General features: G+C 40.4%; 1 protein-coding gene and 4 pseudogenes across 3 annotated transcripts; 3 read left to right on the forward strand and 2 right to left on the reverse strand.

Moving 5' to 3' along the window:
- Nucleotides 1-3,482: 3,482 nt before the first annotated feature.
- LOC105707425 (nucleophosmin-like) lies at nucleotides 3,483-4,353 on the reverse strand (annotated as a pseudogene).
- Nucleotides 4,354-5,744: 1,391 nt separating this feature from the next.
- LOC105707417 (small ribosomal subunit protein uS2-like) lies at nucleotides 5,745-11,652 on the forward strand (annotated as a pseudogene).
- A 1,493-nt stretch (nucleotides 11,653-13,145) lies between these two features.
- Nucleotides 13,146-208,593, forward strand: CDK19 (cyclin dependent kinase 19). 3 transcript variants are annotated; one of them, XM_064360777.1, is made up of 14 exons: nucleotides 13,274-13,355; nucleotides 62,311-62,372; nucleotides 89,434-89,509; nucleotides 147,779-147,889; nucleotides 150,664-150,804; nucleotides 179,283-179,340; nucleotides 185,642-185,773; nucleotides 191,918-192,061; nucleotides 192,211-192,280; nucleotides 195,812-195,884; nucleotides 196,267-196,364; nucleotides 197,085-197,163; nucleotides 197,865-198,131; nucleotides 203,937-208,593. In XM_064360777.1, the coding sequence occupies exons 3-14, from the start codon at nucleotides 89,486-89,488 to the stop codon at nucleotides 204,066-204,068; spliced, it is 1,329 nt and encodes a 442-aa protein (XP_064216847.1). In that variant the 5' UTR covers nucleotides 13,274-13,355; nucleotides 62,311-62,372; nucleotides 89,434-89,485; the 3' UTR covers nucleotides 204,069-208,593. The 3 variants fall into 3 exon arrangements, with proteins under 3 accessions (XP_064216846.1, XP_064216848.1, XP_064216847.1); XM_064360776.1 differs by lacking the exon at nucleotides 62,311-62,372 and having other exon boundaries at nucleotides 13,146-13,355; XM_064360778.1 differs by lacking the exons at nucleotides 62,311-62,372; nucleotides 197,865-198,131 and having other exon boundaries at nucleotides 13,146-13,355.
- Nucleotides 56,724-58,040, reverse strand: LOC105707470 (S-phase kinase-associated protein 2-like; annotated as a pseudogene).
- A 47,607-nt stretch (nucleotides 208,594-256,200) lies between the features above and the next one.
- On the forward strand, nucleotides 256,201-264,370 carry LOC105707415 (uncharacterized; annotated as a pseudogene).
- The last annotated feature ends 23,988 nt before the right edge of the window (nucleotides 264,371-288,358 follow it).

A 288,358-nucleotide genomic window follows, 5' to 3' on the forward strand; every position in this document is an offset into this window, starting at 1 on the left:
TGCCTCAGCCTCCTGAGTAGCTGGGATTACAGGCGCACGCCACTATGCCTGCCTAATTTTTGTGTTTTCACCATGTTGGCCAGGATGGTCACTAGAGACAGGGTTTCACCATGTTGGCCAGGATGGTCTCGATTTCTTGACCTTGTGATCCACCTGTTTTGGCCTTCCAAAGTGCTGGGATTACAGGCATGAGTCACCACGCCTGGCCAGGTGTTGGATTTTATAAAATGCTTTTTCTGCATCTATTGAGATAATTGTATGGTTTTTGTTTTTAGTTCTGTTTATGCGGTGAATCACATTTATTGACTTGTATATATTGAACCATCCCAGCATCCCTGGGATGAAACCCACTTAGTCATGGAGAATTATCTTTATGATGTGCTATTAGATTCAGTTTGCTATATGTTGTTGAGGATTTTTGCATCTAGGTTCATCAGGGACATTTGTCTATAGATTTCTTTTTTTGTTATGTCCTTCTCTGGCTTCATAGAATGAGTTAGGGAGGATGCCTTCTTTCACAATCTTTTGGAATTGGTTCAGCAGGATTGGTACCAATTCTTCTTTGAATGTCTGCTAGAATTTGGCTGTGAATCCTCTGGCCTGGGCTTTTTTTGTTGTTGTTGTTGTTTCTGCAATCTCACTGCTTGTTATTGGTCTGTTCAGGATTTCTATTTCTTTCTCATTCGAGGGGTTGTACAGTTCCAGGAATTTATCTATTGCCCCTAGGTTTTCTAGTTTGTGTGCATAGAAGTGTTCATAGTAGTCTCAAATGATCTTTTGTATTTCTGTGGTGTTGGTTGTAATGTCTCCATTTTAATTTCTAATTGAACTTATTTGAATCATTTATCTTCTTGGTTAATCTAGCTAATGGAATATTGATTTTGTTTATCTTTTCAAGGGACCACCTTTTTGTTTCATTGACCTTTTGTATTTTTCTTTTAATTTCATTTAGTTCTGCTGTGATCTTTGCTGTCTCTTCTCTTCTATTAGCTTTGGGTTTGGCTGCTTCTTCTTCTTCTATTTATTTTTTGTTTTTTTGAGATGGAGTTTTACTCTGTTGCCCAGGCTGGAGTGCAATGGTGTGATCTCAATTCACTGCAACCACTACCACCTGGGTTCAAGAGATTCTCCTGCCTCAGCCTCCCCAGTAGCTGGGATTACAGGCATGCACCACTATTCCTGGCTAATTTTGTATTTTTAGTAGAGATGGGGTTTCTCCATGTTGGTCAGGCTGCTCTCAAACTCCTGACCTCAGATGACCTGCCCACCTTGGCCTCCCAAGTGCTGGGATTACAAGTGTGGGCCACTGTGCCCGGCTGGTTTATTCTTGTATTTCTACTTCCTGAAGGTATGATGTTAGGTTGTCAATTTGTGAGATTTCAGACTTTTTGATGTAAGCATTTAGCACTAAAAACTTTCCTCTTAGAACTGTTTTTCCTGTATCCCAAAGGTTTTGATAATTTGTGTAACTATTATCATCATTTCAAATAATTTTATTTTGAGACAAGGTCTCACTCCATTGCCCACACCCACCTTTCCTATTTTCTTCTTCTTCTTCTTTTTTTGAGATGGAGTTTCACTCTTGTCAACCAGGCTGGAGTGCAATGGCATGATCTTGCTCACTGCAACCTCTGCCTCTTGGGTTAGAATGATTCTCCTGCCTCAGCCTCTTGAGTAGCTGGAATTACAGGCCCATGCCATAATGCCCAGCTACTTTATATATATATATTTGAGACAGAGTCTTGCTCTGTTGCCCAGGCTGGAGTGCAGTGGCATGATCTTGGCTCACTTCATCCTCTGCCTCCTGCGTTCGAGCAATTCTCCAGCCTCAGCCTGCTGAGTATCAGGGATTAAAGCCGCACACCACCATGCCCAGATAGTTTTTGTATTTTTAGTAGAGACGGGGTTTTACCATGTTGGCCATGCTGGTCTGGAACTCCTAACCTCAAGTGATCTGCCCACTGTGGCCTCCCAAAATGCTGGAATTATAGGTATGAGCTACTGTACCCAACCTGAGCTAGTCTTAAACCCCTGGCTTCAAGTGATCTCCCCAGCTTGGCCTCCTAAAGTATTGGGATTACACTGTGCCCAGCCTCTGTCTCTCTCTCTCTCTTTTTTTTTTGGATGGAGTGCAAAGGCCCAATCTTGGCTCACCACAACCTCCATCTCCCCGGTTCAAGCAATTCTCCTGCCTTAGCCTCCCAAGTAGCTGGGACTACGGGCATGCACCACCATGCCTGGCTAATTTTTAATAGAGACGGGGTTTCACTATGTTGGCCACGCTAGTCTCGAACCCCTGACCTTGTGATCCATGGACTTTGGCCTCCCAAAGTGCTGGGATTACTGGCAAGAGCCACTGTGTCCAGCCTTTTTTTTTTTTTTTTTTAAGATGGAGTCTCTCCCTGTCACCCAGGCTGGAGTGTAGTGGTGTGATCTCAGCTTACTGCAATCTCTGCTTCCTGGGTTCAAGCTATTCTCTTGCCTCAGCCTCCCAAGTAGCTGAGATTACAGGCACCTGGTATCATGCCCAGCTAATTTTTGGTAGAGATGGGGTTTCACCATGTTGACCAGGCTGGTCTCAAACTCCTGACCTCAGGTGATCTGCCTGCCTCAACCTCCTAAAGTGCTGGGATTACAGGCATGAGCCACTGCATGTGGTCAAAAAATTAAAAAATTTTAAAAAGTTTCAGGCTGGGCGAGGAGGAGGAAAAAAAAAAGTTTCAGGCTGATGGGGAGTCCTTGAGCATAGTTGCCCATTAGAGAAATCCTGCATCTTACAGGAATGGGCCTTCCTAATATCTTGCTATGCTCAGTCATGGGCTAGGAACAGCTCATTGGAAGTGTGGCCTTGGTGTCAACACAGCAGTGGATTCAGAGCTCAGCAGCTGGGGTCTCCCTGAAGAAGGAGAGCTGAGAGGCTATTTTCATACCCTTCATATTATTTTTAGGGCTGCATAATGATTAATTGATGGAAGTATCATACTTTCTTTATTCAGTCCCCTCCCAATGAACATTATTGTTATTTCTAGTCCTTTCCTATTACAAATAAGGCTTACCGAATAACTTTGTTTTACATCATCTTGCATATTTGGAGAGAGTACCACAACTTGGGCTCCTGGGGAAGCGGACTCTGAGATGGAGATGAATATATAATTGTTTTTTTTTAACTTTATTAAAATACTGAGTTTTATTTCACATGTGTATTTTTGTCTCCCCATCATTTCCATGTCTGACCACCACTACCGTTATGTCCTATCATAACGTTCCATACATACTTAAAACCAAGCAAGGGGTGGAGTTCTATCTTTAAAAACTACAGGCATTTTGGACAACACACTCTTGGCAATGGAACCTGGACAACATTTATCAAACACGGTAGGGAAAGTTCTCACTTTGCATTATAAAAAGGACAGCCAGATATCCAACTGTTACAGAAATGAAATAAGACGGAAAACTTTTAACAAATTGTTTAAACTATTTTCTTAAAGAGACTTCCTCCACTGCCAGACATCTTGAATAGCCTCCTGGTCAGTCATTTGGAAGCAATTCTTCACATAATTGATGAACCTGGCTTCCACTTTGGGAAGAGAACCACCTTTTTCTATACTTGCTTGCATGTTTGCTTTAATGTATTCTACAGAACTAGGTCCTTTTGGTGTTTTAGGAATTTTTTCCTGTTTTTGTGAAGGATTCTTGTCCTTTTGATCGTGGTGTTGATGATGGTTTTGAGTCTTTTCCATTCTGATTTGACTTTTGTGCATTTTTAGCTGGAGTACTGCATATAGATTTCTTCACTGGTACTTTTTCTTCAGTTTCCTCATCATCAAAATCATCATCATCATCTTCATCATTATCATCATCTTCTTCTTCATCAGCATCAAGTTTTACTTTTTTCTGTGGAAACTTGCTACCACCTCCAAGGGCAGACCACTTTCCAGATATACTTAAGAGTTTCACATCCTCCTCCTCTTCATCTTCTGACTCTGCATCTTCCTCCACAGCTACTAAGTGCTGTCCATTAGTATGCACTGACCCTGAACCACACTTCAAATGTAAGACCACTGGTGGTGTTATTTCAAAGCCCCCAAGGGAAACTGTTGGCTGTACAGACATTTTCAAAGTTGCCAGTGTTACTTTAATTGGACTGCCTTCGTAATTAATTGCCTTTGCTTCAACAATGTGCAATTCATCCTTTGCACCAGCCCCTAAACTGACCATTCTTAAAGATAACTGGTGCTCATTTTCATCATTATCCACCTTGAAGTGATCATCTTTGTCGGCCTTTAGTTCACAACCGAAAAGATAGTTCTGGGGCCTCAGAGGGCTCATGTCCATGTCCATCGAATCTTCCATTGGGTGGCAGAATGCACTTAGATAGAAGAGAAGGTGGGCGGAGATAAATGACCACTGCTCAAAAGAACAGCCGTGCAGGATGGAATCACACCAGGATAATTGGTTTATTAGGGTGTGTCCTTTGGTTCAATATCTACTGAAGGGAAAGGAGGAAGGCAGGATTGGGGAGACTGAGAAGTTGGTCTGCAACTTAATGATGGGCTCAACCCCACATGTAGTTTGTAACCTAGTATCCTGTTTTTAAGCTTTGTTTTTTTTTTCCCCCTCTTCTCCTTCTTTGGCCCTTTGTATTACTTTTCAGTAATGAAATAGTAATCTTTTTTTTTTTTGAGACAGAGTTTCGCTCTTGTTACCCAGGCTGGAGTGCAATGGTGCGATCTCGGCTCACCGCAACCTCCGCCTCCTGGGTTCAGGCAATTCTCCTGCCTCAGCCTCCCGAGTAGCTGGGATTACAGGCATGTGCCACCATGCCCAGCTAATTTTTTGTATTTTTAGTAGAGACAGGGTTTCACCATGTTGACCAGGATGGTCTCGATCTCTTGACCTCGTGATCCACCTGCCTCGGCCTCCCAAAGTGCTGGGATTACAGGCGTGAGCCACCGCGCCCGGCCTTGAAATAGTAATCTTTATACTCCTTTCCACTAGGTACCCTTCACACTTATTTCATACTAGTGTATTTACTATATTTGCTTAAAACTTCCAGAGACTAAATCTTGAAACAATACAGGCAACTATGGAAATCGCCCCCACCAGGAAATTGCTTCATGGCTACCGGAGCCTAAGATGGCGCCTACCCATTCACCAGATAGAGAAATAACTCAAGTCAAGTCATGGGAACAAGTCACATTGACCTGCACTGCCTCACCCCCTGCATACCCTCCATGCCAAAACCTTCCCTTCCTAAACCCTTGTATTTCACTTGGAAATTTGAAGTGGTTTCACTGAGACAATAACCTGGATTGTATTCCCCACTGCTGGCTTTGGTTTGTAATAAAGTCACTCACCTTCTACCATATCTTGATCTTGCTAATTTGTTTTTGTTTTAGACAGGGTCTTGTTCTATCTCCCAGGCTGGAGTACATTGATGCAATTATGGATCACTGCAGCCTGGACTTCCTGGGCTCAATTGATCCTCTTGCCTCAGCCTCCCAAGTAGCTGGAACTACAGACACGTGCCATGCCTAGCTAATTTTTCTATTATTTGTAGAGATGGAGTATCGCTATATTGCCTAGGCTAGTCTCAAACTCCTGGGTTCAAGCAATCCTTCTGCCTTGGTCTCCCAAAGTGTTGTCATTACAGGTGTGAGCCACAGTGCCTGGCCAATCTCGTTGATTGGTCTTGCAAGCAGCAAGTGGCCAAACCCACATTTGGTAACAATTTCAGTCCGGAAATGGGGTGAGAAATCTGGGGTTTTATACCCCTGTAGAGATCAGTCATTGGATATAGGTTGCTTTAGGAAAATGGCATGACCCTAGGTGAGGTACCACTTTAGCCAGGCAATTCCTGAAGAGGGCTGACAGCTGAAAGATGTCTATAGCAATACTCCCAGCAACATCTTGGGAGAATAATTTCTTCCTCCCCTTCTCCTTCCTTTCCCCCTTCTCTTCTCTCTTTCCCTTCTTTCTCTCCCCACTGCTTTTTTCCTTCTTTTGGAGTCTTGCTATGTTGCTCAGGCTGGTCTTGAACGTCTGGTCTCAAGCGATCCTCCTGCCTCAGCCTACCAAAGTGTTAGGATTATAGCCATGAGCCACCCTGCCTGGCCTGAGAATACATTATTTAGTCCTGAAGAGGGATCTGGGAGGCAAGTCATGGCACAAGGGGTATAATAGTAGAATAAATTCCTAGATGGTCTAGTAGGATAATAGGATAAATTCTTAGATGCTAGGTCTTAGCAGATCTACATTTGTGATTTTAAAAGCTGTTGTCAAAATAAAAATATAATGTATATACTGTATATATTTTTCCAATATATACTTCCATAGGCAATGCAGGAAAATGTCTGTTTCCTCTTGCCCTTGGTAACACATTTAAATTTTTTTAGTTAAGCTTTTTATAATCTATGTTTTTTACTAAAACACTTTTCCACTTTCTTTCTTTTTTTTTGAGATGGAGTTTTGCTCTTGTCACCCAGGCTGGAGTACAGTGGCATGATCTCAGCTCACTGCAACCTTCATCTCCCAGGTTCAAGTGAGTCTCCTGCCTCAGCCTCCAAAGTAACTTGGATTCCAGGTGTGCACCACCATGCCAAGCTAATTTTTGTACTTTTGGTAGCGACGGGGTTTCACCAAGTTGGCCAAGATGTTCTCAATCTCCTGACATTGTGATCTACCTGCCTCAGCCTCCCAAAGGGCTAGGATTACAGGCATTAGCCACTGTGCCCAGCCCACTTTTCCACTTTCTATTTACCCGCCAAGTACATATTCTTTAAACCCTGACTCTACAATTTACTAGCTGTCTCAGTGTGTTTACATGTAAAATGGGAAAAATAGAACATGTTGGGTCTCAGAAAACAATATTCCAAAATATGGCACTTTGGCATGATGAACTAAAGCAGCCTCCAGCTACTGCCTCCCTGCCGCCACCATTTCTCAATCGTCTGTCCCTGTAATCTCAGTAGCTGGGATTACAGGCAAGCACCACCATGCCCTGATAATTTGTGTATTTTAGTAGAGACAGGGTTTCAGCATTTTGGCCAGGCTGGTCTTGAACTCCTGACCTCAAATGATCAGCCCACCTCAGCCTCCAAGTGATCAGCCCACCTCGGCCTCCCAAAGTGCTGGGATTACAGGTGTGAACCACTACACTTGGCCCATTTAGTTTCTAATGAGAATCATTTACTAACCATTTTATGAGCATTGGCCCACTCATTTTGCCTAAAAACTATTTACTACCTCTTAAAATTGTCACATTTTCCCCATCTTCCTCTCTCCAATGAAGAAAGGTATTTTGAAACTGATTTGATTGTTGGGTAATCATTCTCCAGCAATTTCCCTTGTTTAGGCTCATAAGACAAATTTATATAGCCTTTTTTCCTATTAATCTGCCTATTGTCAGTACATTTTCAGGAAACCTTCAGAGGGCAGAGAAGCTTTCCCTCCACCCCTACAACATTCCTTATACAAATATTTTGTCACCAGGCACAGTGGCTCATTCTTGTAATCCCAGCACTTTGGGAGGATGAGGCAGGAGGATGATAAGGTCAGGAGTTTGAGATCAGACTGACCAACATGGTGACACCTGTCTCTACTGAAAATACAAAAATTAGCTGGGTTTGGTGGTGGGCGCCTGTAAACCCAGCTACTGAGGAGGCTGAAGCAGGAGAATTGCTTGAACCCGGGAGGTGGAGGTTGCAGTGAGCCAAGACCGTGACACTGCACTCCAGCCTGAGTGACAGAGTGAGACTCCATCTCAAAAAAAAAAAAAAAAAAAAAAAAAAGGGAATTTGATGACATAACAAATGCAAAACCCCATATTTATAAATAGCAGGCAACTAAAAATATTCTCCATATCTTACCATCATACACTGATGACTTCTAAATTTGTACATTTAGGCCAAATTTCTTATTGGCAAGTAAAAATATTCATCTGTTTACTGGTTATGTTACTGCCAAGAGGTGGTGATCCAAACCTCCAGAGAAGGTTCTTGGAGCTCACTCAAGAAAGAATTTGGGCCGGGCACGGTGGCGTGTGCCTGTAGTCCCAGCTACTCGGGAGGCTGGAGGATCTCTTGTGTCCAGGAGCTCTGGGCTGTAGTGCGCTATGCTGATCGGGTGTCCGCACTAAATTCGGCATCAATATGGTGACCTCCAGAGAGTGGGGGACCACCAGGTTGCCTAAGGAGGGGTGAACCGGCCCAGGTCAGAAACAGAGCAGGTCAAAACTCCCGTGCTGATCAGTAGTGGGATTGCACCTGTGAATAGCCACTGCACTCCAGCCTGGGCAATATAGCAAGACCCTGTCTTAAAAAAAAAAAAGAAAGAATTTGGGGCTGGATGTGGTGGCTCATGCCTGTAATCCCAGCATTTTGGGAGTCTGAGGCAGACAGATCACTTGAGGTCGGGGGTTCAAGACCAGCCTGACCAACATGGAGAAACCCTGTGTCTACTAAATATATAAAAGTTAGCTAGGTGTGGTGGTGTGTGTCTGTAATCCCAGCTTTTTGGGAGGCTGAGGCAGGAGAATTGCTTGAACCCAGGAGACAGAGGTTGCAGTGAGCCGAGATCACACCATTGTACTCCAGCCTGGGCAACAAGAGTGAAACTCTGCTTCAAAAAAAGAAAAAATTTGGGTGAGTCCATAAAGTGAAAGCAAGTTTATTGGAGAAGTAAACAAAAGAATGGCTACTCCATAGGCAGAACAGAGATATGGGCTGCTCCACTGAGTATACTTATAGTTATTTCTTAATTACATGATAAACAAGGGGTGGATTATTCACAAGATTTCTGGGAAAGAGGTGAGGATTTCCTGGAAGTAAGAGCTCCTCCCCTTTTTAAACTTTATAGGGTAACTTCTGAAGTTACCATGGCATTTGTAAACCATCATGACGCTGGTGGGAGTGTCTTTTAGCATGCTAATGCATTATAACTAACATATAATGAGCAGCCAGGACTGCAGAGGTCAGTGAGTAGACCAGAGGTCGGCATCCTCGTTTTGGTGGGTTTTGGCCAGCTTCTTTATTGCATCTGGTTTTATCAGTGGAGTCTTTGTGATCTGTATCTTGTGCTGGCTTCCTATCTCATCCTGTGACTAAGAATGCCTAACCTCCTGGGAATGCAGCCCAGCAGGTATCAGCCTTATTCTACCCTATTCAAGATGGAGTTGCTGTTGTTCAAATGCCTGATAGTTATTTCTATCTTGATGCCCCCGTAGGCACTTTGAATTCAATATGCCCCAGTCAAGCTTATCTTTCTCTCAAAAATTGCTCCCATCCCTGGGTTTCCTAACTTTCCAAAATTTCTACCATATTGAAGTAAAAATTCTCAAAGTTATCTTGGATTCTTCCCTCTCCTTTAATCCAACATTTAATTAATTAGTAATTACTAAGTCCTGTTAAATTTTATTCCTAAATAATTCTAGTATGTGCTTTTTTCTCATAGTCAGCACTGTTCTTCTGTGGTTCAGATCCTTGTTTCCACCTTACTATTGCAATAGCTTCTTTACTAGTCTCACTTTCCTCTAATTGATCCTAAACACTTTTGTCACAGAATTTGTTTAATACACAAGGCTTATTATAGTTCTCCTTAGCTCAAAAGTCTTTAATAGATCCCTCCCTCTAGTTTTCCAGCTTCCTTCAAAACCTAGCAGGCAATTCACTATTTCTTTATCTACTACTTCCTGTAGAATTGACCTTTCCCGGCCAGGTGCGGTGGCTTGTGCCTGTAATCCCAGCACTTTGGGAGGCCGAGGTAGGCGGATCACAAGGTCAGGAGTTTGAGACCAGCCTAGCCAATATGGTGAAACCCGCATCTCTACTAAAAATACAAAAATTTGCTGGCCGTGGTAGTGGGCACCTGTAGTCCCAGCTACTCGGGAGGCTGAGGCAAGAGAATCGCTTGAATCCAGGAGGCAGAGGTTGCAGTGAGCCCAGATCACGCCACTGCACTACAGTCTGGGCAACAGAGCAAGACTCAAAAAAAAAAAAAAAAGAAAGAAATTGATTGATCTTTCTCATCTTTGTTCTCCTAATGAATGTGTTATGTGCTATCCTAGCACGAATCTTGTTTAAGTGTGTATCCCAAGCATTTGGGACACTAGGCCCACCATTACAGGGGAGGAAACCCTTCTAGATTAACCCTTCTAGATTCTTGAGAATCTAGAAGGGTTTCCTCCCCTGTAATGGTGGGCCTAGTGTCCCAAATGCTTGGGATACACACTTAATGAGCTAAATTGATATGAGTCAGGTTAACAGGAGAAAAACAATTTTAATTACATATGTATGCACAACAGTCCCACAAAATGTGGGACTCAAAGAAGGGCCAGATGTTTGACACTTACATTACATCCTGACCTCAGAAAGGAAGTGGGACTCTGCATGGTGGCACGAACCTGTAATCCCTGCTACTCAGGAGTTTGAGGCAGGAAGATCCTTGAGCCCAGGAATTGGAGGCCAGCCTGGGCAACATGGCAAGGCCAGTCTCTTCAAAATAAAAGTAAGGCTTGGGGCTTCCAGGGGTAGTGGAGACAAGTTAAGGGAGAATAAGAGGAGAAAATGTAAGGTGAATAAAGGTTGACTTTTATGCAGATAAAAGTACCCCAGATGATAAAAGTTAACTAGGAGCAGCTCTCTTTCTGGTACAGATTCCTTTAATTATGAAAAATTTCCTTTAGAAATGTAAATTTCCGCGCTACCTGCCAACGGTTCCAAACGGCGTTGTTCTGGATTCCTGTCGTAACTTAAAGGGAAACTTTCACAGTGTCCGGAGCCCTTGATGTCCTGCAAATGAAGGCGGAGGATATCCTTAAGTTCCTGGCTGCAGGAACCCATTTAGGTGGCACCAACCTTGACTTCCAGATGGAACAGTATATCTATAAAAGGAAAAGTGATGGCATCTACATCATAAATCTGAAGAGGACCTGGGAGAAGCTTCTCCTGGCAGCTCGTGCCATTGTTGCCATTGAAAACCCTGCTGATGTCAGTGTTATATCCTCCAGGAATACTGGTTCAGAGGGCCGTGCTGAAGTTTGCTGCTGCCACTGGAGCCACTCCAACTGCTGGCCGCTTTACTCCTGGAACCTTCACCAACCAGATCCAGGCAGCCTTCTGGGAGCCATGGCTGCTTGTGGTTACTGACCCAAGGGCTGACCACCAGCCTCTCACGGAGGCGTCTTATGTTAACCTACCTACCACTGCTCTGTGTAACACAGATTCTCCTCTGCGCTATGTGGACATTGCCATCCCATGCAACAACAAGGGAGCTCACTCAGTGGGTTTGATGTGGTGGATGCTGGCTCGGGAAGTTTTGCGCATGTGTGGCACCATTTCCCGTGAACATCCGTGGGAGGTCATGCCTGATCTCTACTTCTACAGAGATCCTGAAGAGATTGAAAAAGAAGAGCAGGCTGCTGAAAAGGTTGTGACCAAGGAGGAATTTCAGGGTGAATGGACTGCTCCAGCTCCTGAGTTCACTGCTACTTAGCCTGAGGTTGCCGACTGGTCTGAAGGTGTGCAGGTGTCCTCTGTGCCTATTCAGCAGTTCCCTACTGAAGACTGGAGCGCCCAGCCTGCCACGGAAGACTGGTCTGCAGTTCCCACTGCTCAGGCCACTGAATGGGTAGGAGCAACCACTGAATGGTCTTAAGCTGTTCTTGTGTGGGCTCGTAAACAACATAAAAGATTCATGGAAAATAAACATTGAGTTTCTAAAAAAAAAAAAAAAATGTAAATTTCTCTTCACAAAAGGAGTTTTGTCCTTTATTTTAGACAGTAGAGGGGAAAGTGAAGCATTTACCTGTGTGTCTGGATCTTCATGTATTTTTGCTGAAAGAAATCAATATGCCCTAGTGGCATATTTTGGGGTGCATATTCTGTACTCCTTCAGTTATAATTTGGGGTGCACATTCTGTACTCCTTCAGTTATAATTTGGGGTGGTGTGTCCTGAGCCCCAATACAATGAAATCAATCAACGTTCACCCTAACTAAAGGAGCTTTCTTAAACATTCTAGGAGAACCTCAGCATTATGCATAGGCCGTAAAAAATCCTTTACAATTCAACCCAAAGGTTAGTTTTAAAACGTGCTTCCTCCAGGCACTTTTAATTATCCTTAGACAGATGGCCAAAGCCTGGCTACGGGAACCGCATATGCTAAGAGAAAACTGACTAGAGCTCCAAGAAAATGATGATTGGCTGCCGGGGCTCAGAGGTTACAGGTTCTCCTCTGGTCAAGGCAGGAACGAAGAAACTGCTGAAGGTTCAGTTTTTGAAATACGGTTTTTGCATCGTAAAGAAAAAAGATCAACCTATCAGGAAGAACCGAGCACATCCAATCACCAATCAAAAGCGGGAAAGAAGCCAAAGCTTGGGGATACCCACGCACCAACGAGGACGTCATTCTCCAGCCCTCGCCAATGAGCAGCGGGATGGGGGGCGGGGCAGTAGGCGGACCCATTGCCCTAGAAAACAAACAAGCTGCGGTAACAACTGTCCTCACCAGCCCTCGCCTCCCGAGCCACTGTAGCCAACCCCTCAGCAAGGTGGTGATTTAATGCTTTCCATTCTCTCCGCGTGGGGATAGTTACAGTGGAGTATCGCCTTCTCACTAAAGTAAGGCACTGCTTTCCGGTGCCTCCCCGACAACCGCAGCAAGCACACTAGAACTTGGAGCTTTCTGCCTTCACAGTAACCGGGAGCCCGGCGCTACCTGAGGCGGGGGTTGGGGGGGGTGGGGGCTGGTGCGCAGGCGCGCATGCCTTGTAGGGGCGAGGCTGTGGCGACCCGAGGTAACCTGGGAGCTGTATTTCTTAGGCTGATAAAACCGCCCGGGCCGCTGCGGCCTTCGAGACTACGTTTCCCAGGAGCCTCCGCAACCATGGGGCGGGCCGGCGGGTTCGTTAATGAGCTCGAGGAAGCCACGGCGCGGCCCACCAGGTTCCAAAACAAGGAAATGAAGGGGGGAGGCGGGACTGGGGGTGCCTGCGGGAGCCGCTGCCGCCGCCGTCGCGGAGGAGGAGGAGGAGGAAGAGGTGGAGGAGGCGGCTGCCTCGGCCGCCGAGGAGTTCCTTGCTGAAGGCGGACCGCGGAGCGGCGGGCGGCGCGCGCGCGCGCGCCCGCGAGACGGCTGTTGGAGAAGTGGAGCGGCGGTCGCGGGGGGAGGAGGAGGAGGGACTGAGCGGCAGCGGCCCCCGCGTCCCGTGCCTCTATGGGGGAAGCAGACAATGGATTATGATTTCAAGGCGAAGCTGGCGGCGGAGCGGGAGCGGGTGGAGGATTTGTTTGAGTACGAAGGGTGCAAAGTGGGACGCGGCACCTACGGGCACGTCTACAAGGCGAGGCGGAAAGATGGGTAAGAGCAGGGTCGGGAGGAGTAGGCTCGCTCGGGTCCTCGCCCTGCCCGCCACCGGGCGGGATGGGTGGGTCGAAGCCTAGTCGGGCCGTTCGCGAGGGGCGAGACGGAGGGGGTCGCGGGGCGGCGTCCGGAGATGGACTCTGAGGGGCGCCGGTTCCTCCCGCCTCCCCCGTGCGGCCCCGTTGCGCCCCTCGAACTCCCGCGGCGCAGCCCGGTCCGAGGCGTCGGTCCCGTCCCAGAGGGGCGCCCTCCAAGTGGTCGGAGACGGCGGCGGGACTCGAGTTGGGACCACGGTGGAGGAGGAGTTTGTGGGGTCTGGCCTCGGGGGAACGCAGCGGGCAGTGAGAGCTCCGCCGCGGAGTTACCTCTCCGGCCCTGGGTAGTGACGGTCGTTGTGGAACTTCCAATCGGCTGAGCGCCTCCCGGGGGCGGCGGTTTGAAACCTCGCCTGGGAGGCCGTCTTGCGAACACGGCCTGGGGTCTTCGCCAGTCCCGCGACTCTGACCGGCCGGGCACCGCCGCCCCCAGCCGCGATCTCCGACCCTGGGGCTGGCCGGCCCGTTGGCCCCTCGGTGCAGTCCTCCTATCCCTGTTGTTTGCCCGGCGGATTTCTTATTCTCACATTCTGAATTGCGTGTCTTCCCCCTCGAAGGAGACCTCCTGTCGGGCCAGCTGCGTTTCGCACGCGGTAACTTAAGAGTTGGTTCAGTTCTCTGCTATCCACCCTTTACCCCGTAGCCCCTTGGGTTTCTTGGGAATTTTGTCCTCTACTCCATCCTCGGCGAGATGACTGCGGGCTGGGGTTTATCGAGTACCTGGATTATCTAGAAGGGAATGAGTGACAGCTTGCCCTGAACCTGTGTTTTTCCAGGAGTTGAGGGAGAACTGTAGGAACACCTTGGGAAGCTTTTACTGATTGTCCTTTTAGGATAAAAAGAGTTGTTTAATGTATTGAGAATGCCTATCCTTCCTTGGTCCTGGAGGGCAGACAGCAGCTGCAGCAGGACTGGTGGAACCAGCTCCTTGGCAGGAATTACCCTCCCCCAAGGTTAGGGACCCAGGGAGATAACCCTGTCCTGCATAGACTTTAAAGAGAGTCGGACTCTGTACGGAAGAGAATTGTAACGGAACGTTTCTGAATAAACTGATCAGCCACAATGACGTTAGTAACATTTGAAGTGCCGCTTATCTTTGTGCACGCTGTTATAATTTGATGTGGTTGGTATATGAACTCTAGGACTAAAGTAGGTTATGTGTGTATGCACTAATTTCATAAAACAAACACAACTCTATAAAGTGCTTTATCGTAAGGTATCGTGAAAATTGCAAAGTACTATCCAAGTATAAAGGATTATTATTATTGCGGAGTTTTTTTTTTATCTTGTAATAACTGAACAGGCTTCGAAGTATCAGTTGTTTCTCATAATTCCTTTAATTACCAGGTGTCCTTGAATGCTTATCATGGAATGTGAGGTACTATAATTAACATATTTTGGTTTTGGAATATCCACTCTACCTGTTATACTAGGGTTCTTGTAGAAATCTTATCAGATATATTTGGGGAAAGCACATCCAGTTTTCCTGTTTGGACATTGTTAATCAATCTGAGGTCGGTTTTTCCCATACTCCTCATGCTAACTTTGTAATATACTTTAGGTTTAAAAAAATGTATCTTAGTGGGTTTTTATTTTGTTTTTTGTTAAAGTAGCTTTCTTTTATTAGGGAACTTTTGAGAAGTTAAAGATTCTGCTTCTGAATTGTATTTGAATAGTATGGGCTTAAAACAAAAATCAGATAATACCTGCTTCTATTCTTTTTAAATATTCTCCCCTCTAATAAAGTATTTGATTCGAATGCACTTCCTTTTTGAGTGAAATTTGTTAATTAGAATTAATAAAGCTTCTTTAGTAGAGTAAGATTAGTTTGTGTGTCTTCAAAATATAATGCTCTTTTTTCTAAAAAAAAAAAAAATCTTAGGATCTGAAAGCATTAGTTAAAATCACTATGTTACATGTAAAAAAAAAAAAAAACTATAACAAAGGCTTTTTTCCTGGACGACAAATCTGGAGATTTGCAACTTTACAGTCAACACCCACATCTCTTATGGGTTGGTAGTGGGATTAGTTTTATGTTCATTGATACCAGCAGTTTGAAAGAACATCTGTTGTCCTGTGGGTTCATGTTTAAAAAAAAAAACTTTTTTTAATTGTTTTAAATTGTGAGGCAGATTTGCATAGTAAAAGATTTTACAATGTGATCATGGTAGATTACAGTTTAGCTCTTTCCAGATTTTGTTTTGGTTAACTCAGAAAATGCATAATGCTATTTAAGGGAGCCAGAAATCACACAGGTTACATTAAAGAGAAATGATTCTGATGTTTTTAATGTATATAACCAAAGCGTTGTTCAGGTCTTGAGAAGAAATATTGGAAGAAATAACTTGACATAAAATATAATTGTTTAATACAGTTTACAAAATCTTAAATGTTATTCCCTTGAAGTATGACTTTAATTTAGGCAATGTTAATTATTACTATTTTTCGAGATGGCATCTTGCTCTCGCTGAGGCTGGAGTGCAGTGGCCCAATCGGCTCACTGTAACCTCTGCCTCTCAGGTTTAAGCTATTCTTCTGCCTCAGCCTCCTGAGTAGCTGAGACTACAGGCGCCTGCCACCATGCCCAGCTAATTTTTGTATTTTTAGTAGAGATGGGGTTGTACCATATTGGCCAGGCTGGTCTCGAACTCCGGATCTCGTGATCCGCTCACCTCGGCCTCACAGAGTGCTGGGATTGCAGGCGTGAGCCACCGCACCCGGCCCCATGCAGTGTTAATTAGATTACATAAATTTATAACAAGCTGGAAATGCAAGATTTATGTCTGAGTTTTTTTTAACCTTTAATTAAAAATGTTCTTTGTTCACCTTTTTGTTTTGAAAGAGAAGCTTTTGACCCAACTCTCCTTTTTATTTAGTATTTATACTTTTGAATATTTTTTTGTGGAGACAGTGTCTTGCTGTGTTGTGTGGGCTGGTCTTGAACTCCTGGGCTCAAATGATCCTCTTGCCTCAGCCCCACAAAGTGCTGGGATTACAAGCGTGAGCCACCATGCTGGACCTCCAACTCTTTTTCTTAAAAAAAATCCGGCTTAAAAGTTGTTCTTACTTGCTTTTTCATTGTGTAGAGACAGGGTCTTGCTGTGTTGTTCAGGTTGAACTCCTGGCCTCCCAAATTGCTGGCACTACAGGCTCATCCCACCACATCCGGCCAAATGTTATACTGGAGGAGAAACAAGTTCGGAATATTTCTGAACTTTTTAATACAAGCAAGAATTCATAAGATAATTTTTATTCATTATTAATAAGTCACACATGACAATTTATGGTTACAGATTTCAAGACTGCATTTCTCCAGTTTGAAACATTTAAAAATTTGATTGATAAAGGAATATTGTTAAAAAGTTCTTTTATCGGCTCGCCCCGTGACTCAAGCCTATAATCCCAGCACTTTGGGAAGCCGAGGCAGGTGGATCACATGAGACTGGGAGACCAGCCTCAGCAACAAGACGAAACCCCATCGCTACTAAAAATACAAAAATTAGCTGAGCGTGGTGTCATGAGTGGCTGACACAGCTTGTAGAGTTTGTTTCGTCAGGGTTTCAAATGAGTGGTTGATGACTACGTAATGTATGTCATGAAATTATTCACAAATAATAAGTACATGTAGATGCATATAGGTAAAACAATAGTATTTGCCTTTGATGGGTTTTTCACAATCGGTTTGTAATTAAATTAGATTATTTTATTTGCATTTTTATTGGACACTTACAGAACATTGAAGATTTATCAGTATGATTAGAGTATTAGAACTTTACAAAGTTTAAGATCATCTAGTTCAATTTCCTCCTTTTACAAATGAGAAATCTAGAGCTTTGAGAGGTTAACTGTCATGCTTACAGTCTCACAGCAGAGATAGCCTGTAATCCACATCTAACTCAGCATTCTTGCATTTTCCTTCCTGATACCATGGGAGGGAAAACAAAAAAAGGTCGTTTCACCTCCAGTCTTGATAACTTAATAAACTTTTTTCCATGCCAAAAGTGCGTTTATACCAAAAAATATGAAAAAGGGAAATGATCACATATAAAGGACATTTACAAAGTGGGAGTGCAGGACTGTAGATTGTACTACATGTAGCTGCTGCTTTTCATCTGTTTTTTCCTTCATCTTCACTGTCAACACTTTTGGCCGTTATTTCTGATTTGGATAGTAGCTGATTTGTCTTTCACTATAGTCCAAGATCCAAATTGCTGCTAATGTCATTTTCCTATAAAATCGTGTCGTATCTCTTTTTGGAAAACTCTTATGTTTGCTATGGCTTATACTATCAGATCCAATCTCTCATCTTTCTCTCCTCTCTCTCCTTGCATGAATCATACTTGAGACTTAGATCCAATCTTAATTCCTTAGTTTGGCATGTAAGGACATTTGCATTCAGACCCTGAAGTCTGTAGTCTTGATACCTGCCACCATTTCTCTTTTTCCAGTGCCTTCAAGCTGTGTACTTCTGTAGCATTGAACTCATATTTTCTGGCACTGAAGTCCTTTTATGTCTCATTTTCTTTGTTATACATTCACTCTAGAATGGTGTTGCTGTGCCATTCCTTCTTCCCTGTTTTACCTTACCCTTACAAACCTGTCAAACTGCTCATACTTCAATACCCAACTCAAATAGCTCTCCTCCTCAAAGCCTTCTCTTACTCAGTGTACTCCTTAGCTATGTTTCTACCCCTTTGTTCTTACCTATATAAAGTCACTATAGGTGATTCTCGTATGCCTCATAGATTACTAGCTGCAAAAGGATCATCATTCTATTTCTAGTGCTTTGTAAAGAGTTGGGCACATAATACACACTCAAAATTATATTCAATTAAAAATGCTCTTCATTGGTAGATATGTTTCACTGATCTTAAAAGCAGACCAAATTCCTTTAAAAATGTAAGTTTATTTGCTTTTCTTAAAAAGCAGTGTTTTCAGTAATTGCATTGAAAGCCTGAAATAGAGCGATGTTACATGACATAGTTGGGTAGATGTAAATATTTCTAGTGTATTTTTTCTAAGAAATGTGCTGCTTTTCCAAACAGTTGATAAATTTCTTTTTTCTTTTTTTTCCCCTTGAGATGGTCTTACTCTGTCACCAAGGCTGGAGTGCAGTCGTGCAGTCCTAGCTGACTGTAGCCTTGAACTCCTGGGCTCAAGTGATTCTCCTGCCTCAGCCTACTGAGTAGCTAGGACCACAGGTGCACATGCTGGCTAATTTTGTTGTTGTTGTTTTGCAGAGATGAGGTCTCACTGCGTTGCCCAGGCTGGTCGGGCTCCAGTGATCCTCCTGCTTCAGCCGCCCAAAATGCTGGGATTACAAACATGAGCCACTGTGCCTAGCCCATTTTAAAAAAATAGATACTGCTAAGAAAAAAAGGCATATTTTTGGGAAATAGTAAGCATTATTTTCTCTTAGCCAGCTCTTTTAGAATTGCCAGACTAAAAATCTGTTTTCTGTGCTTCTACTAGCTATTTTATAGAGATGCCTAGAAAATATCAGTATTTAAATACATTTTAGGAAATCTTTTGGTTTTATGGATTTATGGTAAAAAATTAAGTATCTTTAACACTTAGCAAATGAAGCGGACATCAGTTTATGTTTAACTGGTTTGTCATTTTTGCAAGGCAAGCCTTCAAAAACTTCTTGAGGCCCAAGGGAAATTAATGTTTTCTTTTTCGGCTGGATGCAGTGGCTCACACCTGTAATCCCAGACTTTGGGAGGTTAAGGTGGGCTGATCACAAGGTCAGGAGTTCAAGACTAGACTGACCAACATGGTGAAACCCCCATCTCTACTAAAAAATACAAAAAAAAATTAGCTGGGCATGGTGGCTTGTGCCTGTAATCCCAGCTACTTGGAGGCTGAGGTAGGAGAATGTTTTCTTTTTCAATGAAATTTGATAATCTAGAGCAGTGGTCAGCAAACTTTTTCTGTAAAGAAACAGATACTAAATATTTTGGGCCTTTTGGGCAATACTGCTTCTGTTGCAATCACTCAACTCTATTGTAGTGCCAAAGCATCCACAGATAGTACATAAACCAATATGGAAAGGATGGCTGTGTTCCAATAGACCTTTATTTGCACAAATAAATGGTTGGCTGAATTTGGTCTGCAGGCTGTAGTTTGCTGACCTCTGGTGTAGTGCACTGATGTTCAATAGAACTTTCTGCAGTGATCTGAAAATGTTCTGCATCCGTGCTGTCCAGTATGCTAGCCGCAAGCCACATGCAGGTATTGATTACTGGAATGTAGTTAGTGTGATTGAGAAATGAATTAGTAGCTATTACGCTGGACTGTGTAGGTTTAGAGTCTTTGGTTGAGTGGCTTAGTAACAAATAATTCTCTAATCCATCAAGTGACCTTTCAATAAAAATGTACAAATGAGGATATGGACAAATAGGAAAACTATTATCTCTTCTTTCAAATTATAGGAGAAATATTAAGGCTGAAAATAGCTTGATAAAGCAAACCAATACTTGAAGAACTATCAATTTATAAATGGAATCAAGGACATTTTAGTGTTTCAAAAAAGTATTTTACGACTGGATGAGGTAGGAGGAATTCTTGAGCCCGGGAGTTTGAGGCTGTAATGAGCTATGATGATGCCACTGCACTTTAGCATGGGCAACAGAATGAGACTCTTAAAAAAAAAAAAAGATATAAAAAAACATGTTTGTGGCTGGGTGCAGTGGCTAATGCTTGTAATCCCAGCACTTTGGGAGGCCGAGGTGGGCAGATGATGAGGTCAGGAGTTTGAGACCAGCCTGTCTAACTTGGTGAAACCTTGTCTCCACTAAAAATACAAAAATTAGCTGGGTGTGGTGATGGGCACCTGTAATCCTAGCTAGTTGGGAGGCTCAGGCAGGAGAATCACTTGAACCCGGGAGGCGGAGGTTGCAGTGAGCTGAAACTGCGCCATTGCACTCTAGCCTGGGCGACAGAGCAAGACTCCATCTCAAAAAAACAAAAGTTTGTAAATAGTATATATGTGTAAAAATGTACAATGTGGCTGGATCTAGTGGCTCATGCCTATAATCCCAGCACTTTGGGAAGCCGAGGTGGGCAGATCACTCGAGGCAAGGAGATCAAGGTCAGCCTTGCCAACAGCGAAAACCCCGTCTGTACTAAAAATACAAAAAATTAGCCAGGTGTGGTATTACACACCTGTAATCCCACTAAGGCACAAGAATTGCTTGAACCCAGGAGGCAGAATATTGTATCACTGCACTCCATACTGGGTGAGAGTGAGACTCTGTCTCAAAAAAACAAAAACAACCCACCATTGTAACATAAGTCATTGCTTTCCCAGCCATTGTTTCCCTTTTTTAGAGGCAGTCATTCTTGGTTTTCCTTTAAGAGGGATTTTCTTCTGGGGTATGTGCATGTGTGTTAACTTAAAGGTGTCATTAAATATGACATGCTAGTGTGCTGCACACTTCTCTGTTTTTAGATCATGGCTCACCGTAGCTTTGACTGCTTTTTTAGAGGCAGTCATTCTTGGATATCCTTTAAGAGGGATTTTCTTCTGGGGTATGTGCATGTGTGTTAACTTAAAGGTGTCATTAAATATGACATGCTAGTGTGCTGCACACTTCTCTGTTTTTAGATCATGGCTCACTGTAGCTTTGACTGCTTTTTTAGAGGCAGTCATTCTTGGATATCCTTTAAGAGGGATTTTTCTTCTGGGGTATGTGCATGTGTGTTAACTTAAAGGTGTCATTAAATATGACATGCTAGTGTGCTGCACACTTCTCTGTTTTTAGATCATGGCTCACTGTAGCTTTGACTGCTTGGGCTTAAGCAATTCTGTCGCTTGGGCTCAAGCAGTTGTCACCTCAACCTCCTACATAGCTGGAACTACAAATGAGGGCCACGCTCAGCTGTTTTTTTTGTTTTTTTGTTTTTTTTCAAATTATCTGTAGAGATAAGGTCTTGCTATGTCTCCCAGGCTGGCCTCGAACTCCTGCCTTCCCAAAATGCTGGGGTTATAGGCATAAGCCGTCATGCTTGGCCCTATTTTTATTTTAATTTTTTTGTTTATTTTTGAGATGGGGTTTTGCTCTTGTTGCCCAGGCTGGAGTGCAATGGTGCAATCTCAGCTCATCGCAACCTCTGCCTCCCAGGTTCAATGGATTCTCCTGCCTTAAACTCCAGAGTAGCTGGGATTACAGGTATGCACCACCATGCCTGGCTAATTTTGTATTTTTTTTTGAGACAGAGTCTTGCTCTGTTGCCAGGCTGGAGTGCATGTAGCAATCTCAGCTCGCTGCAACCTCTGCCTTCCTGGTTCAAGCAATTCTGCCTCAGCCTCCTGAGTAGTTGGGACTACAGGCGCATGTCACCAAGCCCAGCTAATTTTTGTGTTTTTAGTAAAGATGTTGTTTCACCATGTTGACCAGGATGATCTTGATCTCTTGACCTTGTGATCCACCGGCCTTGGCCTCCCAAAGTTCTGGGACTACAGGTGTGAGCCACTGCGCCTGGCCTATTTTTATTTTTAATTAATTATTTATTGAGATATAGTCTTGCTCTGTAACCCAGGCTAGAGTGCAGTGGCAAGATCTTGGCTCACTGCCACCTCCACCTCCCAGGTTCAAGCAGTTTTCCTGCCTTAGCCTCCCAAGTAGCTGGGACTACAGGCACACTTTACCACACCCAGCTAATTTTTTGTATTTTTACTAGAGACAGGGTTTCGCCATGTTGGCCAGGCTGGTCTCAAACTCTTGACCTCAAGTGATCCATCAGCCTCGGCCTCCCAAAGTGCTGGGATTGCAGGCGTGAGCCACCATGCCTGGCCCATATTTTTAATCTTAAACATTATTTAAATATCATGACATATCTATGTAGAGACGGCTTGTTTCTCTGAATAGTTTTGTTACATCCCATTATATTGACTTACATCATTGGCTTTCTCCAGTCTTTTGCTTGTACTAACACTGAAGTGAATATTCTAGTCAGCACAGCATTTTGTACCTGTTAATGTTTTAATTCCTAGAAACTGTTTACCTTGGGAAATAATGGCTTGGAATGGTTTACTAATATGGTGATGTATAAGATATAAATATCTGAAGACTGGAGATGGGGGGGTTGGCTAAGAATAAGGAAGTAAAATGTTAAGACTAATAATTTTTTTTTTGAGATCTTCTTGCCCAGGCTGGAGTGCAATGGCATGATCTTGGCTTGCTGCAACCTCTGCCTCCCGGGTTCAAGTGATTCTCCTGCCTCAGCCTCCCAAGTAGCTGGGATTACAGGAATGTGCCACCGTGCCTGGCTAATTTTGTATTTTTTAGTAGAGGTGGGGTTTCACCATGTTGGCTAGGCTGCTCTCGAATTCATGACCTCAGGTAATCTGTCCACCTCAGCCTCCCAAAGTGCTGAGATTACAGGTATGAGCCACTGCACCTGGCCGACAATAATAATTAAAACATCCGCATGTAGGCAACCATGTAAAAGAAAAAAATAATAATTAAAATGTAAAGATGAGCTACAAATAATTTGTTAAGGGAAGCACAAGTTACTTTCTTTTTGTTTTTTTTTTTTTGAGGCAGAGTTTCATTTTGTTGTACAGTCTGGGGTGCAGTGGTGCAATCTTGGCTCACTGCAACCTCCACCTCCAGGTTCAAGCTACTTTCTTAAGCTACTATTTTAGCAGCGTGGGAAAGGTGTGTCTCAGAGTTTTACATAGGAAGAGTAGCTCCATGGAAAGGTTTTTAATGCAATCTATGCCAATGTTGATGAATTAAGTGTTTTTATTTTTTAAAGTATATAAAATAATGTGTACTCTATTTTTGAACTTGATATGCTAGACAAATAAATTAACATGTGGTGTAAATTGTGTACAGTTGACCCTTGAACAGCAGGAATTTGAACTGCGTGGGTCCACTTACACACAGATTTGTGAAACCTGCCTATATGAGGGCTGACTTTTTGTATAGACGGGTTCTCCAGGGCCACCTGCAGGACCTGAGAGTGTGTGGATTTTGGTATATGCAGAGGTCCTGGAACCAACCCTCCAGCTATACTGAGGGATAACTATTTGTTTTGAAAAATTACTCTATAGTGCAGGGTTAGATGACAGTATAGAAGATTTTAAAGCAATATATTACAATTTGCAATTTTCTTGGTGGTAAATGATTAGAGTGACAGTGTTTGGATGTTTAAAAACTAATGTGTGTTTTTTTTTAAATCAACTTGTTAACAATGTTTTAACTATATAATACTAGTACTATTTTGGAATCTAAAACAAAGGGAGAAACTTTTTTTACTTCTACATTTTAATATTTTGAATAACTAGCTTAACAATTTCTTAAAACCAGATAGTATCTAGAACCATAAAGGAGTAGCAGATAAAGCTATTTGAAGATTTTTGTCCATTTATAAATAGCTGATAGTACAACACTTCCTGTAATAGCTGTTTTGAGCATGCATTGTACAGGATAAAAGAGAGTCTCAAGAGAGAAAACAGGATGTAATTCAGGATACAAGTGTGCAGCAGTAGTTATTTATTGAGGGTTTGAATTTTTATCCAGAAGCGAGTGAGTGATCAAAGAGAAATAAAAACCTATAAAGTCCTCAAATAACAGGTGTCCTTATAAAATATCTTTAACTTGGCCTGGGCGATGGCTCACAACTGTAATCCCAGCACTTGGGAGGCTGAAGTGGGTGGATCATGAGGTCAGAAGTTTGAGACTAGCCTGGCCAATATGGTGAAACCCTCATCTGTACTAAAAAATACAAAAATTAGCTGGATGTGGTGACATGCACCTTTAGTCCCAGCTACTCAGGAGGCTGAGGCAGGAGAATCGCTTTAACTTGGGAGGCAGAGGTTGCAGTGAGCTGAGATCGTGCCACTGCACTCCAGCCTGGGCGACAGAGTGAGGCTCCATCTCAAAAAAAAAAAAAAATCTTTAACTATAATAAGTCTTGCTAAAGGAAAAATACACCCTTCTTATAGAGGCTTTAAAACTGTTGTGTATTTTCTATTTAAAAACATTTTTTTAAATTGGGACTTTGTGGTGGATGATCTCAGTTACTAAGCTGGATGTGATTAGGGAATGGATTTATTTACCAAATAGGCCAGTTACCTTTACTTTGTTCTGTAGTTACAGAACAACACCTATTCATGGCAAAGTGTTTTGCAGATATTTGTAGATACTTAAATTTGGACAGAAAGGTAAGTCCATGGTTGCTGGAAAACTCCCAACCTCCATCCTTGTGTCCCTCCCTTCCTCCCTCCTTCCTTTTCTCTCTCTCTTTTCTTTTCTTTTTTTTTCATGCATTTTCTTTCTTTCTTGTCTTTCTTTTCTTGAAACAGGGTCTTGCTCTGTCACCCAGGCTGAAGTGAAAGTGGTGCAATCACAGCTCACCGTAGCCTTGACTTCCTGTGCTCAAATGATCCTCCCATCTCAGCCTCCTGAGTAGCTGGGACTACAGGCATGTACCACCATACCAGATTAATTTTTGCATTTCTTGTAGAGCCAATGGGGTTTTCCATGTTGCCTAGGCTGATCTCGAACTCCTGGGCTCAAGCTGTCTCTGTCTACCCACTTTGGCTTCCCAAAGTGCTGGGATTGCAGGTGTGAGCCACTGCACCCAGCCTCAATGTAGTTATTGTAATTGCATTTTAAGAGTGATTTAAACTTGAGTAAATCCCATTATTTTAGGATTTAGGTGCAAATTTTTTTTTTTAAAAAAAGGGGGGCCTTTTTTTTTTTTCCCTAAGTATGGGGTTTTACCATAATGGCCAGGCTGGTCTTGAACTCCTGACCTCAGGTGATCCACCCACCTTGGCCTCCCAAAGTGCTAGGATTATAGGTGTGAGCCACCACGCCTGGCTGCTTTTTTTTTTTCTAAAAGGTTTTATGTAATTTGATCTTGTCTTACTTAAAAAAACCAGAATTCTATTAACTAATTTTTCAGCAATTTGTTGATCTTTGTTGTATATTTGTATCAAAGTGGAAACAATTTTATGCTATTAAAATTATGAAATAATGGTTATGCATGGTAAGAAACTTAAACAGTATAGTTATATGTAAAATGAAAAGTAAAAGCCTTTCTTTTTACTGTCCATGCCAGAGACTGTCCTTGTCACATCTCAGAGGTAACCAGTGTTAACCATTTTTGTTATAATTTTTGCTGTTGCTTACCATGACAACTTTAAATAATATGCATATAATTCTACTTCTTGATTTATCAACTTTAGGCAGTTTTTGTTAAGTTACCATTAGAGAAGCTGAGCAATTTTGTGAAATCCCACTACCCCCTTCTGTTTTCCCTTTTCTTATCTTAACCTTCAAATTTATTGCTTCCATTTTAATTTGTTTCTAGTAAATATTTCTATGGTTTTAGATTATAAACAAATTTTTTTCATTATATATCAATTTAGACATTATCTCTGATCTTTCCAATGTGAATTGTTTTTCTTCTTTTAAATTTTAGATTTGGGGATACGTGCAGGTTTGTTACATGGGTATATTGCATCATGCTGAGGTTCAGGCTTTTATTGAACCCATCACCCAAATAGTGAGCATGGTACCCAGTAGGTAGTTTTTCAACCCTTTCCCCTCTGGTTTTCCCCCTTTGGGAGTCCCTAGTGTCTATTGTTCCCATCTTTATGTATGTGTGTACCCATTGTTTAGCTCCCACTTATAAGTGAGGACATGGGGTATTTAATTTTCTGACTTAATTTAGGATAATGGCCTCCAGCCGCATCCATGTTGCTGCAAAGGACATTATTTCATTCTTTTTTATGGCTGCATAGTATTCCATGCTGTACATACACCACTTTTTCTTTTTAACTGTTGATAGACACCAAGGAGGATTCCATGACTTTGCTATTGTGAATAGTGCTATGATAAACTTAAGAGTGCAGGTGTCTTTTTGGTAGAATGATTTCTTTTCCTCTGGGTAGATACCTAGTAATGGGATTGCTGGGTCAAATGGTAATTCTAGTTTTGGTTCTTTGAGGAATCTCCAAACTGCTTTCCACAGGGGCTGAACTAATTTATATTCCTGCCAACAGTATATAAGCGTTCCCTTTTCTCCTCACCCTTGCTAACATCTCTTATTTTTTGTTTTTGATAATACTCATTCTGACTGGTGTGAGATGGTATCTCACTGTGGTTTTACTTTGTGTTTCTCTGACTAGTGATGAGCATTTTCTCCCATTTTTTTGGCTGCTTGTATGTCTTCTTTTCAGAAGTGTCCATTCATGTCCTTCGCCCACTTTTTAATAGGGTTGTCTTTTTCTTATTTTAAAAAATTTAAAATAACTTCTATAGCTGGGCGTGGTGGCACATGCCTGTGGTCCCAGCTACTCGGGAGGCTGAGGCAGGAGAATTGTTTGAACCTGGGAAGTGGAGGTTGCAGTGAGCCAAGATCACGCCACTGCACTCCAGCCTGGCGCCTAGCAACAGAGCAAGACTCTGTCTCCAAAAAAAAAAAAAAAAAAAAAAAATTTATTTTATTTTTTTGAGACAGAGTCTTGCTCTGCCACTGAGGCTGGAGTGCAATTTCATGATCATGGCTCAGTGCAGCCTCAATCTCCTGGTCCAAAGCAATTCCTCCACCTCAGCCTCTTGAGTAGCTGGGACCACAGGTGTACACCACTAAGCCTGGCTAATTTTTAAATTTTTGTGGAGACAGGGTCTCACTATGTTGGCAAGGCTGGTCTTGAACTCCTGTGCTCAAACAATCCTCTCGCCTTGGCATCTCAAAGTGCTGCAATTACAGGTGTGAGCCAGCCCTCTCCTCCAGCCCCCAGTCAAGATTGCATTCTTCATTTGGTTCTCAGCTTGAATGTTACTGGTGTGTAGATATGTTGTTGATTTTGGCCAGGCATGGTGGCTCATGCCTGTAATTGCAGCACTTTGGAAGGCCGAGGCGGGTGAATCATCTGAGGTCAGGAGTTCGAGACCAGCCTGACCAACATGGAGAAACCCGTGTCTCTACTAAAAATACAAAATTAGCCAGACGTGGTGGTGCATGCCTGTAATCCCAGCTACTTGGGAGGCTGAGGCAGGAGAATCACTGGAACCTGGGAGGCGGAGTTTGCGGTGGGCTGAGATCACGCCATTGCACCCAGCCTGGGCAACAAGAGCAAAACTATGTTTAAAAAAAAAAAAAAAAAAAAAAGAAGATATGCTATTATGCTATTGATTTTTATATGTTGATTTGTGTCGTGAAACTGTACTGAAGTCGTTTATCAGATCTTGGGAGTCTTTTGAAGGAATCTTGAAGGTTTTCTAGGTATAGGATCATATTGTCAGTCAATAGATAATTTGACTTCCTCTTTTCCTATTTGGATGCCTTTCATTTCTCTCTCTTGCCTGATTGCTCTGGTTAGGGCTTCCAGTACTGTATTGAATAGTGGTGGTGAGAGTGGTTATCCTTGTCTCGTTCCAGTTCTTAAGGGGAATGCATCCAGCTTTTGCTGTTTCAGTATGATATTGGTGTGGGTTTGTCATAGATGGCTCGTATTATTTTGAGCTGTGTTCCTTCAGTGCCTAGTTCATTGAGAATTTTGGTCATGAAGGGATGTTAGATTTGTCATGTTTTTTCTGTGCCTATTGAGATCATGTGGTTTTTGTTTTTATTTCTGTTTATGTGGTGAATCACATTTATTGATTTGCGTATGTTGAACCATCCTTGCATCCCAGGAATAAAGCCCACTTGATCATGGTGAATTATCTTTTTGATGTGCTGCTGGATTTGGTTTGTATTTTGTTGAGGATTTTTACATCTCTGTTCATCAAGGATACTGGCCTGTAGTTTTCTTTGTTTATTGTGTCTTTGCCAAATTTTATTACCAGGATAATACTGGTTTCGTGGAATAAATTAGGGAGGAATCCTCCCTCCTTGATTTTTTGGAATAGTTTCAGTAGAATTGGTACCAGCTCTTCTTTGTACAGCCCTGGACCAGACGGAATTCAGCTGTGAATCCGTCTGGTCCAGGGCTATTTTTGGTTGGTAGGCTTTTAATTACTGATTCCATTTCATAAGTTGTCATTGGTCTGTTCAGGGTTTCAATTTCTTCCTGATTCAATCTTTAGAGGTTCTATCTTTCTGACATGAATGTTAAAGGAAGTAATACATCTTTCCCACTCTTTATTGCTACTTCTCAATTTTTAAAGTATAATGTTTATAGTATTTTGGTATATTCAACGCTCTTTTGTCCATGGGTTGATTCTAAAAAGAGAACATTGTAAAGCATTCAACAGCATTAAAATATTATGATTTTAAAATTTATTTACTGCTGAGTAGATTAATATGTTGAGACTCATGGAGAAGGAAATGTAGTCTTGAGTACAGTCAGTCCTCTGTATCTATGGATTCTGCATCCACAGATTCAGTCAACCTTATATTGAAAATATTCAAGGTCAGGTGCTTTGGCTCACACCTATAATTCTAGCACTTTGGGAGGTGAAGTGGGTGGATTGCTTGAGCTCAGTTTAAGGCCGACCTGAGCTACATAGTGAGACTTCGTCTCTACAAAAAAGTAAACAAAAAAAACTAGCTGGGTGCAGTGGTGCGTGCCTGTGGTCCCAGCTAACTTGAGGGCTGAGGTGGGAGGATTACTTGAGCGGGGGAGGTTGAGGCTGCAGTGAACCGAGATTGTGCCATTGCACTCCTGAATGGGCAACAGAGTGAGACCCTGTCTCCAAAAAAAAAAAAAAAAAATTAGAAAAAAACTCCAAAACAATAAAAAATAACACAAATAAACCCAGCATAACTATTCATAAAGTATTAACATTGTATTAAATATTATAAGTAATCTACGGATGATTTAAAGTATTTATTTAAGAGATACGTGTAGGTTATATGCAAATTCTATGCCTATTTACATAAGGGACTTGAGCATCTTTGGATTTTGGTTTGGAAGGAACTGAAACTAGCCACATGCTCCACATACTCCTCCCCACACCATATTGAGGGATGACTGTATTAAATAAGTGCCGCTTGAAACAGTGTTCCAGGTATTAAGGCCCAATGGTTGGTGTTAATTTATTCTGCCATTTCTTCAAGTCTTCTGGGTCATACTTGGCTTACAGTTTTTCTTTATATCCCATGTGTGGTTTTCTTTCTTTCTTTTTTTTTTTTGAGGCGGACTTTCGCTGTTGTTACCCAGACTGGAATGCAATGGCACGATCTCGGCTCACCGCAACCTCTGCCTCCTGGGTTCAGGCGATTCTCCTGCCTCAGCCTCCTGAGCAGCTGGGATTACAGGCACGCACCACCATGTCCAGCTAATTTTTTGTATTTATTAGTAGAGACGGGGGTTTCACCATGTTGACCAGGATGGTCTCGATCTCTTGACCTCATGATCCACCCGCCTCGGCCTCCCACAGTGCTGGGATTATAGGCGTGAGCCACCGCGCCCAGCCCCATGTGTGGTTTTCGTGGATTCTTTTTTTGGTTTGTTTTTAGATGAGGATATCTTTTTTTTTTTTTTTAAGACAGGATCTCACTCTATCACCCAGGCTGGAGTGCGGTGGCATGATCACAGCTCACTGCAACCTTGACTTCCTGGCTCAGGTGATCCTCCCACCACAGCCTCCTGAGTAGCTAGGTTTACAGGCACCCACCACCACACATGGCTAATTTTTATATTTTTTTGTAGAGACAGGATTTCACCATGTTGCCCAGGCTGGTCTTGAACGCTTGGGCTTAGGTGATCCGCCTGCCTCTAGTACTCTCAAAGTACTAGAATTATAGGCGTGAGCCACTGTGCCTGGCTGAGGATGTCTTCTTAAGTAGCATTTTTCCTATGGGATATATAGATTTTCTGAGTTCTTGCATGTCTGATAATGTATTTTGTTCTCATACTTGATTGATAGTTTGGCTGAATTAATACTTAAGAATAATTTTTTTCTCAGCTCTTCCAAACTCTTGCTTCAGGTCTTCTAGTATATCTTCTTGTTCCTGGGAAGTTTCTTTTTTCTTTTTTTTTTTTTGAGACGAAGTTTCGCTCTTGTTACCCAGGCTGGAGTGCAATGGCGCGATCTCGGCTCACCGCAACCTCCGCCTCCTGGGTTCAGGCAATTCTCCTGCCTCAGCCTCCTGAGTAGCTGGGATTACAGGCATGTGCCACCATGCCCAGCTAATTTTTTTGTATTTTTAGTAGAGACGGGTTTTCACCATGTTGACCAGGATGGTCTTGATCTCTTGACCTCGTGATCCACCCGCCTCGGCCTCCCACCACAGTGCTGGGATTACAGGTATGAGCCACCGCGCCCGGCCCGGGAAGTTTCTTTTCTTCTGTTTTTGAGACAGAGTCTCATTCTTGTCGCCCAGGCAGTGGTGTGATCTTGGCTCACTGCAACCTCTGTCTCCTGGGTTCAAGCGATTCTCCCAAGTAGCTGGGATTACAGGCACCTGCCACCACACCTAGCTAATTTTTATATTTTTAGTAGAGATGGGGTTTTACCATGTTGATCAGGCCGATCTAAAATTCTTGACTTTGGGTGATCTGCCCACCTTGGCCTCCTAAAGTGCTGGGATTCCAGGAGTGAGCCATCATGTCTGGCCAGGAAGTTTAGTTTTTCAAGCTTGTATTTCCTCTCCAGAATCTCTTAAAATTTTTTTACTTTTTTTGTTTGTTTTCCTGATTTTTCTTTAATATAGTTGCCATCTTACATAATGTACTATTAGGTGCCTTCTTAATAGCTTCTAATCTACCATTCTGTTGCACTGGTTGGCATCCTGGGAGGGAACTCTTGTTACCACCCATGTTTGTGGAGTACTGTTCTTCAATACAGTACACTTAACTCATATGGTCAGGCCATATAATTCATGCGTAGTGGTATTAATTTCTATACCTAAATTAATGTACACATCCAAACCACGTTTTGTTTTTGTTTTTGTTTTTGTTTTTTTGAGACAGAGTTTTGCTCTTGGTGCTATTGTGGCTCACTGCAACCTCAGCCTCCTGTGTTCAAGTGATTCTGCTGTCTCAGCCTCTCAAGTAGCTGGGATTACAGGCACCTGCCACCGTGCCCGGCAAATTTTTGTGTTTTTAGTAGAGATGAGGTTTCACCATGTTGGCCAGGTTGGTCTCGAACTCCTGACCTCAGGTGATCCACCCACCTTGGTCTCCCAAAGTGCTGGGATTACAGGTGTGAGCCTCTATGCCCGGCTGGTAATTTCATATTTAAATTTGTGAAGAACTGACAAAATGTTTTCTACTGTGTTTGTTCCATTTTGTATTCCTACATTATATGAGCAGTCTATTTCTCCACATCCTCTCCAACACTTTTTACTTTTTAAAAAATAAATTGTAGTTGCTCTGGTGGATGTGAAGTAGTTTTCTTACTGTGGTTTTGATTTTTATTTTCTTAATCATCTGTGATATTGAATGTCTTTTCATGTGCTTATTGACAATTTATGTATCTTATTTGGAGAGATGCATATTGAAGTCCTTTGTCATTTTTAAATTGGGTTATCTTTTGTGGTTATTTTGTAAGGAAATGAGTGATTATTATTTTTAATTGGTTTTTTATGATGCCTTTTTACTACAGATCATGCCTTCTAAGTTGTGCACTGAGGTTCCCTGGGATGCCACAGCAAAGTCACCTGGGGGTACTGTGGACTTTTTAGATTTTTGAGAGAGGGAAACAGACATCTGTCAGAACTGTTAGCTTCAAGTAGTTTACAGTTACAGTATTAGGCTGTGTAAAGTTCCTTTTGATGATGTCATGTTTTGGGGAAGATAAGTTTTTGAGGTTGCTGTGATAAAAAGTAATTACCATACAAAAAATGTGAAGCAAGAAATGATAGTGGCAATGTTTGATTTGATTCCAAGATTTTAAAAGTTGTATGTTATTCATAGCTGGGCTTGGGGGCTCACGCCTGTAATCCCAGCACGTTGGGAGGCTGAGACAGGTGGATCACCTGATCAGGAGATCGGTACCATCCTGGCTAACATGGTGGAATCCCGTCTCTACTAAAAATATAAAAAATTTTCTGGGCATGGTGGTATGCGCCTGTAATCCCAGCTACTCGGGAGTCTGAGGCAGGAGAATTGCTTGAACCCAGGAGGCAGAGGTCGCAGTGAGCCGAGATTGTGCCATTGCACTCCAGCCTGGGCAACAGAGCGAGACTCCGTCTCAAAAAGAAAAATAAGTTGTATGGTATTTAGCTAGTGCACACATCCAAGTAATTGTGGTTATTTAAGAGTGAAACAAAAATCCAATTTTTTTTCAATGTATATGTATTTTTTATTTGTTTTTGATACGGAGTCTCGCTCTGTTGCCCAGGCTGGAGTGCAATGGCACTATCTCGGTTCACTGCAACCTCTGCCTCCTGGTTTGAAGCAATTCTCATGCCTCAGCCTCCCGAGTAGCTGGGATTACAGGTATATGCCACCACACCTGGCTAATTTTTTTGTATTTTTAGTAGAGATTGGGTTTCAATACATTGGCCAGGCTGGTCTCAAACTCCTGACCTCAAATGATCCGCCTGCCTTGACCTCCCAAAGTTCTGGGATTACAGGCATTAGGCATCGCGCCTGGCTGTTTTTTTTTTTTCTTTACTCTTCTGTTTTCTTGTTTTGAGACAAAGTCTCACTCTGTTGCCCAGGCTGGAGTGCAGTGGTGCAATCATCGCTCACTGCATTCTCGACCTCCCTTGGTTCAGGTGATCCTTCCACCTCAGCTTCCTGAGTAGCTAGGACTACAGGCATGTGCCACTATGCCTGGCTGATTTTTGTGTTTTTTGTAGAGATGGGGTTTTGCCATGTAGTCCAGGCTGGTCTTGAACTCTGGAGCTCAAGTAATCTGCCTGCCTCCACCTTCCAAAATGCTGGGATTATAGGTGTGAGCCACCATGCCCAGCCCCCTTCACTCTTTTTGATTTTACACTTTTTTCTTTAATTTTTTTATAATTTAAAAATTATTTTTTATTTCATATTTATTGTTTTATAAATTAAAAAATATATTTTTACGCTTTTTTTTTTGTCTTTTTGTTTTTTTCCTTTTTGTGGAGAACGGGGTCTCGCTATATTTCCCAGGCAGGTCTCGAACCCATGGGCTCAAGCTATCCTCCCACCTCTGCCTCCCTGAGAGCTGGGATTACAGGCGTGAGCCACAGCGCCCGGCAAAATATATATTTTTAATTGAGATGGAGTGTCGCCCTGTTACCCAGGCTGGAGTGCAATGGCGCAATGATCTCAGCTCACTGCAACCTCTACCTTTTGTGTTCAGACGATTCTCCTGCCTCAGCCATCCGAGTAGCTGGTATTACAGGCACCTGCCACCACGCCCAGCTAATTTTTGTATTTTTAGTAGAGACGAAGTTTCACCATGTTGGCTAGGCTGGTCTTGAACTCCTGACCTTGTGATCCTCCCAAAGTGCTGGGATTACAGGCGTGAGCCACTGCATCCGGCCACCTATATATTTTTTCTCACAGCTGAAGCAAGGATTAATTTATGGCTGTGAATGTTTTTTCACAATTTGACAGTTGAAATGGTTTCTGCTTTAGTGGATAGTAGTTAGAGCTGTTTTCTCCATGGTTTCTGAGCTAAAGATCTGACCAGCCTTACAATTTACATCCCTCTTAGCTCTTAGGACCTTTAGTTCCTGGTTGAGGTACCACTCTCACTTCCAACCTCACTAGGCTTTATGAATTTTATAGTTGGTAAGTATTTTTGACTTATTAAAAAGCAACAAGTTTAGGTTTGGCATGATGGCTCACACCTGTAATTCCAGCACTCTGGGAGGCCAAAGTGGGTGGATTACTTGAGCTCAGGAGTTTGAGACCAGCCTGGGCAACATGGGGAACCTCATTTCTACAAAAATACAAAAATTAGCCAAATGTGGTGACATGCACCTGTAGTCACAGCTACTCGGGAGGCTGAGGTGGGAGAAGCACCTGAGTCAGGGAAAGTTGAGGCTGTAGTAAGCCATGATCATACCACTGCACTCAAGCTTTGGTGACAGACTGAGACTCTGTCACAAAAACAAAACAAGACAGCAGCAAGTTTTCCTTGGAATACTGTATATTTATGTAATCTTGTCATCCACATTTTTCTACTTTTATGTAAAAGATACATTCAGCAATGTATATCTTAATTATTTATCAACCAGAAAGTTTTGTAGTCATCTTAATTTCCTACTCTAATTTTTATTGGAATAATGGGCGATTTTTTTTTTCACAGATATATATCATATTATTCTGAAAAGCAGTAAAGAATAAAGTTTCATGTTGTGTTTTGGTGTAGAAATTGTTAAAAGCATTTTAACAAATTTCAAACTACTAGAGAGAGGAGAGTGCAGATCTAACTGTCATTTAAAACTGGGAAGAACAGGCCAGGTGTTGTGGCTCACACCTGTGATCCCAGCACTTTGGGAGGCTGAGGCGGGCGGATCACCTGAGGTCGGGAGTTCGAGACCAGCCTGACCAATATGATGAAACCTCGTCTCTACTAAAAAATGCAAAAATTAGCCACGTGTGGTGGCGAGCACCTGTAGTCCCAGCTACTTGGGAGGCTGAGACAGGAGAATTGCTTGAACTTGGTGGTGGAGGTTGCTGTGAGCTGAGATTGAGCTACTGCACTCCAGCTTGGGCGGCAGAGCAAGACTCCATCTCAAAACAAAATAAAACAAAAACTGGGAAGAACACAACTGTGGTGTTTATTGTGTGTGATGGATTTGTCATTTTGGCTTTGTGTAACAGAAAAACCAATCAGTATTTTACAAATAGGGTGTTTATTTTCCTCTTGTAACGAAAGGTCCAGGAGATGAGGCATGCTGGGCTGGTGTAGTTGTGCCAAGACATTTGCAAGTATTCACCTCCTTTCCTCTGTCTGTTCTGTGGTTTTTGTACACGTGGTCCCAAATGATTGTTGTGTCTCCAGGTATTTCTTCCACATTCTAGGCAGGAAGAAGGGGAAAAGGCAAAGACTGAAAGGTAAAAGAGACTGTGCCAATCAAATGGTAAGCAGGTGTCTTCTATGGATTAGAGGAACACAAGGGAAAACAGGTTATGAATGGCTGTGGGGAAGCCAGTCAGTAATAGTCTGCCATAGTGTGGAACAAAGGGTTCAGTTAAAGGTGGGAAAGGGGAAAGAAATCTTTGAATTAATTTTAAGCAGTTAAAACCCAACTTCTTAATGATAAGTACAATTTATGAATTACCACTGTCTCCAACACTATGTAAAGACTTTTCATAATCAACCAAAACACATGTTGTTGACTTTCATGTCATAGAAGCATAAAGCCTTAAAATTTAGGAAAGTTTTTTTAAGCAAAGCCATACGTGTTATATGGCTTTGCTTAAAAAAATTCCTATCACTTTTAGGTGATAGGAAAACACCAGAGAGAAATTTGGTGTTTATAACAGTGAAGATAACTGAGTCATATTAGAGTTCACCTTTGCTCTAGGCCAACTAGCTAAGGCTCCTTGTTTAGTTTACTGTCACAAAGACATTTTCCTTTTCAGCATTTGAATAAACATTATTTTTGGGGAGTCTAAATGATTTGAATAATGTTTATTCCCTCTTAACAAACTACTTGTATTTTCCTTTCTCAGGGAAGGATTTTTGCTCCTGATTCCCAGTAAATAGACATACAAAGGAAAACCAAACTGTGATGTATGGAAACCTTTTGGAAACCCATTTCAAATCTCAGCTAATAAATACTGTCCAGCAGTGGGATTTTGGTAGTTAAATAATCTCTCTGTACCTCAATTTCCCCATCTGTAAGATTTGTTGGATGACAAAATACTCCACACTGACTGTTGAGAGGGTAATTGAATCAAAATGTATGAAAGTCCCCAGCAAAGCATTAGTTTATTTATTTTCTAAATCTGTGTAAAAGGGTTTCAATGATAAATTTCCCTGAAAGTTAAGTTAGCAAATAAAAAGGGTAGATATTGAGGAAAAATTACAGTCAATTTTTTAAGAGTGATGATTAACCTGGTTAGATTCAGCAGGAAGATAGAATTTTATCCACATCTATAAAGAATTGTTATAAAAAAGTTTATTTGCCATGAATGTCAGTCCCTTCCCTGTCGTGGCGGGGGATCACCTGAGGTCAGGGGTTTGAGACTAGCCTGGCCAACATAGTGAAACCCCATCTCTACTAAAAATATAAAAATCAGGTCGGCCTGCTGGTGTGCACCTGTAATCCAGCTACTTGAGAGGCTGAGGCAGGAGAATCGCTTGAACCTAGGAGGTAGAGGTTGCAGTAAGTCGAAATTGCACAACTGCAGTGAGCCGAGATCAGGCCTTTGCACTCCAGCCTGGGCCACAGAGCAAGACAATGTCTCGAAAAAAGAATTCCTTTATTATGTTAGGAAAGAAAAATTGGTTTGATAATGGGCTCTTTTACGTTAAGCCTTGAAAATAAAGAAAAATGGTAAAGGGGAAGACCTTATCTTTTCTCTAATTAAATAAATAAACAAACAAAAGGCCAGGAGTGGTGGCTCCTGCCTGTAATCCCAGAACTTTGGGAGGCCAAGGTGGGTGGATCATGAGATCAAGAGATAGAGACCATTCTGGCCAACATGGTGAAACCCTGTCTCTACTAAAAATATGAAAATTAGTTGGGTGTGGTGGTGTGCACCTGTAGTCCTAGCTACTCAGGAGGCTGAGGCAGGAGAATCACTTGAACCTGTGAGGCAGAGGTTGCAGTGAGCCAAGATCACGCCGTTGCACTCCAGCCTGGCAACAGAGCAAGACTACATTTCAAAAAAAAATGTGTTTAAGAAAAAAATTAGAAAACATGCTGGGTGGCTGGGCTTGGTGGCTCACACCTGTAATCCTAGCACTTTGGGAGGCAGAGGTGGGAGGATTGCTTGAGGTTAGGAGTACAAGATCAGCCTGGGTAACATAGACCCTATCTCTAAAAGTAATAATAATAGTAATTATTTTTATTTAAAAAACCAAACTGGGCACAGTGTGTATGCTTGTAGTCTCAGCTACTTAGAAGGCTAAGACAGGAGGATTGCTTGAACCCAGGAATTTGAAATCAGCTTGGGCGACATAGACCTTGTCTTTACAAAAAAAGAAAAATTAGGAAACAAAGATAAGCAAAAAGAAGTAAAGTTATACATAGATGAGCGTCAGGAATGGTGTGGTATGTTTTTCTATACTTTTCATAGCAAATACCTACTTTTATTTTCTTCAAAATGTGATCGTATTCAACATACTTTTTGGTAACCTGTGTTTTACATTTCACAATATATTATGAGTATTTATCCATTTTACTAAACCTTCTTTTCCTTGTTTAGTTTACTGTCACAAAGATATTTTCTTTGTGTTGTGTTCTGGCCTTCTTTTTTTCTAAAGGAAATTGATACCGTTCACATCTACAGCCCTTCCATCAGTAATGTCTTTAATTATATGCAGTTATTCTTCCCCCTCCCTTTTTTTTTGTATTCTGTATATGCAGTTATTCTTAAGGGTGTGGATAAAAGTCTGCTTTCTAACCTTCTTTCCCCCAAAATCACTGTTCTACATTTTTCTTTTCTTTTACTTTAAATTTTAATTCTATGTTTCTTCTTTTTTCATGGCAGATCAGAACCAATGTTCTACATTTTTAATAACTATAGTCTGTATATGTATACCTTTATTTGTTTAACTAGTTACTCTGTTGATTGATGCTTATTTATAACTTTTTATTATTTTAAATAGTATGATCAAAGATGTCCAGTTAAAACTTTGTTTTTCTGAGAGAGAGATCTTTCTAAAGTGAAAATATGTAGAGGGATAGGAAAGAGTATGTAAATCAAAATGTATTTAATTTTTGACTTTATAATGATTATTATAAAATTTCGAAGTGAATCAGTGGATCTCAGTATTTTTTTTTTTTTGATAGTTCTCAAGGAAAGTATTTCTTAATACTATATTGATTTACATAAAGTAAGAGTTTTAAGAACCTATATAATTTATTTTTTACTTTCTATTTTACTATTATTTTTTGAGACAGAGTCTTGCTCTGTCACCCAGGCTGGAATGCAGTGGCATGATCTTGGCTCACTGCAACCTCTGCCTCCCAGGTTCAAGTGATTCTCATGCCTAATTCTCCCCAGTAGCTGGGATTATGGTGCCTGCCACCACGCTGGGCTAATTTTCTATTTTTAATAGAGACGGGTTTTCTTCATGTTGGCCAGGCTGGTCTTGAACTCCAGACCTCATGTGGTTTACCTACCTTTGCCTCCCAAAGTGCTGGGATTACTGGCATGAGCCACCATGCCCAGGCCAAGAACCCATATAATTTAATTAAAAACTTAAAAATCTCCTCTTTGATGTATTTATGGGTAGCAGTATAAACACAGCATAAGGCTTTAGAGCTATGTGGAATCTTATCTGTTTCAAATTGCTTGCCTCAGAAGAAGTTTAGAAATAGAAAATGCCTTCCTTACTATCACATAATATGTTTCAGCATATGATATATTGGTGTTGAGTACGTGAATAACTATATATTGGTTTTTCTAACTCTTATCCCAACATTTAAGTATGAAACAGGATTTATAAAGATAATCAGAACTGCAGTTCCCTTTTGAACAAAATTTGAACTGTGCAGGTCCATTTATACATGGATTCTTTTAAATAAATATATAGGAAAATTTTTGGAGATTTGCAGCAATTTGAATAAACTTATAGATGAATTGCCTAGCCTAGAAATATGGAAAAAAAGAAAAAATTAGGTGTGTCATGAATGTATAAAATATATATAGATACTAGTTGATTTTATTTACTACCATAAAATAGATGCATGTCTATTATTAAAAAGTTAAAATTTTGCCAGGCACAGTGGCTCATTCCTGTAATCCCAGCACTTTGGGAGGCCAAGGTGGAAGAATTCCTTAAGCTCAGGAGTTTGAGACCAGCTTGCGCAACACAGTGAGACCCTGTCTAAAAAAAAAGTTAAAATTTGGCCAGGCGCAGTGGCTCATGCCTGTAATCCCAGTACTCTGGGAGGCTGAGGTGGGCGGATCACGAGGTCAAGAGATCGAGATCATCCTGGCCAACATGGTGAAACCCTATCTCTACTAAAAATATAAAAATTAGCTAGGCATGGTGGTGTGTGCCTGTAGTCCCAGCTACTTGGGAGGCTGAGGCAGGAGAATCACTTGAACCCAGGAGGCGGAGGTTACAGTGAGCGGAGATTGTGCCACTGCACTCCAGCCTGATGACAGAGCGAGATTCTGTCTCAAAAAGAAAAAAAAAGGCAAATTTTTCAAAACTTCTGCACACAAACACTTAAAGACCACTCATGATGCCATTTGCAGTCCAGAGAAATGTAAACAAATGTAAAAGTGTAGTACTGAATCATCAAACTCACTGTTTATATACTGTACTACTTACTGTAATAATTTCATAGCCTTTTCTTGTTGCTATTGTTGCGAGCCCAGGTGTTGCAGATATCTACTTAAAATGCAGCAGGATGCTAATCATCTCCACATAAGCAGTTTTTCTCTCTTGTAAGTAGGATATAGCAATAAAAAGTGATCTCTCGTGGTTTGTGTATATTTTTCATCATGTTAAGTGCAATACTGTAAACTTTGAATAACACCATGGCACCCATATGGAGTGCCATTATTGATTCCAGAAGTGCTTCCAAGAAGCAGAGAGAAGTCATGACATTAGAAAAAAAAATTCATTTCCTTGATACATACTGTATATTGGAAGTCTGCAGCTGTAGTTGCTCACTATTTCAAGATAAATGAATATAGTGTAAGGATCATAAAAAGAAAGAAAAGGAAATTTGTGAAGTCATTTCTATGAAAAGATACAGCTTCTCTGTGGGTGCAGGATTGCTATGAGAGAGGCATACCTATATATTCTAATGTGATTTGAGAAAAAAAGAATTCATGTAACATCTTATAGAAAAAGAAAGGTGGAGGATCTAAAGCCGGAGAATTTTATGGCAGCAAAGGATGGTTTGATAATTTTGGAAAGAGATAGCTTTAAAAGTGTCAGGATAGTCCGGATGTGGTGGCTCGTTCCTGTAATCCTAGCACTTAGGGAGGCTGAGGCAGGAGGATAACTTGAGGCCAGAAGTTTGAGACCAGCCTAGGCAACATAGTGAGACCCTATCTCTAAAAAATAATAATAATAATAATTAGCCAGGCATGTTGATGCACACCTGTAGTCCTAGATATTTGAGAAGCTGAGGTGGGAGGATCACTTGAGCCCAGGAGTTTGAGGTTATCAATATTGAGCTATATGATCCTGTACCACTGTACTCCAGCCTGGGCAGCAGAGCAAGAGCCTGTCTCAAAACAACAACAACAGAAAACCAGCCCGGGCATGAGGGCTCACACCTGTAATCCCAGCACTTTGGGAGGCCGAGGTGGGCAGGTCACAAGGTTAGGAGTTTGAGACTAGCTTGACCAACATGGTGAAACCCCATCTCTTCTAAAAATGCAAAAATTAGCCAGGCGTGGTGGCGTGTGCTTGTAATCCCAGCTACTCAGGAGGCTGAGGCAGGAGAATCACTTGAAACCAGGAGGCAGAGGTTGCAGTGAGCTGAGATCACGCCACTGCACTCCAGCCTGGGCAACAGAGCAAGACTCCCTTTTGGAAAAAACCAACAAAACAAAACAAACCCCAAAAAACGCAGTCTAGATAACGTAAATGCAGCAGGTAAGTTCCCAGCTGCCATTAAGAAAATCATTGAATTATGGAAGCTCAAAACAAATTCCTGCCAGGTGTGATGGCTCATGCTTTTAAATCCCAGCACTTTGGCAGGCCAAGGCAGGAGGATCAGTTGAGACCAGGAGTTCGAGACCAGCTTGGACAACATAGTCAGACCCTGTCACTACAAAAAACAAAACAAAACAATATATATGTGTGTGTGTGTGTGTGTATGTATGTAGATATGGTGTCACGTTACCTATAGTCTCAGCTACTCGTGAGGCTGAGGTTGGAGAATCACTTAACACTAGGAGGTAGAGGCTACAATGAGCTGTGATTGTTCCATATCACTCCAGCCTGGTGACAGAGTGAGATCTTGTTTCAAAAAAAAAAAAAAAAAAATTATTGAGGAGAAAGGATATCTGTCTGAAGAGGTTTTGTTTGTTTGTTTGTTTGTTTATTTTAGACAGAGTCTTACCCTGTTGCCCAGGCTGGAGTGCAGTGGCTCAATCTCCACTCACTGCAAAACTCCGCTTCCCGGGTTCAAATGATTCTTTTGCCTAAGCCTCCCATATAGCTGGGATTATAATCATGCGCCACCACGCCCAGCTAATTTTTATATTTTTAGTGAAGACAGGGTTTTACCATGTTGACCAAGGCTGGTCTCGAACTCCTGACCTCAAGTGATCTGCCTGCCTCGACCTCTCAAAGTGCTGGAATTACAGGCATAAGCCACTGCGCCTGGCCCTGCATAGGTTTTTAATGCGGATAAAAGGGCCTTATTCTGGGAAAAAAATGCCACAAAGAACATTAGTTAGTAATGAAGAGAAGCAAGCTCCAGGATTTAAGGCAAGAAGGGATAGAAGGATAGAATTCTACCATTGTGTGCAAATGCAGTTTGGGTTTATGATCAGGAACTGCCCTTATCTTTAAAGCTGCCAACCCCTGAGCCTTGGAAGGAAAAGATAAACACCAGCTGCCAGTCTTTTCATTTTACAAAAATGAAGTCTGAACAATGAGAACCCTTTTTCTTGCTTGGTTCCATCAATGCTTTGTTCCCTAAGTCAGAAAGTACCTTGCCATAAGGGACTGCCTTTCAAAGTTCTTTTGATATTAGACAATGCCGTGACCCCGAGCTCCGTGAGTTAACACCAAAGGTGTTGAAGTGATCTACTTGCCCCCAAACACATTTCTAATTCAGCCTCTAGATCAGTGGGTCATAAGACCTTTAAATTACATGTGGTACTCCATGGAAAGGATTGTCTACGTTATGAAAGGGAACCCTTATAGAGAAAACATCATGAAAGTCTAGAAGGACTGCACCATTTAAGATGCCATTGTTGTTATAGCCACAAAAGCCATCAAGCTCAAAACAATACATTCCTGCTGGAGAAAACAGTGCCCAGATGTTGTGCATGACTTACACAAGGTTTATGACAGAGCCAGTTAAGGAATTCATGAAAGAAATTGTGGACATGGAAAAAAAGATGGGGGAGTGAGGGTACAGATCTGAGAGAATTCAAGACCTAATAGATGGCACACTGGAGGAATTAATAGAAGATGACTTGATGGAGATGAGTGCTTCCAAACCAGATGAGGAGGAAGAAGATACATAAGAAGCAGTATCAGGAAACATTGATGTTAGACAAGCTGGTAAAAAAGTTCTGATTATTTAGGCGTTTTTGACTTCTTTTATAATGTAGACTCTTCTGTGATACAGACACGGAAACTAAAGCAGACAGTGGAAGAAGGAATGGTACCGTACCAAAACTTTGCTAGAGAAATGAAAAAGCAAACAAGTCAGGCAGAAATTATGATGTATTTCTGTAAAGTTAGATACTAAGGGTGCCTGCCTCTCCTATCTCCCCTTCTACCTTCTCCACCTCTGCCATCCTTGAGACAGCAAGACCAACTCCCCTCTTAACCAGCTCAATGTGAAGACAGTAAGGATGAAGACCTTTATAATGTTCCACTTCCACTAATGAATAGTAAATATATTTTGTCTTCCTTATGGTATTCTTAGTGTTTTGTTTTCTCTAGTTTTATTGTAAGGATACAGTATATAATAAAAATAACATGCAAAGTATATGTTACTTGTCTGTTTATGCTATTGGTGAGGTTTCCAGTCAACAGCTATGAGTAGTTGTTTCAACTTAACTATGAGTAGTTAAGTTTGTGGGAGTTGTATGTTGGTGTTTGACTGTGTAGGGTAAACACCGCTAAACCCTGTGTTGTTTAAGGATCAACTGTATTTGCCTGTGGAGCAAGCAGTGATCTCTAATGAAGGGAGATTGATGAAGGCAGATTGGTTATCAAAATTGTCAATATGCTTTTCTATAAACATTCTAGAATATTAATTGATTGATAAATTAGTGCATTTTCCATTAGTTTAATGTTTAGGGCCTTCCGGGCAGGGGCTTTTTTTTTTTTTTTTTTTTTTTTGACAATTCAGTGTTTTTTAGCATATGCTCTGGGTTGTATAATTATCACCATTATCTAATTTTAGAACATTTTATCACCACAAAAACTATACACACTAGTAGTCACTCCCCATTTCCCTGGTATCCTCTAATCAACTTTTTTGTGGCTTGTCTATGGATTTGTCTATTCTGGACATTTTGTATAAATGAAATCATACTATATGTGTTATTGTGTGTCTTCTTTTACTCAGCATAATGAAAGTTCATATAGGAGCATGTATGGATATATCATTCTTTTAAGTGACTGTGTGGATATATCACATTGTTTATCCATTTATCAATTGATGAACATTTGATTGTTTCTACTTTTAGGCTATTATGAATAATGCTTATATGAATATTTTTGTAGAAGTTTTTGTTGGGCTATATGTTTTCAGTTCTCTTGGGTATATATCTAGGAGTGGAATTGCAGCATAATATGTTAGCTGTTATGATGTTTAACCTTTGGAGGAACTACCAGACTCTTCCAAAGCAGCTGTACCATTTTACATTTCCACCTGAAATGTATGAGGGTTTCAGTTCTCTATATCCTTGTCAGCATATAGTATTATCTGTCTTTCTGATTTTAGTCATCCTAGTGGGTGTGAAGTGGCAGCTTATTGTGGTTCTGATTTTTATTTCCCTAATAATGTATGATGTTGAACACCTTTTCATGTGCTTAGCAGCCATTGCATATATTCTTTGGAGAAATGCCTACTTAAATTCTTTGCCCATTTTAAAATTGGGTTGTATTTTTATTCTTGTAAGAATTCTTTTTATATTCTTAATTCTGTGCCCTTATGTGATGTATAATTTGCAAATATTTCTCTAGTTTTTGTGAGTTGCCTTTTTACTTTTTTTTTTTTGAGATGAAGTCTTGCTCTGTCACTCAGGCTGGAATACAGTGGTATGATCTTGGCTCACTGCAGCCTCTGCCTCCCTGGCTCAAGCAATTCTCCTGCTTTAGCCTCCTGAGTAGCTCGGATTACAGGCATGCACCACCATGCCAGGCTAATTTTTTGTATTTTTAGTAGAAATGGGGTTTCAACATGTTGGCCAGGCTGGTCTCCCAAAGTGCTGGGATAACAGGTGTGAGCCACCGTGCTCGGCCTGCCTTTTCACTTTCTTGATGATTCACTTTTTTTGTGTGATTGACTTTGAATCACAAAAGTTTTTAATTTAGATGAAGTCCAATCCATCCGTTTTTAAAATTTTGTTCCTTTTGCTAAGAAACCACTGCTTTATCCAAGGTTGCAAAGATTTACTCCTTTGTTTTCTTCTTAGAGTTTTGTGGTTTAAGCTCTTAGATTTAGGTCTGGAAGTTTTGTTTTGTTTTGTGAGACAGAATCTCGCTCTATTGCCCAGGCTGGAGTGCAGTGGCGCGATCTCAGCTCACTGCAACCTCCACCTCCCGGGTTCAAGGGATTCTCTTGCTTCAGCCTTTGGAGTAGCTGGATTACAGGTATGCACCATCACGCCCGGCTGAGGTTTGAATTTTTAGTAGAGAGGGGTTTTCACCATGTTGGCCAGGCTGGTCTTGAACTCCTGGCGTCAAGTGATCTGCCCACCTCAGCCTCCCAAAGTGCTGGGATTACAGGTGTGAGCCACCTTGCCTGGCCTGGAAGTGCTTTTTTTTTTTTTTTTTTTTTTAAGTGAAGGGCATGCTATAGGGTTCCAACCTTTAAGGACTGTATAGTGTCTTTGGTCAAATAGAATATACACAGGGAAAAGATAACTAGCAGTAATACCATTCACTCTGCCAGGCATGGTGGCTCTCACACCTGTAATCTCAGCACTTTAGGAGGCTGAGGTGAGCAGATCACCCGAGGCCAGGATTTCGAGACTAGCTTGGCCAACATGGTGAAACCCAGTCTCTACTAAAAATACAAAATTAGCTGGGTGTGGTGGTGTATGCCTGTAATCTCAGCTACTTGGGAGGTTAAGGCAGGAAAATCACTTGAATTTGGGAGGTAGTGGTTGCAATGAGCCAAGATTTCGCCACTGCACTCCAGCCTGGGCAACAAAGCAAAACTCTGTCTCAAAAAAAAAAAAAAAAAAAGAAAAAGAAAAAAAGTAATGTCAGAGGCTGGGTAATTTATAAAGAAAAGAAGCTTACTTGGCTCATGGTTCTGCAGGCTGTACAGGAAGCATGATGCTGGCATCTGCTTCTGCTTCTGCTTCTGGTAAGGGCCTCAGGAAGCTTGCAATCATGATGGAAGGTGAAGAGATAGCAAGAGAGTGGCAGGGGGAAGGTACCACACTCTTTTAAACAATCTGATGTTATGTGAACTCAGGTTGATAACTCCTTTTTACTGTGAGGATAGCACTAAGCCACCAAGCTATTCATGAGAGATCTCCCCTCATGTCCCAAACACCTCCCGTCAGGCCCTACCTCCAACATTGGGGATTATGTTTGAAATTTGGAGGGAACAAACATCTAAAGGACATCACCAATGATCATTTATATATCCACTGTCTAGATCTAGACAATTTTTTTTTTTCTATAAAGGGTCAGATATTTTCTGTATTTCTGTGAAGGGTCAGATATGGCTTTGGAGGCCATATCATCTTTGTCACCACTACTGAATTCAGCAGTTGTACTGGGAAAGCCATAGACAATAGGTGAATGAATGGGAATGGCAGTGTTTTAATAACACTTCATTTACAAAAGCAGATGACAGCTGGATTTGGTCTGCACTGGAATTTGCCATCCCCAATCCAGATTGAACATTAGGTTGTTATATTTGCTTTCTCTGTAAATGTGTGTAGATACAAATATATTTTTCAGAGCTGATCAGAAATGAGTTGCTATCATCTTGGAACTATACTGTTTAATATCTCAGCATGTATCTCCTAAAAATATAAATGCATTCTCCTGTATAATACCATTATTACAGCTAAAACATAATTTGTTTTTTAATAGATGAAGATTATATTATATAACGTATTACAAAAAGTATGAAAATCCTTAGATTCACTCCTTAACAACTAACCTGTTGAACTGTCCCTAACCCTGTCCTTCTTTATCTTTTTCTTGAATTTATTTACTTAGAACTCTGCATTGGGTAAAACTGTTCGCTGATTTCATTTGACCCACTTATACAATCAAATGAAAAGAATGTTTTGATGTTCCTCATGTGGTGTTTGGTTTGTATTTTTACTTCTAGATTTTGTTTCTGTATTTTATGTGATTTGAAATAGAGGATTTATGTAATTTTTAATCAGGAGATATTAAGTTATGTATAGTCTCAGTAGTTTCCATTTGATTGTTAAATAGTAGAAGAAACTGAGGTGAAGGCAAAGCTACTTGATGTGCCTTTAAAAAGCAGTCAACTATCACACTGCCTGACTTTAAACTAGACTTCAAGGCCACAGTAACCAAAACAGCATGGTGCTGGTACAAAAACAGACAGACCAATGGAACAGAATAGAGAACACAGAAATAATGCAGCACACCTGCAACCATCTGATCTTCAACAAAGTTGACAAAAACAGGCAATGAGGAAAGGACTGCCTCTTCAATACACAGTGCTGGGATAACTAGATTGCCATATGTAGAAGAATGAAACTGGGCCCCTTCCTTTCACCATGCACATAAATCAACTCGAGATAGATTAAAGACTTAAATGTAAAACCCCAAACTATAAAAACCCTAGAAGAAAATGGAGGAAATATCATTCTGGACCTAGGCCCTGGTGAAGATTTCATGATGAAGACATCAAAAGCAATTGCAACAAAAACAAAAATTGAGAAGTAGGACCTAATTTAACTATAGCTCCTGCACAGCAAAGAAACTATCAACAGAGTAAACAGTCAGTGGGAGAAAATATTTGCAAGCTATGCATTTAGCAAAAGCCTAATATCTAGAATTTATAAGAAACTTAACAAACAAAAAACAATCCCATTTAAAAATGGGCAAAGGACGAGAACAGACAAATCTCAAAAGAGGACATACATGTGGTCAACAAGCATATAAAAAAATGCTCTCAAGGTGAAGGGGTGGAAAAAAAATGCTTAACATCACTAATCATTAGAGAAATGCAAATCAAAACCACATTGCGATACCATCTCACACCACTCAGAATGGCTATTATTATGTTTTTTGAGATGGAGTCTCGCTCTGTTGCACTGGAGTGCAGTGGCTCGATCTCAGCTCACTGCAACCTCTGCCTCCTGGATTCAAGCAATTCTCCTGCCTCAGCCCCCTGATTAGCCGGTATTACAGGTTCGTGCCACCACACCTGGCTCACTTTTATATTTTTAGTAGAGGCTGGTCTCAACTCCTGAACTCAAGTAATCCACCCACCTCAGCCTCCCAAAGTGCTGGGAATACAGGCGTGAGCCACCGCACCAGCAGAATGGCTATTATTAAAAAGTCAAAAAATAACAGATGCTAGCGAAGTTGTGGACAAAAGGTAATTCTTAATACACTGCTGGTGGGAATGTAAATTACTTCAGCTACCGTGGAAATCAGCTTGGAGATTTCTCAAAGAACTTAGAACTACCATTTGACCCAGCAATCCCATTAATGAGTATATACCCAAAAGAATAAAAATTGTTCTATAGGGACACATGCACACAGATTTTCATTGCTGTGCTATTCACGATAACAAAGATATGGAATCAACCTAGAGGCCCATTAATGATGGTAGATGAGCCTCTATCTTTATCTTTCTGGGTGAAGAAAATATGGTACATATATACTATGGAATATATATATAACAAAAGAATAAAATCATGTCCTTTATAGCAACATCGATGGAGCTGGAGCCCATTATCCTAAACAAATTAACTCAGGACAGAAAACCAAATATCATGTTCTCACAAGTGGGAGCTAAAGATTGAGTACACATGGACACAAGGAAAGCAAAATAGACACTGGGGCCTTTTTGAAGGTGGAAGTTGGGAGGAGGGTGAAGATTGAAAAACTACCTATCTTTTGAAGCATTGATTGTATGACATGCAGGAAAAAAAAAAAAACTATCAAGTTCTATGCTTATTATCTGGGTGACAAAATAATCCATATGCCAGACCCCTGTGACATGCAATTTACATATGTAACAAACCTGCACATGTACCCTTTGAACCTAAAATGAGAAAAAAAGTGACTAACTTTTGAGTTTTCATGTAAAGAAGGGAGGGAAAGTAATAAAGATAATATTGGTATTTTCTTTTCTTTTCTTTTCTTTTTTTGAGACGGAGTCTTCCTCTGTTGCCCAGGCTGGAGTGCAGTGGTGTGATCTTGGCTTACTGTAACCTCCGCCTCCCAGGTTCAAGCGATTCTCCTGCTTCAGCCTCCTGAGTAGCTGGGACTACAGGCATGCACCACCATGCCTGACTAATTTTTGTTTTTTTAGTAGAGACGGGGTTTCACCATGTTGGCCAGCTGGTCTCGAACCCCTGACCTCAAGTGACCTGCCTGCCTTGGCCTCCCAAAGTGCTGAGATTATAGGTGTGAACCACCACACCCAGCTCAGATATTTTTAGTATTTTCTACTTTAACTTTATTGTGCTTTTACTTGATGTGGAAATTTGTAACACTTCAAGTAAAGCTATTACACTCTGAAAACTTGAGCAGCAAATTTAACCAGGGTCCTTGCCCTGTGTTTGTCTGCTGTTCCTGCTCCTACCCAAAGTTAGTACTCTGCATTGTGCTGCCTCCTCCCATGTCATCTCTCAGGCTATGTATGCAAAGTGTTATTTTATTTTATCCTTTTAAAAACATCAGTTACCCTGATAAGGAAAGAATCTAGTATGTTGGTGTAATGGTGGGACTGTAGGCCACAGACTGTAGGAGGTGTGCTGCAGGTGAACAAGTGAAACTTCATTCTTCTTAGAGTAATAATTTATGATAACTATTAGTAGGAGGTAGATTGCTTATTTGGAACAGACTCAAGTTTATTGTTACGTCTTTGTAGTCTATGCAGAAGTAGCAAAATCTATAAAATTGTGAAGGAAAGAACAACAGCAAATCATTCAGTATGTCTAGAGCAAATTCTCAGGATGGAGGTTGGAAATACATTTGAGAGAAAGGGAAAGCATGGTAATGTGTGCCAGGCTAAAGAATTTGGCCCTTAACCTGATGGAGAAAGGGAGTAATAGATCCAAGTGGAAATTCCTTTAGTTCCCAAAATGGAAATAGTGATTTTTTTTTCTGACTGTAAAAGGAATACATGTTTGTTGTAAATTGCAAACAAGTATTAAAAAAATGCAGGCAGTGAAAAGTCCCTATAATTTCATTCACTAGATATAACCACTGCTTGACAGTTTGCTGTATAGTTTTACAGAGGAGAATTTTATGATCAATTTTGCAGCAGTGTGGATGGTGGAAAGGACAAAAGTTGGATGACATTGGAAGCAGATGGCTGTTATGTCCAAATAGAAATGATGAGGACCTGTTGCTTAGTGGTAACTGTGGGGGTAGAAAAGGTGCAGAATTGGGGAAAAGTTCAAGGGATTTTTTAGGAGCTAGGATTCAGTGACCAGTTTGGCAACTGGGGTGAAGGACAGATAAATGGCTAGGATGGGAGGGATTTCCCAGAATCTGGAACCAAATTGTGGCATCATTTGGGCATAAAAGGACAAGTAGCAGTTTTTACCAACAGCATAATTTCAGAGTGGAAAGTCAGTCCATTTTTCCTCCTGTGTTTCTGAGTTTATTTAGAAGGGAAGGGTAAAAGTAAGAATTCAATTTTGTTTTGACAGATAAAAGCTATTATATCATGACCTTTTCTCTTACTAATTATGTTTCTCTCTTTTATTAGTTGAGGATAGCAGGTTTCTTTGAGAATTTGCTTCGTTTTCGTGTGTAACTGTAGCATTAGCTTTTAAACTTCACAAAGGTTATATTGGAATCTTTAAATTTTTATTCTGGGGAATTGGGATTGAGGTGGGGTGAGGGAGCCACTTTGGCAAATTATTGGCAGAGTCTTTGATTCTTTGACTCTAAGAGCTTGATTGTATCCCTGAATAGGGTCTTTTTTTTTTTTTTTTTTTTTTTTTTTTTGAGACAGGGTCTCACTTTGTCACCCAGGTTGGAGTGCAGTGACACGATCTTGGCTCACTACAGCCTCAACCTCCTGCGCTCAAGCAATCCTCTCACCTCAGCCTCCTGAGTAGATGGGACTACTGGCATGTGTCTCCACACCTGGCTAGTTTTTGTATTTTTTGTAGAAACGGGGTTTTACGATGTTGCCCAGACTGGTCTCGACTCCTGAGCTCAAGCCATCTGCCTGCCTTGGCCTCCCAAAAGTGCTAGTATTAGAGGTGTGAGCCACCGCACTCAGCCCAAATTGGGTCTTGTCTTCATTAGGTTTTGCTGTGTTTCTTACCATTGGGAACAGGCATCTGTCTGATACAGTTTGGATATTTGTCCCCTTTAAATCTCAGGTTGAACATTGACCTCCACTGTTGGAGGTGGGGCTAACTGGGAAATATTTGGGTCATGGGGGCAGATCCCTTATGACTGACTTGGTGCTGTCCTGGGTAACGAGTGAGTTTTTGCTCTATCAGTTCCCGGGGAAATGTGGTTGTTCAAAAAGAATCTGGAATATCCCTCCTTTCTCTCTTGCTTTTTCTGTTGCTGTGTGACCCACTGGCTCCCCTTCCCCTTGTGCCATGATTGAAAGCTTCCTGAGGCCCTCACCAGAAGCAGATGCTTGGTACCATGTTTCTTACGTGGCTTGCAGAACCATGAGCCAAATAAACCTCTTTTCTTTATAAATTAGCCAGTTTGGGCAGGGCGCGGTGGCTCACGCCTGTAATCCCAGCACTTTGGGAGGTCGAGGTGGGTGGATCATGAGGTCAAGAGATTGAGACCATCCTGGTCAACATGGTGAAACCCCGTCTCTACTAAAAATACAAAAAATTAGCTGGGCGTGGTGGCGCATGCCTGTAATCCCAGCTACTCGGGAGGCTGAGGCAGGAGAATTGCCTGAACCCAGGAGGCGGAGGTTGCGGTGAGCCGAGATTGCGCCATTGCACTCCAGCCTGGGTAACGAGTGAAACTCCGTCTCAAAAAATATAAAATAAATAAATAAATAAATAAATAAATAAATAAATTAGCCAGTTTGAGGTATTCCTTTCTAGCAATGCAAAATGGACTAATACACTAATATTGCACACGTTTTCTTTCCTTACAACTTTTTGAATGGTTCATCAAGATAATGTACATAAAGAACTACATAATGCTATGTAGTGGACACTAAAAGACACTGGCTTCTTCTGTCTTAAGAACAAACTTGAGATTATAAAAAAGAAAGTTAAAATCTCTTTCCTACAAGTTTCGTTTTTCCTGTAAAAAAATTTAAAAGTATATCTAAACGCCACCTCCTCTGTGCTTTCTCATTTCTGGAAGATAGGATGATAAGAAATCTTCCAGAGATGAGAAATGTGCATGATACTCCTCCTGTGCACTCATAGTACCTTGGAACTTTCTTCTTTCAAATAGCTCATCATTCAGTATTTTAATTGTGTAGTACAATGCCTAGCACATAATTGATCCCAATAAATATTTGTTATAGAGATAACTTGAAATGAGGTAAAATGTTCTTCATTGCCTTCTCTTGAACACCTGAACAAGTATACTGAAAAAAATAGGTTTATCCACTCAGGAAGCTTGGTTTATTTTGGAAGAAAAATGGTATTTTGTAGTTAAGGAAATTTAAGTATTACCAACTGTCTTAAGATAAATTCAAGTGTCTTCTGATATATACCTTGATAGGAGATTTTTTGTGTGTTGTGATTTGAAATGAAGGCAACAGTGTGATTTTTTTTTTTTTTTGAGATGGATTTTTGCTCTGTTGCCCAGGCTGAAGTGCAGTAGTGCGATCTCAGCTCACTGCAACCTCTGCGTCCTGGGTTCAAGTGATTCTTGCCTCAGTCTCCCAAGCAGCTAGGATTACAGGTGCATGCCACCACACCCAGCTGATTTTTTTTCAGGCTGGAGTGCAGTGGTGCGATCTTGGCTCACTGCAGCCTCTGCCTCCTGGGTTCAAGTGATTCTCTTGTCTCAGCTTTCTGAATAGCTGGGATTTCAGATGTGTGCCACCACACCCAGCTAATTTTTGTACTTTTAGTAGAGATGGGATTTTGCCATGTTGGCCAGGCTGGTCTTGAATTCCTGACCTCAGGTGATCTGCCTGCCTCGGCCTCCCAAAGTGCTGGAATTACAGGCGTGAGCCACCATGCCCAGGTTAATTTTTGTATTTTTGTAGAGACAGGGTTTCACCATGTTGGCCAGGCTGGTCTCAAACTTCTAACCTCAAGTAATTTGCCAACCTCGGCCTCCCAGAGTGCTGGGATTATAGGCATGAAACACAGTGCCCGGCCTCCTTTTTAAGTGCTTGAGAATATGAGGTTTAAAAAATTTATTTATTTATTGTAGAGATGGGGGTCTCACTATGTTGCCCAGGCTGGTCTCAAACTCCTGAGTTCAAGTGATCCTCTTGCCTCTGCCTTCCAAAGTGCTGGGATTACAGGCATGAGGCAGTGTGCCCAGCCGAGGTTTCTGAAGTACTTAAGAATGACTGCTTCTCTGAACTTCATTTATTCATCTAACATTTATTGAGTTCTTTATGCTCTAGTCTAGACCTTGTGCTAAGGGCTATGGAAAGCCAAAGAGTTACGAATGGTTTCCTATCCTCAAGGCCTTTCCCTTTGATGACAAAGGTAGACCAGAACACCCCCACATTACATTATAGCTGCATAGGAAAGATAAACACAGAGAAACATTATCCATTCGTATTTGGTGCATGAGTATGTTGTTCATGCCTGTGTATAGGGTGAGTGCAACAGGAAAGCTCTTTGGAGGAGCTGAAACTTGAACAATACATGGAGAAAGACTGGGGAAGGGCATTCATTCCAAGTGGAGTGTATACACACCTGTGCAAAGGCAGGGTGGTATTAGAAGCCTATAACTGATTCTTTATGACTGGAGGTAAGGCTGCAGTTATAAGCAGAGGTCAAAGAAATCATGAAAGGTCCTGTGTGCCAAGATAAGGATTTTGACAATTCTGATTTGCATTTTAGAAAGATCACTGTTACACCAGTGTAAAGGTGGGTATATTAGTTAGATTTAGGTTCACCTACAATACAAAACAGGTGCTCTCAACAACATCGAGGTATATTTCTCACACTGATGTCGACGTTTGGCATGAGGACTCTAGGATCATCACAGACCCGAGTTCCTTCTCTCTGGTTCACTGTCCCTTGGCACAGTTTCCATTACCCTTATTGTCCAGAATGACTGCTGGAGTGCCATCCACCATATCCGAGCTACAGACACATTTCTAGCTAAGTTCTCTTTAAGTAGCTATCTTGGAAGTGTCCCATCCAATGACTTCCACTTCTAGCTTATTGACCAGTCCTAGCAGTGAGGAAGGCTGGGAAATGTACAATTTTACCTGGATACATGCCACCCAGAATAAAACCATGATCTGTTCCTAAGGAAGAAAAGGGAGAATGGGTGTATACTAGGCAGACAGACAGTAGTATTTACCACAAAGAGGATGGATAGTGGAGGTAGGGAAAACAATTTGGTACTATTTACCCAAGTAGTAATACATGTGATTGCCTACACAAGACTGATTTGGTTAATAAATATAGAATTGAAACTCTGTGGTAACTCTGAGTAAAAGCTATTCTGCTGGGAAACTTACAGGAATAAAGTGATTATTTTGATAACTATTTTAGAGGGGCAAAAATTATACTTTAATTGTTTTTACCTTTGAATTAGGTTTCCAATTAAACTTTTAGTAAAATTAAATATTTCAGTACTAAAGAGGATTAACGTTTGTAAGAAAGACATTGATAGGAATTTCTTTTTTCTTTTTTTTGAGACGGAGTCTAGCTCTATTGCCCAGGCTGGAGTGCAGTGGTGTGATCTCGGCTCACTGCAACCTCAGCCTCCCGGGTTCAAGCAGTTCCCTGTCTCAGCTTCCCCAGTAGCTAGGATTACAGGCGCTCACCTCCATGCCTGGCTAATTTTTGTATTTTTAGTAGAGACAGGGTTTCATCATCTTGGCCAGGCTGGTCTTGAACTCTTGACCTCATGATCCACCCACCTTGGCCTCCCAAAAACTATATGACAGTATACATTAAATGGGTTTACAGTGGTTTTCTGGGAGATGAAATAATTTTATTTTTCTTTTTTGCAATTCCCTTTTTAGATTTTCTGTACTTATCACGTTACTTTTTTTAAAATTGTGATAAAATACACATAAAAAGAAATTTTTTATTTTTTGAGACGGAGTTTCCCTCTTGTTACCCAGGCTGGAGTGCAATGGCGCGATCTCGGCTCACCGCAACCTCTGCCTCCTAGGTTCAAGCAATTCTCCTGCCTCAGCCTCCCGAGTAGCTGGGACTACAGGCGCGTGCCACCATGCCCAGCTAATTTTTGTATTTTTAGTAGAGACGGGGTTTCACCATGTTGACCAGGATGGTCTCGATCTCTTGACCTCGTGATCACCCGCCTCGGCCTCCCAAAGTGCTGGGATTATAGGCGTGAGCCACCGCACCCGGCCAACAAGAAATTTACCATTTTTAAGTACTCATTTTTATAAAAATGTGTTTTATTAAACTAAGTCTATAAAAGTAGAACTCACATACAAAAATACAGATTACTCTGACATGTTGGCAAAATAGCTTATGGCTGGACTTGAGTTTGGAAGTTCTGTATGTTTGAGGGCATCTGGATGTCAGAGTCCAACTGAATCCTAACCCCAGCTCTTGTCACTAATCGGTAAACAACAATTTCAAGTAGTATTTAGCACTGTTTACTAAGAAATTTAAGCATAATAATTTCCTGTGTAACCCAACTTTAAAATCTTCCTTAGGTCTAAAAAGATAAAGACACTTCATACTATGTTTCTAACGTTAACAATTTTTGATTAAAAAAAAGTTAAATGATGGGTTTTGGCTTTTCTTGGCGTTACATTTTGAATATATGAAGAAGTCAATTTAAACTAGTTTTTTGTGATTTTTAAGAAGTAGAATTTAATCTTTTCATTTCTATGTACCAGTTTAAAAAAAAAAATCACTGATGGTATCAAAAGGTCCCACATCTGGATTTTAACTCTTATGTAGGTATAAGTAGTGCATACTGCTGAAACTGCATGAAACATATACCTGCTTCTGTTGTATATTTCTGATTGAAGGGAGTGCAGTTCCTCGGACTTTAGGTTCGATACCCTTATAAATAGATAGTTTCAAACACTTACTGGTGAGAGATCATTTAAAAAAAAAAGACAATTTAAAATACTTGATTTTAGAATATAAAAGTAACCTTAAGAACCTCAGCGCTAAAGGAAAACAGCAGGCAACTTCAGAATTCTTCCATCCAATGTTCAAGAATAGATTAATAGCACTTTTATAAAACAAAGATTTTCAACTAGATTAATAGCACCTTTATAAAACAAAGCAAGTCATTTAAAAATCTTAAGGACCCATGTTCACATAATTTGATTATCAAGTTAGAAAACAATTATATTTCTCATCTAATTTAGAATTCTGGAAACACAGTAACTTAATGAACATTACGAGATACTTCAAATTAACCTGTCGTAGAAAGCTGTCTCCTGGGCCTTCAAATCCTATACCAATTCTATACCTCTGGTTTTTGTAATGTTTGGTCTTTTGTAAGTTTTAAGGTGAGTTACATGTGGGTACTAATTTCTATTAACCTAATTTCAAATCTAAAGGCAAAATTAAAATGCATTTTTCTCTTCCTCATTACCAGAAAAGATGGCCTCACATGCTACTATCCTATGATTCTGTTTTTGTTCAGCTCATAATACAAATAGGTTATTGTTTTTCTAAGCTGTCTTATAAAGCAATACTATAAAATTAAATAGATAAAAGTTATATAAGCTATGAAGATTGTTTGCTGGTGGTAATTTTTAAGCTTGATTCTTAATAGACTTATTTAGAAGGGCACTTGGAAAAGGTGGCTCAAATTTTGCTCTTTAAGGTATCTTGAAATTTTGCTCACTCTCCCAAAATTTCAAAAGGCCTACAACTTTGGCTCTTAAGAGCAAAGCAGTGATAGAAGCTTTTAGAATCATTTCTGAAAGCAAGATTTCATAGTTTTCCCTCTCAAATGGTTCCCTAATATACTTGCAGAATGAAGGCAAAGGGAAAACCAAGAATAAAGCTAGCTAAGTACTCCATCAATTGGGCTTCCTGCCTACTTTGCCTGTTCTAAAGAAGAGACACCATCCTGCAATAAATGCTTCACAGACAACTGGGCTTTTGCAGGGTCAGTTGGCACTTGATGCCCCATATCTCCTGGTTCTTTTGGTTGTCAGTAGTTGGCCTGGCAATGGTGGTGAAATGGGAGCAATTAATCTGTAGATGAGGAAGGGCTTCCTTTAACAGTTGAAGGGTACCTTCTGGCACAATTCCAAAAACTTGTAGTGTATTTAGTGTGGGAATTTCTCCAAGTTCAAATAAAGTTTTAGGTATTATATCATAGTACCAACTGAGAGACAGGTGTTGATGGGGGTAGTTTAGCTGGAAAAATTCTGGGAAGCAGTCATTCTTTAGCATGATACTATCACGTAAGTCTAGGTGGACAAGATTGGAGCATCTTCTAACTAAAGTAGAAATATCTGATTTCCGGAGATTCTTTCTGTAGCCGCTGAGATTCAGCTGGGTGATGGTCTCTGATACATGTGCAACAGCCACCTGCACATGCTTCTCAGTGAAATTAAAGCACCAGGAGAGGTTCAGCTCATCCAGTCTGGAACAGCCACTTAGCAAAGTCTGCAGGGCAAATTCAGAGAATCCAGAACACCCACAAAGTTTAAGTCGAACTAAATTTGAGTTTTGTACGAGATTATTGACAATGGGATCTGACAGCCGCAGGCCTTCCAGGCTTAGGTTTTGCAACTTGGAACACTGAGACAGAATGCCCTGGAGGGTGGACACTTCAATAACTGAGTTTGACAGGTCCATGTGCTGCACACGAAAAGGGCTGAAATGTTCAGCTAATGGTTGGTCCATAAATGATCGTGGGCAGCGGAAGGCAATCACCCCTTGAGACAGCAAACGACCAGTCACATCCGGGTGTAGATTTTTACCTGTGAGGTCTTAAGGTTTGCCATAGAGACTCGTCAAACGCTAGGCGATACCACCTCTTACAAACACAAGAGACCTTTAGCAGCTCAGGGAGGTACAGACAGGAAAAGATCCCCAAAAGCAGCTCATCCGGAAGGGAGTCCCATGAAACACCTGGAAAGTTCTCTCGATTTAGCTTAGGCCTGCGGATAATGACAAAGTCTTTGTCACTCCCTTTGCTCTTCAGCCGTTTCCTTGGGGGGCTCTGCGGGAGGCCCAGGTTTGAGAGCAGTTCCTGGGGGATGTTCTCACTGTCGGGCTCCTCTTTCTCCGGGGCGGAGACCCCCCCATGCTTGAGAGCAGTTCAAAAGTCTTGCTGGAATCCCATCCCCACGTGAAGCTAGTGGCAACGTTGCTACTCAGGTCTGAAATCTCCTGGAGGTGCTTCCTGTGCATAGCGTCCGCAGGTTCGGGAGTTTAAAATACGTGCATTAATTGCAGAGCTGCCCGCCTCCCGGATTCCCCTTTGGCGCCCGGCTGCTTCGAGTGTGCTGCTTGGGCCCCCAGTAGCTAGACCCGCCAAGTCTAGCCACGTTCCATCCCAGCAGCGCCGAAATTTACCATCTTAATTATTTTTGGGTATACCGTTCAGTGGCATTGAGTACATTTGTATTGTTGTACTCGCATCACCACCATCCATCCACAGACCTTTCATCTTACAAATCTGAAACTCTGTACCTGTTAAAGAGTAAATCCCCATTCTTCCCTTGCCCCAGCCCATGGCAACCACCATTTTGCTTTCTGTCTCTGTGAATTTGACTACTGTAGGCACCTCATATACATGGGATCTATAGTGTTTGTCCTTTTGTGAGGGCTAATTTCACCTAACATAATGCCTTAAAGCTTGTTGTAGCATGTGTCAGAATTTCCCCCTTTTAGGGCTAATATTCTGTTCTATGTATATGCTACCAATTGTTTATCCACTCATCTGTTAAGGGAAGCTTGGATCGCTTCCACATTTTGGCTACTGTGAATAATGGTGCTACAAACATGGGTATAGAAATATCTCCTTGAGTCCCTGCTTTCAGTTCTTTTGACTCTGTACCTAGAAGTGGAACTGCTGGATCATATGGTAATTCATTTTTTCAGGAACCACCATACTATTTTCTATAGCATCTGCACCATTTTACTCTCCCGCCAACAGTACACAAGGGTTCCAGCTTTCCACATCCTCACCAACACTTGTTATTTTCTTTTTCTTTAGTTTTTCTTTTCGTTTTTTGATAGTATCCATCATAAGGTATGAGGTGGTATCTTATTGTATTGAGATTTTAAAGTTTACAAAATGTTTGAGTTATGTAGTCAAATGGCAGCAAGTTTAAAAAACAGAAATACTCAGTCTTGCTATAAGAGTAGCAAGACTACTCTTCTACCAATATTATTTATTATTTGGATATATTGATTGTAAATTTTAAGGACTTTTGAAACTTTTGAAAAAGTTTTAATTTTTCTTTTAGTTTCATATCAAACATTTCTCACTTTGTTACCTATTTTATACGTCATCATTTTAATTTGAATTTTCTGAGAAAATGTTGCATATGTTGAGGAATATATAGCATGGTTGAATACTTAAGAACATGTCTAATTATTTGGCTTCTTACATATAGATAGATGCCTGGTTTGTATGATTTTAATTTCATAGGCTGGATGATGTGGTGATTAAGAACGTGTTTCTAGAAGTGGTCTGGGTTTTTGCCACTTCTGACTGCATGCTTTTGGGCAAGTTTTTTAAATTCTCTGTACCTCATTTCTTCATCTTTAAAGTATAATAGTACCTATGTCAGAGTTGTGAAGACTGAATAAGTTAGTGCTTGTAGAACTCTTAGAACTGTGCCTGGCACATCAAATATTCTATATAAGCCTTAGCTGCTATTATTGTTTTATTCGATAGGAATTTATCTCTGGTTTTTAGGATTATATGTAATATGCAATTAGTTACATAATATGCAATTAGTTTCAACATAGTATGTCAAATGCACTTAACGTAGAATGTCACAAGCACTACTGTAGAGGAGGAGGGTGCAGTCTAGAAGGCTGTTTTGGGAATTAAGAGAAGATACAGCTGGTGCTGGGCATATTGGTAAATTAGTAATTTGATCTAACCATCTTTTGGGTACTATGCTCTTCTGGCTGCCATTTAGCTATTCTAGGCTCTTTTGGCCAGCTCAAACTTTCGCTTTGCTTCTTGGGGCTTCCTCACACAGCTCCCCAGATTCTCCTTTGACTGGGCAAAGAATATTTTCTGTTTTTTTTTTTTTTTTTAAGATGGAGTTTCACTCTTGTTGCCCAGGTTGGAGTGCAATGGCGTGACCTCAGCTCACTGTAACCTCCACCTCCCAGGTTCAAGCGATTCTCCTGTCTCAGCCTCCTGAGCAGGGATTACAGGTACCTGCCACTGCACCCAACTGATTTTTGCATTTTTAGTAGAGATGGGGTTTTTGCCATGTTGGCCAGGCTGATCTTGAACTCCTGACCTCAGATGATCCATCCTCCTCGGCCTCCCAAAGTGGTGGGATTACAGGCGTGACCCACTGCCGGGCTATTTTCTTTGGTTCTTAGTTAACAACTTTTGCTTAGTTGCCAATTTAAATAGAATGCACTGGCTTAAATTTTTGCATAAAATAGCATTCTGTGATTTATAACATTTTTAAAAACCTCATTTCGCTGATATTCAGTATAAATCTGAGAGATGGTGAAGGTGTCCTCCCGGAACAACTCTGGTTATACTGAGAGATTAAGTGCCCGATGTCACAAAACAATTAAGTGAACTACCTTGGATTTGAACTCAAGTCACCTGGCTTCGGGGCCAGTGTTTTAAAATATTGTTTTTTCCTTGACATGTCATCAGGTTTTAAGACAATACTTTGTTCCTTCTTTCCTAATGATTTGGTGATATTTTTAAAGATTTCTATGTATTCCATAAAGATAACATGCTCTTCTCTTTTAAATTTAACAGCTGATAAAATTTATCTCATTCATTTTTCTTATACATCAGCTGTATTTTATAGTCTTCTATCCCTATCACCAGAAAAGAATGAAATAAAATCTGAGATCTAAATATTTTACCTGATTAAATTCTAATTTTTTTACATGAATGTTTTCTGAAAAGCCTTTCATATTTCATGATTATTTTTATTTTATAATACTGGAACAAGGTAGATTTCTCCCATACTGCCTAGCATATGTAGTACCTTGCTTATTTCAATATTGCTGTCAGAATTAAATTAAATCTTGCTACTAGAATAGCTGTACAGTCCTACTTTTCCTTTTTTTCTTTCACCTTGTCCTCTTCTAGGTCTGTTTTTAATTGTTTTTCTCTTATATTCCCAACAATTTCTGGTTCTAAGAAGAAAATGTACCTTAAGCTGCAGGGCCTGCCAGACTCCATTTTGTGAAGTAAATTTTTCTACCGAATTTCTTTTTTATTTCTTTTGAGACAGGGTCTTGCTCTGTCACTGAGGCTGGAGTGTAGTGGTGTGATCAGGACTCACTGCAGCTCTAACCTCCTGGGCTCAGGTGATCCTCCCACCTCAGCCTCCCAAGTAGCTGGGACTACAGGTATGCACTGCCATGTCCAGTTAGTTTTTGTATTTTTAGTAGAGACGGGGTTTCGCCCTGTTGTCCATGCTGATCTTGAGCTCTTGAGCACAAGCAGTTGCTGGCCTTGGCTTCCCACAGTGCTGAGATTACAGGTGTGACCCACTGTGCCTAGCCTTTAATTTGTTTTATATTCTTTATACAGTAGTCCCCTTATCTGCAGTTTTGCTTTCTGCTGTTTTAGTTACTGACTTGAGGTCTGAAAATATTAAATGGAAAATTCCAGAAATGAAGAATTCATGTTTTAAATTGTACCCATTTTGAGTAGCATGATGAAATCTTGTGCTGTCCAGCACTGTCCTGCTCTGTCCCTCTGAGAACACGAATAATCCTTTTGTCCAACATATTCATGCTGTAGACACTACCTGTCACTTAGTTATTAGATTAAAAAAAAAAGTGTATATTGGGTGTCTGGTACTATCCCAGATTTCAGGCAGCTACTGGGGGTCTTGGAACATATCCCCCATGAATAAGGGGGGACTACTGCATATGTATTGGCTCTCTCACACAATTTAGAAAGTTGAATTGTTACTTTCAGTGTATATACATTCATACTTTATTGCTGTATTAGTTTTTCCAGTAGTGTAAATTGCTTCTTTTGATAAGAATATAATTAGTTCCGGGTGCGGTGGCTCACGCCTGTAATCACAGCACTTTGGGAGATTGAGGTGGGTGGATCACGAGGTCAAGAGATCGAGACCATCCTGGCCAACATGGTGAAATTCCATCTCTACTAAAAATAGAAAAATTAGCTGGGCGTGGTGGCGCGCATCTGTAGTCCTGGCTACTTGGGAAGGTGAGGCAGGAGAATCACTTGAACCCACTGCACTCCAGCCTGGGCGACAGAATGAGATTCCGTCTCAAAAAAAGAGAATATAATTAGTTAAGTCTCAACTTTTGTTTTTTTCATACAATAAGCTGCATTATATATAATGAACTGTGAATGTTATATGTATATTTTTGATTTGCTCATTGTCAAATCTAAAATCTGATTTTCTTGGCAGATATGTAGACTTGTGATAGGCATTTGGCATTTTATGTTTTGGGCAGTGTAACTTTAAATCTACATAAACTTCTCTGCCTTTTGCCTCTGCTGTGTTCATAGATTCCAGGAGGGCTTCGTGTATGGACCTCAAGCGTTGGAGGTAGCAGACTTTTCAGCAGAAGGTAAAGCAGAGTATTGCCTTCTGGTGTCATTGTGTGTGTGTGCTGGGGTGGGTATGTGACAGGTGAGAGCTTTTTGCAAGTGTAATCACTAAGTAACTTATAATGATGCATTAAATGATTCACTTTCATAAAATTTAAAACCAAGATAATACCTGTACAATTTTATTCAATATTACTAAAATTCATAAAGAATAGTAAAATTTAGATAGAACTAAAGACTCTAAGTTTCACTTTCTTTGCCAGTAAGAAATAGTAGGAGTGAGTAAGAAAACAGAGTGTTAGTATAATATATACTGTATAATTTTCTCAGACCTAGCTTCACTCAGATTTCTTCTTGGAAACTTGTCCAAATCATTATTCATATGCTGCTCCTTTTACTGAAAAATTGCTTCACGGTAGAGGGGCAGCCTAATCCATGACTCATTACTGGGAGGTAGTTACTATAGGTTCCATGTGCCAGAAACGTTAGTTCCCAATATGCTCGTTTCCTGTCTCTTGAGAGCTTACTTTTCTTTCTTTTTTTGAGATGGGGTCTTGCTCTGATGCTAGATTGGAGTGCAGTGGCGCAATCTCAGCTCACTGCAACCTCTGCCTCCCGGGTTCAAGCAATTCTCCTGCCTCAGCCTCCCAAGTAGCTGGGACTACAGGTGCACGCCACCATGCCAAGCTAATTTTTGTATTTTTAGTAGAGACGGGGTTTCACCATATTGGCCAGGATGGTCTCGATCTCATGATCTCATGATCTGCCTACAGTTAGTTCTTGTTTCAGTAGAGAAACAAACACATCCCACACACTTGTAAAATATGTTTTTATAGAGACCTTTTTTTTTTTTTTTAAGGGACAGGGTTTCCTCATGTTGCCCAGGCTGGTCTTGAGCCCCTAGGCTCAAGTGATCTGCCCACCTTAGCCTCCCAAAGGGCTAGGATTCTATAGGTATCAGCCACCACACCCTGTTATGGAGACCTTCTTAATGAGTCTTTTTTTTTTTTTTTAAAGAGACAGGGTCTCCCTATGTTGCCCAAGCTGGAGTGCAGTGGTTATTCACAGGCATGATCCCACTAGTGATCAGCATGGGAGTTTTGACCTGTTTGGTTTCTGACCTGGGCCCGTTCACCCCTCCTCAGGCAACCTGGTGGTCCCCTGTTCCCGGGAGGTCACCATATTGATGCTGAACTTAGTGCAGACACCCGATTGGTATAGCACGCTACAGCCCAGAACTCCTGGGCTCAAGGGATCCTCCAGCCTCAGCCTCCTGAGTAGCTGGGACTACAGGCACACGCCACTGAGCCCAGCTTGAATCTTTTTTTTGTTGTTGGGGACAGTGACTCACTCTGTTGCCCATTTATGAGTGCAGTGGTGCCATCATGACTCATTGCAGCTTTGACCTCCCAGGCCCAAGCAATCCTCCCACTTCAGCTTTCCAAGTTGCTGGGACCACAGGCTCACAGCACCACACTTGACTAATTTTTAAGTTATTTGTTCAGACAAGGTCTTGCTTTATTGCCAAGGCTAGTCTGGAACTTGGGGCCTTAAACAACCCTCCTGCCTCAGCCTCCCAAAATGTTGGGATTACAAGTATGAGCCACTGTATCTGGTGAAATCACTTTCTATGATGTGACTAGAGATCAGAAATTCTGACATATGTACTTTACCTGGGTAATGCTTCTTTTAAAAAAGAAAAGGAAACATTTTGCCATTTACGTGCCAGATATTATAGATGTTACTTTCTGTTAATGTAACCATTTATGAGCGTTCTTCACATGATACTTGAATAGAAGGTTTTTTTTTTTTTTAGAAAGATCTATAGCAGCTAACAATGTACTTTTAGACATAAAGTTAGCAATGTGGCTAGGTTTTAGATAGATTCTGAATGGGAACTAGAGGAATGGTTTTTTTATGGGCTTCTGGAAATTATAGTTGTTTAGATATCAAGTAAGTGTGATACGGTTTGGCTCTGTGTCCACACCTATATCTCGTCTTGAATTGTACTCCCATAATTCCCATGCATTGTGGGAGGGACTCAGTGGGAGATAATTTGAATCATGGGGGCAGTTTCCCCCATACTGTTCTCGTAGTAGTAAATAAATTTCATGAGATCCGATGGTTTTATCAGGGGTTTCTGCTTTTGCATCCTTCTCATTTTCTCTTGCCACTGCCATGTAAGAAGTGCCTTTCACCTCCCGTCATGATTCTGAGGCCTCCCCAGCCATGTGGAACTGTAAGTCCAATTAAACCTCTTTTTTCCCCCAGGTCTCAGTTATGTCTTTATCAGCAGTGTGAAAACGGACTAATGCATCAAATTGGTACAAATAGAGTGGGGTGCTGCTTAAAAGATACCTGAAAATGTGGAAGCGATTTTGGAACTCGATTATAGGCAGAGGTTGGAACAGTTTGAAGGGCTCAGAAGAAGACAGGAAAATGTGGAAAAGTTTGGAACTTCCTAGAGACTTGTTGAATGGCTTTGCCCAAAATGCTGATAGTGATATGGACAATAAAGTCCAGTCTGAGGTGCTCTCGGATGGAAATGAGGAACTTGTTGGGAACTGGAGCAAAGGTGACTCTTGCTATGTTTTAGCAAAGAGACTGGCAGCATTTTGCCCCTGCTCTAGAGATTTGTGGAACTTTGAACTTGAGAAAGATGATTTAGGGTATTTGGTGGAAGAAATTTTTAAGCAGCAGATCATTCAAGAGGTGACTTGGATGTTGTTAAAGTCATTCAGTTTTATAAGGGAAGCAGAGCATAAAGGTTGGAAAATTTGCAGCCTGACAATATTATAGAAAAGAAAAACCCAGAGCCAGCTGTAGAAATTTGCCTAAGTAACAAGGAGTGGAATGTTAATGCCCAAGACAATGGGGAAGATGCCTCCAGGGCATGTCAGAGGTATTCAAGGCAGCCTCTCCCATCACAGGCCTGGAGGCCTAGGAGAAAATGGTTTTGTGGGCTGGGCCAAGGGTCCCTGTGCTGTGTGAAGTCTAGGGACTTGGTGCCCTGCATCCCAACCACTCCAGCTGTGACTAAAAGGGGCCAAAGTAGAGCTCCGTCTGTTGCTTCAGAGGGTGGAAGCCCCAAGCTTTGGCAGGTTCCACGTGGTGTTGAGCCTGTGGGTACACAGAAGTCAAGAATTGAGGTTTCGGAACCTCCGCCTAGATTTCAGAAGATGTATGGAAATGCCTGGATGCCCAGGCAAAAGTTTGCTGCAGGGGTGATGCCCTCATGGAGAACCTCTGCTAGGGCAGTGTGAAAGGGAAATGTGGGGTCGGAGCCCCCACACAGAATCCCTACTGGGGCACCATCTCGTGGAGCTGTGAAAAGAGGGCCACTGACCTCCAGACCCCAGAATGGTAGATCCATTGACAGCTTGCACCATCCTCCTGGAAAAGCCACTGACACTCAATGCCAGCCCGTGAAAGCAGCCAGGAGGGTGGCTATACCCTGCAAAGCCACAGGGTTGGAGTTGCCCAAGACCATGGGAACCCACTTCTCACATCAGGGTGACCTGGATGTAAGATCTAGAGTCAAAGATCATTTTGGAGCTTAAATTTTGACTGCTTCACTGGATTTTGGACTTGCATGGGCCCTGTAACCCTTTTGTTTTGGCCAGTTTCTCCCCTTTGGAATAGCTAGTATTTACCCAATACCTGTACCCCCATTGTATCTAGGAAATAATAAGCTTGTTTTTAATTTTACAGGCTCATAGGCAGAAGGGACTTGCTTTGTCTTGGATGAGACTTTGGACTGTGGACTTTGGGGTTAATGTTGAAATGAGTTAAGACTTTGGGGGACTGTTAGGAAGGCATGATTGGTTTTGAAATGTGAGGACGTGAGATCTGGAGGGTCTGGGGTGGAATGATATGGTTTAGCTCTGTGTCTCCACCCATATCTCATCTTGAATTGTACTCCCATAATTCCCATGTGTTGTGGGATGGAGCCAGTGGAGACAATTTGAATCATGGGGGCAGTTTCCCCCATACTGTTCTTGTAGTGAATAAGTCTCATGAGATCTGATGGTTTTATCAGGGGCTTCCGCTTTAGCATCCTTCTCATTTTCTCTTGCTTCCACCATGTAAGAAGTGCCTTTTGCTTCATGCCATGATTCCGAGGCCTCCCCAGCCATGTGGAACTGTAAGTCCTATTAAACCTCTTTTTCTTCCCAGTCTCGGGTATGTCTTTTATCAGCAGCATGAAAATGGACTAATACAAAGTGGCTGCATATTATATCTTATATTTAGGATCTATACTTTATGTGGAGTTGGTTAGTATGTATTTAATGAAATCTCTACTGTGTGCCCAACACAGGAGCACACCATTTTACAATGAACCAAGTTTCACTATTCTTCCACTTCCTCCTACTCAGAGAAGCAGTTTTTCTTAACTGGAAGAGATAGGTGAATTTCATGCTGTTTATTGAGGTAAGCTACAATTTTACTTCCCAAACCCTTTTGCCTTTATTTTACTTTTCTCAGTGGCTATTTTGAGGATATTTTCTCTTTACCAATAATAGATTGGAAGCAATTTAAAGCCTTTTCATACATTTGCAGGGTAGTTGGCCATTTTCTTTCTTTTTTATTAAGATGGAGTTTCGCTATTGTTTCCCAGGCTGGAGTGCTGTGGCACGATCTCGGCTCACCACAACCTCTGCCTTCTGAGTTCAAGTGATTCTTGTGCTTCAGCCTCCCAAGTAGCTGGGATTACAGGCATGTGCCACCATGCCTGGCTGATTTTTGTATTATTAGTAGAGATGGGATTTCTCCATGTTGGTCAGGCTGGTCTCGAACTGCTAGCCTCAAGTGATCCGCCTACCTTGGCCTCCCAAAGTGCTAGGATTCTAGGAATAAGTCACCTCGCCTGGCTTAGTTGACCATTTTCATCACTGTTTTATTATGCATTCTTATATTTGTTTAGCTAATCTGACTGTGGTGTATTTTGTTGCTAGTTGAGAATCTCAGTAGATTATTCATATCAAGACATAGGAAGATTCCTCACCTAGTTCCCAACTCCACTTCAGTTTCTATGAGAAAGATGAGATTAAATGGATGGTTATGAAAATATTTTAAAAACTGGTTGACTATTTTCTTGAGCAGTTTGAGGTTTATAGAAAACCTGGAGTAGAAAGTAGAGTGCCCATATACCATACCTCCCCCTCCCCAATTTTTCCTATTATTATTATTATTATTTTGAGACAGAGTCTCACTCTGTCACTCAAGCTGGAGTGCAGTGGTACCATCTCAGCTCACTGCAACCCCTGCCTCCCAGGTTCAAGCAGTTCTCCTGCCTCAGCCTTCTGAGTAGCTGAGACTACAGGCACATGCCGCCACGCCAGGCTAATTTTTTTGTATTTTTTTGTAGAGATGGGGTTTCATCATGTTGGCCAGGCTGATCTCAAACTCGTGACCTCAGGTGATCCACCTGCCTCAGCCTCCCAAAGTGCTGGGATTACAGGCTTAAGCCACCATGCCCAGACTACATTAGGGTTTACTTATTATACATTAAGTACATTCTATGGGTTTTGATAAATAATGATAGGAATTTCACCATCACAATATCATATAGAATAGCTCACTACCCTAAACATCCCCTCTGCTACACCTTCTTATACCTGGTTCCCTCCCTGCAAGCTCTTGACAACAACTGATCTTTTTCTGTCTCCACAGTTTTGCCTTTTCCAAAATGGCCTATAGTTGAGTATGTAGCTTTTTCAGGTTGGCTTCTTGTACTTAGTAATATGCATTTAAGATTCCTCCGTGTCTTTTCATGAGTTGATAGCTCATTTCTTTTTAGTGCTGAATAATGTTCTATTTCTGGACATACTAAGTTTATCCATTAACCTACTGAAGGATATCTTGGTTACTTCACTCCCAAATTAAGAAAACAATGAATTGTGTTTTAGGATTGTATTTAGAAGGCATTGTAAATCCAAGGTCATCTAGGTTTTCTTCTTTGTTATCCTCTAAATAAATAGAAATTTATCCTCTGAATATTTATTTATTTATTTTTGAGATGTCGCTCATGCTGGAGTGCAGTGGCACGATCTTGGTGCACTGCAACCTCTGACTCCCAAGTTCAAGCAATTCTCCTGCCTCAGCCTCTGGAGTAGTTGGGATTTCAGGTGCCCACCACCATACCCGGCTAATTTTCATATTTTTAGTAGAGATGAGGTTTTCCCATGTTGGCCAAGGTGGTCTCAAACTCCTGACTTCAGGTGATCTGCCCACCTCAGCCTCTCAAAGTGCTGGGATTACAGGTGTGAACCACCATGCCCAGCCTCCTATAAAAATTTTATAGTTTTCTGGGCCGGGCGCAGTGGCTTATGCCTGTAATCGCAACACGTTGGGAGGCCGAGGCAGGCGGATCATGAGGTCAGGAGATCAAGACCATCCTCGCCAACATGGTGAGACCCCATCTCTAAAAAAAAAAGAATTGATAGTTTTCCATTTTATTTTAAATCAATGTCCATTTTGAGTTAATTTTTGTGTAGGTGTAAGGGCTCTGTCTAGATTCTTTTTTTTAGCATATGCGCGTCCAGGTGTTCTAGCACTGTATGTTGAAACAGCTTCTTTCACCATTGCTGTTCTTTGTTCCTTTGTCAGTGAACACATGAGTATATTTGTGTGAGTCTATTTCTGAGCTCTCTATTCTGTTCCATTGATCTGTTTGTCTTTTCTGTCACCAATATCACACTGTCTTGATTACTGTGGCTTTATAATAAGTCTTGAAGTTGGGTAGTATCAGTCTTCCAACTTTGTTCTTCAATATTGCATTGGTTATTCTGAGTCTTTTGTCTTTCTGCATGAGCTTTAGAATCAGTTTGTTGATGTTCACAAAACAATTGGCTAGGATTTTGATTGGGATTATGTTGTATCTATAGATTAAGTTAGAAAGAATTGACCTCTTGACAATCCTTCTTAGAGTTATATATGACACTCTCCACTTAAAATTTGGATGTTTTTGGATTTCTTTTATCAGAGTTTTGTAGTTTAAGTTTTCCTCATATATATCTTATACTTTTGTTAGATTTATGCCTAATATTTCTTTTTTGGGTTGCTAATGTGAATGATATTGTATTTGTAATTTCTTGTACCCCGCAATCTTGCTATAATTGTTCATTATTTCCAGGAGTCTTCTTTGTTGATTCTTTGGGATTTTCTTCGTAGACAATCGTGTCATCTGTGAACAAAGTTTTATTTCTTCCTTCCCAATCTGCATATCTTTTATTTCTTTTTCTTGTCTTCTATTAGCCAAGACTTCCACTACTATGCTGATTAAGAGTGGTGAGAGCAGCCTGGGCACAGTGGCTCACGCCTGTAATCCCAGCACTTTGGGAGGCCAAGGTGGGCGGATCATTTGAGTTCAGGAGTTCAGGACCAGTCCGACTAACAGGGAGAAACCCTGTCTCTACTGAAAATGCAAAATTAGCTGGGCATGGTGGCGTGTGCCTGTAGTCTCAGCTATTCGGGAGGCTGAGGCAGGAGAATTGCTTAAACCCAGGAGATGGAGGTTGTGGTGAGCCAAGATGGCCCTGTTTCGCTCCAGCCTAGGCAACAAGAGTGAAACTCTGTGTAAAAAAAAAAAAGTGTGGTGAGAGCAGTCATCTTTGCTTTGTTCCTGGTTTTATGGAGAACCCGTTTAGTTTCTCTCTACAAATTTCTCAATAGTTTATCCAATTTGGTAGTATAAAAAAATGTAAAGTACTGCTTATATCAGATCATAGGAGGACTCCATTCTCCTCCCCTCCATTTCTTCACTTTGCCTTAACTTTTATGAGAAAGATGGGATTAAATCGATGGTCATAAAAGTATTTTAAATGATGGGATTCAGGCAGTTTTAAAATATAATACTTTCTGTTTTCTTTAGTTTCTCTACTCCTTTGTGAACTTCTGGAGGGCAAAGACCATACCTCAGTATATAGTTGCAACCCTTGTAGTGCCCAGTATGTACTACAATGCACATAACTATTTGTTGAATGTAAAACCTGATTCTAGACTCTTACTGTAAACCTCTATCTTATTTGAAAAGGCAGATAGCCAGTGAAGTCAGTCATCTAATCAATTAATCAATTCATCAAATATTTGATTGTTAACGCCAAGGTATAACATTGGCTACAAAGATACACATGATAATGATACCTCCTCTCTGGGAACGTATTATTCATATAAGAAATGTTAATTTCAAGTGCTGTATTCCATTTTTACTGATAGGTTTTTGTCAAAAACTCATACTCCTGTATGTCTTCCTAAGTACTCTAATTGAAATATCTATGTGTGAACTTCTTCCATAGTCCCTAAAAGGTTTACAGTTTTGTTGAAAGAACTGGCATTTAATGAGCCTGTAACAGGTGCCAGACACTGTGCTAGGTGCTTTATGCATTCTCCTTTATCTCATTTATCTTTACAGCAGTTGAACAAGGGAGATATTCTTAATTTACAAATGCAAAAACTGATAATATGAAGGTATAAGTAACCTATTCACCGTGTGACTTAGTAGGATAGGTGTATGAGTCCATAGCCCAAGATACTTATATCACACACTATGGAAAAATTACCATACAAAGTGGTATACGATGAATGCTACTTTATAGTACATACACGTGCTCGGTGAATGCAGAGAAGGGAGCTTTGACTTCAGGCTAGGGTGCTAACAAAATTTCTGGAAAGCTTAATCTTGTCTGATACAAAGAATAGAAGGATAGAGAGATCAGGGAGGTCAATCAGTGAGAAGAAGATGGAGGGCCAAGAACAGTGAATATTTTCTCATTGACAGTATACACATTTCTTCTGTGGCCATAAAATACACCAGAACAAATTTTGTCTTTTATTTTAAATAAGGGCCCTTCTTCTCCCTTTTTCTCTTAAACAAAATAATTTCTCCTTAACTTGCTTTTTGCATAACTCCAAAGTTATCAGTCCCCAAACTCATCTTTTTCCATTAGATTAGCACAGTCTGCAGCAGTAATTGAGGGAGGAAAAGCCTGGAGGGAAAAAGGAAGATCAAATGAATCCTAAGAAAAGATTTTCCTAGTGTCAAGTGTATTTTATTTATCCCTTTTCGATGTCTCACAAAAACCCATTAATATGTGAAAAGCTGTGGAGTTACAGAGGCTTATAGGAGGCATCATTGCTTTCAGTGAACTTATTGTTTAGTTGGAAAAAGAAGAGTAAAGTAAAATAATTGGTAAACCACTGAGCAGTGGTAAGCACCAAATAATGTAGTATATGTTGTAAATACTGTAGGATCCTTTTCCTTAAATGATGTTTTTCAGGGTTCTGTCCTTTTTTCTAGTCTCACAACTTCAATTTCTAAGTACTTTCACATCTCTATCTCTAGCTCACATATCCCATCTAAGCTATACATGTGTCCAGTCACCTTTTGAACATCTTTGTTTAGACAATACCACAGTCTTCTCAACTTCAACTTATTTAAAACTTGGCCAATCTGTTCTTACATCAGTGAACGGTACCACCCTCACCCATTGCCCAAGCCATACACTGGGAATCAAGTTCTTGCATTCTTTGTTTCTTCACCACATGTTCTGTTGACACTGTTTCCTAATTATCTGTAAGATCCATCCACTTCTTTTTATTCCCTCTGCTACTATCCTAATTTAGACTATAGCCACCTCTCACTAAAATTATTGCAGTCGTCTTAACTAGTTGCTGGTGCTATCTTCACACCTGCAAGACTACAAAAAACACAGATTGTGTGCTGGGCAGGATGGCATGTACCTGTAATTCCTGCTACTCTGGAGGGTGAAGCAGGAGGATGACTTGAGCCAAGCCATTTGAGACCAGCCTGAGCAACAAAATGAGACCCCCATATCAAAAAACAAACAAAACGAAAACACCAACCCACATGTCATGCTGTCTTGCCAGTGGGACTTGACACATGCTATTCTCTCTTCTCAGAAGGGGAATATGGAGAAATGAAAATAATCACCATAGCGATTAAAGCACAGACTCTGTAGCCAGACTACTTAAGTGTGAATTCTGCATCTGCTACTTAATGAGCTTTGTGATATAGAATGAGTTACTTAACCTACCTGCTTTCAGTGTCTTCATCTGTATAATAGGGATGGTTAATAGTACCTGCTTCAGAGCATGTTGTAGGGATTAGAAGAGTTTTGTTTGTGTTGAGACAAGGTCTTGCCCTGTCGCCCCGTCTGGAGTGCAGTTATGTAATCATAGCTCACGGTAGCCTTGACCTCTCAGTTCAAGCTGTTCTCCCACCTCAGCCTCCCGAGTCACTGGGACTACAGGCATGTGTCACCATGCCCAACTCCTTTTAGTATTTTTTGTAGTGACAGGGTCACACTATGTTGCCCAGGCTGGTCTTGAACTCTTGGGCTCAAGTAATCCTCCAGCCTCAGCCTCTTAAAGTTTTGGAATTACAGTGCCCAGGCTTAAATAGTTAATATAGTTCAGGCTTTTTTGTTGTTTTTCTTTTTGAGACAGAGCCTTGTTCTGCGGCCCAGGCTGGAATGTGGTGACACAATCTTAGCTCACTGCAACTTCCACCTCTTGGGTTCAAGCAATTCTTGTGCCTCAGCCTCTTGAGTACCTGGGGACTATAGGCACATGCCACCATGCTGGACTAATTTTTGTATTTTTAGTAGAGACAGGGTTTTACTATGTTGGTCCGGCTGATCTCTAATTCCTGGCCTCAAGTGGTCTGCTTGCCTCGGCCTCCCGAAGTGCTGGGATTACAGGTGTGATGCACTGTGCCTGGCCTAGTTGAGGCTTTTAATTTGTCCCTGGCATATAGTAAGTACTATATAAGTATAGCTATCATTATAAATCTTATTGTAAATGTGTTGTATTGGATATAATTTTTGTTTTAAGGTTGATTTAATGATAAATGGAAAAATGCTGTTCCCCTCCATAAGTTCCCAGTTGATTGGCTCATTATTGTTGGTATTTATTCTACTTTGGCAGCTGCTTTCTTTTCCTAACTTCTTGTTTTTCAGCTTTTTAGTGACTAGAATTTGGTCTTGGGTTGACATTTCTATGAAATGGATCATTTGACAAGGTCAAGTTAACCTGAGCTTTCATAAAGACAAATTGAGGCTAATTTATATGGAAATTTTTAAAAGAGAATGATTATTATACAAGTAGTTAATATTCATTATAGAAAAATCAGAACGTATGGATAAGCACAAAGAAGGAAATAAAATTCTAGTGTTAATATTTTATTTATTTATTTTTTTAGATGGGGTTTTGCTATAATGCCCAGGTTGGCCTTGAACTCCTGGGCTCAAGCAAGTTTTCCATCTCAGCCTCTGGAGTAGCTAGGACTACAGGCAGGCACCACTGTGCCAGGCTTCCATTGTTACTATTTCAGCATTTATATAATATACTTATTTTCTTACAGAAAAGAGTACATGGTTTTATAATTTGCCTTTAAAAATGTTACAAAAAATGCAGGATAATTCATTCAACATAATTTTTAATAGTTGATAGATGACATTTTAACTTGACTTATAATTTATGTGCCATGTTGATTAAAGTTATAACTAAAGTCTTCTAAAGGAATTTTCTTTTTTCTTTCAAGTATATTTCAGAGATTGTAGATTATAAAGATTCAAGTTGTTTGGGTTCTAGCAAGGATACTTATATTAGGAAAGAGACTCATTGTAACAATAGTAAAGATCAACTACGAAAAACATGCAAAAACTACATTTTATCAAAAGAAGATTCCACAGTGGCCTGGAATTGGCAATACCTTCAGTGGGATGGTGAAAACATATATATTTAAATTTTAAAAGTGTTGATTTTGATATCTTGGCTAATAATTTTCTTTCTTTCTTTTTCTTCCTTTTTTTTTTTTTTTTCAAATAGGGTCTTGCTCTGTCACCCAGGCTAGAGTGCAATGGTATGATCTTAGCTTACTGCAACTTTGAACTCCTAGGCTCAAGTGATCCTCCTGCTCCAGCCTTCTGAGTAGCTGAGACTACAGGCATGTGCCACTATGACTGACTAATTTTTAAAACATTTTTAAAGTTTTTGTACATTGACCAGGCTGGTCTTGAACTCCTGGGGTCATGCCATGCACCTCCCTAAGTGCTGGGATTACAGGCATAAGCCATTGCACCTGGCCCATCATTTTTTTTTTTTTTTTTAGTATTTATTTTTCATTGATACTTATGATTTGAGATGATTTCATGAAGACTAATATCTTAAAATGCACCTAAGGCACAAGCCTGACTAACATGGTAAAACCCCACCTCTACTAAAAATACAAAAATTAGCTAGGCATGGTGGCGAGTGCCTGTAATCCTAGCTACTTGGGAGACTGAGGCAGGATAATTGCTTGAACCTGGGAGGCGGTAACATTGAGCTGAGATCGCACCACTGGACTCCAGCCTGGGCAACAGATTGAGACCCCGTCTCAAAAAAAAAAATGCACCTAAGGGGAGCAGATTGTTGATTCACTACTGTCTGATCTGATGATCTAGTTCTGTCTGATCTCACAGTTCTGGATTGAAGAATGGCCGAATATTTATATTTTTCTCCTTCCCTCCAGAAGGAGGTACTTGCTTTATGGTGAATTTCTACATACAATTACTTTTCCAATAAAAATACTGATGTTTGATCATCGCTGTCATTTTAATTTTATTTTTCAGAATATAAATATATATTTATCTTTGGAATATAGTTAAAAGACAGTATTCTAGATTTTCCTATTACAATGAAAATATTTTTTTAAATGACCAAGACTAATGAACAGGTTTATTTCGGTAACATATGTTTAGTTCCTCCTGTTTGCAAAGTACTTAGCTCCTAGAGAATATACAGAAATGAGCAAGATAGTCTTTTTCCTTATTTGGGGATGAGATAAGGGAGATGAATCAATTCTAAGTAATTATAATAAAATATGGTAAGGCCTTTGAGAGAGTATTGAACAAAGTACTTGCTTTACTAGTGATGCTCTCACAAAAGTCATTAACTGTTAAATCCAATGAGCTCTTTTTCATTCTGTGCTATTTGACCTTGCTTCTATGTTTGATGCTTTTGCTCACCTACCCTTTAATGCTTGTTTCTTTGCTTCTGTACACCCCTTTCTTATTGTTTTTCTCTTTAACTCTTCTTTGTGGGGGAAGGTGGGGACAGGGTCTTGCTCTGTAGCTCAGGCTGGAGTGTGGTAGTGCAAACATGACTCACTGCAGCCTCAACCTCATGAGCTCAAGTGGTCCACACCTCAACATCCTGAGTAGCTGGGACCGCAGGTGTGTACCACCATGGGCAGCCAATTTTTAAATTTTTTTTTAGAGATAGAGTCTTGCTACATTGCCCAAGCTGGTCTCAAAACTCCTGGCCTCAAGCAGTTCTCCCACCTTGGCCTCCTAAAGTTCTAGGATTACAGATGCGAGCCACCACACTCGACCTTCTGTTCAACTCTTTAACTGCTGCTTATTAGTTATTTTTGTCTTCAGATTTTTTTTATTATTAAGAAAATTTTTGTAAAAACAGGTAAGTTTACTTTAGAACAGTGAACACCTACATTCAGCTGCCTTGAATGCCTAGATTCAATTGTTATTATCTTTATATAATTGCTTTATCTCTGTGTATATATGTGTGTGTGTGTGTGTGTGTGTGTGTATATATATATATGAATGGTTTTTTGATGTATTTGAACAATCTGAAATTAATTTGCAGTTGTCATTACATGTCACCTCCAAATACTTAAACTTACATCTCCTAAGAATAAGAACTTTTGCTTGCATTGCCATATCATTATCCTGTATTTGACAGTTAATAAAATAAAAAAATAAAATTAACCATGTCATCATAATATTACGTAAATTCTGGTTCATATTTAAATTTCCCCAGGTGTCTCACAAGTAAACTTTTATAGCTATTTTTATTTGAACCACAGTTTAGTCAAGTATTTCATGCATAGTATTTGATTGTTATATGCTTTGAATCTCTTTTAATCTAGGTTATCCCCACATTTTACCTTTTTTATGTCTCCTCCCCTTTTCTAAGGGGAGGGGAGTCAAGCCAATTTGCTTAGAGTATCCCACATCCAGATTTGCCTACTATCAGGGAATTTTAATAGTTTCTGTTTCTGCAGCCTGTTGTAGGATGGTGTTTACCAAAGAAGGGCTCCTGTGGCATGGGTGCTGTGAATGGGTTGTGGGTCCTATTAATTAATCCTCTAAATTCTTCGGCAACCAGTGGGGTTTAGGGCAATGGAAGCCCATGGGTCCCTTTATCTCTCCCCATGAGTATTTTGTCTGTTTACCCTGGTGTCCAGGGTAGAAAAAATAGCATTATGTGGGTGCCATCATGTGAAAGAGGTTTGGTTGCACTGACCACCACCTTTAGCGTTTCCTTCTGTGTTTTTTCCCTTTGTGATCATAGTTACTTCTGTGGTTTTAACAGTCACTTCTATGGAGATGTTCTCTTTTCTGAACTCCAGTTCTGTTATTTCCTTTCGCTCATATTCTGCTGCCTCTCCAGTTGCTACTTCAAAATCAACATGTCCAAAATGAATTTATTTTCTACTTCCAAACTAGCCCATTGTCAATATTTTTTTTTCTTTTTTGTAAATGGTCTCACTGAGACAACACTGGCTAGAAACCTCAGTCACCTTCAGCTGTTTTACAGCTGTCTGCCCAAGAAACACACACACACACACACACAGACACACATGTGCACACATATGCATACATATTTATTCATTAAATATGTTTTGAATGTCTACAATGTACCAAAATATATTTGACCACAGTAGATAATTTTTTTTTTTTTTTTGAGACAGGGTCTTGCCCAGGCTGGAGTGCAGTGGCATGATCTTGGCTCACACCAGCCTTCACTTTCCTGGCTCAAGTGATCTTGCAGCCTCAGCCTCCTGAGTAGCTGGAACTCATGGTTAAGCCACCATGCCCAGCTCATTTTTGTCCTTTTTTTTTTTTTGAGATGAAGTCCTACTCTGTTGCCCAGGCTGGAATACAGTGGTGCAATATCGGCTAACTGCAACCTCTGCCTCCCAGGTTCAAGAGATTCTCCTGCCTCAGCTTCCTGAGTAGCTGGGACTACAGATGCATGTCACCATTTTTGTATTTTTAGTAGAGACGGTGTTTCACTATGTTGGCTAGTCTGGTCTTGAACCTCTGACCTCAGGTCATCCAACTGCCTCAGCCTCCCAAAGTGCTGGGATTATAGGCGTGTGCCATGTCCAGCTAATTTTGTGTTTTTAGTAGAGACAAGGTTTCACCATGTAGCCCAGGCTTGGCTTGAACTCCTGATCTCTGTGATCCATCTGCCTTGGTCTTCCAAAGTGTTGGGATTACAGGCCTGAGCCCCCGCATCTGGCTATAATAGATATTTTTTTTCTCTGAAATGCCTCTTGAGTCCATTCTCTCCATTCTGACTACATTTAGTCTAATTTTGGTCCTCACCAACCCTCTTCAAACTTCTACATTGGTCCGCCTGCCTCTGGCTTTAAATCTTCTGATCCACCCTGCATGCTATCTACTTATTGAGAAGACCTATTTGATCACATTTCCAGCAAAAGTGCTGGAAAACCTCTGATGGCTTTCCATTGTACAGGATAAGTGCCAAGTTTTCAGCATACCATACAAAATTATGCTGATTCTATCTGCTTTCCTCTTTTCACCTCTTATATTCTAGCTGTATTTGCCTTTAGCTAATTGCTTGGATATACCATGGGTTTTAATCTTCAGACAAAGTCCACACATTCTGGTGTCTCTAAGTCCTTGTCCTTTCCTCCTTTGCTCAGTGAAATTCTGCTCATCTCTCGGGACCCACTCAGATGTTCCTTTGAAAATTATTTACCTGAAAGTCCCTGTCTATCCCCTCCACAGGAACCAAGCCCCTCTATTCACTCATTATCTGATGTTCTTTGCATGTTTCTCTGTTATAGCACTTATTAGATTGTACCCTTTGCTTGTGTATCTCTGTATAAAGACTCACAAGGGGCTGAGCATGGCGGCTTGCACCTATAATCCCGGCACTTTGGGAGGTGAGGCGGGTGGATCACCTGAGGTCAAGGAGTTTGAGACCAACCTGGCCAAAACAGTGAAACCCTAAAAATACAAAAATTAGCTGAGCTTGGTGGCGCATGCCTGTAGTTGTAGCTACTTAGAAGGCTGAAGCAGCACAATAGCTTGAACCTGGGAAGCTAAGGTTGCCGTGAGCTGAAATTGTGCCACTGCACTCTAGCCTGGGCAACAAGAACAAAAATCTGTCTCAAAAAAAAAAAAAAAAAAAGATTCACAAGGGAAAGGATCAGCTCTTTCTTCCTCCTGTTCCTGGAACCTAGCACAGTGCTTGACACATATTATGTGCTTAGTAAAATATTTCCGAAATAAATGCCACACATTACTTGTTATATTACCTTTTGTAGCAAGTGAGTCTGACTTAAGATTCATAAATTCTCAAAGTAAGATAATGTTTTCTATAAAAAATTTGGTTTAACTAAATATTTGCTAAGGATTATAGTCTATATAAGACCCTAATTATTTATGTTTTAAGTGTAAGCCTTAAAAGTAAATGCCTGAATTCTTAAGCATTGCTGCAGATACATTTTTTAAAAACTCATTTCCCAGCAATAAGAATTTGCCATTTTTAGGCCAGGTGCAACGTCTCACGCCTGTAATCCCAGCACTTTGGGAGGCGGAGATGGGAGGATCGCTTGAGCCCAGGAGTTTGAGACCAACCTGGGCAACATAGTGAGACCCTGTCTTAAAAAATAAAAAATAAATAATTAGCTGGATGTGGTGACGTGTGCCTGTAGTCCCAGCTACTTGGGAGGCTGAGGCAGGAGGATTGCTTGAACCTGGCACATTGAGGCTGCAGTGAGCCATGATTGCACCAGTGCACTCTGACCTGGGTGACAGAGCAAGACCCTGTCTAAAAAAAAAAAAAAAAATTGCCAATTTTAGAAACAAATTAATCGTTAAATATTGATGATGTGTGGTAATATATTTACCAATGCAACATTGAACTTGAGATTTTAGAAGTGCACTGACAGTTCAAGTAGCTGTTGACTATAAAGTAAAAAGCTTGGGTAAATATTATCAACATATCCTAATTAATAAGATTTGAAGTGTTAGTGTGCCACCGGTGAAGTTTATTGATGTACAAATTCAATTCAGTGAATTGTTGTTTTTCATTAAAGCTCTCCAATCAAGATATGGTTGCATATAAATGTCAACCAAATAAGAACACATTAAAAAAAAGAAATTATACAATTAATCAATGAAAACATTATTCTAGGCCAAGCATGGTGGTTCACCCCTGTAATCCCAGCACTTTGGGTGTCCAAGGCAGGAGTATCTCTTGAGCCTAGGAGTTCAAGACCAACCTGGGTGGCATAGTGAGACCCCATCTCTACAAAAATAAAAAAAACTAGCTAGGCATGATGATGCACACCTGTAGTCTTAGCTACTCTGGAGCCTGCGGTGAGAGTATTGCTTGAGTCTGGGAGGTCGAGGCTTCAGTGAGCCATGACCGTGCCACTGCACTCCAATCTGGGTGACAGAAACCTTGTCTTAAAAAAAAAAAAAATTATTCTAATTATGTTTTGAAACTATTTTTGCCAAACTAATAGGGATTTCTAAAATTTTATAATTTTAGAGTTTAAAAAATACTAAATGTTTCTCTGACTTGGAATTCTAAATGAAGGAAATAGTTTAAAATAAAGATTATTTTTTAGAGAAAGATAACTAGCTAGATGTGGTGGCTCAGGCCTGTAATCCTAGCACTTTGGGGGCCAAGGTGGGCAGATTGCTTGAGGCCGGGAATTCGAGACCAGCCTGGGTGACATGGCACAACCCTATCTCCACAAAAAGTACAAAAAATTAGCCTGGCGTGGTGGAGCATGCCTGTAATTCCAGCTACTTGGGAGGCTGAAGTGGGAGGATCATCTGAACCTGGAAGGTTGAGGCTGCAGTGAGCTGAGATCGTACCACTGCCTTCCAACCTGGGTGACAGAATGAGGCCCTGTCTTTAAAAAGAAAAAAAGGAACATAAACTAGTCAATCAGTTTGTAAGAAAAAGGACTGGGCCAGGTTCAGGCTGCAGTGAGCTGAGATCGTACCACTGCCTTCCAGCCTGGGTGACAGAATGAGGCCCTGTCTTTAAAAAGAAAAAAAGAAACATAAACTAGTCAATCAGTTTGTAAGAAAAAGGACTGGGCTAGGTCAGTGGCTTACACTTGTAGTTCCAGTACTTTGGGAGGCCAAGGTAGGAGGATCACTTGAGGTCAGGAGTTTGGGACCAGCTTGGGCAATTTAGTGAGACCCTATCTCCTTATATATACAAAATGGGAGTAAATAAATTCCTTTGCTAAGGAATGAAAGCAAAGACATAATCAAACTGTTGTCACATTTTCATGTTGTGAGGGAATCCTTAAGTTGAATAAAGAAGAATAGTACTATAGTTTGGTGATGTTTAGAGATTGAATAGATGAAATATTTGGTGGATGAAAGTATTTTTGAAGCACAATTTTGTCAGAAAAGAAAAGGAAAGCATAAAGAGGGTGCTAGTATTATTTGACATCACTCACAAATAAGAAGAATACAAAAGAATGGCAGTACCTTATGTTGGAAGATTTTAAATGTTTCAGAATCGCTTTAAAAGACTTATTCAAACTAGAAAAATTATTGATATTGAAGTGTTATGGTATTGAACTATTTACGAATGAAATGGAAAGATGTCTGGGATTTGTTTCAAAATAATTATGAAAAGTAGAGACAGTAGAAATAAGGCTGTTCATGAGTTAATACTTGTGTGATGGATACATACAGTATTATTGCCATTTATTTTTGAAAAATATAATTATACAAAATTTAAATATGTTATTATGTAATAAAGAATCATGTTTCCAAATAAGGGATCATTACTACTAGGCTGGCTGAATATTGGGCTCATGATGATACTGAATAATTCAGAATGATACCCATATGAAACAAGATGATGTTTTTTGTTTTTTTGTTATTTCAAATTTTTATTCCACGTTGTTTTTTAAAATTATTTTTCCATGTTGTGGAAGCCACCTAATCTGCTAAGCTAAATCATCACATAATAAAGGAAAGGGATACAACATTGATTTATTTCATCATTCTTCTTGAAGAAAAAAAATAGTTGGCTCCGGTGTCATATAATTTGAAGAATGTCTTTTTTTTTTTTTTTAATCTGACCAGTGGATTCACATCACATAGTTTAAAGAATGTCTTATTAGTAACACCTAGTTGTAAAAACTGGTAATACTAGAAATTAAAAAAAAAAAAAAACCTGGTAATATTGTCTTATTTTAGATACTGTATTTCTGATGATTTCATGATTTGAGTTCTACTCATAAGGTTTAGGAAAAGCAACCTTGTACGGTGGCTCACACCTGTAATCCAGCATTTTGGGAGGCTAACGCAGGTGGATCACCTGAGGTCGGGAGTTCGAGACTAGCCTGACCAACATGGAGAAACCCTGTCTCTACTAAAAATACAAAATTAGTTGGACATGGTGGCACATGCCTGTAATCCCAGCTTCTTGGGAGGCCTCTGAGGCAGGAGAATCACTTGAACCCAGGAGGTGGAAGCTGTGGTGAGCCAAGATCATGCCCATTGCACTCCAGCCTGGGCAACAAGAGCGAAACTCCATTTCAAAAAAAAAAAAAAGAAAGAAAAAGAAAAAGCAAACTTCAAAGAATTGTTTGTCTTCTAAGGCAGTGGTCCCCAGCCTTTTTGGCACCAGGGACTGGTTTCGTGGAAGACAGTTTTTCTACAGACTAATCAGGGTGGGGATGATTTTGGGATGATTCAAGTGCATTACATTTACTGTGCACTTTTTTGTGTTATTATTACTTTGTAGTATATAACGAAATACAGCTCATCATAATGTAGAAGCAGTGGGAGCCCTGTGCTTGTTTTCCTGCAACTAGATGGTCCCATCTGGGGGTGATGGGAGCCAGTGACAGATCATCAAGCTTTAGATTCTCATAAGGAGCACGCAGGCTAGATCCCTTGCACTTGCAGTTCACAGTAGGTTTTGAGCTCCTATGAGAATCTAACGCCGCCACTGATCTGACAGGAGGTGGGGTTCAGGTGGTAATGCAAGTGATGGGGAGTAGCTGTAAATACAGATAAAGCTTTGCTTGCTTGCCCACTACCCACCTCCAGCTGTTCAGTGCCCCATTCCTAACAGGCTGCTGAGTGGTAGTGATCTGTGGCCCAAGTGTTGGGGACTCTGTTCTAAGGGATATAAAAGAGAAGTATTGGCCTGGGTGTGGTGGCTCACGCCTGTAATCCCAGCACTTTGGGAGTCCAAGGTGGGTGGATCACTTGAGGCTGGGAATTGAGACCAGCCAACATAGTGAAACCCTGCCTCTACTAAAAATACAAAAATTATCCGGGTGTGATGACACGTACCTGTAATCCCAGCTACTCTGGAGGCTGAGGTAGGAGAATTGCTTGAACCAGGAGGCGGAGGTTGCAGTAAAGCTGAGATTGCACCACTGCACTCCAACCTGAGGCTGTCTCAAAAAAAAAGTATCTTCAGAACTGTTTCCTTTCTCCCTCCAGTTCTTTCCTGGGCACTCAGAAGTCATCTTCTTATCTATGTGCTACTTCCTCTAGATGATCACATCTGTGGACTCAAACCTTTTAGTCTGAAACGTTACTATGGTAGGCCCTTAGTATTTTCAGGACCTGTCCTTTTTGAACTTCCCAGATATTTTCAATTTTGGTTGGGGTTTCTTTCTATGTAAAATAATCATTTATAAGCTAGGGAATCTTCTGAGATCTGATATGAACCTTGTTCTCAGTGGCATCATCCTTGCATCAACCAAGCTCAAAATCTTAGACTCATCTTTGATTCTTCCTTCTTAATCTTTTCTATTCATTTCGTCCTGCCAATTCCTCCTTTCGTCCCACCAATTCCTCCTTTAAAATGACTATCACAGGGGTCCCTTCTTTTCTCCTGTCTTATTACCCCTCTGTCATGAAGAATTGGAAGAACTAGTCTTAGCTCTGCCTCTAGCCGCTGGCCTAGTTTCTTCATCACTGAAGTGAAGTGATTATACAGGATTGTCTTAGATCCCTTTCAGAGGGAACATTCTGTTCTTCTAATCCAGGTTCTTACCTTCTCACACTTACATTGAAGTAACTTACTAATTGCTTTTCATCCCTTTAATCTTAGTCCTTTTTAATAAGATTAAACTTCATATGTAATTTTCATCACTTTTGGGATAAAATCTTAGGTTTCCAGGTCTTCATTTAGGTCACGTCATCATTTCTCTGGTTAACAGTGTGGTCATTTTACTGGGAGTGGTGGCTCATGCCTGTAGTCCCAGCACTTTGGGAGGCCGAGTGGGTGGATCATGAGATCAGGAGTTTGAGACAAGCCTCACCAGTATGGTGAAACCCTGTCTCTACTAAAAATACAAAAATTAGCTGAGCATGATGGTACGTGCCTGTAGTCCCAGCTACTTGGGAGGCTGAGGCAGAAGAATCGCTTGAACCCGGGAGGTGGAGGTTGCAGTGAGCCAAGATTGAGCCACTGCAGTCCAGCCTGGGCGACGGATTGAGTCTCTTTCTCAAAAAAAAAAAAAAAAAAAAAAAAAAAATTAGTGTGGTCATTTATATAGTCACCTTCTCCTTCACACAGAACAAATGGTTACCAAATTCTGTCCGTTCTGACTCAGAAATGTTTTTTGAACCTATTATTTCTTCTCCTCTGCTGATAATCTAATCTAGTCCTTCATCTTCTCTTATCTGGACATTTGACGCAACCTACCAAATGTTTGCTCTGCCACCTGTTTTTTTTCTGTAGTTAGCATTGTTATCTTTCTGAGCAAAGATCTGTTAATGCATCTTCCCTGTTCCAAAAACCTTTGACTCTACACTGTTTACGTATCAAGTACAAGCTTGTTTGTAGGACTCACATGGTCTCTTTCTTTACTTTTCTAACCTCATTTCTTGCCCTAGTCATAATGCACCTAGCTGTCCATTTATACTGGATACCAACTGTTTCTCGAATATGCTTTTGTTGTTTTTTTTATGCCATACTTCTACCTGGAATTTGCTAACCTCTTTATCCCTTCTCTACCTGGGGAACCCCTTCCTCAAAGGCATGGCTTATGGAGTTACCTTCCTTAAAGCTCTGAATTAATTATTGATTGCATTCTCTCTGGACTTACATGTATCTTTTGTGGGTGTGGAACACATCAGGGTGACTTATATTTTCTGCTTACTCAAAATCTCTTTCCATGTGGATTATAAACTTCCTGGTATCTATCTCTAATTTGTTCATCCCAAGAGTTTGGCAGTATTGGGATACATAATATAAACTCAGTAGTTGTTAGTTGATATAAAATAATAAGGCTTTTCTGTTTTTACTAGAAACAAAGCAAAAGGATTTCTGTTCATTTGAATACTATAAAATTTTTCCTTCAATCTTGCCTGATTTTGAGTTTTCTTATCTTTCTTTAAAAGATGCTTCTTCTAAATTTTTTGTCTACTGTAGGTCTTTGGGATCAACATGGCCCAGAGCTGGTCTGGACACTCAGCAGTATTATTGATAGGAGTCAGAGACCCTTGGGCTAGTCTAATTGTGACTATAAAAATGGAACTTTGGTTAAACTCTTGTGTTTTTGCATGTAGGCTACTGAATTGTGCTTTGCCTTGCTACAGTTGAGTGGAGGCTGGTCACCAAGTTTGGATGTTATTGAAAGCTATAAGACTATCTTTTTCATTAAAACAGGTCCTAATATTTCACTTAAGAGATGCTCCTGCTAGGCTTGCTTCTCTAGACTTGAGAAATTCTTCTCTGAATTACATTTAAATTCTAACACTGAGCTTGATTTTTTATATGAGAGTAAGCTTTCATTTTAAGGTAATGATTTCTATTCTTTGCACAGGTATGTACTTCTTATATTTTCTACTATCTATAGAATTGTTTGCATCAAGAATTTTCCAGGCCCAGGAGGGTGAGTGGTGCAGGCCTATAATCTCAGCACTTTGGGAGGCCTAGGTGGGAGAATCACTTGAGTTCAGGAGTTCGAGACCAGCCTGGCCAATATGGCAAAACCCTGTCTTTACAAAAAAATTACCTGGGCGTGTGATGTGTTCCTTTAGTCCCAGCTACTTGGGAGAGTGAAGTGGGAGGATCACCCAAGGCCATGAAGTCGACAATGCAGTGAGCCTAGATCATACCACTGTACTTCAGCCTGGGGGACAGAGCTGTTTAAAAAAAAAGAAAGAAAAAAAAGAAAAGGAACATAGTGTCTCAGATGGAAGACCTAATAGAAGCAGTCTCTGTCAAATTTATTTTTTCTATTTTGTTACATAATGTTCACATCGAACAATTGTTTTTCATTGTGACTGCTGAGAGTGAAGTTTAAAATTTTTTTTTTTTGAGACAGAGTCTCGCTCTGTAGCCCAGCCTGGAGTGTAGTGGCACAATCTTGGCTCACTGCAACCTCCACGTTCCAGTTTCAAGTGATTCTCCTGCCTCAGCTTCCTGAGTAGCTGCGATTATGGGCACCCACCACAACACCCAGCTGATTTTTAAATTTTTAGTATAGACGGGGTTTCACCATGTTGGCCAGGCTGGTCTCGAACTCCTACCTCGTGATCCACCCGCCTCGGCCTCCCAAAGTGCTGGGATTACAGGCGTGAGCCACCACGCCCAGCCAAGAGAGTGAAGTTTTTATGGTGTTGCTATACATTATAGACATATAGAAGAAACATCTTGATATTTAAAAATTCTATATAGCATTTATCCATATTTATACTAGAAATACATGTATTTTTAATTCTTCTGGATACATTTAGTAAACTTATTAATTTCAATATGCAGTTGCTCTAATCATACTGTCTAATATACATGAAAATGTAGAAAACAGTTTCTCTGAAGGCTTTGAAATTGCTTTGTCTATCTTTATATATTTAGAAATAAAAGTAATTTGGAAATGAAATCGTTTTAAGGAGGAACTATGCTGCCTCTAAAAGCCAGGTTATCATACCAGGGTAAACTAGGCAGGTTCACCTGCTTTTCAGCCTTGTCATGGTCGCTCACGCTTGTAATCTCAGCACTTTGGGAGGCCAAGGCGGGTGGATCATGAGGTCAAGAGATCGAGACCATCCTGGCCAACATGGTGAAACCCCATCTCTACTTAAAAATACAAAAATTAAATGGGTGTGGTGGTATGTGCCTGTAGTCCCAGCTACTTGGGAGGCTGAGGCAGGAGAATTGCTTGAACCCAGGAGGCGGAGATTGCAGTGAGCCGAGATTGCGCCACTGCACTCTAGCCTGGCGCCTGGTGACAGAGCTAGACTCTGTCTCGAAAAAAATAAAAATTGTTATTTTATGATATTTAATATTACATGTGCCTGAAACATCTAAGCTGTGAGGTGTGAATTCCTCTACTTGGGGTACTCCTGGAGAGTGGCATTCACATGGGATGACAGCAATAAAGCTTCCCTGTCTCATGTGCCTAATCACTAAAGTATTTCTGGACGTTGTGTTAAAGGACACATATTTGGTCTTCAGACTAAGGTATTGGCATATGCCCAAAGATTGTCATTCACATAGTACAGTGCCAAGGAGTCCCATATGCCCTCTGAGACCTTGCAACTTCTTCATATGGTGAACCTTAGAGATGCTGCATCATCACTTACCATCTGACAGTTAGTTTACAATGAGAAATAGTAATGATATGTGTACTTTCTTTCATTCTCTATTTTAATGTTGCAAATATCAAAATTGTAGATTTTTGAGTACTTTATTAATTTAACAGATGGAAGTTATATTTAAACTTATTAAGTGAAGTAATTACTGGGTTTGTTCCTTGTTCGTGTCCACGTAATTTAGAGTAAAAGGCCTATGCTCAGTCTCTTCTTTTCAAGCTTTCAAATTCCTTTGACAGCCTGGATGTGAAATTCAAAAGCCATTAATTTGATGTGTTAATTTTGCACTTTTTGACTTAACTGCAAAGATCTTATAGTTTCCATAGCAACTATAACCTATCCAGATTGTGTAATATTCTTTAGAGTATTAAAAATAAAACTATGCAATTACATGAGCTTCTGGACTACTTTGTCTAGGGGAACTGAGGATTGAAATATTTCTGTTGAAAAAATTATGGTTTCATGTGAAAAAATTTTCAGAAAGCTTTTTTTTCCTACTCTTAGCAAAGATCTAATTTATTATTTATTTATTTACAGAAAGCTTTTATAATTTTGTTTCAAGAATACATCAAACCTAAATATTTAGCAATAGCTACCTGGTAGATAATTTAATTATTAAATGTGTAAAATTTACATTGTAAGCAATGTGTTGAGCCTCTCAGGCACATGTGCTCTCACTCATGTACCCACAAATACATTTAAGGCACAAGAGGGACACTTGGCTTTGATTACATTCAGTCACCTGTGCTTGTGCTTCTTAGTGGCTTCTGAGTGGTCTGAAAACGTCTAGTTTTATGTTTGGGAAAAAAACAGAATGGAGAAAAAGGAAAAAAAAAAGATCATTTAAACTTTCCTTATTTTTTGACTTTGCTCTTTAAAACATGCCTGAGCTATCACTTTGAAAATACTAAAGATTGTTTTAGAAGGTATTTTCAGAGCATCAAATTATTTTGGCTTTTTTTCTTTTTACCGCTAATTCTAATTTAAAAGGCAATATAATATTAGCACCAAAGTTAGTTGACATAACTTCCTATATCTTAACATAACTATTTTCAGTTTTTTGTATTACCTTCAATATATTTGTAGATGTATGTAGATTTTTATATAATTTGTGTATTTTCTCAGTAGCATATGGTAAACATTTTCCATGTTTCTAATGACCTTCTAGCTATCATTTAAAAAATTTCATCAGAGTCCATCTTATTGACATATCTAGTAGTTTTCTTTTTGTAAAAATACTGTTTAATTATTTCCTGAATGCTGTATGTTGGAAGAAAAATGGATATAATTTTTAAACTGATTGTGAGGGAAAGTAACCATAACTCAATTATTTGCTGGTAGATGATTGTGAAAATCTTCAAAAGGAATGTAAAATAGTATTTTAAAATGCACATTTTGAATAACCTCCTAAACTGCTCTATCTGAAAGTAAACACAGAATGAAGAAAATTAGGAATAGCTAAGTAGATAGATGTGGCACGACTTTGGCTCTATATTTGACAAAAACATCATGACATGGTGCTACCTTACTGAGGCTCTAATACAATCAAAAGACAAAACTTTGAAGGCATGGATTTAACTCCTGTTATAAGAACAACTCACAATATGAACTATAGTTATGTTCAGCTGGGACCTTTGTGTGGCCGGTTCTGGTGTCAGCACCCTTGAGGACACACTGTATTGCACTAGCCACTCATCTCATATTATTAATATTTTAACAGAATGTTTCACTGTTTTTTGAACTGCTGTATTCTCTTGGTTAAGCAACTTAGTAACTATTGGGACTTCCCAGAATTCCTAATACTATGTCCATTGTTTAAAAAATCCAGTTTAAGTATTGGGTTCTTCCTAGAGTTCCTGGGAATAAGATGTTGGTGGCCAGAGCTTTGAAGTCTTTAAAAGGCTTTTGATTGAGGTCCTTGGGCTTTTGAATGTCTTCATCCTAGGTGAGAACCAGTGTGTTTCAGTGGGTTCTCATTCCTATAAATGCTTATACTATGAAATTACTTTAAATGAATCTGGGAGTTTATGTCTGTTAGTTTTTTATAGTGAATGTCTATAACAGAATGCTTTTGTAGATTCCAGATAATTAAGACAGGAGTGGAATTATCTTGCAATATGTTTGAGTTTATATTTATGCTTGTTTACTCTTTGAAACCAGTGTTGTGTTTAGTATCCTGTTCTGTTTCAATTTTGAATTTTGTGTTTCGGCTCTGTCTGATGTTTTCACTGTGACATGAATTTCTTTTGGTGTTTCATATTTCTGTAGTTGAAATATTGTCAAAAATAATGCATGGCATAGTGAGAGTGTTTACATTATCACTGGGAAATTAAGTTTATTTTCATTGTTTTTGTAGTTATAATTTTGACTCTGAAAGTGATATATGGAAAAATAGTGTTTTTTTGTTTATTTGCAGAAAAGATGAAAAGGAGTATGCATTGAAGCAAATTGAAGGCACAGGAATATCCATGTCGGCTTGTAGAGAGATTGCAGTAAGTGGATACAAATACAGTTATTTATTTTATTATTGATATTGGATGATGATTTATTTTAATATGAAAATTTCATTAATATATACAGTAGATGGTTATTTTACAGATGTTAGTTTAAGAATACTTTATGTAGAATGAGAAAATCTGCATAAACTTTTTATTTTATTTTTAAATTTTGAGACAGGGTCTCATTTTGTTGCCCAGGCTGGAGTACCCAGGCTGGATCACTGTTCACTGTAGCCTGGACCTCCCAGGCTCAAGTGATCCTCCTGCCTTAGATTCCCAAGTAGCTGGGATTACAGGCATGTGCCATCATACCCAGCTAATTTATACATTTTTTTTGTATAGAAGAGGTCTCCTTATGTTGCACAGGTCGGTCTCAAACTTCTGGGCTCATATGATCCTCTCTCCTTGGCCTCCCAAAGTGCTAGAATTAGAGGCATTAGCCACCACACCTAGCCCATAAACTTTTTAGTTACTTGAAAGTCATCTTTGGTGTCTCAGAAATACTGAACAAAATGATTTAATTAATTACAATCATGATGGAATATTATTTAAATTAATAATTTAATGTCTGTTTTTCTGTAGCTTTAGGACTGATAAAGGTCTTTATAGAGAAAGGGGCCATACTATTAAATTTTATTCATTTTAAATACTATTTCTGAAATATGTATTATAGTGAGATTTTACTAGTCACCAGAAAATAAGACCATCATCATAATAGGATAATCCCTTAAAAAAATGGTTCCCTGTTTTGGTCTTTATATGTCATACCGGTACATTTAAGAAATGATTGTCCACAAGAATACCAAACATTTAATGAGTGTTTACTAGGTACCAGACTTACTAAATGCTTTCAAGTGTTCATTTAATTGTTACAACAGTCTGTGAAATAAAATTTTAATATCCCCATTTTACAGATCAAAAAACAGAGGCAAAACTATAATTATAGCTCAGAAGACTTACTATTATATTACCTTATTTTAGTTCTTCACTAAAGGTTACTGATTAGGGCTTTACCGTAATATCACATCTATTAGAGATGTTTGTTTCTAAACTGTTAGATATTTATTTAAATAATTGTTATTTAATAATTGTTAAATAATTATACTATCCATATCCATTAGGGATTTCTGTCTCTAATTTAATATTACATAATATTGCCCACAGTTCCATGTTTCTGCTTCACCTACATTGAAACACTCCTTCATCACCCTTAGTCCTAAGAAGTATGGTGCAAAGAACACATGGGGTGGGAAATCTCTAGACCTGGATGTCTGTCTTACCTTAGTAGCTAAGTAGTGATGAGTCCCAGTTTCCTTATCTGTTAAATAAGGGAACTATTAGGTCTCTTCTAATCATACCTTATTTGATTCTAGAATGGGAGCCTCTCCCTGCACTGTGCATACTTTGAGGGGCAGACCTTGTCTTTTTATCTCTAGTTCCTACCATAGTGTCTGACACAGCAAGTGTGCCATAAACATTTCTTGAATAAATAAATGAATGAACCAGAATAAAAAAAATTCTACCAGTGATCCGTGTTTCTAAGTTTGTGTAACTTTTATTTAAAAAATTTTTTTAGAGACAGGGTCTTGCTCTGTCACCCAGGCTGGAGTGCAGTGGCTTAATCATAGCTCACTATAACCTTGAACTCCTGGCCTCAAGCAGTCCTCCTGCGTTGGCCTCCCAAAGTCCTGGGATTGCAGGTGTGACCTACCATGCTTGGCCCTAGGTTTGCTTTAGAATGCAAATTTATTATTTGAAAAAAATTCTAATTTGGTCATTTTCCATTGATTATAAAGTGGTATTTGTGGCTGGGTGTGGTGGCTTACACCTGTAATCCCAGCACTTTGGGAGGCTGAGGTGGGTGGATCACCTGAGGTCAGGAGTTGGAGATCAGCCTGACCAATATGGCGAAACTCTGTCTCTACTGAAAATACAAAAATTAGCTGGGTGTGGTAGCATTCGCCTGTAGTCCCAGTTACTCAGGAGGCTGAGATAGGAGAATTGCTTGAACCAGGGAGGTGGAGATTGCAGTGAGCCAAGATTGTGCCACTGCATTCCAGCCTGGGTGACAGAGGGAGACTCTGTGTCAAAAAAAAGGGAGGGGTGGGTATTTGTAATGTTTTACCAGATAAACATTTGGTAAGTGATTTTTCACATTTTAAAATCCTTACATGTTATTGTGTCAACCAATAAGAATATTATTGGTGTGCTATTTTTCTATATCAGAGTACCATAACTTAGAATAGCATTTTCAGCCTTACCTTCCATGAATTAATTGGTTAAATAGCTGAAATGTTAGGTATTGATTAAGAGGAAATGATAACCCAATTGTAAATGTCCTTTTTGAAACAGAGACTTCTCTGTGCCAAGGAGTCCATGGGTGTGTGTGTTATAAATTTGGAATGTGATGGAGAACCTTAACTCTTGAAATCTGTTACAACCTTCATTTTTTTTTTCTTTTGGAGACAGAATCTTGCTCTGTTGCCCAGGCTGGAGTGCAGTGGCACAATCGCAGCTTACTGCAACTTCCACCTTCTGGCTTCAAACAGTTCTCCTGCCTCAGCCTCCCGAGTAACTGGGATTACAGACGCGCATCACCATGTCTGGCTAATTTTTGTTTTTTAGTAGAGATGGGCTTTCACCAGATTGGCCAGGCTGGTCTTGAACTCCTGACCTCAAGTGATCCGCCCACGTCAGCCTCCCAAAGTGCTGCTATTACAGGCGTGAGTCACCGCTCCCACCCATAGCCTTCATACTCTTATTGAGAGTTTGCCTAATAGAACTTTAGAAAGTATGCAGTTTCTAGATTGAATGAACCTCAACATGATAGGGATTTTCACACAAGTTTAGTGTGGATGGTGCTGCACAGTGGCTGTACACATACATCTTATCTATTAAGCCCACTAACACAATTTTATAATTAGTGTTTTATGCATTTGTCCTTTACATCATATTGAAGAAAAGAGTTACAGACAAAAATACATTTGTGCTTTCTTTTCTCTTTACCTATGTCATTATTTTTACTGGTGTTCTTAATTTTTTGTGTGGATTTGAGCTACTGTGTAGAGAGTCCTTTCATTTTAGCTGAAAGCCTCTTGTTAGTATTTTTTGTAGATCAGGTATGCTAGCAATGAATTCTTCCAGTTTTTGTATCTGGGAATGTCTTAATTCCTTTTGTCTCTTTACCCAGGTCTCCTTGATTTTTTCAGTATTAGTTTTGTTGGATGTAGAATTCTTGGTTGATAGTCTTTTTCTTTCACACTTTGATTGTGTCATTTCTGCATTCTGGCTTTCATGGTTTCTGATGAGAAATCAGTTGTTAATTTTGAGAATCCCTTGTCTATGAAGAGGTGCCCCCCACCCCCTTGCTGATTTCAAGATTCTGTTTTTGTCTTTGGCTTTGACAGTTTGACTATGATGTGTCTTGTTTTGGATCTCTGAGTTATCTTACTTGGAATTTGTTGAGCTCCTTGGATGTGTAGATTAATGTTTTTCATCAAATTTGGGAAGTTTTCAGTCATCATTTAAAAAAAAATATATTTTAATTTACTTTGTTTGAGACAGTATCTCACTCTGTTGCCCAGGCTGCAGTACAGTGGCATAATCATGCTTACTGCAGCCTTGAACTGCTGAGCTTAAGCAATCTTACCACCTTAGCCACCCAAGTAGCTGGGACTACAGGCATGTACCACCATGCTCAGCTAATTTTTTTTTTTTTAATTTTTTGAAAAGATGAGATCTTATATGTTGCCCAGGTTGGTCTCAAACTCCTGAGCTCAAGTGATCCTCCTTCCTCAGCCTCCAAAAGTGCTAGGATTACCTGTGTGAGCCACTGCACCCCACCACAGCCATCATTTCTTCTCATAATGTTTGTTTCCTTTCCTTTGTCTCTTCTTTTGCAGCTCTCATTCTACATATGTTTATAAGCTTGATGGTATACCATCTGCTCCAAGGCTGTGTTCATTTTTCATCATTCTTTTTGTTGGTCAGACTGGATACTCTTAATTGTCTGTCTTTAAGTTTGCTGATTATTTCTTCTGCTGTTGAGCCACTCTGGTGAAATTTTCATTTTAGTTACTATTTATTTAGTTTTCCTGGTGATAGGATGGAAAGACAGAGTATGTAAGGGAATTGTGAGTCAGAGAGGTGAAGAGGGATTGATAGATTTGAGAGACTGGAGACAACACCATAAAGAGTAGATAGAGCTTGTTCTCTGTCGTCTTCCTTCCATAGACCATTACCTAATGCCTGGTATTTTCTAGTTCACATAGGCACACATAGCTGAGAGGATTCTAAGGCGGAAATAATTAAGAGTGAACATTTCACTCATTACTTTAAAACGTGGGACTATGACTGGAAAATAACTGTTGAGGATATAATTGGATGCTGGAAAAATAAGCTAAAAAAGCTTGTAATCATGGAACAAACTTGGAAGAAGTACAAGTGTACAGAAAGTAAAAAAGTATAAGAATGAAATGTGTTATATTACCTCAAGTCTCACTAAAAGAGTATCACATCACATTTTAATTTCATTTGAACCTTATTGACCAAAAGCTAATTATAACCTCATACCTTTGTACGAGGTATGCTTTACACTTTACATTTTGCCACAACAGGGAGTAATTCTGGGTGATTAAAATACCAGGGACATGTGAACATCAGCAGTTTTTGCCTGGGATTATAGGGAAGTTCTAATATAAAGTCTATTACATTTGTGGCCTCTACAATCTCAAGGCTGGTAGGTTGAAAATGTGGTAAATACCATTAATTCAAATTCCATTAATTTGTTTTGTGATTATGAAATTAAAATATATTTGTCATAAAATTAGCAGACAATATAGAAAAAGGCTGGTAAGCTGGTCATGGTGGCTCATGCCTGTAATCCCAGCACTTTGAGAGGCTGAGGCAGGTGGATCACCTGAGGTTGGGAGTTTGAGACCAGCCTGACCAACATGGAGAAACCCCATCTTTACTAAAAATACAAAATTAGCCAGGCATGGTGACACATGCCTGTAATCCCAGCTACTTGGGAGGCTGAGGCAGGAGAATTGCTTGAACTCGGGAGGTGGAGGTTGTGGGTAGCCAAGATCACACCATTGCACTCCAGCCCAGGCAACTAGAGAGAAACTCTGTCTCAAAAAAAAAAAGAAAAAAAAAAGGCTGGTAAAAGCATCTGTTATGCCAAAACTCAGAAGTAGTCATTATTACTGTTTTTTTGTATATTCTTCTAGACTTTTTTCTTTGCAAAAATACAGAGAATTTCCCCCCTACAAGACCAGAGAGTCCATTAATTTTCATGAAATATAATTTAATCTGGAATAATACAAATATAAATTTCAAATTTATTAATCATTCTAGGTTTTGTAGGATATAAAGATTATATTACCCTCGAGTCTAGGTGTGGTGGCTCCCACCTGTAATCCCAGCACTTTGAAAGGCTGAGGTGGGATGATCGCTTGAGGCTAAGAGTTTGAGACCAGCCTGGATAACATTGTGAGACCCTGTCTCTATAATAATAATAATAATTCGCGGGGCATAGTGGCACTCACCTATAGTCCTAGCTACTTGGGAGACTGAGGTGGGAGGATTGCTTGAGCCCAGGCATTAGAGGGTACAGCGAGTTATGATTGCACCACTGCACTTTTCAGCCTGGGTGACAGAGTGAGAATCTCAAAAAAAATACATATATAATGCAATAAAAATATTACTCCTGAGTACTTCTAACAACATTGAGATGTTTCCAAATGAAGTGAAGAGCAGCTGAAAGGAAAATTAAGGGGGAGGTAGGGTGAAGGGCATAGGTTGAGGAGATGTCTTAGTCTGTTTGGGCTGCCATAACAAAATACCACAGACACCTATTTCTAACAATTCTGGAGGTTGGGAAGTCCAAGATCAAGGCCCATTCAGTGTCTGAGGCTCTTCTTGATTCACAGATGGACAACCATCTTCTCTTCTCCCTATATTTCCACATGGAAAGGCAACCGTCTCTCTCGACTCTCTTTTATAGGGGAACTAATTCAATTCATGAGAGCTCTATCCTCATGACCCAGTCACCTCCCAGAGGCCTCATGTCCTAATGTCATCACTTTGGTTGGGGGTTGGGATTTTAACATATGAATTTGGGAGGGCAAGGGGCATAAACATTCAGTTTGTTGAGGAGGGAAGAGAAATAGGGAAATACCGACTTCCTGTAGACTGCCGCCTCCCTCAGCTCTGGCTTGGGTTGCTGATTTAGCCCCACTCCCTCATTCACCTCTGCTCAATTCTTTCTCAGTGTATATATCCATCAGCATCCTAGCACTGATGCTTCTATGGCGAGAGGAAGGATTGGCTGAAAGGGAGTGTTATCTGCATTTCTTCCACATAGTGCCTAGCAGGCAGGGTGGAGTGGAGCGGCAGGTAGAGAACTTGCCACTCTTTCTTTTCTTCTCTTGCCACCATGGTGATGTAGCAGGCTGCTTTGTAAACTTTGGTGGAATGCTTGGAACTTTCCTCTTGGCATAAAGGAATAAACCTTTGCTTTTTCAAATTTATGAAGGGGAATTGATAGAATGTATGTTTGCTGAGGATTCCTTTGAGAAAAACTCTAAAATGTCTATTAGCCAAGGCTCTAATTCTCATTAATTTCATTTCACAAACCTTAAAATTATTTTGTTAATTTTTTTTTTTGGAGACGGAGTTTCGCTCTTGTTACCCAGGCTGGAGTGCAATGACGCGATCTCGGCTCACTGCAACCTCTGCCTCCCGGGTTCAAGCAATTCTCCTGCCTCAGCCTCCCGAGTAACTGGGACTACAGGCACACGCCACCATACCCAGCTAATTTTTGAATTTTTTTTTTGTCTTTCTATTTTTTTTCCTTTTTGTGGAGAACGAGGTCTCACTGTATTGCCCAGGCAGGTCTCGAACTCCTGGGCTCAAGCTATCCTCCCGCCTCTGCCTCCCTAAGATCTGAGATTACAGGCGTGAGCCACAGCGCCTGGCCAAATTTTTGTATTTTTAGTAGAGATGGGGTTTCACCATGTTGGCCAGGATGGTCTTGATATCTTGACTTCGTGATCCACCTATGTCGGCTTTCCAAAGTGCTGGGATTACAGGTGTGAACCACCATGCCCAGCCTATTAAATTTTATGTATTGCAATTTGAGAAATATCTATTTAGTTTTATTAAAATTATTTAATTACATCATCTCAGTTGTTTTTATGTTTTATTTATTTATGAGATAGTCTCGCTCTGTCGCCCAGGCCGGTGCAGTGGCCTGATCTTGGCTCATGAAACTTTCGCCTGCCAGGTTCAAGAGACCCTCCTGCCTCAGCCTCCTGAGTAGCTGGGATTACAGGCATGTGCCATCATGCCTGGCTACTTTTTTTTTTTGTATTTTTAGTAGAGACGGGGTTTCACCATGTTGGCCAGGCTGGTCTCAAAACTCCTGACCTCATGTGGTCTGGCCACCTTGGCCTTCCAAAGTGCTGTAATTACAGATGTGAGCTACCACTCAGCTTGTTTTTATGTTTTACACTGAGCATAAGTTTCTTTTTCTTTAAAATATGCATCCAAGCCAGGCATGGTGGCTCACACCTGTAATCCCAGCACTTTGGGAGGCTGAGGCGGTGGGCAGATCACCTGGGGTCGGGAGTTCAAGACTAGCCTGACCAACATGAAGAAACCCCATCTCTACTAAAAATACAAAAAATTAGCTGGATGTGGTGGCGCATGCCTATAATCCCAGCTACTCGGGAGGCTGAGGCAGGAGAATCGCTTGAACACGGGAGGCGGAGGTTGTGGTGAGCTGAGATCTCGCCATTGCATTCCAGACTGGACAACAAGAGCAAAACTCCATCTCAAAAAAAAATGATATGCTCCCAACTTTATGAAGGTATAGATTAGTGGAAATTGATGTGTGAATCAAGTATTTTACCTTTTCTGTGAAAGAGACAAAATCTTCAGTATTGAGATTTTTTTTAAAAACACTCAAAGTAGAAAAAGAAGTTGTTGTTGTTATTGTTTTTGCAGACTTTTAATGTGATGTTCTGTAACAATTATTTTCTTTGAAAGTTTGGCATGATTTTTAAGAGAATAGAACTAAATAAATTATATGTGAAATTGCCCTTGAGCAAGGGCAACTGTTCTTTGATGTAATCCTTATATTTTCCTTACAAACAAACAAAAATTTTACTTTTCAAGTTGAAGACTCAGCATGGATATTTCCTTATGAAAAATGTGAGTTTTTTCCTTGCAATATATGATGATAGTTAATATTTTTCTCAAATATATATTTAGCTTCCTTGGGAAAATAAAGACTTTCTGCCAATTCCTATAGTTAAAAATGAAATCTTGTAAGAGTTTTGGATTGAAGTTTGCTATTATTGTAGGAGGATTCTTGGAAACTAATTCAAGGTCAGTGCATAGGGAGGAACTACACTGTAGCATTTTTAATTTCCTTTTAAGGCCTGAAGAGGTGCAAGGAACCAGCCAGCAAATAGAACCTCCAGTCCTATGGTATATTTGTCTGTTGTCTGCTCTACTATGTCTGTTAAGCCATGAGTCTACTGAAAGGGGTGTGTGTGTGTGTGTGTGTACACCTATTGGGCTATATTTCAAGCTACTGTATGTTTCCTGTGAGAAGACTAAGTGACAGATCTTCGTATTGTCAGAAAGTGATTTAAACACCCATTGTTGCCAGTAGTAGAAAAGAGGTGGGCCATACACGTTTATGGGGTCTTGTTCCTTCTCACTTTAATGTTACTCACTTTTGTGAGAAGGAACACTTTGAAAGAAGATACCAGCTTTGCTCATCAGTTTCTGATGTGTGTGTGTATTTGTGTGTGTGTTATGTAAGGGAAGATGGGATGGTGAGGTAACACAAGTCATAAATGTAGAAAACTTTTCCATTTCTGCCACTCTAGGGGATAGACTAGTTAGCTGTTAGCGCAACCTTTAGACTCTTGTGGTAGCTGCCACTGCCTTCCTTCCATGAAGAATTGGTGGGTTATGATGGAAAAACTGGCTTTCTGCTGTGTCAGTATCTGTCCCTACTAAGTAGACAGATCTTAGATCTTAGGGAGATCTAAGATCTTTTTATTTTTAGTTCTTTTATATTTTTAGTTTTCCTAAAAATATAAAATTATCAATTTAATATTCCTGCTCTAAGCAGTTAGGTTTAATTGGCTATTAATTCCCTATTTTTAGTTTTTATTTTTCTCTTGAATAATATTAAAGCAAAGTTGTGCTAGTGATATAAATGCAGAGTGAAAGACTGATAATAATTCTGATACTGGTATGTGAGGGGCTTGACTCAGAGCCTGAATATAAATGTACAGTAAATGGTGCTGGTTTTTGTTGTTGATATTATTATTGGTAATAACTTTTTCCTATTTAAACTCTAGGCAAAGAAAATATCAACTTGTTTTCACTGTGGTCAAAAATAAATTATTCTTAAGACCATAAATTTCATTTTAGAATGTGTTCTTATAGACGATACGAAACAATAAAATTTAACATAAACTTAGTAATCCTAGATTAAAAATAGGAGATTGAAGTGGTAAAAGAAAAAAAAAATTTAAATATGGCTTTGGCTTCAGATTATAAGATGGGAAAGAACTTGAACTTTGGATTCAGCTAGACTTGGGGTTGTACCTGGATTCCACTATTATTCCTGGACATCTTTGGCAAGTTACTATTAGTACCTGGACCTATTTGCTAGGTAGCAATAGAGATAAAGATTTTAAAGGGAAATCAGGTATGTTGTGATTTGCTAGTAAGGCAGGCACTGCGGAGGGAGCAGGCCGTGCAGCAGTTCATAGGTTCCTCAGATTCTCACAATCTCTTTCCTTACTAAAGTTCCGGGTCATTCTCAGCTCCACCCTATAACCACAATATCAACTGAATCTCATGAAATGTTTTGGCAAAGCGTTTCTTTGCAAAAATGTTTAAAAATCTTCTGAGTTACTAAGAGGAAGTGGTTGCCTGTGAGGGCAGAGTCTTCCTCTTGCATATATTTTAGTGACATATACTATATATAAACTCTTGGATTACAATATGGATGAGTTCTACTTTTATTCTAGTTTGTTCTTCAGGCTACTTCTTCTGCTTAATTTAGTTTTGGAATTAAATATCTTTCTCAGTCTGTGCAATCTGTTTTTTAGTTTCTTGATTTAAAAGAATTATTAATCCCATAAGCAACTATCAGTAGAATTTAATTTCTGTGAATCTTAGTTTCTTCATTTCTCAAATGGGGGATTTTTGGCATAATTTCACTGTGACTTCATGAAGTTTAGCTCAGAGTTTGTGTCTGATATATTCACTATTGAATCCTTGGAATCTGTACAATGCTTGGAACAAAGTGGGCTTTTTTTTTTTCTGAGACAGAGTTTCGCTCTTGTTGCCCAGGCTGGAGGGCAGTGGCGCAATCTAGGCTCACTACAAACAATTCTCCTGCCTCATCCTCCTGAGTTATGGGGATTGCAGGTATGCGCTACCACGCCCGGCTAATTTTATATTTTTAGTAGAGATGGGGTTTCTTTTTGTTGGTCAGGCTGGTCTCAAACTCCTGACCTCAGGTGATCCGTCCACTCAGCCTCCCAGAGTGCTGGGATTACAGGCGTTAGTCGCCGTGCTCGGCCTCAAAGTGGGCTCTTTTTTTTTTTTGGTGAGATGGAGTCTCGCTCTGTTGCCTGGGCTGGAGTGCAGTGGCGCAATTTCGGCAACCTCTGCCTTCCGGGTTCAAGCGATTCTTCTGCCTCAGCCCCCCGAGTAGCTGGGACTACAGGTGTCCGCCACCATGCCTGGCTAATTTTTTTGTATTTTTAGTAGAGACGGGGTTTCACTATGTTGGCCAGGCTGGTCTTGAACTCTTGACCTTGCGATCCACTCGCCTTGGCCTCCCAAAGTGCTGAGATTACAGGCGTGAGCCACCGCACCTGGCCAAAGTAGGCTCTTAATGAATTGTTAAATAAATGCAAGAGTTTATTTGAAATTGTTATTTTAACAATATTAGTAGCATTATAAGACTGTTATATTCTGATAAAGTTTTTTTTTGTAGTAGAAGATTTTAAACTTTCTGTTCAGGCATATTCTTATTTGAAATATAAAATTAAATTTTGTCTGCTGGGTGTGGTGACTCATGCCTGTAAACCCAGCAGTTTGGGAGGCTGACGCGGGAGGATCGCTTGAGCTCAGGAGTTTGAGACCAGCCTGGGCAAAATAGCAAGACCCAGTCTCATAAAAGAAAACATTAAAAAATAAATTTTGTGGACTCTTTCTTTGTATTATCTAAAATTTTTGATCCATTCTGATTTTCCATTTCATAACCATTTATGATTTAATGAACAAGGAATGGAAAATAATCATTTGAATATATATCACTTGAATAGGAATTTGAGGCCATTGTACTATTGTACAAATTACAGTGTTAAGTTTCCATATTTAATTTTAATGGCCAGTCATGTAGTATTGAAATAACCAGTTAGACTCTTCCATGAGAGAGACTGGTAAAGGTCCAGTGCTATTATATTTTTCTTTTCTAAAAATTGAGATATAATTCACATTTCATCAAATTGATCATTTTAAGGTATATAATCCCTTGGTTTTTAGTGTTTTCACATGTTGTGCAACTATCACCACTGTCTCATTTTAGAACATTTTCATCATCCCACAAAGAAACTCTGTACCCAGTAGTAGTCATTTCCCATTACCCTTCCCCTCCCCACCTCAGCCCTTGGCAACCAGTAATCTAAATCTACTTTCTGCCTCTATGGATTTGCTGATTCAGTATTCTCTTTCAATTAGCCTGTTTCCAGCATCATCACAGCCAGTAATCCCACACTGAAAGTATGAAGATTGTTTCTCCTTGAATCATTCTATAATCCAGTGATTTTCAGATTTTATGGCCCTATTAATCACCTGGGGATCTTGTGAAAATGCAGATTCTGGCCGGGCGCGGTGGCTCACACCTGTAATCCCAGCACTTTCGGAGGCCGAGGTGGGCAGATCACGAGGTCAAGAGATCGAGACCATCCTGGCCAACATGGTGAAACTCCGTCTCTACTAAAAATACAAAAATAAATTACCTAGGTGTGGTGGTGCGTGCCTGTAGTCCCAGCTACTCGGGAGGCTGAGGCAGGAAGGAGAATTGCTTGAACCCTGGAGGCGGAGGTTGCAGTAAGCCGAGGTTGCGCCACTGCACTCCAGCCTGGTGACTGGTGACGGAATGAGACTCTGTCTCAAAAAAAAAAAAAAAAATGCAGATTCTTATTCAGTAGGCTTGTGGAAGAGCCTGATATTCTAAATTTCTTTTTTTTTTTTTTTTTTTTTTTTGTTGAGACGGAGTTTCACTCTTGTCGCCCAAGCTGGAGTGCAGTGGCGTCATCTCCGCTCACTGCAACTTCTGCCTCCCAGGTTCAAGTAATTCTCCTGCCTAGCTGGGATTACAGGTGCCTGCCACCATGCCTGCCTGGTTAATTTTTGTATTTTTAGTAGAGACAGGGTTTCACCATGTTGGCCAGGCTGGCCCTCAAACTCGTGACCTCAGGTAATAAGCCTGCCTCAGCCTCCCAAAGTGTTGGGATTACAGGCATGAGCCACTGCACCCAGCTGATATTCTAAATTTCTAGTAAGCTCTTCAGTAATGCTAATGCTGCTGGTCCAAAGATGACACTTTGATTACTGAGGTTCAAATATGCCCCAGAAGCAGAAGAAATTTAATTACAAACATACATGAATCGTTGAGTAGCAGCTGATACTAATCTAGAGGAAATTATTCCAATCTATTGAGTTTGTTTAATACTGTTTCTTTGTTAATTACCTTTCAAAGTGATTATTTCTCCCCTACATCCTAACCATCTACATGTTATGGGACAGTTTATGGTCTTATTTGTATCTATAATTAGTTAGTGAAATCAAATAGTAAAGAAAGCTGAGTTAGAACTTGTTCCACAAGTATAACTTTGTTGTTTAAGCATCTTCTGATATTCAACTCTAATTACTTTTTGAAAGAAACTTTTCTACAGACTTTGTATTAGTAGATTACTGATAGTCTCAAATGAATTCAACCATCCAATTCTGCATGGCTTCCTTGTGTTGTCTTTGGGTTGATTAGGATTGCCAGGAAATAAAATAACCGCTATAGCTACTTCCTTTTTAAAGTCATTGAAGTTAAGCTTAATGTAGAAAACCTTTGTGAGATTTCATTAAAATTTATCCCTACCCTCCAATTAGAATACAATATATCCTATCAAGTTAGGCTCTGAATTTGGCTGTTAGGACTCCAATGGAGGCAGAAATGGGAACATAGTTACCTCCAGCAAGGATTATGTTATATACCAGTACAGAGCCTTGCTTATATCAATGGAGGTATGTTTTCCTAGCTATTTAGTCTTAGGCCATCTACTGTTTTCAGTCTGGGACCCAGTTATACAACATACAAATGAATTAATTTGGAAATATTAATTCATTTCCAAATTAAATAAAACTGAGTTGGGTGCAGTATTATGCTCCTGTAGTCCCAGCTACTTGGGAGGCTGAGGCAGGAGGATTGCTTGATCCCAGGAGTTTGAGGCTGTAGTATGCTACATTTGTGCTTGTGAGTAGACAGTGCACTCCAGCCTGGGCAACATAGCAAGACCTAGTCTCAAAAAATAAAAATAAAGGCTGGGCGCTGTGGCTTACACCTGTAATCCCAGCACTTTGAGAGGCCAAGGCAGGTGGGATCACTTGAGGTCAGGAGTTCGAGCCAGTCTGGCCAACATAGTGAAGCCCCGTATCTACTTGAAAAAATACAAAAATGGCCTGGCGTGGTGGGTCATGCCTGTAATTCTAGAACTTTGGGAGGCTGAGGTGGGTTGATTGCCTGAGCTCAGGAGTTCAAGACCAGCCTGGGCAATATAGTGAAACCTCGTCTCTACTAAAATACAAAAAAGCTGGACATGGTGGCGTGTGCCTGTAGTCCCAGCTACTTGGGAGGCTGAGGCAGGAGAATCATTTGAACCTGGGAAGTGGTGGTTGCAGTGAGCTCAGATAGTGCCAGTGTACTCCAGCCTGGGCGACAGAATGAGACTCTACCTCAAAAAAAAAATAAAATAAAATTAGCTGGGCGTGGTGGCATGTGCCTGTAGTCCTAGCTACTCAGGAGGCTGAGGCATGAGAATCACTTGAACCCAGGAGGCAGAGGTTGCAGTGAGCTGAGATTGCACAACTGTACTACACCCTGGATTGACAGAGCGATACTCTGTCTCAAAAATAAATAAATAAGTAAACAACAAAATAACATAAAATAAACTCTGGTTATTTTTTCCTCTGTTCTTTATCTTAATTTAAAAAGTCTTAATATTTATCAAAGTATGAGTACACAGTTTTTTTAGTAACCTCTTGTCCAACAGAGGGTAGACATTTTAAATAATCAACAAATATTTATTTAGTTCTACAAGCAATGGTTTAAGGGAGCAAATTCAATTAAGGGTTTTTTTTAACAAGTGTGGGTTTTGTGCCTGACAGATTTAGGTTCCTGTCCTAGCTCTTTGACTTACTAGGTCTGTGATCTTATATAAATTACTAATCCTTTTTACCTGTAAAAATAGGGAGAATAATATTAATTACCTGTGGAAAGCACTTAGCATAGTGCCTGGCATATAGGGTTCATTAAATATTAAATTCTGTTATTAATCATCCAGTAGGTATATATTGCCTATTCTATGTGCTAGGCACTGTAAGTCTTTCAGAAGAGATTGTTAATGAGTAAATATTCACACGAATATTTACACAATATGGTAAGAACTAAGGAAAAACATAGTATCATGGCAGGATAACAAGAGAAAGATTATCTAACTTTAGGGCATCAAGGAGGATTTCCCCAAGAAAGTAACATTTGTGCAGAGATTTGAAGGATGAGTGGGAGCTAATTAAGCAGAGTAAAGGGAACATTGTGTATAAGCATGAAGCAGCATGCCACATTTGAGAGTTTAAGATGCTGGTGTGCCTGGAGTGATGAGTGAGGGTAAAGTGACCTGAGAGAGGAAGACCCCCTAACAGGGCCAGGTTACATGCAGCTGTGTGGGCTGTGTTAATGATCTTGGGTGTTAGCAGGGAAATGACACAGTCAAATTAGTTTTTTTTTTTTACCACTCTGACCATTCCTGCAATGGATTTCTAACTACTCTCCCTACATCTTCTCCTCCATCTAATGGGAGAGTAGTTAGAAAACCATTGTAGGAATCAGGCTAGGGAAGATAGACAGAAGTGGAAAAAAACTTAGAGATTTTTCCTGAGGGCAGATGGATAGAAACTGATGGATTGGATATGGGCAGCAAGAGGTGGCAAACATTTCTATTTTTCTCTGGCTTTGGCAATTAATTTGACTGCTAATAGCATGTGCTCCCCCGCTCTCTTTTTGAGACAGAGTCTTGCTCTGTCACCCATGTTGGAGTGTAACGGCACGATCTCAGCTCACTGCAACCTCTGCTTCCCAGTTTCAAGTGATTCTGCTGCCTTAGCCTCCTGAGTAGCTGGGATTCTAGGCATGTGCCACCATGCCCAGCTAATTTTTGTATTTTCAGTAGAAACAGGGTTTTACCATGTTGCCAAGGCTGGTCTTGAACGCCTGACCTTATGATCCACCCGCCTCAGCCTCCCAAAGTGCTGGGATTACAGGCGTGAGCCACTGTGGCTGGCCTTTCTCATTTTATTTTTTTTTATTTTTAATTTTTTTTTTGAGACAGGGTCTATACCTGGGACTATAGGGATGTGCTGCTATGCCTGGCTAATTTTTTTTTTTTTTTTTAATTTTTGGTAGAGACAAGGTCTCGCTATGTTGCCCAGACTGGTCTCAAACTCCTGGGCCCAAGCAATCTGCTATGTTGCCCAGGCTGTTCTCGAACTCCTGGGATCAAGTGCTCTGCTCACCTCGGCCTTCCAAAGTGTTGGGATTATAGGTATGAGCCCCTGCACCTGACTCAGTCGCTCTCATTGAGAGAGGAATTCTAGGAGAGAACTAAGATGGAGAGGGCAGACAGGTTTTCTTTTAAAAAAGACATCTTGAGTTTGAGATTCCATCGCAACATTTAAGAGGGGGAGGAGACAATTATGATCTCAGCAATGAAGAGGATTATACAAGAGCAATATATGACATGGTTCTTTCCATCGTGAAGCTTATATGCTGGTCCAGAAGATAAGATACATTTTTTAGTATAATGAATACTACAAGACTGTGATTGCATTCTGAAAGAGTAGCACAGTAAGTGGAGTGAGGCCACTTTGGTCATGGTAATCTCAAAGTTTCAGAGATAAGGAAATATTTAAGATGGATTTTAAGGGCCAGGTGAGGTGGCTCACGCTTGTAATCCCAGCACTTTGGGAGGCCGAGGCGGGTGGATCACGAGGTCAAAAGATCAAGACCACCCTGGTCAACATGGTGAAACCCCATCTCTACTAAAAATACAAAAAAAAAAAAATTAGCTGGGCATGGTGGCGTGTGCCTGTAATCCCAGCTACTCAGGAGGCTGAGGCAGGAGAATTGCCTGAACCCAGGAGGCGGAGGTTGCGGTGAGCTGAGATCGCGCCATTGCACTCCAGCCTGGGTAACAAGAGCGAAACTCCGTCTCAAAAAAAAAAGATGGACTTTAAAGGATAAGTAGTGTGGGAGGGAGGGAGAAGTGTTCTAACAGTAAATGGAAAAATAGGTAGTTAGTGAAAGGGGTGTGGTGAGGGTCTGGGTGGTCAGTTACTAGTTACAGAGCAGTTTAGTATTTATCACAGGTCAACCAAGAATCTTTTGTATATAATAATTTGACTTCTATAATGTGTTTTCATATATCTCATGAGAAATGGTCTTATATGACTTAATTGTCTTGTGTCTCTGCCTTTTCTACTTATTGAAAAGTTCATATTATTGAAACCCAGTATTCTATTGTTGATCTATAATAGAACTATAAATATTATTCTCTGACAGAATGTTATGAAGATGTGCCACCGAATAATAGTTGTTCTTTCCAGCTTGATTATCTTAGGGGAAAAATAGCATGTGATTTAATTTATATGAGAGTACCTAGTAGACTTTATGGGATTATGAAAATGCAAAGTGTTCCCCCCACAAAAAAAAATGAAAATGCAAAGTGTTATTAATCCTTTCATATATTCCATGTTACCCTTCAGAACCTAGAAGTAAATATTTTTTGCTCTGTAGCAAAGTGACTGCAATCAGTGGACTTTTTCCTAGCAACTGTGCCTAAATCTGGAGTCTGAAAAGCCCAGCTCTCTTAGGCCAGGTTCATTTTTGGAAGTGTGTAGTGATCTTTCTTTCCCATTCAATTGTGGTTTTGTTTGCTATTAACAAAAATATAGTTTTTAAAAAATTAACACAGATATAATAAGCCTAAATCACTAATTCAAAATATTTTTCTAAATTATCCAATTAAGATTCAAGATCCCTCACCACCTCATTCACTTAGTTATCTATAACTGGGGACATTTTCTAAATGGAACATTTTCAGGCATTACTTGTATATCAATTATTACTTAATCAGTGCCCCTTCCCCTATTTTCTTTTCTTTTTTTTTTTTTTTGAGATGGAGTTTTGCTCTTGTTACCCAGGCTGGAGTGCAATGGCGCGATCTAGGCTCACCGCAACCTCTGCCTCCTAGGTTCAGGCAATTCTCCTGCCTCAGCCTCCCAAGTAGCTGGGATTACAGGCACGCGCCACCATGCCCAGCTAATTTTTTTGTATTTTTAGTAGAGACAGGGTTTCACCATGTTGACCAGGATGGTCTCGATCTCTTGACCTGGTGATCCACCCGCCTCGGCCTCCCAAAGTGCTGGGATTACAGGCGTGAGCCACCGCGCCCGGCCTTCCCCTATTTTCTTTAGGCTCGAGTTGAAAGAACACTTATATTTGAGTCAGAGGGCTTTGTAAGACTATGAATAGAGATGGTATTTCAGAGTTTCATCACATATCAGAGTCCTTTGCTTTCTTATTTCTTGGGACAAGGACCTGGTAACATCTGTTTATTCTTACGCAAAATGCTTGCATTAATTTACCTTTGCTAATTATCTCTTAAAGTATTCCCTAATACTCTCCTTCCCAAGTACGGAAAAAGTATGTGAAGTGCTTTTGATGCATGATTATAACATGATTATAACAGTTGCATTGTGAAATACTAGGATTATCATTTTTTCCCCAATCAGATAAGAGTAGTTTCCCTTCTTTTTTCTTTACCTCATTGTTCTTTGAAGCTACTGGTGTTTTAAAAATGGTATGAAAATGTTGTTTCCATAGCAACACCCTACTAGTTTCTTATGGAAAACGTGGCATCTTTTACAAGTTGGATTGAAAAAAAAAAGAAAGGCTTTTCGAAAGAGTTTATTTATAAAATCAAGCCAATAGAAGAACATAACTGTTTATTTCTTTTAGAAGCATTGTTAAGCAGAACGTAACAAAGGATTTTACACTTTGATGCAAATAAAGTGAGCTTCCTAGTGCTTTCTTGCTTATGTAAAAGTTTATCTTTGAATTTGAATTGTCAACATTTCACATCTCATAATTAGGCTTGAACAATTTAAAAAACTTAAGTACTGCCAAATTTTAGTGAAATAATTCCTAGGTTCTATTTAAATGTGCTTAGCATCTGTACTCAGAAGCTGATTGGCTGCTTATGAGACTGTTAGTGCAATGCCCATATTACCCTTGTGATGATTTCTCTGCCTCTTAGGCTGCACGAGGGATGATAGATTTTGTTCAGCATCTGTTTCTCTCTCTCTCTTTCTCTCTCTCTCTCTGTCTCTTTCTCTCTCTACTCATTTTGTAAAATCAATGCTAAGATATTTTAGATCTTTTTACATTTAAATTGTATAAATTATGTTACCCATTTTATGCTGTTTCTATCATTTATCTATCTATCTACTATCTATCTATCTATCTATCTATCTATCTATCTATCTATCTATCTATCTGTCTATCTAAATCATTATAACCAGTCTCAAAGACATCTTTATTAATCAAAACAGGAACCATTAGAATCAACACATTTTTGCTAATGAGAAATAAGTTTTTTTATTCCTGTGGTGTAAAAATCCTTGCTTTGGGGTTTGGTGAACTCTTGGAAAGCATTTTCTGCATCCTGCTGGTTATGGAAGCGTTTTCCTTGCAAAAAGTTGTCAAGATGTTTGAAGAAGTGGTAGTTGGTTGGCGAGAAGTCAGGTGAATATGGCAGACGAGGCAAAACTTCGTAGCCCAATTTGTTCAACTTTTGAAGCATTAGTTGTACAATGTGCAGTTGGGCGTTGTCGTGGAGAATTGGGCCCTTTCTTGTTGACCAACGCTGGCTGCAGGCGTTGCAGTTTTTGTGCATCTCATTGATGTGCTGAGCATACTTCTCAGATGTAATGGTTTCGCCACAAGTCAGAAAGCTGTAGTGGGTCAGACCGACAGCAGACCACCGAACTGTGACCATGATCTTTTTTTGGTCCAAGTTTGGCTTTGGGAAGGGCTTTGGAGCTGCTTCTTAGCCTAACCACTGAGCTGGTCATTGTTGTATAAAATCCATTTTTTATTGCACGTCAAAATCCGATCAAGAAATGGTTTGTTGTTGTGTAGAATAAGAGAAGATGACGTTTCTAACTGATGATTTTTTTTTTCTGCTCAGCTCATGAGGCACTCACTTATTGAGCTATTTCTCCTTTCCAATTTGCTTCAAATGCCAAACGACCTAGAATGGTCAACCTTGAGTTCTTCAGCAACTTCTCATGTAGCTGTAAGAGATCAGCTTCGATGATTGCTCTCAGTTGGTCATTGTCAACTTCTGATGGCCTGCTACTAAGCTCCTCATCTTTAAGGCTCTGTCTCCTTTGCAAAACTTCTTGAACCACCACTGCAATATGTGTTCATTAGCAGCTCCTGGGCCAAAGGCGTTGTTGTAAGCAAGTTGTCTCCACTGCTTTAAAACCCATTCTGAACTCAGATAAGAAAATAGCTCAGATTTGCTTTTTGACTAATATCATTTCCATAGTTTTTTCTTTTTTTGAGATGGAGTCTCACTCTGTCACCCAGGCTGGAGTGCAGAGTCCTGGCTGGAGTGTGATCTCAGCTCACTGCAGCCTCCGTCTCCCAGGTTCAAGCTGTAAGGCTCTGTCTCTCACTATTATTGGTTCAAACCCTGAGAGCACACCAACAAACAACACAAGGCAGTGTGGAGCAACACGCCATGCCTGGGTGCAGATGGTCTAAGGCCTAAAATCAGCCCTATTTATATTTAGTAATATTCAATTTCATCTCAACATTTGAGTCATTGTTTTTCTGAGAGCGTTTAGGGAAGATATTATATTTATAATTAAAATTATTAATCCCATGTTTCCCTCTTCTGTTTGCTTAGTTCTCTCTTGCTAAATTTAGTTTAATTTCTATTAACTCAGTCTTTTGGGATTTTTCAACATCCACAAGCATGACCTATTCCATATTCTAGTTTGGCTACTGTTCTCTATCCTTTGTTGCTATGGTTTTTGAAAGCTAAAGATCTGTAAGACATCCTTTGAAACTAACATAAATTACATTTTATGGAGATTAGCTTTAATGTACTTTATTTGCTCATTCAACAAATTCTAGATGCTGAAGGTATAATAGTGAAAAATGCATACAATAATAATTCTGTACTATTGGAACTCACACAGTAGGTATCAGTTAAAGACATTTTGATTTTGCTCACTTGGCTGTATTCATTTCTGCATTCATAGTACTATTTTGAAAGACTCCAATAGCTGGTACCCTTCCCATATCTGTATAATTTAGAATTCTGAGTAATTTTGTATATTTCATTTTCCACCTAGGGGTTTATATATATTAATACTTCTGGTATTGCACTGTAGTTTTAGACATACTTAATTCTGGCACAGAAACAATAAAAAAAGATCGTATCTAGCTATCTAATAAATTTAGAAGAGGTCTCTTATGAAATAGTTGAATATTCACCCTACTTGATTGCCAAGTCTTCTCAGTTTTTTCTTTCAAAAAGCTTTTCAACTTTAGCTTTTTCATTTTTACTTTTAGTGTGCCTTTATTATCTTGTTATGCCTAAACTTTAGCAATAGTGTTCTGTTCTGCTTACCTCTCTGCCACCTTATTGTAAACAAAGCCACTGGACTGATCTCAAATTTTAGATCACTTGTATCACTCTTCTGCTCCAGAACCTTTCCAGGTAGACCCAGAACCATACAGTAAAATTTAGGGAGGGAGATTGGACAGCCTACCTTGGTGTCCCTAAGGATCAGCGGGGCATTGTGGTCAGTCATACTTCTTCACCCCTTACCACATTATGCGCTTTTTTGTTGATACGTATTTTTTTCTTTCTCTGTTTTTCTTTTCAGATATTGAAGAGATAGAAGGGATCCTTCTGAATAGTAAAGCTAGAGAGGTTATTTTGGATTTAGTTTCTATTGCCTTGAGTCAGGATTGCAATTTAGTAGAGTTTTATATACTTTGTTGTATTTATAATGGCTAATTTTAAAATTACTTTCTTTTTGAGACACAGTCTTGCTCTGCCACCCAGGCTGGAGTGCAGTGGTGTAATCGCAGCTCACTGCAACCTCTGCCTCCCCAGTTCAAGCAATTCTGCCTCAGCCTCCTGAGTAGCTGGGATTACAGGCTCCCACCACCACGCCTGGCTAATTTTTGTATTTTTAGTAGAGATGGGGTTTCACCATGTTGACCAGGCTGATCTCAAACTCCCGACCTTGTGATCCACCGGCCTTGGCCTCCCAAAGTGCTGGGATTACAGGTGTGAGCCACTGTGCTCAGCATAAAATTACTTCTTTTAAACTAGTTTTTTTTTTTATTAGAATGTTAGTATGTTTTCCAGTCTCAGCTTGTGCAGTAAATGATTACTATCAATTGTAGACTGCATATAAAAGATACATTGAGTGCTACTGGTTTTTGTTAATGATTTCTTTCTACATAATGGAAAGAGAATGTTCTAATACTCAACAAGGGAAGAAACATCACAATTTATAATAACAATTTAGCTACCTAGCATTTGAGCTTGTGGGCATGGCTTTGTCCACAAAATTTCTGTGAGACTTATTCAAGAGCTGAGGTATAAAAAGGCCTTTAATTGTCATTTGTGAAAATCAGGAGTGATTAGTGTAAGTTTGTTTTATTCTTTTGACTTTCATTTGTTCCTGGCACCTGGTGTCTTAGTCCATTTGGGCTGTTCCAACAAAACACCTTGGACTGGGTAGCTTATAGGCAACAGAAATTTGGGGTCAAGATCAAGGCGCCAGCAGATTGGGTGTCTGGTGAGGGCTTGCTCTCTGCTTCATAGATGGAGCCTTCTAATGGTGGCCTCACATGGCAGAAGGGACAAACGGGCTCCTGTAGGCCTCCTTTACAAAGACACTAATCTCATTCATGAGAATGCCACCCTCTGAATTTAATCACCCCCAAAAGGCCCCACCCCTTAATAAAACCATAGTACTTAGGGATTTTCCTTTTTGACTTTTCAAATGTACCATTTAAAATGTGTTTAATGAGAGAAATAAAGAAAATGAGACAGTCTTAAAAAGATGAGTCATAATGGAATCAGCACCTTTGAAACATGGAGAATTTATTTCTCCATCTCATGAGATTTCTAGAGCATTAGTATAAATGTCAGTTGAAGTGTATTCCATAGCTCTAAGGTCTCATCGATTGACTGATTGCTTTATTCCATAAAAAGGTTTAAAGTATATGCAAGGGCCCAAGTATTTCATTCATAAAGGATATATACATATATATGTATATATCTATATTGCTACTGTTATGTTATATATCATATAAGCACTCCTGTATAAAAAAATAAAGCCTAGCACTTTGGGAGGCTGAAGTGGGTGGATCACCTGAGGTCAGGAGTTCAAGACCAGCCTGGCCATCATGGTGAAACCTCATCTTGAAAAAAAAAAAAAAAAATTAAAAAAAGAAAAAAAAATAAAGCAAGCCACAAAACTCATACTTTCTATTTATTAAAAGTATCAATCCCTGGACCAGTGGATCACTGGACCAATATATATATTTACCTATATATCGATACACAGAGATCAATATACATAGAGATACACATAGATCTCTCTCTCTCTCTCTGCTCTCTCTCTATCTATATATCCCTTATGAAATTATGTACTTGGGCCCCTGTTTCATGTTTAACTTGAGGAATTTGTTGGAGCCTGAGACTATTCTAGGTATGTTCAGATAATGTGAATATTCTGGAAAGATTATTTAATACTTCTATAATCTTTCTGTAGAAAGAGTCTTTGCCATGATCTAAGGCAGTGGTTTTCAAAGTGTAGTTCCTGAGTCTTCAGCATTAGCACCACCTGGGATCATACAGTGTGTACTGTTCATAAGTCATTATTAGATTTTTTCTTTGTTATGATTTTTCAATTAAGGTGTGATAAAATATTTGAACTCATAAGTGGTCCAGTGATTGATACTTTAAATAAATAGAAAGTATGAGTTTTGTGGCTTGCTTTTTTTATATAGGTGTGCTTATTAATTCTGTAGTGTAATATGCTAAATACTCTAACAAAAATGATGCATTTGTGTATTTATGCTTCCCTTATACTTGAGCATCCTTCATTTTTAAAGGAATATTTTTAAAAGTTAAATGTTAGATATGGAATTAAATATTTTAAATCTTTAGATTAATTATCTTATTTTAAAAATAATCTGCCTACCCTAAGCTCAGAAGAGAAATTATAATATTAGTTAGCCTCATGGTTTTAAAACATAATTAGCATTGTTACACTTCCTTCCAGACCGAAAATGCATGCTTTTTTGGTTAATGTAGTATCCTTTTGTTCATGAAGAATGTCATTAAGCAGTGCCAAACTATTTTAGGGTGCTAAAATAAAAATATTTACAACTCAAAAATAATTTAAAACTGTTCTTAGAAGGATGTTCCATTTTTTTTCTATCTATTACTTAAATCATATAAAAATGTTTGGAAATGCAAACTGCTTGACATTTTGGGATTCAGAGACTTTGATGATCATTTACAAAAGTTTCTGCCAAAGATGGCCAGGTGTGATGACTCATGCCTGTAATCTCAGCACTTTGGGAGGCCAAGGCGGGTGGATCACATGAGGTCAGGAGTTCGAGACCAGCCTTGCCAATATGATAAAAACCTGTCTCTACTAAAAATACACAAATTAGCCAGGCATGATGGCACATGCCTATAATCTCAACTACTCAGGAGGCTGAGGCAGGAGAATCACTTGAACCTGGGAGGCGGAGGTTGTAGTGAGCCGAGATTGCCCCATAGCACTCCAGCCTGGGCAACAGAGCGACTAGTCTAAAAAAAAAAGTTTCTGCCAAAGAACTGAATACGCAAAATGAATGACAGAGTAGTTAGTACCATTAAAGATTCATTTTCTACCAGGTTCTTAAGTATTTAAACAAAGCCCCATACAGCGACTTGAATATAGGCATGTTCAGCAAATGTTCGTTGAGTTTAAGTGACCAAGTTATTTTTGACCCTATTAGTCTATTAGCATAATGTTGTCTTTTTCACTTAATGATTAAGCTACTGGTAGATATGTTAGGTATAATGAGCTGGTCCTCAGTGTCCTTGAGAGCGTTATAAAATGTAAAATCAGAGGAGGGTACGGAAAATGTTAAAGGAAATAGTTAACATTCTACAAAAATATGGCTAAAACCAGTCTACAGACTTGAAAAATTCAAGAAAAAGTGATTGCCTAATAGATTTTAAAATGAATATTCATGGCTGGGCACCGGGGCTCACAGCTGTAATCCCAGCATTTGGGAGGCTGAGACAGGTGGATCACCAGGTCAAGAGATCCTGACTGACTTGGTGAAATGCTGTCTCTACTAAAAATACAAAAATTAGCTGGGTGTGGTGGCAGGCACCTGTAATCCCAGCTACTTGGGAGGCTGAGGCAGGAAAATCGCTTGAACCCGGGAGGCGGAAGTTGCGGTGAGCTGAGATCGTGCCACTGTACTCCAGCCTGGGTAACAGTGAGACTCAGTCTTAAAAAAAAAAAAAAGAATATTCACAAAAAAGAAACCACATTAAAAAATGGGCAAGGTACTTGGAAAGACATTTTTTGGTTGGGTGTGGTGTGGCTCATGCCTGTAATCCCAGCACTTTGGGAGGCTGAGGTGGGCAGATCACCTAAGGTCAGGAGTTCAAGATCAGCTTGGACAACATGGTGAAACCCTGTTTCTACTAAAAATACAAAACTTAGCTGGGCATGGTGGCATACGCCTGTAATCCCAGCTACTGGGGAGGCTGAGGCAGGAGAATTGCTTGTACCTGGGAGACGGAGGTTGCAGTGAGCCGAGATTGTGCCACTGTGTTTCAGCCTGGGTGACAGAGTGAGATCTGTCTCAAAAAAAAAAAAAAGAGAAGAAAAGAAAAAGCATTTTTCCAAGGAAGATATATGAATCTCGCTTAAGTACATGAAAAGATGCTCAATGTCATTAATTATTAGAAAAAGAAACACAAATCAAAGCCACAGGGTACCACTTCACACCCACTAGAATGGTAATAACAAAAGGGAAATAACAATTATTGGTGAAGATATAGAGAAATTGGACCCGTCATCCATTGCTGGTGGGAATGTAAAATGGTACAGCCACTGCAGAAAACATTTTGGTGGTTCCTCAGAAAGTTGCCATATGACCCAGCAGTTCCGCTTCTAGGTGTATACCCAAGAGAATCGAAACAGATGTTGAAACAAAAATGTATGTGAATGTTTATAGTTTCACAATAACAAAAAATTAGAAATAACTGTTATGTCCATCAGCTAATGAATAGATAAACAAAATGTGCTATATCCATATAAGGGAATATTATTCAGCCATATAAAGGAGTAAAGTACTGATACTTACCATACATGGATGAACCTTGAAAACGTTATGTGAAGTGAAAGAAGCCAGATACCAAAAGCTATATATTGTATAATTTCATTTATATGAAATGTCCAGAGTAAGCAAATCCATACACATAGTAGATTATTGGTTGCCAGGGGCTGGGATAAAGGGAGAATGGGGAGTTGTTGCTTAATGGATATGCTGTTTCTTTTTGGGGGTGATAAAAATGTTCTGGAATTATATAATTGCGATCGTTACACAACATTGGGAATATATTGGAAGTCACTGAATTCCATACTTGAAAATGGTGAAGTGTATGTTATATGAATTTTACCTCAATAAATAGAAAGAATACTCAGTAAGGTTATAATTATTTTCTTTTAGCTGTTTTTTTTTTTTAAGTTTAAAATATTTTAAAATTTTTTGTAGAGATGGCATCTTGCCATGTTGTCCAGGCTGGTCTTGAACTCCTGACCTCAAGCAATCCTTCTGCCTCAATCTCCTAAATGCTAGGATTACAAGTATGAGTGCCTGGCCTATAGTTATTTTCTTAGTAAGATATTACTGAAGTAAAAAATTTAAAACCAAAGGGAACTTTATTTCAATATTGTTGTTTTGGGCTTAGACAAATTACAAAAAATGTTTATTGAAAATATATAGAAGCCAGTCTGGGCAACATAGCGAGACCCCATCTCTACAAAAAATGAAAAGATTAACTGGGAGTGGTAGTAGTCCTAGCTACTCAGGAGGCTGAGACAAGAGAATCACTTGAGCCCAGGAATTTGAGATTGCAGTGAGCCATGATTGTGTCACTGCTCTTCAGCCTGGGCAATATAGTGAGACCCTGTCTCAAAAAAAAAAAGAAAAAAAAAGAAAAAGAAAAGAATATATATAGACGTCAAATAAAAACTCTTTAGAGCAGATTTCAGTAGAAAGTATGTCTGTTTTAGGCCTCATTCAAAGGAATTTTTTGTTTTTGTTCTGTTTTCTGAGATGGTGGTCTTGCTGTGTTGCCTAGGCTGGCCATGAAATGCTGTGCCCAAGGTGATCCTCCCACCTCAGCCTCCCAAGTAGCTGGGTCTACAGGCATGCAACATCATACCTGGCTAGGAGTTTTGCTAGTTAGAAAGAACCCGAGCATAAATTACCACAAGGCAGTCCCATGTAGGGTATTTTATTGTGCCTCGTGTGTTGCTTTTTAACTGTGATGAGCAGTATGTCTCAAACTGTTTACACTTTCCCTGCCATCTTATTCTGAATCTACTTAACTTCTTACTGTTGTTAGTTTCACACATGCCTTTCTGACCTGAAACTTTAATTTTTGACTCCCTTTAGCTAACCTACTCCTTTAATGACATGGTTTCTAGCCATTGGATAAACATCCTGTTTATCCTGCTTCTCCGCACTCCTGCTGGCTTCCCTAGATCTTTTTATATTTCAGTATGCCTGCTTCCTCTGCCTTGGAAACGTGGACAGCAATAACCGCAAAGACAAGAGTGAAGTGGGATGGGGAATGAGAATGAGAACTAATAAGGCAAAGGCCCAGTCTTCTTTGGTGAAGTCTGTTAGAAGAGAAATTGTCCATAGCAGTTAGTATTAAAGTTCCACAGAGGTCTGCTATTTCTTTTCTTTTCTTTTTTTTTTTTTTGAGACACAGTTTCGCTTTTGTTGTCCAGTCTGGAGTGCAATGGCGGGATCTCGGCTCACCACAACCTCTGCCTTCTAGGTTCAGGTGATTCTCCTGCCTCAGCCTCCCAAGTAGCTGGGATTACAGGCATGTACCATCATGTCCAGCTAATTTTTTTTTTTTGTATTTTAGTAGAGACCAGGTTTCTCCATGTTGGTCAGGCTGGTCTTGAACTCCCACCTCAGCCTCCCAAAGTGCTGGGATTACAGGCTCGAGCCACCCTGCTGGGCCGAGATCTGCTATTTCTAAAGATCAAACATTATTTAATGTTGATTCAGTATCTTTATTTAGTAAATTTATGTTTCTGTTCAACATAGAATATATAGACTATCTTGAGGGTAGCGTTTCTTACCCAAACTATGTTCGATAGGATATTAGTACCTTGAAAGGCGAAAAGAAGCTCTGCTTTGGAAGAGAGAAGATTCTTTGGTCAAATATATTCAGCAAAGGTTGCTTACCTGTTCTTGGAGGTCCATAACACCTTAGTCTGTTAAGTGCTGTATGACATTCTCAGTCAAGAAACCTGTTTGATTCAGCATTTCCCAAAACCTTATTTGAGCTCAGAACTTTTTTTTACAGGGGAGCAGCATGTCTATTAATAGCCTACATAACATCATTTGGGGAGATACTGTCCTAGAGCATTGTGAATTTGTGTCACTGCAGTTAAAAAAAAAAAGTAGCTACTTTTACCAGCTAGTACCAAAAACTACCTGAAGTTCATTGTAATCTATTTATTTATTTTTTGAGACGGAGTCTTGCTGTGTCACCCAGGTTGGAATGAAGTGGTGCAACCTCGGCTCACTGCAACCTGTGTCCCCCAGGTTCATGCAGTTCTCCTGCCTCAGCCTCCAGAGTAGCTGGGACTACAGATGCCCATCACTACACCCGACAATTTTTGTATTTTTGGTAGAGATGGGGTTTTGTCATGTTGGCCAGGCTGGTCTCCAACTCCTGACCTCAGCCTCCCAAAGTGCTGGGATTACAGGCATGAGCTACTGCGCCCAGCCCATTTAAATCTATTTAATATGCATGTTAAATATATTTAGTTCATATATAAATTGTCCATCAAGGGTAGACCTCATTTTTTCCTTTTATTTACTAGTGTCATTGTTGTCTTCCAGTGATTTTTTTTTCTTTTGCTATACAAAAATATTTCTTCAGGTTTGAATAAAACACTAGGACATTCCTGGTTTTAATTGATAAGTAAGTTTGTCTACCTCTTTTTTTTTTTTTTTTTAATGAGATGGAGTTTCACTCTTGTTACCCAGGCTGGAGTGCAATGGCTCGATCTTGGCTCACCGCAACCTATGCCTCCCGGGTTCTTCCACCTCAGCCTCCCAAATAGCTGGTACTACAGGCACATACCACCATGCCCAGCTAATTTTTGTATTTTTAGTAGAGGTTTCACTGTGTTGACCAGGATGGTCCCGATCTGGACCTTGTGATCCGCCCGCCTCATCCTCCCAAAGTGCTGGGATTACAGGCATGAGCCACCACGCCCAGCCTGTCTACCTCTTTTAAACATGTAGTATGTAAGAGTACATTTGTTGATCCTGGTATAAAATGTAAGACTTAGATAATTCAAATACCCCTTTGAAATCCAAATGTCTTAAGACAAGCTCTTCTTTAAGAAAGTAATTACCTTTAAATGTTGAAGGTATAATTAATAAATAATCACAATTTATTACTTTGTTAACCCCTCTCTACAGAAAATATCTGACATTCAGTGTCTAGCCATTCTTTTTTTTTTTCTTCTTTTTGAGGGTGGTAAAGCCCAGTCTAGCCATTCTTAACATAGAAATATGTAGACATTGATATTTTAAATCACAATGTATTACTAAGAAACCTATTGTAGGTATCATTTCTCTTTTCATTAGGTTTAATTAGTGTAGGATTTTGGCTTTTTCATGTGCTTGAATTTTTTTCTCTATAAAATAACTCATTTATTACATTGCTTTTCTTGCTTTTGAGAACTTTATAGTTAATGGATGTCTCTAATATTCATAAAGGATTGTAAGCTCTTATTATAGACGATATAAGATTAGATCAGTTGTGGCTAACCCTTCTGCCCCTTTTGTTGTTGTTTTTTTTACATGCAATATATGAACCCAATGAGGAAATGAAGTCTGTAGTCTTGTAGATTAGATTCCACTTGTGTCTTCTGGGGGTGCCATGGTCTGAATGTTTGTGTCCCTCCAAAATTAATTTGTTGATATCTTAGCCTTCAAGGTGATGATATTAGGAGGTGAAGCCTTTGGGAGATGATTAAGTCACTACAGCTGCACACTCATGAATGAGATTGGTGCCCTTATAAACAGAACCACAGAGAGACCCCTTTACCCTTCCACCATGTGAGGTTACAGTGAGAAGATGGTGGTCTCTGAGGAAGTGGGCCCTCACCAGACACCAAATCTCCTGGTATCTTGATCTTGGACTTCCTGGTCTACAGAAATGTGAGAAATAAATTTCTTTTCTTTATAAGCCAACCCTTCTATGATAATTTGCTATAGCAGCCCAAACAGACTGAGACAAGGGGTATTATTGTATTTCCATTTAGGCTTGCTGTGTCTTTTGACTGATGATCTCAGGTTCTTTCATAGTTGTTTCTATGTGGTTGACTCCTGATCCTTTAGACAACTCAGCCAATTCTGGCAGTGATAGAACATAATGGTTTCAGAGCCTCTCCCAGATAAGACAAAAATGATTCCCAGGTGAGTTGCTGAAGAGCCAGAACAGATTTTCTCTCACAGGGGTCTTGACTCTTTGACAAAGCGTGAAGTGAAGGCTCGTATAACAAAACTGTGAAGGCTCATTTAACAAAAATTGGTTGAGTTGGCTTCAAGATTAGTTTGTTATGAATGACTGTTTTTCTATTGCTTTTACTTTTTCTAGTCATAAGCCATCTTTCTTCTTAAATGGTGTTTAGTACTTTGCATTGTTTTATGTGATCTACTAGTTATATATCTTCTTTTTTTCTTTGAGACAGAGTCTTGCTCTGTTGCCGGGCTGGAGTGCAGTGGCACCATCTCGGCTCACTGCAATCTCCACTTTCTGGGTTCAGGCAGTTCTTCTGCCTCAGCCTCCCGAGCAGCTGAGATCCTACTCAACTGCAGGTAAAGAACTTGGGAGTCATTCACATAGAGAAGAGATTGGAAGCATTGTAAGGGAGCAAATGGGAAGGGCATTTAGTAGAGAGCTTTTTTGGAAAGTAAAAACATTAAAGGGTCTGAAAAAGAGATATTTAAGGCACAGGATTACACAGACTCAGAAGGTATGTTCACAGAAGCAAAGCGTCCTTCTCTCAGGAGAGGATATTGTTAACAAAACTAAGAAAGATTTCCTTCCTCCCAGAAGGGGAAAAACAATTTCAGGTATTAAGAGAAATATCTATTAGATTTGTCGACCTCTATCGAAGATACTTAAGAAGTATAAAAAGGATGGTTCTCTCCACTGAAACTGTAAGTTCCATGAAAACAGATATCATGTATGTCTTGCTCATTGGTTATTTACTGCACTCAGAACAAGGCTATCCATGCATATGGGCATTTAACATAACTTTTTGAATTAAACTGAAAGTGGACACAAAGCCAGATTGCAACAAAAGCTAGGCTGCCCTTGATGGTTAAGGGAGAGAAGAAACCACCTGGCTATGAATGGAGAGGCACTTACTGCTTTTACTTTTTCTAGTCATAAGCCTTCTTATTGCATTCTTTTAATGGCTATATAATATTCCATTGTAGGGATGGACTTTAATTTCTTCAACTAGTTCCTTATTGATGCCATCTAGATACTACTAAGCCTTAAAATTTTTCCCAGTCTGATCAATGAAAAATATATCTCCATTGCTTGAATTTGCATTCTTAAATTGAGATAGTCATGTTATTAGATAATGTTTGATTATTTTATATTTACTTTTGTGAAATGTCTGTCCATATTCTCTACCCATTGGACTATGAAAGAGTTTTCTATTTTTCTTATTTTTTTAAATAACTGGTAATTAATTTACTAAAATAGGTGACTTAAACATCTGCACTGGTGACTTCAGAGTCAACTCCTGGCATAATACTGATGGAAATAATCTGCTTGACAGTCTTGGAAGGACTGTGCTAGTCAGTGAGTCACTTTTGGATTCTCATCTGGAAACCATCCAATGCCTTAGAACTTTCACCACAAGGAGTTTTTCTTGTAGTGATTTCCAGAGTCTTGGTAGGCATAAAAAGTGGTCCTTTTACTGTGAGATTTTTAAACTTTTCATCTGTGATGAAGTCAGCACACACCTTCTCCAGGGGTTTTATTCTAATTCCATGAACCACCACCCCTGGCTCCACAGCTGTTTTTCTGGTATCTTTAAAGGCCATGGATATGGCACAGCTTCCTGACTGACCTGTTCTTCAGCGAGAGTGAACAGCATTGAATCATGAGCAGGAGTGGCAGACCAGAGCTCCCCAGCACTTGTGACCACATCTTCCTCAAAAAAAGCTGAATTTTATAATCTCTATAAGTCAGCAGTCCCCAACCTTTTTGGTACCAGGGACCGGTTTTGTGGAGACAACTTTTTCACAGACCAGGGTTGGGGGCTGGTTTCTGGATGATTCGAGCACATTACATTTATTATGGACTTTATTTCTGTTCAGAGTTTCTATTTCTTCCTGATTTAATCTAGGTGGGTTGTATATTTTCAGGAATTTATCCATCTCCTCTGGGTTTTCTGCTTTGAGGATTTTTGCATGTATGTTCATCAGGGATATTGGTTTGTAGTTTTCTTTTTTCAATATGTCGTTTTCTGGTTTTGATATTAGGGTGATACTGGCTTCATAGAATGATTTCCTCTGTCTGTCTTTTGGAATAGTTTCAGTAAGATTGGTACCAATTCTTTGAATGTCTGATAGAATTCAACTGTGAATCCATCTGGTCATGGAGCTTTTTTGTTGGTAGTTTTTTTTTTTTTTTTAGTTACTATTTTAATCTCAGTACTTGTTATTGGTCTGTTCAGAGTATTTCTTCCTGATTTAATCTAGACGGGTTGTATATTTTCAGGAATTTATCCATCTCCTCTAGATTTTCTACTTTGTGTGCATAAAGGTGTTCATACTAGCCTTGAATAATTTTTTGTATTTCGGTGGTATCAGTTATAATATCTTCAGTTTCATTTGTAATTGAGCTTATTTGGATCTTCTCTTCTTTTCTTGGCTAATCTTTCTAATGGTTTATCAATTTTGTTTATCTTTTCAAAGAACCAGTTATTTGTTTCATTGATCTATTGTGATTTTTTTTGTTTCAATTTTATTTAGTTCCATTCTAATCTTTATTTGTTTTCTTCTCCTAACTTTGGGTTTAGTTTGTCCCTGTTTCTCTAGCTCCTTGAGGTGTGACTTTAGGTTGTCAGTTTGTGATTTTTCAGACATTTTGATGTAGGCATTTAATGCTGTGAACTTTCCTCTTAGCAGTGCTTTTTCTGTATCCCAGAGATTTTGCTATGTTGTGTCACTATTATTGTTCAGTTGAAAGAATTTTTAAATTTCGATCTTGATTTCATTGTTGACCCAAAGATCATCAGGAGCAGATTATTTAATTTCCATGTATTTGTATAGGTTTGAGGTTTCCTTTTGGAGTTAATTTCCAATTAAATTAAATTAAATTAATTTATTTATTTAAGAGTGAGTCTCACTCTGTCATCCAGGCTGGAGTGCAGTGGTGCGATCTTACCTCACTGCAACCTCTACTTCCTGGGTTCAAGTGATTCTCCTGCCTCAACCTCCTGAGTGGCTGGGATTACAGGTGCCCACCACTGCACCTGGCTAATTTTTGTATTATTAGTAGAGACAGGTTTCACCATGTTAGCCAGGCTGGTCTCAAACCCCTGACCTCAGGTGATCTGCCTGCCATCACCTCCCAAAGTTCTGGGATTATAGGCGTGAGCCACTGCACTTGGCCAATTTCCAATTTTATTTCACTGTGGTCTGAGAGAGTGCTTGATATAATTTTGAATTTCTTAAATTTACTGACACTTTTTTTGTGGCCTATCATATGGTCTGTCTTGGAGAATGTTCCATGTGCTAATGAAAAGAATGTATACTCTGCATTTGTTGGTAGAATGTTCTGTAAATATCTGGTAAGTCTATTTGTTCTAGGAAATAGTTTAAGTCCCTTGTTTCCTTGTTGACTTTCTGTCTTGATGAACTGTCTAGTGCTGTCAGTGGAGTATTGAGGTCTCCCACTATTATTGTGTTGTCATCTATCTCATTTCTTAGGTCTAGTAGTAGTTGTGTTATAAATTTGGGAGTTCCAGTGTTAGGTGCATATAAATTAAGGATTGTGATACTTTTCAGCTGGACTGATCTTTTTATCATTATATAATGTCCCTCTGTCTCTTTAAACTGTTGTTGCTTTAAGGTCTTTGTTGTCTGATATAAGAATAGGTATTCCTGCTGACTTCCAGTTTCCTTTTGCATGGAAACATAGTTTCCATTTGCATATCCTTTTCTGCTTCTTTACCTTAAGCTTATGTGAGTCCTTACCTGTTAGGTGAGTCTCTTGAAGACAGCAGATACTTGGTTGGTGGATTTTTATGCATTCTGTCATCCTATATCTTTGTAGAGCATTTCAGCCATTACGTTCAACATTAGTATTGAGAGGTAAGTTACTGTTTCACTCACTGTGCTAGTTGTTGCCTGAATACCTTGTTGTTGTTTTTTTTTTTCATTATGTTTTTGTTTTTTAGGCTGTGAGATTTATGCTATAAGGAAGTTCTTTTTTTGGTGTATTTTGAGGTTTTGTTTCAAGATTTAGAACTCCTATGAGCATTTCTTGTAGTGCTGGCTTCGTAGTGGCGAATTCACTCAGCAGTTGCTTGTCTGGAAAAGACTTTCTCTCTCCTTCATTTATGAAGCTTAGTTTCACCGTATACAAAATTTTTGGTTGATAATTATTTTGTTTAAGGAGGCTAAAGATAGAATGCCAGTCCCTCTGTCTTACAGAGTTTCTGCTGAGAAATCTGTTAATCTGATAGGTTTTTCTTTATCTGTTACCTGATACTTTTATCTCACAGTTCTTAAGATTCTTTCCTTCATTTTTTCTTTTGTTCTTTCTTATTTTTTTTAGATCACATCATTGCTCTGTTATATGTTACCTGATACTTTTATCTCACAGCTCTTAAGATTCTTTCCTTCTTTTTTCTTTCTTTCTTTTTTTGAGACAGAGTCTCACTCTGTTGCCCAGGCTGGAGTGCAATAGTGTGATCTCAGCTCACTGCAAGCTCTGCTGCTCAGATTCCAGTGATTCTCCTGCCTCAGCCTCCTGAATAGCTGGGATCACAGGCACCCACCACCATACCCAGCTAATTTTTGTGATTTTAGTAGAGACAGGGTTTCAGCATCTTGGCCAGACTGGTCTTGAACTCTCAACCTTGTGATTCACCCGTCTCGGCCTCCCAAAGTGCTGGGATTACAGGTGTGAGCCACCATGCCCAGCACTTTACCTCATTTTGACTTTATTTATTTATTTATTTATTTATTTATTTATTTATTAATGAGAGAGTCTCACTCTGTGGCCCAGGCTGGAGTACAGTGGTATGATCTTGGCTCACTGCAACCTCTTCCTGGGTTTAAGTGATTCTCCTGCCTCAGCCTTCCAAGTAGGTGGGACTAAAGACACCCACCACCATGCCTGGGTAATTTTTGTGTTTTAGTAGAGGCAGAGTTTTATCAAGTTGGCCAGGTTGATCTTGAACTCCTGACCTCAAATGATCTACCCACCTTGGCCTCCCAAAGTGCTGGGATTACAGGCATGAACCACCACCCCTGGCCATTTCATCTTGACTTTAGATAACCTGATGACTGTGTGCTTAGTGGTGATCTTTTTGCAGTGAATTTCCTAGGTGTACTTTGACATTCTTGTATTTGGATGTCTAGATTTCTAACAAGGCCAGGGAAGTTTTTCTTGCTTATTCCCTCAAATAAGTTTTCCAAACTTAATGATTTCTTTTTTTCTCAAGAACACCAGTTATTCTTAGTGTTAAGCGAACTCTGAATGAAGAGACCCCCTAAACAGGCTTTGTGCGAGCAACATGGCTGTTTATTCACTTGGGTGTGGGAGGGCTGAGTCTGAAAAGAGAGTCAGTGGCAGGTGGTGGAATAGGAGTTGATTTTATAGGTTTGGAGTAGGCAATGGAAAGTTACTGAAGTTATGATTCAGGGCGATTTTTGCAAGCAGGGGGGGTGGTGGTGGTCTTGTGGGGGGTGTCACAAGTTCCAAGGTACAGTGTCACAAGGTTGGCTTATCAGTTAAGCCAGAACAATGGTGGAATGTTGCAGGGTCGGTTAATTGGGCACTACTGCAGGAGCTAGCTATACTTCTTTTGTTGCCAGGGGGGTGTCACCGGGTCCAAGGTCCAGTGTCACAGATTGGCTTATCAGTTAAGGCAGGAACGGTTGAGGCAGGAACAATGGCAGAGCTAGCCATTTTTCTTTTCTGGAGATGTATGTTTGGGTCACAGGGGTCGTCATGGCGGACTAGGGTACAGCCTATGGTGCAGCCAGTTCAAAGAGCCTTGCACTTAGGTTTGGTCATTTAACATAATCCTGATTTTCTTGGAGGCTTTGTTCATTTTTAAAATTCTTTTTGTCTTTGTCAGATTGGGTTATTCAAAAGCCCTGTCTTCAAGCTCTGAAATGCTTTCTTCTATTTGTTCTGGTCTATTTTCGAAACTTTTCAGTGTATTTTGCATTTCTCTAAGTGTGTCTTTTATTTCCAGAAGTTGTGGTTATTTTTTCTTTATGGTATTTATTTATCTGGAGACTTTTTCACCCATATCCTATATTGTGTTTTTAATTTCTTTAAGTTAGTTTTTTCACCTTTCTCTGGTACCTCCTTGAGTAGTTTAATAATCAACTTTCTGAATTCTTTATCTGGCAATTCACAGATTGGTTTGGATACATTGCTGGAGAGCTTGTGTGACCTTTGGAGGTGTTATAGAACCTAGTTTTGTCATATTACCAGAATTACTTTTTTGGTTCCTTCTTATTTGGGTAGACTGTTTCAGGAAAGATTGGAACTCATGAGCTGCTGTTTGGATTCTTTTGTCCCATGGGATGATCCCTTGATGTGGTGCTCTCCACCTTTCCCTAAGGATAGGGCTTCCTGAGAGCCAGACTGCAGTGGTGGTTATTTCCCTTCTGGGTCTAGTCTAGCAGAGCTACTGGGCTTTGGGTTGGTGCTGGGGAATGTCTGCCGAGTCTTATAATGTGATCCATCTTCAGGTCTCCCAGCCTTGGATGCCAGCACCTGCTCTGGTGGAGGTGGCAGGGGTGTCAAGTGGCCTCTGTGAGAATCCTTGCTTGTAGTTTTGTTTAGTGCGCTGATTTTCTCAAATGCTGGTTATGCTAGCTAGTGAAGTTGTCATGTGGACTCGGGATCTCTGGTTAGCCAGGATGTTGCAGGTGGTGGAATTAGCTGTTGTTTTCTCCTTCTTTGGAGCCAGGGTTGTTTTGTTATGAGTTGCTGTAATGGCTTTACTTGGTTAGCCTTAAGCCAGGAGGTGGTACTTTGAAGAGAGCTCTAGCTGTGGTAGTAGAAGGGAGATATAAACTTGCCCTAAATTGGTTAGGATAAATATTCAGGTTTCTCAGGTGATGGGTGGGGCCATTGAGCTCCCATGCATTTATGTTTTTTGTCTTCAGCTACCTGTGCAGGTAGAGAAAAACCGTCAGGTGGGAGCAGGGTTAGGTGGGTCTGAGCTCAGGGCAGGGCTTGCTATGGCCAGTATGGGGATGGGGTGCTTCTCAGGCCAATGGGATTATGTTCAAGGGGAATTATGGCTGCCTCTGTTGTGTCATACAGGTCACCAGGGAAGTCAGGGAGAGCCTGCAATGACAGGCCTCGCCCAGCTCCCACACAGCTAGCAAGGCCAGCCTCACTCCTGTTGTGCCCCACTAACAGCACCAAGTTTATATCCAGGCAGCCAGCCTACAGGGCTGCACTCTTGTTCCAGGGTATAAGCCTCTCCACTAAGAAAGCAAGCAGGGCTTTCTGGCCTCACCCCTCCCCACCTGCTAGGGACCGGGTATGCCTGCAGGATTCTTCCCATTGCTTCTTCTACTTTTATATTTTGCTTAGCTCCCTAAATTCATTTCAGCTCTAGGTAAAGTTAAATCTTTCTCCCATGATCAGGATTTTCAGGTTCCCCAGTGGGGATATGTGTTTGGAGGCTGACTTTTCCCCTTCTCACACTTTGAGAACTGTAGTGATAAGCTGCTTCTTTCAAAGGGTCTGTGAATTCTTTCAGTTTTCCTGGTGCGTTCCTGCAGTGGTTCTTGGAGCAAAAGTTCACAGTGTGAGTCTCCACACACTGTTCTGTCTGTCTAAGTGGTAGTTCCACATTAGTCCTGTCTCCTATCTGTTAGATTTTAATCCTCTTGTTCACTTTTACTTTACATTTGCTTGGAATGTCTTTTTTCACCCCTTTACCTTGGGTTTATATGACTCATTTTGTGTTAGATGAGTCTCTTGGAAACAGCAAATATTCCATTCGTAAGTTGATTTTTTTTTTTTTTAAATCCATTGTGACAATTGATATCTTTTAAGTGGAGCATTTAGGTCATTTATATTAACATTACTATTGAGATGTGAGGTATGGCTTCGTTCATCATATTAATTGTTCCCTAGATACTTTGTTTTCTTTCTTGTGTTATTGTTTTATAGGCCCTGAGTTTTATGCTTTTAAGAGGTTCTATTTTGGTGTATATTGAGCTTTTGTTTCAAGATTTAGAACTCCTTTTAGTGTTTCTTGTAGGGTTGGTTTGGTAGTGAAAAATTCCCTCAGCAATTATTTGTCTGAAAGTGACTTTATTTCTCCTTCATTTTTGAAACTTAGTTTTGCTGGATCTAAAGTTCTTGGCTGACAGTTATTATATTTAAAGAGACTAAAGATAGGACCCCAATCCCTTCTGGCTTGTATGGCTTCTGCTGAGAGTTCCTGCTGCTTTTGTGTCACTCCTCTTAGAATTGTTTCATATTAACTTTATTATTGTTGTTGTTATTTTTTGAGATGGAGTCTTGCTCTGTTGCCCAGGCTGGAGTGCAGTGCACAATCTTGGCTCATTGCAACCTCTGCCTCCCGGGTTCAAGTGATTTTCCTGCATCAGCCTCCCAAGTAGCTGGGATTACAGGTGCCCACCAACATGCCTGGCTAATGTTTGTATTTTTAGTAGAGACAGGGCTTTGCTATGATAACCAGGCTGGTCTTGAACTCCTGACCTCAGATGACCCACCCACTTTGGTCTCTGACAGTGCTGGGATTATAGCTGTGAGCCATTGTGCCTGGCCTCATGTTAACTTTAGATAGCCTGTTGACTGAGTATATGCCTTTATGAGGACCTTTTTGCAATGAATCTTCTAGGAGTTCTTTATGCTTCTTATGTTTGTATATATCTGAATCTCTAGCAAGGCCTGGAAATTTTCCTCAATTATTTCCTTACATAAGCTTTCCAAACTTTTTCGTTTCACTTCTCCCTCAGGAACACCAATTATTCTTAGCTTTGCCTATTTTATATAATCTCATATTTCTTGGAGACTTTGTTCATTTTTCAAATTCTTTTTTTTTGCCCGATTGGGTTAGTTCAAAAGTCTTTAGTCTTCAAGCTCTGAAATTCTTTCTTCTGCTTGTTCTAGTCTACTGTTAAAACTTTTCGCTACATTTTGTAATTCCCTAAATGTGTCTTTCATTTCCAGAAGTTCTGATTGATTTTTCTTTCTTTTTTTTTTTAAATAGAGACAGGGTTTTCCCATGTTGCTCAGGTTGGTCTTGAACTCCTGAGCTCAGGTGAACTGCCTGCCTCAACCTCCCAAAGTCCTGGGATTACTGCACCTGGCCTGGTTTTTCTTACCTATTTCTTAGAAAATTTTTCTTTATATCCTGGAATTTTTTAAAAAAATTTCTTTATGTTGGTTTTCACATTTCTCTGGAATCTCCTTGAGTAGCTTAATAATAAGCCTTTTGGATTCTTTTTCTGGTATTTTAAATATTTCATCTTGGTTTGGATCCATTGCTGGAGGGCTAGTGTAATCTTCTGTGGCTGTTGTAGAGCTGTGTTTTATCATATTACCAGAATTATTTTTCTAGTTCCTTCTCATTTGGGTAGACTATCTTTCCTAATTATTCTTGAATTTATTTTTTATTTGACTTTTTATAAAATTTCTTTTTCCCTTCCTTAAGGATGTGATTTTAATGTTTATAGTTTATTGCAGCCTAATTTGGCTCTTGGTAATTTCAGGGGTGATGACTCTATATGAGTTCCTTGGTTATAGAGAGTCTTTGATAACTGTCTCAGATGCTGGTTGTAGTAGCAATGTGCTCAATGTGTAAGCAAATTCATTGTCTCCTATAGGATTGGAATCTCTTAAAGCTTATCTTATTCCTTTTTGGTGTGCATTCATTCTTTCATTTATTCCCCAATATTTTATTTACTAGGTTGACTATTTTAAGCTTCGGGCCAGTAGGGTAGGTATCCTTGGGTAGAAACCTGTTGTGGCTAAAGCAGTTGGGTAAATGCAGTAGCTAATGGTGGGCAGACGTCACAGCCTTGATATAGGTGGCTGGGAAGCTCTCAGTAGAATGCACTGAGGTCTTACCAGGAGGAAGGGTGGGAGCCATCTCAGCTCCCCTGCCAGTTCGGCAGGGAAGCTGTCTCTCCAGACACATTTGTGACCCAGTGATCCAGCTCTTTATCAGATGGGCATTTCTTTATCTGCAGGAATGTTGATGTTCTAAATAGAGAAGAGTTGTGACTCTACCTCTTATGCAAGCCTGAACCTGGCAGACCTCCTGTGCGGATGCAGTCACTGTGAAGTGTTCCAGAAAGGCTGCACACATGCTGAGCTCCTGTGGGAGAAGCCCTAACTGTCTGCACTGGTGAACGAGGGGGAAAAGAAGTCCCCCTCTCCAAGACCCTTCATGAGCACCAGAGCTGCCTGACTGTTGGGGTAGAGCTGCAGATTTTCCTCACTGAGCCCAGCACTGCAACTGTGCTTCTGCTGAAAGAAATTTCCCACTAGTGGAAAGATCTGGGACTCAAGTCCTGCTTGTCCCAATTCTTTGTCCTAGGGGATGTTCCTTTGATATAGTGTACTTCCCCTTCCCCTAGGAGTAGCAGTCCCTGAAAGGCAGATTACTGTGAATGCTGTTGCTCCTCTGGGTCTGGCTACCCAGTGGGGCTGCCACACTTCAGGCTGGTGCTGGAGAATGTCTGCAAAGAATTCAGTGATGTGACCTGACCTCAGGTCTTTCAGTAGTGGGTGCCAGCACCAGCTCTGATGGGGGTGGCCGGGGAGTGACATAGACTCTATTAAGATTCCTTGGCTATAGATAGCCTTAGTATGTTAGCTTTCTCAAATGCCAATTGTAATAGCAATGAACCTGTCATATGGACAGATTCAGGACCTCCTGGTTAGCCAGAGTGGCACAGGCAGTGGTGATGTACAAGTTTTTTCCTTCCTGGGCACAATGTTATTCTACCTGGAGATGCTGTAATGGACTGTGTTGATTGGCCTCCAGCCAGGAAGTGATGCTTACAAGAGAGCACCAGCTGTGGTAGTAGTGGTGGGATTTTTTGCTTGCATTATGTTACCCAGGGGAGGTACTCTGGTTTCTCAGGTGATGGGTGGGGCCAAAAAGCTCCCCAAAAGTTTTGTCTTTTGTATTAAGCTACCAGCCTGGGTGGAGAGGCAAAGCCAGGTGGGGGCTCAGTCAGGTAGGTCTGTGCTCTGACTCCCTGCATGCAGGGGAAGTGGTGGCCCCTGTGGGAGTCAGGAGGTGGTTCTCTGGCTTCTGGGGTAATGTTCCAGAGAGAAACGTAGCTCCCTCTGCCACACAGAAGAGTTCATGCAGGGAGTGGGGAATAGTAGGCAGCAGTAAGCCCCACCCAGCTCCCACGCTCTTGGCAAGGCAGATCTTACAGCTCGGAACTCAAAACTGCCCCAGGGTATAAGCCTTCCCCATGGAGACAGCAACTGCCCTTCCCAGTCTGTGGGCAAAGCCAGGGCGCCTAGCTCCTGCACTCATGGCTACAGCACACTTCCCACTCGTTACCTAGTTCTGGTCAAGGGAGTTTGTCCCCACTTGAGGTTATATCATGAAACTCAGTTGAGGGCTTCTTTAATTCTGCAGCCACTGCCTGAGTTAGCTGGCAGACTTCCATGAGGTCCCCTGTGGGGCAGAATGTCTTCCTTCAGTCTGCCTTGGAGACTGGGAATGCATGCAACGCTCTTCCCACTGCTGCTCCTGCTTTTGTATTCCTCACCACTCCCTAAATCAGTTTCTGTGCTGGGTGGGATTAAGGCCTTGCTCTATGGCCTGGATTTTCAGGTTCCCTGGTGGGGATGTATATCTCGGAGGCAGTCTCTCCCTCTCTCACACTTGGGGGACTTACAGTTTTTTGCCTGGTTCATGGGGTAGGCTTCAGCCTGCCACTTCTTTTAAAGGGTCTGTTGATTTTTCAGGTTTCCTAAGTTCCTGTGTTGCTTCTTGGAAAAAAAGTTCCCAGAATGAGTCTATACACACTATTTTGTCTTTCCTAGTGGGAGAAGCATGACACTGCCTCCAGTCTGCCATCTTGGAAAAAAAAGCTTCCCTGCATACATATGTATATTTTATATATGTATGTGTGTGTGGGGGGGGGTATGTGTGTGTGTATATATATATGTGTGTGTGTGTGTATAAATATATATATATATTTGTATATGAAGTCTCACTCTTTCACCCAGGCTGGAGTGCAGTGCCATGATCTTGGCTCACTGCAACCTCCAGCTCCTGGGTTCAAGTGATTCTCCTGCCTCAGCCTCCAGAAAAGCTGGAACTACAGGTGCCTGCCACCACGCCTGGCTAATTTTTTTATATTTTCAGTAGAGACGGAGTTTCACCTTGTTAGCCAGGATGGTCTTGATCTCCTGACCTCGTGATCCACCCGTCTTGGCCTCCCAAAGTGCTGGGATTACAGGCGTGAGCCACCGCACTCAGCCATATGAATTTAGATTTTTAGACTTTTTTCCCCATTGCTATTTGCTAGGTATTTTCTGTTATGCTCCTGCACTGTTTCCATGTCCTAGGGCAAGGCTTCATGGGAAGTAGTGCGCAGAATTCTGTGCAGTGGTGACTTAGAAGCCGATTCATGATGACTGCATGTGGAGCGTCCTGAAGGGAAAGGCCATACATATGCCAATTATGATACTACCTTTTGCAGGGGAAAGCCCACTTGTCCTTAACTTAGATCTTAGTCACTTGCCATATTTTTGGTTAAAATCTTTACAGCATAGTTTAGCTTGAGCCTCAGGCCCCCCAAAATAAATTATAGGAAAAATAGTTTTAACCGTTCGGGTAAATAGTTTTCAGTGTTCTACTTAGGAGTTTTAATTTTAAAGCCATTAAAAATTTCGAAGTAGGAGAGTTAACATTTATTAGACTTTTTATCTTAGGAAGATATTCTGATGTCAATGCATAGAGTATATTAGAAGAGATAGGAGATAGATTATCATTTACTCAGCCAACATTTGTTGAAAATCTACGTGTTTGGCTTGTGCAAGACAATGGAAATGTATAGATGGAACACGTAGTCCCTGCATCTTATAGTCAGTTAGGGGGAGACAGACAATTATACTATGTCATAGTTTTATTTAATTACCAGTGTGTTAAAAGTAATACAGTTTGGATGGGAACACAGAAGAGACACTTCAGAAGAATTATTTCAGGGAAGCCTTCTTAGAAGAAGTGATAAATGAGTTCTTTCTAAAAAGTCAGTAGGCATTAATCAGGCAAAGAAGATAGGAAATATTTTTCTGTACCTTTCTAGGCAGAAAGAAGAAGCACCTATGTATATACTAGTTAAGGGTTTATTTTAATTATAAAGGTGAGAATTAATGAGTGATATTTAAGAAGTAGAGTGTGTAGCATTTGGTGACTGAACACTGATTATAAGGTTTTCTTTTCTTTTTTTTTTTTTGAGATGGAGTCTCACTCTGTCACCCAGGCTGGAGGGCAGTGGCGCTATCTTGGCTCACTGCAACCTCTGCCTCCCAGGTTCAAGCAATTCTCCTGCCTCAGCCTCCTGAGTAGCTGAGATTACAGGCGCAAGCCACCACACCTGGCTAAGTTTTGTACTTTTAGTAAAGATGGGGTTTCGCCATGCTGGCCAGCTTGGTCTCTAGGTGATCCACCTGCCTCAGCCTGCCAAAGGGCTAGGATTACAGGTGTGAGCCACCACGCCTGGCTGATTATAAGGTTTTCAGCCTGCCTTGATGATTGGGAAATATTGCCATCATTGCAGGTATAGTGAACACTTTACCAAGGAGGTAAAGTTGGGCAAGTGATACTCAGTTTTGGATCTGTGGATTTTGAGGTACAGTGTGTGTTATTCTCATGGGTGTGTTATATTATGCATCTTGGGAAATTGATGTCAGTTTTTAAGTGACATTAGGGCTAGAGATTGAGATTTGGGATTCTCCATCCATACAAGGAGCGCTAATGGAGAAGGACAAGAGAACTAGGGAAAGAATTTGGAGAATAAGTTGGTAACTGCTTTCTTTTAAGCTAGAATCTAAGGAATTTTAGGTTAGTTCCACCCATGCCCCCTCACTCCCCACCCCCTACCCTGCCCCCCAGCATTCTATTTCAAGGAGAGAAGAGGATAAATAAGAAGGAAATAAACATTTGTTAGGAGTTGATTATTGAAATCCCAAGGCACTGGAAGACTGCCTAGGGTCTTATAGCAATGCAAAATCAACAACAACACAAAGAGTCAAATGCAAATTTCATTTTGTTTAATTGTCAAGATAGGAAGATTTTTAGCAGGAGGGTTGCAAGCAAAAGTTTACTTAATGAATCAGTAAATTAGTTAGAATGCCCCTCAGAATTCCAGATAATTAAGACTACTTTGTAAACTCTTGATTTTAGTTTCTATCTGTTTCATTTTTCATCTGTAAATTGTGTATATTCAGAGTGCCCTTGATTTGTAAGAAGTATATCCAATTTTCTCATGTGGAATATGTTACATAAAAGATTAAGGCTGGGCACAGTGGCTCACACCTGTGATCTCAGCACTTTGGGAGGCAGAGGCGGCTGGATCACCTGAGGTCAGGAATTTGAGACCAGCCTGGCCAACATGGTGAAACCCCATCTCTACTAAAATAAATAAATAAATAAATAAATAAATAAAAATACAAAAAATCAGCTAGACATGGTGGCATGTATCTGTAATCCCAGCTACTAGGGAGACTGAGGCAGGAGGATTTCTTGAACCCAGAAGGTGGAGGTTGCAGTGAGCTGAGGTCATGGCACTGTACTCCAACCCAGTAACAGAGTGAGATTCTGTCTCAAAAAAAAAAAAAAGAAAGATTAAAGATTAAATACTTATACTTAAAAAAGAACAGATATGCTATCATAGTCAAGGAGATGTGAATTTCTTATTTTTTAGAGACCTCACTTGATTTCAGATATCTCTCTTAGACCAAGTACGTGCAGAATTTAGAAGTCAGAGAGAAAAAGAAACCAAATTGTTGAGAAATGGGAAGGGAAATAACTTATATAGCCATTTTATTATTATAGAAACTACTAAATGGGTGTTTCATGGACTTTGGTAAGGAAATGCTATGGCATTTTTCAACTCAGCCTCACTCTCTATCTCTGATTTCAAAGGTAACCACTCGGTTAGCTTTGAAATTTTCACTTAAGTATAACAAGAACAACAACGACAACAACAGCTATTGTTTATCAAGAACAATGCCAGGCATTCTACATAGATTATCTGATTTACTCTTCATAACATTCTTGCAAATAGTGGTGGTTAAAAATGATCATAAAAGCTATAATTTGTCAAATGCTTAATACATTCCAAGCATTGCTCCAAGCATCGCATTATGTACTTTTTGCTTTTTGTTGTTGTTGTTTTGTTTTTTTTTTTTTTTTTGAGACAGAGTCTTGCTCTGTTGCCCAGGCTAGAGTGCAGTGGCACCATCTCGGCTCACTGCAACCTTCACGTCCTGGGTTCAGGCAGTTCTCCTGCCTCAGCCTCCCGAGTGGCTGGAACTACAGCTGCCTACCACCACGCCCGACTAATTTTTGTATTTTCAGTAGAGACAGGGTTTCACCATATTGGCCAGGCTGTTCTTGAACTCCTGACCACAGGTGATCCACCTGCCTCTGCCTCCCAAAGTACTAGGATTAGAGGCATGAGTCACCACGCCCGGCCCATTGTGCTATGTATTTAATCTACTTGTATTAATTTATTCTTTGTAGAAACTGTGTTTTTGTTTGTAAGTAGACATCTTATTCTTCTATGAGATTCAAGAGAGTTAAGCAACTTGCCTTATGTCTTAACTGCTGCTAGTAAGACAGGATTTAAACTTAGCCTCTGATTCTAAAACCTGTATTTTTTGCATTTTACTTGCTACCTCACTGTCATTTCAACTGGGTGGCAATGGGGAACATCGACCTCCCTGGAGCTTATGACTGGTAACCAAGCAGTGTCATTAAAGTAACATGAAGCAAAAAATTTAGGGCCACTTTGAACCAGAGCTGTCTTAGTCTATACAGACCCCTTTTCAGAGTATGAGTGCCACCTGCTGGAAGGTTATAATGAATCTGATGTGCTTATAAAGAGCAGCTTCCAAAAGGCCTGTCATAGATATAAAAGTGTCAACTTCAAATACTAATTCTTAAATTACAGTTTTAGGAGTACTGGAACATTTTGGAATTAGGCAAATCTCCTATTTGCCATAAAACACAGTACTTCATTTACCTTCAGTTCTTTGGGAAGGAGGAAGAGGTGTCATACATTTTAAAAAATGGTAGTGCTTTCTAAAATAAAGTCGGTGATACTGTTCTCACCAAGGGGAAAGATTGATAGTCAAATGAATCACACTATTACTTAAAAGAGATCAAACAAGAATAGAAAATTTGTTTTACTTTGAGATAGTGAGTTATTGAAGTACGAGAGGACCTCTCCATTCAGTATACCCTTGAAAAAGGAGTCAGGGAACCATGGGGGCATCATAGACTTGGAGAACAGAAAGTGAAAAGGGAAGAAAGATGTGTAGATAAAAATACAAATGGATTCTGGAATTTTTAATTTAGCACAGACCCTCTAAATTGAGTCAGGATGTAGAGAAAGTTTAGAATTCGAACTGTAGATTATTTTATGTTTAGGACAGTGAAAAGTGGACACTTTAACTACTTATATGCTTTGAAAGGGGATCAGATAAAATACTGGCATGTTCATTGAACATTCTTCATTAGGCTCCAGTGGGATCATGTTACTATGCTGTGAGTATCTGGCATGGAAGATGTTATCATGTAATACGAGACACTGGAGAATCATGGTCTGCTTAACTGCTGTTTAAATATGGTTACATATATTTGTAGTTGCATGATGTCATGGTGAACAAATATTTGTTAGACGAGAGATTAAAGTCTGTTGGTAAAATCTGATCTTACCAAGTGATGGGGAAAGTACAAGTATGGCCATCTCCTTCTTTCACTGTGTCCCTTTTCAGATAACCACATAAAAAGAAGCTGAGGTAGTATGATAGTGTCTTATTTTGGTAGGTGGATTTCTGGAAAGGTCTGTCTTTTGGTGTGTGTATGTATTTGTTTTTAAATTATAAGAATAATGCTCATTGTAGAAAACTTGTAAAATAGAAAAGATAGAAAGAAATATAAATTACATGTAATCTCACGCCCAGAAATAACTGTTGTTAATGTTTTGACATACTTTTGGTTTTTTGTTTTGTTTTTTCTGAGACAATCTCACTCGGGCACCCATGCTGAAGTGCAGTGGTACGATCTTGGCTCACTGTAACCTCTACCTCACAGGTTCAAGCGATTCACCTGCCTTAGCCTCTCGAGTAACTGGGACTACAGGTGTGTGGTACTGTGCTCAGCTAATTTTTGTATTTTTAGTAGCGACTGGGTTTCGCCATGTTGGCTAGGCTGGTCTTGAACTCCTGACCTCAAGTGATCTGCCCGCTTTGGCCTCCCAAAGTGCTGGGATTATAGGTGTGAGTCACCATACCCAGCATATTTTGTGTTTTATAAATATATCTCATTTATTTATTTGTTTATTTAGAGACAGAGTCTTGCTTTGTCGCCCAGGCTGGAGTGCAGTGGCACGATCTGTGCTCACTGCAACTCTGCCTCCCAGGTTCAAGCGATTCTCTTACCTCAGCCTCCCTATAAGCTGGGATTACAGGCATGCACCACCACACTTGGCTAATTTTTGTATTTTTAGTAGAGACAGAGTTTCACCATGTTGTCCACGCTGGTCTTGAACTCTTGGCTTCAAGTGATCTGTCTACCTCGGCCTCCCAAAGTGCTGGGATTATAGGTGAGAGCTACTGCGCCCAGCCTGTGGTCCTTTTGCATTATATCACAATGTTACAGTCTTTCCTTGAGTAATTAAAATATTTTAGTATATATATGTTTGAGGCTACAATATGTGACTATTTACCATAATCTACTTCTCAGTTTTCTTATTATTGAACATTTAGATTTTTACTGTTGTTGTTCATTTGTCTCTTTCAGTAAATAGCAGTAGAAAATTTAACTTTTTTGTTAGTTTCAGTAAATAGGGATAGCAAATACACTCTTGTGTGATGTTTATCTAGAGCATAGCATTTTCTTAGTAAACTGGCCTTGGACATAGTACTAATAAGGTTAATCTCTGCTTCACGTGTGTTTGCCTGTGTCCCCTGTTCCTGTGTATTATTTTCTTTAGGACTTTTCAGCACTTACTGTACTCACAATCCTTTCAGGAAACACTATCATAGCACTCCTTTGCTCTTCAAATTATACACCAGGTTAAAGATCCCAACCTGAGATATTGAGAGCAGTGTTTCTGCTCTTTACTTCAAGTCAGAACTCATTATTCTAGCGGAGTAGGTGCTAATTGAAAGAAGTCTTCCTTTTTAAGCCTAAAATAAAAGGAGCTTGTGGAAGGTTAGTGTTCCTGAAATAATTGTTTTGGATATTATCTGTTCAATTTGTTGAAAACAAAATCATTTAAAACACCTCATGAAAAGGTAGCAAAATTTGTTACGTTACAAGCCATTACTGGTTATTTTTTTAGTAAAAACCAAGTATATTCAGTAGATTTAATTCATTTGAGAAATATTTATTGAATGCTTATTATGTGCTAGGTATCTTTTTTTTTTTAAAAGATGGGGTTTCACCCTGATGGCCAGGCTGGTCTTGAACTCCTGACCTCAGGTGATCCACCCACCTCGGCCTCCCAAAGTGCTAGGATTACAGGCATGAGCCACCGCGCCCGGCCGCTAGCTATCATTTTATGCACTGGAGATATAAAACCAACAAAAATCTTTGCCTTCATAGAGCTTATATGTTAATGGAGAGAGACATACAATAAATAACATATAAATACCTTCATCAGTTTAATAGCTTCATGTCAGACAAATGGCTTCATGTCAGTTCAAGTGACATATTTCTGTACAATGAATATAAATGATTGTTTTCAAAAAAAGTAAAATTATGATTGTAATACAGGTATAAAATGAACACATTTTAATGATTTTATTTAACTTTCTTTTTAAAAAAAAATTTTTTTTTGAGACAGAGTTTCGCTCTTGTTGCCAGGCTAGAGTACAATGGTGTGATCTTAACTCACTGCAACCTCCGCCTCCCAGGTTCAAGTGATTCTCCTGCCTCGGCTTCCTGAGTAACTGGGATTACAGGCACCAACCAATTCGCCTAGCTAATTTTTGTAATTTTAGTAGAGACAGGGTTTCACCATGTTGGCCAGGCTGGTCTCAAACTCCTGATCTCAGGTGATCTGCCTGCCTCGACCTCCCAAAGTGCTGGGATATTACAGGCATGAGCCACTACAACTGGCTGCCACCTTCTTCTTTTTTTTTTTGTAAGAGCCAGGGTCTCACTCTGTCACCCAGGCTGGAGGACAGTGGTGTGATCATAACTCACTTCAGCCTTGAACTCCTGGGCTCAAGCAGTCCTCCCACTTCAACCTCCCTAGTAGCTGGGACTATAGGCCTGCTCCACCACACCTAGATAACTTAATTTAATTTAATTTTTGTAGAGACAGGGCTCTTGCTGTGTGACCAGACTAGTCTCAAACTCCTGGCCTTAAGTGTTCCTCCTGCCTTGGCCTCCCAAAGTGCTGGGATTTACAGGTGTGAGCCACTACGTCCAGCTTATTTAACTTTTTGAATGAAGGAACCAAACTGATATTATAGCCCATTCAAAGGAGAAACTTTAAAACAGATACATGTATAGATCAGAAATATTGATGGCAAAACCAGCTTCTTCCACTATTGGGGAGGCAAGTCAGTGAACTTCTACCAGGCAGCACAGAATTTGTATGGCTATAGGTGAGAACTATTCTGCATTGTTACCAGTTATCTGTAATGCACAGAGTTGTAAAATAGCTTCTCTAGAATTAGAGCCAGATAACTGAAAGGATATGCCCTTAACAATGCATTTTTTCCATTGAATTACAAACAATTTTTCTACCTGAGTTACCAGAAAGCTTTTAGTTTTCTACAGTTTCTTTAGAATTGTAGACAAGGGATACAGAGTTATAGTATGTTTGAAAGTGTTATTACTTGCAGAAAGGTAAAGGAGCAGAATGGTGGTTACGATTTTAAATAGAAAGGCTAGGCAAGACTCACTGTGGAGGAGATATTTGAGAAAAGAGTTAAAGTAGATGCGGGTTTGCCTGAGTAATGGAATGATGGAGTTGCTATTAACTGAGATGGGGGAAGAGCCGTTGGCATAGAGGGTACTGGAGGTCCTGGAATGGAGGGTAGTGGAGGTAGAGAGTGCCACCTCAGTTTTGGCCTTTAGACATTCAAATGGAGCTGTTGAGGCAGCTGGATACACATAGCTGAAGTTCAGGGGAGATGAGTGGACTAGAGGTAAACATTTGGGAGTTAATACATATGGGTGACATTTAAAGCCCCCAGGATCAGATGAGATCACTTAAAAGAGCTCTTTCAGTGTGTCAGGCATTATGCTAGTCCCTAGGAATATAGAAATAAATTTAAAAGATGGCTCACACCTGGAATCCTAACATGTTGGGAGGCCAAGGCAGGAGGATCAGTTGAAGCCAGAAGCTCAAGACCAGCCTAGGCAACAAGGTGAGACCCCATTTCTACAAAAAAATAAAAATATTAGCTGGGCGTGGTGGCTTGCACCTGTAGTCTCAGCTACTAAGGAGGCTAAGGAAGAAGGATTACTTGAGCCCAGGAGTTTGAGGCTGCAGTGAGCTATGATTGTGTCACTGTACTCCAGCCTGGGAGGCAAAGTGAGATCTTGTCTCAAAATAAGTAAGTAAAAATTGTCTTTGTCTTCAAGAACCTATGGTCTAATGTGGGAGGAGCGCAGGGGAGAGATGCAAACAGTTAAAACATTGTAAGAGATGCAAACAGTTAAAACAGGAGGATCACTAATATAATTCAGTGAGGCCAAATCTGAGAATCATGAAACATGTACAGAAGGTAGTCAAAGTGTGGTGCCTTTTCTAACAGCTGGCTTCTCTACTGACCCATTTACCCTAGCATCTTGCCAGTGATACTAGAGAACCTCATTGGGGACACTTAGGCATAGCTTACAAGACTCCTTTTATACGGTCTTTGCCTCGTCTCTTGCTTTGATTCCTTAAACCTGTTCATAGTGACAGGTGATCTGTTAAGGAATTTTGGTATATCACTCCTGGCTGTAGAGTGAAAGGTGAATTAGAAGAAGGAACAGAAGAGATACAGGTAACATTAATCTGCTATTTCTTTGCCTTGGTCTGCCTTCATGTTGATATTTAGTAACTTATAGAAACTTGTAGGGTAGAAAAAGCATAAGAGGTACACAGGAATAGAAAGTGCAGATTGATGCTCTAGAAAATGCAAATTTAGGAATTAGGAAATAATTTCTAGTAAATTCATGTAGTTGTAAACTTTATACTCTTCCCTTTTATACAGGCAGACCTTGGAGATATTGCAAGTTTGGTTCCAGACCACTGCAGTAAAGCAAATACTGTAATAAAGCAAATCACTCATTTTTTTTTGGTTTCCCAGTAAAGTCATATTTATTATACTGTGGTTTATAGTATAAACATACACTACTATAAGGGTGCAATAGCATTATGTATAAAAATGTATATCTCTTAATTAAAACATACATTATTGCTTTAAAAATGCTAATGATTATCTGAGCCTTCAGTGAGTCATAATCTTTTTGCTGGTGGATGGTCTTGCCGCAGCGTTGATGACTGCTAACTGATCAGAGTGGTGGTTGCTGAAGCTTGGGGTAGCAATTTTTTTTTATTTTGAGACGAAGCCTCATACTGTCTCCTGGGCTGGAGTGCAATGGCGTGATCTCGGCTCACTGCAACCTCCGTCTCCTGGGTTCATGCGATTCTCCTGCCTCAGCCTCCCGAGCAGCTGGGATTACTGGCAGACACCACCACATCCAGCTAATTTTTTGTGTTTTTAGTAGAGACGAGGTTTCAGTGTGTGGCCAGACTGATTTTGAACCCCTGACCTCATGATCCACTTGCCTCAGCCTCCCAAAGTGCTGGGATTACTGACATGAGCCACCGTGCCCGGTGGCAATTTCTTAAAATAAGACAACAATGCAATTTTCTGCATCAATGAACTCTTCTTTTCTTGAAAGATTTCTCTGTAACATGCAGTGCTGTTTGATAGCATTTTACCTGTAGTAGAACTTCTTTCAAAATTTGAATCAGTCCTCTCAAACCCTGCCACTGCTTTATCAACTAAGTTTATGTAATATTCTAAATTCTTTGTTGTTATTTCAGCGGTGCTCACAGCATCTTCACCAGGAGTAGATTCCGCCTTAAGAAATCACTTTCTTTGCTCGTCCATAAGAAGCAACTCCTCATCCATTCAGGTTTGGTGATGAGATGGCAGCAATTCAATTAATATCGAAACTCTACTTCTAATTGTTATTCTCTTGTTTTCGCTACCATATCCCGTTTACTTCCTCCTCAAAATCTCGATATCTTGAACCCCTCAAAATTATTCATGAGGGTTGAAATCAACTTTTTCCACATTCCTATTAATGATGCTTTGATCTCCTTGAAGGAATCATCACTGTTCTTAATGGCATCTAGAATGGTGAATCCGCTCTGCAAGGTTTTCCATTTACTTTGCCCAGATCCATCAGAGGAATCAAAACCTGTGGCAGCTATAGCGTTATGAAATGTATTTGTTAAATAATAAGACTTGGAAGTCAGAATGACTTATTGGTTTATGGACTGCAGAATGAACGGTATATTAGCAAACATGAAAACAACATTAATCTCTTTGTACATCTTCGTCAGAGCTTTTGGGTGACCAGGTGCATTATTAATAGGCAGTAATCTTGAAAGGAGTCTTTTTTCTAAGTAGTCGGTGTCAACAGTGGGCTTAAAATGTTTGGTAAGCCATGCTGTCAACAGATGTGCTGTCATCTAGGCTTTGTTGTTCCACTTATGGAGCACAGGTAGAGTAGATTTAGCATAATTCTTAAGGATCCTAGAATTTTCAGAATGGTAAATGAGCATTGGCTTCAACTTCAGGTCACCAGCAGCATTAAACTCTAGTAAGATAGCCTGTCCTTTGAAGCTTTGAAACCAGGCATTGACTTCTCTCTAGCTGTGAAAGTCCTACATGGCATCTGTTTCCAATAGAATTCTCTTTTGTCCACATTGAACATCTGTTGTTTAGTGTAACCACCTTCATCAGTGATCTTAGCTACATATTTTGGATGACTTGATGGATCACCTTGAACTTTTATGTTATAGAGGCGACTTCTTATCTTAAGCCTCATGAACCAACCTCTGTTAACTTCAGCCTTTTCTTCTGCAGCTTTCTCACCTCTCTCAGCCTTCACAGATTGAAGAGAGTTAGGGCCTTGCTTTGGATTAGGCTTTGTTTTAAGGTAATGTTGCAGCTAGTTTGATCTTCTGTCCAGACCACTAAAACTTTCTCCATATCAGCAATAAGGCTGTTTGCTTTTTTATCATTTGTGTGTTCAACAGAATAGAACTTTTAAATTCCTTCGAGAACTTTTTCTTTGCATTCACAACTTGGCTAACTGGTGCAAGAGGCCTAGCTTTCAGCTTGTTTTAACTTTTGGCATGCCTTCTTCAGTAAGCTCAATCATTCTAGCTTTCGATTTAAATCAAGAGATATGTGAGATTCTTCCTTTCACTTAAACGGTTAGAGGCCATTGTGGTTTTCTTAATAGGCCTGATTTCAATATTGTTGTTCTCAGACAATAGAGAGGCCTGAAGAGAGGGAGAAAGATGGGGGAACAGCTGGTGGGTGAGGCAGTCAGAACACACACAACATTTATAGGTTTAAGTTTGCCATTTTATGTGGGTATGATTTGTGGTGCTCCAAAACAATTACAGTAGTGACATCAAAGATCACTGATCACAGATCACTGTAACAGATGTACCAATACTGAAAAAGTTTTAAATGTACGAATTACCGAAATGTGACACAGAGACATTAAGTGAGCTTCATGCTGTTGGAAAGATGGTGCCAGTAGTAGACTTGGTTGATGCAGGGTTGCCATAAAACCTTCTACTCGTGAAAAACACAGTATTTGTGAAGCAATGAAATAACTATTTTTATGACATATTGAAAGGAGACCTAGGCCAGGTGCAGTGGCTTACACCTCTAATCCCAGCACTTTGGGAGGCTGAAGTGGGAGGATTGCTTAAGGCCAAGAGTTTGAGACCAGCCTGGACAACATAGTGAGACTCTATCTCTACAAAAAAAGTTTTTGTTTGTTAGTTTTACAAAAGTGACCTATATAGTGGTTCCAATTAAACATAGAATTACCATAGGATCTAGCAATTTCACTTCTGGGTATGTGTATAAAGGAATTGAAAGTAGGTATTCAAATGGTTATTTATACACCAATATTTAGGGGAACATTATTCATAGTAACCAAATGGTAGAAACAACCTAAATGTTTATTGAGGGACAAATGGACAAAAGAAATGTGGTTTATACATACAATGTAATAGCATTCAGTTTTCAATAGGAATGAAATTCTCATACATGCTACAAACATAGATGAACCTTGAAGACATTATATTATGTGATAAAAGGCAGAAACAAATAGGCAGATTCTGTATTATTTTGAGCTACATACCAAGAACATTCAAATTCATAGAGTCATAAATTAGGATAATGGTTATCAGGAGCTGGGGGAAGTGGGCAACCTGGAGATATTGTTTAATGGTATAGATTTTCATTTTGGGTTGATGAAAATGTTCTGGAAATATACAGTATGATGATGGTTGTACTTAATCCTGCTGAACTAGTATAAGTAGTGTGATTAAGTAAGTATACTAAGTATATTTTGTATACTTAGAAATGGTTGAAATGGTAAATTTTACATTGTGTATATATTTTACCAATAAAAAAGGTGATCTAGAAATACCATGCTACTATAAAAAAAGAAAGATTATTTTATTTTTTTCTTTAATTTTTTTTGTTGCTCAGTCACTTCTCACCTGAAAGAAGTATTTCTAATATTGATACTATCCTAATATTGAGAGATTTCCAAGATAGAGTAAGGGTAATTAAAAAAAAAAGTGAAGAGCAGTGTGTATGTATATTATCCTACCTTTTGTGTAAACAATGGAGGATAAAATATATATTCATATTTTTATTTGCAATAAGAAACATTACAAGGATAAATAAGCAATTAATAAAAGTTGTTACCTCCAGGGAGGCAAGGGGAGTTGTAGTGAGACATTTCAATATATATCCTTGTGTGTACTTTTGATTTTTGAACCATATAAATGTACTATCTAGTCAAAATAATTTTTTAACAGAGGACTTAAAATGAATTTATTCTAGAGGGGTCAACAATTGGAAGTCACGGAGAATGTAGTTTTTTTAAAGGTGTTGATTAAATATTGCGACTGTGACATCCACTTTCCCAGACAAGCGAGGTCCAGGAATCGGGGATCTGTGTGCCACTGTTGAGTGTTTCAAGAGCCTGGTTTAGATGCAGAAGTGAAGTTCTACTTTCCCATCTACTTCAGGCTGCAAAGAGAATGTATTTTGTATAGGGAATAAAGGCAAACTCTAAGTTCATCAATATCGAGGAGTCAGAAAGGAGACAGTCATTGTGCCCAGGGTGAGGTCTCCTACCAGGGTCTAAGTGCTTAAAGGCTGGCCATGGCAGTGGGGTCATTGAAAACAGTACTTGCCAGAGCCAGAGAGCCTGAAGTGTTCAGAATGGCAAATTCTCTAGATACAGCCCTGCATCCCTGCAAAATGCAACTTTCTCTTATCCCATCATTAATTAGGAACATATTATGTCTAACACTTACATCTGAAACGAGAAGTAGGGCTGCATTATATTTCTTAGACAGTAGCAAGAGACAGCAGCTGAGTACTGCCTAATTGCTCTTCCCACAAAAAGGAGTAGGACTGTTGTGTCTTCCCTGATCATTTTCCTTCTGGCTTTTCCTTTCCCATCTAGACCCAACAGGAAATACAGATAGATCCCTGAGGCAGGCTGCAAAAAGTAGAAGGTGGGTTAGGGCCAGCCCAGCCCAGCCCAGCCCAGACCATCCTAGCGCCTAACTTCTTAGCTATGTTCCAGGGCATATAGGTTAGAGGCAGAATCCAGGGAGTCACATCCTAGAATGAACATAGATGACCAGAAATAGCTGAGATACAGAGCCAAAATGAGAGGACTGAAGAACTAGGACATCTGCAATGGAAAATAGTAAAGAAATAGGAAACTGAGAAGTAGGCTAGAAAAATCCTAGAGTTGGAATTCAGATGATTTTTACATGATTTCAGCACAGGCACTCAAGATACATTTTACTTATTTAAGTTTATTAAAATTGGCTGGGCACAGTAGCTCACACCTGTAATCTCAGCACTTTGGGAGGCCAAGGCAGGCGGATCACCTGAGGTCAGCAGTTCGAGACCAGCCTGGCCAACATGGAGAAACCCCGTCTCTACTAAAAATACAAAAATTATCTGAGTATGGTGGTGCACACCTGTAATTCCAGCTACTTGGGAGGCTGAGGCAGGAGAATTGCTTGAATCTTGGAGGCAGAGGTTGCAATGAGCTGAGATCATGCCATTGCACTCTAGCCTGGGCAACAGAGCAAGACTCTATCTCAAAAAAAAAAGTTACTAAAGTTACTAGAATGAGTAAGCAGTTTATTTTTCTCTGCCTCATTGTTCTATTTATAGGTCTGTCTTCCTTACTACACTGTGGGAATTGAAGACATGAATTTTAGCTGTAGTGGAAAAAGCATGGACTTTGCAATCAGGCAGATCTATTTAAGTACAAACCCCTTCTCTTTCTAGCTGTTTGACTTTGGTCAGGTTATTTTTATCACTTGTAGCCTTGGGTTCTGTGTGCATCATAAAATTGTTCTAAGGATTAGGTAAGAGAAAAATATTTGTATGTAATCATCTTGCACATAGAAAATATTCAAGGGAAGTTTTATTTCCCTTTTTGTATCTTCCACAGAGCTTTACATTTAAAAGGTATTCAAAATATTTATTAAATTGAGTATGTTTCTCTTTACCTATGAAATCTGAACCCTGGTTAAGGACAGCCTGAGACAGGCATATTTCTAAGGCTTTTACCTTGAGCAATAATGTCATTGTTGCTAAATATTTTATCAGGCAGCTGTCTGTTATGTGCAAAGTACTGTTTCCGCTTGCTGCTCTGGTCTATCTTTCCTCCACATCATCAGAGTCCAGCTTAAAGCTTTTACTTTGTTAAGGCCTATTCCTTTTTTTCTATTTACAAGACCAGTTCTTAACTTCAGTGTTTATAAGTGGGCGTGACATCATTCCCTTATACTCACTACTCTTTAAAAAACCCTCAACTACACACTCTAGGGATGGATAAGTATAGGGATTGTTAAATATCTTTCCTTGTTTTGTCACATATTTCTTGAGTACTAATACTGTGCTAGGGTAGATATAAGCAGTATTAATACATGATTCCTGCTTCTCAAGGAACAATTTCTCTAGTAAAAAAAAAGATGCATGTACAAAAATGTAATTAATTATTTAATGATATGATTTACTTTTGTTTACTGTTTTACATTTTACCATTTAAAATCCTATTTTTTAAAAACACATTCCTGTTTGCAGTCTCTGACAAGAAAGTAAAACAAAGCAAAACAGAGCAAAGCAAAACAAAACAAAACAAAACAAATACACCCATACGCATAGAAAAAGGATTGGAGGCCGGGTGTCATGGGTCACGCCTGTAATCCCAGCACTTTGGGAGGCCAAGGAGGGAGGATCACAAGGTCAGGAGATTGAGACCATCCTGGCTAACATGATGAAACTCCATCTCTACTAAAAATACAAAAAATTAGAAGAGTGTGGTGGCATGCGCCTGTAGTCCCAGCTACTTGGGAGGCTGAGGCAGGAGAATCGCTTGAACCCAGGTGGCGGAGGTTGCAGTGAGCCGAGATCACGCCATTGCGCTCCAGCTTGGACAACAGAGTGAGACTGTCTCAAGAAAAAGAAAAAGGAAAAAGATTGGAAAGATTTTGACAGAGTTTATCCCTGAGTAGAGGTATTTGGGGTGGTATTTTTTCTTTCATTTGGCTTACCTGTATTCTCCAAATTTTCAGAAATTTCATTTTGAAGTTATAAGGCATTCATCATTTCCCCCTTCTTGCTAACATAACAGTGACCCCTCTCTTTCTCTTGCATTCAGCTTTTGCGAGAATTGAAGCACCCTAATGTGATCGCATTGCAGAAGGTGTTCCTTTCTCACAGTGACAGGAAGGTATGGCTGCTGTTTGATTATGCAGAGCATGACTTGTGGGTAAGTATAATCTCACTGTATTTCTGGGACTATTATATATAGGTATGGAGCTTATTTATGTACAATATATATTGTTAATGCATAGAAAGGAAAGCTTGCTCTGTTAGCCATATTTCAAAATAAATATAAATGTTGAATTTGAATAATTTAAGCAATAAACTAACATTTTACTGAGAAGATGGTATTTGTAATATTTAGAAATTTTACTTCAGAAAATTTTAATGAATGGGAGACTATACTTTTATGTAAGTAATTAATGGCAATTTATTAATATGTATAGTGAAAATTACTTTATTTTGTGATGCTCATAGTAGTTCAGATTTAACCAGGTATGTACTTGTGAAGTTTCTCTTTCCAAGTTAAGATCAACCTCTTGAAGCTTTTGCCATTTAAAAATGGCTGCACCAAACAGAAGTACATGTATGGCTTTGCAAATTTTAAGGATGTTTTATCAATGTATGAAAGAAGCAAAAAATTCTTAATTTCTATCTTTTCAAATTAGGAATCAGAATATTTAAACACTTTATCTGAGGAACTGCTCAAAGTAACAAAATTCAAATCCAGCAATAAGTTCAAATTATGGATAATTAATTTAGCACCGCTATGCCTGGCTGATTTTTCAAAGTTTTTTTTTTATAGAGACAAGGTCTTGCCATCTTGCCCAGGCTGGTCTTGAATTCCTGGGCTCAAGCGATCGTCCTACTTTGGCCTCTCAAAGTGTTGAGATTACAGGCATGACCCATCGCACCCAGCCTGTTTTGTTTGCTTGTTTGAAACAGGGTCTCGCTCTATCCCCCAGGCTGGAATGCAATGGCACAATTATGGTTCACTGCAGCTTTGACCTCCTGGGATCAAGTGATCTTCCTGCCTCAGCCTCCCAAGTAGCTAAGACCACAGGTGCTTGACCATAGCTGGCTAGTAAATTTTGATTCAATATAATGTGGTTTGTCATCTATATAAGATAAATATGGTGAGGAAAAACTTTAACAGACTCAGGTCTTAAAGAAACTTTCAGAGTGTATAATATTATAGCAGATATGGACAAGAACGTCCAGTGTGTTTTTCTCCGCTCTTTTCGTGGACTTTCCTCATTTTTCTCTATTCCCCTATGTGTCAACCAAAGCTTACTTGATAGTGTATGTACTTTACTTTGAACATCGGGGGCATTATGAAAGAAGATGTAGAACATTGGACTAGTCAGGTCCTGTAGAACTGTACTGTCCAACACCATATTTTAAAATAAATATAATCGTAAATGTTGATTTTAAATAATTTAAGGAATAAACTGACATTTTACTGAGAAGATAGTATTTGTAATATTTAAAAATTTCACTTCAGAAGTATCTGAAAGTGCACACATTGATTTTACCTTTCTTCTTCTTCTTCTTTTTTTTTTTGAGATGGAGTTTTGCCCAGGTTGGAGTGCAATGGCACAATGTCAGCTCACTGCAACCTCCGCCTCCCGGGTTCAAGTGATTCTCCTGCCTCAGCCTCCTGAGTAGCTGGGATTACAGGCATATGCCACCATGCCCAGCTAATTTTGTATTTTTAGTAGCGATGGAATTTTCTCTATGTAGATCTTGAGCTCCTGATCTCAGGTGATTCGCCTGCCTTGGCCTCCCAAAGTGCTGGGATTACAGGTGTAAGCCACCACAGCTGGCCTCTTTTTTTTTTTTTTTTTAAATATAGCTGTTAAAAAGTTGAAAGTTATACATGTGGCTCCCAATGTATTTCTACTGGAAATCACTGCTATAGTATAAACTCTAATTTTCTATTATTTCTTAAATCAGTGTTATTACTGAACAGTTTAAAACAAAATAAGAAAGGTATATAAATAGCTTAATCATTTTATATACCATTTGGTCTTTTTTTTTTTTTTGAGACGGAGTCTTGCTCTGTCACCCAGGCTGGAATGCACTGGTGTGATCTTGGCTTCAGCTCACTGCAGCCTCTGCAAGCCACTGTGTCGGCCAGCACCATTTGGCCATTTTAAAGTTGTTGGAGCACTGTTGACAACTTCGTCAGTATTGTTTGCGGAGAGTTTTGATGGCCCTCAGTGTCCATTTTGTGTCTTGGACAGAGGCAGGAGTAGGGTGGAGATGGAGGTGGTGGAGGTGAGAGCACTGGGGAGGCAGGTAGCATTTTTTTCTGTTTAGTTCAGTGTTTTTATAACCCACGGTATAACATATGGATATAAAAATTTGAATATGATGATCCAGTTTTATGTATTTCAGTGGGATTGAATTTCCCATTTTTTCTCTCTCCTCCTTTTTAGCAATTTCATATTTAATATTAATTCCCAGGAATATATTCAAATTTATTCTGTGCCAAAGAAAGATGGAACTTTTCCAATAATTAAAATATATACCTGATCAGTGATGTTATCCAAATGTACGGAGTGCTTTTTATAGAATAATAAAGATTTACAGTTTTTCTTTCTTTTTTTAATCTTTCATTCTATGAGTAAGGAATATAAATACTTTTTGTAGGCAGCTGTTTCAATATCAGTCCTTCTTACCTTTTAGTCCTATTTGATGAAAATCTTAATGGTTTCAGTAAATTTAGTCATTATAACCCCTCATTAACACAGTCACATTCACCCTCAAAATAGATTCAGTTTTGGTTGAACTTATTATTCAAATTTTTTCCTTTGTGTCATTATTGGCCTTTAATAAGTAATATTAAAATATAGAGCATTTTTATAGCATTGATTGTGTTTTATTGGCAAAGATGTTATCAAAGACTACATTATGTTTTTTTTTTTTAATTTTTAGCATATTATTAAGTTTCACCGTGCATCAAAAGCAAATAAAAAGCCCATGCAGTTGCCAAGATCTATGGTTAAATCATTACTTTACCAGATTCTTGATGGTATTCATTACCTCCATGCAAATTGGGTGCTTCACAGAGATTTGGTAAGTATTTTTCTTTTAAATTCGTCAATATGTTTTTCCTTCCTCTTTTAAAAAATATATTTTCTTCTTGGTACCATTATAATAAAACATTAATTATAGAAAAACTTGAAGATATACATAAGCAAAAAAGAAGATAAAAATCACCCATAAACCTATAATCAAAAGATTAATGCTAGTAACATTTGGTGTATATCATTCCATTATATTTACGCATAGCTGTGAAATATCAGTGTGATTTTTAACAAATGATTACTGTACAGTTTTGATGGCGTAGTCACGTTGAAACAAATACATTTCAATCCAAGTTTTCCTTCATATTATTGCTCATCATGAGTAAAAACATAATTAATATTGAGTTCTCATTTTTCTTTCCATTATGATCTAAACTGAAATAATGACATTGCACCTGGTAAAAAGAATGTTGTTATCAATATTAATAAACAGAAGAATAAATAAATCTTAACAGGTTGAATATGCTTATTAGGCAAATTGGCTGCAATTTATCATTTTATTTTACTTTTTCACTATACATTTAACAAACATTTACTGATATCAAATTATATTGCTAGATATTCATCTTCACATTGTTGTCATTTTAGTTTATGTTGATGAAGTTTCTTTTGTTTGTTCTTAAGATATGGTTATGAAATAGCTGCAATCCTCATTATTCTCTTCAGTTTATCATTGGGGGTTTTATTTTGCCCTCACAAAGTGATTTCATGATCTTTTGTTTCTTAGGCTTTTGAGAATTCTCAGGATATGGTAGGGATACATCTAGGTAAATTTTATTTTATTAACTGATGAGAGGTGTTTATTGTCAAAAGGATCTAGTTAGTATCCTCTGGGACCTTGTCAGTCAAGGCTACTCATCTGACTTGACCATGTCTTGCTGTGACATTGTATAAATTGGGGTCAAATTATAGTGGCCATAAAAGATGTATTTACCATATTAATGGAAGCATGTCTCCTTATAATTTTTAACTAAGATTCTTTGAGGCTTCCACATGTCCACTTTACTATTAACTATGAATCAGCATGTTTTAAAGTGATTATTGGGCTGGGTGTGGTGCTCATGCCTGTAGTCCCAGCACTTTGGAAGGCTGAGGTGGGTGGATCACTTGAGCTCAGGACTTCGACACCAGCCCGGGCAATATGGTAAAACCCCATCTCTACAAACAATACAAAAATTAGCCGGGCATGGTGGTACACTCCTGCAGTCCCAGCTATTTGGAAGGCTGAGATGGGAGGATGGTTTGAGCCTGGGCAACTGAACCAGACCCTATCTCAAAAAAAAAAAAAAAAAAAGATTATTGGGTACATGATGTTGTTCTAGATCACGAGAAGACCTCCTTCATAAATGGGCTTTTAGATTTTAATCTGCGGTGCATCTAATGAAACTTATGCAGGTTATATTTTTGAGGTTGTGTTCATGTTTGAATGATTGATCAGAATCTTTTATTAAAGATTAATTTATCTGAGCTCCTTTCTCTTGTTTCATAAAATTCTTTATTTTGTTCTAAATAGCATAGCTTAACACATTTTATTCGTGACATTGTCACCTGTATGTCTACTGATACTAAAATTTAGTATGCCCAGGACTCAGTTTTCTCCCATTCAGATTTGCAGCTGCTTTAGTGTCCTCTCTTTTGGTTATGGCCTCACCCTCTTCCTAACTTAGAAACTTCTTTTACCTCTTTGCAGACCCTTCTTTGCACTCCACATCTAGAACTTGTCAAGTTCTTTCGGTGTCATTTCTGAAATATGCCTTGCATTCATCTATTTTCATCTCTAGTCCTCATTCCTAGTTCAGGCTTTTATTATCTCTTTCTTGCATTGTGATACTACTCTCTATACTTGTCTGTTGTCAACAGTCTCTTTCCCTTCCAAACCACTTTGGACCCTCTGACCAGTTACTCAGGTCCTGCTCAAGAACTTTGAAATAGTTCCTCGTTGCTTACAGACTAAATCTCTACTTCCTTATTTGGCTTTCAGAGTTTTACCAAATATAGCTTTAACTGCCTTTAAAATTTTTCTCTATCCCTGTCATCTTTCATGTATACTTTACTACTGAACTATGGACTGTTCCCTGTCTCCTCCTGGGATTTCCTGCCTTAATGGCTTTTATTTCCCCTATCTTAAAACCCCTTAACCCTGTCTCAACATATTCAAGTACAATCTGTCTTTCAGGGTCCAACACAAATGCTAATGAAAACTTAACCTCATATCCATGTCTACTTGGAATGAATCTCCTTGTTGTTGGTTCCTGTTGTATTGCATCTTTACTTACGGCATTTATCTATTAGTATTATAGCAGTTTTAGAGAACTCTTAGAACATCTCCTAGCCTGTAAACTTCTTGAGAGAGCAAGGTCTATGTCTGACTCTTTTTGTATGCTACTTCCCCTGTACACAATAGGCGTTGAGGAAATATTTCCTCATTGAGTGAGTATCAGGGAGAATAGTACTGTGACATTTTGGGTATCAGGTATTCAAATACACTATCCTCAATGAACATTTTTTGTTTTCTTGTATGTGTAAAGTACAGAGGGATGGGAATAATACAAATATGAGCGCATCAAAGACCTTCTTCACAAGGAGCCTTGAAGAAATATGACATACACATTAACAATTGTACTATAAGATAGATGAGAGAGAATTGATTGTAGCTACATGGGAAGCACAGACTAAATCTGTGCAAGGTCAGAAGAGCTTGTGAGTGAGGGATAAGGGAAAGTTTCAAAGAGCAGGTTGCATTTGAGCTGGACTTTGAAAGATGAGTAGAATTTAAATAGGGACTTTGTTGATGAGGGTAACCTAAGGGGGTTTTGGATGTAAAAATTCTGAGGTAATAAAGCACTTAGATTATCTCAGAAAGGATATGCAGTTCTGGCTGGCTCAAATATGGATAAACTCAATTGTGGTAGTGTAAGGTTGGACTCGGAAGATATGGGTTGGAGCCTGCTTGAGCTAGAGAGTTTTAGGGGTCTTTTTGTTTAAGTACTGACAGTTTGTGAGCCACAGAATGAATTTTTTCCCCCATTGGAAAAGCCACCGCTGTTATTACCTCATCAATGGCATGAACACAGTGTTGCAAACGTGTTCTGAATATGGTTCTTACATAGTATAGCACTGGTTTATATTTTACCCACATACTTACTGAATGGCCCCAACTCCTCAAGTGAGTAATAATTGAAATTTTGAACTGACTGGGTGTGGTGGCTCATGTTTGTAATTTCAGCACTTTCAGAGGCCAAGGTAGGAGGATTGATTGAGCCCAGGAGTTCAAGAGCAGCCTGAGCAACATAAGCAACATAGTGAGACCCCCATCTCTACAAAAAATAAAAAATTAACTGGGTGTGACAGTGCATGCCTGTAGTTTCAGCTATTCAGGAGACTGAAGTGGGAGGACTGCTTTAGCCCAGGAGGTCAAGGCTGCAGTGAGCCGTGATTGTGCCACTGCACTCCACTCCAGCCTTGGGCAACAAATTGAGACCATGTATTAAGAAAAAGATAAAGAAACTTTGAACCAACAGGAATCTAATCTGTGATAGCCTCTTCAATTCTTGATTCACTAATCTTGAGTCCTGATATCTGTTCCATGTTGTCATGATTTTGCCAAAGTACTTTCAGAAGTAGACTTAAACCGTATGCTTACTTCATAAATATATTCTGTAGTAGATACAGAAATAAAAGTATATCAAATATGAATATGGTCTTTAAAAGAGGATGATGGAGACATTTGAAATATTATTTTTTGTGAAAAGCTTAGAGAGTAGTGTTGCTGTTGTAGTCAATGACTAGTTTTGTTTTTCTTAATGCTTCATTTTCTGTTGCTTTAAGTAATTTGGCTTTACAGTATTTGTTAGTCACAGCTGAGTGCTCATCATCTCTGAATTTCATTTGATGTGAGAAACCTGGAAAATCCATACAATTAAATGTGTTAGAGTAAATATAAATTTACAGTATAAAATAAAAAATTTAAACGAAAGCCAGTGTTTTGGACATCATACGCAGAGGCGTTATATCATCATAAGGGTTGGTGTTTTCATTATGATTGATTTTATATCTGAATCAGTATTTTAATTATAACATTTGAATCCTAGAATTTATACAGAAATAGAGAATTTAAATAAAGTCATGAAAAATAACTTAAAATGAGGAATTGCTTTAAAAGGAAAAGAGAAAGAGAGCTAAATATATTCATCTTGGCTGAGAGACAGTGAAGTAGAGACATAAGTCTATAAATACTTGGAACTTACAAACACCAAGGGAGAAAAGATGTATTTTAATTTTATAGCAGGATATAGCTAAGAGTAAGAAAATGAAATATAGGATGACTCATTTTTATGGAATTACTATTTTGGTAGATTGGAAGAATGCCAAGATTTAGTTTATCTCTTTTTCCAAATTACGAGCTTCTTGAGAGCAAGGTTCATATCTCACTAATTTTTGTAGTCCCAGCATTAGCATATTGTTTATGCTCAAAAGTTATTTGAACTGAATTTCAGCAAGGCATATGGCAATTTTACATTATTCTTTAGCAATGATAGACAAATGCTGGCTAAATGATAATATTATTAAGTAGATTTATGACTCCTTCATTTCAGAATCTTGCTACTAGTTCAGTTACATAAATTGAACCATCAGTTAGACTCTTTCATTTTTCATTATCATACCCCAGAACCTAGTATACAATAAGCACTAAGTCTTTATTGAATGAAGGATTTGAATGAATGCTTTAGGGCGCCAACCCTAGCTCTGTCTTTTAAAAAATATGTGTGGAGACCAGGTGCTGTGGCTCATGCCTGTAATCCCAGCACTTTGAGAGGCCGAGGCAGGCAGATCACCTGAGGTCAGGAGATCCAGACCAGCCTGGCCAACATACTGAAACCCTGTCTCTACTAAAAATACAAAAATTAGCTGGGTGTGGTGGCGGGTACCTGTAATCCCAGCTACTTGGGAGACTGAATCAGGAGAATCACTTGAACCTGGGAGGCAGAAATTGCAGTGAGCCGAGATCGGGCCACTGCACTCCAGCCTGGGCAATAGAGTGAGACTCAGTCCCCCAAAAATAAAAAATAAAAATAAATTAAAAATATGTGTGGAGTTTTCATCCCAAGGCTCTTTTCACATTAGTGGGTGGATTTGCAGTCTTTTGAAGTCTGTGGGCACAAATAACTATGTAGTCTGCAAACATCGTACAGTATATCAAAATTTTGTGAGATCCACTTGAGAGAGAAAATAATTTTGTATCCAGGAATCTTTTGGCTTTTGTTGTTAATTAACAGCTACTAAACATTTTAGTAGCTACAAGCTACTATTCTACCTAAAAACTTCTATTAGAGATCTATCAGAATAGTAGTAATAACAGAAAGCCTTGCCAGTACTTTTGAGTCAGATATGATTTCATTTGATTAAAGAAAGTGATGCAAGCTGGGTAGGGTAGCACATACCTGTAGTTCCAGCTACTCTGAAGGCTGAGGTAGGAGGATTGATTGAGGCCAGGGGTACAACACTGTAGTATGCTATGTTTGTATCTGTGAATAGCCACTACACTCCTGTCTGACAACATAGTGAGACCCCATCTCTAAATAAATAAATAAAATTAAAAAAGAAATGTTGCAATAGATATTCTAGTTGCAGAGGAAAGTACAGATATTCCCCAATTTTTGATAGAGTTACATCTCAATAGACCCATCATAAGTTGAAATATTATAAGGCAAAAGTACCTTTTTAACTTATAATTTATATCTTCAACATACAGTGGGCTTATCCAGAAGTAGCCTCTTTGTAAGTTAAGGAGATTACTGAATGTATATTGCTTTTGCACCATCCTGAAGTTGAAAGATCAATACATAGATCCATTATAAGTTGGGAACTATATATATTATATGACTTTGGATATTTCTTCATACTAATTGACAGCAAATTTTAGTTTTGGTTTGTTAACTTTGCTTTTTTGTGACATCTGCTTATTCACTAAATACTTACTGGATTTTCAACAGCATTCTAGGTTATGACATGTTGGCTATATATATTTTAATGCTGTATCAGTTATCTGTTGCTGTGTAACAGGTTAACCCCAAACTTAGTGGCTTAAACAACATTTATTATTTCACAGCTTCTGTGGGTCAGGAATCCATGTATGGCTTATCTGGGTCCTTTGTTTCAAGGTCTTTTAAAAGGAAATTCTACCCAGAATTAGTTACCACAAAGCTTGGCTGGAAAGAATCCCTTTCCTAGCTCACTCATTTGGTTGTTGGGAGGATTCATTACCTGGTGACCTGATGGGTGAAAACCTTCATTCATCAGCTAATGAGGTGAAGTTCAGTGCCACATGAGCCTCTTCATAGAACATCTCACAAGATGGCAGTTTGCTCACTCTGGTGGCAGTTTTGCTCACCAGAGTGAGCAAGCAAGAAGGCAAAAGAGAGAAAGTAAATCTTCTGTAATCTAATTATGGAAGTGACATCCCATTAGTTTTGTTGTATTTTCTTCGCTAGAAGCAAGTCATTAGGTATAGTCCACACTCAAGGAGAGGAGTTTACACAACAGTGTGTATACCAGGAGATGGGAAAGATTGGAAACCATGTCTGAAGCTACCTACTGATAGAGACAGGAGGCAGGGAAATTCTGGGTAGAAGAGGGTGGGTCTCTGGCGAGGTTCCCACCCTCAAGCCAAAAACCCTGATACCATGGCCCAAGGTGAGAACTTGTTTTCCCATTTGAATGTTGCCTTTTCCAAAACCATCCATGGCTTGCCCTGCTCCCCATCCTGTGCCCATAAAAACCTCAGGCTCACATGGCAGAGAGGAGGAGAAGCAGCTAGATGTTGGAGACTATGGTTGGATGTTGGAGAGAAGCAGCTTGACTTCAGAAGGACAGCTTGATGGTGTAGCTTTTGAGAAGAGTCTAGCTGGGGATGGCTGGACTTCAGGGGAAGATTATCTTCCTGCTCCATTCCCTTTCCTGCTCTCCTTCCTGCTGAGAGCCACTTTTATCGGGAATAAAATCTCCTGCATTTACCATCTTCAGTTCGCTAGGGTGACCTCATTCCTCCTGGATGCTGAACAAGAACTTGCGTGTCATGGGTGTGGGTTCAAAAGGCTGTCACGCTGACCCTCCACTGAGCTGTTAACACTTAATGTGTCCACAGATGGCAAAGCTAAAAGGCCACTGTACCATTCCTTCTGGGGCTTCAGAGGTCGCAGACACCCCCCCTTAGATGCTGCCAGGGGACCTGCACAGAGTTTTGCTCCTGCCGGCACCCAAAAGGGCTTGCCCTGGCTCTTGCACCCACTCACCTGCATGCTCCCCATCCTGTGAGTGGGTTGAGTGAGTCCAGTTTGCCCCTGCTTGTGCCCATGCATTCCAATTCCAGCCCACGAAGGAGTCAGGGAAATATCCTGCTTCACTATCAGAGTTGAGGAAGCTTTTAAATGATATTTGGGACTAGCTGTGATGACACATGCCTGTAGTCCCAGCTACTCAAGAGGATAAGGTGGAAAGATACCTTGAGTCCAGGAGTTTGAGTCTAATTTGTGCAACATAGACCCTGTCTCTAAAAAACGAAACAGAGCAAAAATTAAATGACAAATAGATCCTGTTATTGTCATTTTTTATTCAGTGGAAATACAATAAAGAAAATGCAGGCCGGGCGTGGTGGCTCACACCTGTAGTCCCAGCACTTTGGGAGGCCAAGGCGGGCAGATCACCTGAGGTCGGGAGTTCAAGATCAGCCTGACCAACATGGAGAAACCCCATCTCTACTAAAAATACAAAATTAGCTGGGCATGGTGGCACATGCCTGTAATTAATCCTAGCTACTTGGAAGGAGAATCGCTTGAACCTGGAAGGTGGAGGTTGCAGTGAGCCGAGATTGCACCATTGCACTCCAGCCTGAGCTACAAGAGGGGGAAACTTCATCTCAAAAAAAAAAAAAAAAAAGAGAAAATGCAGAAGTCCTATTTTTCATGTATAATTTTTTCATGTGTAAAAGTACATGGATGATAGGATTTAGGGGCAGTTCTGGTTGGAAAGAGCTAAAAAATAGTTATAATGTACCAATTATCTCTTCTCTTTAAGAAACATTGTTCAGTGATTTTCAGAATTCAAAATATGTTTCCTAATTTTCTCCTCCTCTCCTCTTCCTTCCTCTTCCTCCTCTCCCTGCTGTTGAACCACAGGTTTAATCTACTTAAGTTCAGATGATGTGTTCAATTGAGGTCCAGAATTTATCACTTTGAACATACCTAGACATTTCCATCTTTTTATGCAGTCTGAGGCCTGTGCTTATCACTAGTATTGGTATTTTCTTATTTCTATATTCTACTCTTTTGTGTAAAGCAGAGGCAAAAATGCGAAGAAATTTTTAAATAATGGCAAAACATTGTTTTCTAAGGCTGGTATTTCTGCTGAATTGTAACCACTAGCCCAGAGGCATTGAAAGGACACCATGCAGAAAGATGAAAAAGACCTTTAGCTAAAGAGAATAAAGACATCTCTGTATGAAAGTCTAATACCATGTATGTAAAAGTCAAAGACCACCCTCTATATTCACTCAGCTGTAAGAAAAATGCTGTACTGTTCATCTTTGTGAACATTTGATTAAAATAAGTGCTCAGAAATCTCTGCATGCAGCATAGCTTCTCTTCATAAATTGTCTGACAAGGAGATACAGTAGGTCTTTAATTTTGTCTCTGCTAAATAGGGCTTGATAAGGCAAAACCCCTAAAATCTTACTGTAACCATCGTGCCAGCATTTTTCAGGCATTTAATACTTTTCTGGAGTTTTAGCCTTACTTAGTCCTTAAGATACAAAAACTTTGAGAACCTACACTTTAAAAAATTCTAAGATTTTGATCCTTAGGCCTCAGTTTACTCATCTGTAAAATGGGGAATACTGAGAAGTAATTTATATGGTTGTTGATCCTCATTTCCACCAAAGTTTCTGAATGTAGCTCCAGAGTTCCTGAATATCTCATTTCCTTTCTGTAGAAGCTTGTGTACATTCTGTTTTGATCCTGTCAGTAAACCAAAGATACCCTTTCTTTATTTAACCTCCTTTTCCCCCAGAATGCCTGTAGTCTCATACTCTTCCTAGCCCCTTCAGCTTTACAAAGCAGAGATCTAGCATAAATATGTGAAACATGCCTCCTGGTGTTAAAAAAAAGAGTAGGCTATGTTTCATCCTGTTTATATTTAAATATTGCAAATATTTTTGCCAAGTCTTCATATTTAAAATAAGGAAGTTTTTAAAAGCTTGATTAAATGAGATCACAATTAGCAGCTGCTTCAAATATATTTTTCATTCTTCCTTCTTGAATGAGATATTACTAAGAGAGGCTTTGGAGGTAACAATTCCATGCTAGTCAAATTACTTAATTATTTGTTATTTTTTATTTGATATATCAGTTAACCTTCTACTTAAAGAGGAATATGGTAAGAAGTAGTATTTCTTTTACTATGACTTAATCATTCTAATTTCTTTTAAAATGAAGAGTTGGCCGGGCGCGGTGGCTCATGCCTGCAATCCCAGCACTTTGGGAGGCTGAGGTGGGTGAATGACCAGAGGTTGGGAGTTCTTGACCAGCCTGACCAACGTGGAGAAACCCTGTCTCTACTAAAAATACAAAATTAGCCAGGCATGGTGGTGCATGCCTATAATCCCAGCTACTCGGGAGACTGAGGCAGGAGAATCATGTGAACCTGGGAGGTGGAGGTTGCAGTGAGCTGAGATCACACCACCACGCACTCCAGCCTGGGCAACAAGAGCGAAACTCCGTCTCAAAGTTAGTAGTCAAAAAGCAAAGTATGGCCTGGATATCTTCTGACCTGCTACTTTAGACGATTTTGGACAATTACAAATCTTGTCATGCTGAAGAATCATATTCGTGTTCCTATAGTGATCTCTAGTTTCTAACAAGTTCCTTAAAGCTGAGTCCTTGATAGTCTATGGCTTAGCCATTCACGTCTGCATTCCGGAGGCCTTTGATGGTAATGATGCCATCTATGCTTCTGTCTTGCTGCCTCTACACAGGCCTTGTGTGGATCAGACGCAGTGTTTCTTACAGTGCTCTGGATATGGTGACACACACCTTACATATATAAGAAGGTAATATTAATGTGTTTTCTAGACATGGGCTATAATTTGTTGTTGTTGTTTTTGGCATGACAGTTTTATCATCTGGGCTCATAGCCTGGTAGTTGGAGCTTTCAACAGAGTCCTGCACATTTACCTGTCAGTTTGAATTAGTGCACTACCAGTTATTCTGTAGGCAGAGGGTACATACCAAGAATCCTACTTCCAAGAGGGCCAGCTTTCAAGGAGCCATGGTTTGAGTCACAGTGACATATGAAGCCTCTTAAGGTTTAACTTAGGGACAGGGCTCATTTGATGATCACTGACTTAAACATAAAGTTTTAGTGGCCTGTGCTGACAAACACATATATGAAGAAGAATGTTTACCAAAGTAACTTCAGGGTCACTAAGAGAGTCTAATTAAGATACATCCCACATTAATAGTAATGGCAGAACTAGTTGAGAATCAAAGACTATAGACAGAACCCCAGTATTTTGAGGCCTTTGGCTATTACTGAAGAATCAATTTAGGCATGCTATTTTATTAAATTAATTTTATTGAGGTGGAATTTATATATAATAAGGTGTATCCTTTAAAATTTATTTTATTATACTTTAAGTTCTGGGGTACATGTGCAGATTGTGCAGGTTTGTTACATAGGTATACATGTGCCATGGTGGTGGTTTGCTGCATCCATTGCCCGTCATCTACATTAGGTATTTCTCCTAATGCTATCCCTCCCAATCCCCCCACCACCTGCTGTTCCTCCCCTAGCCCCCCCATCCCCCAGGCCCTAGTGTGTGATGTTCCCCTCCCTGTGTCCGTGTGTTCTCATTGTTCAACACCTACTTATCAGTGAGAACATGCGGTGTTTGGTTTTCTGTTCTTGTGTCAATTTGTTGAGAATGATGGTTTCCGGTTTCATCCATGGCCCTGCAATGGACATGAACTCATCCTTTTTAATGGCTACATAGTATTCCATGATGTATATGTGCCACATTTTCTTTATCCAATCTATCAATGATGGACATTTGGGTTGGTTCCAAGTCTTTGCTATTGTGAACAGTGCTGCAGTAAACATATGTGTGCATGTGTCTTTATAACTGAATGATTTATAATCCTTTGGGTATATGCTCAGTAATGGGATTACTGGGTCAAATGGTATTTCTATTTCTAGATCCTTGAAGAATCGCCACACTGTCTTCCACAATGGTTGAACTAATTTACACTCCCACCGACAGTGTAAAAGTGTTCCTGTTTCTCCACATCCTTTCCAACATCTGTTGTCTCCCGATTTTTTAATGATCACCATTCTAACTGGCATGAGGTGGTATCTCAATGTGGTTTTGATTTGCATTTCTCTAATGACCAGTGATGATGAGCTTTTTTTCATATGTTTGTTGGCTGCACAAATGTCGTCTTTTGAAAAGTGTCTTTTCATATCCTTTGCCCACTTTTTGATGGGGTTGTTTTTTTCTTGTAAATTTGTTTAAGTTCTCTGTAGATTCTGGATACTAGCCCTTTGTCAGATAGGTAGATTGCAAAAAATTTTTCCCATTCTGTTGGTTGCCGGTTTATTCTATTGATAATTTCTTTTACTGAAGGTGCACCCATTTTAATTACAAATTGATGAGTTTTGATAAATGTATACCTGGGTAATTAACAGCACAGGTATTCTGTTAGACTAGCAACATAGATAGATACCTTATAAGAATGAGGGACTCTTGCATGCAAGGACCGATGATTCATTTTACCAGGAGATTACATATGATGGTTATTTTGTGGAATCATATTCTCACCTAAGCATACATTGGGAAGAAGTCTTCTATAGGGAAGGCCATAATTGGTTAAGTACTGTTCATTTTCCCAGGGTGCTGTTGCTCTCACAAGTCTGGCTTGGAGTGAATCTCTGAGAGAACTGGGTTTTCATCTGGATCTGCTTCTCTCCGCACAGAGTGAACTTGGTCAAGTTGTAGGTCTTTCACTTCTCTGGGCCTCTGTTTCTTCATCAGTAAAGCAGGAGGACTGAGTCTGAGAATTTCTATCTCTGACATTCTTAATTTCTCATGATAATAAGACCAAATTACTTGATTTGGATGTGGGTGTTCCAAATGTAAATAGAAAACTACTCTCTGACAGTGTTGCTTCTCTAAGGATGAATTGTACTTGTTAATGAACAGGAATAAATCCGAATACCTTTGTAGCATTATTCTTGCCATAGATGTTAATGTGGAATATGTCTTGATTATACTAGCATAATGACCTTGAAGTTAGTTAGGTAAATAGCCTTCTACATACATATATTTGTCTTGCATTGAGCTTTTTATAATGGTTGCTTTTTATTGGCTCTTGTTAGAGAAAAGAAAACCTTATCTCTGTTGTTCAGGCCGGTAACTACTCCTAAAAGACAAAGAAACGCATTGTTAACTGTTGGCATTGCTGGGTTGGCAGGCATTGTTTACTGTGAATACCAAAGTTTGATTAACACAGGTGTTATATTACAGATACTGTTAGATCAGTTTAAGGTAAAATGAAATTGATCACAGAATTTAATATTACAGGTTTCTCCTAACTTACAGGTAGCCCACATTTTAGTTGTAAATATATAATTTCAAACTAGAAAGGCATTTTCATTTAGAAATAACATTTTAAACAGTAGTTAGAGTCTCTGAATACAAAGACCTATTTAGCCTTCAGTGTACCTAAAGTTATGACACTAATATCATTATGGAACCTAATTGTCATTTTTAACTAGATTACTTATTTATAACTGGATTTCTGTGGGGGGAAGTACTGGTTTATAGACTTAGAATATTTGCATTACAAACATATTTGGCTTCTTAACATGTACCAGACCTTATGCTCAGCACTGGGAATATAGAGTTAATAAATACAGTCCCTTCCGCCAATGAGTACATGGTGGGGAAGATTCAACAAACATAATCAAAAAGCAACAAGGCTTACAAAAGAAATTATGAGGTACATTCAAGGATCAGCTAAGCATAGTGCACTGAGTACAGAATAACACCTAACCAGCTGGGATGGGGACTGTCTTGGACGATTCATACTGAGTTGAGTTGGAAAGGATTCATAAAAATTAGTAAGATGAAAAGAGGTGGGTGAGAGGAGCATTCCAGGCAGAGGAGTATGAATAAGGGCATAGAGAAGAAACTTCAAACACTTTGTATTATTGGGACAAGGAAAGAGTAGTAAAAGAAGAGGCAGGAGAAAGATGTAGGGACCAGTTTATGGTGGATCTTAGTTGTCCTATTTAGAAGTGTGGATTTTTCTTGTGTCCAGTTTCCTGAGCTGGTCAGGTTTTTGTTAAAGGTAGACCACTCAGACAGGGCTCTGGAGAGTTGATTTGAGGGCACAGGAATAGCAGCCTTATCAGGTGGTTGTAGTCAGCTGGTGGAGAAATAAGGAAGGGCTGAACTATGACAGAGGTGATCAGAAGTGAGAATAGGGGAGATAGTCAACAAATATTTAGGATGTAAATAGTCAGTTCTGAGGATTGGTTAGATTTGAGGGAGAAAGAAGAGCATCATTGCAAGTTCAAATTTCTGCTTTTGTTGATTTTGTGACTGAGAAAGGATTAACCAAAAAAAGAGGCAGTTTTGACAGGGAAAAGTAAAAATTTAGTTTGGACAAGTTGAGTTTGAGTTTTCTGTGGTGATGGCCAACATGCAGTCAACATATCTCTTAAGATATATGGAAGGTTAGAGACCTAGAGGTATAGATTCGGGGGCCATTAGCATATAGAGGATTTCATTTTATTTTTTGAGATGGAGTCTCACTCTGTTGTCCAGGCTGGAATGCAGTGGCAAGATCTTGGCTCACTAAAACCTCCACCTCCTGGGTTCAAGCCATTCTCCTGCCTCAGCCTCCTGAGTAGCTGAGACTATAGGTGCATGCCTGGCTAATTTTTGTATTTTTTTTTTTTTTTTTTTGGGGACGGAGTTTCGCTCTTGTTACTCAGGCTGGAGTGCAATGACGCGATCTCGGCTCACTGCAACCTCCGCCTCCTGGGTTCAGGCAATTCTCCTGCCTCAGCCTCCTGAGTAGCTGGGATTACAGGGACGCACCACCATGCCCAGCTAATTTTTTGTATTTTTAGTAGAGATGGGGTTTCACTATGTTGGCCAGGCTGGTCTCGAACTCCTGACTTTGTGATCTGCCCACCTTGGCCTCCCAAAGTGCTAGGATTACAAGCGTGAGCCACCTCGGCCAGCCTATAGAGGATTTTGAAACTGCAGAATAAATTAAAATAATATTTTTTAAAAACCCTTATTCAGAAGCGAGCTTGGCATGTTTTGAGGTATTCTAGTTTCCTTCAACTTCTTTGCAAATTGGGAACTTGCCTATCTCAAAGGACACTCATACCTTACGCCATAACTGGATGGATTATGATTACAAACCATTGGCAGATTATTAGCTCATTCACTTCTTTGTTTACTCATTCAACAAATATTTATTAAACACAGTATATACCTAGTTCTCAGCAGACATATGAAGTGGTGACAGAATGACTCTCCCTGCCCTCTAGGAAGTTGCAATCACAATGATCAGATTCTCTATACTTTAAATCATCTACTGTCTGATCAATGAAGTTGTTTTAAGTTATAATAGACTAGTGCTATTAGCAAATGACTGTTTGCTTAAGAAAAAAAAAAAGAAAAAGGCATAGATTTTACTCTTAGGTTGCTCCTTGCCCTATTTGTTGCAACGCAGAATCATATTTGTTCATGGTAAACAATGAAGAACAGTGTAAAGAAAGGAACATGAACTGACGGTTTTTTCCTGGGAATGTACGTTTGCATCAAATGTGAGGAGAGCTGTGTCACCACTAACTATATTTAAATAAAAGTATAGGTATAGCCATTAATATCAAGCCTGCACTGTTCATTGTTTCAGAAACTAGTCCTATTGATACTCTCATTGTCTCTGTTCCTGTTATTCAGGATTATAGACAATTGTGTTTGTGTTTTTCTCTCTTTATTGGTGCTGGTAAGAGTCCTATTATGAGTTTCATATTTTTGTCCCAAATGTCCTGGGGTGGGGAGAAAGCAAATGTAGTAGAAAGATTGTATATCTTTAGGCTGCGCTACTCATGATGTGCCAATTAACTGAAATATATTTAACCCTGTGAAAACATTGATTCTGTAGTAGGAAAAAGCAAATCTGGAGTACATTTAAAGTATCATGAATGTAAATTCAAGCATTAACTAAATTCTCCTAACATGCAGTTATTTCAGGAATAGCTTCTGAGTAATTATATTACTTGTAACATTATTTCCCTGACTTTTGCCTTTAAAATACAATTTAACTAAAATGAACCCTGGGCATTGGTTTATCTATCTGATTTTATTGTCGATAACTTAAATACAAGGCGTCCAACTCTTGCCATTTCTACTGTTTCTATGGTAACCAAAGTGTGCAAACCCAGCAGTATCGCTTGCTTTCACAGCTGGCATTTTGTGTTCACAGTAAGAAGAGGAGTTTTAGTGAAGCATAGTCTGTGTTAATTGGGATGTAACTAGGTCAGAACAATTTTGGTATCCTTTCTTCATCCTTTTAGGTTTTTTATGTGGGTGAAGGTATGCATGCATGAACTGCAGTTTTCTTTCCTTTTCTTTTTCTTAAAGCATATATTTTAACTAAAATTAATCACTGCTAAAGTTAGTCTTGAAAAATAAGCATAACATCTGCAAACACAACTAAGTATAGAATCTTGGGGATTGATTGGAGTTGCCCTGAGACTTGACCCATAGCCTTGTATACCCTTGAATATTTCCATTAAGAAAGATGAAATGATGGATGCAAAAATGCTTTGAAAAATTAAACACACTTTAATGGTGATTCATTTTGTTATTGTTTATATTTTGAAACATCAAGTATCTTAAGACCTTAACATTTATTTACTTGTTCTGAAGGGAACAGGCAATCCCAGTTAAGAAATTCACATTTAAAAATGACTTCCCTCTGCAATTCCAGGTCTTAACTTGACTACAGGAGCCCTTCTCTGTGGTTACTGCCCAAGCTCTAGATTCTGTTCTTAGACTGTACAAAAGAGCTCATAAACCACTACTCCTCTAAACGATGTCACTGCCTTTGCCCTCATCTCAGACTTTACATGGAGAGCCTACACTTAGAGCTTCCATAGGCTTTAAGTATGTTATATCAAAGGTATTCTCTACTAACTTCAATACTAGAAAAGAGCATTCCTCTTATCACTCTCTTTGTGTCCTCATTCCATTGTGGTGCTCATATTCTCTGTTTCGACATAGCATGACTGCAAGAACTTCTATCAAGAGATAGCTGAGTGTAAAACCACCTTCCTGTACTAGCATTCAGCAGCTTATAATCTACTTTCATTTCTTACATGAAGCAATTTTTGCTCTCAGATCTTATACTTTGTAGTGTTGTATTTTTATCTTACTATATTTTTAAAGGGCTTAAACTCAAACTTAAGGAATGAAAAATAAAAAGTAAGGTGGCTTATTTGATAATTTTACAATTAAAAAAATTATGTCCCCCAGAGCCCATTCTCACTAAAGCCTTCAAAAGTGTACTCTAAAATCTGCCTTTACCTTTTCCCCATTTATTTGGATCTCATTTACTGTGTCTGGCTATAAATGCACAGAAATTATTTTTTCTGAATCACCTATGACCTAATTGTCCATTCCAAAGGCCTCTTCTCAGCTTTCATTATGTTGCACTTGATGGCTACTTCTTCCTTTTTAGGTTCTCTCAGCTTCGAGACCCTGTGCTATCTAGGTTTTCTTACCTTTGTTTTCTTTCATTTTTAGCTTATTTATTTATTTATTTTTTACATTTTTGGTTTTCTTACCTTTGATATTCCTTCAAGGATCTTTCTCTTCTTTCTTTCTTTCTTCCTTTCTTTGTTTGTTCCTTTCCTCCTTCCTTTCCTCTTTCCTCTTTCCTTTTTTTTTTTTTTTTTTTCCTCGAGACGGTCTCAGTCTGTCACCCTGGCTGGAGTGTGGAGTGCAGTGGCATGATCTCAGCCCACTGCAACCTCCACATCCCGGGTTCAAGTGATTTTCCCTTCATAGATTCTTTCATTGACTCTTGTTCCTCCAGCCTCCCTTTATTCCTCTTTGCTTGCTTGCTTTATTTATTATTTCTTTCGTAGACTGAAGAAGCTAAGAAATATTAAGTAAACTAAAACTGTAGTTAAAAATCTTTCTGAGAAAACATCAACCCCAGATGATCTTAGAGGCAAGTTCTCAAAATTTTCAACAGATTGTTTTGATATTATTCAGACATTATCAAACAATAGAGTAAGAGGGAATGCTCCAAACATATTCTAGAAAGCCAGTATAATCTTGATAGCGAAACCAGACAAAGCATGAAAAAGAAATTTCAGCCTAACCTCACCTATGAGAATCATTGTAAAAATTAAAGAAAAAAAATACTAGTAAACCAAATCCAGGGATATAAATGTATTTTTTATAGAGATGGGGTTTTTGCCATGTTGCCCAGGCTGATCTCAAACTCCTGAGTGCAAGCAATCTGCCCTCCTTGGCCCTCCACAGTACTGGGATTACAGATGTATCCCATCATGCCTGGCCTGTTTTTTATTATATGTTTTAAAATGCCATTTCTCTAATCGTAAGCAATACCAAAATAGACAAAATCAAACATTATAGAAATATTTAGTGTACTAGAAGTGATAGTCTTTTCAAATCCCCTGCCATCAGAGATTGGGCAGAAGATAGATAGATAGATAGATAGATAGATAGATAGATAGATAGATAGATAATAGATAGTAGAACTATTTCAACTATTTAAAAATTATGGGTAAGACAGAAAAATAATATAACAAGTGATGCTGATTCTAGTCATGTCAAACCTGAAGTCTCTCCAAGTTCTTATGTGATTTTGTAGGATTGACAACCCCCTTCCCAACTCTTTGCCTGATCTCTCGACGTCTCCTGGTACTTACTCTCTTCTTCTCACATTGACCTCTTTGCTCTTTCTCTCATTAGCCAGTCTGCTAGCTCACCGAGGTTTTTCCTAACTGTTCTAAACACCATGACCTTGCCCTTGCCCTCCTGCAAACCTTGTAGTAGTTGCAGTCCTCCCCAGCTGCCAAAGCACAGGCCAGAAAGTGCTTCAGAACCTGTCCAGTTCTGGTACTAAAATGACTTGGACAAAAACAGAACTGTTTGAAACATCAAGCAAGCCCTTCCTTGGGTTTCCTCTCTTTATAATTACCATTGCTGTATTACTCTGTTTTTCCTGACCCCTCCTATTCTCCTTAGTCTTGTCTCCAGTTCACCAGATATCCCCTACTTTGCCTCGGGCCTTCCAGCTTACTCCTCCCTCTGCCAGGACTGCCCTTCCCTTAGATACCCCGCTGACTTGGGTCTTATCCCAAATGTTACCTTCTCAAAGACACTTTCCCTGAAGAACCTAAAATAAGGCTTAAATAATGTTGACAATTAACACCCTCCCAAATCACTCCCAACAATGCCTGTCCTCATGCCTTGCTTTATTTTTTGTCTTTGTTATCTTCTTAATATACGATACATAGAAAAGAATATTTGGAATATTTATGGATGTCACAGAGCATAAAAATACAGTAAACTATTGAGAACCTGTCACTTTACCCGGTACATGGGAGGTTACCAGTAGCATGCTTATGTTTATGTTTCCCCCATCCTATCCTCCAGCCTCCTCCCAAGAGGTAACAAACATCCTGGATTTTGAATCTCTTATTCTCTTCTATTGAAAAGTAGATTTATTAAATTTTTATATATGTCTAAACAGAACATTCTCTAGCTTTGTCTGGTTTTAAGCTTTATGAAATGGCATCCTTTTCTACATAGTCTTAAATCTTGCTTCTTTTCACCTAACATAATGCTTCCAAGATTTGAACATGTTTTTACATTCATTTGTAATTCAGTGATTTTTTTTTATTGCTGTTTTAAAATTCATTGTGTGACTCTACCACAATTTTTTTTTAAATTACAATCTGGCATTTTAAAAAATGAAATTACTGATTCAAAAGGTATATACAGTTGTTCTTTCACAAGGTCATGCCAAATTGTTTTCCAAAGAAATTGTACCAACAATTATTCTGCCACCAGCTATGTACTAGAATTCTGACTGACCTTCCTATTCCGTAGTTCTGAATTTTGAACCTGTCTAGCAGGTATAAAATGGTATCTCAGGCTGGGTGCGATGGCTCATGTCTGTAATCCCAGCACTTTGGGAGGCTGAGGAGGACGAAACACCTGAGGTCGGGAGTTCGAGACCAGCCTGACCAACATGGAGAAACCCTGTCTCTACTAAAAATACAGAATTGGCTGGGCATGGTGGCTCATGCCTGTAATCACAGCTACTCGGGAGGCTAAGGCAGGAGAATTGCTTGAACCCAGGAGGTGGAGTTTACAGTGAGCCAAGATTGCCCCATTGCACTCCAGCCTGGGCAACAAGAGTGAAACTCTGTCTTAAAAAAAGGTATCTCACTGTGATCTTAATTTGTATATCCCTCATTATTGATGAGGTTGAACATCTTTTTATATATGTATTGGTTAAAACTTTCTGTGCTTAAATGCCTGTTTGGACATTTTGCCCATTTTTCTGTTTTGTTGTTTTTCATATTGACTTGTAAGAGTTCTTTATTTTGGATACTAAATCTTAGTTGCTTATATGTGTTGCATATATTTCTGCCAGGTTGTGCTTTGTCATTTATTTTGTTTATCTTTTGATAATTAGAAGTTATTTTAATAATAGCCAAATTTTTCAGTCTTCTATGATTAGTGTTTTTTTGTATCTTGTTTAAGAAATTCTTCCCTAACTTAGGAGCAAAAAGACGTTCTATATTTTTGCCAAAAGTTTTAAAGTTTTGCTTTTCACATTTATGTTTTTAATCTGCCTAAAATTGATATGTTTATAGCATGAGGTGAAGATTCATTTAATTAATTTTTTCCACATTTGGATAACCTGTTGTACCAACATCATGCGTTGAATAGATGCTCTTTTTTCTACTGATCTCAGATTTCTCTTCTCTCTGTCATGATTCCATTGAGGGTTTCTGCTCTATCCCATTGATCAATTTGTTCCATAAGAACAAAATCCCTGATGGGATTTTGATTGAAATTACTATAAATGGAATTTACAGATAAATATGGGGAGAATTTTTTTTTTTTTTACTATATTGAATCTTCTTATCTAAATATATGGGTTAATTTATTTAAGACTTTTAAAATGTCATTTAAGATAAGGTTTCATGATATTCTGTATACAAATCTTCATTCTTCGATATATTTATTCCTAAGCATGGTATGGTTTTTATTGCTATAGAAGTGTTACCTTTGGAAAATTGTATTTCCTAGTTCTTTTATTCTGGTATGTAGAAATACAATTGACTTTTTCATATTATTCAATTAACCAGATATTCTGCTAAGCTCACTTACTATTGCCAGCAATTTGTCTCTAAATACTTTGAGTTTTCTATGTAGGTAATTATACATCCTCAAATAACGATAGTTTTGTTTCTGCCCTTCATTCTGTATGCCTTTAATTATTGTTTTATAGCACTGGCTTTATAGTACAATGTTGATTTTAGAAGTGGTGATAGTAGACATCCTTGTATTATTTCTGATTTTAAAGGGAATACTTCTGATGTTTCCTTTTTAGTTTTTGGTATGTGCCCATTGTCAGGTTAAGGTAGGTTTTTTTTAGTCTAACTTTCAAAAAATTTTTATCATGAATAGGTGTTAAATTCTATCAACAGTTTTTTTGTTTTTTGCAGCATCTATCAAGATGATTTTATCATTTTCTTCTTTAGTCTGTTCATATGGTAATGGACTCTCTCATATTAAGCCATCTGGATGTGTTTAGTTTACTATATTTTGTTTAATGTTTTTACAACTATACTCATGAGTAAAATTGGCCTGAAATTTTTCTTTTTCATGCTTTGGTTTTGCTACCAACATTACATTGACCTTCTAGCATATGTTTGGAGCATTTCATCTTTTTCTGTTATTTGACAGTGTTTGAATAATATTGAAAGAATCTGTTGAAAATTTTGAGAACTTGCCGCTAAGATCATCTGTGGTTGGTGTTTTCTCAGAAAGATTTTTAACTACAGTTTTCGTTTATTTAGCATTTCTTAGTTTCTTCAGTTTTTCTAATTCATTGTGAATCAATTTGTAGGTTACATTTTTTTTACTTTATTTACATTTTCAAATTAATAGATATAAAGTTATTCATGGGATTTTTAAATTTTTCTATCCTCTACTGGATCTAATGTAGTTTATTTGCACTTTCTCTCTTCTTGCTCCAGTTGTCCCAAAGGCTTCATAATTCTCTCTGGTTTGTGGATTTCTACCCTTTATCTTTTTACTTCTACTTTCTTTTGGTTATTCTGTTGAACTTTTCTCTTTCTCTATTTTTTAAACTTCTTGAGCACCTAACTCATTATTTTCAGCCTTTCTGTCTTACTAACATGAATATTTAAGGCTATACATTTTCCTTATAAGTACTGCATTAGATGCATTCCACAAGTTTTGGTAGGTAGTATTTTTATTATTTCAGTTCGGAGTATTTTAAATTTTTTATGGTTTCTAATTTTACTCTGAGTAATTTAGAAATATTTAAAATTTTTCAAATATTTAGAGTTTCAAATTTATAGTTTTGTAATTGACTTTACCTTAATTATATTGTGGTCTGAGAAGATAGTCTGTTTGATAAAAAAATTCCTTGAAATTTCTTGAGACCTGCTAGTATATGATCAGTATTTGTAAATGTTCCGTGTGTGCTTGAGAAAAATGTGTATTCTCTAACTATTGGGTAGATAGTTGTCTGTATGTCCACTAGTTCATCCTAGTTAATTGTATTCTTTGGAGAGTCTATATTTTACTAATCTTTTGTCTGTTTGACATATGAGTAATTGAGAAAAGTATGTTATCATTGGCCTTTTTACTCCCTGAAGTTATATTAATTTTTGCTTCACATATATTTATAAGTATATAACAGGTTTAGGATTATTATCTCTTCCTGGTGAATTGAACTTTGTGTCATTATATAGTGACCATCTCTAGCCCTAATTTAAAAAAATTTTTTTTTTATTTTTACAGGTACATAGTAGGTGTGTACATTTATGGGTTACATGAGATATTTTGATAAAGGCATGCAATGTGTAATAATCACATGAGGGTAAATGGGGCACCTGTCACCTCAAACATTTATCCTTTGTATTACAAACAACCCATTATACTCTTAGTTATTTTTAAAAGTACAATTAAATTAGTATTGACTGTAGTCACCCTGTTGTGCTATCAAATACTACTTTTTATTCTTTCTATTTTTTGTGCCCATTACATCCCCAGTTCCTCCTCCCTCCTGCCCCTACTACCTTTCCCAGTCTTTGGTAACTATATTTCTATTCTCTATCTCCATAAAGTCAGTTGTTTTAATTGTCTCCCCTCCCACCCACGAAGTCTCGCTCTTTCACCCAGGCTGGAGTGCTGTGGCAGGATCCCGGCTCACTGCAACCTCTGCCTCCTGGGTTTAAGCAATTTTCCTGCCTCTGCCTTTCGAGTAGCTGGGATTACAGGCATGGGCCACCGTGCCTGGCTAATTTTTGTATTTTTAGTAGAGACAGTGTTTCACCATGTTGGCCAGGCTGGTATCAAACTCCTGACTTAGTGATCTGCCTGTCTCAGCCTCTCAAAGTGCTGGGATTACAGGCGTGAGCCACCACGCCTGGCCAATCATTTTAATTTTTTTTTTTTTTTTCGGAGTTTTGCTCTGGTTGCCCAGGCTGGAGTGCAATAGTGCGATCTCGGCTCAATGCAGGCTCTACCTCCTGGATTCAAGCAGTTCTCCTGCCTCATCCTCCCTAGAAGCTGGGATTACAGGCATGTGCCACCACGCTTGGCGAATTTTGTATTTTTTAGTAAAGACAGGGTTTCTCCATGTTGGTCAGGCTGGTCTCAAACTCCCGATCTCAGGTAATCCACCCACCTTGACCTCCCAAAATGCTGGGATTACAGGTGTGAGCCACTGCTCCCGCCTTGTTTTAATTTTTCAAAAAAAATTTTTGTAGAGATGGGGTCTCACTATGTTGCCCAGGCTGGTATTGAAATCCTGAGCTTAGATGATCCTCTTATCTCAGCTTTGCAAAGTGCTGGGATCACTATCCTGTCTTGGCTTTGCCTGTAGAATAAATTCCAATTTCTTTAATGTGGTATTTTATTCCCAATGTAGTTTTCCAGTTGCATTTCTACACCAAACATTCAGTGCTCTTATCATATCAAAATATGTATAGACTCTCAGTATGCCATGTCTGTTTTTATGTAACTGTGTCCTTACCTGTAGGGTTCCATGAGCCTGAAAACTTCATTGTTGTTTACACTTATCAAAATCTTAGTTATCCCTACTTATGACTCCCAAATCTTAGTATCCCTTATTTATTTATTGAACCACTTCACCCAGCCAATTGTTTTAATTTTTAGCTCCCAAAAGGAAGTGAGAACACACAAAGTTTGTCTTTCTGTGCCTGGTTTCTTTCACGTAATGTAATGATCATCAGTTCTATCCTAATAATGTTTTTGTCTTGAAAGCTATTTTGTCTGATGTTACCATAGCTGACTCAGCTTTCTTTTGGCAGTTTGCCTAATATATCTTTTAACATCCTTTTACTTTCAGGTTTTATGGTTCTACCTTTAGGTGGACCTCTTGTAAATAGCATGGATTTTGTTTTTAATTCAGTATGGAAATACCTGTGTCTTTTAGCTGGAAAATGTATTACTTTACTCATCAGGCCTAATGCTTTGGCTTCTACTGGTAGCATCTAGGTTTCCTTTAGTGCCCTTGATGGTCTTGGTGATTGTGGGGTAGCAGGCTCAGCTTCCTCACCTTGCTGGTGGCCCAAGGTTCAGTGTCCTTGCTGAAGTGCATTATTGGCAGCTGCTCTGAGGCCTACCTTGCCTTTCTCTAACTCTCCAGCCACAAGGATACCTTATTTGAGTGAGGGTGAAGTTTTTATCTCTTGGGCAATAAGGGATGCTTCATGGAATATTTCCTTGCTTTTTCCATTTCTTCTCCTTTCCTTCTCCTCTGCTCTCCCTCTCCCTCTTTCCCCTTTCCTTCTCCCTTCTCCACCTTCCCCTCTTGTTCTCCCCTCCTTTCCCCTTCCTGCCTCCTTTCCTTTCCTTTCCTTTCCTCTCCTATCCAAGACAAGGTTTCTCACTATGTTGCCCAGCCTGGCCTTGAACTCCTGGGCTCAGGCAATCCTCCCACCTCAGCCTCTGGAGTAACTGAGATTACAGGTGTGCACCACTGTGCCTGGTTTGTTTCTTATATAGCATATAACTGTTCTGTTAAGGGAAGGCTCCCTCAGAGCCATAATATGACCTAATCAGCCATAATAGCAGATGTGACAATCTTTTGTATTCTCTTTGTTTTGTTTTCTTTTCCATGGTACTTATCAGTATATGATATGTTGTAGACTTATTTATTGTCTTTCTCTTCTCACTAGAATGTAAACTCTATGAGGGCAAGGATTTTTCCTGTTTTTGTTTTCTGCTGCTTCTGTAGAATCTAAATCACTGCCTGTTACTTAGCATGTGATCAAACAATATTAGTTGAATGAATGAGGGTTGAGAAGATGATGTGAAAAGGCAATGCCAAGTCTTGAACTCTTACCTTCAGATGCTTTTGTGTGTTCCACTATGACCATTTTCACAAGTTAGGATGCCCTTACTTTTCCCTAGACTATTATAGCCCACTTCCAACTGGTCTCTTGTCTCTGTTTTTGTGGTTCATCCATTCTTTCCAATCCATCCTTCATGTGGCTACCAGACTTTCTTCCTAAATATAGATATGATTATCTCACTGCCCTGTCTTGGCTTTGCCTATATGATAAATTCCAGTTCTTTTTTTTTTTTTTTGAGATGGAGTTTTGCTCTTGTTGCCCAGGCTGGAGTGCAGTGACGTGATCTCGGCTCACTGCAACTTCTGCCTCCCCGGTTAAAGTGATTCTCCTGCCTCAGCCTCCCAAGTAGCTGGGATTTTATAGGTGTGTGCCACCATGCCTGGCTAAATTTTTTTGTATTTTTAGTAGAGATCGGGTTTTACCATTTTGGTCAGGCTGGTCTTGAACTCCTGACCTCAAATGATCCACCCACCTCAGCCTCCCCAAAGTGCTGGGATTATAGGCATGAGCCACTGCACCCAGCCTCCAGTTTTTTTTAACGTGGTATTTTATTCCCAGTGTAGTTTTCCAGTTCCATTTCTGCACCAAACATTCACTGCTCTTGTCACATCAAAATATGTATAGGCTCTCAGTATGCCATGTCTGTGTTTTTATATGACCATGTCCTTATCTGTAGGCTTCCGTGAGTCTGAAAACTCTTTTTGTTGTTGTTTATGCTTATCAAAATCTTAGTTATCCTTACTTAAAGTCATCCAGAGCCATCTTCCTAAAGACTACCTGATGTTCAATGAAGAGAATCATTCATTCCATGACATTTTTCTTTCTATATTGGTACTTCTCATAATCTACCATCTGCCTTGTATTCTTTTTTTTCTTCCTTTTCTTTTTTTTTGAGACGGAGTCTCCTCTCTTGCCCAGGCTAGAATGCAGTGGCGTGATCTCAGCTCACTGCAACATCCGCCTCCTGGGTTTAAGTGATTCTCCTGCCTCAGCCTCCTGAGTGGCTGGGACTACAGGTACACACCACCATACCCAGCTAATTTTTGTATTTTTAGTAGAGATGGAGTTTCACCATGTTGATAAGGCTGGTCTCCAACTCCTGACCTCATGTGATATAACAGGATTACAGGTATGAGCCACTATGCCCAGCCTCTGCCTTGTATTCTTAAAAGCTGTCTGTCATTTCCTACTGGATTTAAGCTCCTTAAAGTCAGTATCTTCATGTTTTATTTCTTGTTGTTTCCTAAAGGTCTGAAGTATAACACTTTATGCATAATGGATCTCTGATAGTTTTTTCTTTCTAGTATGGTGAACCAATCCCATCTCGTGTTTTCATGTATCACACTCTAATGATAATAACTTTCAAATCCAAATCTTCCTCTTCTCACTCCTGTGGCTAGTATGACTTAGGCATCGTACATTTCTCAAACTCTTTCATTTTATTTATTATTTTTTGAGACGGGGTCTCCCTCTGTTGCCCAGGCTCGAGTGTAGTGGCACGATCACAGCTCACTGTAGCCTCGACTTCCTGGGCTCAAGCAGTCCTCCCACCTCAGCCTCCCAAGTAGCTGGGACCACAGCATGTGCCACCATGCCTGGCTAGTTTTTTTTTTTTTTTTTCTTTTTTTTTTTTTTTACAGAGACAGGGTGTCTCCATGTTGCCTAGGCTGGTCTCAAACTCCTGGGCTTAAACGATCCTCCTGCTTTGACTTCCCAAAGTGCTGGGATTACAGGTTTGAGCCACCATGCCTAGCCATTTTTCAAACTCAATATATTGTCTCCTCTTTATTATTCCCTATTTTTAAACCATTACCTTTTATAACTTTAATTTTCTCTTCTAAAATGCTTCTCAGTCCATACCTCCCTCATCATTTCTGCTGACAAGACATTGGGCAGAACTCTTACCACCTCACACCCAGTTCCACTCCCTCCTCCTCTCCTATAACCTCACTGACTGTAATATAATGGTCCAATTACTTCACTTGGCATTTAAGACTATCCAGAGTCTAGATTCATCCTACTACCCTCAACATGAGCCCTTTTCAGAATTTTTTCTTTTTTTTGAGACAAGGTCTTGCTCTGTCACCCAGGCTGGAGTGCAGTGGTGTAATCATGGCTCATGGGAGTTGCCCAGTAGCCTCAATCTCCTGGACTCAAGCAATCCTTCCACCTCAGCCTCCTAAGTAGCTGGGACTCCAGGTGCATGCCACCATGGGCTATTTTAAAAATTATTTGTAGAGACGGAATCTCACTATTTTGTGTTTTGCCCAGCCTGGCCTTGAACTCCTAGACTCAGGTGATCCTCCTGACTTGGCCTCCTGGATAACAGGTATGAGCCATTGCACCTGGCCCAAGTCAGACTTCTGTTGTCTTATGCATAGCTGGTCATATCCTTTTTCCACCTCCTATGGTGTCCTTGCCTTTCCTCTGCTCTGCCATGATGGTTCCTGTTCATTTTCATGATCTGTCTAATGGACACCATTCCCACGTCCATCCCCAATGAACATTTCTCTTAACAGTGAAATCTTTAATTCATCACTTCCTCCTTTGAAGTAGTTTTTTTTAGTGCTTATTGTTCATTGAAGCATTTTTAACAATCAGCAAATTAAAAGGGATCTTAAAAGTAATCCGGTTTAATCTTGAACCCAAGACCTCAGTCTTCTCTATAACTCATACACAGCACTAGTTTCTAATATTACACAACGCTTCTTAATTTTCTTTCTCTTTATGTAGTGAGCATCTGGAGGTTAGGAACTTGTTTTTTTTTAATTTATTTATTGTTCCGGGGTACACGTGCAGATCATGCAGGATCGTTGCATAGGTACAAACACGGCAAGGTGGTTTGCTGCCTCTATCCTCCTGTCACCTATATCTGTTTTTACTGTGCTTTTGTTTTCTGTCTTAAAGCTTAGAATGGTTTTTTATCCTTAGAAGATACTAAAAATACACTCGTTGATCGAATAAATGAATCCAGTAAGTTAAAAACACATAAATTTTCTCTCCAAAGACTTTACAAAGGAGACTAACTTGCTCCCCCTTCCAAAGTCTATCTCAATAGTTCCTCTGTTTCCAGGTGTCTACAGATAAGGGTGACTGAAATATGGTAGATACATTTTCCCAAAATAAGATTATCTGCTTACTCATTTCTTTTTGTAGTTCTGTATTAGCCTTGGTTTTTATTTTCCTACATCTTGAAATTATATTTGGAATTTCTTTCTTTTGCATGTATGATAGGTGATGCATGAATTTTAATAGAGTTGTTGAATGCTGATCATGTTTTCCTGTGGTAGTTTAGAAATATTTAGGAAGTAATATTCCATTTGACTTATTTACACGAAGGCAATGATGTTGTGGTTTGAAATTTTATATAAAATTTTTCAACCACATAAACTCTGGGCAGGTTTAAAAAATATTATTAGTTATTTCTATGGAGTGAATAGAAATGATAGCTTTAATTGCTTTGTAATTATTTGTATGATGTAATTTTGAAAATAAGGTGTGTTTCCATAGCAAGGATGTTTATATAAAGTTAGTGCTGACTTCAAGTATGTCAAATGCTTTAACTATGTAGAGGGTGCTTAATATTTGATTTAGTTTTGATGAAAATACAGAAATGATACTTTTATATGATAAGAACTTTTCTCCATTTTAGAGCATGTCAAAAGAATAAACGTAGTAATTTGAATGCTCTATTTTTATTTCTAGAAACCAGCAAATATCCTAGTAATGGGAGAAGGTCCTGAGAGGGGGAGAGTCAAAATAGGTAGGTAATTATTCCTAAAATAATTTATTTAAAAACTGAAGTTAACTGCAAACATGGTTTCCCTTTTTAATGCCCTTATTTAGGTAGTTAATCTTAAAATTACTTCCTCATAATATTTTTAGAAAAGATATTGGAAAATGTAGATATAGATAGTCTATAAAACTCCTAGGCTTTTTCCCAAAATAAGATTATTTAGTTCTAAGTTGAGGTATCACTGGAAATTGACAAGCAAGTTCACAAAAGCATTCATTCCCCCTATACAATAACCCAAGCATGTGTTTGTGTCACCACCACTGTCCTGCACAGCTGCCTTAAGTATAATCCTCTAAATCTTACCTCTGTTTCAGGTTTACCAAATATTCTCTCCTTGGATATTTTCCTCCCCACTCTGACCAAATACATTTAAACCTTCACAGGTTCTCCCTACTTCACCACACTTGGCCTGCACATCTTGAGCCAAGTACTAACATATCTTTTCCAAATGGATATACATATATATATATTTACAACCTCTCTTAGCTGCCTCTCTTAGATTGCGGCACCAGCAGGAATCTTATTGTATATTAAGATTTCCTTTGTAATCATGAATGTTCTAAAAAAAAAATCAGCATCATTTATACGTAACTATGACATATTTGGGGAGAAGATGACCTAAGAAATGCTTTATTCTAATATTTTTTTGTTTATTATTATTACTATTATTTTTTTTTCTTTTTGCCAGATCTTACAGTGATAATTTTTTTTTTTTTGAGACAGAGTCTCACTCTGTTGTCCAGGTTGGAGTGGAATGGCGTGATCTTGGCTCACTGCAATCTCCGACTCCTGAGTTCAAGCAATTCTCCCTGCCTCAGCCTCCCAAGTAACTGGGACTACAGGTGCCCGCCACCATACCCAGCTAATTTTTTTTGTTTTTAGTAGAGATGGGGTTTCACCATATTGGCCAGGCTGGTCTTGAACTCCTGACCTCAGGTGATTTGCCTGCCTTGGCCTCCCAAAGTGCTGGGATTAGAGGCATGAGCCACCACGCCCAGCCTAACATGGTATATTCTAATAGCAAAGAAACTGTGCTGATGAACAAATTTTATTTTAACATATTTCTAAAAAGCATTCAACATTCTTTTGAATGAGGAGGTTGCAGTGAGCCAAGATTGTGTCACTGCACTCCAGCTGGCAACAGAGTGAGACTCCATTTCAAAAAAAAAAAAGTATTATGCTAAAGGTGATGCAAAATTGTGCTCACGTGACCCACTACAAATTCCTGCTGCCCTATTTCAAGCCTGCCCTGCTGTTTGGTTTTCTACTTCTTCAGTTTACTCCCTAGCCCAGTTCCTGAAGAAGCTGTTCTAAATCAACTTCCTTTTATTTAAACACCTCTATCCTGAGTTTGCTGAGATTCTGATTCATTCAGAAATTTGGTGATGTTAATTAATAGCTGGTGCTTTCCTTCTCTTCTCCCCCATCACTTCCACCACAGTTTCTCACTTGTCTCTATTTTTATTTTATTCTTGTACTCCTTATCTTAGAGGCATTTATTGAGTTCCTACTTTTCACCAAATACAGGTGAAAGGGAGATAGAGGATGGTCCCTTCTGCAAGATACAGTAAAATGAACAGTTTACTATACATCGCAATAGATTCTTTCACATGTTACCTCATTTATTTTATACAACCACCCTCTGAAGATAAGGAAGACTTAGAGAGGTTGTAGCTTGCTCTGCCTTTCAAAGCTAGAACTTGAATTCCAAGCCCTGAGGCTCTTTCCCTACAAATATCCCTTCCTAGTGATAGCAGAGCAGTCTGCTGTGGTCTCACTGACCTCCACTCTTTAGCTGTACAGCCCTGCCCTTGAAACAGCCTTTGTGAAAGAGAGACTTTCCCTCCCTAAGTCCTATCTTCTAACGCCCTTCCAAGCTTCTAAGTATCTTGCTACCTTACTTAAGCTCCTCATAGTACAGTATTGTCATTCTTCCCTTGTCAAGTTTCTCTTTTTCACCTTTAAACCTTCGTTGTCCTCTTCCCAACTTAAAATAAGTCTTATATCCATCTTGTTTTCTTTAGCATTTGTTCTATTCATTTCCCCTTTTGTTCCTCTACTTTTAGAACACATGATGTTCACTCTTTGGTTCCACTTGCTCTAATTTGTTATAATCTGGCCTCTAATTCCATCATTCTATTAAAAGTGCTCTCTAAAAGGACACCTGTGACCTCTACCTTACCAAATCAAGTGGGCTTTAGTCACCATTCTCCTTTACTGTGCTAAACCATTTGTTCTTCTGACAGTCTGGGTTTGAGGCTGCCTTCTCCCTTGGTCTATGTGACATACCATAATTCCATTTTTCCACCTCCCACTTTTGCTGTGACTTTGCATTTTATTCATCCTTGCCTCTTACTCCTACTATTGTTTCAAGGCACTGGCTTAGGACATGGCCTCCCTCTAAAATTACTTCTTTAGGAAATTGATAAGTTGTGGCCTCAGAATCTTAGATCTAAGATCTTGATACCAGATTCTAGTCTCTCACCCTAGCTGAAGTCTTTATTTCTGTTTGGAAGTCTTGCTGGTAACTTATCCTCCATTGTCCCAAACCAAACTCATCATCTTCATCTTATATTCATTCCCCTTGTTTGAACCATTCATCACATTTCTCCCAGTAACCCAAATCTAATGTCTTCTCTTAATACTCCTTAACATAAAATTCTGTACTCTGGCCAGGCCAGTTAGTTACCTTACTATTATGAGTTTTAAGATTGTAATTTTACCAAGATTAGGGATAAAACCAGGGTTAAAAGTAAGCAATAATTAATGATAAAGATCTAGTGGACAATCAAGATAGTTTATTAGATGGCTTTTAAATTTTGTTTTAATAGCCACTATTTTTTGTAAACATTAGTAATACTGATGCCTTGCCTAATGCTTTGATGTAGCTCTTTTTTGGCTTAAAGTAAAAGGATAGTTGGGCCGGGCGCGGTGGCTCACGCCTGTAATCCCAGCACTTTGGGAGGTTGAGGCAGGTGGACCATGAGGTCAAGAGATCAAGACCATCCTGGCCATCATGGTGAAACCCTGTCTCTACTAAAAATACAAAAATTAGCTGGGCGTGGTGGTGTGCACCTGTTGGCTGAAGCAGGAGAATCGCTTGCCTGGGAGGCAGAGGTTGCAGTAAGCCACTCCAGTCTGGCAACAGAGCAAGACTCTGGGGTAGGAGGTGGGGGAGGATGGATAGTTGAATGGAAAACACATTGTGCCCTTTGCTGTATCTGAGCCTTCCCATTCTCAGCGACCTAAAAACTTCCCAGATCTTACCGAAAATGCTTATTGCCTTCCTTTTTTGCTATTCAAAACAATTCATCCTTCAGGATCCAGCCCAAGTTCCACTTTCAATTTAGCTCACTTTTACAAATGTTTATTATGCATTGTTCCAGATAACATCATAAAGGAGAAGACCTTCCCCCACGGGACTCAGCTTCTAGTAGAAACCAGTAACAACTTCCTTTATTTTCACAGCAGTTATCACTTTTTGCCTTTATCTACTCTGTATATTTTGTCATCTTACCTTCATGTAAGCTCCTTAGTGGTAAACCTTGTTTGTTGCTGCTTTTCATCATTTGATACTAATTAGCACCCACATCAGAATTTTGCTACCCTTATCCATGGACTGGAACAATTACATCCGTTAGTAAATTTAGAAAGTCAGCGGTTAGAGTAATCTTTACCTTTTGTCTAAATTAGTAATTAATTGAAAAGTAGTTTGAAACTCTTTTAAAGTTCATACAATAGATGGGAATTGTTTTTGAAAGTATCTGTTTTTTTCCTTCTGGCCTTGATTTCATCTGAAAGTGAATAGATGAGGTTTAGGTAAAACTAAGGAGGTAGAGAATAAGGGGAGAAATATTGGCTTTAGCTGACTTCACTTCAAAATGTTTTTCAGTGGATGAAACAGCATTCCATCATATTACTTTGTCATCAACAACAATCAGCATCTATTAAATATATAAAACAGTGCCTTGAATATTGTGTAATATTGTAGAATAATAGGTATAATATTGGTAGAATGAACTTGAATATTTTTGTTTGTTATAGGGAAATGTAGTTTAAAAAGAGTAGACATCAGCACATAGGCTTCCTTTAGATAGCTTTAGTTTTTAGGAGCTGGATACTCCAAAGCATTCTCCAAAAAAGTCTTACAAATTATTCAAAATCCAAAGAAACAAATCACTATAGGCCAGGCGTGGTGGCTCTGCCTGTAATCCCAGCACTTTGGGAGGCTGAGGCAGGCAGAACACTTGAGGTCAGGAGTTTGTGACCAGCATGGCCAACATGGTGAAATCCCCTCTCTACTAAAAATTAAAAAATTAGCCAGTCGTGGTGGTGTACCACCTGTAATCCCAGCTACTCAGGAGGCTGAGGCAGGAGAATTGCTTGAACCTGGGAGGTAGAGGTTGCAATGAGCCAAGATCACGCCACAGCACTCTAGCCTGGGCAACAGAGTGAGACTCTATCTCAAAACAAAACAAAAAAAAAACCCAAATCACTGTAAGTTAAAAAGATTTTTTTGCCTATTCTGCTTATGTAAATGTAAAATTTTAATGTATGTTATATCATAGCATATTAGTTTTAAGATTAAATGATACTCTGTGGTTGTAACTTTTATGTGCATTTATGCATTTTATAGTACATTGGGGCCCCTTATGCAATCAAAATTTGCTATGTATATTATGTATTCAAATTATAGAGGCTTATCATTCTTGTGAATTTGCCTTGGTGACTTGCATTTATCATATGTAAAATTTGTTGGATGTCAGATTTAGTAGTTAAGAAGGTAACTCCCAAATTACAACATGGTTTTTGTTTGAGTACTGGCATCTTTATTTACTATCCCTGTGACCATAGGCAAGTCATTTAACTTCTTTGGACTTTAGATTCTTCATCTCTGAAATAGGGAGCAAAGTACTGATTAAACCAGTGTTTTTATGAGGATTCAATGAGGTCAAATATGATGTATATGAAAGCCATTTGTAAACTGCAAAGGACTTTCTAGATAAAAGGTGTTTGTTATTTATGATATCTTAAGAAAATTAGTTTCCATGATCTTATTGCAGTAGTAGTTTTTTTTGTTTTTTTTTTTTTACTACTTTTGTACACCCGTAATATTTCAATTGATTAGCTTTGGTTTAGACCTTTGTTAAATGCTGAATTACAGCCAGTTATCTTTTGTGTGTTCTGTGTATGTTCTTGAAAACATGCATGTGATGTGCTGATTACCATTCAGCACCTGGCTCTCTGGAGCAAAAAAAAGTCCCAGTTTGTCGCATTTGCTGCATGTTGTAGATACTCCTACCATAGCCAATTCCAAACCACCAGTATGCTGTCATTGAATGCAGAATTGAGAAGAGATAAGTACAAATGAGCTCTTGTGAGTTCGTTGGATCTGGCTGCAGCACATACAGAACTAAGACATAGTCAAGTTTTATGTCTTACTAAAGACATAAAAGCACACAGAAGGTGTATTAATCAGGGAGATTTTGGGACTATTTTTGTCATTTTTTAGATTTATAAGCACACAGAAGTCATTATTAATCAGGGAGATTTTTGGACTATTTTAGATCTCAAAAAACAAGAATGTTTTTGTAACTGTCTCTTAAAGCCAGGAATCTGAAATCAGACCTGGATTCTAATTCTGACTCTGCACTTAGTAGCTCTGTGACCTTGGACAAATCAGAATACCTTTATTGGGGGACGGGGGACGGAGTCTCACTCTGTCGCCCAGGCTGGAGTGCAGTGGCGCAATCTCGGCTCACTGCAACCTCCGTCTCCTGGATTCAAGCGATTCTCCTGCCTCAGCCTCCCAAGTAGCTGGGAATGCAGGTGTGCACCACCATGCCTAGCTAATTTTTGTATTTTTAGTAGAGGTGGGGTTTCACCATGTTGGCCAGGCTGGTCTAGAACTCCTGACCTCAGGCGATCCCACCTCGGCCTCCCAAAGTGCTGGGATTACAGGCATGAGCCACTGCACCAGCCCAGAATATCTTTAAGCCTCAATTTCTTCATCAGTAAAACAGGTGCAATAATAGTATCTACTTCTGATGGTAGGTAATAAAGGTAAATGAAGCAATTCCTTTCTGGTACCTGGTATAGACCTTTGTTTAAAAAGGGAAGAAAATGATTGCTTTATAAGGTCAGCAGCTATTGTTGTCAACCCTGCATGGTTCTAATAGCATGTCAAACTGAATTTTACACTTGGTCTTAGCCAAAAAGCTGAGAAACGATCAAACTGAATTTTATGTTAATTTATTTTATTTTTTAGCTGACATGGGTTTTGCCAGATTATTCAATTCTCCTCTAAAGCCACTAGCAGATTTGGATCCAGTAGTTGTGACATTTTGGTATCGGGCTCCAGAACTTTTGCTTGGTGCAAGGCATTATACAAAGGCCATCGGTAAGTTGGTCTAAAATGATTTACTATCTTGGCATCTAATGATCATAACTGTAAAATGGTGTAATAATAAAGCTACTTGATAAAAACCATTTTATACATTTTTGTAAAAGTCCTATTGTCTTCTGTATTCCTAGATTTCTGGTACATTTGGATTCTTAACTGTATAGGAGAATATGGTTATTTTAAAAGAAGAAAGCATTTTCTTTCGGAGAATAGAGGTGTCAATATTTGATCCTGTTGAGTTGCTATGGAAACAATAACATGCACATTTTACTTTGTACTTAGTAGCTATTGATCAGAAGAACTGGAGAGAAGTTTAGAATTGTTTTCTTCACAAAATGAAAAACAAAAACAGGAGTAGTGCAGTATTGGAAAGAACGCCTTCTATTTGGGGAAAAGTTAGTCACATCCTTTCCTAAGCAAGAAGCAATATGACTAATCTTTCTCTCTTGCCATTACAGTTATGAGAATAGCAGTTTTTCCATTAAGGTAGGAAATAGAGTCTGGATAGATTAGCTGTGCTCAGCATCTTGCCATCTCATCAAGTTAAAAAAACTGAGTAAGAAAATCTGTTATAAACATACTCTGTAGGATTTAAAGTCTGCTTCAGAACAATGGCTTCAGAGATTTGCTACCTGGTCACTGCAGTATCCTCTGAGGGCCCAGCTGTGAATGAAGGGAGTCAGTAGGAGCTGGCCCTCCTCAAACCTAGAGATTTCTTTAAAGGAAGGAAAAGGAGAGAGTAGGGGAGAGTACATTGTAGCTGTTAGAAGGGCTGGTTGTACAAGGTATCCAAATTTCCTAAGTATATTTCTTTAAATTTTCCTTTTATTGAATTTTCTGTTAACTGATATTAGCCTCATATCCGTTTTGGCTACCTTTAGCTGCTTTTGTTGAATTCTATTTAATAAAGGCACTGCAGTATAACATTATTAAAAATAGACAAGCATAATTCTTTTTCTGCTAAAAAAGCTTATGAAAAACCTGGTGACCTCCAAAGAGCTACAAAGGAAATTCTCACATTGGGAAAGATTAGACTGATAATTAGCCTACTCATGGGTTAAAAAAAAAAACAAAAAATAGAGTAAGTCCTCATTCATCAAGACGTCTGCTTTCTGCAAAACTCAGACACCAGAACACATTTAGATGTTGTCCAGGGACTAAGACTCTAGCCCAATGCTGGAATATTGTAAATAATTGATAAATACTGCTGAATAGTTTTGTTAAATTAGTGAAAAAGCCTCTGAGTAGACTGGTATGTGTTTGACAGTGGAGGAATGTGAGACTGACATCAGACGCTCACCTGTGCAGCTGGGCCTCTGGTAAGACAGCAGATCAGAGGTTGCCAAGGCCAGGCTGTCATCAGTGGACAGTGGCAGCTGTCTGCAAAGGGTGAGGAAAGAACTGCATACAGCAAGTGGAAGGGATGGGTGACCCTGAGAGTGAGGAGCTAAAATCAGAGCCTGCCTGATTCCAGCCAGCGACTTTTACTACGGAGCTGTATTTTTCAGACTTTTAGAATTGCGAGTTTGTTTTTTCTGTTGTTTAGGTCTCTCCTTACCCACTATTGAAAAGAGTCAAATCCCTTAGACAATCTCAGAAGGAACCAGAGGATAGGAAGAGACTGAAAGTAAGCCAGGGAAGGGGAGAGTGTTAGTTGAAGGGAACAGGTGGTGCCTTAGAATAGGTTAATGACGGATAACCCAGGGCACAAGGAAGGGAGACTAGGATGCAATCTCTGTAGAAATCCATATGCCTTAGGCTTAATCCAAACACTAGGACAGTCTATATCTAGAAGGAGATTTCCATTAAGAAAAGGCACATTCAGTCAAAAGCTGCTGTTAAGCTAAATGACTCTCACCACCAATGTCTGTCCCACTCTCCGGAATCTAACACAGCAGGTCTGTGCCCTTAGGTAGGTGATTCTATGCGTGACCCATATCATATGCTTTGAGAGCCCACACTTTGAGAAGCACAGTTTTATGAATATTTTCTGATTAAATTTCTCTTGTTTAAATGAAAATAGATGTGGTTTTTTTTTTGAAATAAATGTAATTGGGTATTAATTGAAAACCAATTATATTTCTTATTTCCTCAGGGTAAGGAAAAATGAAATTGAATTTTAACCAGCTTGTAACTTACTTGCTCAGTAAATGAAATTTGCCACTTAAAGATAAAAACATAATCACTAATTTCTAATTTTAGTCAATTCCCAATTATCCATTCTGGATAGAAGGTAGGAGAAAGTTAAGATAGAGAGAAAGAATAATCCCCAAATCAGTTATGTTAGGGCTTCAAATATATTAATAGCAAATATTTATAAGTATATACTTACTCACTCTTTCATACTCTTCTCTGTACATGGTCCATGTTAGAAGTGAGTACTTTGGTACTTCGGGCCGGGTGTGGTGACTATGGCCCTGTAATCCCAGCGCTTTGGGAGGCCGAGGCGGGCGGATCACTTGAGGTCAGGAATTCAAGACCAGCCTGGCCAACATGGTGAATCCTGGTCTCTATTAAAAATGCAAAAATTAGCCAGGTGTGGTGGTGCACACCTGTAATGCTAGCTACTAGGAGGCTGATGTGAGAATTGCTTGAACGTGGGAGGCAGAGGTTGCGGTGAACTGAGATCACACCATTGCCCTCCAGCCTGGGCAACAGGGCAAGACTCTGTCTCAAAAAAAAAAAAAGAAAGAAAGAAAGAAAGAAATGAGTACTTGGATTCAGAGCACAGAAAAAAGAGCATTTGATTATTTGATAATCAGTGGAGGTTTATGGATTGACATTTAGTTGGGGAGGGAAGTGGCAGTGATGGTGGCAGCAGTGTTGGGGGTATGTGTGTCAGGAGAATAAGCCATTGATTGAGGAAAGAGACCTGAGAATTAGCTACAGATACTGCAGGAGCCAGATGGCCATTTGAAATTTTAGGCTAATAGGAGGCAGAAAACCCTCAAATTTACTGCCACCTACTATTTGAGTTTCTTATCTTAGCAGTTCACTGGGAATTCAAGACCCTGGCTCTTGTCCTTTGAATGGAAGACAAGCCAGGAATTGGCATGACCAGGCACATGCAGTAGTAGTTCCGGTGAACTGCATAGTAGAGGCAGCAATGAGGAGGAGAGATGGGACCATCAGAAGCAGCCAGAGCAGGGAGAAGAGTGACAACCAACATGATGTGGGAGGGAGAGAAGAATTCAGAAGTGGACATTGAGCAGTATTATTACTCTACTTTGTAGTTAGTGATGGATGTTCTTAATGATGATGACCTTGCTGCATCATTAAGGAGGATTATATTGTGTTTTAAAGCCTCTTTTGGTGGTGGGCAATGGTGTAATTAAAAAATTGGTTATTGAAGGAATATATTATCCAGAAGGCTAAATTATGTGGAAGGAAACTGTACCTGAATATGGTCAAATAAGGCATTACTGTATGGATTTTCCCATTTGGCAGTTTGTTTTTAGGAGAGAGCATTCTGATATGTCTTCTAGCTAATGGATATACAGTAGTCCCCACTTATCCACTGGGAATATGTTCCAAGACCCCCAGGGGATGCCTGAAACTGCAGATAGCACCAAACCCTGTATATACTATGTTTTTTTCATCTTATAACCCAGACAGCCACTAAGTGACTAACCAGCAGCTAGTGAGTATACAGTGTGGATGAACAGAGGGATGGTTCACATCCCGGGAAGATGAGAGGATGGCATGAGATTTCAGCAGACTGCTTAGAATGGAACACAACTTAAAATTTATAAATTGTTTATTTCTGGAATTTTTCATTTAATATTTTCAAACTGCAGTGACTGACTGCAGGTAACTGAAACTGGAGGGCAAAAACTTGGATGAAGAAGGACTACTGTAATTAATCTTTTTCCTTGTTTAGCTTATCAATAAATGTGTTTCTCATATTTAATAGGCTACTAAACACAGTACTTTTTTATGCTATACCATAGGTTTTATTTTTGTTTTCTTTTCCCTGTGATGATGTTTTGCTCTGTCGCCCAGGCTGGAGTGCAGTGGTACGTGATCTTGGCTCACTCAACCTCCGACTCTCAGGTTCAAGCGATTCTCCTGGTTCAGCCTCCCGAGTAGCTGGGACTATAGGCTTATGGCACCACACCTGGCTAATTTTTGTGGTTTTAGTAGAGATGGGGTTTCATCATGTTGGCCAGGATGATCTCGAACTCCTGGCCTCAAGCAGTCTACCCGCCTTGGCCTTCCAAAGTGCTGGGATTACAGGTGTGAGCCACTGTGCCTGGCCTATACCATAGTTTTTGAATTGTTATATACATACACATACACACACACACATATTTAATTTTTTTAAATTTTTTTTTTGAGATGGAGTTTCTTGTTGCCCAGGCTGGATTGCAGTGGTGCAATCTCATCTCACTGCAACCTCTGCCTCCCGGATTCAGGTGTTTCTCCTACCTCAGCCTCCCAAGTAGCTGGATTACAGGCATGTGCCACCACGCCCAACTAATTTTGTATTTTTAGTAGAGGCGGGGTTTTACCATGTGGGTTAGGCTGGTCTGGAACTCCTGACCTCAGGTGATCCACCTGCCTTGGCCTCCTAAAGTGCTGGGATTACAGGCATGAGCCACTGCGCCTGGCCTATCTTTTATTTTAAAAATATTTACTAAATGGCATTTAAGTAGGCAAGTATGAATATGCATTTCACAAAAGTTAATTCACTTACACATTTGGCAAAGCACTGTTAATATAATATTATAATCTCAGAATATAAGCTTCAGTCTTTCAATGTGTAAAACTTAATAGAATAATCTATAACTGGTGATTTTAAATAGTTAATAAAACTTCTAAAGATGCCTAACTATCCTGAGGTGTGGGGTGGTTGTGGGGCAACATATAAGTGAATATATTTAAATAAGAGCTATGTCTGCTGGTGTCATGCAGTGGTGTATATATATATATAATTTATGAGCTTCTATATAATAATATATGTTAATATATAATATGACATATATATTGTATTTATATATATATATATTATTTATGAGGTTCTAGACCAATTTGTTGAAAAAACAAGCTGGTAGTCTTTGAGACAAAATTTTTTTCCCCCAATTCTTTTTATTTTATGTATTTTTTGAGATGGAGTCTCGCTCTGTTGCCCAGGCTGGAGTACAGTGGCATGATCCAGGCTCACTGCAACCTCTGCCTCCCAGGTTCAAGCAATTCTCCTGAATCTGCCTCCTGAGTAGCTGGGACTACAGGCATGTGCCACCATGCATGGCCAATTTTTTGTATTTTTAGTAAAGACAGAGTTTCGCCATGTTGGTCAGGCTGGTCTCGAACTCCTGACCTCAAATGATCCGCCCATCCCAGCCTCCCAAAGTGCTGGGATTACAGATGTGAACCACTGCACCCAGCCTCCCCAGTTCTTTTATGTGGTCTGTATTGTGTGTCTAGACTCAAAATATTCTGCTCTATCATTATATGTTGGATGGCTTTAAAAGAATTACGTTACCATATCTGATGATGATATTGTTTCAGTATATCAGATCTGAGTATTATGCCAGGTATTAGATTATCAATTGAATACTTTAATGATTAAATTATTAACAGTGGTTAGACATGGTGAGACCTTGTCTCTACAAAACAGTTTAAAAATAAATTAGCCAGGTATGGTGGCACACATCCATAGTCTCAGCTACTCTGGAGGCTGAGGCAGGAGGATTGCTTGCACCCAGGAGGTCAAGGCTTCAGAGAGCCATGGTTACACCACTGTACTCCAGCCTGGGTGACAGAAACCCCAACAACAACAACAACAACAAGTGGTTAGAAAGACCTTGCCTAAATCTAAAGAATTCATTGCTTGCTAAATTGACTTTTCCTGTTTATCATCATCAGAAAATTTACAAATAAATGTTTTTTATTATTTGGCTTTCAATCTGTTACATGATGATATAGCTATTTCATATATGTATACATATATATATACACACACACACATATATATACATATATATGTCAGTATACAAAGTACAATAATGTTTTCTTAATGCACTTATCGTACTTTGTATATTGATTTACTGAAAAGTATTTTTATAAGTAGACTGCGATTATATCTAGGAATTATAACCAAGGAAATATATACAAAATCTTGTTTATCTTCCTTCGTAGATATTTGGGCAATAGGTTGTATATTTGCTGAATTGTTGACTTCAGAACCTATTTTTCACTGTCGTCAGGAAGATATAAAAACAAGCAATCCCTTCCATCACGATCAACTGGATCGGATATTTAGTGTCATGGGATTTCCTGCAGGTAATTTATTTTCCTTTTTAAAGTCATACTTTGAGTCATATTTCAAAATCATTTCTTCTCAAAAGCATATTTTAATGTATAGTTTTAAACTAAAATAATTAGATTTTAAATTAACACATTTTTTTAAAATATTTAATTTTTTTTGTAAGACAAAGACTGGGAAGATATTAGAAAGATGCCAGAATATCCCACACTTCAAAAAGACTTTAGAAGAACAACGTAAGTAATTCCACATTGTCTTACTCTTTTTGTGCTGCTATAAAAAATACCTTAGACTGGGTAATTTATAAACAACAAGAATTTGTTTTTTCCCAGTTCTTAAGGCTGGGAAGTCCAAGATCAAGGCATGGCATGTTTGGTATCTCATGAGGGTTGTTTTCTGCTTCTAAGGTGGCTTTTTGTTGCTGTTTCATCATGTGGTGTAAGGTAGAAGGGCAAAAAGGGGCAGATGCTGTGTGAGCCTCTTTTACAAGGCAATAATCCCACTCATGAAAGCAAAGCCCTCAGTTTTGGAAGGACTCATCTTCTAATACTGTTAAATTGGGAATTAAGTTTCAACATGAATTTTGGAGGGGACATAAACATTAAAACCATAGTGCACATTTGTTATAGGTAATAATTTCAATGGGAATATTTAAATTAATCTTTTCAAAAAACAGATATAGATTATTATTTAAACTAGAAACTGAGATTTTAGTATATTAATTATGCCTGTGATTTAAAGAAGATACTCCAGATACTGTTAACATATATATAGTTCAGGTTGAGGCTGCAGTATGAAAAACTTAAGAATTTAAGGATCAATATGTAGTTTATATCTGTTATGTTTTAGAATGAATAGAGGTCTCAATTCAAGGCCACAGCTGTGATTTCATCTTTATCTGAGTAATGGCTGGTGACTGACAGGCTGGACTAGGAAACCTGGAAGGCTGGCAGAAGGAAGAACACATGCCTGGAATATGAGTAAAACAGACTGATGAAGGCATTTACTTTGAGCAAAAATGAGATTAAGGGTGATGGCCGGTGAGGAGTTCGTTACAAATAGGCACCCCTGCCGAAAATGGTGGAGGAGGTTCTCTATGGGCAACTTGCCAGGAAAATTTCAGGAGAGGATGGCTTATAGAAACAAAAGCAGACATCATAAAGAGAAGTAGAGAATGGAATTGATCATTTCTGGCCCCTTGTTCTCACAATCCTTGGTGGGGTTCTTTGCCTCTATCCATTTCTTAAGGATAGTGCTGATATCAGTGCTCTATCCTGGGTTCTCTTCTCACTCTAGAGATTTTCCTAGTCAGACTCCATGATTTTGATGGCCACAATTTACCATCAATTATGTGGATAACTCCCAATATGTATCTTACTCAGTTCACTTTTCCAAGTTTCAAAATCATTTATCTAATTGCCTTGTGGAATCCCAACCTGAACGTTCTATAAATTCTTTAAACATCCAAAACCAAACTAGTTATTTTCATTTAACATTTTATTGTACCCTTGCCAACAAGGTACAACCCATCAGGGTGGTGCCAGCAAGGGTACAATAAAATGGACATTCTGGCCAGGCACAGGGGCTCCCTCACACCTGTAATCCCCACACTTTGAGAGGCTGAGGTGGGAGGATCTCTTGATCCCAGGAGTTTGATACCAGCCTGGGCAACATAGTTAGATCCTATCTGTATTTTTATTTTAAAAAAATTACTACTCATATGCTACTGGTGAGGATGAGTACTTCTCAAACTTCATTGTACCTATGAATCACCTGGAGACCTTGTTAAAAATGTAGATTCTGAGTCAGAATCAGGGGTAAGGACTAAGAATCTTCATTTCTATTATAGGTTCTCAGGTGATGCTCAGATTGCTAGTAAGGGCTACATTTGTATGGCGAGATTCTAGAGCACCTAAAAAAGGAAAATGTGCATGCCCTTTGACCTGATAATTCCTGGAATTTATCCTGTGGAAGTAATCAGAGTGACCACAAATAGCTGAGTACTTTTTATATACCAGGGTGGTGCTAAACCCTTTACCTACATTTTTTCATATAATCTTCATAGCAAATCTATAGGGTAGGTATAATTACAATGTCCACTTTTCACATTCAGAACCTAAGGCTTTCATAGAGGTTAACTAACTTGCACAAGATCACACAATTTGTAAATGACTGAGTCAGTGTCTAGTAGGGGTCTGCGTCTCACCTGCTAGAGTATCAGCTCCCTGCCACGCACATCAGATTTAGCTGCAAGGACTTTTATGCCATAGCTCTTAGAAACAAGTAATACCCGTACCAGTAGGAGATAGGCAGCCACTCAAAATAGTAAATTTGAAGAGTATTTGACAGGGCAAAATGTTTATGGAACAATATTAAATAGAAAGCTAAGACAATTTTTATCGTAGGATTCCAATTTTATGAAAAAAAGCAAAATAATCTATGTTTATACCATATATGTATAGGTGCGCACACACACACACACAACACCAAAGGGACATTATAAAAATTTTGTCAGTGGTTTCTTGTCACTGAGTGGCTTGTGAGTGATTTTAATTTTCTTCCTTATACTTTCTGTATTCTGCAATTCTTTTTATTATGAAACATATGTTACCTATTTTTAGACCTTTTAATTTGAAATATTTCATATGTAGGAAAGAATATATAATGAAAAAATACATAGTGTATTTAGAATTATAAAACGAATAACCTTTTGTTCACCTCTGGACCTAAGAATTAGAACATTACTAAGATTACTGAAGTACCCGTATCCCCACCTCCCTAGCCACATTCCTCCCAGAGGGTAGAGTCTGAGTGTTCTGCATTTGGGTTTGTCATCCCACAATTTTTATGATAGTTCTAGTTCACGTGTATGTATCTCTAAAAATTACTCTTCAGTTTATTGTCCTTCAACTTTTTATAAATGGTAACATAGTATGTATTTTCTTCTGCAACTTGCTTTTTCTCATCACTCAACCTTATATATTCATTTTTACTGTTACGGAACATTCCATTCTGTGAGTATATAAAAATGTACCCGGCTGGGCGTGGTGGCTAACACCTATAATCCCAGCACTTTGGGAGGCCGAGGCAGATGGATCACGAGGTCAAGAGATCGAGACCATCCTGGTCAACATGGTGAAACCCCGTCTCTACTAAAAATACAAAAATTAGCTGGGCATGGTGGTGCGTGCCTGTAGTCCCAGCTACTCGGGAGGCTGAGGCAGGAGAATTGCTTGAACTCAGGAGGTGGAGGTTGCTGTGAGCCGAGATCGCGCCATTGCACTCCAGCCTGGGTAACGAGTGAAAATCCGTCTCAAAAAAAAAAAAAATGTACCCATTCTTCAGTTGATGGACATTTGAGTTATCTACATTTTTGTTTGTTTGTTAGTTTTTCTGCCATTACTAAAAGGCTGCTAAGTACATTCTTATCCATGTATCCTGATTTACATGTACAAAAGCATCTCTGAGGCTCAGGTATGTGCCTAGAAATGAAGTTGCTAGGTATAGGCTATACACATTTTCAGCACTAATGGTTAATGCATAACTGTTTTCCAAAGGCATTGTAACGATATAAACTCTCATGTTGTGTGTGACAGTTCCTATTGCTTCACACATTTGCTAATATTTGGCAGTGTATTCCTCCTTAATCAGAAACAACAATGGCTTAAACACATACCTTATAGAAAAACCCATCTTGAAGCTTATCATTAAAAAATAGCAATTGGATGAGTGTTCCTAGTGATGTGTGACTGTGCGTGTCCTTGCAGGTATGCCAACAGTAGCCTCATAAAGTACATGGAGAAACACAAGGTCAAGCCTGACAGCAAAGTGTTCCTCTTGGTAGGTGCTTCTCTCCCAGACTGAAATCTGATCCTTGGTGCAACTCTTGCCTTCTCCTATTTACTCAGCTATTCCTCCTCTTTAGAAACTAAAGAAATTGGTGGATGCTGGGGCAAAATTAAACATTTTTTTGTTATGATGTCACCCTTGACTTTCAGCGTTAACTTTTTAAATGATTTATCGGCAGAAAATGAACTTTAAAATGGCTTTAATGCTGATGATTTCTGCCAGTTTCACGTGAAAGTATGTAGTATGTATAATCTGCAGTGAGCTATACAAAATGTATTTTATATTAATCTTGTTACACAGTAATACAAAAGACAAGGTATTGACTTGTAAACAACCTTTTCGTGTGTTGTAAATTTCCTGTGTGTCACTCTAGCTTCAGAAACTCCTGACCATGGATCCAACCAAGAGAATTACCTCGGAGCAAGCTCTGCAGGATCCCTATTTTCAGGAGGACCCCTTGCCAACATTAGAGTATGTATCTCGTCTTTTCTGTGTCCTTTGCTCCAGGCCGAGGATGTCGCATGGTGGTTGAAAGCAAGGGAAGCACTTGCTACTGAAGTATTCAACTTTTTTAGCAATGCCACCTAAAGACTGAGAGAAAGCTTCCACATTTTGAAACAGGCAAAGCTGTAGAGAGGTATGAATGAAAACAAGTGTTTTAGGAATGACCATTTGCAGTTTTACAGATGAAAACTAAAGCTGAGACTAGTTAAGATCTTTATAGACCATTTGGCCGGATCAGAAATTCAGCCAAACCAGCAGGTAACTGAGAAGTTAATCTGTCTTCCAGAGCATGTCCACTGCGCTACAAAACCCCTGTACTTCATCCTTCTTACCCCCAAGTATATACTTTGTGTTTTCATCTACAAGAGGTGCAATTTTTCTTGTTAAAGCAAATACAAATTATTTTTGGTGCTAATGAAGTTAGTATAGAGAAACTTCTATGTCCAATATGTCAACTAGCTAGCAGCAGTCAAGATTTGAAATTGAAAGTAGCAATTATTATAAAACTTCATACAATTGATTGTTCTTTTCTTATTGCTTAAGTTGTGATAGGCGGCACATAGCAAACACCAGCCACAGACGAAGAGTAGGAAATAAGTGAAGAAAAACAAATTGGAATTTTAAATTAACAAGGTATTATAGATTTTAGATCATGATATATATTTTTTTCTTTTTAATGATTTTTAGTGTATTTGCTGGCTGCCAGATTCCTTACCCCAAACGAGAATTCCTTAATGAAGATGAACCTGAAGAAAAAGGTGACAAGGTATAAACTGCATGCTATACTTTCACTTCCAAAGAGCAAGGGAGGCAAAAAGATAGCTTAGGTATCACTCCATAATTCCTGTATATTTAACGACCTTTTCTAATATTTAATTAAATTTGTATGTATCTTTCTGTGGAAGTTTGGGGATTGTAAATGTGCCCTGAAGTTTGAGGTATGAGCAGCTCGCAGATAGCTGAGCTTCCCGGTGTGTGCCCCAGCCTGTTCCACTCCTGGAGTCCCCTGTCTTGCTCTTGATGTTTGTTTGCTGTCACTGCCACCCCTTTATGCAGGCTGACTTTTGCAAGCATCACTCTCTTCTTTCCTCTTAACTGGATATATTGGCTCACTTTCCAGACTGTTCTGCCTTTCCAGAATCATGATTGAAAAGATTTCTTATAGCTTTTTGTGAGCTATAAGAAGTGTATTTCTGATGTGCCTGTGGCCGTCTGTGACTGATTTGGAGGATCACTGTGCAATCTAAATGAACTTCAGGGCAAGAGCCCTGTTTGGGGCTTGGCGCCCTGCCCTTTGGGAACACCGTGCTCCCTGGCTGCTCCATTCTCCTGTCCTCCCAGTCACTCTAGTGTTGGACGTAGATTGCTCCCCCAGGTTGGTCAGCAGCCTCATGTACATATCAAATAATTAAAGAAAGTTTTTGTTAATTTGGTTTCATACCAAGCTTGCTTCTTTCCCCTTAAAAGAATCAGCAACAGCAGCAGAACCAGCATCAGCAGCCCACAGCCCCTCCACAGCAGGCAGCAGCCCCTCCACAGGCGCCCCCACCCCAGCAGAACAGCACCCAGACCAACGGGACCGCTGGTGGGGCCGGGGCCGGGGTCGGGGGCACTGGAACAGGGTTACAGCACAGCCAGGACTCCGGCCTGAACCAGGTGCCTCCGAACAAGAAGCCACGGCTAGGGCCTTCAGGCGCAAACTCAGGCGGGCCTGTGATGCCCTCGGATTATCAGGTACTCCCTGAATGTCTAATGTTCATATACTTTATGAAGTGGGAATAGATGTATACTAGATCCTGTTAGAGTTAGGGAACACTTAACTGTTACATTTGACTGTGCCACCTGTACAATCCTATTTCTAGGGCATTCTTTGAAAAGGAAGATTTTCATCATATTTCATGTAATTGTAAGATATCTTATATTCTGCCTTATGTATCCTGAAACCCTTAGGAGAGGAAGGTAGGGAGGGCAGCGCCCCCCTCCTTAAAGAAAACTTCATCGTTTTACCCTTACATCTGCCTTAGCAGTTTTGGTGTATTAGAAAAAGATACATAGATAAGCAATTGAAAAGAGGAGGCGAATGGTTGCTTACTATGGACAAAATTAATTGCATTCTTCAGAAAGATATTCTCTTCCTGGGAGAAGATAGCTACATAAATGAAGAAGAGAAGGGGGCTAAGACTGAGGCTTCTCTGAAATAACTGTTAAGTCTCATAGAAAATACTTAATGTTATTCAGATAAAAAGAGAACACCAATTGCAGTACTAATTCCGGAAATTAAAGGAACTAAGTTTAAGGATTGGTATTTGGAGAGAAAGGTAAAAATACCCATTGTGATAACTGTAGGAAATCTTGAAAAATAAAATTCTTTTCAAGGTAGTAACAAGTTAAGAAAACATCCAAGAAGAAGGGAAAACTTAAATTTTTTTTTTTTAAGTTTAGAACCACAGTCCCTCAGGGAACTCTTGGAGATGAGTACTTAGGATAGAGTTAATAGAAAACAAAACCTCTGGCAAGGGAGCCATAAACTCACTGATAAGGAACTGCAATAAAGAGAAACGTTAACAAGAAAGACATAACAAATAACTGCCTAAACTGCCTTTACATTTTGAATAGCTCCACAAACTAATGTGTTGCCACACAGCTACTTCTCTGAAAAACTTCTCTTCTGAAGATCCCTGCAAGCAGAATAATACATATTACTTCCTCTTGGTTCCAATTAAACAAATTGAGGCTTCAGTTTGATCTACTGAAAACAGCTTGCTATCTGGGTAGTAGCACCAGCATATTTGAATTTTGTTATAAAATCTGTTCCCCCACCCTGTTATCTGAGCAACAAATGCTTCCTATATACTGGTTCATCTTTATGTCTCTGATTAAATCATATTAACCTGTCTTAAAAAAAAATTTACCTAAACACTTGTTAGAGTTGGTAAGGCAGACTTTATTCGAGGCAGGGCCATGGCAGTGCGTAAAGACACCTCTGCAACAGGGGCTGGCAGCTGGGGAGGAAGACTGGACTCAATTCCGACTCCCACAATGACAAGTGGAGATGTAGAGCCAAAGAGCAGGGTGGGGGTCAGTGGGTGGAAAGTTACCAAGAGGAAACATCCAGGATAAAGGGTTTCTGGCTAAACTGACTGCATAGCATTAGGCCGAAGGCAGGCCTGGGTGATAAGGGTGGGGATTTTCGCCAAGCCAACTTAGCAAGATTCTTGCTCTAACAGGATTCTCCAAGGACAGAGGAAAGCTCAAGTTCAGGCCTAGTCAAGCAGAAGACTCATGGCACGCAGCTCCCTCCAGCACGACCCTGTAAAACTTCCCTCCAGCCCCAAACTTCCCTCCAGCCCCTCCCTCTTTGCAGACAGCCCCTCCTCTGCTGTGCTGCTGGGTGCAACAACGTTTCCACGCCTTCTGTAACAAACCTGCCTTTCTTTACCCATAACTTTCTTGGTAAAAACCTTGACTGTCCGAGAGGAGCCAGACTGCAGTTTTTGTCAAAGGAAAAGAGTCTCTGTCACCCAATTACAGTCAATTATAGACAGATTACTGTATTTCTTTTTTTTTCAAATTAAAAAATTCTTTGAAATGCTTTTCTATGTCCATATTGTTCTGTTTACTTGAAAATAAACCTTTCGTAGCTGAGTCCTGGTGTCTGTGGAAAAAAATAATAAACCTTCCAACATATCTATTAAATGAATAGATATCTCAGCTATTTAATTGAAAATTGAAGAGACTGACAGGAGGGGCAGCCGGATGTCCCATTACACAGAACTTGCAACTCATACACCATCTAGGGGCCAAGGGAAAAACTTCCTCTTCACCCTCTGAAGGTTTGCTGAAAAATCAACTCACAAAAGCCAGGTTAATTGGAGAAAATGTCATGGGTGTGACTAGCTAGGGCCAGTGTCTCAGGCAGTCAAGGCTTTTACCAACACAGTTATGGGTAAAGAAAGGCAGATTTATTACAGAAGATATGAAAACATGTTGTTGCAACAGGCAGCACAGCAGCGAAGGGGCTGTCTGCAAAGAGCAGGGGCTGGAAGGAAGTTTTACAGGGTCCTGTGGGAGGGAGCTCCCTGCCAAATGAGGTCATTGTGCCCACCAGTTGTTTGTGACTTGCAGTGTCTCAGAACGATTGTTCATTGTTTTTCCCCACCTGGAGCCCCTTCCTCCTTGTTGCCTACTTATCAGGACAGAAAGACATACAAGTTTGTTACCAGTGGGCTGAGTGAGGTCCCCAAATTCTGGTGGGACCTCGATCCCACCCTGTGTCCAGGCTCTTAACACCATCAGGAGAAGGAATTAAAGGATGAGTCAGAAAATAGCAAAAGTACAGAGATTTATTGCAAAGGGAAAAGTACACACTCAAGAAAGGAGAGTGCAGGTATACTCGAGAGAGTCTGGCCAGGCTCACACCTGTAATCCCAACACTTTGGGAGGCCAAGGTGGGCAGCTCACCAGAGGTCAGGAGTTTGAGACCAGCCTGGCTAACATGGCGAAACCTCATCTCTACTTAAAATATAAAAATTAGCCAGGCATGGTTGTGCATGGCTGTAATCCCAGCTACCTGGGAGGCTGAGGAAGGAGAATTCCTTGAACCCAGGAGGCAGAGGTTGCAGTAAATTGAGATTGCGCCACTGCACTCCAGCCTGGGTGACAGAGTGAGACTCCATCTCAAAAAAAAAAACAAAAACAAAAACAGTCATGCAGTCTGGTGTAGGTTTCTATCTTTATGGGTTTCTTTAACCAAAGGGTAGAATATTCTTGAAAATTCCTGGAAAAAGGTGGAGATTTCTTAGAACTGTGGTGCTCCTCATTTTTATGCCAAATATGGGTGTTCTTGGAACTGTCATGGCACTGGTGAGTGTGTGATTTAGTAAGTTAATGAGCATATAATGATGTCCTAGGTTTTTAAGCAGAAATTCAAAGTGTGTTTCCGGTAGTTTTTTTTTTTTTTTTTTTTTTTTTTTTTTGAGACAGTCTCACTCCATAACCCAGGCTGGAGTGCAGTGACACAATCTTGGCTCACTACAACCTCCACCTCCTGAGTTCAAGTGATTCTCATGCCTCAGCCTCCCGAGTAGCTGGGATTACAGGCATGCAACACCATTCATGGCTAAATTGTGTGTGTGTGTGTGTGTGTGTGTGTGTATTTATATATATTGTAGTAAAGACAGGGTTTTGCCCTGTTGGTCAGGCTGGTCTCAAATTCCTGAACTCAAGTGATCCGCCCGTTTCAGTCTCCTGAAGTGTTGGGATTACAGGCGTGAGCCACTGCACCACCTAGAAATTGTCCATTTTTATGCTTAAGTTCAACAAAGTGTGGACAGCCATGTAGAAATATGATTAGACAGAAGGGGTATGATCTGATGCTAATAGACTGACTGGGAAACCCAGTACGGCCTGTCTAGATTCCTGTTGGCCTCTCTGAGCACACATTCCTGCCTCTGGGTGTGGGGCAGGACCCTCTCTGGAACAGGAGTCTCATGACCTATAGTCTGACAAAGCATGCCAGATCATTTCCTTATGGCCAGTTTTTACACGGAAAGGTCGGGGAAAAGTTAGAGTAATATTTTTAGGTTTCACAGCTGGCATTGGGGAAGAGCGGTTCTGGTTCTATGACCTGCCTTAGGGAAAGGGAATTCTGTGGCTGCCCTTGGGGAGAATGGGACTGTTAGACAAGAGGGCACGAAATGCTCAGAGAAAAACTTTTGCTCCTGAGGCTTTCATTTTGGGGTATTAGTTCCATTAGTAGAGTTTCAATGCTTTTGAGCTGCTTCATCGATGTATTGTAAGCAAGTACAGTTAGCATTTTGAAAAGCATGACGTTGGCTTATTTCCTGTCAAAACAAACCCCTTGTCATTAAAAAAGCTATGTCAGAGCACATTAGATTCTTACATGTTTACATTATATTTTATGGCAAAATTGCCACAAATAACTTATAAGTTGAAAGAACATTTTTCATAATAAACTTCAAAACGAAATGTGCAATTAAAATTTGGAATTTTTAAAGGCTTCTGTAACCAACATATCTAGTCAGTTGTATAACTTAGGAAGGAGCAAAACTGAGTGTTTTTTTTTTTGAAATGAAGTCTCACTTTGTTACCCAGGCTGATCTTCTGTAACCAACATATCTAGTCAGTTGTGTAACTTAGGAAGGAGCAAAACTGAGTTGTTTTTTTTAAACAAAGTCTCACTCTGTTACCCAGGCTGGAGTGCCTAAATTTCTCCCAAAGTTAGCTTAGCCCATGCCCAGCAATGACCAAGAACAGTTTGGAGGTTAAAGGCAAGATAGAATTGGTTGGTTAGATCAGATCTCTTTCACTGTCATAATTTTCTCGCTGTTATAATTTTTGCTAAGGAAGTTTCAAAAGTTTTTCCTTAGATACTAAGAAAATGAAGGTTTTGTAGCAGGAGCGGCTGTGGGAAATGGATCTCTCGGACACCGAATACAGGAGGAAGGAATTTATTCAGCTGGGAGCAAGGTGGCATAGTTGCCTAACAGCCAAGCTCATTTAACAAAGGGAGGTTCAGCCTTTATATAGGCTTATACTTCAGATGTTACACATGGAAGAATCTTAGGTTCGTAGTTTTAGGACTCACATGTGAAAAGGTTTTGGTTTACAGTTTCAGGAATCACATATGAAAGGGTTCTGGTTTACAGTTTTAGGACTCACATGTGAAAAGGTTTCTGGTTTGATCTTGTTTTAAGTAAAAATGGTGCCTTCTGGAGAGTTTCCCCAAGGCCTAGCCTGTCACCTATAGGAAGGTAAAACCAGAGGCGCCAGTCAGTCAACCTTTTCTTCTATTGAAATGCAGCATGATAGTCAAAGGGTTAGCTGATCTGAGAAGCCTGGGTCTCCCTCTTCAGTTTCATTTAGTGTAGTAAAAAGGAATTGAAATGTATTTTTTGTCTTCTCTTGAGGACAATCATATGTGAAAATTGCTTTATTCTCAATGTTATCTGAAGTTTATAAAACCAACATGTTGCTGCCATGCCCCACCTGACCTAGCCTTACTTTGCTTGTAGGTAGAATTCCTGATGCCCCTAGCTTTTACCTCTGGAAACCTGTTGCTCTAAAATAGTGATTTCTGAATCACAGTTTTGTTATTTATAATGAGAAAAATAACAGCCTGTCAATGTACATTATGAATACTACTGATTTCAGTATGCCAAATTGATTATTATTGTTTGCACATCCCAGTTGTGCAAAGGATTAACTTACACCCCAGAATTGGAATAAAGAGAAATGGGCCCCTGAAATCTCCCTTCTTGCTTTTTTTCCAGGGTAGCTTATCTCCCACAGAAATCCAGCCAGACTTCGTGCCTGCCAGAATGTATGGTTACAGTGGTGACAGGCTGTGATTTCAAATAAGCAAAATGTGTTAACAAATTAAGTTAGCTGTCAGCTATGTGGGTCTGAACCAGGAACCTAATGATGAAAATGGCTAATATCTCTATCCTACTGTGATTAGCATCTTGAGTCATCCTCTTCCTCCATCAGTAATTCCCTTTTCCTATTTCCTTCTCCTAGCACTCCAGTTCTCGCCTGAATTACCAAAGCAGCGTTCAGGGATCCTCTCAGTCCCAGAGCACACTTGGCTACTCTTCCTCGTCTCAGCAGAGCTCACAGTACCACCCATCTCACCAGGCCCACCGGTACTGACCAGCTCTCCTTGGGCCAGGCCAGCCCAGCCCAGAGCACAGACTCCAGCAATATGTCTGCATTGAAAAGAACCAAAAAAATGCAAACTATGATGCCATTTAAAACTCACACACTCGGGAGGAAAACCTTATATACTGAGCATTTTGCAGGACTGATATCTCTTCTTTATTGACTTAAAGAAGATTCTTGTGAAGTTTCCCAGCACCCCTTCCCTGCATGTATTCCATTGTGACTTCTCTGATAAAGCGTCTGATCTAATCCCAGCACTTCTGTAACCTTCAGCATTGTTTTTTGAAGGATTTCCTGGTGCACCTTTCTCATGCTGTAGCAATCACTATGGTTTATCTTTTCAAAGCTCTTTTAATAGGATTTTAATGTTTTAGAAACAGGATTCCAGTGGTGTATAGTTTTATACTTCATGAACTGATTTAGCAACACAGGTAAAAATGCACCTTTTCAAGCACTACGTTTTCACAGACAATAACTGTTTTGCTCATGGAAGTCTTAAACAGAAACTGTTACTGTCCCAAAGTACTTTACTATTATTAGGTTTTTATTTATCTAGTTTCAGGGAAGGTCTAATAAAAAGACAAGTAGTGGGACAGAGGGAACCTACAACCAAAAACTGCCTAGATCTTTGCAGTTACTATGCTTCATGCTGTGAAGAACTGAAGGATGCGGTAATTTTTATATAATCATTCATATGGAACTGAGTTCCCAGCATCATCTTATTCTGAATAGCATTCAGTAATTAAGAATTAGAATTTTAACCTTCAAGTAGCTAAGTCTACCTTAAAAAGGGTTTCAAGAGCTTTGATGAAATATAGTCTCTGATGGCCCACACCAAATCAACTGAACTAGGATTTCTTTAAGGAGTAATTTTGATCAAAAGATGTGTTACTTCCCTTTGAAGGAAAAGCTTTTAGTGTGTATTGTACATAAAGTTGGCCTCTCTAAAGAACCGCTGGTTTCTTCACATCTGGGTCTGCGTGAGTAACTTTTTTACGTAATCAAGGGTACTCAAGTAGAAGCCTGCAAATTAATCTGCTTTTAAAATGAAGAGCAGTGTTCTCCATTCATATTTGCATTAGACAGAGTGACTATTTTTAAAGCATGTTAAAAATTTAGGTTTTATTCATGTTTAAAGTATGTATTATGTATGCATAATTTTGCTGTTGTTAGTGAAACTTAATTCTATCAAGAATCTTTTCATTGCACTGAATGATTTCTTTTGCCCCTAGGAGAAAACTTAATAATTGTGCCTAAAAACTATGGGCAGATAGTATAAGACTATACTAGACAAAGTGAATATTTGCATTTCCATTATCTATGAATTAGTGGCGGAGTTCTTTCTTAGCTGCTTTAAGGAGCCCCTCACTCCCCAGAGTCGAAAGGAAATGTAAAGACTTAGAGCTCCCATTGTAATGTAAGGGGCAAAAAAACTGTGTTCTTCTGAATGCTACTAGCAGCACCAGCCTTGTTTTTAAGTGTTTTCTTGAGCTAGAAGAAATAGCTGATTGTTGTATATGCAAATTACATGCATTTTTAAAAACTATTCTTTGTGAACTTATCTACCTGGTTATGATACTCTGGGTCCATACACAAGTAAAATAAGATTAGACAGAAGCCAGTATACATTTTGCACTATTGATGTGATACTGTAGCCAGTCAGGACCTTACTGATCTCAGCATAATAATGCTCACTAATAATAATAAAATCTGCATAGTGACACTCATCAAGACTGAAGATGAAGCAGGTTACATGCTCCATTGGAAGGAGTTTCTGACGGTCTCCTGCTGTTTTACCCCTTCCATTTTTTAAAATAAGAAATTAGCAGCCCTCTGCATAATGTAGCTGCCTATATGCAGTTTTATCTTGTGCCCTACAGCCTCACTGTCCAGTGCTGTTGGTCATCAGATGCTCACTGCACCCTCACCGTGTGCCCAGTGCCCTGTTGGATAGAGAACACAGAGGACAGGGCATACTTCTTGTCCTTAAGGAGCTTGTGATTTGTTCTGTGACAGTAAGCCCTCCTGGGATGTCTGTGCCATGTTACTGACTTATAAGTGAAACCGTCTTATAATATGAAGGTCTTTTTGTTTACTTCTAAACCCACTTGGGTAGTTAATATCCCCAAATCTGTTCTGTAAATAATATTATAGAAGGGTTTCTATGTCAGTCTACCTTAGAGAAAGCCAGTGATTAAATATCACAGAAGGCATCCATGCATCTTTGAAATGTTCACAGCAGAATTTTAATAGCAATTGGGTGGTCCTTGTAGGCAGAACATACTCTACTAAGTGGTTGTAGGAAATTGCAAGGAAAATAGCAGCTCTGTTTCTGCTCTCAAGGGAGATTACCTTTAATAAAAGAAGACAAACCCAGATAGACACGTAAATCAAAATACTGTGCCCCTGAATACTTTATAAGCAGCTTCGTTAAATAGTTCTTATGCTTGTTTATACATTCACAGGACAACCCTGCTTTCCTTGTATATAATGACTTTTACTGGCAGAACTAAAATATAAACAGTAAGCGGATTTCGTCATTTGCTCCCAGTATACGATATCCTGCGGGACATAGCCAGAACTCTCCATTCCACACGTGACTGGGTTCCTGTCCCTGCACTTGTACTGGCTCTTTTCTCCTCTTTCCTTGCCTCAGGGTTAGTGCTACCCATTGATTCCCTTTATTCTTAGAAATAATTTCAGATCATTTTCTTTAAAGAGAAACAAAGCCTTTTTTTTTTTTTTTTTGAGATGGAGTCTCATTCTGTTGCCCAGGCTGGAGTGCAGTGGCATGATCTCAGCTCACTGCAACCTCTGCCTTCTGGGTTCAAGCGATTCTCCTGCCTCAGCCTCCTGAGTAGCTTGGGACTACTGGCGTGCGCCACCATGCCCAGTTAATTTTTCTATTTTTAGTGGAGATGAGGTTTTACCATATTTGTCAGGCTGGTCTTGAACTCCTGACCTCATGATCCCCCTGCCTTGGCCTCCCAAAGTGCTGGGATTACAGGCCACTGTGCCCAGCCAGCAACAAGGCCTTTTTAACACATGTAAGAGCCCTCAAGCCAGACCTCTAAGGAGACCTGTGAAGCTTTTTGAGGGCAGAGTTTACCATTGTGGTCCCAAATGACTGCATTTCTCTTTGAAATTTATTAGATACTATTATGTCCCCCAAGGGTACAAGAGGGGCATCCCTCAGCCTATGGGAACACCCAAAACCGGAAGGGTTATTGACAGGAAGGAATGAATCCAAGTGAAGGCTTTCTGGTCTCCATATTATTACAAACCAGTTTCAGAGTTAGCTTTCTGGTGAGGTGTGTGTTTGTGAAAAGGAATTCAAGTGTTTCAGGACAGATGAGCTCAAGATAAGGTAGCTTTGGCAGCCGGGCTGATACAGTGAGGCTGAAACAATCCTTGTGATGAAGTAGATCATGCAGTGACATACAAAGACCAAGGATTATGTATATTTTTGTATCTGTGTGGTTTTGAAACTTTAGTACTTAGAATTTTTGGCCTTCTGCACTACTCTTTTGCTCTTACAAACATAATGTACTCTTAAGAATGGAAAGGGATGACATTTACCTATGTGTGCTGCCTCATTCCTGGTGAAGCAACTGCTACTTGTTTTCTATACCTCTGAAATGATGCTGTTTTCTCTGGAGAATAAGACATGCAGCTTGATCTGCTTTTGAGCAAATTTATGCAGCAGAAACTATACAATGAAGGAGGAATTCTATGGAAATTACAAATCCAAAACACTATGGTGATGTCTTCCTAGGGAGTAGAGGAAGGCAGTGAAATGGCAGTTAGACTAACAGAGGCTTGACGGATTCAAGTACAAGTAATATTTTATATAAAACCTAGCAGTTTAGGTCCCCATAATCCTTAAGAATAGTCACAAATATAAGAAAGTTCATTGTTTTAGGATTTTTTAAAAATGTGTTGTACCTAAGGCCATACTTACTCTTCTATGCTATCACTGCAAAGGGGTGATATGTATGTATTATATGAAAAAAACCCTTAATGCACTGTTATCTCCTAAATATTTAGTAAATTAATACTATTTAATTTTTTTAAAGATTTGTCTGTGTAGACACTAAAAGTATTACACAAAATCCGGACTGAAGGTGTCCTTTTTAACAACAATTTAAAGTACTTTTTATATATGTTATGTAGTATATCCTTTCTAAACTGCCTAGTTTGTATATTCCTATAATTCCTATTTGTGAAGTGTACCTGTTCTTGTCTCTTTTTTCAGTCATTTTCTGCACGCATCCCCCTTTGTATGATTATAGAGATGACTGTAGCTTTTCGTGCTCCACTGCGAGGTTTGTGCTCAGAGCTGCTGCGCCCCAGCAAGGCCTGCTCCGTGGGGTGCAGGAGGAGCTGCTGCTTTGGAGCGAGGGTTTCCTGCTTTTGAGTTGTCCTGACTTCCTTCTTGAAATGACTGTTAAAACTAAAATAAATTACATTGCATTTATTTTATATTCTTGGTTGAAATAAAATTTAATTGACTTTGCTTCTGTATGGATTTTTTAAGTGTAAAAAACTCTTATAATAAGATTTAGTGGCTCATGCGTGTAATTCCAGCACTTTGGGAGGCTGAGGTGGGAGGATTACTTGAGGCCAGGAGTTTGAGACCTGACTGGGCAACACAGTGAGATCCCATCTAGTGTTAAAATTTTATCTGTGTGCCTAGAAGCTTTTATAATTATACTTGTCTTGCAGAGATACGAAGTCTTTCTGTCAGTTCCAATAGGTTATTTTGTTTAGGATGCTATTGTGTCATAATACTGCAAAGCAAGCAAGGCTTACAAATACCTCATAAGTAAAATTGCAGGTTTTTATACACCTTTAGAAGAAACATCTTTTTAAAAAAATGTAAATTAGAATTATTTTTAGAAAAAGACTAATAAGCATTTTGTGGATGGGTTAGATTGGGAGTTTCTTGTTTTATAAGAGCACTCTGGTACCTGGCTGCTCCTTCTGTAATTTGTTTGATTAACCTTCTATGGTTGTTATTGCAATACTCAAAGGCATCACAGAGTGAATTGAACAATGTTTAAGTGGCATGAATACAAGAGCTTTCATTTCTATTTAAAATAATCACTGCATACATCCCACTTGGCTGCTTCTCTTTTTGACACTGATTTTATACTCAGTGCTGTGCTATTTGTAGGATAGATCTTCTCCTGGAAAAGTGTTCTTTGGCCTCTGCTGCCTTTCTCACCCGCCATCTGGGTAAGAGAAAGCAGACGACTGGGCAAACCCTTTACCACTCCTGGGAGAACTTACCACTCCTGGAAAGGTCATGTCCATCACTTTAGTAGACTGTAAATTCTTATGCACAGGGCCTGGGTTTTATTCCCCTTTCACCCAGCAGCTGTCATGATGCTCAACACAGAGCAGGTGCTAATAAGATGCTTAATATGGTAAGTCATGGCATCACTTGTACACTTGCATAGAATTCCTGGTTGCATAGAATTCCTGGATCATATAATGTTTGTATATGGATAAGAATGAACATAATTTTGTTCTGTGAATAATAAGAATACCGGGAACAGGCATCACTACTATCTTTTTTTTTTTTTTGCGAACAGACGGGGGTCTGTGTTGTCCAGCTAGAGAGTGCTGTGGCTCTTCACAGGTGTGATCATAACACTCTGTGGCCTCAAACTCCTGGCCTCACTGGATCCTCCTGCCTTAGCCTCCTAGGCACAGGCCACCATGCCCTGGCTTAATTTTTTTCTTTTTTTTAGACAGGGTCTTTTGCTCTGTCACCCAGGATGGAGTACAGTGGCCTGATCATAGGTCACGGCAGCTTCCACCTTCCAGGCTCAAGTGATCCTCTCACCTCAGCCTCCCTAGTAGCTGGGACCCAGGCACATGCCACCACACCTGGTTAATTTATTTTTAAAATTTTTTTTATAGAGACAGGGTCTTCCTATGCTGCCTAGGCTGGTCTCAAACTCTAGGGCTCAAGCAATCCTCCCACCTCAGCCTCCCAAACTACTGGGATGCAGGTGTGAACCACTGCACCTGGCCTGGTTTGCTTTCTTAAAATAGGTTTATTTCTGTGTTTGGCTGCAGAGTCATAATAAAAATCACCCTAAAGGGACAAACTATTCAAATTCCATTTGAATAAAAGAAGGCCAGGTGTGGCGACGCATGCCATTTGTAATCCCAACACTTTGGAAAGCCAAGGTGGGAAGATCACTTGAGCCCAGGATTTTGAGCCCAGCCTGGGCAACATTGTGAGATCCTATCTCTACAAAAAATTTTAAAAAATTAGCCAGGCATGGTGGCATATACCTATAGTCCCAGCTACTTGGGAGGCTAAGGTGAGAGAGTCACTTGAGCCTGGGAGGTTGAGGCCACAGTAAGCTGTAATTGCATTACCGTACGTCCACCCACTTTGGGTGACAAAATGAGGCCCTGTCTCAAAAAAAAAAAAAAAAAAAGTCATACTTGTCAATCTTCTTTAGAAGCCATCTTCTTTTCGTTGTTGTTTTTTTAGACAGAGTCTCGCTTTGTGGCCTAGGCTGGAGTGCAGTGACACAATCTCGGCTCACTGCAACCTCTGCCTCCTGGATTCAAGCAATTCTCCAGCCTCAGCCTCCTGAGTAGCTGGGACTACAGGCATGCACCACCAAGCCCAGCTAATTTTCTATATTTTAGTAGAGACGGGATGTCACCATGTTGTCCCCAGGGTGGTCTGCAACTCCTGAGCTCAGGCAGTCCGCCCACCTCAGCCTCCCAAAGTGCTAGGATTATGGGTGTGAGCCACCGCACCCAGCCAGAAGTCATTTTTCCTTTAGTTGCTGAGAGGTAGGCATTTTAAAGCCTTGCATAGCATCATTTTATCTAGTAGGCTGTAGGAAACCAGCGTAGACAAGCAACATACAAACCTAAAAGGATTTTGTTTATCTAAATGAGAGAATACAGTATTGGGGAAAGAAATGAAAATGTTGACTTAAAACATCAAAATGTATCTCTTCAGTACGTTCTTTGCTGCACAAGCTTCTGCTGAGTTCTCACAACGATGCTGCAATGGACTGAACATTTGCGTTTTCTCCAAATTCACATGGCCCTGAACAGGTAGGATTGGTGCCCTTATAAGAAGAGACTCCAGGGAGCTTGTTTCCTCTCCCCTCTTCCCTCGGGGATACAACAAAAAGGCGAACATCTTCAAGCCAGGAAGAGAGCCCTCACCAGAAGAGGATTCTGCCAGACCAAATATTGGAAGTTTCCAGCCTCTAGAACTGTGAGAAAATAAGTTTCTGTTGTTTAAGCCACCCAGTCTATAGTATTCTGTCATGGCAGCCCGAGCTGATGTGGATGCTCATCTTACCTTTTTTTTTTTTTTTGAGATAGTTTCATTCTTGTTGCCCAGGCTGGAATGCAATGGTGCAATCTTGGCTCATGACAACCTCCACCTCCCAGGTTCAAGCAATCCTCCTGCCTCAGCTGGGATTACAGGCATGTGCTACCACACCCGGCTAATTTTGTATTTTTAGTAGAGATGGGGTTTCTCCATGTTGATGAGGCTGGTCTTGAACTACCAACCTCAGGTGATCCACCCACCTTGGCCTCCCAAAGTGCTGGGATTACAGGCGTGAGCCACCACGTCCAGCTGTCTTACCTTTTAGCCCGCAAAACCAGTTATCCTTCTGATATGGTTTAGCTCTGTGCCCCCACCCAAATCTCATGTTGAATTGTAATCCCCAGTATTAAGGGAGGGACCTGGTGGGCGGTGATTAGATCATGAGACAGATTTCTCCCTTGCCGTTCTCGGATAGTGAGTTCTCGCGAGATCTGGTTGTTGAAAAGTGTGTAGCACTTCCGCCTTCCCTCTCTCCCTCCTGCTCCAGCCATATAGGGCAAGCTTCCTTCCCCTTCCCCTTCTGCCGTTACTGTTTCATGAGGCTTCTTCAGAAACAAGCTGTACAGCCTGCAAAACCATGAGCCGATTAAACCACTTTTCTTTGTAAATTACTGAGTCTCAGGTATGTCTTTATAGCAGTGTAAGAATGGAGTAATACACCTTACTTGGTCTCTGACTTCTCTCCCTCCTCTGTAGAGATCAGTTGTCCCTGAACTGGTAAGACAGTCCTTACCTTCTGTTTCCTGTCTTTTCCAGCACCTTTTTTGCTGAGTTAGTTTTAACTGAATTCTAAACCCTTCTTTCGTACCAATCTGGCATGAATTCAAGGGGCCTCCAAGAGTCTCCTGCCCAAAGATTATCTTCACATTTGAACACGTGCATGCATCTCCACACACCTAGAGACTATTATTCTGTCTTCCTAAAAATTATTAATGTTCTTGGGAAGAACAACTGTAAATGTGTCCCTATCACTCCCTGTACAGATTGTCATTCCATAAATACCTACTGTGAACCAGGTTCTATGCTGGATAATTGGAGATGCCAACAAGCCAGTGTGTGTAAGACATTCCCAGCCCTGTAATTAGAGTTGAAGACGGGCAAAAACCTAAGGCAGGTCACAGACAAGACAGTGTGATAAGTACTAAACGAGGGCATGGAGGAGTGGGACGGCTGCCTGGGGGTCACGGCTTGTGTCAAAGACAGATGTTTGACAGAATGAACCGGAGGGGAAGGACTCCAGGCAAAGAAAGAAGCATGAACAAGTGAGGTGTATGTGAAAACAGCAAGAACTTGAGAATGGGGAGTGTGTGTGTGTGTGTGTGTGTGTGTGTGTGTCTGGACGGGGAAGAGAAGAAAAGCTGGAGATGAATCTGGAGAGACCACATGAATTTCAAATTTGCGTCTTAGGAAGATCTCCTTCATGGTGGTGAGGAGGATGGGCTGAATAGGTCCAACTCACAGCCTATCAGAAGGCAGACGAGACTAGGCAGATAAGCTTCAAACATTTCAGACTTGTACCTTCCTCCAGCCTCGTCCTCCATATTTATTCTCTTACATGAATTCGCTGGTCCTGGGAAAATCCTCTTTTGAAAGATCTGGGCCCATAGGCTGGGTACAGTGGCTCACACCTGCAATCCCAGTGCTTCGCGGGGCCAAGGCGGGAGGATTGCTTGAGGCCAGAGCTCTAGACTGCGGTGAGCTATGATTGCGCCACTGCACTTCAGCCTGGGTAACAGAGTGAGATTCTGTCTCTAATAAATAAATGAATTAATTGAAGTTCTGAGTCCTCAAGCAAATACTATCCTATACTGAGCTTTCCTCTTTGGTTGCAAGATTAACCCAAATTAGTTGAAACCTGTAGGCCTTAAGCTATAAATAAGATGCTGCCAGATTTTATTGAATTCAGGTGCAGATTCCATGTTTGGGTTGTAAACAGAGGATTAAATTTTTCTTTTTTCTTTATTGACACATTTTATAAGCAGTAAAATATACAGATCTTAAGTGTACAGTTCAAGGAATTTTGATGAATGTGTACATTTATATAACCAAAACCCAAATCAAGAAGTAGAAACTTTTCATTACTACCTCCTCAAATTCCTTCATTTTCTTTTCTAGTTAATACCTCCTCACCCACAGAAGCAACCACTGTTTCGATGTCTACCTTCGTATTTTAATTTTGCCTTTTTAGAATTTCATACAAATGGAATTATACAGTTTGTATTCTTTTTGTCTAGATTCTTTTGTATAAAATAATGTTTTTAACAGTCATCTATGTTGAGTATATTGGTGATTTGTTTCTTTTTATTGCTGGATAATATTCCATTACATAAATATACCACAATTCGTTTAGTCATTTATCTGTTACTGGACATTTGGGTTGTTTCCAGTTTGGGGCTATTACGAATAAAGCTGCTGTGAACATTTTTGTATAAGGTTTGTGGACAGATGTTTCCATTTCTCTTGGGTATACTTAGAATTGTTGAGTTATAGGATAAGTGTATATTTCATCTTTAAAAACATTTCTAGCATTTTCCAATATTATTATTGTATCATTTGATTACAAGCAATGCATAAGAATTTCAATTGTTTTACATTTTTAATAACATTTAATATTGTCAAATTTTTAATTTTAGCAATTCAAATGGATTTGTAATGGTACGTCATTATGGCTTTATTTTGCATTTCCCAACTAATGAGTTTGAGCACTTTTCCATGTGCTTTTTGGCCATTTGTAATATCTTTTTTTCTGTAGTGTCTCTTTAAGACTTTTTCTACTTTTAAGTAGTGTTATTATTGATTTGTAAGCAATCTTTATATGTTTTGAATATAAGTCCTATGTCAGATGCATGCATCACAGTGTTTTTATTGTTTTAATGTCAATAATTAGGAAATTTTAATTTTGATGAGGTAGAATTCATCCCTTTTTTCTGTGTGTGTGTATTCCGAGAAACCCTTGACTGTCATATGAAGATATCTTTACTTTGTTCTAGATTTATGGTTTTAGCATTTATGGTTAGGTCTCAGATCCATTTTGAAATAATTTTTGTGTAATGTGAGGTATAGGTCAGGGATCATTTTTTTCATATGAATACGCAGTCATCTAGCTACAATTTGATAAAAAGACATTACTTTCTGCATTTTTGCATTACTATAAAGGAATATGAGACTCGGTAATTTATAAAGAAAGGAGGTTTAATCAGCTCATGGTTCTGCAGGCCGTACAAGCATGGCACCAACATCTGTTGGGCTTCTGGTGAGGGCCTCAGGGAGCTTACAATCATGGCAGAAAGCAAAGTGGGAGTAGGCACATTACATGGTGAGAGTAGGAGCAAGAAAGAGAAAGGAGGGAGATCCTAGGCTTTTAAACAACCAAGTCTCGCATGAACTCACTTGTCACCATGGGGATGGTGCTAAACCATTCATGCAGGATTGGTCCTCATAATCCAGTCTCCCCCCACGAGGTCCCACCTCCAACATTGGAAATCACATTTCAACATGAGATTTGGAGGGGACAAATATCCAAACTATGTCATTTTGCCTCATTGAATTGCATCTGTGTCTTTGTTGAAAAATCAATTGACTATGTGAGTCTATTTGTGGACTCCTCATTCTGTTCCATTAAACTGTTGTCTATCCTAAGCCACTATTATTATTATTGAGACAAGTTATTGCTCTGTTGCCCTGGCTAGAGTGCAGTGGCGTGATCACAGCTCACTGCAGCCTCAACCTCCCAGGCTCAAGCGGTCCTCTCACCTCAGCCTCCCAAGTAGCTGGACTATAGTCATGTGCCACCACACCCAGCTAATTTTATTTTATTTTTTATAGAGATGAAGTCTTGCCATGTTCCTCAGCTTGATTTGAAACTCCTGAGCTCAAGTGATCCTTCTGCCTTGGCCTCTCGAACTGTTGGGATTACAACCGTGAGCCACCACATCTGGCCTCACTATTTTAAGTATTGGAATTTTAAAATAAGTCTTAAAACAAGGTACGGTAAACCTTACAACTTTGTTCTTATTTTCAGGATTATTTTGGTTACTCTAGATTCTACACATTTCTATAAACATTTTAAAATCAGCTTGTCAATTTCTACAGCTAAAATCGGCTATGTTTTGATTGGAATTTCCTTGAATCTATAAATTGACTTGGAGAGAACTGGTATCTTAATAATTTGAGTTTCCTGGTCCATAAACATGATGTATCTCTCCATTTATTTAGATCTTCATTGTTTCTCAGCAATGTTTTGCAAATTTCAGTATACAGGTCTGCAGATCTTTTGTTAAATTTGTTCCTAGATATTGATGCTACTAGAAATGGCACATTTAAAATTTCATTTTCTACTTATTTGTTGCCAGTAAGTAGAAATACAATCATTTCTTGCATTTTGCCTCTACAGCCTGCAACCTTGCTAAATTCACTGTTCTAGAAGTATTTGTGTGTGTGTGAGGAAGGATTCCTTTAGTTTTCTACATACACAAACATGTCTGTGAAAAAAGACACCTGTACTTCTCCCTTTCCAGTGTGTATAACTTTTATTTCGTTGGTTTTTGTTGTTGTTGTTGTTGTTGTTTGCCTAAATGCATGGACTAGTACTCCTATTACAGTATCAGAAGAATTGGTGTGAGCGAATACCTTGTAATGTTCTGAATCTTGGAGGGAAAGTGTTTCCTATTTCACAATTAGATACAGTGTTAGATAAAAGTTTTTCATAGATGCCCTTTATTGAATAAGTTTTTTCCTATTCCTATTTTGATAAGAGGTTTAATCATGAACCGATGCTGACTTTTGTTAAATGTCTTCTTTTTTTTTTTGAGACAGAGTTTTGCTCTTGTTGCCCAGGCTGGAATGCAATGTCATGATCTCGACTCACTGCAACCTCCACCTCCTGAGTTCAAGCGATTCTTCTGCCTCAGCCTTCTGAGTAGCTGGGACTACAGGCATGCGCCACCACGCCCGGTTAATTTTGTATTTTTAGTAGAGACGGGCTTTCTCCATGTTGGTCAGCTGGTCTTGAACTCCTGATCTCAGGTGATTCCCCCCAACCTTGGCCTCTGAAAGTGCTGAGATTACAGGTGTGAGCCACACGCCTGGCCTATTAAATGTCTTTTCTACATATGAGATGATCATGACTTTTTTCTCCTTTATGTTGTTAATGAAGCGAATCACATTGATTTTTGAATGCTAAAAGAGCCTTGCATTCGTTCCTGGGATAAACACAGAGGATAAGGCAATGGTAAGGTGGAGACAGATTGTAATGATGAGGCCACAAGGCAAGGAATGCCTTCATCTACATTGTAATATAAATATTTCTCATAAGATATACAATTAGAGCCAGGCGCGGTGGCTCACGCCTGTAATCCCAGCACTTTGGGAGGCTGAGGCGGGCGGATCACAAGGTCAGGGGTTCAAGACCAGCCTGACCAATCATGGTGAAACCCTGTCTCTAATAAAAATACAAAAATTAGCCAGGGGTGGTGGTGCATGCCTGTAATTCCAGCTACTCAAGAGGCTGAGACAGAAGAATTGTTTGAGCCCAGGAGGCAGAGGTTGCAGTGAGCTGAGATCGCGCCATTGCACTTCAGTTTGGGCAACAAGAGCGAGACTCCATCTCAAAAAAAAAAAAAGATAAATGATTAGATATGAAATTACCAGCTGAAAGGCAATGAACACCTTTAATAATGATAACATTTATGGAGCTAACATTTATTGAGCACTTCCAATACACACTTTATATATATTACTTCATTTCATTCTCACAACAAGTGTATGAAGTAGACACTATTATTGCCCCATTTCTTAAAAATTTAATCTAATCAATTATTTTTGGTGTTTAGAGACAGGGTTCTTGCTATTGCCCAGGTTGTCGCCATTTTAAAAAATTTAAATTAATTATTATGATTATTTTTTAGAGATGGGGGTCTTGCCCCTGTCACCCAGGCAGAAGTGCAGTGGTATGATCACAGTTCACTGCAACCTCGAATTCCTGGGCTCATGTCATCCTTTTATCTCAGTCTCCCAAGTAGCTAGGACTGTAGTCGTGTGCCACTATGCCTGGCTAATTTTTAAAAATTTTGTAGAAAAGTACTCACTTTGTTGTCCAGGGTGGTCTTCAACTGTGGACTCAAGTGATCCTCCTGCCACGGCCTCCCAAACTGTTGGGATTACAAGCATGAGTCACTGTGCCCAACCTGTCCCCATTTTTAACAAATTAAAAAACATAACTGAGACAGAGAGGTTAAGTAACTTGTAAAAGTCACACAGCTGAAAGCATCAGAGCCAGCCTCCTAACCATTTCTACCAGCGGCTCACAAAGTGTTCTCCCTGGACCAGCAGCATCAGTATCACCTGGGAACTTTTTAGATACAGATTCTCAGGTACCACTGTAAACCACTGAATCTGGAACTCTGGGGGTAGGACTCTGCAATCTGCTTTAATGAGCCTTCAGGTGATTCTGATGCATGCTGGAGTTTAAGAACCACTGACTAATGTGTATTCTTCTCACACATTCTCCCAAATTACTTTCCAAAACAGCTGTACTAATTACACCCCCACTAACAGTGTGAGTGCCCATATCCTTTGGCCTTACCAAAACTCACTGCGAGCAATCTTTAAATTATGAACCAATCTGACTGGCAAAAAGTAGTCTTGTGCTTTTAAAAAAAATATTTTGGTCCTCCTTCTAATGAGGGAGTCAGCTTATGTCCTTTCTCCTGCCTCTACTTGGACCTCCTTCACTGTCTAGTCTCTGGCTCCATTGAGGATTCTCAGTTCTAACACTTCTGACCTTGACAGGAAACTGGGTGCTTGAGCACTAAATTAATCTTAGTCTTTGGGAGTAGGGAGAAGCAAATAGGTTATCTTACATAAATACAAAAATCTTATTTTGTTTGCTGAGCATAAAGTACATCTTGTTTAGTTCAACTTTTGTTATTGAAAATCTTTTTCTAAATTGTACATTTTTCTTAGATCTTTGTGTACTTCTTGGTACCAGCTACAAAACATGAGTGAGGATGAGAGGTAGAGGAGCAGAGGAGTTTTGTAGTCATCGGAAGTGTCTTAGTCCATTTTGTGCTGCTATAAACAACTATCACAGACTGGGTAATTTATAAAGAAAAGAAATTTATTTCTCATAGTCTGGAGACTGGGAAGTCCAAGATCCAAGTGCTGGCATCTGACAAGGGCCTTCATGCTGCATCAACGTGGCAGACTGCAGAAGGGCCAGAGAGTGCAAGAGAGCAAGAGGGAACAGAATTTGCTTTGATAAGAAACCAGTCTTTTATTTATTTATTTATTTATTTATTTATTTAATTGTACTTTGAGTTCTATGAACATGCAGGTTTGTTACATAGCTATATACGTGCCATGATGGTTGGCTGCATCCATCACCCTGTCATCTACATTAGGTATTTCTTCTAATGCTATCCCTCCCCTAGCCCCCCGTCCCCTGACAGTCCCTGGTGTGTGATGTTCCCCTCCCTGTGTCCATGTGTTCTTATTGTTCAACTCCCACTTATGAGTGAGAACATGCAGTATTTGGTTTTCTGTTCTTGTGTTAATTTGCTGAGAATGATCGTTTCCAGCTTCATCCATATCCCTGCAAAGGACAGGAATTCATCCTTTTTTATGGCTGCATAGTATTCCATGGTGTATATGTGCCACATTTTCTTTATCCAATCTATCAATGATGGGCATTTGGGTTCATTCCAAGTCTTTGCTATTGTAAACAGTGCCGCAATAAACATATGTGTGTCTGTGTTTTTATGATAGAATGATTCTTTGGGTAGAATGATTGATAATTCTTTGAGTGTATACCCAGTAATGAGATTGCTGGGTCAAATGGCATTTCTAGTTCTAGATCCTTGAGGAATCGCCACACTGTCTTCCACAATGGTTGAACTAATTTATACTCCCACCAACAGTGTAAAAGCATTCATATTTTTCCACATCCTCTTCAGCATCTGTTGTCTCCTGACTTTTTAATGATCACCATTCTGATTGGCATGAGATGGTATCTCAATGTGATTTTAATTTGCATTTCTCTAATGACCAGTGATGATGAGCTTTTTTTCATATGTTTGTTGACTGCATAAATGTCTCCTTTTGAGAAGTGTCTGTTCATATACTTCGCCCACTTTTTGATGGGGTTGTTTGTTTTTTTCCTGTAAATTTGTTTAAGTTCTTTGTAGATTTTGGATATTAGCCTTTTGTCAGATGGGTAGACTGCAAAAATTTTCTCCCATTCTGTAGGTTGTCTGTTCACTCTGATGACATTTTCTTTTGCTGTGCAGAAGCTCTTTAGTTTAATTAGGTCCCATTTGTCTCTTTTGGCTTTTGTTGCCATTGCTTTTGGTGTTTTAGTCATGAAGTCCTTGCCATGCCTATGTTCTGAATGATATTGCCTAGATTTTCTTCTAGGGTTTTTATGATGTTAGGTCTTTGTTTAAATCTTTACTCCATCTTGAGTTAATTTTTGTATAAGGTGTAAGGAAGGGATCCAGTTTCAGCTTTCTGCATATGGCTAGCCAGTTTTCTCAACACTGTTTATTAAATAGGGAATCCTTTCCCCATTGCTTGTTTTTTTCAGGTTTGTCAAAGATCAGATGGTTGTAGGTGTGTGGCATTATTTCTGAGGCCTCTGTTCTGTTTCATTGGTTTATATATCTGTTTTGGTACCGGTACCGTGCTGTTTTTGTTACTGTAGCCTTGTAGTATAGTTTGAAGTCAGTCAGCATGATGCCTCTAGCTTTGTTCTTTTTGCTTAGAATTGTCTTGGCTATGCAGGCTCTTTTTTGGTTCCATATGAAATTTAAGGGTTTTTTTTCCCCCAATTCTGTGAAGAAAGTCAATGGTAGCTTGATGGGGATAGTATTGAATCTATAGATTACTTTGGGCAGTATGGTCATTTTCATGATACTGATTCTTCCTAACCATGAGCATGGAATGTTTTTCAATTTGTTTGTGTCCTCTCTTATTTCCTTGAGCAGTGGTTTGTAGTACTCCTGGAAGAGGTCCTTCACATTTCTTGTAAGTTTTATTGCTTAGTATTTAATTCTCTTTGTAGCAATTGTGAGTGAGAGTTCACTCATGATTTGACTCTCTGTTGGTCTGTTATAGGTGTATAGAAATGCTTGTGATTTTTGCACATTGATTTTGTATCTGGGACTTTGCTGAAGTTGTTTATCAGCTTAAGGAGATTGTGGGTTGAGACGATGGGGTCTTATAAATATACACTCATGTCATCTGCAAATGGAGACAATTTGACTTCCACTTTACCTATTTGAATATCCGTTATTTATTTCTCTTGCCTGATTGCCCTGGCCAGAACTTCCAATACTATGTTGAATAGGAGTGATGAGAAAGGGCATTCTTGTCTTGTGCCAGTTTCAAAGGGAATGCTCCTAGTTTTTGCTCATTCAGTATGATATTGGCTGTGCATTTGTCATAAATAGCTCTTATTATTTTGAGATATGTTCCATCAATACCTAGTTTATTGAGAGTTTTTAGCATGAAGAGTTGTTGAATTTTGTTGGAGGCCTTCTATGCATCTATCAAGATAATCATGTGGTTTTTGTCTTTGGTTCTGTTTATGTGATGAATTACGTTTATTGATTTGCATATGTTGAACCAGCCTTGCATCCCAGGGTTGAAGCTGACTTGATTGTGATGGATAAGCTTCTTGATGTGCTGCTGGATTCCATTTGCCAGTATTTTATTGAAGATGTTCGCATCGCTGTTCATCAGGGACATTGGCCTGAAATTTTCTTTTTCAGTTGTGTTTTGGCCAGGTTTGATATCAGGATGATGTTGGCCTCATGAAATAAGTTAGGAAGGATTCCCTCTTTTTCTATTGTTTGGAATAGTTTCAGAAGGAATGGTACCAGCTCTTCTTTATACCTCTGGTAGAATTAGGCTATGAACCCATCTGGTCCTGGACTTTTTTGGTTGGTAGGCTATTAATTGCTGTCTTAATTTCAGACCTTGTTATTGGTCTATTCAGGGATTCAGCTTCTTCCTGGTTTAGTCTTGGGAGGGTATAAGTGTCCAGGAATTTATCCATTTCTTCTAGATTTTCTGTTTTATTTGTGTAGAGGCATTTATAGTATTCTCTGATGGTGTTTGTATTTCTATGGGATCAGTGGTGATATCACCTGTATCATTTTTTATTGAATTTATTTGATTCTTCTCTCTTTTCTTCTTTATTGTTCTGGGTAGCAGTCTATCTGTTTTGTTGATCTTTTCAAAAAACCAGCTCCTGGATTTATTGATTTTTGTGAAGGGTTTTTTGTTTCTCTATCTCCTTCAGTTCTGCTCTGATCTTAGTTATTTCTTGTCTTTTGCTGGCTTTTGAATTTGAACAAACCCAGTCTTGTGGTAACAAACCCATGCCACAATAACAGCATTAGTCCATTCATTCATGACAGCAGAGACTTCATGACCAAATCACCTCTTATCTCACCTCTCAACACTGTTGATTAGAGATTAAGTTTCCAACACATGAAATTTGAGAGACATATTCAAACCATAGCACCAAGGGATAACCTCTCCAGCGTTTGGGGAAAACTATTCCCTGATCCCAACATTTTTTTGAGGGTAGTTACCTTTATTATGACCAAGAACAGAAAAAAAGTTGATTGACTCAGGGTCCCCTATCAGTAGATTTCATGGCATTTCCCATTATATTTTTCCCATGTTGCAAAAAAGACCATAAACATTGAGCTGGTTAAATCTCACAGGGATGATTTCTACTTATACTTCCTAGTAATGATTGAGTTGTGATATTCACCTCTCCCTCAGCTGTATCAACACAGCATGACACAAAGTACGGAGACAAGACAAACTTAGGCTTGATGCCTAGCCCTTCTATACACAAAGTTCTGAGCTGTGTGGCCCTAGATAAGTTACTGAACCTCTCTGATCTTGTTTTAATTTTTGTAAAATGCCAGAAATATTATATACCTCACAGAGCTTAAGGAATAAATGAGAAGAGTGCTGAACAGAGTGCCTGCCCCAAAGTAGATTCTCAATAAATGTGATTTCCTTTGGTTCACACGTTCCTCTTCAATTTCTGTGTTTGAATCTGTTTCTAGTGTTAAGTAAAAAGCTTCATGTTCTTTATCTCCTTCATTTGATGATCACTCTTTTGTTTTTGAGACAGAATTTTGCTCTTGTTGCCCAGGCTGGAGTGCAATGGCACGATCTTGGCTCACTGCAACCTCCGCCTCCCAGGTTCAAGCGATTCTCATGCCTCAGCCTTCTGAATGGCTGGAATTATGGGCATGCACCACCACGCCCAGCTAATTTTGTATCTTTAGTAGAGATGGGGTTTCTCCATGTTGGTCAGGCTGGTCTCAAACTCCAGACCTCAGGTGATCCACCTGCCTCGGCCTCCCAATGTGCTGGGATTATAGGCGTGAGCCACTGCGCCTGGCCGATGATCACTCTTTTAAAGAGGATGACATCTCCATCTGTACAGTTGACTGGGTTAGCCATTTTGCATGAATGAATGCCAAGAAGGCAACCACCCCTCATGCCTGGGGGCATTCCTACAAGCAGTGGGCTGTCCAACAAGCACCAGGACCCGGCTTCATTAACGAAACTCTTGAAAGAATAAGGCACTCTTAAGTTGTGTTCGGTGACATCACCCATCACCTCCTTTTGTTCCTCCTACATCAGCAGGGAAAAGTTCACTAAATTGCATTTCTATAACATTTATAGCTGTAGTTCTACCAATGAGAGCAACTATCTTTTCTGGACATTCAATTGTAACATTAAAAAGAAGCCACCCAGCTAGTCTGGATCCACCTGCATCTGAGATTCTAAAGGGAACATAATTCCTCTGTTTCTAAACTGTGGTTCTCATAAATTACCATCTGTACTTCCAACTCCTAAGTGATCATATCTTATAAGGCGTGGCCTAGAGATTCTCAAAACTTTTCAGTTGCCAATACTTTTGTACCGTTTATATGAGAAAGATGGCCAGGAACAAAAATAACTTGTGAATTTTGAGAGAGAAAGAGATCACCCATCTGCAAGTAGACAGCATGAGGGGTCCCTCTGATTTCAGCAGCCCCTGGTGGGTGAGTGGGTGGGCGTAGGAGCTCTCAGATTCCAGTCAGCTGGTGAGCGCCACTTGGTGAGGCCTGATGGAGTTGAAGCAGTCAGGGTCCATAAACACCAAACCAATAAAACAGGGCTCCCTTCCAGAGTCCTGCCCTCAGGAGAAACTGCTGGTGGCATCATCCAAACTGAGCAGGGCAAAGGAAAGAGAAGGTTCAAATGAAAGTGGAGAAGGGAAAAGAGGTGGGTCCAGAAAACCCAAAGGCATATTTCTCCCTAGGAAACTGATAGAAACTTTCTAAGTTTTTCTAATCATAAATGTTTCTATTCTACCCACATTTCTAAACATCTTCTAAAAAACATTTTCTCAGTTTTCCAATGGCTTTAAAAAATCCACACATTCTTTCACATAGGCAAGGAATATATTTAGATTTGGTTCTCTGCTCATACTATGTATATAAAAGCTTTTTTGACCTGAACAAGGAGCTTAGCACTGACTGTAATATATGCATATACATATTTTCATATATGATTACTTATTTGCTTAATAGGAACTTGAAGATTCCAAAACAAAATTACAGACCAAGTGGAGGCTTCTACCAACTAAATTGTATGAAACGTTCTCCTGTGATTGTAATATGTTATTTTTATTTTTTTAATAGGCATATAAGGGCAGATGTAATAGGTTATTTTTTTTCTAGCAAGTTCTCAATGAAGAAAAATAGGTTTTTAAGCAGAAATCCAAGGTGTGTTTCATGTGGTCTTTTTTTGTTGTGTTTTTTTTTTTTTTTTTTTTGAGATAGTCTCGTGCTGTCACCCAGGCTGGAGTACAGTAACGCCATCTTGACTCACTGCAACCTCCACCCACTGGGGTTCAAGTGATTCTCGTGTCTCAGCCTCCCTAGTAGCTGGGATTACAGGTGCCCACCACCAGGCCTGGCTAATTTTTAAATTTTTGGTAGAGATGGGGTTTCGCTATATTGGCCAGGCTGGTTTCGAACTCCTGACCTCAAGTGATCCGCCCATCTTAACTTCCCAAAGTGTTGGGATTACAGGTGTGAGCCACTGTGCCCAGCCTCATGTAGTCTTAATACTGCTTGGTGACTTTTCTCTTAAAATTGCCCCGCATTATTTGGTTGTTCCATTATCATTTAACATTTAGGCTTGTATCTTGACATGAATTAAATAGTGTACTTGTTACAGCAAGTACCATGTTTTTGCTTTTGTTCACCTTTGAATCTCCCCAAGGCCCTTTACATATAATGAATGTCCAATTACATTATTTAAGTGAGCTATAGAAGATTAAGATTGGGCATATGGAATAACTTCCTAAATTGAAACTTTTCTAATTGGTTACTGATCTACACAATGCCACGTAACCTCACTGTTGGAAACCATCAACCATTCCATTGCTGTTGGGGTGGTTCACATACTATGTGGCTTTTGACAGGCTCTTTGTATTGTTCCTATCCCTATGTTCTGTGGGAAAACAACATAATAGAAAGGCTGAACATCTTATCTGGGACTTGCCTTGGCCAACAGAATTAACTTTTGTTTGCTCCCAAGGCTAAAGAATAAAAACAATGGATCTAGAATCTAGATCTTTTCACCAGACCTAGTTTCAGCAAACAAGCCAATCTCCAGCCTGCCTTGGCCGCCCCACCCTTTCTAATTTAGAGAAAGCAGCAAATGAATTCTGCAACATTTTACGCTGTTTTAAAAAATCAGCAAAACATTTAAAGTTAAACTACCTAAAATTCTCCTTATCAATATATCTGCACATAAAACTTATTAACATCTAAATCCAACTTAAAATATTGTTCAGAAAGCCAAACAAATATTCACTATCCATCCTAGTGTGTAACAAACGAATGTTTCATGAAACACTACTTTTATTGTCTTGTTCACAAACAAAAGATTACATGGCCAAATACATCTGGAAAATTGTGGGTTAACACCATTAAAAAGAACAGGGCCAGGCCAGCATGGTGGCTCACGCCTATAATCTCTGTAATCTCAGTATTTTAGGAGGATGACCTGGGAGGATTGCTTGAACCCAGGAGTTTGAGACCAGCCTGATCAAAGTGAGACCCCATTTCTACAAAAAGTTAAAAAAAATTTAGCCAGACATGGTGGCTCATGTCTGTAGTCCCAGGTACTCTGAAGGCTGAGGCAGGAGGATCCCTTGAGCCTAGAAGTCAAGGCTGCAGTGAGTTGTGATGGCACCACTGCACTCTAGCCTAGATGCCAGAGCAAGACCCAGTTTCAAAATAAAGAAATAAACAAACAAACAAACAATAAGAATAGGACTTCTTCAGAGCTCCCCTCAACCTTTTTTTTTTTTGAGACAGAGTCTTGCTCTGTTATGCAGGCTAGAGTATAGTGGCATGATCTTGGCTCTCTGCAACCTCCACCTTCCAGGCTCAAGTGATCCTCCCACCTCAGCCTCCCAAGTAGCTGGGACCACAAGTGTGTGCCACCACACCTGGCTAATTTTTGTGTTTTTTGTAGAGATGAGGTTTCACCATGTTGCCTAGGCTGGTCTTGAACTGGTCTCAGCTGGGACTACAGGCATGAGCCACGGTGCTCAGCCAAGCCTTTAATATGCTGATAAACATTGTGAATTTCCAGGAAGGTCATCTAGTGTACCCTTTCTAAGCTTACCTGGCCACATAACTGTTTTTTTCTTGTACCTACAAAGAATGCTCTGATGAAACAATTTGAAATCCCCGGTTGCAACAGATGTTGATGTTGCCTCCTGCCCAGGCATCCTTTGCTTCCTCCTTGCTGTTCACTCTGCCCAGAGTGGCCATGTCCTTCTGAGGCAGCTGGGCCCCTTCCTCAGCTCCAGATAAATACTGATTGGACCTAACTAAATACACTGAATTCTGTCATAGTCCATTTTCTGTGCTATAGTAGAATAGCACAGTTGGCGTAATTTACTTGGCTCATGGTTCTAAAGGCATGGAAGTTCACAATCAAATGGTCGTGTTTAGTGAGGGCCTTCCTGCTGCATCATAACATCGTAGAAGGCATCACATGGCCAAAGAGGGTGAGAGTGTGTGAGATGGAGAGAGGAAACAAGTGAACTCATCCTTTTATCATGAGTCCACTACCGCCATAACTAACCCACTCCTGTGAAGATGGCATTAGCCCATTCATGAAGTCAGAGCCCTCATAATCTGATCACCTCTTAAAGGTTCCATCTCTTAATATTATCACAATAGCAATTAAATTTCAACATGAGTTTTGAAGTGGACATTCAAACTGTAGCGTCTTGTTTTCTTTGCCAAGCTATTGGTTTAAGCATGATGTGTTAGTTTGTTTGCATTGCTATAAAAAAAATACCCGAGACTGGTTAATTTATTAAAAAAAGAGGTTTATTTTGGCTCACTGTATTAGTCCGTTTTCACACTGCTATTAAGACCCTACCTGAGATTGGGTAATTTATAAACAAAAGAGATTTAATTAACTTACAGTTCTACATGGCTGGAGAGGGAGGCCTCAGGAAACTTATAATCATGGTGGAAGGGGAAGCAGGTGCCTTCTTCACAAGGCAGTGAGAGAGAGAGAGAGAAAGAGAGAGAAAGAGAGAGAGAGCACAGAGGAAACTGCCATTTTTTTTTTTTTTTTTTTTTAGACAGAGTCTTGTTCTGTTGCCAGGCACCAGGCTGGAGTACAGTGGCACAATCTCAGCTCACTGCAATCTCCGCCTCCTGGATTCAAGCAATTCTCCTGCCTCAGCCTCCCTAGTAGCTGGGACTACAGGCATATGCCACCGTGCCCAGCTAATTTTTGCATTTTTTAGTAGAGACAGGGTTTCACCATGTTGGCCAGGATGGTCTCGATCTCTTGACCTCATGATCGGCCCACCTCGGCCTCCCAAAGCACTGGGATTACAGGCGTGAGCCACCGTACCCGGCCAAAACTGCCACTTTTAAACTCTGAGATCTCATGAGAACTCCTCACTATCATGAGAACAGCACAGAGGAAACTGCCCCCATGACCCAATCACCTCCTACCAGGTCCTCCCTCAACACATAGGGATTACAATTCGATACGAGATGTGGGTGGGGACACAGAGCCAAACCGTATCACTCACGGCTCTGCAGGCTGTATGAGAAGCACGGCACCGGCATCTGCTTCCGGTGAGGTCTCAGGAAGCTCTCGATCATGGCAAAAGGTAAAGGGGGAGCAGTCGTGTCACATGAAAAGGGAGAGCGAGAAGGAGGTGTGCCAGGCTCTTTAAACAACCAGCTCTTGTGTGAACTAATTTCCATGGGGAGCGCACCAAGCCATTCATAAAGGATCCACCCCAATCACCCAAACACCTCCCACTAGGTCCCCCCTTTCTTCAATATTGTGGGTCACTTCACCATGAGATTTAGAGGGAGCAAGCCTCCTAACCATATCACAGGGAATGTAATACAATTCTGGCCAGTAAAATTGAAGGGAAAATCTTCTGGGGGGATTTCTAGTAGGATTTGTTTCAAGCTTAAAAAGATAACCAAGACACCATGAGATAGGAACTGTGGCAGCCATGTCAGGGCCATGAAGGAAGCTAGCCTCAAAGGCCAAGCTCAAATGGGAGAACCAACTAGAACGAAGATGGAAAGAGCTGGGATCTTAAGAACAGCGTCAAATCTGTGATCTAATCAGCCCTGGAACTGCCTTATCTCTGGATTTCTTTTCTGGGAGATTATAAATGGCCTTATTTAAAAAATAAATTTTATTTGGATTTTCTGATATTAGCAGTAAAAATCATTCAGACACAGGGAGTTTAACCAGTCAGAGATTTACTTAATGCCATTGGCATGATTACAGAACATTCAAAGCATTTTGTTTGGAAATCTTTATTGTTAAAAAGCAGTGGCTGATTACAAACGGAGTGTCTCCTACTATTATTCCTAGAGGCTGCAATCTTTACGTATAAATGAATGACTAATATTACTATTTCTAGTGCTTCTGAATTAGGAAATCAGACATTTATTCCTTAGCAGCAGTGACAGGCTATTGATGATAAACAATTCTCAAAGCACTGTAACAATGAAATCCATAAATAAGTGCTGAAATCCCTTGGAGCCTCTTAGGAAGCAGAACACGCTTAGCAGCCCTGTGCCTCTGTATGGCTGCCTGTTCATCTGCTGCAGTACCTAAGCTAAGACTGTTCTCCCCTTCACCTTCAACAAATTCGCATAGTCCTTCCTATATGCAAGGCCCTAGAAGAGGTTCCTCTCCTCTGTCCTCCAAGCCCTAACCCCTCACCCTAAAAGTGCTGTTTAAGCTTCATCTCTATGAAGCCTCCCCAATTACTCCAGCCTCCTCTGAGCAAGCTCTTTGAAGAATTCATCCTAGATGCCCAAGCTGAACCATGCGGTCTGGCATTTAATTGTATATACATATATTTTTCTCATATGAGCTCATGTTTTCTCTCCCCCGCCTCATTGAAAGAAAGTAGTAAAGAGATGGTGGAAATGATAAGAGTACTGTCTTAAGTCAGCGGTTCTCTGTCAGACCTACATCCCCTTTTTACAAGAAATATTTTTATAGTGCCTTTATTTGTCATGAAAATCATAGATAATGTAATTGGCCTCCACATGCAATTTCAAAATACATCAATACCATGCCCTAGGTGTATTATAAGACAGAATAAAAGGAAAGTAACTTATGATAAAGTGCAGATGCTCCTCAGCTTATGACAGGGTTACATCTGGTTTGGATGTAACCCCATCACAAATCTAGGAGCTACTGAGTAAATATCACTTTTGTAGCATCATAAAGTTGAAAAATTGTAAGTCAAACTACCGTAAGTTGGAGACCTTCGATAATGTGAATTTCATTATATAGATGTTTGGTATAACTGCATTAGATGCCAAATGAGCTAGTGAGAAAATGCAGACTGATCTGAGGTGTTGTATTGGCAACTCAGATGCCACAAGCCATGCTACTATCAGTGATGTGGCTTTCTTTATTATTTATTATTATTTTTCTGTAGATATCTTCTGTGGTAATGGTGCAACTTTTGAAACAATGAACAACAACTTTTGGTAAAGGTAAAGAAGAAGAAGAAGCCAAAGTACAGCTTAGTTTGATTTATGTGGTAGTCTTATTTCTAGCAATACACACATATTAAAACTATGCAAAAAGCGTGTTTTGTTTATATGAAAAGTAAGTTAGGTTCACTTTTATTAGTTTATACAATAAACAGATTTCAGGACATTCAAAAATTGTAAAGGCCGCGGGATAATTTATTGTGGAGCACAGTCTGGCATATTTTGGCACACCCAGCAACTCTGACCCTCACCCCCTCCAGGCCAACACTAGCCCCCAATTTTTAGATAACCTCAAAAGTCCTCACAAATTTCTAGAAAGGCTCCTGGGATGTAATGGTTATAGTAAGAGCCACTGACCTAAACCAAGGCGCTCTGGAGATAGGATTATTGCCATATAATCCAGCTTAACCCTGAGGGACTGAGGCGAACCCCCAAATGCCAGTTTACTGGTTCACTGCCCTGGTTCTCAAGGGGATGCTGAGACCCATCAAAGGAGACAGCAGGTCAAACTAAGCGAGAAGGATGGTCTGCTTCCCCCTCAGGTTTCTATTTGTTCCATGCACCAGTTGAGTTCCCATGTGCACTTGTTTGAACAAAGGGTTCCTCCATTTTAAGAAGTGTCACATATGTTTTGGCAGTTGTGTTCAGCTTTATAATTGCCTTTCCGGGAGGGGGCGTGTTTATCTTCTTACCCCATTATGCCAGAAGTGAATGTTCCATTCAGTTATTGTTTATAGTTTCCACCTCTCTGTTGAGACTCCCTGTCTATTGAGTCATTGTCATTATTGTTTTCTTTAATTCTTTGAACAAATATATAATAGCTTTGAAGTCTTTGCTGAAACTAACTTCTGGGCCCTTGCAGGGTCAGTAAGTGCTGCTGGTCCCTCACATCTGAGCCTTGTATCTCAGGGTTCAGTCAGCACATTCTCTTCCTGTGGTCAATACTTCATGGGAAACCACATCATGGCTCATGACCACTTTTAAAATTCATCATGAGAAATCCCTTATCAAGGAGAGAAATCTCTGATGATGGAGCAGTTAAGGAGAGATGACTCTGTGTTGAAGAAGAAGTATTAAGCAGGGCTGGCTGGCCTGGCTTGGTGACCCAGGCCTTCTGGAGGCACTTCAATGCTGGGCATCTCCAGGAAGAAAGAAGATCCCTCCCACTGGCATTTCTTCCTCTTGCTGGCAGAGACAGCACACAGTGGGCCTGGACTCAGAACTGAGGAGCTAGAATGACACAAGACTCTCTGGCTTCAAGCTCAAGAGCTGATGAATTCTTCTCACAGTCAGGATGCCGTGGGATCCTGGGATGGGTTAGACATACCCAACTCTTCAGCCGGCTTCTGGTCCCCTGATTGTGCTTGTGTCCACCTTGTATACATCTGCCTCGGCCTTTCCTTTCCTGTCCTTTCATGGCTGATGCACCCCCACCCCTATCTAACAACTCTGTTTAGATACTGCCTATATTCTATCTGTTTATAGTAGAGGCTCTGAGCCTGGGAGCTACTTGTGAATATCTTCTCTTTGATCCATTGGCAGCATAACCCTCAGACAGTCATGTTATTTCTCACATTTCCAGCTCCCGAAGGCCTGTGTTTGCGTATCTGGGTACAGAGAAACTTCCCATCTCGATGGCAAGCTCTGCAGGGCACAACACAGCTCTGGTCAGGAAGACCTGGGTCCCAGCACCCCCTGGTGCATGGTGTGTGTGCCCCTGGGTGAGCTCTTTGGAACCCAGTGTACTAAAATGTGAAAGGAGGACCACAGGGCTCATGCCAGGGCAAAATGAGCTAACAAGCATCCAGCATCCAGCTAAGATGTTATTGACAAACGTGATTGCCTTTTCCTGTCTCTTTGTGGCAGGGACCTTATTTCCCATGCACCCCCTACATCATCTAGACCAGTTCCTGGTTCTTAGTTGCTGCTCAGTAAATATTTATTAGGGGAATTACCTGATACTGGTTTCTTCTGCTTTTTAAATTGGTGGCTTTCAAATTGTGTTCAGTGCAATTTTAGAAGTTTTGAGGAGGTGCCTGAGGCCCAGGTGGACCAGGGCAGGTGAAGCCAGCAAGGGTAGGTGAGAACTGATAAGGATAAACAGCGAGGGGAGGGGTGAGTTGGGCCTAGGCCCTCCCCTATGTTCACATTGCTAGTTTGCATTTAAATTGGTATGGAAATAATATTTTCTTCCTTGAAGAAGGGAATTCTGTGATTTAAAGTTTGAAAATAGGCTGGGTGTAGTGGCTCACGCCTATAATTCCAACACTCTGGGAGGCGGAGGTGAGTGGACCACCTGAGGTCAGGAGCTTGAGACCAGCCTGGTAGTAGTAGAAACCCTGTCTCTACTAAAAATACACACAAAAAATTAGCTGGGTATGGTGGCACATGTCTGTGATCCCAGCTACTCAGGAGGCTGAGGCAAGAGAATCACTTAAACCCAAGAGGCTGAGGTTGCAGTAAGCTGAGATTGTGCCACTGCACTCCAGCCTGGGTGACAGAGCAAGACTCCATCTCAAAAAAAATAAAAAGTTTGAAAATAACTGCCTATGCTTTGAATAGTTTAGAGGAGGAATTTAATTTTACAAATGATGCAAATGCCCAGATAGAGCAGATTTCTCAAGAAAGGGAAATGGCAAAAGAGAAGGAGTTTAATACAGATTGCTGACTGAAGGGGAGATGGGAGCTTCATTATTACTCAAATCAGCCTCCCCAAAAATGTGGAGGCTAGGGTTTTGCAAGGATAGATTAGCAGACAGAGGACTAGGGAATTGGTGCTGCTGATTGGTTGGGGATGAAACCCTCAGTGTGTGGAAGCTGGTCCTGGTACACAGAGTCCACTGCTGGGTAGGGGGCCACAGAAGAGTCACTGGTCCTGGTGGGGCCATCTGGTCAGAAATGCAAAAGCTTGAAAAGACATCTCAAAAGGCCAATCTTAGGTTCTACAATAGTGACATTATTTACAGGAGTAGTTGGGAAAGGTGCAAATCTTGTGACTTCTGGAATAATAGCTGATAATCATTTAGCTGTGCCTACGTGGTAGCGGAGTTCAGGCCCCTCTCATCCTCCTAACCTGGTAAGCTTCCATTAGTTTTACAAAGGTGGTTTAGTTTTGAGGACTATTATCATTTAAACTATACATTTCTGCCAAAGTTAGCTTGGCCCACATAAACGCAAGATGGAATTGATTAGGTCAGATCTCTTTCACTGTCATAATTTTCTGTTATAATTTTTGCAAAGGCAGTTTCAGTACAGAAAGTTCTGTTAGACATTGCTGGTCTGTATGTTCTATTGTTTAAGTCATAGGACTTAGTAGACAGGCAGTAGCTATATCCTCTGTGCTGTAATACATTTGTAGGCTTAAAGGGTAAGTTGAGTTGTCCATAGATGTAGGTTTGAATCCTATTTATTAACTTGCTATTGGCCTACCCGACTGGCTTTACATTCCCTCCTCTGACCAGGGAGGTTCAGTCACATCAGAGGTTTCCATCTACTTTATCTCCAAGGGTCCCTGTGATTGTGTCTTTGTTCTCTTGGACCCACACCCATGATGAAAATGAACTGCTTTATTAGATAATGATTGGCTTACCCTCCCATTTTTGTTAATGAAGGCTATTTATAACTACCAACAAAACCCTTGATCGGCATAAGATTATCAGAATTCTTATTGTGAATTGAAGTAATTCCAGCCCAAACTTAGAAACAGGACATTATGGTTAACTTAGCACCTTATCTCTAGTAATTGTACAGTTTCCATGTGGCGTCTTTCAAATATTGAAAATAACTTATTAGTGTTGCTCCCTGTCTCTGTTACTACCTTCTCCTGCCCTTAGGTCTTAAGTGTGCCAAGTTAGGATTGCTTAAAGTTTCTTCAGCTTTTTAAAGATATTCTAGATCCAGGGAGTGAAAAACTTTGGACAAAATACAGTTAACAGAGTTTATTTGAGTGAAGAACGATTTATGAATCAGGCGGCACTCACAACCAGAAGAGGTACAGAGAGCTCCATTCTATAACATGGGCAGTGAGTATTTAAGACAGGAAAAGGCTTGAAGAAAGCAGAAACAAGGAAGAAAAAGTGCATTGTTTGTTTCAAAGTTACTTTCCTTGTAAGGGTTAATGCATCCTTCCTTATTATGCTGGCTAAAACAGGCCAGTTTGGGGATTTGGCATTATGTTTTTCTCCAGATTTCTTGTTTCAGTTTGGTGATGTGAAACTTTAGCATGAGTGACTCCATTTTGGTTTGGTCTGATAGGGTCTAGTGCAGGAGCTCGGTCCAAATCAATGGCCTCCTATAAATTTTATTTAACAATATTCCACCATTTTGGTCAGGCTATCTATCACCTAGGTGAGTGTGACCAAAACCTGGGGCATCAGTGTTACTCTCATTCACCATCATTCCCAGTTCTTGGCCTCAACATGTCACTTATAGGTCCTGGTGACCTAGATATCATGCTTTTCTTTGCTTTTTTAAAATCATTCCAGCCATTTGGATAGAGACCATTTGCCATTCAACTAATGCTGCATGCAAACATTTTAGACCTTTTGAGAGGGAGACAATTATTATGACTGTCAGAAGGATAATACCAAAAGTGTGGTGTATGCTCCTTAGCCAGGGCTTCCATGCACCAAATCAGATAAATTAGGCAAAGTAAAAACAAAGGTTAATGGCTAGAAATGTGGTCTCTGAGTCCAGAGGGCAGTCAGAAGAGTACCAGATGTTGGATTTGAAGCATCTTATATTTTTTAAAATAATTTTTAAACTTTTTTTTTTCAGAGACAGGATCTTGCTATATTGCCAGGCTGGTCTTGAATTTCTGACCCCTAGTAATTCTCCCACCTCAGCATCCTTAGTAGCTGGGACTATATGCATGAGCCGTTATACTTGGCTTTGAGGCATCTTTTGCAGTTTGAATGTTTCGAGTGATGTCTGACCAGCTCCAGCAACAAGCACAAAAGTTGTCCATACATAAGCTGTGGTGGTGAGTTCTCTTTTAAGTCTAGATTAAGTTGTCCAGCTTCAGCTTGCAGGGCTTCTGGAAAAGGGAAGGTTTTGTTCTTACTGATTCCGAATCAGAAAGATAGGAGGAAATTGGAAATGTTAGTTTGAAGAGTTACAACTAGATATTGAAGGAAACTAAAAGAATCCGGGATCCAGTCCAGTTTACAAGTAAAAGCTTTACAAAACGAACAGGGTTAGACTCTAATAACAGGTGCATAATAGTTTTCTTCTGATACATAATTTTTCTGTTGGTCATCCCCATCCCCACCAAAGTCAATCACGGCAAGATCAATCAGCATGCAAAACAAGTCTAATCTGATTAACAAGTGTAACAAGAATAGTGATTGACTACACAAGCTCTTTTTAAGCCTACTTCACTGGAACATTTGGTAAAGAATCTCAGATTAGACTTTTAAAAGCCTTTTGTCTAGTCTGTTTTGCATTGCTCTAAAGGAATACCTGAGGCTGGGTAATTTACACAGAAAAAAGGTTTATTTGGCTCACAGTTCTACAGGCTATACAAGAATCATGGTGCAAGCATCTGCTTGGCTTCTGGTGAGAGCCTTAGGAAGCTTTAATTCATGGTGAAAGGCAAGGGGAACTGATGTATCACCTGGCCAGTGAGGGAGCAAGACAAAAGAGAGGAGGAGGTGCCAGGCTCTTTTAAACAACCAGCTCTTGCATGAGCTAATAGAGTGAGACTCACTCATTACTTCAGTGAGAGCATCGAGCCATTCATGAGGGATCTACTCCCATAAACCAAACACCTCCCACTAGACCCCACCTCCAACACTGGGGATCATATTTCAACCTAAGGTTTGGAAGGGACAAATATCCAAACTATATAATCTTTCCAGACTAGGAAGCCAGGCCAAGGACTCACTCTCTTATGCCATCATACCTGTAATACCAACAGATTTGGGTAAACTGTTCTTCACATCTTCAAAATATCTTTAAAGTTTCTGGGCCTTCTTTTCAGAAGGCTAAAAAAACCCAGTATTCTATGCACATTTTCAAATATGATGCTCCAGCCAAAGCCTTAGTAAAATAACCAATGTTTCCAATTGTATTCTGTTATAAAGAGAACAAATTCTTATTGAACTTATGTGGATAACTATATTGTTATAAAATAAGAATATTCGGCCAGGTATGGTGTCTCACACCTATAATCTCAGCACTTTGGGAGGCCGAAGTGGGTGGATTTCTTGAGCCCAGGAGTTCAAGACCAGCCTGGGCAACATAGTGAGACCTTGTCTCTACAAAAAACAAACAAATCATCTGGGTATCATGTTACATGCCCAGCTACTCCAGGCTGAGGTAGGAGGATCACCTGAGCCTGGGAGGTCGAGGTTTCAGTAGGCCGTGATGATGCCGCTGTACTCTGGCCTGGGTGACAGAGTGAGATCGTTTCTCACTAATAGTTTCTGAATTATGGAGAGATCAAGTAGAAAGAAAAAAGGTATTGTTTCAATTATGTTATAAAGGTATAATTTACCAAATTCTTGTAAGCTATAGATAGATTTTAAAAATCCCTTAAATTTGGAATACAAATATGAAGCAGATAATAAAAACCAATTATTGCTGGATGTAGTGGCATATGCCTGTAGTCCCAGCTACTCTGGAGGCTGAGATAGAAGGACTGCTTGAGCCCATGAGTTTGAGTCAAGCCAGTCTGGGCAACATGTTTCTAAAACAGAAAGAAAACAAAACACAAGCTGAATTATTTCTCTCTCTCTCCTTTTTTTTGAGACAGAGTCTTCCTCTGTCACCCAGGCTGGAGTGCAATGGCACAATCCCGGCTCACTGCAACCTCCGCCTTTGGGATTTAAGTAGTTCTTATGCCTCAGCCTCCCGAGAGCTGGGATTATGGGCATGCACCACCATGCAACTAATTTTTTGTACTTTTAGTAGAGACAGGGTTTTGCCGTGTTGGCCAGGCTAATCTTGAAATCCTGGGCTCAGCCTCCCCAAATGCTGGGATTACAGCTATGAGCCACTGTGCCCAGCCTGATTCTTTTTCATCAGTTCATTTAGTTCCATATAATTAATTCTCATTTTGTTTGATGTTGGACTAGCAACTTACGAACCAATATGTTTCTTCATTAGAGTTCTGGAGGTTCTTACACAGTCCAATAGCATATTACTGTGTTATCAGAAACCTGTAATTGTCAGAATATTCTCCATAAGTTTCCTTGGAAATAGACTATTTTAGGATTACAGGTACTTGCAAAACCTTTCAGGAGAGCATCAGAGTAAAACAATTTACTGTCTATGGATGACAAGACTTAAAGTGGTCTTGTTTAAAGATCCAATGAGTTTGTTATGATAATGACACAATCGACACATAAAATCATTATTTCTGTGACATACAACATTTTAACATAATAACCAGAATTATGACTGATAACATCATTACAGATTGCTCGTAATGTCACATAGTTTCTGGAACACGTAAACAATTATCATTGCCCTTATTTAACAGTGCTTATTCTGCAAATTTAACATGTCAATTAAACCTAATTAGCTTAACATTTCTCTTTTATAAAAAGACCTTCCAGGGCCCCTGGAAGGTTCCAAAGTCAATTTGGGGTAAAAAAGGCTTAATTTAGAATTTGATTTTGGAAAGCTTATCAAAAATACCAAAATGTTTGTCAATATTAATATAAATATTAAAGGTTTGATTTTTATCAATATCAAAGGTTTGGTTTTGGAAAGTTTGTCAAAAATATCAAAACACAGCCGGGTGCAGTGGCTCACGCCTGTAATTCCAGCACTTTGGGAGGTCAAGGCAGATGGATCACGAGGTCAAGAGATCAAGATCATCCTGGCCAACATGGTGAAACCCCATCTCTACTAAAAAATACAAAAATTAGCTGGGCGTGGTGGTGCGCGCCTGTTGTCCTAGCTGCTGAGGAGGCTGAGGCAGGAGAATCGCTTGAACTCAGGAGGCAGAGTTTGCAATGAACTGAAATTGCACGACTACACTCCAGCTTGGTGACAGAGTGAGACTCCGTCTCAAAATCAAAACACTTGATTAGGATCACAGATCATTATAAGACAGTACCAAAATGGCAAAGGATTTTAAAGGCAAATACAGAAAAGTTACATAGTTGGAAAAAAAACTTTTAACATTGAGAATACTCTGTTTTCTTAATTAAAAGATCTAATAAAAGACAACGTGGGCAATACAAAATAACTTCTACAACTTCTTCATTATGTTCATAAACTTTGTTACTGAGTGGCTTTAATAAAATTCAGATATTCAGAAAATACCTGTCCAACATTCTCGGCCTCTGGAGTAATAGCGACGGTATTTAACTATAAAGCATTATTCAGATGTTAATGAAACATTTTCACTGCATACTCATCTACTTTTTATAAGAACTCTGTCATGTAGCTAAAACCAGTTAAGCTAACGTTAGAACTAAAAAAATTTTAGTTGTTTCTGTTGCAGCACCGTATTTACAAATAGAAATTTTTACCTCCTGAGAGACATAAGCGTATCATGTGGTGAACATATATGCTCTTTTTTGGCTAGGCAGTTTTCCTTTCTTTTATTTAATGCTATTAATAATTTGAACTTCTCCCCCACTTCCTTTCTCCTCCATTGTGGTGTGTGCTTGACTCCACTTCTCGCCATGACTTCTCACAAGACTTTCGAGATTAAGCAATTTCTGGCCAAGAAACAAAAGCAAAATCGTCCCAGTACCCAGTGGATTTGGATGAAAACTGGTAGTAAAATCAGGTACAACTCCAAAAGGACACATTGGAGAAGAACCAAGCTGGGTCTAGAAGGAATTGCACATGAGGTAGCACACATATTTATGCTGTCTGAAGGTCACAATCACATTACTATATCAAGCTGAAAATGTTACCACTATCTGGAGAGTTGGACATGTTTTATTGAGAATATATTTTTTCTCTCTGAATCTGTTATGAACACATTCGTTGGCTTGGTTCAGTAATAAATATGTGAGACCTTTCATTTTAAAATAATAATAATTTGAACTTCTAGGAGAACCACCCTAAGTGCTTCAACTAGACTTAACTCCACCCCTGATTCCAGGGATAAACATGTGACTCAGACTTGCCAATCAGAGATGTCATTCTCTGTCCTGTGACCCAATATAGGCCAATGAGAGTCAAGCACAGAACTTTTATAGAAGAAAATACAAGAAACTGCAATGTGGGCAGCCATCTTGCTAAACAGGTGGAGTCTGAGAAAGAAGCCAACAGAGCTGATATATCAGACACTTGGATCTGAGAACATAATTTAAGTCCCTGAGTCTTGTCAAGCCAGAAGTCAAATTTACTTGCGGACTTTTTGCAAAATTTCCCCTTTTGCTTAAACTAGTTCATGTTAAGATTTTCCTTATCAATTGTTTGTGAAATAGTGAATTTTATCTCATATGGATAAATAGTGATTTAAACAAGAAAAGTTAAACACTGGAGAAGAGCTATGTCATTTTTAATCGTTTCTAGTTTCAGACATTAGAGTCAGAAGCTTGAAGGACACTTATGTATCTAGTCTGGCCCCAGGCACAGCATCTAAAAATAGCCTACTGAGGACTTTGTGTCCTTTCTCATGAGGTCTACTGGAGCCCAACACATGTGGAAACTCAGTAGAATACTTGTTGAATGTTGAACAAATCTGGGGTAGAGTGGACTTCCATGAAGCTCTAATATGTGTGCCTGCCTTATTCCTGAAATAAACTGTTCATACATATGCCAAAAAAAAAAAAGACAACATAAAGCACAGGAAATCATTTTGATAAACACCAATTCTTTGTTTTCTAGGAAGAGTACTTAAAAAAACATTTTTCCAATAAAATTTTGTTTTCTTAGCCTAGAGAAACCAGCTCCAAGTTTTGTACCAATGTACTTTTGATATTAAGGTTCAGTTTAAAACCCTTAAGTAATTTTATTCAATTTTGATCATCTTGACCACACATAAAATTTCTCTTTCAAAAGCCTTCTACAACTTTAATTTTTTTTTCTTTAATTTTAAGTTCTGGGATACATGTGCAGGACGTGCAGGTTTGTTACATAGGTAAACGTGTGCCGTGGTGGTTTACTGCACCTATCAACCCATCACCTAGGTATTAAGCCCCACATGCATTAGCTATTTATCCTGATGCTCTCCCTTCCCCAACTACCCCTGCCAACAGGTCCCAGTGTGTATCGTTCCCCTCCATGTGTTCTCATTGTTCAGCTCCCACTTATAAGTGAGAATATGTGATGTTTGGTTTTCTATTCTTGCATTAGTTTGCTGAGGATAATGGCTTTCAGCTCCATCCATGTCCCTGTAAAGGATATGATCTTGTTCCTTTTTATGGCTGCATAGTATTCCATGGTGATATGTACCACATTTTCTTTATCTATCATTGATGGCCATTTGGATTGATTCCATGTATTTGCTGTTGTTAATAGGCTGTAGTGAACATATGCATGCATATATCTTTGTAATAGAATGACTTATATTCTTTGGGTATATACCCAGTAATGGGATTGTTGAGTCAAATGGTATTTCTGGTTCTAGGTTTTTGAGGAATTGCCACACTGTCTTCCACAATGGTTGAACTAATTTACATTCCCACCAACAGTGTAAAAGGTTCCTGTTTGTCTCCACAGCCTCACCAGCATCTGTTGTTTCTTGACTTTTTAATAATCACCATTCTGACTAGCATGAGATGGTATCTCATTGTGGTGTTGATTTACCTTTCTCTAATGATCAGTGATGTTGAGCATTTTTCATGTGTTTGTTGGCAGCATAAATGTCTTCTTTTGAGAAGTGCCTATTCATGTTTTGCCCACTTTTTAATGGTCAATTTTTGCTTCTGTTGCAATTGCTTTTGATGTCTTCATCATGAAATCTTTGCCTGTGCCTATGTCCTGAATGGTATTGCCTAGATTTTCTTCTAGGGTTTTTATAGTTTTGGGTTTTACATTTAAGTCTTTAATTCATCTTGAGTTAATTTTTGTATAAGGTATAAGGAAGGTGTCTAGTTTCAATTTTCTGCATATGGCTAGCCAGTTTTCCCAGCACCAATTTATTAAATAAGGAATACTTTCCCACTTCTTGTTTTTGTCAGGTTTGTCAAAGATCAGATAGTTGTAGATATGTGGTCTTATTTCTGAGATCTCTATTCTGTTCCATTGGTCTATGTGTCTGTTTTTATACCAGTGCCATGCTGTTTTGGTTACTGTAGCCTTGTAGTACAGTTTGAAGTTGGGTAGTGTGATGCCTCCACCTTTGTTCTTTTTGCTTAAGATTGTCTTGGCTATAGGGGCTCTTTTTTTGTTCCACATAAATTTTAAAGTAGTTTTTTTTTTTTTTTTTTTTCTAATTTTGTGAAGAATGTCAGTGGTAGTTTAATGGGAATAGCATTGAATCTATAAATTACTTTGGGCAGTATGGCCATTTTCATGATATTGACTCTTCCTATCCATGAGCATGGAATTTTTTTTCCATTCACTTGTGTCCTCTCTTATTTCCTTGAGCAGTGGTTTGTAGTTCTCCTTGAAGAGGTCCTTCACTTCCCTTGTTAGCTGTAGTCTAGGTATTTTATTCTCTTTGTAGCAGTTGTGAATGGGAGTTCATTTATGATTTGCCTCTCTGCTTGTCTATCATAGGTATACAGGAATGCTTGTGATTTTTGCACATTGATTTTGTAAACTGAGACTCTGCTGAAGTTGCTTATCAGCTTAAGAAGCTTTTGGGTTGAGACAATGGAGTTTTCTAGATATAGGATCATGTCATCTGCAAACAGAGACAGTTTGACTTCCTCTCTTCCTATCTGAATACCCTTTATTTATTTCTCTTGCCTGATTGCCCTGGCTAGTACTTCCAATAGTATGTTGAATAGGAGTTGTGAGAGAGGGCATCCTTGTCTTATGCAGGTTTACAAGGGGAATGCTTCCAGATTTTGCCCATTCAGTATGACATTGGCTGTTGGTTTGTCATAAATTGTTCTTATTATTTTGAGGTATGTTGAGAGTTTTTAACATGAAGGGATGTTAGATTTTATTAAAAGTCTTTCTGCATCTATTGAGATAATCATGTGGTTTTTGTCTTTAGTTCTGTTTATGTGATGAATTACGTTTATTGATTTGTGTATGTCGAACCAGCTTTGCAGCCCAGGGATGAAGCTGACTTGATCATGGTGGATAAGCATTTTGATGTGCTGCTGGATTCGGTTTACCAGTATTTTATTGAGGATTTTTACATCAGAGATATTGGCTTGAAGTTTTCTTTTTTTTGTTGTATCTCTGCCAGGTTTTGGTATCAGAATGATCCTGGCCTCATAAAACGAGTTAGGGAGAAGTCCCTCCTTTTCAATTGGATTAGTTTCAGAAGGAATGGTACCAGCTCCTCTTTGTACTTCTGGTAGAATTCAGCTGTAAATACATCTGGTCCTGGGCTTTTTTTTGTTGTTGGTAGTCTAGTTATTACTGCCTCAGTTTCAGAACTTGTTATTGATTTATTCAGAGATTCAACTTCCTGGTTCAGTCTTGGGAGGGTGTATGTGTCCAGAATTTATCCATTTCTTCTAGAGTTTCTAGTTTATTTGCATAAAGATGTTTATAGTATTCTCTGATGGTTGTTTGTATTATTGTGGGGTCAGTGGTGATATCCCCTTTATCATTTTTTATTCTGTCTACTTGATTCTTCTCTCTTTTCTTCATTAGTCTAGCTAGCAGTCTATTTTATTAATTTTTTTTTTTTTCAAATAAGCAGCTCCTGGCTTCATTGATTTATTTATTTTATTATTATTTTTTTTGGTGGGGGGGAGTCATTGATTTTTTTTAAGGGTTTTTAGTGCCTCTATTTCCTTCAGTTCTGCTATGATTTTGGTTATTTCTTGTCCTCTGCTAGCTTTGGGGTTATCTAGTTCTTTTAGTTGTGATGTTAGGGTGTCAATTTTCTAACAAAAGCTAGAAAGCTAGATCTTTCTAGCTTTTTGATGTGAGCACTTAGTGCTATAAGTTTCCCTCTTTAAAGTTTCGCTGCTTTAGCTGTATCCCAGAGAGTATGTTGTCTCTTTGTTCTCATTGGTTGCAAAAAACTTCTTGATTTCTGCCTTAATTTCATTATCTACCCAGGAGTCATTCAGGAGCAAGTCTTGCTCTTGTTGCCCAGGCTGGAGTGCAGTGGTGCAGTCTCGGCTCACTGCAACCTCTGCCTCCCGGGTTCAAGTGATTCTCCTGCCTTGGACTCCCAAGTAGCTGGGATTACAGGCATGCGCTACCATGCCTGGCTAATTTTTTATATTTTTAGTAGAGCCAGGGTTTCTCCATGTTGGTCAGGCTGGTCTCAAAAACTCCCAACCTCAGGTGATCTGCCCACCTCAGCCTCCCAAACACATGACCCACTGCTCCTGGCCCAGGTTGTTCAATTTCTATGTAGTTTTTTTGTTTTTTGGGTTTGTTTTTTTTTTTTGAGATGAAGTCTCACTCTGTTGCCAGGCCAGAGTGCAGTGGTGCAATCTCGGTTCACTGCAACCTCTGCCCCCGGGCGATTCTCCTGCCTCAGCCTCCTGAGTAGCTGGGATTACAGGCATGTGCCACCATACCCGGCAAATTTTCATATTTTTAATAGAGACGGGGTTTCACCACGTTGGCTAGGATGGTCTCGATCTCCTGACCTTGTGATCTGCCCGCCTTGGCCTCCCAAAGTGCTGGGATTACAGACATGAACCACCCTGCGTGACCCTAGTTGTTTGGTTTTGAGTGAGTTTCTTAATCTCGAGTTCTAATTTGATTGCTCCGTGGTCTGAGAGACTGTTTATTTGTTATGATTTCAGTTCTTTTGACTTTGATGCGGAGTGTTTTACTTCCAATTATGAGATCAGTTTTAGAGTAAGTGCCATGTGTTGCTGAGAAGAATGTATATTCTACTGTTTTTGGGTGGAGAGTTCTGTAGATATCTATCAAGGTCCACTTGATCCAGAGCTGAGTTCAAGTCCTGAATATCCTTGTTAATTTTCTGTCTTGATGATCTGTCTAATATTGACAGTGGGGTGTTAAAGTCTCCCACTATTATTGTGTGGGAGTCTAAGTCTCTTTGTTGGTTTCTAAGAACTTGTTTTATGAATATGGGTGCTCCTGTATTAGGTGCATGTGTATTTAAGATAGCTCCTCTTGTTGAATTGAACCCTTAACCATTATGTAATGTCCTTCTTTGTCTTTTTTTATTTGTGTTGGTTTAAAGTCCGTTTTGCCAGAAACTAGGATTTTTGCATTTTTCTGCTTTCCATTTGCTTGGTAAATTTTCCTCCATCCCTTTATTTTGAGCCTGTGTGTGTCTGTACTATATTCAGGAGATGGGTCTCCTGAATATATTACAAATGGGTCTTGACTCTTTATCCAGCTTGCCATTCTGTGTCTTTTAACTGGGATATTTAGCCCATTTACATTTAAAGTTAATATTGTTATGTGTGAATTTGATCATGTCATCATGATACTAGCTAGTTATTTTGCAGACTTGTTGATGTAGTTGCTTCATAGTGTCATTGGTCTTTGTACTTCAGTGTGTTTTTGCAGTGGCTGGTAACAGTTTTTCCTTTCCATGTTTACTGCTTCCTTCAGGAGTTCTTGAAAGACAGGCCTAGTGGTGATGAATTCCCTCAGCATTTGCTTGTCTGAAAAGGATTTTATTTCTCCTCCACCTATGAAACTTAGTTTGGCCAGATATGAAATTCTGGGTTGGAAATTGCTTTCTTTAAGAATGTTGAATATTGACCCCTAATCTCTTCTGGCTTGTAGGGTTTCTGCTGAGAGGTCTGCTGTTAGTCTGAGGGGTTTCTCTTTGGAGGTGACCCAGCTTTTCTCTTTGGCTGTCCTCAACACTTTTTTCCTTCGTTTTGGCCTTGGAGGATCTGATGATGATGTGTCTTGGGATTGATCTTCTCATGGAGTATCTTACTGGGGTCTTCTGGATTTCTTGAATTTGAATGTTGGCCTGTCTTGTTAGGTTGGGGAAGTTCCCCTGGATGATATCCTAAAGTATGTTTTCCAGTTCGGCTCTGTTCTCTCCATCTGTTTCAGGTACCCCAATCAGTTGTAGGTTCAGTCTTTTTACTTAATCCCATAGTTCTTGGAGGTTTTGTTAGTTCCTTTTCATTCCTTTTTTCTTTAATCTTGTCTGCCTGTCTTATTTCAGCAAGATAGTCTTCAGGCTCTGCAATTCCTTCCTCTACTTGGTCAATTTGGCTATTGATACTTATGGTTGCATTGTGAAATTCTAGTGTGTTTCAGCTCCATCAGGTCATTTATGTTTCTGTCTAAACCGATTGTTCTGGTTAACAGCTCCTGTAATGTTTTGTCGTGGTTCTTAGCTTCTTTGCATTGGGTTAGAACATGTTCCTTTAGCTCAGTGAAGTTCGATGTTACTCACCTTCTGAAGCCTAATTCTATTAATTCATCCATCTCAGCCTCTGCCCAGTTCTGCGCTCTTGCTGGAGAAGTGTTGCGATCATTTGGAGGCAAAGAGGCACTCTGGCTCTTTGAGTTTTCAGTGTTTTTTCATTGATCCTTTCTCATCTTCATGGGTTTATCTAGCTTTGATCTTTGAGGCTGCCAGCCTTTGGATGGGGTTTTTATGGGGACTTTTCTGTTGATGCTGTTGTTGTTGCTTTCTGTTTGCTTGTTTTTCTTTTAACAATCAGGCCCCTCTTCTGTAGGGTTGCTGTGGTTTGCTGGGGGTCCACTCCAGACTCTATTTGCCTGGGTCTCTCCTGCACCTACAGGTGTCACCAGTGAAGGCTGTAGAACAGCAAAGATGGACTGCCTGCGCCTTCGTCTGGGATCTTTGTCCCAGAGGGTCATTGACCTGCTGCCAGTGGGAACACTCCCGTGTAAGGTGTCTGGTGCCCCCTGTTGGGGGTGTTTCACCCTGTCAGGAGGCACAGGATTGAGGACTTGCTTAACAAAGCATTCCGGCTGCCCTTTGACGAAAGAGGCATGCTGCACTGCGGGGAATCCCACTCATCTGGACTGCCGGATTCCTCAGCGCCAACAGGGGAAAGACTAAGTCGGCTGATCCACAGAGACTGCAGTCACCCTCCCCCCAGGGGCTCAGTCCCAGGGAAATCTGAGTTCTGTCTCTAAACCCCTGGCTGGAGTTGCTGAAATTCCTGTGGGGAGGCCCTGCCCAGTGAGGAGGGATGCGTCAGGGTCTGGCCTAAAGAGGCAGTCTGGCCACGATCTGCCACAGCTGCTGTGCTGCATTGTGGGGAATCCCTCCTGGGTCCAAACCGTCCAATCTCCGTGGCACCGGCAGGGAAAAAACGGCAGACTGGAGCTGCAGTGATGACTGCTGCCCTTTCCCCCAGAAGCTCAGTCATCTTAGGCAGCAGGCAGCCACAGTGATGATCACCACCCCTCCGCCCAGGAACTCAGCAGTCTCCAGCAGAGTGGCTGTGAGAATCTGCTGAACTATGTGCTTGGGACTTGTGCTTCACCCTGGTGGTGTGAGCTCACAAGGGGGATCTCCTGATCCGTGGGTTGCAGAGCCATGGAGAAAGCATGGTTTCCCGGTGGTGGTGGTGGTGTGGGGGTGGCATGATGCCTCACTGCCTCCCTTGGCTGGGGGGTGGAAGCTCCTCTTGCCACATGTGGCTTCCAGAGGGATCATCACACCACCCTGCTTTTCCTCTCTCTCCATGCATTGCGCCAACTGCCTAGTCAGTCCCAATGAGAGAATCTGGATATACCTCAGTTGCCAGTGCAGGATTCACTCACTATTTTCATTCTTCTCAGTGGGAGCCTCCAACCACAGCTGTTTTCAGTTGGCCATCTTGGTCCCTCCCCCTACAACTTTCTTTTTTCTTTTTTTTTTTTTTGAGACGGAGTTTCGCTCTTGTTGCCCAGGCTGGAGTGCAATGGCGTGATCTCGGCTCATCGCAACCTCCGCCTCCTGGGTTCAGGCAATTCTCCTGCCTCAGCCTCCTGAGTAGCTGGGATTACAGGCACGCGCCACTATGCCCAGCTAATTTTTTGTATTTTTAGTAGAGACAGGGTTTCACCATGTTGACCAGGATGGTCTCGATCTCTTGACCTCGTGATCCACCCGCCTCGGCCTCCCTAAGTGCTGGGATTACAGGTGTGAGCCACCACGCCTGGCAACTTTCTTATGTTCATTTAGTTTGTCCTATTCTCTTCCTCTCGCCCACTGTGGAATAACTAGTCAATTTACCTTAGGTCAAAAATTACTTTCTTTTCCCCTTATGCTATGGTTTGAATGTGTCCCCCCAAAGTTTATGTGTTGAAAACTTAACCCCCAACTTAATATGTTGATTGGAGGTGGGGGCCTTTGGGAGGTACTTGGGATTAGATAAGGTCATCAGGGTAGGGTCCCCATAATGGAATTGGTAGTTTATAGGACAGGAAGAAAGACCTGAGCTCATACATGTGCTCTTGCCCTCTTACTATGTGATGCCCTCAGCCATGTTATGACACAGCAAGAAGGCCCTCTCCAGATGTCAATACCATGCCTTTGGACTTTACAGACTTCAGAACCTTGAACTAAACAACCTTTTTTTCTTTATAAATTAAAGAAAATACCTGGCCTGTGGTATTCTGTTATAGTAACAGATAATGGGCTAAGATAGAAAATTGATACTGAGAAATGTGGCTGTTGCTATAATAGATAGCTGAAAATGTGAAAGTGGCTTTGGAACTGAGTAATGGGCTGAAGTTGGGAGAGTTTGGAGGAGCAGGCTAGAAAAAGCCTGTATTGCCATAAACAGAGAGTTAAGGGTGATTCTAGTGAGGACTCAAGGAGAGAAGACTAGGGAAAGTCGAGAACTTCTTAGAGATTACATAAGTGGTCATGACAAGAATGTTGATAAAAATATGAGAGTAAAAAAATTCCTCAAATGAGGAATGAAGTATTGGAAATTGGAATTAAGGTCATTCTTATTACAAAATAGCAAAAAATTGGCTGAACTCTGTCTATACCTGTGGGTTTTATGGAAGGTAGAATTTAGGAGTAATAAACTAGGATATCTGGCAGATAAAATATTTAAGCAGCAAAGCATTCAGGCTGCTGTATGATTACTTTGAGCTGCTTATAGTAAACTAAGAGAGGAAAGATATGATTAGAAAATAACTGGGTGTGGTGACTCATGCCTGTAATACTAGCACCTTGGGAGGCCAAGGCAGGAGGATCGTTCGAGCCCAGGAGTTCGAGACCAGCCTAAGCAACACAGTGAGACCCAATCTCTATTAAAAATAAAATTATAGTTAAAAGGGAAGCACAGCAGAAAAATCTGAAAAATTTACAGTCTGGCCATGTGGTAAAGAATGAAAAAAACTTTTTAGCAGAGGAAACCAAGGATGTGAGCAAGCAACTGATTAATAAGGAGAGTAATATGATTAGAATGAAGGCAGAGACTATTCATCAGAGCAATGGGAGAAAAACTCCAAAGACATTTCAGAGATCTTTGAGACTGCCTTTCCTATCAAAGGCCTAGATGTAGATGCTAGTAGAACAGAACGGTTTCAGGGAATGGGTTGCTGTCCAGAACCACTGGGCATCTCTGTTCCCTCATTCTGGTGCAGTGCTCCTCAGCCATACTAGTAGCTCAAGTGGCTCCAGGTGCAGCTTGATCCACAGCTCCAGAAGGCACAAGCAGTAAGGCTTGGTGGTGTTCACATGGTGTTAATCTTTTAGGCATGAAGAATGTAAAAGCTCTGAGAGCATAGTTTCCTCTACCAAGATTTTAAAGGATGTCACAGAAAGCCTGGAGGCCCAGACACAGGCTTGTTGCATGGGTGGAGCCACTATAGAGAGCTCTTACTAGACTAATGCCCAGGAGAACTGCAGGGTCAGAGCCACTACAGGAAGTCCCCACTATGGCAATGACTAGTGGAGCTGTGGGAATGAGAACTGTAGAGCTACTGGTGTGCAACACCAATCTGGGAGAGTTGCAGATCACAAGACTCTAACCCATGAAAACCTAAGGGTAGACTGAGCCCAGTAAAGCCATAGAGATGGGGCTGCTTGAGGCCCTTGGGGCCCAACCCCCACTCAGTTTATCTAGGGAACAGGACAGGGAGTTAACCAAAATTATTCTGGAGACTTAAGGCTTAATATTGTTTTCCCTGTTGGGTTTTGGACTTACTTGAGATCAATTACCCCTTTTTTTCTTGCCTCTTTCCCCTTTTTATAACAGGAATCTCTATCCTATGCCTATCCCACCATCATGTTTTGGAGGTAGAGCACTTGTTTGATTTCACAAGTTCACAGCTGGAGGGAATTCACCTCAGGATAACTTATGCCTTGAATCTGAAACATCTGACTGAGGTGAGACTCTGTACTTTGGACGTTTGAATTTATGCAGGGACAATTAAGACTTTGGAGTTATTGGGATGGATTAAATACTTTGCAGGGGGAGAAAAACATGAATTTTGGAGGCTGGGGTAGAATACTATGATTTGAATGTATCCCCCACATTTCATGTGTTGGAAACTTAATCCTCAAATTCATATGTTGATTGGAGGTGGGGCTTTGGGGGGGGCATAATTCAAATTAGATAAAGTCATCAGGATGGGGCCCCCAAGATGAAACTGGTAGCTTTATAAGAAATGAAAGAGAGAGCTAAGCTGACACACACACTCTTGCCCTCTTGCCATGCTATGCCCTCAGCCATGTTATGACATAGTAAGAAGGCTCTCACCCGATGCTGGCACATGACCTTTACTTCCCAGCCTCCAGAACCATGAGCAAATACATTTCTTTCTTTATAGATTACCTAGTCTGTGATATGCTGTCATAGCAAGAGAAAATGGACTAAGACACCTTTACTACAAAACAGCAACAAAAATGCATCCTCACACCTTATAACTTTCTTTCCCAAGATTGTGTCTTACTTTCTTCTCATAGAGTTGTTTCTTTTACCATTTCTGATAGTTTCTTTTTTTGAGACGGAGTTTTGCACTTGTTACCCAGGCTGGAGTGCAATGGCGCGATCTCGGCTCATCGCAACCTCCGCCTCCTGGGTTCAGGCACTTCTCCTGCCTCAGCCTCTTGAGTAGCTGGGATTACAGGCACGCGCCACTGTGCCCAGCTAATTTTTTGTATTTTTAGTAGAGACGGGGTTTCACCATGTTGACCAGGATGGTCTCAGTCTCTTGACCTCGTGATCCACCCGCCTCGGCCTCCCAAAGTGCTGGGATTACAGGCTTGAGCCACCGCGCCCGGCCCTCTGATAGTTTTAGTTACATATGCCAATTACTTTTTAGCTTAGTAGGTTTTATTTCTAGAAAGATGCTATTTTCTGTCTTTTTTCTTTTTTTTTGGAGACAGGGTCTCCCTTTGTCACTCAGGCTGGAATGCAGTGTGCAATTGTGATTCATTGCAACCTTAACTTTACAGGCTTAAGTGATTTTTACTACCTGAACTTCCAAGTAGCTGGGACCACAGGCGTGCACCACCATGCCCAAATAATTTGTGCATTTTTTTGTAGAGATGTGGTTTTGCCATGTTGCCCAGGCTGGTATTGAATTTCTGGGCTCAAGCAACCCACTGCTTTGACTTCCCAAAGTGCTAGAATTACATGCGTGAGCTGCCACACCCAGCCTGATATGTGCTTTCTTATAGTACCAATTTTTATGTTTATTAACAGACACAATATTTTTAGCTTCTCTATACCACTTAAAAACAAGATTCCAAAAGTATATAAACATAAACATTAGTCATTAATACTTCAGGGTTTTTTGTTGTTTTTTTTTTTTGAGATGGAATCTCACTTTGTTGCCCGAGGCTGGAGTGCAGTGCCATAATCTTGGCTCACTGCAACCTCCACCTCCTGGGTTCAAGCAATTCTCCTGCCTCAGCCTCCCAAGTGGCTAGGATTACAGGCACTTGCCACCGCGCTCAGCTAATTTTTGTTTTTTAGTAGAGACAGGGTTTCACTGTGTTGGCCAGGCTTGTCTTAAACTTCTGACCTCTTGATCCGCCCGCCTTGGCCTTTCAAAGTGCTGAGATTACAAGCGTGAGCCACCGCGCCTGGCCAATATTTGTATTTTTAGTAGAGATGGGGTTTCTCCATGTTGGCCAGGCTGGTCTTGAACTCCTGGCCTCAAGTGATCTGACAGCCTTGGCCTCCCAAAGTACTGGGATTACAGGTGTAAGCCACTGTGCCTAGGCTACTTTAACTTAATTAGAAGTTTTCCAGGCATTTAATGAATATCTATTACCTAATTTAACTTACCATAACTTTAAAGCTTTTGAGCTACCAAAGAAAGTTTTGAAACTATGAAAAGTTTACTTATAAACTTTTATCTCACTTACATTCACCTAATTCCCTTGTTCTTAACAATTATGCTTGAATTGCTCATGAAAATTTTCATAAGACATTAAACAAAACTAGCCATTATTGGGTTAGGTGCAGTGACTCATGCCTGTAATCCTGCACTCTGGGAGGTGGAGGCAGGCAGATCACCTGAGATCAGGAGTTTGAGACCAGCCTAACCAACATGGTGAAACCCTATCTCTACTAAACATACAAAAATTAGCTGGGCATGGTGGCACATGCTTGTAAGGGTTAAAGCAGGGAGGATTTCTTTATTATGATGGCTAAAACTGGACTGTTTGAGGAGTTGACTATTATCCCTCTCCTGATTTCTCTGGAAGGTTAGATAAACAACTTAGTTTCAGTTTGGTGATATGAAACCTTGGCATGAGTGACTCCATTTTGGTTTGGTCTGGTGGGATCTAGGGCAGGAACCCAGTCCAAATCAATGACCTCCTATAAATTTTACTTAATAGGAGGTAATGATCCCAAAAGTTTAATGTGAGAATTTAGAACCTCAACGAAAAAAAACCTAGTTATCAAATCTGTAAATCAAACACAATCTAGAACATATAGACTTTTCAGTGTAGAAAACAGGATGTGCTGTGTGGTTGCATTTTTAAAGTACATATAGGGTAAGACTTTTAGCTATTGCAAAGTGAAGAGGTTGGCAAATTCTTACCCCCACAAAACTGGGCAACATTGTGAAAAACAATTTCAGGGCTATGGAAATCAACCAAAAGGAAGCAAGGAATTAAGACAATTTTAGTCTGAAAAGTTACTGGCCAGGCATGGAAACTCACGCCTGTAATCCCAGCACTTAGGGAGGTCGAGGTGAGTGGATCACTTGAGGTCAGGAGTTCAAGACTAGCCTGGCCAACATGGAAAACCTTGTCTTTACTAAAAATAGAAAAATTAGCCGGGTGTGGTGGTGGGCACCTGTAATCCCAGCTACTTGAAAGGCTGAGGTAGGAGAATTGCTTGAACCTGGGAGACGGAGGTTGCAGTGAGTCGAGATGACTCTCTGTGCACTCCAGCCTGGATGACAGAGCAAGACTCCAAATAAAAAAAAAAGAAAGAAAGAAAGAAAAAGAAAAGTTACTAAAATTTTATGTAAACTTCTGCCCGATCATTGGCTAACCACTAAACTAAGCTACAGCGACTACTCTTAGAAGGCCAGGCTAAAAATTAAACATTAGACTTAAAAAACTAAACAGAGACATTAGTGGCCCCATGCTACAGAAGGCAAAGATTCTGCAGATTACATCTGGGAAAGTAAATAAAGACAAAAATAACTGCTTCAGGAAGAGAAATCAGAGTCCAGAGTTGCTACAGTATATAATCTAAAATGTCAAATTTTCAAGAAAAATTATGAGACATGAAGAACAGAAAATCTGACCCATATTCAGGAAAAAAAAAAAAAATATATATATATATATATATATATATATATATATATTACAAGTGGTTCCAGAAATTAGATTATTGTACAAAGATTTCAAAACAGCTGTTATAAATATGTTCAAAGAACTAAAGAAAACCATTTAAGAATGAATAAATCAATGTAATGACAATGATTCAACAAATAGAGGATCTCAATTAAAAAGCAGAAATTATTTTTTTAAAAAACCTAGTGGTAATTCTGAGTTGCAATAAATAATAACAAAAATTGAAAATTTACTAGAGGAGGTCACAGAAGAGTCAATGAAATTGAAGATAAATCATTAGAAATTACTCAGTGTGAAAAACAGAGAGGAAAACACAGAAGAAAAATACACAGTGCCTCAGAGACTGGTGGGATAACATGAAGCATACCAACATACGTGTAATTGGGATCCCAGAAGGGGACTCCAGAGAAATGACAGAAAAATATTTAATGATGTAATGGATGAAAATTCCCCAAATTTGACTTTAAAAAATCATTTCACAGACTCCAGAAGCTCAAGAAACTCTAAGTAAATACAAAGAGATTCACACCTGGACACATCATGGTCAAACCACTGGAAGGCAAACCAAAGACAAGAAAAAATCTAAAACTAGCAAGAGAAAAACAAATCACCACAAGGGAACAATATGATTAATGGTCAACTTCCTGTCTGAAACCATGGAGGCCAAAAGACAGTAGAATGATATATTCAAATTGCTGAAAGAAAAAGAAAAAACTGTCAACCAAGAAATCAAAATCTAGAAAAACTAATCTTTAATAATGAAGGTAAAATGTATCCCAGATAAAGACTGAGATAATTTGTTGCTAGCTGACCTGTTTACAAAAAATAAAGAAATAAAAAATGCAAGAAATGGTAAATATGTGGATAAATATAAAGAATTATGTAAATATTGATCTTTTATTATAATTACTTTGAAAAACATTCTGTAAAACCATAGTTACAACTCAATTTTAAACTTGTAACACATATGTGTAACATCTCAATACTAATCACATAAAGGAAGGTGGGAATAAAGTTATAGTGGAGAAAAGTTTTTATAGTTTACTGGAACTAAGTCAGTATTAACTTGAACTAGATTGTGACAAGGTAAGATGTATATATTCATCTGTGGAGCAACCATTACTAAGATAAAATTTTTAAAAAGCTGCTAGGCATGGTGGCTTACGTTTGTAATCCCAGCCCTTTGGGAGGCCAAGGCAGGTGGATTGCTTGAGCTGGGAATTTGAGACTAGCCTAGGCAACATGGTGAAACCTCATCTCTGTAAAAAACACAAAAATTAGTCAGGTATGGTAGTGACCATTTTTAGTCCCAGTTACTTGGGAGGCTGAGATGGGAGGATAAATTGAGCCCAGGAGGTTGACTCTGTAGTGAGCTGTGATCAGGCCACTACACTCCAGCTTGGGCAACAGAGCAAAGCCCTGTCTCAAAAAAATAAAACTAAAAAAATAAATAAATAGCAAATAAAAATGTTCCACAATATATTTGTTTAACACAAAACAGTAAAAAATCAACAAAAGAATAAAAATCTGCAATATATAGGAACTAAATAGCAAAATGATAAGATATCCAATCCTATCAAGTACATTAAAAGTATATTATTTCCTAAACATCTAATCAAAAGGTAGAAATTCTCAGGTTGGATACAAAACAAGATTTGACTATGCTGTCTACAAGAGACAAACTTGAAATTCAAAAATAAATATAGACTGACAAAGCATAGAGAAAAATTTACTATGTAAACTAACAGTAAGAGAGCTAGGCCAGCTCTCTGTTTACATAGTAAATCTATCAGACAAATAGACTTTAAGACAAGAAATATGCTAGAGATAAGGAGGGATATTTCATAATGTCAAAAATGTCAGTACCTCAGGAAGATATAAGTGTATACACACCTAAAAACAGAGCCCCAAAACATATAAGACAAAAATTCGCAGAATTAAAAGAAGCAATTGACAATTCCACAACTATAATTAGGTTTTTCAATACCCAACTTTTGATAATTGATAGAACAACTGGACAGAAGATGAGTAATGCTGGAAAAAAGCATGATGGAAGATTATGCATTATTTTCTTTCTTCTTTTCTTTAATGGGGTCTCATGTTTCACCATGTTGCCTAGGCTGGCCTTGATTTCCTGGACTCAAGCAATCCTTCCACCTCAGCCTACTGAGTAGCTGAGAGTACAGGCACCCACCACTGGGGCCCAGCTACTAAATACACATTCTTTTTTTTTTTTTTGAGACAGAGTTCTGGGCTGGAGTGCAATGGCACAATCTCGGCTCACTGCAACCTCCACCTCCTGGGTTCACACGATTCTCCTGCCTCAGCCTCCTGAGTAGCTGAGATTACAGTCACACACTACCACACCTGGCTAATTTTTTTGTATTTTTAGTTGAGACAGGGTTTTACTATATTAGCCAGACTGGTCTTGAATTCCTGACCTTGTGATCCCCCCGCCTTGGCCTCCCAAAGTGCTGGAATTATAGGCTTGAGCCACCGTGCCTGGCTGAATACACATTCTTTTTAAGTGCACATGAAGCATTCTCTGGGATAGACTATATGCTAGACCATCAAACAAATATAAACATATTTGAAATAATTTAAATTATTTAAAGCGTGTTCTCTGAATACAATGGAGTTAAGAAATTTGAGACATCCCTAAATATTTGGAAGTTAAACAATCTATTTCTAAGTAACCCATGCACCAAAAAATAAATTAAAAAGGAAACTAAAAAACATTAGGAGGCTGGGAGCAGTGTCTCAAGCTTGTAATCCTAACATTTTGGGAGGCTGAGACAGGAGATTTGCTTAAGACCAGGAGTTCCAGACCAGCCTGGGCAGCATGGTGAGACTCCATTTCTAACCACCCCCCAAAAAAACTTAAACAAAATACAACATGTTAAATTTGTATTGAATATAATATACTTACCACCTATATTATAAAAGAAAAAAATTACTAAAATACTATAAATCAGCTTTCACTTTAGGCAATTGAAAAAAGAACAACAAATGAAACTCTAAGCAGAAGAAAAGAAATAACAAAAATTATAGTATAAATCAGTAATATAGAAACAGAAAAACAATATAGAAAATCAATTTAATTAAATGAAAAGCATGAAAATATTTTTAAAGGATAAACCTTTAGCTAGACTGAATAAGAAAAAAAAAAGAAAAGACACAAATGTTTAAAATCAACGATGAGGGGCCATCACTGCTAATTTGAAAAAATCAAAAGGATTTTAGGGGACTATCATGAAAAACACGAATTACCAAAACTAGCTCAAGAAGAGACAGAAATTCTGTATTCATCTATGACAAGTAAAGTAATTGAATTTGCAGCTAAAAGACTTCCAACAAAATAAACTCTAGGCCCAAATGTTTTCATTGGTAAATTCTACCAACATTTAAGGAAGAAATTCTACAGTCTTTCCCAGAATGTAGAAGCAGAAGAAACACATCTCAACTCAATTAATTAGGGCAGTGATACCCTAATACCAAAATTACAAAAAGATATTACACACACAAAAAAATCAAATAACAGACCCAAATTCCTCATGAACATAGATGCAGAGATCCTTAACAAAACATTAGCAAGTCAAATTCAGCAATATAAATAAAAAGACAATACATCACAACCTAGAGGGGTTTATCTTGGTAATCCAAATTATGAATAATTTGTCTCTGGATGACAAGATTATGGGCAGTTTGTTTTTTCCTCCAAGTTTTCAATAATGAACATGGTTTGGTTCTTTAATGAGAATTTAAATATTGCAATTTAAAAGAAATGCAAATAATTTTCTCCCAGTATTTTCTGGAGTAGGTAGCGAGTGGATGAAATGCTGGTTTGGGTAAATGAGAACACATTTCTCACTTTCTACAAAGGAAAAGATGAAACGAAAGCATGAAATTAAAGACAGCAAATGTAGCAGGATGCCCCCTCATCTGTCCCATGACCAAGCAGGGGGCCAGCAGAGTCCTCGGTGACAAGCAGGGCCTCTTAGGCCCCAACCACACAGAGGAGCCACCTCCTCTGCATGCAGGGACATTTGCATGACGACTAATCAGGTTTTGTCATTTGCAAGGCACATTATCATAACTCCTCTTTCTAGGGCAAAGCAGTGACCAAGTCAGCAAAGGGGCCATGTTTGTAAATGGTATGGCATGTACAGAAAAAAGATATTTCTAAGTATTTCTTCATTCCCTGTTCTTAGCTGGGACCTTGGACTTTATTATAAATAAACGGTTACTACAGTACCAAAAGCTGAATAAGACTATTGTCGGGTAATCTCCGCTGGCAGGAAACCAGAATTGGTCTATCTCCAAAATCACCAAAAAGGATATTTTATTTAATTTTCTATTCTATTTCCTATTTTATTTTGCAATTTGAAAAAGAAAACGATGGGCGATATAAATTGAGTAATTTCTTTCCTCACCAATCTCCCATCTTCCCCAAAATTCTAAGAGCTCTGGTGATACAACTTCTCTCCCTGCTTCAGTCTGGACCACAGTGGGCAGGTTTGGAGACTTAATGTTGGGACGGTTGAGGCAGACCCCACTGAACTGATGGTGAGAACTCACGGTCACAGGCTTGGGCATCCCCGGGCCTGAGCAATGTGGGATCCCTCCCTCCCTGGGCCCTGTGTGCCTCCTCATATACTTGATGATACCCCAAATTCCTTTAACAAAAAGCATTTACTTACACTAGAGACAGAAAGTCTAAAATGTTAACTGCAGGAGAGGGGAACCATAGGCTGGGGTTCAAACAAATGCAGCGATGAATACAGAGCCAGTTCAGGGAGCAACCTGCTGAGAGTTCTAGGTGCCTGAAAGGAGGCCTCCCACCTACACGATTCTGCCTGTGTTTGGATGCCATCTTTCATCAGACCTAAAAACTGTGTCTACATTTTTGCCAAAGGATAGGTTAGGGTCCCTGGGGACTCTGGGCAGTATAAGCAATGCCCAAGAATTCTATGAGGTGATCTGGCTAACTTCATACACAAGGTACCAAACTGCAGGGCTCATTCAGCACCACAAGAGTAGTGAGGTTCCCATGCAAAAGTGAGAAGGTGTCAGGCCTGATATAGCAAGAGGAACAGTAATGTGAAGGATGTCCCTTGGACAAAAGTCAGAATGAGTCCAGGCGTGGTTAACTCACACCTATAATCCCAGCACTTTGGGAGCTGAGGCAAGAGAATTGCTTGAGCTCAAGAGTTCCAGACCAGCCTGGCCAACATAGTGAGACTTTGTCTCTACCAAAAAAAAAAAAAAAAAAAAAATTAGGCTGGGTGCAGTGGCTCACGCATGTAATCCCAGCACTTTGGGAGGCTGAGATGAGAGGATTGCTCGAGCCCAGGAGTTTGAGAGCAGCTTGGCCTACGTGGTGAGACCCTGTCTCTATAAAAAATGAAAACATCCAGGTGTGTTGGTGTGTGCCTATAGTCCTAGGGACTATAGGTGTCCTATAGGTGTGTGCCTATAGTACTTGGGACGCTCAGGTGGGAGGATCACTCGAGCCCAAGATCACTTGAGCTGCAGTGAGCTGTGAACGTGCCACTGCACTCCAACCTCAGTGACAGAGTGAGATGACAGAGCAAGACCCTTTCTCTAAAAAACGAAAATGAAATAAAAAGAAAAGTGAGAAGCCCTGGGCGGGAGGAAGCATGCAGGGAGGCTGAGATCTGCCCTGGGACAGCAGATGACAAGGTACCTGCAAGGAGGCTGTGGAAGCCTCAGAGGGCAGGGCCTGGAGTCACTAGTGTGCCTGTGTGTCAACAGTTTCCCTGAGCCCAACTGTTCTGGTGGAGAAGGCCCTGACTCCCTTGAGGCTGCCTGACTTCCTTCTGGCCTCTCCCTGCAAGTCCTAAATATTGCTCCTCACCCCCTGTCACCTCAGAATCTGTTTAGCTAGGGTTTTGCCATGGCCGGGACACACATGAGGAATCTGATGGCTTAAAGGTCAAATCTTCCTATTCCAGCTCCTGCGTCCCTGTTCACAGAGCCAAGACTGGTCTGCCTGCTTCTCTGCTCTGCCAACGTGGCCTTGGTCTTGCACATGTTTCTGTCTTCTGGGCTGTGCAAGTGCATGTTGCTTTCTTTGCTATCTGAGCCTGGCTCTTCAGGCACTCATCGAAATTCATTGTCTAAAGGCAATGAATCATGGCAGCAGTTAAGAAGATAGGCTCTGGTGCCGGGCATTTATGAGTTGTGCAATCATGGGCAAGTTACTTATGCACCTTCTGCCTTAGTTTCCTTCTATGTGAAAGGGGATAATAATACTACCTGTTTTCATAAGCTTGTAAGAATTGAAAGTGTAAATATATGTAAATAGTTTTTTTTGAGACATGGTTTCACTCTATTGCCCAGGCTGGAGCACAGTATCGTAATCACAGCTCACTGTAGCCCTGACCTCCTGGGCTCTGGAGATCCTCCCACCTCAGCCTCCCAGGTGGCTGGGACTACAGGTGTGCACCCACACCCAGCTAATTTTTTGTGTTTTTTGTAGAGATGGGGTTTTGCCATGTTACCCAGGCTGGTCTCCAACTCCTGGGCTCAAGTAGTCCGCTCACCTTGGCCTCCCAAGGTGCTAGAATTACAGGCAGGAGCCACCATGTCCAGTCCAGGTAAACAGTTGAATAATGGCTGGCATATGGAATAAGGCTTGGCTCTTTACATTTATTTATTTATTCAACACATGTTATTGAACACCCGCTTGGTACATGCTGCATCAAGTGATAGAGGTGCAATGGTGAATACAAAGAAACACTGATCTTGCCCTCAGGAAGCTTCTAGTCTAAACGAGGGACATTTAGACCTTAATCAATAATTGTACTGCAAATAACAGTACACAGTGCTTAAAGGAGAGGTGCTGTTATAGGACCACCAGGTTCAATCGCCCATTGCACAGCAACAGACCAATACACAGAAATGGTGGGAGTTGTAGCAGAGAAACAGTGTAATAATCGTATGACAGCCAAACAAAGCGGGTGGGAGGGAACCTCAAATCTGCCTCCCCAAGGAGTTTTAGACTGGAGTTTTAAGGGTATTTTGGTGGGTAGGGGGTTGAGGAGCTAGGGGTTGCTGATTGGTCGAGAAGTGACGGGTGAAGTTATGGGACAAGGAGATGAAGGAAACACAATTCTGTGCTGGGTTGGCACCTTGGGGCTGAGGGTCTTCAGACTCATTGATGTCAAGCATTCTGCTTGAATGCAGGATCTGAAAAATACCCTAAGGAATTATTTGGTAAAAAAGGTCCAGTGTCAGAGATTCTATCTATAGGGGGGAGCCAGTGACCAGCATGCTACGTGATTCTTGGTTTGTGAGCAACTGCAGGGAAGTGGGTCAAAGTGCACCAGCACACCTTGGTCACTGCCTAACTATAACTCTGCCTAGACCCTGGCTTGAAATTCTCATTAACCCTGTGAGAGTGCTTTCAGCATGTTGCTAAGAGAGTGTAGTATTAATAGATCTCACCCAGGGTGAGGTGAAATGTCTGGGGCCAGACATTCTTTTCCCATCTTCTGACCTGGCATCTTGAGATAACTACTGGCTACCCTCTGGACTCTGGTCCCTAAAAGCAGCCAGTTTACTTCCTGAACTAAACCAGTGCTCTGAGATGGAAGCAGGATATCATATAAACCATCACCACCAAACAGTATACCAGGAAAACACAACTCAGATCTTCCTGGCTCTTCCACCAGCTGTGAGACATGGGGCAAGGCTCCACATTCAGCTGGGCCTTTATTAACCAGCCCTGGAGTTAAATCATCAATCCAGAGGTCTGTCCTAGCCCTGGAGCCCAAGGAGGGCCCTGATTTACACAGCAAGCAGGGTGAGTATTGGTGGACATGTCCTTTCCAGTTACAGAGAGCATTTCAGAGTCAGCATGCTCAAAGCGACAAATTACACCAGAAGTGACAAGGACATTCTAAAAATCCAGTGAGCCCATTTGATAATTAAGACGTTCAGACTCTCAACCTATTTTAAGGATTTTTTTAAAGACAGGAGTTTGCACTGCCGCCCACCCTGGAGTGCAGTGGCACGATCACTGCTCAGTGCAGCCTTGCCCTTCCAGACTCAAGCAGTCCTCGCACCTCAGCCCCCTGAGTAGCTGGGACTACAGGTATGTGCCACCATGCCTGGCTAATTTTTTATTTTTTTACTTTTTGTAGAGGCAGGCTCTCACTGTATTGCTCAGGCTGGTCTTCAACTCCTAGGCTCAAGTGAACCCCTGCCTCGAACTCCCAAAGTGCTGGGATTACAGGCTGAGCCACCACACTCAGCCAGGATATTTTAAAGGCAGAAAAAATGATAAATATGTGACCAGTGGGCATGGACTTGTTAATTCTTTTAGCCCAAGTTAGGGCTACTGTCTGGGTGATATACCAAACCTGGGCTGGCTTCTGTCCCAAAGTGGACTTTGATGCCTCACCTCTCACTGTGCTGGTCTCTGGGCCAGCAGCATTACCATCTCCTGGGAGCTTGTTAGAAATGCAGAACCTCGGCCAGCCATGTTGGCTCATGCCTGTAATTCCAGCACTTTGGGAGGCCGAGGTGGGTGGATCACCTGAGGTCAAGAGTTTGAGGCCAGCCTGGCTAACATGGCGAAACACCATCTCTACTAAAAATAGAAAAATTAGCCAGGCGTGGTGGTGGTGGTGCTTGTAATCCCAGCTAATCGGGAGGCTGAGGCTAGAGAATTGCTTGGACCCAGGAGATGGAGGTTGCAGTGAGCTGGGATTATGCCATTGTACTCCAGCCTGGGCGACAGAGCAAGACTCTGTCTCAAAAAAAGAAAAAGAAATGGAAATACAGAAGCTCAGGCTGTCGCTCAGACCTACCACATTAGAATCTGCATGTGAACAAGCTCCCCAGGTGAGTGGTGTGTGCATCAGTGTTTGAGAAGCGCTGGCCTGAGGGGCGTTGGGAGGCTGCCCACCCGTTTCAGGCGCGCTTTGAATATGGCACCTGCATCTGCATTGTACCAACTCAAAAGACCCAACAAGTCATCTCCCTCTGAGTCTTCCGTTAACATAAATATCCTAAACTGGGGGTGGAAAGTGGGTGTCTGAATATTCCTGGTTTAGCAGTATGAAAATCCTCCAACAATGAAGAACATCTAATTTGCACTCCTAAATGGCACAAAGCCTGTTTCCTTTATGCCTTTGTCTTTGCTTCATCAAATTTGCCCGCCCTGGTCCATATCCGAGACCAGTCAGCTCTGTGCACCGACCGAGTTAAGGCTTGCCTCACCTCCTCCAGCCAACCAGCAAGTGTGGGTGCCGTGCTGGGTGCCAGGGATGGCGATGGACAGCGTATGATCCCTGACCTTGAGGGTGCCTTTGTTTTGCTTTGAGTTTTGGAATTTCATAGACTTGAAACTCAGAGTCAAGTTTAGCTGAAACTGCTGAACATCCCCAAGCTTCCTGCAGAAACTCCCAAATCATAGACTTTGCCCATGGTTCTGAGTCAAAGCCATAATCCAGCCAGGTCTTACCTTCATTGAATCAAAGAGAATGTTTGAAGTGATAGTTTTAGCTTCCTATTCTGATGGTAGAGAGGATGGTAGGAAGGATGAGGGGGTGAGTTCTTTGTCCATGTGGATTTCTGATTAAAAAAAAATTATTTCATTTTTTATAGAGATGGGGTCTCCCTATATTGCCCAAGCTAGTCTTGAACTCTTGGGTTCAAGAGTTCCTCCCACTTTGGCATCCCACAGTGCTGGGATTACAGGCACCAGCCACTGCACCTGGCCTGCTTTGTTTGTTTTCGAGACAGTGTCTTGCCCTATCGCCTAGGCTGTGGTGCGGTCATGGCTCACTGCAGCCTCTATCTCCTGGGCTCAAGTCATCCTCCTGTCTCAGCCTCCCAGGAAGCTAGGACTACAGGCAAGCACCATCATGCCTGGCTAATTTTTTATTTCTCTTTGTTTATTTATTTATTTATTTTTGGTAGAGATGGGGTCTCCCTATGTTGCCCAGGCCGGTCTCAAACTCCTGGACTCAAGTGATCCTCCTGCCTCGGCCTCCCAAAGTGCTGGCATTGTATGTGTGAGCCACTGTACATGGCTGGATTTTTAATTCTTAATCTTGGCTGTACCCAGGAAACTAACAATGTTTATGCCTAAACTGCAACCCAGGTCAGTGCAAGAACATTTGGATAACAAAAAAGCTAACCGTTCCAAGTGCTTTCCATTTTGTTGAATCTCCACAACAACCCTATGGAGTGGGCACTCTTATTATCTTCATGTTTGGATGAGGACTGTGGGGCGCTGGGGAGTTAAGTGACTGATCAAAGGTCCCTCAGTCTGTGAGAGGTAGAGCCAGGCGGTCTATCAGATTCTGCACTAGACTATTACGCTGAAGTGCTTCAAATTGGCCCTCAAGTGTCCTTACACATCTCCACAGGTGATCCTAATATCCATCGAGGGTTAAGTGCCTCTGCTACAGACTCAGCAGGAACTTGACCTGTTCTTGACTCCAGTCTCATTGAATCTATGTTCCCCGAGATAGGAGGTGGGTGCCAGGCCTGGGGTGGGGGTGGCACCTCAATTGTGCAGCCTCAAATCAGAGCAATGCCCCTGGTTTTGTTCCTGCTGTCTAGCTTCAGGTGCTCACATCTCAGTGGTGGCAAACCATTCCAAAGTCATTTTGCCCCAGCCCCGATCTCTTTCCCCACCTTCTTTTCCTCTCCATCTTCTTTCCATCTCACTTCCTGCCTTTAATGTCATTGATCTAAATAGATTCACAGTTGTTTATTGCCCAGTGGATTGGGTCTGGGTTCTTTCACGAGGCTCTCAAGGCCCTCCACGTCCTCAGCCAGCCCTGGCTTTGTTGCCCTAAACCGACCTCTGTTCTACCTTTGTTTCCCTGAACCGACCTCTGCTCTAGTCTTTATTTCCTTAAACCGACCTCTGCTTTCAGCCCCTCTGTTTGCTTGGGCCCTACCCTTCCTCCCTTGGCTGTGCTGACCCAGGCCCCTACTTCTTCCTGCTCCCCACCTCCAGCCCACACGGAGTTCTCCAACCTCTCACTTATCACTTTGTCAACCCCACAAGCCTTTGATTAACTATTCTGCACTGTCTTCTGATTGTTTCAGAGACATCAGTCTATCTTACCAACAACACCAAGGACAGGGATTATAATAAATAGTTCTTGTGTTTTCCCTGCAGCATGAAACACTAAGCTAAACACATCACAAATCTGCAGTAAATGTTTGCAGAATTAGATTTATGGACATACTTAGAAGTCAGGCTGATTTAACCTTTTCCCTGGAGGTGACTGAGAAATATGGGGTGGGGGATGGTCTTTGAGTGGGTTGGGACAGTGTCACAGTTGAAGCAGTGACATGGGAATGTTAGTGTGTGAGAACTGGGCAGGCTAGATGCTGGAGAGGACGTAGGCTGGAGAGGACATAGGAGACAAGGAGGTCTGGATTGCAGGGTGCAGTGAGATTGATGTGCAAGGGCTGTCTATTGTGTATTGGTTATCTAGTGCTGTGTAACAAATAACCTCCCCAACCTTAGTGGCTTGTTATGTGTTTATTATCTCGTAATTTCTGTGGATCATGAATTTGAGAACAGCTGTTCCCTGGTTGGCAGCGCAGAGGTGGCACAATTCCTGGAGTTACTGTAGAAGACATGAATCAGCAGGAGTTAATCAGAGCTCTAGTAGCCTTCCTCATAAAGTCTGGGAAGTTGAAAGTCCCTGAATAGGTGGATATCACCAAACTGGCCAAGCGCAAAGAGCTTACTCTCTGAGATGAGAGGTGAGAACTAGTTCTACTCATGAGCTGCTTCCACAATGTGGCACCTGTACCACCAAGGTGGCGCTGGGGTTGGCTCCATGACCAAGATCTATGAAGGATGTCAGAGAGATGGTGTCATGCCCAACCACGTCAGCTGAGATTCCGAGTGTGGCCCACTGAATACTTCAAGCCCTGGAGGGGCTGAAAATGGTGGAAAAGGACCACCATTTTGGGGTGCCAAAAACTGACACCTCAGGATCAGAAAGATCTGGACGGAATTGCTGGATAGGTGGCAGCTGCCAACAAGAAGCATTAGAACAAGTTATCCTGGGTTAATAAATTGCCTCATTCATTAAAGAAAAAAAAGAATTTGAGATCAGCTTAGTTGGATGGTTGCAGGGTGTCTCATGAGGTTGATGTCTTTTGGGGCTTCAGTTATCTGAAGCCTTGACTGGGGCTGCAGAATCTGCTTCCAAGCTCACTCATGTGCATGGCTGTTGGCAGGAGGCCTCAGTTCCTTGCCTTGTGGTTGTTTATAACATAGCAGCTTACTTCCCCCAGAGCGAGTAACCTGAGAGAGGGAGAGAGAGGGCAGGGCAGGGGAGCATGAGGTCTCTGATGACTTAGCCTTGGGAGTGACAACCATCACTTCCACTGTGTTCTGTCGGCCACACAGACAAACCCTGAGACAATGTGGAAAGAGACTACACAAGAGCATGGACACCAAGAGGGAAGCTCATTAGGGGCTATCTTGGAGGTTGTTTCCACTGGGAAACAAGGCCCCAGCTCAAACCCACTCGAGGGATGGAAGAGGAGGAGGAAGAGACTAAGGACTCCAGCCTGGAGCCTGGAACTTGAGGGCTCTCCTCTTCAAAAAGGCTTTTCTTGACTATTCTGGCCAAACACTGCCCACCTCACGTCATTCTCAAGTTATCCTATATACTTTCTTCTTTGCACTTTTCACTCTGAAATTGCCTTTCTTGAAGATTTGTTTTATCTTTTCCATTAGGAAATAAACTCCTCATGAGCTGGGAGCTTGCCTTGTTCATGCTGTGTCCCCGGTACCTAGTATGGTGCACGACATGTAGGGGGTATCAGTACATATATATTCAATGAACTAATGAATGAATCCTAGGGGTGGGAGTTTGCACTTTGCACAAAGATAGGGCGAGTGGGGCTGAAATCCAGCAGGAGCCCTGCATTGAAGTCTCGTCCTGGGGCAAAGCCTTCCTCCACTGAATACCTTAGTCCTCTCAGCTGGGTCTGCCTCAATCCTACAAAAGGGCCATATGTGCTAGCAGAGGTAGGGGGCTCCTGCCAAAATGCTGGGGTGGAGGCTGCAGTCCAAAATGCTATCCCAGAGATCTTTTTATTCTTATTTTTTATTTTTAGAGACAGGGTCTTGCTGTCACCCAAGCAGTGATCGTAGCTTGCTGCAGCCTTGAACTCCTAGACTCAAGAGATCCTCCTGCCTCAGCCTCCCCAGTAGCTGGGACTACAGGTGCATGCCACCGCACCAGGCTCAGAGATCTTTCTGAAGCTCACTCTACTCTTCCTTTGGTTCTTTAGCCCTTTCCTTCCTGTTTGAGGCTCCCTTAGGCTATAAAAGTCACTCTGTAGCCTCTCCTATAGAGTAAATAAACCATTCTCTTGAGGTCCTTTTCTGCCTCAACCATTTCACTTTCTCCATGGCTTTATGAGCTTGACTCAATAGGAATTTCACCTTCTGGCTTCTGTTTGTTAAACAGCATTATCTGGACTGACAGTCCCGGCTTTGCTGAGCCTAGAACCCAGGGAAAGGAGTGGACACTCTAGTTCGGGTTTGGCCCTTAAAACAGAAGGAATACTGATCAACACAGGACCTACTTCTTTCCATAGCAGCTACACACAGTCGTGACAGTTTCTTACCTTTCTCTGGTGGTTTATAGTTGTAAACAGCTTTCCCTTACTTACAGTTCTCAACAGGAAACTTATTACCATGAGCTAAAAAACATTTACTGAGCACCTGCTGCATGCAGAGGGTGCTGTGATAGGGAATATAGTTGTGACAAGAGAGATAATAAGTTATTTGTTTCCCAGATTTATTGTTAGGTAAGAAATGTGAAGTGCAGAACACTGGGTGTGGTAAGTTTCTATTTGCATAAAAAAGGTATTATACAAGGAAACATGCTTCCACCTGGCCAACAGAAAGCTGTCTGCTTCTTGAGAGGTCTCACAGGATAGTATTACTGGTGAAACAACCACAGTGCAGAAACTGGTCTTCAGAAAAAAGAGAAAAAATAGACGTATATATGCTTTTATATGGCTTGATATCTTTGGGAGAATACACAAGAAGCTGACTACTCTAGTTACCTTTGGGTGTTTGGGATGAAAAGAAAACTTACTTTTCAGTGTATTTTTTTGTACTGTTTGAATTTTGTACCACACACCTATATGAAAACATAATAATTTATAACTAAAGCAAATGATGAGATTTAAAAATAGAGCACTGTTAAAAGTCACATAATCTGTAAAGTAGAATATGTAATGTAGATAGTTTTGTCTTTAAAAATGTTGTGGTTTGTGTCCTTTAGTAACTTTACTGGAGTGATTAACCAAAGCAAGACATTTAGGTATTTGCTTCTTTTCTGTCTGGGCCTCTACCTTGGCCACTTGGGCTCCTGACAGCATGGCAGCTGGGTTCCAAGAGTAAGTGTTTCAAGAGGCCTGGAAAGGAAGCTGCAAGGCTTCCTGTGACCTAGTTTCAGAAACCCTACGTGGTCATGTGCACCACATTTTATTAGTCAAGTAAGTCACTAAGGCCAGCCCAGATTTAAGAGAAGGCAAATTAGATGCACCTTTCAGTCGGAAAAGTTCCAAAGAATTTGTGGCCATCTTTAATCCACCACACACAGAAGCAAAAGCAAGCAGGCAAACAAACAGAATGGAGGACTAACATAGTGTTGCCAGGTTTTGACAAATAGAAATATTAAAAGGCAACGCCAAAAATGTTGTCACCCACTACCACATTGTCACATCTGTTTCTTAAAAGTTCTTTTTTTCCACCAACAAAAGTAGAAAGGACATAGTTCCAGAACAAATGGCGGTTCTTTAAATAGAACAAATCTAGCTTAATGAAAAACTTGCTATGCTGTACTTATTTTTCTCATTTCAGACCAGGTAGAAAACTAGGTCATGGAGAAGTTGTTCATTGGCAAGCCACCAGGCGGAAGGCGTGACACCTCTGGGGTGCAGAGGAGCAGTCCCCTGCTACTGGTTTGCATCCAGGCTCTCCATGAAACTTGTGTCCCACCGGCTTCTGGGATTTATCTCCCTGCTCAGCTCCCACTTCCCAGGGAGGTGCCAGTGGGATTGTAGGCAGAAAGATCTGCCTGTTGTCTAGGGTTTCCATGGCACCACACTGATGAGGATTTTTTTCTGGCATCGTCAGGCTTTCTGGCCCAGGCTGGGCTTCTTACATTGTGGCTTCTGCTCTGTGGGCTGGGCTATTCTGGCTCTGCAGGTCTGGACAAGAATTAGTGATACCACAGGCCTGACACAATGGGAAGCCTGCCCTAGACGACCATCATCAACCCCTAGGAGCATATCAGAATCACTGGGGGAAGCTTTTCAGCGCCAGTCTCCATCCTCCTTAAATTCCTGGCACCTCTTCAGTACTATGGAGTCTGACAGGTCCCACAGTGGGAATGTTGTACAAGATCAACAAGGAACCTTTACTTGGTCCTCTGGGACCAACTGTCCGGAGACCTCTAAGCCAAGCCAATACTGTATTTCTATGCATTGCCCAGTGTAGCTGACTGAGGTTTTACCAGTGGAAGGGAATTTCCTGCTCAGGCTGAGGATTAATTTCCTAAGTGTGTCTGACCTAGAAATATATCAGAGGTCGGGAGCAGGAGTGGGTCCAAGCCAGGGAGACTCATGCCCTCTGGGCCACCTCCTCTCCAAATCCTTAGCATCTTGGGGAAGCAGAGTCCTACTCCACTTTCTCTAAATATTTCTAAAATTCTTTTAAAAATTTATTTATTATTATTTTTTAAGACGGAGTCTTGCTCCATCGCCCATGCTAGAGTGCGGTGGCACGATCTCAGCTCACTGCAATCTTTGCCTCCCTGGTTCAAGTGATTCTCCTGCCTCAGGCTCCCTAGTAGTTGGGATTACAGGCATGTGTCACCACACCCAGCTAATTTCTGTATTTTTAGTAGAGAAGGGATTTCGCCATGTTGGCCAGGCTGGTCTCAAACTTCCGAACTCAAGTGATCCGCCCGTCTTGGGATTACAGGTGTGAGTCATTGTGCCCAGCCCATTTCTTAAATTCTTGATGCAGAGGGAGGAACTAGTATCTACTGCCCACCCTACAACTTTCAGGTGAATAGTTGTCTCTTAGAGAAATGACCTCAAAATGGACTTTTGTTTATTAAAGCTATAATTGGATAAAAGAGCCAACTAGAAACAAGAGTTATACATGTAGAAACCAGAGTCATGTATCTATTCACTCTAGGGGTGAGACCGTATCTCCTGGGTGTTTCCCCAACAGCCCCGATACCAGACATCAGGAAGCAGGACGAGGTCACCTTCCCCATCTAGCGATGCATGTAAGAAGCAGGTCAGCCCAAGCAAGGGCAGGCATAAAGCCCTAGATTTGCAGTGAGCACAAAGAGTCAATTCAACAGCCCACAGAGCTCATCCTCTGTAACAGTCCTAATTAGAAACATTATACATAAGGAGAGGAAACAGTTTACACAGACTCCAGCATGAGCTCATGGCAATAGCGTTGTTTGTTTTCTAGCTCCAGCCCCGAGGCTACAGACACACACCTCTGAAAAAATAATGCATATGTATTTTCAAGACCGATATCTTCAGATACTCCAGAAAAACGTGGCAGTAGCGATATGCTGTAACAAAACTGTCTGCATTGTGACTGTCTCTCCTTTGCCTTTTACCTCCCTGTTGTCTGTCTTGGTGTTAGAATTTTGTTAGTAGCTTAATATTTCAAAAAATAATTTACAACATGTTCCTTCTCTGTTCTTACATAACCTTGAGATTTAAACATTTTTCCATCTGCTTTTTGTTCCTGTCCACTGGGAAGCCCCTAGTGATGTTTCCCGTGCTTAACGAAGCAGAAATTAGCCTGCACTTCTATTTCCCAGGGATGCTACGCCTGATGGAACAGTCATGCCGGCCTGTTACTGAGCATTTACATTCATATTACTTAACTGTTGCTAGGGGAGCCAGATAGAAAAGACAAAGGGCATAAATCACAGCGTCTCACTGATATTTTACCATCAGCACTCTTTCTCTTCTCTCTCCTTTGGAGCAGTTTTTCTCTCTCGAGTCTCTTGGTCTGGAATTCTTCATCCTGGTTTCAGGAGATTCATAGAAGATGTCAACTGACCTTCCTTATAACCCACACCTTCCTTATAACCCCCACCTCTCCTCCTTTTTTCCGCCCTCCTGCTCTGGTTTCCCTGTGTACTTACAATCGCTGGTGGGTAAGTTGTGGTCTGTAGTTCCACGTCGCCTGGTTTGAATCCCCACTCTAGTTGTGTGATCTTGCCTTCCCCGAGTGGGCTTAGCTTCTCCGAGTAGGCTTCCTCCTCTGTAAGATGGGGGATATGCTTGTCCCAGCTTCATGAGATTGTTATCGTAACATGTAGCGTTAAATGAGTCTCTGCATGTGAAGAGTCTAGTAGACAGTACGGATTCAATAAACCATGTTCGTTCTTGTCATCGGTGAAGAGACTCATGGCTCTCTTCAGGCTTGTCCAACCTGCGGCCCACTGGCCACATGTGGCCCAGGACATCTTTGAATGCAGCCCAATGCAAATTCGTAAACTTTCATAAAACATTGAGATATTTTTGCAACGTCCTTTTTTAGCTCATCAGCTATTGTTAGTGTATTTTGTGTGTGGCGCAAGACAATTCTTCCCATGTGGCCCAGGGAAGCCAAAAGATTGGACACCCCTGTGACATCTTCTAGGCGACTGGCCCAGTGAAATTGTGATCACAGAGGATAGTAGAGTCCCCGTAGTACACACAGGAGATGTTCCACAAACTCCATATGATAAGCACCATTTTCGGGTGGCCCCATGCTGCGCCGAACATCAGGAATCAGTGAGCGTTTGGAAAGCACATCGATCTCCCAGTGTTTGAGAGTTGCTGTTTTAAGAAAGCCCCATTTACCATTCTACTGCCTACACGAAGAGTGAAGACTAATCCTTGGACAGGAAGCCTCTCCAGCCTAGCTGTGCCCTGCCCCCTCTTTCTCATCTAAATTGAACCCTTTTCCTGTGGATTGAGATGAAAAGTCCCTGAAGGCACCACCTCGTGCTGTTGGGTCAGTCTGGACAATATTAAGTCACATCCATTAAGTTTTCCTTAAAGAAAATGTTTGAAATATTTCTTCCTTTAGTTCGATACTAAGTGTATTTTGCCATAAAACACTTCCTGATGATCCAATTTCAGGTCACCACTCTTTTATCTGTGTGAGAATTCTCCACTTTCAGACTCCGCTTAAATAAACTCTGAGAATGTGCAAGTTCATAAAAGAAGGTAAAATAATTACCACGATCCATACAAAGAGGTGAAAATTTCTTTATGTGTACAAATTGTGTGTTATCCTAAGTGGACGTCCCCAGGCCCGCCTCCTCCTTCTGTCCCAGGAGCCTGGCTCAGTTTGGCCATCAATGAATCGCAGAGGTAGAGGGGTAAAGAAGAGCAGTTGAGTGGCTCAGATTGCTGCCTGAGTTCTGGACCAAGGAGTAATCACGAGTAATCCCCAAAACTGTCCATTGGTTTGCTCACTCATAGCATGAAAACAAGTTCCGTTCCTTTGTGCTGTCCTGGAACGTCAGCCAGCTCTTGAGTCACGTTGCCCGGATTCATGTGCTCCTGCAATGAAAGGCCCTATTGTCAACAAGGCTGGTCAACAAGGCAAAGCAAAGTTTGCCCTGTGCATCAAAACCTGGAACATCCTGACTTGTTACGTGCTGAGAAATGTGTGCTTAGTATTGTGTTAAAGTAAATGGGGAGGGGCAATGTCTTTAAAAATACTCAAAGCAAATAAAAATAGATACTATCTACTCAGTGTCCCAAAGTAGAGGCTTTTAAAATGACCTGAGAAATAGGTTTATTGCTTTCATTGCTTCCTTTCTTCTTCTGCCTCCTTCTCTGACATTTGCCCTCCTCTCTAAAAACTTCCCCTCATAGTGACCCCAGGCTCCTGTCGGGAAGTCTCACCCACTGTGTGGTGAACGAGCAAAGCAACTGTTAAAGTGTTCAGATAACATAGACAAAAAAAGACACGGAAAATCTGATACTGAGTTCCAGTTGGATTTGGAGTGTTTCTTGTAAGCAAAGGATGCAGTGAGCTGGACATACATTAAAACTACAAATCCTTAAGAGCTGACTGTGTAACACTTAAGCACAGTATCTTTCAGAGATGGGTGTCTAGGTGCAACACCCAGATCTGAGCTCTGCCTGAGTGTACCAGTGAACCTGCCCAGGTCTTAGTTTCCTTGTCTATGAAATGATAGCTTGGTTCTGATGCTCTTCAGGCTCCCTTGGGAGGTCCTTGGGGCTTCTTCAGCTCAACCCTGGCTCTGCTGTCTACCTCTTCTTGGTGCTGAGATTCCATAATATCCTTCAATTATTACAGGACTGAGTTAGTAGAAGGCATCAGAGGGAATGGAAGCCTCTACATTATCAATGCAGAAATTGAGGCAAGAGGCCAACATTATTGCACAAAACAGGGCAGATGTTGGAATGAAGAAGACAGTGAGATACAGGCAGCAACAGACCCTCCTTACCCTCTGACACAAAAGAGTCTTGACTTGAAATTCCCCAGACTCCTTCTTTTCTCCCAGGAGCTCACTGCTTTCAAAGCGACTTCAATCTCAAGTTGGGAGATGTGGCCCAGTTCAGGGTCTGCTACAAACTCAGGCACTGCCCCTTCTCCCATCTCAGTTTCTTCACTGGCAAATGGAAGGTATGGAATTAGATGATCTTTAAAGCCCACCTAGGAGCTGACATACACAATTCCAGGAGTTCCAGGAAACGCACACTAAAACCAAGGTTCTGAAACAAATAAGAAAACAGACAAAATATTCAAACCAACAATTTTCAGACATTGGAGCACAGGTGGCACAGGACAATGATTCCTGAATGGAAGCAAGTGAGTCAAGTCCTGTGATCGCCCCAGCTTGCTGCCTGGAGAGACTTTCCAGGCCACGTCTCAGGGACGGGGAGTACAGCTGGACACAGGCATATTCCTGTGTAGAGGGATGGAGCTGGGATCCCAGGGACACCCGTGCACCTAGAACTCACAGGAGAGAATACTGGAGAGAAGAAAGCTGCACACGGAGAGAGCTCTGGAGCTCTGCAGAGTGTCACCTTTAGGTCTTCAGCTAAGTATTGATCAGCATATGCATGTGAGGAAAACACATGAGGCCAGAAAAAGAATCACCCAAAAGGACAAGAGAGAACCATTCCTAGAGCTCTCACCAGCCAGAGAATAGCCCCTGTGGCCACCACCCACAGTTGAAAACCTAATTCATGGGGCATTGAGTAGAGCACTCAGAGCATTGTCTCAGTAATGAAGCCCAATTCAGCTTAGTCTAAAGGCTCCTCTGGACCCTCCTAACAAGGCTTAAAAGCAAGCCTTGGCTGGCACGGTGGTGTGTGCCTGTAGTCCCAGCTACCTGGGAGGCTGAGGCAGGATGATTGCTCAGCCAGGAGTTCAAGACCAGCCTGGGAAATATAGTGAGACTGTTTTTTTGTTTTTGTATTTTTTTAAAAAAACAAGTCATAAAAGGATAAAACTGTTTTCAAGTAAATTAACTGTGTCCTAGAACAACACTCAATAGTTGTTTGTTTTTTTTTTTAAAGAATATCCAGGTCAGGTGTAGTGGCTCTCACCTATAATCCCAGCACTTTGGGAGACCGAGGCAGGTGGATCACTTGAGGTCAGGAGGGTGAGACCAACCTGGCCTCAAACATGGTAAAACTCTGTCTTTACTAAAAATACAACATTAGCTGGGCATGGTGGTGGGTGCCTGTAGTCCCAGCTACTCAGGAGGCTGAGGCAGGAGAATCGTTTGAACCTCAGAGATGGAGGTTATAGTGAACTGAGATTGTGCCACTGCACTCCAGTCTGGGCAAAAAAGCAAGATTCCATCTCAAAAAATATATATATTATTAATAAAAATATCCAGCACTCAGTAAAGTAAAAGTCAAACAAGAGAAACATGAAGAAAGTTATACCAAGGCACATCATAATCAAATTGCTCAATACCAGTGATAAAGAGAAAATTTTAAAAGTATATTAGAAACAGGGGAACAAAGATAAGGATGACAGCAGAGTTCATGTCAGAAGCAAGGCAAGTGAGAAGACAGAGGAACAATAATCTTTAATCAAAGAAAAATATTATTAACCTAGAATTGTATTTTTTTTGTTGTTGGTCTTTCACATGAAATGGCCACTAACCTAAAGTTCTATACCTAGCAAAAATGTCTTTCAAAAACAAATGCAAAAGACTTTTCAAACATACAAAAGCTAAAAAGAAAAAGATCCACCATGCCCGGCTAATTTTTGTATTTTTTTTTTTTTTTTTTTTTTTTTTTAGCTTTTGTAGCTATAGCATAAGGACAATGATAACAGACAAAAATCTGGCTCCACAAAAAGAATGAAGGTCTCTGAAAGTGGAACTTCAACTACTCTAAACTTGCAACAAACTGTGAATGGCGTCTCTTTCTGTAGAGGCTCCCAGGACCCAGAGTGAGGACAGAGCAGTACTCTATGCCTGAGCTGACACCCACTGGAACCGAGAACCAAGGATTCCTAATAGGTGACCTATGTGGCCATGTTACCGCCAGCTCCACCTTCTATCCAGTAAGACTGGGAAGGAGAGAGAGAGAGAAATAAGTCTAAGGGTCACTGGAGCAGAGGACATGTGAGAAGAGGGGACTTCCCCTTCCCGTGGTGATGGGAAATGGGGTGGCTGTGCTTCTCTCTAGTAAGGTTCTAAGAAAATGAGTCCACAAATATCGGGATGTAAAGTAGTTCTGCCATTAGACATGTGATTAGGAAAAGAATTTGCTGGTTTATTTGTACATCACTGGGGACAGAGGAGGGTCTTGGAGAAAGAAGAAACGGCAGAAAGAGGAGCCGCAGGGGCAGTCTGAACCCACCGAGTTGGTCAGGGCCAGAAAATGCATTTCCTGCAATTCAAGTGGATGCTGCTTCGAAGATGGCTAGATTTGTTCCATCCCTATCCCAACAGGGTTCTCTCTCCTATTTACTGGGGAGCTTGAGCTCAAAGAGTCCATAGAGTACATGTTCAGTCATGGGAGTTGAGAGGCATGGAGGTGGTTGAGGCTGGATTTGCCATATCCCTGCCCTGCAAGTCTCTCTAAAAGAACACAGATGTGTCTTCCAGAGAAAGCTAGTGCGTCTATACCTGCCTCACAGCCAGTCCCAGTGGGCCATCACTAGAGAGAAGGCTACCCCATGCCCCGTTAGTTGACGACCCTCTGCCCTTTCTCTGTCCTACCTCTCAACCCGGTGCACTAGAGGAACTAGTTCCCAAAAAGGAAAGTGGGAGCGGGGGTGCGTCCCAGAAATAGACCTCCCTCATTCAGGGTCCAGGTCCAAGCTTGCACTGGACTGGGGGTGGGCAGTGGCACAGGGAGGTGAATGAGAGTAGAATCAACTTTGGAACTGATGTTTTAAAGTGGACTGAGGGTTAATACCTGAAAACAACGGTAAAATTCTGGACCTGCCCAAGATGTAATTAAGAGATCTGCTACCCACTGGAGAAGGTTGAGCACATTTGAAAGGGTTTCAAAATGAAAAAGCCAGCTGGGTGCTGTGGCTCACGCCTGTAATCCCAGCACTTTGGGAGGCTGAGGCGGGTGGATCACGAGGTCAAGAGATCGAGACCATCCTGGTCAACATGGTGAAACCCCGTCTCTACTAAAAATACAAAAATTAGCTGGGCATAGTGGCGCGTGCCTGTAATCCCAGCTACTCGGGAGGCTGAGGCAGGAGAAGTGCCTGAACCCAGGAGGCGGAGGTTGCGGTGAGCCGAGATCGCGCCATTGCACTCCAGCCTGGGTAACAAGAGCGAAACTCTGTCTCAAAAAAAAAAAAAAAAAAAAAAAAAATGAAAAAGCCTTTTTTGTCTTTAAGAAAATAAGCAAAAACAAAACAAAATAACAAAAAAACTTATCTTCCCTCTACAGGCACAATTACATTTGTGAAGACGGTTCCTAGCAGATGGTGAGGTACTAATGAGTCCCAGGAGGGGCTCAGGAAAAAACTCACCTTCACCACCTTGCTCCTGGTGCCCCCCAGCACACCTGGTCCAGCCTTTCCTCTGCAGCTGTTCTTTAGCACATGGCCTGTCTGCCTGGAAGGAAAACTGGAGAGGGTGACCTGGTCCAGGGAGCAAAGGCCTCATCTGCCCTTTGGCCTTTTTCAGCAGGTTTAGCGGGGCCGGGCTCTGGGCCCACTCTCAGGTCTGGGGCCATCACTCAGCCCTGGCAGCTGCAGTCCATGCTGGCCCCACAGGAGGCCACAGGTGGTGGCTCCGCCCGAGGAGCAGGTGGCATGTGGGTACCCCACCTGGTTCTCCTGAGCAGGGCCCTTGGCAACAGATCAGCAGCAGCTGGGCTTCACCCCAGTTGCAGCCTTGACATTTGGTTATTTTCTTTTCTTTTTACTCTGCAAATAATACACGTTCTTTATAGAATCGGTTAGAATGTACAAGTAAGCAAATAAATAAATAAGTACCTCCTATAATCTCACCACCAAACAGCCACTGTTAATAACATTTTTTGTGTATTTCCTCTGAGATAGGGTGAGCGTATGAAATATATATGTATATATATCTCCACACACACAAACAAAATGGATTCATATTCCATACGCATATTGCAGGACATTTATATTGTTTCCAACTTTGTTATCTTAAATAAGGTAAGATGAACACCTTTGCACATAATTTTTTGTGCATATACTTTATAATTTCTTTGAATAACTTCCCAAACGGAAGCTACACAAGGGAAGTTGCACGTTTTTAAAGTCTAGAAACTGACTTCCTAGCTAGTAGTGGTGGAGGAGGACCTTGAGAAGTGAGTGGGGGCGTGGGAGGGGCTGGCCCTCAGGGAAGGCGCAGGAAGCTGCCCTGCTCCTTTGCCTCTTTGCGTTTCCGTGTTTAATCCTCCTCTCCTTCCTCAGGCTCCTCTTCCCCTGGTCTTCTGTTTCATCCTTTAATTCCGTCACCCTTTGTCCCTTCTGCCATTTCAACTCTGGATTTTTTCCTCCAGTGCTCAAACTTCATTCTGTTCCAAGGCTTTGAACGTCCCTCACCTCTTGGCCTGCCTTCCTGTCCCCCTCCCCGCCAGGCTCCCTGTGGTGACGACGTGGTGGCAGTGTGGGCTTCCCACCCTCTCAGGTTTATGTCCTGCAGGAAAGAGTGAGGGTCTTTTCTAGTGGCTCCCACAATGCCCTAGGGATTCTCTGATTGGCTTGGCATAGGTCACATGCCCATCTTTGAACCAATGACTGTGCCCAATGTTCACTGCAGCCTCATCTGGGCCACCTGCTGGAGCCTGGGAGTCAGGGTGAAGCCTCACCCAGCCCACAGGAACTAAGAGTGGGGCAGAGGAGGGTCCTTGGATGAAGGTCGAACTCTGTTCTGGGAATAGTGGGAACATCCTTGGAACATTTATTTCTTGTAGACAGTGAAACTCTCCATGCCTATGGGAGGGTATGACAAACGTGAAGATTTTGCTTTTAAATGTAAGAATTGTCAGAGTCATACCTAGGAAGTGATGGAAAATAATATTAAATATTTAAGAGTGTTAAAATAGATCAGCTGCAAAAGTGTGTTCCCAGGGCACAAATCTGAAGGGCATACGTTAACTAATATATGGGTTATTTTTCTTAAAGAAAAATCCCTTATTTGTCTTATAAATGCAAAAAGAATTCTTAAGGAAGGACGACCTAGTTTTCCTTTTCACCCAAAATTTACAGTGTTAAAAATAATTTTACCACTGGGCGTGGTGGCTAGCGCCTGTAATCCCAGCACTAATACTATAATCTGAGGCAGGTGGATCACTTGAGGTCAGGAGATTGAGACCAGCCTGGCCAACACGGTGAAACCCCACCTCTACTAAAAATACAAAAATTAGCCAGGAGTGGTGGTGGGCGCCTGTAATCCCATCTACTCGGGAGGCTGAGGCAGGAGAATCACTTGAAACTGGGTGGTGGAGGTTGCAGTGAGTCAAGATTGTGCCACTGCACTCCAGCCTGGGTGACAGAGTGAGTGAGACTCCATTTCAAACAAATAAATAAATAAATAAAATAAGTAATTTTACTATTAACTGAGAATCTTTTCAGTGCCAGATCCTGAGCTAGGCTCTTGATATGTTGCTATTTTTGATACAACAACTCTACAAAGGAATCTTAATACTCTTGATTTACAGAGGGGAAAAAGGCTGAGAGAGATTACATAACCTTCCCACAGTGACAGCACTAGTAGTGCCCACCAAGTAATCAAGCCCAGGCTGTATGTACCAGAATGTCTTCCTTGGCTAAGAAAACCTAAAATTCCCTAACTTGTATTTGGCTGAATTTCTGAGGAGTTTGAGTGCCCCCAGTGCTCCTGCCGCTTCAGAAGCTGCAGCTTCAGCTGCTTTTGAACATCTCAGTGACTGCAGGGACAGAAATAGCACTAAGTGGGAAAAGGATTCAAAAGAAGAATCTAAAACTTCAGCTATTACATAGACACAAAGATACACTACTTAGGTCTTTCCAAATGGGTGAAAGGATGCCACAGCTAGGTTTTCCAAAGAATTCATTCCTTTTGGTTTGACTGGACTGGTGAGGTGTGGGGGCTTCTTAAAAGCATTCTGATGCGGTCTCCTGGTAAAACCAAGGGCTTGGGAACGAAAATGTACGAGAAATAGACAGATAATGAAGCCCCTGAGAGTCTATCCTCTTTGTGCCTCCCATCATTTCTGCAGGCTGAAGTTTCCTTTTAATTTTTGCATCACATCTTTAGCACTATTTGACTTCCTGGAAATCTCAGTCACAATATTTCAAGTTTGAAGTGATAGTGTTTGCTACCAGAGCCCCTTTTCTGTCAAATTAGGAGCAGGAAGGTTGAGGCATTCCCCCACAGGTGGGTCACCAAGAAAATGTTTGAGTCTCCAGAAGGTGATGGTTCCACTCTTAGCTGGTGAATTCCATGAGCTTACAAAGCTCTGTTTGTAACCCTGAAAGATATGAAGAATCTGGGGTGTGTTTTTTATTTGGTACAGGAAATAAGAGGTGGATGATTCCAGTTTGTGGAATTTGACAGTCTTCTGTTCAGTCAGTATCTCTTATTTTGTTATGCTTATTTTAACAGAAAGAAAAGAGGTCTTTTAGAAGACTATGAAACTCACACTCAGCATGGGGACAGGTAAGGAGGGAAGCGTGGGATGTGTGCAGAGAAAAGGCAGCATGTCTGTTTGACTAGAGCAAAGGACATGTGGCGGGGGGTGGAGGACAGGGCCAGCTCAGGGAGCATTGAAGGCTCAGCCTTGGAGTTCAGGCTTTATTCTCAAAGTAATGGGAGTTAATGAAGGTTTTTTACTAGATGTATCAGAATTGTGTTTTCTGTTTGTTTGTTTGTTTATGACAGAGTCTGTCTCAGTCGCCCAGCCTGGAGTGCAGTGGTACAGTCTTAGCTCACTGCGATCTCTGCCTCTGGGGCTCAAGCCATCATCCTCCCACACCACCCTCCCAAGTAGCTGCGGCCACAGGTGCATGCCAAGCATGGCTAATTTTTGTAATTTTTGTAGAGAAGGGGGTTTTGCCATGTTGCCCAGGCTGATCTTGAACTCCTGGGCTTGAGTGATCCACCCACCTCAGCCTTCCAAAGTGCTGGAATTATAGGCGTGAGCCACCGTGCCTGGCCAGAACTGTATTTTAGGGAAAACAATTTGTTAACAATATAGGACATAGAATAGAAACAGAGGGTGGAGGTTGGCAAGCCTGTGAGATGTCTACTGTAGAATCCCAGGTTGACGCTGGAAGGCAGGCGTTAGCAGCAAGGGTCAGAATGGAAAAGATGTCAAGAAAGAGAAGCTACTGTAGAGATGGAAGTTATGGGTCAGAGTGGATAATGAAGGAAAAAACGGTGCTGCACTGGGTGATTGCATTGGTGGTGGTGCTGTCTACAGATTGGGGCAAAAGTGGAGGAAGCACAAGTGTTGAAAGAAGGGATCGTGGGTCCACTGATACTGAGTTTGAGGTGTCAATAGGACATCTGTATAGGGATGCGCAGAAGACAGTTGGAAATATGAGTGTGGATTCAGAGACAAGCCCAGGCTTCAGTGGGGCTCAGACAAGTCCAGGCAGATGAGGAGGAAGGGGGCTAGAGAAATAGTAGAGAAAGGAGAGAGCAGAGATCTGGGAAGATGAAGGAGGAGTTCTAAAAAGAGGACCAGATGTGGTGGCTCTAATCCCAACACTTTGGGAGGCCAAGGCAGGAGGATCACTTGAGGCCAGGAGTTCAAGACCAGCCTGGGCAAGATACTGAGGCCCCCATCTCTACCAAAAAGAAAAAAGTTAGCTGGGGTGGTGGTGTGTGCCTCTAGTCCCAGGAGGCTCAGGCAAGAGGTTCGCTTGAGTCCAGGAGGTCGAGGTTGCAGTGAGCCATCACACCACTGCACTCCAGCTTGGGTGACAGAATGAGAGCTTGTCTCAGGAAAAAAAAAAAAGAAAAGAGTGGTGTGGTTAGCAGTATCTGATTTGGTAAAGGGCTGAGAAGGTTGAGGATGGACGCTGGCAGACTTTGGCTTTTACCCTCATCCCTGTCCAGTAAGAGTTCTCTCAAATTACAAAGCATTTAAAATTAAGTGGGAATCATTAATGGAACCATGCATTTCAAAATGGTTAAAATGGAAAATGTTATGTTATATTTTGCTACAAAAGAGTAAATGAGAGAAAAATGTTAACATCTAAAACAAAACATACTGTTCTCTACATGTTTCTCTATGCTTTAAACATTATCGTAATAAATTGCTTTGAAAAGTAAGTGGTGGGTCAAAAGCAGAAGTATTAATACAAACCACACTTTGGAGAAATGTGATAGCTAAATGAAGGAGGGAAAGCGTGAGTGACTCGGCTTCACGGGTAACAGGAAATAACTTGTTTGTCTTTCTGGGGGCCATCACTTACCACCACCTGCCCCTGTCTTTGTTCCCACCTTCATTGTGGAGTCTCACACTCAACTCAACCTGGAAACAACTCAACCTAGAAACAAGGTGAAGGCGTTAATGAAGATGGGGGCCAGGTGGTGGGTAAGTGATGGCCTCCGAAAAGATACGTCCACGTCCCAGCTCCTGTAACTATGGAGGTGATCTTATTTTAAAAGAGGATCTTTGCAGAGGTAATTCATTAAGGATCTTGAGATGAGATCATCTTGATCCTGAATTCAATGACAAGTGTCCTTATAAGGGGCAGAAGACAGAGAGGAGAAGACAGACAGAATAGGAGGGGCCTGTCTAAAGACAAAGGCAGAGATGGCAGCGATGCAGCCACAAGCCAAGGAACGCCGGGTGTCACCAAAAGCTGGAAGGGACAGGAAGGATTCTCCCCTAGAGCTGTTGGAGGGAGCACGGCACAGCTGACACCTTGATTTCAGACCTCTGCCCTCTCAGAACCTGGGAGAATGTATTTCTGTGGTCTGCAGCCACCATATTTGTTGTGGTGATTTGTTACAGCAGCCCTAGGAATCTGATGGGACGGGGAGCTTGGCCGCAGTCTGAGGTCCTGAGCAGTGGGGCTGTGTCTCAGGCTTCTCATCCTCCACGCCCCTCCTGGGGCCAACACAATCAGTTATTGTGAGTTTATTCACTTTGGGCTTAAATTCACAGGACAGTATTTCACTCAAAGAGATAACTTTGTCTTTATTTTTTTCCCTTTCTTATTCCCATTGGATTTTAGAAAATTAACAAAGATTTTATTTTTAAAAAATTTTTTTTCTCACACTTTTACCCCAGAGGATAGAAAGTCAACAAAGATTTTAGTACTGATGCCTTTCTCTTCCACTTCCATCTTTTAAGCTGCGACTGTGGTGCCAGCGCGGCCCAGGGCTTGCGAGGGGAGTTCTTCCCTGGAGCCACACTCCTGCCCTGGCACACAGGCCACATGACGGGGGGGGGCCTGTGACTGAGCGGGGCAGCATGTGGCAAAGGGCAGGGTTCCAGAGAGGCCTCCCTCCAATAACTGCTGTGCATTTGAGCTGCTGATGGGGACTGTCCCAACCCTTCTGAGGGTCATGAGGTGTCAGCTCTCAGCAATCAGGGAGACTGGACTGTGCCGGGGACTTCAGGGCCAGGTGCCTGAGGAATGGCGATCCCTGTCTTCCCCCTGACTCTGCCTGGGGGGAGATGGGTGCTGTTCTGGCTGAGACCTCAAAGCCAGACCCGAGGTTCTATTTTTGAGGACCAAGGAGGTGGGGGATCTTGGTCTAGGGAGGGCTGACATAGCTGCTCTCCCTCCTGTGTGCGGGAGCCATTTTTCCTTGGAGACTTTCAAGGTGTAAGGACCTCCAGGAGCTGCTCCATTCCTCTTGTGTGCTGGTGTCTGGTAGCCCTAGGGGTGACTGCTGGGTAGGGTGGACTTGGGAGAGACTGCAGCAGGGCTCTGCACTGCCAGCACTGTCACTTCCCAGCCACCCAGACCCAGCCTCGTCGGTCCTGGTGCCCGCCCTTCTCTTCCGTCTTCCCAGGGCCTGCAAGGCACTGAGTCCTTTGCTTCTTTCTTGCATCACACACCTCTAATCTTCTTTCTCGAGCTGGCTTGTCCAAGATTCCTTATCTGGAACCTCTGATCTTTGTGCCTCCTGGCCTGCCCTGGGCTGCTAGGTTGTCTAGGTCTCAGTGCTTGCCCACCATATCCAGCAGACATCCTGGACTCCTTGACCACCATCCAGACCTTTCTGTATTCTGCTTCCCCTAAGAGCTCCCAGTCTCTGCATGAACCGCCCACTCTGGCCACACTGCACTATTGTTTCCTAGACACATGGCGCTCACTCCTGCCTCCATTCTCCTGCTTGTCCTGCTTCCTCTACCTGGATGCCCTCTCTGCTGACCCACCACACTCTCCTTTAAGAGTGAGCTTTCCTCCTTCCTCCATAAAAGCCACTTCCACTTGCTCCAGGCCGCAGAGTCCTCTCCCATGACAGTGTCTTTCCTGTACAATAATATCACCTCTGGAGCTTCCTTACTTTCCACATGGTGCTGCTAGTTTCCATGTATGTATGTACACTCTCATTCATTCTTTCTTTCTAACATTTGTTCCAAAAAAAATACATCATGTGCTTATTATGCACCAGGCTCTAGAATATAAAGATGAGTAAAACCTAGCCCCTGAGTTCTAGAAGCCCCCAAGTGTGGTGTGTACGCTGTGTGCTTCCCACTGGCTCTTCCAAATCCAGCCTTTGCTCTGCTCATGCCCTGGGCAAAATGGCCGAAAGCCAAAACAAGCAAACTGGCACCCCCGCCATAACCAAACCAGACAGCTTAGGGCCTGGCAGTGCCAGCGGTGAGCTGGCATGAGCAGGGCAGACGCTGACTCCTATGGCGCCATCCACAGGCCCCATTGCCCTCTGGCTTCTGGTGAGCTCTAGCTGGAGAACCCCCTAAGAGAGCAGAGGTTGATGCTGCAGGGTCTGGATTCCCCTGCCCCTCACTGTGGGGTTGCCCTGTAGGCTGTGTCATGATTCCTGTTAGTTCCCACTCTGCTGTCTCTGGATCTAGTGACTGTTCCCTTCACCCTCAGGCCAGGGGTGGTGCCCCCACCTCAGCCCCCAACCTTGTACCCTGCTCACACCTTTGCAAATAGTGTCTTTGACATTCTCCCAAGTGTCTATGTGTGCCGTTTCCTTTCTGCCCAGCACCCCTAATGAAAGCATTTTGAAGCTGGGGAGAAGCTGGGGGACAGAGGCACATAAGGTGCCAAAGACAGGAGAGACTGCACACACTTTGTGGCTTCTACACAACCAGAATCCTGTGCACAGAGTGCATGCTCATGTCTCCAAGAGAAACTTCACTCTTCTTCATTCAACGCATATCCCACTCCACTGCCCACGTGATCATTTTATCATTGCAGGATGACCAAAGTAATTAAAAATTTGTAAAAAACCTGCTTTACTGAAGAGCTTCTGGTGAAGGCCTTTGAATCTGTGCCCCTCAGGGCTTCGGGGCAGGACTCCAACTGGGTGGTGTAAGACTTGCTGTCCTGATGTGGGTGGCAGTTGCTCCGACAGGGACTGTTTCATTTCATCAGCGGTCAAGTGTGCTGTCAGCCAGCAGTGATAGTCACCAGACAAGATGCAGCCCGAAAAGACTCTGAAACATCTGTCCTAGCCACCCCGAGCTCTTCCCCTTAGGGAAGAGTGTCTCCAGAAGAGTGTTGATTGGACAAGGAGAGAGAGCCTTCTTAAAGAGGAACGGTGCTAAAGTCAACCTGAAGCCTTCTGAATATTCAGTGGCCCTAAAACTGCCCCAAATGCTATTTGCTGCAAAGCAGAATTCTATATCCAGAGGTGTTGTCCTGGACTCCACTCAAGAGGTTTAGCTTTTAAAGAGCCTAAAGGATTCCTTGCGTATCTGTTGGGTGAGCGTGAGAGTTAGATCCCAAAGGATTATATGATATAATGGATGTTTCAGCACACTGCTTCACTGGAATTTAACAGAAATAGAAGTTTGCTCAGCTGGAGCAGAAGTGCCTAAGAGACAAACCTTTTTTAAACCCCGATAATGTACAACCTCAAGCCACAACTGGATTCAATTACTGCGTGGAAAGAAAAGCATTTTCTTATAAAGCCGCTCTGTTTCCGTGCCTGGCTGCGAGCTGGGTCAGCCATGACAAAGACAAGCCTGTGTGTTGTTTTTGGTTGTTTTTCTTTTCAAGCTCTTCCCCTGGCACTGCCAGGCCCCAGGCTGTTTGGATCGGTTGTGTGGAGGCCAGTTTACTTGTTTTGGCTTTCGGCCTTTCTGTTCAGCATTGATGATAGAAGAGTGAGCCCGTGTCCTACGTGGCCAGTGATGGGCTATACAGCATGGCTCAGTGGTGGCACCATGCCCAGATGCCCTTAAGGGCAGTATTTGTGAGGAAGATGAACATTCTAAGGAAGGAGCATGGCAGAGATTGTAGGGGACTTGAGAGGGGTCTGGGCACACATGGGTCTGGGTATTACCATTCTCAAATATTAATGAAAATACCTAACATGTGGAGTGCTTACTCTCTCTAGGCCCTGTCCTAAGAGCTTTACATGTATTAACTCATTTAAGCCTCTCAGCAATCCTGTGAAGTAAATGTTATTATTATACCCAGTTTACAGATGATGAAATTGAGGAACAGAAGGGTGACAGAGTTGGCCCAAGGTTACACAGTAAGTAGCTGAGGGCCCATGTGCTTGATCACTCCATCGTCAAAGAGTATAGTACAGAAACCATGACATTTGCATTTATGCAGCCAGTAAACATTTTCACAATGTTCTTTATTCATCATTTTTCTTAACATAGTATATTATATTAATACTTGAAAGGCATATTTGTATTGTTATATAACATGTTTGAAATCACAAGAATGGAAAGACCCATTTGGTTCAGTCTGCCTTGAGGAAGAAATAAAAGGCATCCAAATAGGAAAGGAAGTCAAACTCTCTCTCTTCACTGATGATACTATTCTGTACTTAGAAAACCCTAAAGACTCTGCCGAGAGGCTACTAGAACTGATCAGTGATTTTTGGTAAGAGTTCAGGATACAAAATTAATGTACAAAAGTCAATAGCATTTCTACACACTAAAAACATGTAGACTGAGAGTCAAATGAAAAACATGGTCCTCTTTACAACAGCCGTGAACAAAATGAGATACCTAGGAATACAGCTAACCAAGCAGGTGAAAGATTTCTACAAGGAGAACTACAAAACATTGCTGAAAGAACTCAGAGATGACCCTAATAAATGGAAAAACATTCTATGCAAATGGCTTGGAAGAATCAGTATCATTAAAATAGCCCTACTGCCTAGAGCAATTTACAGATTCAGAGCCATTCTTACTAAACTATGATGTTATTCCTCACAGAGTTAGAAAAAACTATTCTAAAATTCATATGGAACCCAAATAACCAAAGCAATCCTAAGTAAAAGGAACAAAGCCAGAGGCATACCTGACTTCAAACTATACTATAAGGCTACAGTAACTAAAACAGCATAATACCAGTACAAAAAAGATACATAGACCAATGTAACAGAATAGAAAACTCAGAAGCAAAGCTGTATCCCTACAACCATCTGATCAATAAGGCTGACAAAAAGAAAAGCAATAGAGAAAAGACTTCCTATTCAATAAATGGTGCTGGGATAGCTGGCTAGCCATACACAGAAGAATAAAACTAGACCCTTACCTTTCATCATATACAAAGTTAACTCAAGATGGATTAAAGATTTAAATATAAGATCTCAAATTATAAAAATCCTAGAAGAAAACCTAGGAAATACTTTTCTCAACATTGACCTCTGCTAAGAATTTTTGGCTAACTCCTTAAAAGTAATTGCAACAAAAAACAAAAACTGGCCAGTGGGACCTAACGAAATGAAAGAGCTTCTGCACAGCAAAAGAAACCATCAACAGAGTAAACAGACAACCTATAGAATGGGTCGTGAAATATTCTCAAATTGTGCATCTGACAAAGGTCTGATATCCAGAATCTAAAAAGAACTTAAATCAAAAGAAGACATATAAGCAGCCAAGAAATATATGAAAAAACAGTCATCATCACTAATCATCAGAGAAATACAAATCAAAACCACAATGAGATACCATCTTACACCAGTCAGAATGGCTACTGTTAAAAAGTAAAAAACAACAGATGCTGGTGAGGCTGTGGAAAAAAGAGAGTGCTTATACACTGTTGATGGGAATGTAAACTAGTTCAGCCACTGTGGAAAGCAGTTTGGAGATTTCTCAAAGAAGTTAAAACAGAGCTACCACCTGACCCAGCGATTCCATTATTGGGTATCTACCCACAGGAAAATAGATCATTATGCCAAAAAGGCACATGCACCTGTATGTTCATCACAGCACTACTCACAGTAGCAAAGACATGGAAACAATGTAGGTGCCCATCAACAGTGGATTGGATAAAGAAAATATGGTGCATACACACCATGGAATACTATACAGCCACAAAAAGAATGAAACATGTCCTTTGCAGCAACATGGATGGAGCTGGAAGCTGTAATCCTAAATGAATTAACATTGGAACAGGAAACCAAATACCCATGTCCTCACTTATAAGTGGGAGCTAAACATTGAGCACATATGGACATGAACATGGGGACAACAGACACTGTGGACTACTAGAGAGAAGAAGGAGGAAGCAGAGTGTGGGTTCAAAAACTACCTATTGGATACTATGCTGACTAACTGGGTACAATATGCGCACGTAACAAACTGGCACAGTACCCCCTTTATCTAAAATAACAGTTGATTAAAAAGAATATATATAATCTTATATATATGTAAAATATATATATTAGGGCCTGGCATATGTTAGTAATGGCTCATATGGAAAGCCAGTGAGCTTTCGTAAGATATTGCGCACAAGGAAAGTTAAAATCCAGCTTGCTGGGCCGTCTGATCACTGGCTCAGGGTTTCTGCGTAAGCTTGGCTCTCTGAGAGGAAAATTCAGGGTTCTGAACCTGGGATGAACATATGTATGGCCCAAGCTCCATCAGCAGCTTAATTCACTGTGACAGTTATCAATTAGTTGCCTCTCAGCTCCAAATTCTCCCTTCATTACTTGCTCTGCGAGAATGGTGAGTGAGGGTTAAGCTTTGTCAGTAGGGAGTCCTGGAGGGACATTGTGAGAGAAAATGTCTGCTTTTCCTAGTTCCAGGGGGCTTGCTTTCTCAGGCTTTTGCAGCCTGCACAGCTTTCTCTGCAGCTCCAGGCAGCCAGCAGCCTGGGATGCCTTCCTGCAGACAGCTCCCCTGGGCACCTCCCTGTGAATGACCTCTGCCAGATCCCCATCAGGAAGCTTTGCGGTAGAGTACAAAAAGTGGGGTACTGTCCCTTGGATGACTTCCCTGGCACCTGCTTGGGCAGCTTTGCAGTGGATGCCTTCCTCAGCACTCCAGAGACAGGTTTCTGGAAAGCCTCAGCAGTGAGGCCCCTCATGAACTTTTCCCCCACCCTGAAAGCCCTGGCCAGACCCTCTCCCATGAGGCCTGGATCTCAGGCCTTCCTTGAATGCTGTACCTCAGTCCCAGGGGAGATGGCTGCTGTCTGTATCTGCTATTCCTGTATGCTTCAGAGCTCTCTTTACTGGTTACTAGCCAATCTTTCTTCACTCCAATCCCTTGTTAATAATTTGTTATAGTTAACTTTTCTTGTAGAAATTACTGATTTGTCTCCTGTTCCGACTTTAGTACCTTCACCATATTTTTTCAGTCCACCATTTAAAATAAAAATGTAGCCCCCTTTACATGGAAAAATCTGCAAGAATCATGGAAGCAACAAAAACAATATGGAAACACTTTCACCATTAATTTACTAAGTTAGAAGATTCTATGTTCTCTTTCAGTTCTTGGCTAGCCTTCTGATTTTTCCATCTCTGTAACCCCCGTGCATAATTGGGTCTGCATTCTATCAGTTAACCTTAGTTTACATAAGCAGTTTGATAGCCCTATAGTCCCCAAGTAGTCACTGGTCACATAGTCCTTGCATTTGTCATCAGGCATGGCAGTATCATATTCCATTTTCTTCGCATGCTCAAATTTGCTAAGTTAGTTCCTGATTGTTGGATACCTGGGTTGGCTCATGCTTTTCCATATTATAAGAAACACAGATCACAATATTGTTCAAGTTACATCAGCCCTACCTAATTTTTTCTCCTGTTTCTTCCTTTCTCGGTTCTCTAACAGCTGGGCTCACATATTTTCCCACTGACAGACAAGAGATTATAGGAAAAGGGGTGAGGAATCCAGGGAGAATATCTGCATGAGAAGGAGGGTAGAGATTTCTTACTGAACTAAAGGCTTCAAGAATCAGCAAATGCCTGCTCAGTAAGTATCTCCTGTCAGGAACAGAACCAGTCTCAGAGGTGGAGGCAGAGGGGAATGAATCATTGGTTGGAGTGGAGAAATTTAGAGCTGGGAAGCAAGGTCGTTCTAGAGATCAAGACTGTCTTTTCTTGAGTCTCATAGTGTAGCCTGTGACTAATGCATTAGTCATACT

Source organism: Aotus nancymaae, unplaced genomic scaffold, assembly GCF_030222135.1.
Source record: "Aotus nancymaae isolate 86718 unplaced genomic scaffold, 86718_ANA_hifiasm-v0.15.2.pri h1tg000040l, whole genome shotgun sequence".
NCBI classification, from domain to species: Eukaryota; Metazoa; Chordata; class Mammalia; order Primates; family Aotidae; genus Aotus; species Aotus nancymaae.

Bases quoted from the DNA above. Each gene is read 5' to 3' on its own strand.
- CDK19 (XM_064360776.1), top strand. From the start codon at position 13,228: ATGGATTATGATTTCAAGGCGAAGCTGGCGGCGGAGCGGGAGCGGGTG. The intron at 195,885-196,266 runs GTAGGTGCTTCT...GTGTCACTCTAG, and splicing joins ACAGCAAAGTGTTCCTCTTG to CTTCAGAAACTCCTGACCAT. The intron at 196,365-197,084 runs GTATGTATCTCG...AATGATTTTTAG, and splicing joins GACCCCTTGCCAACATTAGA to TGTATTTGCTGGCTGCCAGA.